Source organism: Carassius carassius, chromosome 4 (genome assembly GCF_963082965.1).
Source record: "Carassius carassius chromosome 4, fCarCar2.1, whole genome shotgun sequence".
NCBI lineage: Eukaryota > Metazoa > Chordata > Actinopteri > Cypriniformes > Cyprinidae > Carassius > Carassius carassius.
Window position 1 is genome coordinate 27,800,658 of NC_081758.1, and position 260,176 is coordinate 28,060,833.

General features: G+C 38.4%; 16 protein-coding genes and 3 long non-coding RNA genes across 29 annotated transcripts; 14 read left to right on the forward strand and 5 right to left on the reverse strand.

The window, feature by feature from the left end:
• The first annotated feature begins 8,647 nt into the window (after window positions 1–8,647).
• On the forward strand, window positions 8,648–10,276 carry LOC132135274 (synaptic vesicle 2-related protein-like). Its single transcript, XM_059547184.1, has 5 exons — window positions 8,648–8,721; window positions 9,442–9,558; window positions 9,694–9,775; window positions 9,876–9,965; window positions 10,056–10,276. The coding sequence occupies exons 1-5, from the start codon at window positions 8,648–8,650 to the stop codon at window positions 10,257–10,259; spliced, it is 567 nt and encodes a 188-aa protein (XP_059403167.1). The 3' UTR covers window positions 10,260–10,276.
• A 3,843-nt stretch (window positions 10,277–14,119) lies between these two features.
• Window positions 14,120–23,999, forward strand: LOC132139664 (synaptic vesicle 2-related protein-like). Its single transcript, XM_059548187.1, has 17 exons — window positions 14,120–14,254; window positions 14,487–14,605; window positions 15,211–15,296; window positions 15,435–15,533; window positions 15,696–15,767; window positions 15,901–16,025; window positions 16,573–16,636; window positions 16,753–16,878; window positions 17,571–17,699; window positions 17,822–17,895; window positions 17,993–18,069; window positions 18,617–18,619; window positions 22,934–23,038; window positions 23,170–23,281; window positions 23,417–23,498; window positions 23,599–23,688; window positions 23,779–23,999. The coding sequence occupies exons 1-17, from the start codon at window positions 14,193–14,195 to the stop codon at window positions 23,980–23,982; spliced, it is 1,629 nt and encodes a 542-aa protein (XP_059404170.1). The 5' UTR covers window positions 14,120–14,192; the 3' UTR covers window positions 23,983–23,999.
• A 3,051-nt stretch (window positions 24,000–27,050) lies between these two features.
• Window positions 27,051–28,438, forward strand: LOC132130771 (uncharacterized). Its single transcript, XR_009428773.1, has 3 exons — window positions 27,051–27,185; window positions 27,418–27,536; window positions 28,142–28,438. It is a non-coding gene; the product is annotated as an uncharacterized LOC132130771 (long non-coding RNA).
• Window positions 28,439–28,907: 469 nt separating this feature from the next.
• LOC132135290 (synaptic vesicle 2-related protein-like) lies at window positions 28,908–32,098 on the forward strand. The gene is made up of 7 exons (XM_059547185.1): window positions 28,908–28,932; window positions 29,853–29,947; window positions 30,076–30,204; window positions 30,327–30,400; window positions 30,496–30,572; window positions 31,614–31,718; window positions 31,850–32,098. Exons 1-7 carry the CDS (start codon window positions 28,908–28,910, stop codon window positions 32,008–32,010), a joined length of 666 nt encoding a protein of 221 aa, XP_059403168.1. The 3' UTR covers window positions 32,011–32,098.
• A 1,294-nt stretch (window positions 32,099–33,392) lies between these two features.
• Window positions 33,393–43,024, forward strand: LOC132139665 (protein phosphatase Slingshot homolog 1-like). The gene is made up of 15 exons (XM_059548188.1): window positions 33,393–33,975; window positions 35,629–35,666; window positions 35,768–35,868; window positions 36,435–36,499; window positions 36,589–36,710; window positions 36,822–36,890; window positions 37,363–37,428; window positions 37,549–37,743; window positions 37,923–38,016; window positions 38,105–38,233; window positions 38,815–38,861; window positions 38,967–39,113; window positions 39,246–39,446; window positions 39,927–40,554; window positions 40,738–43,024. Exons 1-15 carry the CDS (start codon window positions 33,904–33,906, stop codon window positions 41,674–41,676), a joined length of 2,913 nt encoding a protein of 970 aa, XP_059404171.1. The 5' UTR covers window positions 33,393–33,903; the 3' UTR covers window positions 41,677–43,024.
• A 3,726-nt stretch (window positions 43,025–46,750) lies between these two features.
• On the forward strand, window positions 46,751–58,403 carry LOC132139666 (coronin-1C-A-like). Of its 2 annotated transcripts, XM_059548189.1 has the most exons (12): window positions 46,751–47,810; window positions 48,431–49,534; window positions 52,243–52,442; window positions 52,576–52,698; window positions 52,794–52,923; window positions 53,050–53,231; window positions 53,313–53,432; window positions 53,514–53,618; window positions 53,912–54,057; window positions 54,824–54,881; window positions 56,486–56,728; window positions 56,824–58,403. In XM_059548189.1, exons 1-12 carry the CDS (start codon window positions 46,772–46,774, stop codon window positions 56,941–56,943), a joined length of 3,570 nt encoding a protein of 1,189 aa, XP_059404172.1. In that variant the 5' UTR covers window positions 46,751–46,771; the 3' UTR covers window positions 56,944–58,403. The 2 variants fall into 2 exon arrangements, with proteins under 2 accessions (XP_059404172.1, XP_059404173.1); XM_059548190.1 differs by lacking the exons at window positions 46,751–47,810; window positions 48,431–49,534 and adding an exon at window positions 50,012–50,273.
• Window positions 58,404–60,426: 2,023 nt separating this feature from the next.
• LOC132130777 (transmembrane protein 119-like) lies at window positions 60,427–62,990 on the forward strand. Its single transcript, XM_059542584.1, has 2 exons — window positions 60,427–60,627; window positions 61,819–62,990. The coding sequence occupies exon 2, from the start codon at window positions 61,834–61,836 to the stop codon at window positions 62,542–62,544; it is 711 nt and encodes a 236-aa protein (XP_059398567.1). The 5' UTR covers window positions 60,427–60,627; window positions 61,819–61,833; the 3' UTR covers window positions 62,545–62,990.
• A 1,571-nt stretch (window positions 62,991–64,561) lies between these two features.
• On the reverse strand, window positions 64,562–66,671 carry LOC132130785 (iron-sulfur cluster assembly scaffold protein IscU-like). Its single transcript, XM_059542595.1, has 5 exons — window positions 66,539–66,671; window positions 65,962–66,075; window positions 65,109–65,219; window positions 64,859–64,937; window positions 64,562–64,698 (listed from the first exon to the last, which is right to left on the reverse strand). The coding sequence occupies exons 1-5, from the start codon at window positions 66,632–66,634 to the stop codon at window positions 64,604–64,606; spliced, it is 495 nt and encodes a 164-aa protein (XP_059398578.1). The 5' UTR covers window positions 66,635–66,671; the 3' UTR covers window positions 64,562–64,603.
• A 6,516-nt stretch (window positions 66,672–73,187) lies between these two features.
• LOC132139667 (serine/threonine-protein kinase N2-like) lies at window positions 73,188–93,108 on the forward strand. Of its 2 annotated transcripts, XM_059548191.1 has the most exons (22): window positions 73,188–73,501; window positions 76,281–76,557; window positions 77,417–77,571; window positions 79,927–80,056; window positions 81,035–81,186; window positions 83,908–84,124; window positions 86,173–86,355; window positions 86,656–86,765; window positions 87,963–88,106; window positions 88,242–88,317; window positions 88,550–88,718; window positions 88,821–88,923; window positions 89,023–89,096; window positions 89,307–89,376; window positions 89,464–89,555; window positions 89,810–89,986; window positions 90,154–90,216; window positions 90,329–90,405; window positions 90,506–90,648; window positions 91,355–91,462; window positions 91,542–91,622; window positions 91,710–93,108. In XM_059548191.1, exons 1-22 carry the CDS (start codon window positions 73,481–73,483, stop codon window positions 91,908–91,910), a joined length of 2,823 nt encoding a protein of 940 aa, XP_059404174.1. In that variant the 5' UTR covers window positions 73,188–73,480; the 3' UTR covers window positions 91,911–93,108. The 2 variants fall into 2 exon arrangements, with proteins under 2 accessions (XP_059404174.1, XP_059404175.1); XM_059548192.1 differs by lacking the exons at window positions 73,188–73,501; window positions 76,281–76,557; window positions 77,417–77,571 and adding an exon at window positions 78,259–78,536.
• Window positions 93,109–93,191: 83 nt separating this feature from the next.
• Window positions 93,192–97,874, reverse strand: LOC132139668 (palmitoyltransferase ZDHHC12-B-like). Its single transcript, XM_059548193.1, has 5 exons — window positions 97,418–97,874; window positions 96,444–96,583; window positions 95,612–95,704; window positions 95,334–95,500; window positions 93,192–94,640 (listed from the first exon to the last, which is right to left on the reverse strand). The coding sequence occupies exons 1-5, from the start codon at window positions 97,512–97,514 to the stop codon at window positions 94,325–94,327; spliced, it is 813 nt and encodes a 270-aa protein (XP_059404176.1). The 5' UTR covers window positions 97,515–97,874; the 3' UTR covers window positions 93,192–94,324.
• Window positions 97,875–98,411: 537 nt separating this feature from the next.
• LOC132139669 (UDP-N-acetylhexosamine pyrophosphorylase-like protein 1) lies at window positions 98,412–102,737 on the reverse strand. The gene is made up of 9 exons (XM_059548195.1): window positions 102,083–102,737; window positions 101,779–101,983; window positions 101,117–101,292; window positions 100,783–100,955; window positions 100,480–100,673; window positions 99,690–99,830; window positions 99,421–99,606; window positions 99,036–99,102; window positions 98,412–98,747 (listed from the first exon to the last, which is right to left on the reverse strand). The coding sequence occupies exons 1-9, from the start codon at window positions 102,369–102,371 to the stop codon at window positions 98,658–98,660; spliced, it is 1,521 nt and encodes a 506-aa protein (XP_059404178.1). The 5' UTR covers window positions 102,372–102,737; the 3' UTR covers window positions 98,412–98,657.
• A 3,184-nt stretch (window positions 102,738–105,921) lies between these two features.
• LOC132139670 (calcium-binding mitochondrial carrier protein SCaMC-2-B-like) lies at window positions 105,922–122,971 on the reverse strand. 4 transcript variants are annotated; one of them, XM_059548196.1, is made up of 11 exons: window positions 122,105–122,971; window positions 111,271–111,397; window positions 110,679–110,766; window positions 110,278–110,313; window positions 109,675–109,786; window positions 108,776–108,934; window positions 107,749–107,901; window positions 107,353–107,460; window positions 106,895–107,062; window positions 106,415–106,565; window positions 105,922–106,235 (listed from the first exon to the last, which is right to left on the reverse strand). In XM_059548196.1, the coding sequence occupies exons 1-11, from the start codon at window positions 122,441–122,443 to the stop codon at window positions 106,051–106,053; spliced, it is 1,626 nt and encodes a 541-aa protein (XP_059404179.1). In that variant the 5' UTR covers window positions 122,444–122,971; the 3' UTR covers window positions 105,922–106,050. The 4 variants fall into 4 exon arrangements, with proteins under 4 accessions (XP_059404179.1, XP_059404181.1, XP_059404180.1 ...); XM_059548198.1 differs by lacking the exon at window positions 122,105–122,971 and adding an exon at window positions 115,971–116,467; XM_059548197.1 differs by lacking the exon at window positions 110,278–110,313.
• A 1,706-nt stretch (window positions 122,972–124,677) lies between these two features.
• LOC132139671 (early estrogen-induced gene 1 protein-like) lies at window positions 124,678–162,992 on the forward strand. 2 transcript variants are annotated; one of them, XM_059548200.1, is made up of 12 exons: window positions 124,678–125,183; window positions 125,550–125,840; window positions 153,274–153,394; window positions 154,180–154,209; window positions 157,649–157,765; window positions 158,283–158,329; window positions 159,317–159,471; window positions 159,664–159,804; window positions 161,284–161,458; window positions 161,612–161,733; window positions 161,873–161,942; window positions 162,494–162,992. In XM_059548200.1, exons 2-12 carry the CDS (start codon window positions 125,695–125,697, stop codon window positions 162,537–162,539), a joined length of 1,170 nt encoding a protein of 389 aa, XP_059404183.1. In that variant the 5' UTR covers window positions 124,678–125,183; window positions 125,550–125,694; the 3' UTR covers window positions 162,540–162,992. The 2 variants fall into 2 exon arrangements, with proteins under 2 accessions (XP_059404183.1, XP_059404184.1); XM_059548201.1 differs by having other exon boundaries at window positions 124,679–125,183; window positions 159,664–159,771.
• A 2,305-nt stretch (window positions 162,993–165,297) lies between these two features.
• LOC132130801 (dolichol phosphate-mannose biosynthesis regulatory protein-like) lies at window positions 165,298–167,119 on the forward strand. Its single transcript, XM_059542620.1, has 4 exons — window positions 165,298–165,368; window positions 165,900–165,989; window positions 166,136–166,238; window positions 166,622–167,119. The coding sequence occupies exons 1-4, from the start codon at window positions 165,366–165,368 to the stop codon at window positions 166,675–166,677; spliced, it is 252 nt and encodes an 83-aa protein (XP_059398603.1). The 5' UTR covers window positions 165,298–165,365; the 3' UTR covers window positions 166,678–167,119.
• A 610-nt stretch (window positions 167,120–167,729) lies between these two features.
• On the forward strand, window positions 167,730–175,754 carry LOC132139672 (phosphatidylinositol 4-phosphate 5-kinase-like protein 1). Its single transcript, XM_059548202.1, has 10 exons — window positions 167,730–168,068; window positions 168,947–169,141; window positions 171,269–171,319; window positions 171,492–171,646; window positions 172,273–172,397; window positions 172,538–172,572; window positions 172,671–172,726; window positions 173,053–173,165; window positions 173,247–173,409; window positions 175,033–175,754. The coding sequence occupies exons 2-10, from the start codon at window positions 168,947–168,949 to the stop codon at window positions 175,490–175,492; spliced, it is 1,353 nt and encodes a 450-aa protein (XP_059404185.1). The 5' UTR covers window positions 167,730–168,068; the 3' UTR covers window positions 175,493–175,754.
• Window positions 175,755–176,523: 769 nt separating this feature from the next.
• LOC132139674 (endophilin-B2-like) lies at window positions 176,524–202,650 on the forward strand. Of its 5 annotated transcripts, XM_059548203.1 has the most exons (13): window positions 176,524–176,703; window positions 178,794–178,935; window positions 180,271–180,399; window positions 181,434–181,567; window positions 182,854–182,946; window positions 189,096–189,158; window positions 189,549–189,593; window positions 190,668–190,691; window positions 199,718–199,807; window positions 200,217–200,317; window positions 200,609–200,623; window positions 200,826–201,072; window positions 201,782–202,650. In XM_059548203.1, exons 1-13 carry the CDS (start codon window positions 176,641–176,643, stop codon window positions 201,887–201,889), a joined length of 1,254 nt encoding a protein of 417 aa, XP_059404186.1. In that variant the 5' UTR covers window positions 176,524–176,640; the 3' UTR covers window positions 201,890–202,650. The 5 variants fall into 5 exon arrangements, with proteins under 5 accessions (XP_059404186.1, XP_059404187.1, XP_059404188.1 ...); XM_059548204.1 differs by lacking the exon at window positions 189,549–189,593 and having other exon boundaries at window positions 176,526–176,703; XM_059548205.1 differs by lacking the exons at window positions 189,549–189,593; window positions 190,668–190,691 and having other exon boundaries at window positions 176,526–176,703.
• Window positions 202,651–212,370: 9,720 nt separating this feature from the next.
• Window positions 212,371–214,308, reverse strand: LOC132130809 (uncharacterized). Its single transcript, XM_059542628.1, has 3 exons — window positions 213,868–214,308; window positions 213,603–213,678; window positions 212,371–213,383 (listed from the first exon to the last, which is right to left on the reverse strand). The coding sequence occupies exons 1-3, from the start codon at window positions 214,045–214,047 to the stop codon at window positions 212,944–212,946; spliced, it is 696 nt and encodes a 231-aa protein (XP_059398611.1). The 5' UTR covers window positions 214,048–214,308; the 3' UTR covers window positions 212,371–212,943.
• Window positions 214,309–216,391: 2,083 nt separating this feature from the next.
• LOC132130820 (uncharacterized) lies at window positions 216,392–217,206 on the forward strand. Its single transcript, XR_009428784.1, has 3 exons — window positions 216,392–216,527; window positions 216,615–216,898; window positions 217,006–217,206. It is a non-coding gene; the product is annotated as an uncharacterized LOC132130820 (long non-coding RNA).
• Window positions 217,207–217,967: 761 nt separating this feature from the next.
• Window positions 217,968–218,336, forward strand: LOC132130825 (uncharacterized). The gene is made up of 2 exons (XR_009428786.1): window positions 217,968–218,026; window positions 218,130–218,336. It is a non-coding gene; the product is annotated as an uncharacterized LOC132130825 (long non-coding RNA).
• The last annotated feature ends 41,840 nt before the right edge of the window (window positions 218,337–260,176 follow it).

Here is a 260,176-nt window from a genome sequence, read left to right on the forward strand (position 1 = left end):
AGCACTATGGGGAACGCGTCTAGCGTGAGCGACTCTGAATATCGTGTGTAATCAGTCCAATGGAAGAGCGTGACGTCATGGGCGGGGTGACGTAAGCGACCAGGAAGCTATAAAATCACGTGCCGCGCAGCTGGCATCAGCTTCGAGTACCAGCAAGCACCGGCAGGGGTGCCGGGGCTATGGCCTCGAGAAGCAGGGTCTCGTTCCCTCGAGGAACTAGGTTTACATATATAACCTAGAGACGTTCCTCTTCAGGAACTCGAGCTGCGTCGAAGCGCTAGGGGGAACGATGTACCCATGTTGCCAGACTACCAAATCCCTGCCTAGTGTGTATCCGAAGAGCACAGCTTAGGACGAGAGGACTGAAGCGCCTGGAGTTAGTGGCATATCTAAGCCATAGAATTTTGAAAAAGTGGAAGGCGTGGACCACCCCGCAACATTGCAGATGTCCAGCATGGACACACCTGCTAGAAAAGCCTTGGAGGCCGCCATGCCCCATGTAGAGTGAGCCTTGGCTCCCAACAGCGGGGGAAGACCAGAGGTCACATAGGTGGCGTTGATAGTCTCAACTATCCAATGACTAATAGTCTGCTTAGAAGCAGGAAAGCCCCTCTTGGGGGAACCGTAGTGTTGGGAACTCAGAAATGAAGACCAGGAGACTCTTGGGTAATCTTCAGCAGGATTCTTTATTGAGAACTCTCTGCGTGGCGCTGTAGTCATCAAAAGTCTGACTTGTCCTTAAGACAATGTAGTTTATATACATTTTAAGGGGGCGGGATACACAGAGGTGGAGACAACCTAAACAAAGCATGCAAATGCAATACAGGGATCAGCCTGATACTGGCCATTTTCCCATCTTTGATCTTGTCAGCATAACAGTGTCATTTAAATACAGAGGTGCCTGACAGTATTGCTGATACGGAAGCTTTTCTGTACTCAGCAACAAGGCCATCTGACCAGATGCGAACTAATGGTCCCTTGTCCTCTAACACACTTTCAGGCTCATCAACTATTCCACTGTAAGTTACTGCTGACTGACAAAATCTTTCAGTGTATTTACTCACAGTTTCAGCCTCCTTCTGTACACAACTAGTGACCTTTGACCAATCCACTTTTGGTCCAACAATATTCTTTAACTCTCTCAGAATTCCCTCTCTCAATTCATCTTTACTGGCATGTTGTAGTTCGGAAGTAACAGCAGACTCAAAACTGTTGAATTCAGATTCACTAAGTATTTGTGACATCAGCTGTGTGACTTCTGCTAACGACATGTCATAGAGACGCATTTTGCTGATCAATGCTCTTCTGAATTCAGTAAAATTTGTGCATGCAGAGGGTAAGCTCTGGGATAGTCTCTCTATATCTTTAGGTCTTAGCGCGTTGGCAACAGTTTTTACTTGGACAACAGAAGAGTTGGCAGGAACACTTTCAGTTCCCTCAATTCTCTGAGCTCTTCTCGCACCACATACCTTTACTGAATCTACAGGCACATCAGTTACTGACTGGATGGTTACATCTGTTTCAAAGAAAGCTTGTAAGTCAGGATAATTGTTATCAGTCTGACTAACGTCTTCCACATCAGTTTTTGCTGCAGCTTTGTTACGATTCAATTTCTTAGTCAAAGAGGATACTGTAGCTCTGAGCTCTTTGTTCTGTTCCTCTAGTTATGAGGTACGCTGAGAATGTTGTATAGCTAGTGCTAAACCAAATTCTCTGTGGCAGCAGATTATGCCTTTCGCATTGTTTTTGCGAATACATGATCCTAGTACCTTTTTACATTCTTCAATTGACCATACTTTTTCTGGATCAATAAAAATTTCTTTATCAAATCCAATCTGACTGACTCTGTCACTATTGAGTCCATGTGCTGTCCTAACAATGATTTGAACTCACTGTCTGTCCATGAAGGAGTAGCTAGTCCACCTTTCTTAGTTGTTGGAATCACCTTAGGATTCCGTCTCAACATTTTGTAAAGTTTTTCTGACACAAAAGGACACTTCTAACACTTCCCTGGCAAGCAGAGGATAAAAACACAAACTATTAGCACTTTATGCTAAACTTCCCTGCCAGACACAGAGGGTAGCAAAATATTAGCATGTGATGCTAATCTTCCCTGCCTAAACAGAGGATTACTTTCATCTCTAAAATATAATTTTATAGGGTAACTTAGTTAACCAAACCCTACAAAGTATTTCTGACACAAGAGGACACTTCTAACACTTCTCTGGCAAGCAGAGGATAAAAACACAAACTATTAGCACTTTATGCTAAACTTCCCTGCCAGACACAGAGGGTAGCAAAATATTAGCATGTGATGCTAATCTTCCCTGGCTAAACAGAGGATTACTTTCATCTTTAACCAAACCCTACAGCTGTCTGTTAAATCTTCTCTGACGGCGCAGAGGGTAACAAATTTGTTCTGGTCTTAAAGGTTATTTTGGATAGAGGGACACTCACTAACCATTAGTTGTACAGAAAGATTCAGTCTGGAATGAAGTCAGATCTTTGTTGAGATTGCAGTTCCAATATGGATTCAGGTGAGAAGCTCTATCCGGGTCACGGCACCAAAAACTGTTGGGAACTCAGAAGCGAAGACCAGGAGACTCTTGGGTAATCTTCAGCAGGGTTCTTTATTGAGAGCGCTCTGCGTGGCGCTGTAGTCATCAAAAGTCTGACTTGTCCTTAAGACATTGTAGTTTATATACATTTTAAGGGGGCGGGATACACAGAGGTGGAGACAACCTAAACAACGCATGCAAATGCAATACAGGGATCAGCCTGATACTGGCCATTTTCCCATCTTTGATCTTGTCAGCATAACAGTGTCATTTAAATACAGAGGTGCCTGACAGTATCGCTGATACCTTCACATTATCATAGAGACAAAAGCACAGCTGTGCCTTGAGTTTAGCAGGCACTTTTATCTTGGGACATTGCCCAATCATCAGGAAGTGCTTGAAGACAAAAGGTTAATGTCTCAGACACTTGATTTTCCTTATTTTAGCTTCTTGGATATGTCAGCTTTATTACCTCAAAATGTCTACTATTATATTGGAACCTAGATCGAACATTTTATAAAGTTGTAATCCCACAGTAGCATACAAGCAATTGGTCTGTTTCTCTCCACAGGGCAGCTCTGTGGACGCATGCGTCCAGCGCTCGAACTGGACACATACAATTTAGCTTCTCTTGGTTGGGCTCCCAAAAGGGAGGAGGACAGAAGGCCTGCAGCACTACAGGTTGTGGTGTGATAGAGGGAACCTTAGGAACATATCCCGCTCGAGGGTATATGAACGCTTTGGTTATGCCAGGTGCAAAATCAAGATAGGTAGGGGCCACTGAGAGGGCCTGTAAATCTCCTACTTTCCTCAGAGAGGTAATAGCCAACAGAAAGGCGGTTTTAAGGGTCAGATGTCTGTCTGAAATATCTTGAATCGGCTTGAATGGAGTTGAGAATGGAGAAGAGCCTCTAACACCACAACCAAGTCCCACGGGGGAATACGGGACCGTACTGGAGGTCTCAGCCTCAGCGCACCGTGGAGGAAACGTGTAAAAAAGGGGTGTCTTCCCAAAGACTGACCATCGAGAGGGACATGGTAGGCCGCAATGGCCGCCACGTAAACCTTCAGCATGGAGTGGGTCAATCCTGCAGAGAGCCTGGCTTGTAGAAACTCCAGAACTGTACCAACTGGGCAGTTAGCTGGGTCAAGCTGGTGGTTTCTGCACCATGAGGTGAAGAGTTTCCACCTCAGGGCGTACACTTTCCTCATTGAGGGAGCTCTGGCTTGGAGGATGGTCTCAACAACCTCGGGTTGAGAGACCAGATGCTATGAGTTGTGCCCCCTCAGGGGCCACACCAACAGCTTCCACAACTCTGGGCAAGGGTAAATTATTGTGCCCTGTACCTGAGAGAGTAGGTCTGTTCTGATCGGTATCTCCCATGGAGAGTCTTCGAGGAGCAAGACTAGGTCTGCGAACCATACCCGGCCGGGCCAGTACAGAGCTACTAACAACAAACATACTCTCACCAGAACTCCCGGGAGCAGAGCAATAGGGGGAAAGGCGTACAGACGAAGCCGCGGCCAGGTCTGTACCATAGCGTCCAGTCCCAGAGGAGCTGGATGAACTAGAGAGAACCAAAGGGGACATTGTGATGTCTCTTGAGTCGCAAAGAGATCTACTTGAGCTCTGCCAAAGTTTCTCCATATCTGTTTCACCACCTCGGGATGAAGTTTCCATTCCCCGGGCCTCGGCCCCTGCCTCGACAGTATGTCTGCCCCCATATTTAGTTTCCCAGGAATATGTACTGCTCTTAATGAGAGGAGTTTGCCCTGGGACCACACAAGGATCTGGTGCGCCAGCTTGTACAAGGGGCGCGAACGCAGACCTCCCTGGTGGTTGATGTAAGAGACCACTGATGTGTTGTCGGTACGCACCAACACATGGTGACCCCTTAGGTCTGGGAGGAAGTGCTTTAGTGCACAATAAACTGCTAGCATCTCTAGACAATTGATATGCCATGTCAGATGGTGACTGCTCCACAGACCACGGGCAGGGTGGCCACTCATGACCACACCCCAGCTAGTGAGGTATGCATCTGTCGCTAGTATTACATGGCGACAAGGAGCTCCCAGCATCGGGCCCTGATTCAAGAACCAAGGTTTCTTCCACATTTCCAAGGCACGGAGGCAGCACCGCGTGACCTTGATAGTTCGAAGTGGATTGCCCCTCGGGGAAAATCCCTTGGTCTTGAGCCACCACTGTAGGGGTCTCATGTACAGCAGTCCAAGAGGTATCACGTTGGACGCAGCTGCCATCAGACCCAACAATCTCTGAAATTGTTTGACAATGAGTGAGTGGCCTTCTTTGACTCTCTTGACTGAGATGAGGATCGACTCGATACGAGCAGGGGACAGACATGCCTGCATCAGGGTTGAATCCCATGCTACGCCTAGATAGGTGGTTCTCTGAACTGGAGAAAGTACACTCTTCTTGGCGTTCAGTCTCAAACCCAGCTCCCCCATATGTGCGAGAATGACATCTTGATGTCGAGCCGCAACTGTTTTTTATGTTTTTATGTTTTTAATTGTTTTATTGCTCCATGGTAAAAACACAAAACATTTCATTTTCTTCTTTAGATAATTTAAATTCCCATGTGCAAAAGGGAACAGAAAGAAGATTAAATCTTATAATATCTGTCCCCTATTCCAAAAACAAAATAAAAAATAACCTTGGTTACGCAACTTACAGCCAAAATTACACTGACAAAAACAATGTTGGTTTAAATATCAGCATTCATGCAGTATAATAAATCAGGCAATGCCCTAACAACAAATCAACATGTAATCCAATACATATACAATACAGCAAAAAACAAACAAAACAAAAACCAAAAACATAGACCTCACCATATTAATACTGACTGAATATACTCTGTTTATACTTATACTTAAACTGTCCAATATTACTACAACTTTTAAGATTTTCATGCAATGAGTTCCACAATTTTACTCCAATAACTGAGGGGCACATTTGTTTTATTGTTGTACGTGCAAATTTATGTTTAAAATTATACCTTCTCCTACTGAACTCTTTTTCTAACTGAAAAAAGTGTTGTATTTTCTCTGGTAAGATTTTATGTCTTGCTTTAAATAAAATTATTAGTGTTTGAAACTTAACCAAATCTTCTAACTTTAATATTCTGGATTTAACAAATAATTTGCTTGTATGTTCTCGGTAGTTGATTTTTGAATAATTCTTATAGCTCTCTTCTGTAAAATAGATAAAGGTTTTATATTTGTCTGATATGTGTTCCCCCAGACTTCTATAAAATAAATAAAATATTGGTACGATGAGTGAACTATATAGTATTTTCATTGTTTTATTATTTAATACCTCCTTCACTTTGTTTAAAACAAAAATATTTTGGGAGATTTTTCTTTTAATGTGTGTTATGTGAGGTTTCCATGATAGCTTATCATCCATAATTACACCAAGAAAACGAAACTCAAACACTCTCTCAATATCAACTCCATCTATGGATAAAGCAACAGGTTCATTTATTTTCCTATTTCCAAAGACCATAAATTTTGTCTTCTCTAAATTCAACGACAACTTATTTATATCAAACCATTTCTTCAATTTTGTCATTTCATATTCAATGGATTCTACTAGTTTCTGTATATTATTTCCAGAGCTGAAGAAATTAGTATCATCTGCAAATAAAACAAACTGTAATAATTTGGAAACATCACAAATGTCATTAATATATAAAATAAAAAGTTTAGGTCCCAAAACAGAACCCTGTGGTACCCCACATTTAATTTCCATAAGTTCAGATTTGACATCAGTTAACTGTACATATTGTTTCCTGTTATGCAGATAACTTCTCAACCAATTAAGGGCCATTCCTCTCATTCCATACAAACTTAATTTAGAAAGTAAAATATCATGATTCAAAGTATCAAATGCCTTTTTTAAATCAATAAACACTCCTACTGTGAATTTCTTTTCATCTGTTGCTGTTGTTATTTCTTCAACAATATTCATTAAGGCCGTTGCTGTGGACCTTTTTTGTCTAAAGCCATACTGGCTTTCACTCAGCAGGTGATACTTTTCTAAAAAACTGTCCAACTTGTAAACAAAAAGTTTTTCCAGTACTTTTGAGAATTGTGACAGTAATGAAACCGGTCTATAGTTATTGAAGCTTTGCTTATTTCCTGCTTTAAATAATGGAATAACTTTTGCCCTCTTCATTCTATCTGGAAAAATACCCCTTCCAAAGGAACGATTACAAATATAACAAAGGGGTTTGACAATACAATCAATTGTCTTTTTTTAATATAACCATATCTATTCCATCACAATCAATGGAAGTCTTACTCTTGGACTTAGAAACAATAGTCATAATTTCTGATTCACTGACATCCCCTAAAAACATTGACTGCAGCACTCTACTATCGCCTCTCCATCCTCTTTGCAATGACGTGTCATGTATCTTGATACAATCTGCCAGATTTGGCCCCACATTTACAAAAAAAGAATTAAATTCATTAGCCACCTCATTCAAATCATACAGTGTCTTATTATTATAAATAAAATGATCAGGCAGGACTGTGTGTGCTGTTTTATTACCCATTACTTTATTCAGAATGTTCCATGTCCCTTTTATATTATTTTTATTATCATCCAACAGTTTATTATAATAAACCTTCTTAGCCTGTCTCATAATTAATACTAGCTTATTTTTATACACCTTATATTTTATTTCAGCAGTATTTGTTCTATATTTTATAAAATTTCTATAAAGTTTGTTTTTCTTTTTGCATGCATTCATCAATCCTTTTGATATCCATGGCTTTCTATTTTCATTTGCTTTTTGTTTGTGTACCACTATTGGACAATGTTTATCATAATATGTCATATACAGTTTCAAAAAAGCATTGTAGGCAGCATCAACATCCTCCACATACACCCCTTCCCATTCTTCATTTAGGAGATAATTCCGCAGCCTATTTATAGCATCATCGTTTCTTACTCTTACAAATCTACACCCTGTCTTCTCTTTACTTCTTTTTAATTGCCAAGTAAAATTAACAAAAATTGGCAAGTGATCACTTACATCATTTATAACTAATCCACATTTAATGTTTTCTTTAAAGCATTAGCATTAAGCATTAAACTTGCTCTGACTGAGCTAAAATCAACCAATCATCGATATAATTGAGAAAGCGGATGCCCTGCATGCGCAGAGGAACCTGAGCCGCATCTACACATTTCGTGAATGTGCAGGGTGAGAGTGCCGAAGGGAAGTACTCAATATTGGTAAGCTTCGCCCCCGAAAGCGAACCTCAGAAACTTCCTGTGATGTGGAAGGATGGATATGTGGAAGTATGCATCTTTGAGATCTATTGTGACAAACCAGTCCTCGGACCTGATCTGTGCTACAACATGCGTGATCGTGAGCATTTTGAACTTCAGTCTCATAACTAATCGATTTAAGACCCGCAGATCTATGATCGGACGCAACCCCCCATCCTTCTTTGGTAATATGAAATACCAGCTGTAGAACCCGGACTCCTTGTCTTGAGGAGGGACCACCTCGATGGCCTCCTTCCCTAATAGGGTTTTCACTACTTGTTCCATAACCAGAGCCTGCTCCGGGCTGACTATTGTCGGAGTAACCCCGTTGAATATAGGCGGTGCAGAGCCGAACTGAATACGGTAGCCTTTTTCTACTGTGCGCAGGACCCATTGAGATACATTTGGCAGTAGTTTACTACATTTGGCATTTTGGCAGTAGCGCTTCGACGCAGCTCAAGTTCCTGAAGAGGTACTCTTGTACTCACCAAGGCTGAATTTATTTGTTGGAAAATACAGTAACAACAGTGATATTGTGAAATATTATTAGAATTTAAAATAAAAATGTTCTATTTTAATATATTTTAGTATAATAAATTATAATAAATGAATACAAAACAAATTTTTCAGCAGTCATTATACCAGTTTTTCTCTAATGCATGTTGGCCACAATTATTAGCACCCCTAGAAATTCTTATGAGTAAAATATCTCTGAAGTATATACCCATTCATATTTACAATTAGTTTGAGCACACCAGGGGGACTAAGAGGATGACATTCTCCAGCCATGACTTCCTGTTCCACAGGATTACAGATAGAAGGACACAAAGGCCAGATTCCCTTAATCATCCTTCAGAAAGAGTAAAACCAAAGAATTTGGTTCTGATGTGCAGAACAAGATTGTTGAGCTTCACAAAATAGGAAGTGGCTGTAAGAAAATAACTAAAGCATTTAAAATCCCCATTTCCACTATCAGGGTGATAATTAAGAAGTTTCAATCAACTAAAAATGTTACAAATCTGCCTGGAAGAGGACATGTGTCTATATCGTCCTAATGCAAGGTGAGAAGGAGAGTTTGAGTGGTCAAAGACTCTCCAAGGATCACAGCTGGAGAATCGCAGAGATTAGCTGAGTCTTGGGGCCAGAAACTAAAAAAAAAATAAAAAATCAAACAGCCCCTAATCACCAGCATGCCAATATTAGTGTTTGGGATTGTATGATGAATAGAAAATGGACAAATTTACTGTCACTTTTGATTACTGTCCCCAAACTTCTGAAGAGTAGTGTGTCATTTTCTTTTAATTTCCCATAAACAGATTAAGCACAATGTGTTATGAATTTTTATTCCAGCTACTGATGACTCAAATATGGAACCTCAGTGCAGTTTGGAGTGCAATTATCTGACTTTTAATGATTATATGGACCTTCTGTGGACTACCTTAGCAGAATTTCCAGGTGACATGAAGTCATTCTCTCCTCTCATGTTGCTGTTTTTAGTTAATCAACCTAAATGCAAACATTGTTATATGAGCTACATATATAAACAAATAGGCAACTGTGTGATTTGTGTTTTGATGTCAGAACAGGTATTCTGGTCAGTCTGTGGATGATTGATCGAATTGGCCGGAAAAAAAGCATGGCAATTTGTTTTTTATTGTTCTCTGTATCTATTTTGCCATTGTATGCCTGCACACATAGGTACATTCATAAAAAACCTGTACAGATTTAAATAAGTATGCAAAAATAACCGTTGTAATTGCAAAAGTAAGAAAAAATATTTTTAAGCCACTGTAAATGACATAACATATTTATATTTTACTTTACAATTTCCAGGACAGTCCTCACAGTCTTTATTTTCATTGCTCGAGCCTGTATAACAGGGGGCTGGCAGGTTGCATATGTTTATACACCTGAGGTGAGGCTTCCTTGCAAAGTGGCTTAGTGTGATTCCGTCAATCCCAATAGAATTTTCATTAAAATTGCAATTTCCTTTTTTCTTGTCGTGGCCTCCTCAGGTTTTCCCTACAGCAACCAGAGCTATTGGTATTGGTACAGGGAGCGGGATGGCTCGTGTTGGAGCTCTCATCACACCATTTATTGCTCAGGTAAAGCCTCCGGCTTCATAAGAAGAGAAAGGTGTATTGAACATGTATTTATGCTTTCCTTTATGTGTGTTTGTGTCTGTATCCCCTCAGGTCCTTCTGAAGTCATCGGTTTACCTGACTGTCTCTGTGTATTTAATATGTTGCTTGCTGGGCACAGTGGCATCCTTGCTATTGCCCACTGAAACAAAAGGGCGGAGTCTCCAGGAATCAACGCAAAGCACCATGGAACAAAAAAACATGGAAAGGCCGCATGGCTCTGAGACTGCCGAGTCCTCCAGCAATACTTGTCCTTAACAGAACATGGAAAACTGAATCTGTGAGAGCTTTGGATCGATAATGGAGAAGGCTTTAATGTATAATCATGCCATACCTGTATATACCGAGTGTTATGTAAATGCATTCTAAAGTATATTTTTAAATAAATAGTTAATTTCTTTGCTAATATTATGCTCATAAAATATTGTAATTCATTTTACGATAAGCTGTTTATGATGCCAAGAACTTGTCAAACTATTTTGTTGGGTCTTTCAGTTACACAATTGTTGATTTCTCTCTTTTGTGATGTTTTGTTTGTCAGTGCAAAAACTGAACAGTATTTCAGTATTTCTCTCAAATGGACCATTGACACTCTATATACAATCTCAATTAGGAGTCTCAATGGTCCATTTGAGAGATAGGTGGCGGTAATGCACTTATAAGTCTGCATCCGCTGTAAAGCAAGAAGAAGAAGACTCCTCACGCACCTGCTTGAGAATGCGCTCAGGAGGAAAATATAAAAATATAAAAAAATATAAATATTGTTCAGTTTCTTGCAGAGACCAATCATGTTGTGTCTTTACACATCAATGTATCATGACGAGCCGCAGGGTTTAATTTGGTTTTGTTTGTGTATGTTTTTTTTTTTTTATTGTATGATTTGGCCGTGATTCCTATTCACTTATATGATAAGAGTGATAAACTGCAACGGTTTCAGATAAAAATCTCAGTTGGTGTTCTACTGAAGAAACAAATTCACCTACTGTACATCTTGGAAGCCTTGGGGGTAAGCAGATAGTTCATTTTGGGTGAACTATCCCTTTAAGAGTCAACCACGCCTACTTAAAACAGCTTGTTATAACATGTCCCCACGTCTACGTCACAATGTGGGAAGATTTGCATAACATCGCCGTAATGTTCACACAAAGAAAGAAGGCATAACTTTTATTTTTGCTTTTGCCGCTGCCACCATGTCGTGGAGACGCTGTGTGTTTCATTTGTGAAAGCGAAACTACTTTGTTTGGTCTTCGAAAAGAGGACACAACTAGAAATCAGTGGTTAAGTTGTATTTACAATACAGTTCCAGAACAGTTCAACCCACATATTCAGATGTGTGCAGCGCATTTTACGGAGGACGAGGACTGTTTCCTGGAAAATTAGCCTACAATGCCAATGCGTTATCTGTTTCTATAAAGTGGGGCATCATAATGCACTGGATAGCTGGCCAATCAGAGCACACCTTGTTTTTCAGAATGATGACCTTTGTAAAAATTTACACGTTTCAGAAAGGCGGGGCGTAGAGGAGCAACAATAATATACATTATGTGGAAAATAATGTGATTTTTGAATCTTGAACCAAATAAACACATTCAAAATAATGTTCTTTTTACCAACGTCATATGACCCCTTTAAATGTTTTTGAAAGAAGTTGTTTATGCTCACCAAGTGTACATTTATTAACTTACAATCAAAAATGCAATAAAAATATTAATTGTGAATTATTAATTATTAATTAATTAATTTACTCCAGTCTTCAGTGTCACATGATTCTTCAGAAATCATCTAATATCCTGATTTAATGTTCAAGAAACATTTATTATTGTCAGTGTTAAAAACGGTTGAGCTTCGGTGTGATACCTTTTTTTCAGGATTCATTTATAAATTAGAAAGTTCAAAAGAAAAGTATTTATTTAAAATGTCATGTCTTGTAAAATTAGATATGTCCTTCTGAATTAAAGTTTTAATAAAATAAAAAAATAAAATAAAATAAACTTACTGTCCCCACACTTTTGAATAGTATTGTATGTTGATCATCTACCCTGTTTAGCCCATTCTGTGAGGTCTCTATGGCCTGGGTTCCAGAAGTCAACAATATCTTCTTTCAGCTCCATAAATATGTTTTCCAAACTGCAATAAGTGAAGCAGGTCAACATACAGAGTTGTCAGTAGAGATGTACTGTAAGATATCACTGTGGTAAGATGATCAATATATAATTATTTCCACAATTCAGTACAATGTGGTACCTAGGAGGAGGAGGTTTAGGCCTCAGCACACTGAAGGCCAAAACATGAGCCTGACCTGGATGGTGATCGGGGTCTTGCCCAAGAATGACCACTTTTAGCTGTCAAAATTTGATATGTAGTCTATTTAAATCCACAGATCTTTTATACCTCTTCCTTTTTTAGAATAGTAAGGAACATTTCGACTGGCCAGTCATGTCAGTGGGGAACATCTGTTCTGCTCTGTCTGATACAGCTGTTCCTCAAACAAAGAAATTATAGGAATAGCACACACTTAGATACAGGACTGTTCATGAAATGAATAAGAAATGCAGGAAAGGTTTATATTATTTTTTCAATAATTACCTAAAATAGTCAGATAAATGCAGAGCTTACAGAAATCATTCAGACACTTAACGTACCTTTAGACATTTGTAAAGTAAGAAAAACTGTGTACACAGTACTGGCTGTTGTTTCTCAGAGTCAGACCCCTTCGCAAATACTGCTGTATCACCGTTATGCTCCCATTTCATGCAAACGCAAGTTTGTTCAACCATTTTCAAGACAAACTCTAAACCATGTTTCCTTAACCATGACTCTAACTGTTAACCAGAGAAAGTTCAAATCAGGTGGTATTTCCTTTTTTTTTCTTTTCTTTTTTTTAGCTACAGATGTAAACATTTACATTCATAACATATTAACATTACAAGAGGAAGGCATTGCATGGTACAGAATTAGTATTTATTTGTTTTATTTTGACCCTAGCTTTACCTTTTCAATTTGAAGTTTAACTTCACTGTCCAGGACAATATTCAAAGGGCCCTTTCCACACGAATTCTATATGAAACATAAACATGGCACCTGGTGGCCGAGGTTGGTACCACATTATAATGTTCGAATTTTTTCTTCTTCCTTGTTTTGCCTCCTGCAGAGAAATTATTTTGGAGACAGAAAAACAAATTGTTGTTGTAAAAAAAGAAAGAGAGAAGAAATTGTATTTAGTATCTAGGACACATTTTTTACACCCACCTTGAAATTTTTTTGTATTCAAGTGTGCCATTAGTATACTTCTTTTAAACTTAAAATAGGAAAGTATGCTTTTTGTTTATTTTTTATGTACTCCTCAGAAATATACTTAAAATGACATTTAAGTATACTTGACTTATACTTACAACAATTCTAAATATATTTGAGCTATACTCCTAGAATCCGTGTTTTTATTATTATACAGTAGAGGGCGCTCTTCACATCTTTTTTGCCGAATTAAAAAAAATACAAAAGTGAAGAAAAAAATAAAAAACAGATACTAACATATATAATCTAACATGATCATCTGATATGAAACAACATCAAAACTGTAACGTTTGGGAATAAAATTTCGACCGATGAAGAGGTAATAATTACAGTCAAGATATGGGGTGTTGATTGACTCCATCTGCGTTTTTAATTATCATTCTGATTCCAATTAAAAATCTTTTTTAAGTATACTTAGTAAAATAAACTTGAAGTATACTACTTTTTGGTAAGGGTACCAATGAATAACTTGTCTGTGTGAGTAAACATTTTTACAAATCTGAAAAAAAGAGTGTTTACAATGAATTAATTCGAAAGATGATGTGGGTAAAAAATTTCAAAACATTTCTAGTTTATGAAAACCATTTCTTTCCCCTAATATCAGCATCTCTAATACTTCTATCTATCAAATGTTTCTAATGGAAATGAATAAGATTTTATGAAAGAATTCCACACATTCATTCTCTTCCTTTTATCACTGCGTATCTTGTTTAGGGATGACATGAGGCCGTGTGGGTTGTACTCTGGAGGACTGTGTGTCTGCTTGAGGCCAAGCCCACTTTCTTACTTTACCATCCTTCAGATTGTGTTGTTGTAATCAGAGTCGCATGCCAGTCTAACACGTTCTATAGCTGAGAACACTTTTTTTGGTTTAGCGTTACATCATAGCCTAGTGAAATGAGTGCATTGAAAAGATCATTGCAAATGGCTTACAAACGCAGGAAAGACAGCAATATCAGGTAATACATGTGTTTTGTGTTTACTCATAAAATTGTTGTGGCTAGTAAGAATGATTTACACCTGTGCTGGTTTACTTTAAGTTGAGTGAAAAATTCAAACCGAAGCCTTGAAATGTCAGACAAATGACAGTTTTAAATTATGTTTAGTTTGTGAAATGTAAAGCCAACTACAATATTGTTTCAGATTTGCATTGTAAACCGTACAAAAACTAAAGTCTATATATTTGTTTAGTTTTGTGACATCCCAGACAGATGATAAAAGCATCCTTACTGTTCACGAGGAGCAGCCCGGGAAAGATGAGCCTATCGATGAAGGAGTTTGCAGCAAGTACAGAAGCTCTGGAATCTCAGGTTGGCATCTATATCCAACATCTAAATTTGTAGATGAATGTGCAATTTGAACATTCTCTTTATTCCAGGATAGAGTAGAATGTTTAATTAAATTCTAAAACAGTGATTAAGGTCAGACTTGTGGCGTAATGAATGCATGTCGTTTAAGGACTTTAGGAGGTGTGAGGTTAGAGTAGAATGCTAAAAAAATGTTCAAGAAATAAAATTAAACATCCTCATGTAGGCTACTGAATACTTTTAAAGAGAGCAAAAGGCTTTTTTGTCTATAGAGCATGACAAAAAGTACAGTAAGTAGACACAAATATATAGGCAGAAAGACTAATACATTATAATTTTGAGGCTTTTTTGCATAGTGCCATCTTTATTGCAGTCAGAATTATTAATTGTAGTTCCAGATACTCTGTCAGCAGAATTTTAATTCCTCACAGTATTGACATTATGCTTTTTGCTGAATAGGTACTAGCTCAGAAGAATACACAGCCCTTGTCATAATTCCTTTCTGCATGGCTCAGTCTTAAGGAGATAACTCTAATGTCTATTTGGTGATTTGTGCTTAGCTTGTATACAATATCTTCTCATCATTCAATAAATATGCATTTCTTCAGAAACCTTCACTGTGGAAGAAGCAATTGAGGCTATCGGTTTCGGAAGGTTTCAGTGGAAACTCTCAATGCTAACAGGAGTTGCGTGGGTAAGACATTCTGCATTATACTGTAGTATTTTAAATACAAGTGATGTTTACTGAACAAATATCTTCAGTTTTTAGCTCATTCGGTTTACTTAAAAACTTGTTTACTTAAAATTGTTATTGTTATATTTGCATGCTAAGATGGCCGATTCTATGGAAATGATGCTCCTTAGTATTGTAACTCCTCAACTGCGCTGTGAGTGGAGGCTCTCGAGCTGGAAAGTGGCATTCATAACAGCGGTCGGTATATTCACTGTTGAACATGTTTAAACACTTCCGGTGGTTACATTTGGTTAAAGCTTTCTGAAAAGGTGTAGTGTGTAGTGTTGTGAAGACTTTTATAATATTTGAATTTAATCTTTTGAATTTTAAATGTATCGTTGTAATTTCGTATCTTGCCAGATAGTGTTCATTGGAATGATGGTCAGCTCCTCACTTTGGGGGAACATTTCAGATAAATATGGCCGAAAAGTGGTATGTTTGGTTTAAATCTATCACAAGTGAATTGAGTAAATAAATAATGTCAATGCAAGCATTCTTTATAAGAACATAAAGCAGTCATTGTTGCCTCACTGACAGCCTCGCCATCTCCCTCTCCATCTTTTAGAGTTTAATACTGTGCCTGCTGTGGACATTGCACTATGGGCTTCTCAGTGCTTTCACACCTGTTTACAGCTGGATCTTAGTCTTGCGATGCCTCGTGGGATTTGGCCTAGGAGGAGCCCCTCAGTCGTGAGTTTTTCCATCAATGAGCAATGAATGAAGTGGGATTGATTGCAAACTCATAATTCACATTCAGCTGAGCAACACTCAGAATGTGAAGTCTTCTTTATGGAACTTTTTATTCATGTTCTAGATATTAAGTTCTCATTAATGTTCTCATTAATGTTTTGGACATTGCTTTTACATCTTTTACATGAATTTGACAAAAAAATTTAAACTGCCATATTTTCCTCAGAAATCATTACACCTGTTCAGTTGCTCACTACTACAAATAACTTCCCAAGTCATTTAATCTGTAATCATAATAATTAAAAGAATGCTTTTATTCAACAAGGACACATTTATACAAATCCCAGAATGTTACTAAATGTATATTTCAAATAAACACTGTTTTTTAAACTTTATATTCATCATAGAATCCTAAAAAAAAATGTATCACAGTTTCTACAAAAATATTAAGTGTTTTCAACAAGTTTCTCGAACAACAAATCAGAATATATAGAGGATTTGTGAAGCATCATGTTTTTTTGATAATATTTCATTCATTCCCTTACAGAGTGACATTATATACTGAATTCCTCCCAATAAAATCCAGAGGGATATCTATAATCCTGTTAGGGGTAATTCAGACGACTGTTTATTCAACTATTACCCATATTTTTTAACATGCAATTATATTATACATTTGACATTTTACATTCTTCTGTTTTCATTTTACAATCTTCTGTGCTAATAGGTGTTCTGGGCCTTGGGTGCTGTGTTTGAAGTGTTACTGGCTATGGTGGTCATGCCCACATTAGGCTGGAAATGGCTGCTAGCTTTCTCCACCTTTCCTCTTGTTATCTTTGCTGCCTCCTGCTGTGTATGTATGGCTGTGACTGGACACAAGGCTCATGTTCAGGGGCCTTAAATTACAATAAAATTCATTAGGGATGCATGATATATCGGCCAACATATAGATATCGGCCTATAAATGTACATTTTTCTGTCATCGTTGTAAAATCGATAAGAGAATTTGGCCGATATCTTAGAGCCGATAAATAATGCATTATTTCTGGCAGAGACACTTCAGATGCCATATATATAACATTTTAATGAGAACACTATTATAATAAAACATTATGAATTTGTTTGATTTGGGTTCCTTGATTCAGCGCATTGTTGAGTGAAATGCCAAGAGCACATGCACAACAGAAGTTACACATTCTGATTAGCACGTCACTTAGTTCGACTTCACGTATGCATTTGGTCTTTTTGTACGTATATAAGTTGTAATATTATATTTATGTTGTATAAATATCTGAATATATGATGCGTTTTCCTGTGTTAAATAAGATGGCAGCACTTCAGTTTACCGGTTTTCATTTAGCCTAGGCTAATAGCCTAATTTTTTATTGTCCTCACAGGCTGCGAGTCACAACATATCGGTTATCGGCTTTCATATTTAAATAATTATCGGTTATCGGTATCGGCCAAAATTTTCATATCGGTGCATCCCTTGAATTCATATGGATTCTACTGTGTGATTATGAATTGTGCATATTTGTCATGTAGTGGTTACCAGAAAGTGCTAGTTTTGATGTACTGAGGGGCAGAGAAGACAAGGCCCTGGACACTTTGAAATATATAGCAGCAGATAATAGGAGCTCTGTGCCTACTGGAAGACTTATAGCCAACACTCAGGTATGTGGGGCTAACAGTCTCAAAATTTCCTACTCACACATTATTGAAAAATTTCAAATTTGGGGTTTTCATGTTTATTTTGTAAAGTCTAGTTGCATTTGATTTGTGTTTATGTGTTTCAGACTGAGCGTGGGAGAATTAGAGATCTTTTTATTCCAGAATACCGCAAAACGACACTTTTGGTCTGGGTTATCTGGTATGTAGATTGTTCAAAATGTCAAATCCTTCCATATAAAACTTAAAAATATATATATAAAACTAAAAAATCTACTTTGTTTGTTTTATGAACACAGGTTTTGTAATGCTTTTTCATATTATGGTATTGTGCTGCTGACCACTGAAATGTTCCAAGCAGGATCTGTGTGTAGTGGTGAGTGGTTTGTAAAGTGTGTTGTGTGACCAAGCTCATCATAAAATCCACACAAACTTGATTTTAACACACTATTGTGTTTAACTTGGACTAAAACCACTAATCTAAACTACACAAAAAAAGGTTTTGTGTAATTAAGATTTTGTATGTTTTTGAAAGAAGTCGTCTCAAAGTTACGTATGTAACCCTAGTTCCTCGAGGGAATGAGACGCTGCGTCGAAGCGCTACGGGGGACGCGTCTAGCGTGAGCGACTCTGAATATCGTGTGTAATCAGTCCAATGGAAGAGCGTGACGTCATGGGCGGGGTGACGTAAGCGACCAGGAAGCTATAAAAGCACGTGCTGCGCAGCTGGCATCAGCGTCGAGTACCAGCAAGCACCGGCAGGGGTGCCAGGGCTATGGCCTCGAGAAGCAGAGTCTCGTTCCCTCGAGGAACTAGGGTTACATATGTAACCTAAAGACATTCCTCTTCAAAAACTCGAGCTGCGTCGAAGCCCTAGGGGGAACGATGTACCCATGTTGCCAGACTACCAAATCCATGCCTAGTGTGTATCCGAAGAGCACAGCTTAGGACGAGAGGACTGAAGCGCCTGGAGTTAGTGGCATATCTAAGCCATTGAATTTTGAAAAAGTGGAAGGCGTGGACCACCCCGCAGCATTGCAGATGTCCAACATGGACACACCTGCTAGAAAGGCCTTGGAGGCCGCCATGCCCCATGTAGAGTGAGCCTTGGCTCCCAACAGCGGGGGAAGACCAGAGGTCACATAGGTGGCGTTGATAGTCTCAACTATCCAATGACTAATTGTCTGCTTAGAAGCAGGAAAGCCCCTCTTGGGGGGACCGTAGTGTTGGGAACTCAGAAACGAAGACCAAGAGACTCTTGGGTAATCTTCAGCAGGATTCTTTATTGAGAACTCTCTGCGTGGCGCTGTAGTCATCAAAAGTCTGACTTGTCCTTAAGACATTGTAGTTTATATACATTTTAAGGGGGCGGGATACACAGAGGTGGAGACAACCTAAACAACGCATGCAAATGCAATACAGGGATCAGCCTGATACTGGCCATTTTCCCATCTTTGATCTTGTCAGCATAACAGTGTCATTTAAATACAGAGGTGCCTGACAGTATCGCTGATACCTTCACATTATCATAGAGAAAAAAAAAAAACTGTGCCTTGAGTTTAGCAGGCACTTTTATCTTGGGACATTGCCCAATCATCAGGAAGTGCTTGAAAATAAAAGGTTAATGTCTCAGACACTTGATTTTAGCTTCTTGGATATGTCAGCTTTATTACCTCAAAATGTCTACTATTATAATGGAACCTAGATTGAACATTTTATAAATTTGTAATCCCACAGTAGCATACAAGCAATTGGTCTGTTTCTCTCCACAGGGCAGCTCTGTGGACGCATGCGTCCAGCGCTCGAACTGGACACATACAATTTAGCTTCTCCTGGTCGGGCTCCCGAAAGGGAGGAGCACAGAAGGCCTGCAGCACTACAGGTTGTGGTGTGATAGAGGGAACCTTAGGAACATATCCCGCTCGAGGGTATATGAACGCTTTGGTCATGCCAGGTAAAAAATCAAGATAGGTAGGGGCCACTGAGAGGGCCTGTAAATCTCCTACTCTCCTCAGAGAGGTAATAGCCAACAGAAAGGCGGTTTTAAGGGTCAGATGTCTGTCTGAAATATCTTGAATCGGCTCGAATGGAGTTTCGCAAAGAGCCTCTAACACCACAACTAAGTCCCACAGGGGAATACGGGACCGTACTGGAGGTCTCAGCCTCAGCGCACCGTGGAGGAAACGTGTAAAAAAGGGGTGTCTTCCCAAAGACTGACCATCGAGAGGGACATGGTAGGCCGCAATGGCCGCCACGTAAACCTTCAGCATGGAGTGGGTTAACCCTGCAGAGAGCCTGGCTTGTAGAAACTCCAGAACTGTACCAACTGGGCAGTTAGCTGGGTCAAGCTGGTGGTTTCTGCACCATGAGGTGAAGAGTTTCCACCTCAGGGCGTACACTTTCCTCATTGAGGGAGCTCTGGCTTGGAGGATGGTCTCAACAACCTCGGGTTGAGAGACCGGATGCTATGAGTTGTGCCCCCTCAGGGGCCACACCAACAGCTTCCACAACTCTGGGCAAGGGTAAATTATCATGCCCTGTACCTGAGAGAGTAGGTCTGTCCTGATCGGTATCTCCCATGGAGAGCCTTCGAGGAGCAAGACCAGGTCTGCGAACCATACTCGGCCCGGCCAGTACAGAGCTACTAACAACAAACGGACCCCATGCCGGCGTACTCTCACCAGAACTCCCAGGAGCAGAGCAATAGGGGGAAAGGCGTACAAACGAAGCCTCGGCCAGGTCTGTACCATAGCGTCCAGTCCCAGAGGAGCTGGATGAACTAGAGAGAACCAAAGGGGACATTGTGATGTCTCTTGAGTCGCAAAGAGATCTACTTGAGCTCTGCCAAAGTTTCTCCATATCTGCTTCACCACCTCGGGATGAAGTTTCGATTCCCCGGGCCTCGGCCCCTGCCTCGACAGTATGTCTGCCCCCATTTTTAGTTTCCCAGGAATATGTACTGCTCTTAATGAGAGGAGTTTGCCCTGGGCCCACACAAGGATCTGGTGCGCCAGCTTGTACAAGGGGCACGAACGCAGACCTCCCTGGTGGTTGATGTAAGAGACCACTGATGTGTTGTCGGTGCGCACCAACACATGGTGACCCCTTAGGTCTGGGAGGAAGTGCTTTAGTGCACAATAAACTGCTAGCATCTCTAGACAATTGATAAGCCATGTCAGATGGTGACCACTCCACAGACCACGGGCAGGGTGGCCACTCATGACCACACCCCAGCCAGTGAGGTATGCATATGTCGCTAGTATTACACGGCGACAAGGAGCTCCCAGCACTGGGCCCTGATTCAAGAACCAAGGTTTCTTCCACATTTCCAAGGCACGGAGGCAGCACCGCGTGACCTTGATAGTTCGAAGTGGATTGCCCCTCGGGGAAAATCCCTTGGTCTTGAGCCACCACTGTAGGGGTCTCATGTACAGCAGTCCAAGAGGTATCACGTTGGACGCAGCTGCCATCAGACCCAACAATCTCTGAAATTGTTTGACAATGTGTGACTGGCCTTCTTTGACTGTCTTGACTGAGATGAGGATCGACTCGATACGAGCAGGGGACAGACGTGCCTGCATCAGGGCTGAATCCCATGCTAGGTGGTTCTCTGAACTGAAAAAAAGTACACTCTTCTTGGCGTTCAGTCTCAAACCCAGCTCCCCCATATGTGCGAGAACGACATCTTGATGTCGAGCCGCAACCTGCTCTGACTGAGCTAAAATCAACCAATCGTCGATATAATTGAGAATGCGGATGCCCTGCATACGCAGAGGAACCTGTGCCGCATCTACACATTTCGTGAATGTGCGGGGTGAGAGTGCAAGGCTGAAGGAAAGTACTCAATATTGGTAAGCTTCGCCCCCGAAAGCGAACCTCATAAACTTCCTGTGATGTGGAAGGATGGTTATGTGGAAGTATGCATCTTTGAGATCTATTTTGACAAACCAGTCCTCGGACCTGATCTGAGCTACAACATGCGTGATCGTGAGCATTTTGAACTTCAGTCTCATAACTGATCGATTTAAGACCCGCAGATCTATGATCGGACGCAACCCCCCATCCTTCTTTGAAAATATGAAATACCGGCTGTAGAACACAGACTCATTGTCTTGAAGGAGGGACCACCTCGATGGCCTCCTTCCCTAATAAGGTTTTCACTACTTGTTCCATAACCAGAGCCTGCTTGGGGCTGACTATTGTCGGAGTAACCCCGTTGAATATCGGCGGTGCAGAGCCGAACTGAATACGGTAGCCTTTTTCTACTGTGCGCAGGACCCATTAAGATACATTTGGCAGTAGTTTACTACATTTGGCATTTTGGCAGTAGCGCTTCGACGCAGCTCGAGTTCCTGAAGAGGTACTCTTGTACTCACCAAGGCTGAATTTATTTGTTGGAAAATACAGTAAAAACAGTGATATTGTGAAATATTATTACAATTTAAAATAAAAATGTTCTATTTTAATATATTTTAGTATAATAAATTATAATAAATTAATACAAAACAAATTTTTCAGCAGTCATTATACCAGTTTTTCTCTAATGCATGTTGGCCACAATTATTTGCACCCCTAGAAATTCTTATGAGTAAAATATCTCTGAAGTATATACCTATTCATATTTACAATTTGTTTGAGCACACCAGGGGCACTAAGAGCATGACATTCTCCAGCCATGACTTCCTTTTCCACAAGATTACAGATAGAAGGACACAAAGGCCAGATTCCTCATCCTTCAGAAAGAGTAAAACCAAAGAATTTGGTTCTGATGTGCAGAACAAGATTGTTGAGCTTCACAAAACAGAAAGTGGCTGTAAGAAAATAACTAAAGCATTTAAAATCCCCATTTCCACTAACAGGGTGATAATTAAGAAGTTTCAATCAACTAAAAATGTTACAAATCTGCCTGGAAGAGGACATGTGTCTATATCGTCCTAATGCACGGTGAGGAATAGAGTTTGAGTGGTCAAAGACTCTCCAAGGATCACAGCTGGAGAATCGCAGAGATTAGTTGAGTCTTGGGGCCAGAAACTAAAAAAAAATCAAACAGCCCCTAATCACCAGCATGCCAATATTAGTGTTTGGGATTGTATGATGAATAGAAAATGGACAAATTTACTGTCACTTTTGATTACTGACCCCAAACTTCCGAAGAGTAGTGTGTCATTTTCTTTTAATTTCCCATAAACAGATTAAGCACAATGGGTTATGAATTTTAATAAAAATGTGTCTTATTCCAGCTACTGATGACTCAAATATGGAACCTCAGTGCAGTTTGGAGTGCAATTATCTGACTTTTAATGATTATATGGACCTTCTGTGGACTACCTTAGCAGAATTTCCAGGTGACATGAAGTCATTCTCTCCTCTCATGTTGCTGTTTTTAGTTAATCAACCTAAATGCAAACATTGTTATATGAGCTACATATATAAACAAATAGGCAACTGTGTGATTTGTGTCTTGATGTCAGAACAGGTATTCTGGTCAGCCTGTGGATGATTGATCGAATTGGCCGGAAAAAAAGCATGGCAATTTGTTTTTTATTGTTCTCTGTATCTATTTTGCCATTGTATGCCTGCACACATAGGTACATTCATAAAAAACCTGTACAGATTCAAATAAGTATGCAAAAATAACCGTTGTAATTGCAAAAGTAAGAAAAAATATTTTTAAGCCACTGTAAATGACATAACATATTTATCTTTTACTTTACAATTTCCAGGACAGTTCTCACAGTCTTTATTTTCATTGCTCGAGCCTGTATAACAGGGGGCTGGCAGGTTGCATATGTTTATACACCTGAGGTGAGGCTTCCTTGCAAAGTGGCTTAGTGTGATTCCGTCAATCCCAATAGAATTTTCATTAAAATTTCAATTTCCTTTTTTCTTGTCGTGGCCTCCTCAGGTTTTCCCTACAGCAACCAGAGCTATTGGTATTGGTACAGGGAACGGGATGGCTTGTGTTGGAGCTCTCATCACACCATTTATTGCTCAGGTAAAACCTCCGGCTTCATAAGAAGAGAAAGGTGTATTGAACATGTATTTATGCTTTCCTTTATGTGTGTTTGTGTCTGTATCCCCTCAGGTCCTTCTGAAGTCATCGGTTTACCTGACTGTCTCTGTGTATTTAATATGTTGCTTGCTGGGCACAGTGGCATCCTTGCTATTGCCCACTGAAACAAAAGGGCGGAGTCTCCAGGAATCAACGCAAAGCACCATGGAACAAAAAAACATGGAAAGGCCGCATGGCTCTGAGACTGCCGAGTCCTCCAGCAATACTTGTCCTTAACAGAACATGGAAAACTGAATCTGTGAGAGCTTTGGATCGATAATGGAGAAGGCTTTAATGTATAATCATGCCATACCTGTATATACCGAATGTTATGTAAATGCATTCTAAAGTATATTTTTAAATAAATAGTTAATTTCTTTGTTAATATCATGCTCATAAAATATTGTAATTCATTTTACGATAAGCTGTTTATGATGCCAAGAACTTGTCAAACTATTTTGTTGGGTCTTTCAGTTACACAATTGTTGATTTCTCTCTTCTGTGATGTTTTGTTTATCAGTGCAAAAACTGAACAGTATTTCAGTATTTCTCTCAAATGGACCATTGACACTCTATCTACAATCTCAATTAGGAGTCTCAATGGTCCATTTGAGAGATAGGTGGCGGTAATGCACTTATAAGTCTGCATCCGCTGTAAAGCGAGAAGAAGAAGCCTCCTCACGCACCTGCTTGAGAATGCGCTCAGGAGGATCTGCTTAGGAGAGTTTGCACACTGCGTGAATCAGAGGGTGAAAAAAATATATAAATATTGTTCAGTTTCTTGCAGAGACCAATCATGTTGTGTCTTTACACATCAATGTATCATGACGAGCCGCAGGGTTTAATTTGGTTTTGTTTGTGTATGTTTTTTTTTTGTTTGTTTTATTGTATGATTTGGCCGTGATTCCTATTCACTTAAATGATAAGAGTGATAAACTGCAACGGTTTCAGATAAAAATCTCAGTTTGTGTTCTACTGAAGAAACAAATTCACCTACTGTACATCTTGGAAGCCTTGGGGGTAAGCAGATAGTTCATTTTGGGTGAACTATCCCTTTAAGAGTCAACCACGCCTACTTAAAACAGCTTGTTATAACATGTCCCAACGTCTACGTCACAATGTGGGAAGATTTGCATAACATCGCCGTAATGTTCACGCAAAGAAAGAAGGCATAACTTTTATTTTTGCTTTTGCCGCTGCCACCATGTCGTGGAGACGCTGTGTGTTTCATTTGTGAAAGCGAAACTATTTTGTTTGGTCTTCGAAAAGAGGACAAAACTAGAAATCAGTGGTTAAGTTGTATTTACAATACAGTTCCAGAACAGTTCAACCCACATATTCAGATGTGTGCAGCGCATTTTACGGAGGACGAGGACTGTTTCCTGGAAAATTTGCCTACAATGCCGGTTATCTGTTTCTATAAAGTGGGGCATCATAATGCACTGGATAGCTGGCCAATCAGAGCACACCTTGTTTTTCAGAATGATGACCTTTGTAAAAATTTACACGTTTCAGAAAGGCGGGGCGTAGAGGAGCAACAATAATATACATTATGTGGAAAATAATGTGATTTTTGAATCTTGAACCAAATAAACACATTCAAAATAATGTTCTTTTTACCAACGTCATATGACCCCTTTAAATGTTTTTGAAAGAAGTTGTTTATGCTCACCAAGTGTACATTTATTAACTTACAATCAAAAATGCAATACACATATTAATTGTGAATGATTAATTATTAATTAATTAATTTACTCCAGTCTTCAGTGTCACATGATTCTTCAGAAATCATCTAATATCCTGATTTAATGTTCAAGAAACATTTATTATTGTCAGTGTTAAAAACGGTTGAGCTTCGGTGTGATACCTTTTTTTCAGGATTCATTTATAAATTAGAAAGTTCAAAAGAAAAGTATTTATTTGAAATGTCATGTCTTGTAAAATTAGATTTATCTTTCTGAATTAAAGTTTTAATAAAATAAAAAAATTAAATAAAATAAACTTACTGTCCCCACACTTTTGAATAGTATTGTATGTTGATCATCTACCCTGTTTAGCCCATTCTGTGAGGTCTCTATGGCCTGGGTTCCAGAAGTCAACAATATCTTCTTTCAGCTCCATAAATATGTTTTCCAAACTGCAATAAGTGAAGCAGGTCAACATACAGAGTTGTCAGTAGAGATGTACTGTAAGATATCACTGTGGTGAGATGATCAATATATAATTATTTCCACAGTTCAGTACAATGTGGTACCTAGGAGGAGGAGGTTTAGGCCTCAGCACACTGAAGGCCAAAACATGAGCCTGACCTGGATGGTGATCGGGGTCTTGCCCAAGAATGACCACTTTTAGCTGTCAAAATTTGATATGTAGTCTATTTAAATCCACAGATCTTTTATACCTCTTCCTTTTTTTAGAATAGTAAGGAACATTTTGACTGAAATTTTTTTGTATTCAAGTGTGCCATTAGTATACTTCTTTTAAACTTAAAATAGGAAAGTATGCTTTTAGTTTATTTTTTATGTACTCCTCAGAAATATACTTAAAATGACATTTAAGTATACTTGACTTATACTTACAAAAATTCTAAATATATTTGAGCTATACTCCTAGAATCGGTGTTTTTATTATTATACAGTAGAGGGCGCTCTTCACATCTTTTTTTCTGAATTAAAAAAAAAACAAGTGAAGAAGAAAAATAAAAAACAGATACTAACATATATAATCTATCATGATCATCTGATATGAAACAACATCAAAACTGTAATGTTTTGGAATACAATTTCGACCGATGAAGAGGTAATAATTACAGTCAAGATATGGGGTGTTGATTGACTCCACCTGCGTTTTTAATTATCATTCTGAATCCAATTCATAGTCTTTTTTAAGTATACTTAGTAAAATAAACTTGAAGTATACTACTTTTTGGTAAGGGTACCAATGAATAACTTGTCTGTGTGAGTAAACATTTTTACAAATCTGAAAAAAAAGAGTGTTTACAATGAATTCATTTGAAAGATGATGTGGGTAAAAAAATTCAAAACATTTCTAGTTTATGAAAACCATTTCTTTCCCCTAATATCAGCATCTCTAATACTTCTATCTATCAAATGTTTCTAATGGAAATGAATAAGATTTTATGAAAGAATTCCACACATTCATTCTCTTCCTTTTATCACTGCGTATCTTGTTTAGGGATGACATGAGGCCGTGTGGGTTGTACTCTGGAGGACTGTGTGTCTGCTTGAGGCCAAGCCCACTTTCTTACTTTACCATCCTTCAGATTGTGTTGTTGTAATCAGAGTCGCATGCCAGTCTAACACGTTCTATAGCTGAGAACACTTTTTTTGGTTTAGCGTTACATCATAGCCTAGTGAAATGAGTGCATTGAAAAGATCATTGCAAATGGCTTACAAACGCAGGAAAGACAGCAATATCAGGTAATACATGTGTTTTGTGTTTACTCATAAAATTGTTGTGGCTAGTAAGAATGATTTACACCTGTGCTGGTTTACTTTAAGTTGAGTGAAAAATTCAAACCGAAGCCTTGAAATGTCAGACAAATGACAGTTTTAAATTATGTTTAGTTTGTGAAATGTAAAGCCAACTACAAAATTGTTTCAGATTTTCATTGTAAACCGTACAAAAACTAAAGTCTATATATTTGTTTAGTTTTGTGACATCCCAGACAGATGATAAAAGCATCCTTACTGTTCACGAGGAGCAGCCCGGGAAAGATGAGCCTATCGATGAAGGAGTTTGCAGCAAGTACAGAAGCTCTGGAATCTCAGGTTGGCATCTATATCCAACATCTAAATTTGTAGATGAATGTGCAATTTGAACATTCTCCTTATTCCAGGATAGAGTAGAATGTTTAATTAAATTCTAAAACAGTGATTAAGGTCAGACTTGTGGCGTAATGAATGCATGTCGTTTAAGGACTTTAGGAGGTGTGAGGTTAGAGTAGAATGCTAAAAAAATGTTCAAGAAATAACATTATGCATCCTCATGTAGGCTACTGAATACTTTTAAAGAGAGCAAAAGGCTTTTTTGTCTATAGAGCATGACAAAAAGTACAGTAAGTAGACACAAATATATAGGCAGAAAGACTAATACATTATAATTTTGAGGCTTTTTTGCATAGTGCCATCTTTATTGCAGTCAGAATTATTAATTGTAGTTCCAGATACTCTGTCAGCAGATTTTTAATTCCTCACAGTATTGACATTATGCTTTTTGCTGAATAGGTACTAGCTCAGAAGAATACACAGCCCTTGTCATAATTCCTTTCTGCATGGCTCAGTCTTAAGGAGATAACTCTAATGTCTATTTGGTGATTTGTGCTTAGCTTGTATACAATATCTTCTCATCATTCAATAAATATGCATTTCTTCAGAAACCTTCACTGTGGAAGAAGCAATTGAGGCTATCGGTTTCGGAAGGTTTCAGTGGAAACTCTCAATGCTAACAGGAGTTGCGTGGGTAAGACATTCTGCATTATACTGTAGTATTTTAAATACAAGTGATGTTTACTGAACAAATATCTTCAGTTTTTCAGCTCATTCGGTTTACTTAAAAACTTGTTTACTTAAAATTGTTTTACATTTGCATGCTAAGATGGCTGATTCTATGGAAATGATGCTCCTTAGTATTGTAACTCCTCAACTGCGCTGTGAGTGGAGGCTCTCGAGCTGGAAAGTGGCATTCATAACAGCGGTCGGTATATTCACTGTTGAACATGTTTAAACACTTTTCAAGTCCTTTTTCAAATATCGGCATTGGCCGATAGGTTTTCCTGCTTGGCCAATGTGTTCGAGGTGGGACTTTTATTTTGACGGGGCTGAGAGCAGCAGCACCTGAGCTCACACTCTCTCTCTCTTGGTCGTCGTCGTCATTAACAGTTCTGTCTAATAATCAGAATGGTTAAACAAAGAAATAAATGTGTACTGAAAGAATTATAACGATTGCTTTATATTAGGCCTATTAGTAATAGAAAGGCAAACATTATAATACTTTCTCGTTTGCCGTCAGCATTAGTCAAATATGTATTTATATAATTTAAACAAATCTTTGAATGACTAATGAACATTTCATTTCACAAACCTTGCAAACTTAGTCGAATCCTGCTGTGAGATCTTGTGAAGTGTGCATTTTTATCAAGCATGGTCACGTGTTCTCTGCGTGATGGTCAGTCTGTGTGGATTGAATGTTTTAAACTATAAACTTGTGATTTCAAATTATACTGCACTTTATTGCTTTCTTATTCTCCTGTTGGTTACACTGTTTACTTTCTTTTTAATTATATTTTTATTAAATATTAATAATAATAATAAAAAAAATCATATTGGCTTTATATCAGCTATCAGCCCCCCTGCTTTCCAAGATATCAGCATCGGCTGTCAAAAAACACATTTCGGTCGACCACTACTTTTTATTCATGTTCTAGATATTAAGTTCTCATTAATGACTACATGTTTTGGATCATTAAACCTGTTCAGTTGCTCACTACTACAAAGAACCTCTCAAGTCATTTAATCTCAGTTGTGTTGTTATATCTGTATCTGTAGGGGTCAGTAAGATTTTTTTAATTAAAAGAAAGCTTTTATTCAACAAGGACACATTGATAAAAATCACATAATATTCCAAATGTATATTTCAAATAAACACTGTTTTTAAACTTTCTATTCATCATAGAATCCTAAAAAAGTATCACATTTTCTCGAGCATCAAATCAGAATATATAAGTTATTTCTGAAGCATCATGGTTTTTTGATAATATTTCATTAATTCCCTTACAGAGTGACATTATATACGGAATTCCTCCCGATAAAATCCAGAGGGATATCTATAATCCTGTTAGGGGTAATTCAGACAACTGTTTATTCAACTATTACCCATACTTTTCAACATGCAGTTATATTATACATTTTACTGTTGTAACTGACTGAAGCAATGTTTATTAGGTTAAATGTAACCTAAACATGCCTTTATAAAATTCTCTCATAATGTGTATTATTAAAGTCTACAGTATCCAAAAATTAAATCTAATAAGTGATTCAATCTTCCGTGCTCATAGGTGTTCTGAACCCATGGTGCTGTGTTTGAAGTGTTACTGGCTATGGTGGTCATGCCCACATTAGGCTGGAAATGGCTGCTAGCTTTCTCCACCTTTCCTCTTGTTATCTTTGCTGCCTCCTGCTGTGTATGTATGGCTGTGACAATGTTTAAACTCTTACTGGACACAAGGCTCATGTTCAGGTGTCTTAAATTCCAGTAGAATTCATATGGATTCTACTGTGTGATTATGAATTGTGCATATTTGTCATGTAGTGGTTACCAGAAAGTGCTAGATTTGATGTACTGAGAGGCATAGAAGACAAGGCCCTGGACACTTTGAAATATATAGCAGCAGAAAATAGGAGCTCTGTGCCTACTGGAAGACTTATAGCCAACACTCAGGTATGTGGGGCTAACAGTCTCAAAATCTCCTACTCACACATTATTGAAGAATTAAAAATTTGGGATTTTTATGTTTATTTTGTAAAGTCTAGTTGCATTTGATTTGTGTTTATGTGTTTCAGACTGAGCGTGGGAGAATTAGAGATCTTTTTATTCCAGAATACCGCAAAACAACACTTTTGGTCTGGGTTATCTGGTATGTAGATTGTTTAAAATGTCAAATCCTTCCATATACATAAAAAAGAAAAATGTAAAACTAAAAAATCACCTGTGTTTGTTTTATGAACACAGGTTTTGTAATGCTTTTTCATATTATGGTATTGTGCTGCTGACCACTGAAATGTTCCAAGCAGGATCTGCGTGTAGTGGTGAGTGGTTTGTAAAGTGTGATGTGTGACAAAGCTCATCATAAAATCCACACAAACTTGATTTTAACACACTATTGTGTTTAACTTGGACTAAAACTACAAATCTAAACTACACAAAAAAAAAAGGTTTGGGGTCGGTAAGATTTTGTATGTTTTTGAAAGAAGTCTCTTGTACTCACCAAGGCAGAATTTATTTGTTGGAAAATACAGTAAAAACAGTAAATTGTGCAATGTTATTACAATTTAAAATAACACATTTCTATTTTAATATATTTTAGTATAATAAATGATAATAAATTAATATAAAACAAATTTTTCAGCAGTCATTATACCAGTTTTTCTCTAATGCATGTTGGCCACAATTATTGGCACCCCTAGAAATTCTTATGAGTAAAATATCTCTGAAGTATATACTCATTCATATTTACAATTTGTTTGAGCACACCAGGGGGACTAAGAGCATGACATTCTCCAGCCATGACTTCCTGTTCCACAGGATTACAGATAGAAAGACACAAAGGCCAGATTCCCTTAATCATCCTTCAAAGAATATAGTTCTGATGTGCAGAACAAGATTGTTGAGCTTCACAAAATAGAAAGTGGCTGTAAGAAAATAGCTTAAGCATTTAAAATCCCCATTTCCACCATCGGGTGATAATTAAGAAGTTTCAATCAACTAAAAATGTTACAAATTTATCTGAAAGAGGACATGTGTCTATATCGTCCTAATGCAAGGTGAGAAGGAGAGTTTGAGTGGTCAAAGACTCTCCAAGGATCACAGCTGGAGAATCGCAGAGATTAGCTGAGTCTTGGGCCCAGAAACCGAAAAAAATAAAATAAAATAAAAACAGCCCCTAATCACCAGCATGCCAATATTAGTGTTTGGGATTGTATGATGAATAGAAAATGGACAAATTTACTGTCACTTTTGATTACTGACCCCAAACTTCCGAAGAGTAGTGTGTCATTTTCTTTTAATTTCCCATAAACAGATTAAGCACAATGTGTTGTGAATTTTAATAAAAATGTGTCTTATTCCAGCTACTGATGACTCAAATATGGAACCTCAGTGCAGTTTGGAGTGCAATTATCTGACTTTTAATGATTATATGGACCTTCTGTGGACTACCTTAGCAGAATTTCCAGGTGACATGAAGTCATTCTCTCCTCTCATGTTGCTGTTTTTAGTTAATCAACCTAAATGCAAACATTGTTATATGAGCTACATATATAAACAAATAGGCAACTGTGTGATTTGTGTCTTGATGTCAGAACAGGTATTCTGGTCAGCCTGTGGATGATTGATCGAATTGGCCGGAAAAAAAGCATGGCAATTTGTTTTTTATTGTTCTCTGTATCTATTTTGCCATTGTATGCCTGCACACATAGGTACATTCATAAAAAACCTGTACAGATTCAAATAAGTATGCAAAAATAACCGTTGTAATTGCAAAAGTAAGAAAAAATATTTTTAAGCCACTGTAAATGACATAACATATTTATCTTTTACTTTACAATTTCCAGGTAAGTTCTCACAGTCTTTATTTTCATTGCTCGAGCCTGTATAACAGGGGGCTGGCAGGTTGCATATGTTTATACACCTGAGGTGAGGCTTCCTTGCAAAGTGGCTTAGTGTGATTCCGTCAATCCCAATATAATTTTCATTAAAATTGCAATTTCCTTTTCTCTTGTCGTGGCCTCCTCAGGTTTTCCCTACAGCAACCAGAGCTATTGGTATTGGTACAGGGAACGGGATGGCTTGTGTTGGAGCTCTCATCACACCATTTATTGCTCATGTAAAGCCTCCGGCTTCATAAGAAGAGAAAGGTGTATTGAACATGTATTTATGCTTTCCTTTATGTGTGTTTGTGTCTGTATCCCCTCAGGTCCTTCTGAAGTCATCGGTTTACCTGACTGTCTCTGTGTATTTAATATGTTGCTTGCTGGGCACAGTGGCATCCTTGGTATTGCCCACTGAAACAACAGGGCGGAGTCTCCAGGAATCAACGCAAAGCACCATGGAACAAAAAAAACATGGAAAGGCCGCATGGCTCTGAGACTGCCGAGTCCTCCAGCAATACTTGTCCTTAACAGAACATGGAAAACTGAATCTGTAAGATCTTTGGATTGATAATGGAGAAGGCTTTAATGTACAATCAGGCCATACCTGTATATACCGAATGTTATGTAAATGCATTCTGAAATATATTTTTAAATAAATATTTAATTTCTCTGTTAATATTATGCTCATAAAATATTGTAATTCATTTTACAATAAGCTGTTTATGATGCCAATAACCTTTCAAACTATTTTGTTGGGTCTTTCAGTTACACAATTGCTGATTTATCTCTTTTGTGATGTTTTTCCAATGAACTCTACATACACACCTACTGCCCTCCAAAAATGTCATCATGTCTGGCATATAATTTCCAAAGGCCAAGACTTCGGTTTTGACAGCAGTCAGGAGTCATGATTTGCTACTTGTTGATTGACTGCAGGGGAGGGACATTTTGTAGAGAGAAGAATCTGATTGAACAATTGTTTGTGTAGTGCAAGTTGAGTCATTATTATTTTTATCAATTTTTTTGTAGGTAGAGAAAAAAAATTGCATAAGCCCACATTAATTTAAAAAAATTTAAAATGTGTATAGGCCTATATAAATGTAAAATTTGTCAACAACAGCTAGCTAACACACACGGTCAAGGGTAACACGTTTTTTTTTTTAGTTTTCTCATGGAATAAGCTATTCAACCAGGGGTTGAATTTGCATTAGGCTATAAAACACACTCAGCTCCATTTTTGGTTGCTGAACCATACACATTTCTCTTCGTCACAGGGAGGAAAAATCTAGTGATCGAGCATTACGTTAGTTTCGAGATAGTCTGCATCATAAGGGCTCTGGTAGTATGTGGATGATTGGGTGTTGAGTCTGCATAGGATGCACTGTTGTCAGGGAGAAGTGCAAGTCACCTTCATTCGGTTGGCCCAGAAGCCCATATCTAACGCAGAGGATCACAGAACTACACCAACCACGTACGGCGGTTCCGAAACAAGGTCCACTATGTCTGGCCACTAAATCAACGGTCCAGCCGGGAAGATAGAGCACAGACCGTTGTTTATTGGCATCGCTGGCGTGAATGAGAATTTGCCGAATCGCTGAGTTAGATGACAAAGCCGATGATGGGTTTATCGCTCCGCTAAATAGATTTAATGCGCCTCTGAATGCATTAACCCCGTCACTGGCGGGTGCTGAACGGGATATCTCGGCGTGTCCTATTCGGACCGGAGCGCCTGTGGGGTTTCCCTGAACGCTTTGCAGCGTTTTCAGCCATGGCTCTGGTGACTCTGCAGCGCTCCCCTACACCCAGCGCCGCATCCTCAGCCAGCACCAACGCGGGGGAGGTGAGTGGAGGCTGACCGGCGGAGGCAATGCCGGGGATGCATAGCGCCTAAACAGCGAATATTAGTCGGGCCTGTGGCTCTTGGATCATTTCTCCTTTCTAACGATGTGCAAATTTAGCAGTACAAGAGGTCACTGAGTTCAGCCTGCTGTGTAGACGAGCGCATGCTGAAGTTTTTCACATTAGCGATGAGGAGGTTGTTTTCAGGCAGTGTGAATGAGAGCACGCGACTGATGATGATGGGGATTAACTCGATTTGCCCAAACAAAACAAAGCATGCCAGTGCTGAATTATGGCTCTGTTGTTGAAATTATCAAAATAAATTTGTGTATGTGGTTGAAGTATGTGATACTTATTTTCCTTTAGTGGCTGTGTAGGTGCATTGTGCAATTATCATTTCATTGTTTATCCTACCTTACATTCAATAACAGTATCTTATTTGTGTGTGTTGGGGATAAAGTGGTCATAACTGGGCTGCCTTGTATATTTAACGCAGTATCAATTCAGCCATACTACAAATAGCCTATGCTTTACGGTTTCTAAGTAATAGGATACTTATGACCTATTGAACGTTTGGTAGTTCTCACTATGTACGATTCGTGAACGAACCTCATTATTATTTGCACATTGAGTCGAATCTTTTAAAAGAATCGGTTGAATTGATTCATCAAACCTATCTGAAATTAAGATTAGAAACGGTGTCAAACATGTCAGAATGGTTTTCATGTAAAAGCCTCATTAATCCGAGAATTCTCTATTCGGGGATTTGCAATTTATAATGAGCTGAAAGTTATGTAAAATTAAGTGCATTTATAGTATGAGAGATATAGCTAAAATTGCTTTATTTAAACATATTGGAACGATTTTATGAGGGTTTTATGAGCACACATACGATACGGAGAGGGTTTTAATAGATAAGATTTCTTTAAACTCGTGCAAAAACTTTTTTTTAAAACAGGAGTAAATTAATTTCCATACTGTTTAATACGAATATAATATAATGTGTTTTCTAAATTACTTTGCTAGCTAAATCATGACTTCACCTGACTGAACTGGTCTTGGGCACATTAAATTACAATAAACGGTCTTATTAATAAATGCTGTGCTTGTCAGGGACCACTACTCCATGAACTAATAGAATAGCTGAATCATTTTTTTTAACCGGTTCTTTGAAACGAACTGTTCGAAAGAACGGTGTCTTCACTTCACTTCTCCCAGTACACTCACTGCAATGATGTCATTGAATAAATACTCTGCCTGGTGACCAATCATGGGACCCAGAATGTTGTCATGTGCCCCCCACCCCAGATTTTGCTATTGAGGCTTCTTAGAGACAGCCCACTAATGAGCTAGCCTACCATAACATAAGCCCACAGTCCATCCCGAGGCTTTCATTTTTTAATGTGCCCTAAATCTATCCAAAGTATTTTTGTTTTGCTTAAGCATAAAACGTTTCTGTGTACTATTTAAAGAATTCAGTTTTTGGATTTCTGGATCCATCTCATCAAAGAGTCTGGTGTTAATGGCTTTCCATCTCTAAGCCATAATTTGAGACATCCAGAATTGATTTTTTTTATATGCAAAGTAATTTCTTACAGTGTACAGTTTCTACCAGGGCCTTTTGTAATTCCACATCTGCTGTTTTATTTGTCAGGATTTAGGCAGTGATGATGATCGAAAGGCAAACCTAAGGTCAGTGCTATTATTATTTATCTTATCTAATCCTTTTTTAACTATGATGATGAATCTTAATTTTGGAATCTCTTCATAATTGTGTATGTGGCCTGTTTCAGCCTAAGTGAAAGTTTCTTCATGGTAAAAGGGGCAGCTCTGTTTTTACAGCAAGGCAGCAGTGCACAAGGGCCCAGAACACCCACCCATCATAAAAATGCAGGTAAACCACAACAAGGTCATAACCATGATCAATTTTGTTTGTGTGAAGAATTTGAAGACATTCAATAATTAAGGATTCAAGGGAATTAATAAAAAGCATTTTGCATCACTGGATATTATTGTCAGTTTAACATTTCTATCGTAAAACAGTTGTCAGATATTAAATGTTTGGCTTCTTTCATCTTCACAAGTTTTTGGTTTCTGTAAACAGCTAAGCCTTCCTTTTTTATTTGATTAGCCATCTCAGTCATTTAGACATTGATCAACGCTGTTAGACCGTTGAGGAAAACCACCTTGAAAATGTAATTTAGTCATAATGTAATGGAGTGCAGCAGAAGAGCATCATAATATCAAATATTGGTGTGAGCAATTTGGCCATTTCTGATTATTGGGGGGAACTTGCCCACCTTAATGTCTATGGTGGTTACTGCCTTGAACCACAACAATAAAAGTGGATTTTCCATTAACAACTTTTGCTACACTGTTATGTTATTGTTGATGAAAATAGTGGTTTACTGTCCATAAAATTATCAAAGTTGTGTTCTTTATTTGTCATTGTTGTTAAAGGGGATCTACCACAGCATCTACAAGTAATGATAAACACCCTTCGTTCTGAGGATAGAATTAAACTAGTAAGTGATGTACATTGTGTCAAGTACAATGTAGGAATGAGTACTGCTCACAATGTGCATATACCAATGGACACTGTCTCCATCAACAGGTTGTTAGGTTAGAAAGCGGTTGGACAGACCACGTGCGGTACATGGTGGTTGTCTACACAAATGGGCATCAGGACACTGAAGAAAACATGCTGCTTGGGGTGGACTTTACAGATAAGGACAGGTAGGAATCCGCTTGTTCGAACTTACAGCCTGTATGCATTCATTGTATTCTTTATATCACACCTATTGGTAGACACAAATTATTGTTTGTTTGTTTGTTTGTTTGCTGTAGTAAAAGTTGCTCTATTGGGATGACCCTACCACTTTGGAGTGATACCAAAATTCACTTGGATGGAGATGGGTAAATAAATGAATTCACTTCCTGAAAGGCAAATGTTAAATCCTACTTTACGGCTTTAGGTGTCTTGTCTTGAATTTTCCTGACCCATGTTGACATTGTTTCATTAAATGTTTTTCTTTTCCTGGTTAATTGATTGCTTACACATCCCATAGACAGAAATACACTATTATATTATAATACACTGTCTATGTTTGGTCCCACTTAAAATCACTTTATAAATGTGTACAGAGAATGACCTCTACAGGTTCAGTACGAAATAACATGTTTATGATCTCCGTGCATGTGACCTGGTGGCTATTGACAGAGGCATTATTTAGAGAGAATATTCCACTGGTTTGTGGTGTAAAGTTGTTCCACTGACCAGCCTGGGAAAGCAGCATCGTCCTGCTGCCTGCTTATGCATTTCTGTATAATCACAAATGATGTCATGACTCATAATTTACATGCCTGAACTCCCCTCTCTCACCCCCAGAGGTTTCAGTGTGAGCACAGCAGGAAGACTACATGTTTTTAAGCCTGTGTCAGTCCAGGCTATGTGGTATGTTAACTATTACATATCCTTGTATAGTGCGTTTATAATGTGCTTTTTTTCTGTTGATATTTTAATAGTGTTCTCACACACTTCATAAATCGTTTACGTTTGGTTTGATGTATGCAGGTCTGCCCTCCAGGTGTTGCACAAAGCATGTGAGGTGTCCTGCAGATACAGCTACTTCCCAGGAGGGATGGCCCTCACATGGGTTGGCTTTTATGAGAGCTGTATATCCTCAGAGCAGAGTTGTATCAGTGAGTGGAATGCTGTGACAGATCTGGAGAACACGCGGCCTGACTCACCAGTCATGTTTTCTGATCAGTGAGTTCATATATCAGCGTATTGCAAAAAGTACTATAAGCAGACTGATAAACTGATTCTAGTAATAAAAGATTGAATACTCTGTTATGGTACTAAAATTGCATTTTGTGGGCTTATTATGGGACTGAAAACCTAAATTATTTTGTTTATATTAACATTGTTTTTCATGTCATGCACAGGCCAACAGAGAGAGAGAGAACTGAGTGTTTGATTAAAGCCAAACTCCGAAACATAATGATGTTTCAGGACCTGGAAAATATTACTTCTAAGGAGGTATATGTAATCAGGCTTTTGTGCCATGGTTTACATGAATCCCGCAGCCATGGAAGGAGCATTAAACTGAATCCTTTCACTTCTGTAGATCCGAAATGAACTGGAACAACATATGAGCTGCAACCTGAGAGAGTATAAAGAGTTTATTGACAATGAGATGCTGCTTATCCTGGGCCAGATGGACAAGGCTACACTCATATTTGATCATCTGTACCTGGTAAAGCTTCCTCCAAGATTTCTCTGCCATCCATGTTTGATTCTTGTTTGCTTAAGATGTTTGCTGACCTAAAAAGAGAAGCGCATAGTATAAGTTCACTGATAGGTTGGGGGGGGAGGCTGTATGCATGTACTACTGCATTGCTCAGTTTACTCAAACTATTTTGGATTAATCCAAAAAAAAAAAAATAATAATAATCCTTCTGGTTATTGAAAACAACAAAACATCACAGATAAGTACACAAATGGTAAGAAGGGCCAATCTGCAGCACTTACACTATGTAAGCAAACACACGCAGGAGTTTGCAGATAAGATTAACTGTCAAGATCAAAAAGGTTGGATAACAATTATTTTCATTATTTTACTTCATTTTTTTATTTTATTTAAAAAAGTTTTTGCAGTATTTATTTACCTAAATCATAATTATAGTGCACTTGGTCTAAACTTTTGATCATTCTGAGTCGCATCCACTGAAAACAAGATCCCTTTAAGTTTACAACAAAATGACATGGTTATTGACAGGAGCCTTAAGACTCTGAAACAAATAGAGCTATGGTTGTTGTACATCTCATTAATTGCAGGGCTCAGAATGGAATGCTTCCAACTTGGAGGAGCTTCAAGACTCTGGGTTAGTGCTGCTATACATCAACTGACTGTGCATTGAGTTAAAATGATATGTGTAGTTAACACAAATCAGCAGTAAATAGTCTAACATCTGTTTATTTTTATGCAGGGTTGGGTATATCCTCAATGTCACAAGAGAAATTGACAACTTTTTCCCAGGTACTTTTTGTTATTGTAATATCCGAGTTCATGATGATGAGACTACAGATCTGCTGGCACACTGGAACGAAACCTACAATTTCATAGTTAAAGCCAAGTGAGTTACTTTTCATGTTTAGAAAGACATTAGAAACATGTTCCTGTCATGTGCTGTTTCACTCAGTAAAGCTATATTGTAGCCAATTTGTTTGTTTTTTTGACGTGAATGCCCTGTTTGTATTTCATATAGGAAAAACAACTCTAAATGCTTTGTACATTGCAAGATGGGAGTGAGTCGTTCAGCATCCACTGTCATTGCTTATGCCATGAAGGAGTATGGATGGTCGCTTGAGAAGGCATACAGTTTTGTCAAACAGAAGAGGAATATAGCACAACCCAATCCAGCTTTTATGAAACAACTTGCTGAGTACGAGGGGATTTTAGATGCCAGGTGGGAAATCCCAAGATAATAAGACACATGTTCTTTTTGACATCATATATAGCATTCTTCTTCCATTTGCATTCACATTTATATTTATTCATTTAGCATACACAGTTTATTCAGAGAATCTTACTTTTCATTTGTACATTCCTTAATCATTGTGAATATTACTGTGAATAATGTGAAAAGAACAGCTTTAGAACAGCGTGAATTTCCCGGTCCAGGCTGGTTTGTGTTGGTTTGGTACTAGTGAAGCTGATCCACTAGCATGGTCTTTCTAGTGAAAATTAACTGAACAACAAAGACTAGGTGGGGACATAAACATGGGGCCCATCTCAACTGTTTCTTGTGACCACATGCGGTGGTCTTTCAATCATGGAATAAAGGGACAAAGTTTGATTTTATTTATTTTTTGTCAGTTTCTTTGACTGTATTTCTTTTTTCCCACTATCAAGAGATGACTGCTACCTCTGTTCCCTGTCATTGTAGCAAGCAGAGACACAACAAACTCTGGCAACCGGATGGTGATGAGTATTCGCTGGAGGGTCTCCAGGCTTCAGCTGCCAGTGGTGTCCAGTCTCCTCAATTTTCGTCACTGCACCCCGATCAAGGGCAGACTGCTTGGGGCCATGGTGGAGCAAGTGCTTCCCCCTGCTGCGGAGAAGAGCCGACAGATCATCTCAATTACAACTACTACTTCCGGCGACTATCAGACACCGCTCTTGACAGTGAACCCTCCACGCCAGTTCGAGGTCCTCCACTTTTAGGCATGGAACGAGTCTTTATTGAGATTGAGGATGTAGAGAGGGATGCGTTGTTGGACGATGAAGGTTTCCCTATGGCACACTTGGCCCTTCCCGGGGAGGGCACAGCAGCCCAGACCTGTGGCCGACTGGAGCCTATAGAGGACATGCGCTTGAGGCTGGAGTTTAGCACGGTGGAGGAGGAGGATGAGGAGGAAGCACAAAAGGAGGAGGCGGAGATGGCCGCTTTAGCTCGTGGCGAGGAGACGCTGAGGGGGGACGAAAACCTGGCTAGCTCGAACCGCTTTAACAACGAGAATGCCAACAACAGCAACAGGCTGGCTGGGAAACGCAGCTGCTCTTCTGGCTTTGACGTGAGTATGACGTCTTAGCTGTAGCGGCAGCTCTCCTGGCTTGTATGCAAGCTTATAGCTCAAAGAGCTCTTTTCTGTGAATCCGTCCCAAATGCTTTACTTTCTCTAAAGCGTCCCGTACTCTTACACCTTTAAAAAACCTAACCATGCATTCTCCCTGCCTGTGTGTATTCATCGGTTTAGGACAGTGCTAGCATTGGAAAGCCCTACAAAGTGAAGCCCTCATATCAGTCGTGCCGAGACTGCCTGCGCCTGCCCGGTGGCCGCTGCTGCGAACGTCGCACCCATCGCCTTAACCTGCCACGTCACACTGGCCTGCCCAGTTTGTCCATCCAGGCCCCCAGAGGACACAAATTCAGTCCCGTTTCCGCCAATAAGGTGCCTCCTCCTGCCCCTCTGCATCACATGAGCAGTGGGCACTGCCAGTGCATTCGTTGCTTCGGTCAAGCCAACTCGGACATTTACAACAAGCAACTGAGCTGCGAAGACCTTCCTCAGGATTTGCATTATTCCTTGGAGACTGAGGACAAAATGGTAGGGGAGGACGAGGGGAGTAAGGAATGCTCCAGTAGTCCTAAGACAGAGCTCACTCTCCTGAGGCTCAGTTTGGATGGTGAGAGGCCTATGGTGGAGCTCAGTCAGGGGGCCCTTCTGGAGACGCAGCTGGTGCACCATAGACTGGAACAACTGTCAGAGCAGATGGACTTGATCATAGAAGACATTGCAACAGAGGACATGGAAGTGGATGAGGGGAACATCCCCAGCTTGCACCCTGGTTCCGGTGAACTCCAGCAAACACTCGCACTGGCCTCAGGCCTGACACGCAGCTCCAGCAGCGACAGTCTGCAGAGAATTTGCAGAGGCCAGCCGGGCTTGGTACGTCAGCGAGCTCAAGAGATTGAGGCCCGTGTGCGGCTCACCGGACTGACCATGTCCTCCCAACTCAAAAGGTCTAATTCACTGGCCAAGCTAGGTGACTTGGCCATCTCCACAGAGGACCTCATGCTTTCCACCACAGTCTCCACTGACTACGACAACCAAGAGTCTGCTCTTTGCGTGCAATCCTCTTCCTCCCCCAAGCTCTTTTTAACTTCAACTGTGTTGCAGAGTTTGAAAAGCTGACTCCAAGATTTTAGAACTGCTTTCTCAGTGAATGGGACCGATCCAGTCCTACAGCCATCGAGAGCAACCATGGAGGCTGATGCTGCAAGACACCTCATGAGAACAATCAGGCCAGGCTTGGACATACTTCCAGCAGCCCTTTACATAACTGCACTGCATTCTTCATGTGTTTGTCTGTGCTTTAACTAAGATATATATTAAAGCATGCTCTGGCTTGGACCTTCATTAATGGCTTTGTTGATACTGGTTTTCTTTGTCTTGCTAAAGGAAGCCCTACCTGTTAAGGTTTTAATATACACGTGGCCCAGGTGGCATAATCAGACCTTTTTAAATGAACAGATTTTCCTCAAATATTTGTTTGATCTCCATAATTTAAACTTTCTTTAACTTTAAAACTCCAGTTTTGTGCCCTTTGGTTGATATTCTAACAACATAGATGACATTTTGCCTCCCAGTTTGTTGTACAGCAAATGTATGTGCTACTGCAAAAGAACCAATGCAGTTGTGATGATTTAATAGCAAAAAGAGACCATTATTCTGATTTAGATAGTCATTACGAACCATAGAGGTGCACATAAATGTGAAAATTAGAAACATGTTATGGAATAACTAATCAGACCACTGATCATAGAAATTTTCAGTCCATAGAAATTACTGGTTGGACCAAATAAGGTGGTAGGTGAGTATTTATAAGTTATTTAAAAACTGAATTAGATTTAGAAGTAGTTATTGATATTTCCGTGATAACATCTGAGCTATGGCTTTATTAAAACATGATCAAAATCTAAGCCCAAAAAATTCATATCTAATTGACTATTACAATTAAACACTGAAGTCATAATATTAAATTGGTGACTTTTTTGTTAACTTGAAACGTGCCTTCAAAAGTTGTATAGTTCCACAAACTTTTGTGAGGAAATTTTTATTCCACTCTGATAGTTACTTGGATGACTTCAACAAAGCCACATAATTATTGTCTATTTCCAGAGAAAAATGCAACATGAATGTGGTTGGCTACTTGTCTTACAACACTAATTTGCTTCTCAGCTGCTGTTTATTAGGTCAGTTACATCTATAATGTGCTACTAGAGTAGCTACTGTTATGTAATTTAGCTTAAGCTGTTTATTGTACAAATTGTAGCCTGTGATGTGCAAAAGGCTTTAGCAGCAACACATTAGTACAATACAGTCTTCAAATTGACCAGAGGATGTTCAAATGTGTCACTATCGTCCTTTAAAAGGTCCTTTTAAAGTGTCTCCTATATGAAATGACATCATAGCATCTGATGATGACAGTTATGTACGCTGAGTATTAACAGGTATGAACAGTTTGTTATGATATTGTGGGTATAGGACCTGCTTGAGCTTGTCAATTAAATACCATGATGATGTATGATATCTGTAAAAGAACACACAAAGTTTGATTAGTGCTCCAAGATAACTAAGTTTGCAAGCATTGATTAAACTTGGCCTTAATTATTTTTTCATATATATATATATATATATATATATATATGAAAAAAAATATTAATGTTATTGGTCTTTGTGTTGCCCACTAAGGTTTTTTTTTATATACGTATATGTATATTTATGCAAAGTGGCCTGTGCAATAAGTGTAAACAAGAATTTGAAGAGGATAATTTTTATTTATACAATAATGTGAAAAGTAACACGTTTGCATTAAGAAGAATGAAAATCTGAGAAAAAAGCACCTCGAGTGAGATTCGAAAGAAGGTGTTTTTCTTTTTATTCCCATATGGTCTGCATGGGCTCAGTCACTGCTGTATGAAACTATTATGTTTTGATTTTAAAGCTGTGAGACCTACTTCATATTGCTTTTGCAAATTCCAAATGGTTTGGAACTTAATATTGGCTTTTTATTTATCAAATTATTTATTTTCCACATTTTTAAAAAATATATATAATGAGGGCATTCCCATTTCAAAGTATAGTTGTTTATTTATTTATTTATTTGGGGGGGTACAATTATTAAATAAAATAAAATTATTACGATTGCCAAAAAAAGATGGCGTTCCAAAGAGAGTAAAGTTGGAGTTTTGCTTTCCACTCATGGCTTGTCATACCTCCTCCCAGCTGCTGCTGATTTGAGTACTAGACATTTTGTTTCTTCGGACATGCAAGTGCCTTACCTGTTGCCATTTGCAATCAGTTGTCTAACGGTTCTTTGGTGAAAACCGCTCTTTGTTTTCACAGAGGTTTTGTCTCCACCTTTTTGCAGTCTTTATAGGGCAAAGCTTATTTTGAAAAGAAAAATCATATTTTGTGGCTTAAGTCTGTTTATCTTTCATTTTGATACTACATTTCATTTTTGAATAGAGGAGACCAAAGTCATTTATCTATTTATTGTCATGTTTTGGCATGTTTGAACACACTAACCTAACAATAAAATCAATTCAAGAAACTAAGATTGCCTTTAGCCCTAAATAAACAGATCGTAAAAGTGAAACTTGGAACATACATCATCTATACACTGTACTTCATTTAAACCATTTTTAAGTTGTGCTGCACTTTGTTTTATAATGTAATGTACAGTTAATTATAGAAATAAATTGTTTATTGTCTGCATCAGAAATGGACCAGTATTGTGTTTTTTTTTTAACTATGAGTGGCTTAGAGAGAGAGAGAGAGAGAGAGAGATTGTGTGTTCTGTGTTGAATATTATTATAATAAATGCACTACACATCACAGTTCACTTAATATGGAGACATTATCTACAAAATGAGAATTTTTAAGTAAATGACATGTAAATAAAGAAAAAGTGTTGCTTTTCCTGACCTTTGAGTGCCACACAGAAGGAACTCTTATTGAATTAGGCAAATGTAATTCTGACATCACAAGACCAGACACAGGAGCATCCCAGAGACTGAGGCTGGAGTCAGTTAAACAGTTTTCAGTCCAATCCAAAGACGTATCTGCATCACTCGTGAGGATTTTTCTCCTTCTGCAGGAATACATGAACACAGTGAGATTGTGAGCTGTATTTGTATAGCATATTCTACATCTGTATTTGCCAGTATTGTGATTTCTGCTGTATTGTAAATCTCTCATGGCAGAAACCATCTGCTAAAGACATACATATAATATAATGTAAATGTATTTGTTAATTAGTTGTCTCAGGAAGATTTATTTTTAAAGACATCTTTAAAAAAAAAAAGTGAAACGCTATTTAAACGGATCACTGAACTTTAAAACATGTTTGACTGCATTTAGGTAAGACTGATTTGCATACAGTAGATAATAAAAACAGCTGGTGCTGATAGTTGTCATTTGAATAACAGCTTAGCTCTTATAGCTCAAATACAACCAGTGCGACAGCCAGTTTAACTTATTTATCCATCTGCTATTACTGTATGTGAAATTGTGTAAGTTGTATATTTGAGCATAACACTTTGTGCTAAACCTGCAAATTCTCTCAAATCTTTTGGGTAGGGAGCTAAACTGAGATAGAGTCTGTTTTTATGGATGGCCCTTCCCCACTGTTTGGGAAATTGCAAGCTGAGGTCGTCAAACTCAAAATAACCTATTAGATTTACTGTGCAGTGCCTGTGCAATGACATAACCTTAGTAAAAGTTTGCCATTCATGCAGCAGCCCAGCCAGTTGAGCTTTACCTCTACGGCTGACATTCTCAGACAGAGTAAAGAGTCAAAACAGAGCACTGGACCCTTAAAATATCCCATCATGCTAAGAGGTGCAAGTGAGATGACATTTACTGATAACGTAGAGCCATATTCATTCATGTTTACACAGAGAAATCCACATTCACAAGCCGTGCCATATAGGCCTTCTTGATGAAATGACTTTATCCTCATTATTTGACTTTTTATGCTTAAGAAAAACATTGTGCTTTTTTAGTTTTGATATCAGCATGAGGGCAGAGGACAAAAGACATGCTTACACCTTATCATATGCTTATATTTGGGAGGCTATTTTAGACTATTCTTCCCACCAGACCCACATTGTGACACTACAGTCAGCTGAGCATTATGGGATGCTTCTTTCCTTCACTGTGCAATTTCAGAAGGTCACTGATAAAACCATGACCCTTATAGCCAGAGGTCACAGTTCATATCACCCTGTGTGTCTATTTTATGCCAATAGGTCACTTTCTGAAAAAGTTTATTGCTTTTACATAGTATATCAAAGTCAGGATAACTAAACAATTAATAAATTAGAAGTAATTAATAAGTAAAAAATAAATCAGTAGATCTAAACTCCTTGAAAACGATCCAGTGCTGCTGGTCTGTAAACCAGTCTATAATTTAATCCACATATTTTTATGCAAATTTTAGGATATTATACACACACAAACTACCATTCAAAAATTTTATAAAAATACAACAATATACAAACACGATACAAACAATATAATAATTATAATTATTATAATGATATGATTATATTATTAAAATATGTTTACAATATAAGTAAAAATAGAAAACTGTCATTTTAAATTGTAATATTACTGTTTTCGCTGTATTTTTGATCAAATAAATGCAGCATTAGAGACTTCTTTCAAAAACATGAAAAGATCTTACTGACACCAAACTTTTGAACAGTCGTGTAAATATATTGATATTATATATATATATATATATATATATATATATATATATATATATATATATATATAATATCAATAATTCATTTTAATATACACAATTTAAATTTTAATATATACGTACATTTTTTATTCATTTTAATATATTAAAATAAATGATCAACTAAATTGCCAGCTTGGATGGAAACATAGCCACAGTGGCCAGGAGGTCTGGTGTGTTGTAGTCAAGAGCCGTAGGATATGTTTGGAGTCTGTGGGTTTTCCCCTTTCATGTCTAATGTGACCTTCGCACCTGGTAACTGATCCACTCTGCCAGTTGTCCGGTTCCCATTTTGGTTCTGTGACTCAGTAGCCACATTGAGAGTCTTTTAATTTTAGGCAATGCAACATTCCAGTGAGGAGTGATGTGAGAGGAACAAGAGAGAGCTTGAAATGGGAGGAGGCTCATTAAAGATAAAGATATATGGTCTGTTCATAAACTCATGGGTGGGGATATGTGTTCTTCACAGGGGTGATGGGACAGAAACAGGACAAGGAGCCAGGAAAAGAAGACGTCCTGACTGGTGCCGTTAGTGACTATAAGATCTTAAACCGAAGCGAGGTGGAAGCACATTCAAACAGCTCAGAAGAAACAGACCAGAATTTTGTTCACTTGGACACCTCCATACTAGAGCCCCATCAGGAACCAACAGGACCTAATGACAACACCAATGAGCCCTCTTTAAACCATAGAGGAAAAAAGATCAGACAGAGTTATGATACGGATGTTTCTCAGAATACCAGGACACTAAATCCTCTACTAAGCCTGGCAAGAGGTCCATGTGCATCAGAATTCAAAACAGCCACAGATATATCTACTGCTGTGGACCAGCAACAACCTGACAAAACAGACAAAATGACTAACAAAACTCACCTCAAGGATACTCCAAACATGTTAGAAGGCTCTTGTCAAGGGGACTCAACAGATGATGACGTGAACATTGAGAAGCATGAGACACAGCCGCTGTCTGACAGACAGAATGGAATGTTCGACACAAAGGCAATGACAAAGATGAGTGTTGATGTTGAAATAAAGAGGAAATCTTCTTTGGAATTAGAGAATGCTAATTTACTTGAAAGACAGTCATTCCAGGAATTAGGAGTTTCAGAGGACAAATATAAACATGAAATGCAGATCCTAAGTAGTGACAAAATTAGAAGAAGTTGTGAAAAAGTTTGCAAAGAAAGTGCTGGAACTGTTCGACATGAAGAAAGTCCTGATGCGGATAGATTTGAGTATTTGGACAGAGTTGATTCTTTGTTTCCAGAGACTGGAACTACATGTCCGGCAATCACTGGAGTCCATTCAAATTCAAGTCGTCCATGGCTTCAGAATGCCAGTAAGAAGGATAATTTACAGGGAGATAAAAATATCAATAGAGGTTTGTCACATTGTGTTTTCCAAGAACCTAATGATGCCCCACAGACACCTAAAGAAAACTTCAGAAACGACCAAAGAAACCCAACTTTGCCATTGCTGGAAAAAGAAGAGACCGGATGGGGTAAAACAGAAGGTAAGGACAAAATCTTGCATATTTCCTTTGATGAACCTTGTTTATTAAGATCTAGAGTGACAACATTCAACTCTTTCGAACCCAAAAATCCAGACATAGCTCTAGTCCCTTTGAAGCTTGAGGAGGACTTTGAACAAAAGTTGTTAAGCACATTCTATCCAGATTTAAGCCAAAGCAGTACTTTGTTAAACACTGAGAAGCAAAATGATGATAAAGGTGCATTCACTGTCATGGAAAAAAACACTCAACAGCCATGTCATCTGAGCGTTTAACTGAATCCAGGGTTAAAAACATCCCTGTTAGCAATGCGCCTTACCCAGCCAGAAAGGGAGTGTGGGGAGCAGAAGCACCATGTGTGAAAAGAAACACTGAATCTGTTTGGCGAAAAACTGTTTAGTCAAAATCCACAGAGAGCAGAAAAGATTATGATAGTCATCTTAATGGAAGACATAATACTTCTTCTTTACATTATCAAGTGAAAATGTTACATTTCAGGTGCATCAGGGCAAAAGAGTCTGTTACCCAAAGATCTACAAACTGAATTACATAAACACAGAAACAAAGGTCAATATGTACGTAGATCAAATGCTTGTAAACCATTTCAACTTTTTCTCACTCAGATTTTGATGCCGGTGACACCGAAAGAGTCACACAGGTGGCTTCTTTGCAGCGGGAAAAAGAGCCTCTCTATTTCACAGCTGTGATCACACCACCACTTCAGATTCATACATTTCCTGATCAGGAGGCGAGGAAGTCATCTGATGTCTCTCATTTGTACGTTCCTCACACTGAAATACAGAGCATGATCTCTGACATCCTACCCGCAGATGCTCAGACAGAGAAAAAGGCCCAAATCAAAGGACCACCACCACCTGTTCTGAAGAAACCAAAGAATCCCTTTAAAAAAGCTGCTGGCCGCAAGGAATCTGCTTCTCATTCCACAGACGAGCCAAGCAAATATTCAGATCTATTGCTTAGAAATATTAAAATGGGCAGAAGGCAGGAGGCACTGGAGTCCGTTGAGGACTTTAATATGCATCCATCATGTCTTGATATGTCACCTTATTGTATAGAGTCCCCATTTCACATGTGCATGTCCTTAGAGCCTGAAGCTGCTGATATTCCAAGATATTTAACCCCATATGATAAAATTGTTGCACCTGACTGCGATAACATGATAGGAACTCTCGATGATAAAGAACTAAAAGAAATGGATATGTCTCAGCTTAGACCACTGCTAAAAAAAAAAGCAAAAACAAAGGGCCCACCACCACCTGTGCCGAAGAAGCCTCAAAATCCATTTGCTAAAACAGACACAGAGAAGAACCAAGCAAGCAAAGACTCTGATTTACAAAATGTTGATCAGCCTTTGAAATATGGTAGATGTGACTCTGAAAGCTACATGATGGACATTGAGGATGAAGAAGACCCTGAACCCACCGCAGTCCCAACTAGATATCCTTACACCGCCTGTCGAATTCCAAGCAGTGATTCTTCTGCTTCAGAAGAAAACGAACTGTCCAGATACAGGCCCGTCTCTGAACTCATCAGAGACAGCAACAAAATCCACGAGAAAGTGATACATCACAGCAGGACAAACATAATGGAACCCAAGCCAGATGTGACTGTGGGAAGCCAGAGTCTAAAAGTATCGCAGATGAAGAGAGCCTTTGATGTACAAACATCTTCCCATAAAATGGAAAGAAGATCCTCGCTGAAGAAAGGTAAGACAGGTTTTCAAGCTGATTGCATTCATAGTTTTCACACAGTTTTTATAACAACTGAAAGTGTTATAGATAATCTTGATCAGATTTAATTTTCTTTTTTTTATCACACATTATAAATGGCTCTTTATTACTTAAAACATATAGCTTAGAAAGGAGGTCCCTCAGATCATATTATCTATTTAGGGTCCTTGATGAAGTTTGAAAAACCCTACACCACACTGAAACAGAAAAACAAGACTCCAAATTAGATTTTAGCGCACATTGCACTTTGTAACATAATCCAACATGAGCATGACTTCATCCTTTTTCACTTTTAACATAAAAAACAGTCTTGTATCAGGTTGAAGGCAAAGCACAATGTGTTTAAATGCTCAAAATAGGAAAAGCGGCTAGGGATCAAGGTAGTGTTTGCAGTGGAGAGATGCTCAAGGGTCTTTCCGTTTATAAAATGAATTTACCAATTAAACCACAGTAACCGGTCAGCCAGTATGGTACAATTTGTACCATTACTTCTCATTCACACACAGAACTGATGTCCATGTAGGAGGGCATGAGGATGAGGGGAGGGGAGAGGAGAACAAGGGCGTTTTCTCTCGTTCATTCAGAATAAAGGAGAGGAGGCAAGCTATTGTGGCTAGCCGCAATTCACTGACACAGTCACCAGCACAACTGAATCTGTGAGAAATTAAATTAATGCTTTGAATTTGACGCTCTGGGAGACGTAGTACTGATAAAGGTAAGTGTTTTGCGTTTGGTCATATTAATGCAAGGCAGGTCAGTGGTGCAATAGCCTCTACTGGAATGCTAGCTCGATTTTAGCAAGCATCACTGATTTATAACAAGCTCTGGAAACAGCTAGTACCTTATCGAGAAAAACTTGCGCTCGTGCGTGGCCATTTGCTGGCGATTCGGCTCATTTAGCGATATTTTCTGACATGTGAGACTACATCCAGCCTTTGATTACCATGCATATGGCGAGATGAGCAGAAATAGTGAGATATTAATTGAAAGTTGACCATGATGACCTGTGCCGGGTAGATAGCACGCCTCCACTTCAAAGCGGCACGTCGCATTTCGCCAGCACATGCAAAGAAAAACACGCACGGCTCATAACAAGCGGCAAACTGATGCTTTTTCAGCTGTTTTCATTCATTTGTTCGGTTAGTGGTTAGCTCATTTTCTCACACCAGCAGAAGCCTGGCTATCCATCGATTGTGTCATGTTTATTCATTCTTACTCTTGCACTATAGGAGAATATATGATCTTTCTCTTCATCTTTCTCTCATCCGTACATATTTTTTCTTTTATTCTTAATCTAATTAATTTATTTTAGTTGAAATGTAAGCGGTGTGTGTTAATTTATTTATTTATTTCGCCGGCATGCTCATCGTCAATAACGCAGCTCGGCCATTAGAAAGCAAACACACACACACACACACACACACACACACACACACACACACACACACACACCGCCATACGTCTGACCTATTTCCAAAAGCACATCCATGACTTTATTGTGATGACTACGTTTTATTCTCACAAACACAGCTGTTTTAGATTCGATTTTTTATTATTAGTGTTATTAATGGTGGTAGCTCTTATGACGACACCTCCATCAATCAGTCAGGGTCCTAGCAGATCTCAGCCAGTGCTTCAGGTAATGCACATAATGCATTAATAAAGGCGACTCAAATTACCAGTGATTATTAATGTATAATTATTAATGTCGATTTGTTTATCAGTATACAATATAATACTGGTTGGGAATAGGAATAAGCACGCTGACTGTGTCTTAAAATCTGCCTAACTAGACAAAAAAATTTGGCATCACAGTGTGTGTGCATCACTTTTGGCTATCTTTGGTGTTTATTAGGTTATTAAAAAATGCTGTCTTTTTGGCAACTCAGTAAGTTTTGATCTTCTTGGAATTTACTGTTTGAATTGTATCTTTAATCATGGTTGATAAACAATACAAATTTGTTCAAGAAAGAGACTTTATAGTCTACATAATGTTGCATGAAATTTCATACACCTGTAACAAATTTTGTCAAGGAAGCTAAAATATATGCTTCATAACATGTAAATTACTGGGTAAAGTATATTTTAATATGACTGACTGAATCATTTGACAACAATACACCAATGAAAGTTTGTTTTAAATGTTCCTTACAATAACAGATGGTCATACCCTTTCATGAACTAATAAAAATTAATAGTTTATTAGTCAAATATAGGATTTAGGAATTTAAATTTTGATCAATAAGTGACTAATAACCAATTACTGGAATGAATTACTTATTTATTAATCTAAACAGTCATCAAAGTGTGGCTTATTCATTTTTCAGATGAATGTTTCTACACAGTGGTTCAATGAAATTGACACACAAAACTGCATTTGACTTCTCCTCTTGTCTTCTATGGAGAGGTGCATACACAGAGAGAAATGGAAAACTGATTCCCAGTGCTCTCTAGCTGACTGCTCATCTTACCTTAATATGATACACTGTCAATATGAAGTCTGAAAGCAAAAGAAAAACATTGAAAATGCATCCACTCATCTGCCATTAAGAATGTGTTGTAGTGCAAAATATAATTTTCATGATTTTAAATATTAAATAAAGTACCATCGTAAATATATATACTTAAAAAAGAAATCATTACAACAAGCAAGAAAAAACCTTTCTGTTCTCTTGTGTTTTCAGAAATGATCAGACGAGTGGTACGACAGAGTAAATTCCGTCATGTGTTCGGTCAGGCGGTGAAGAATGACCAGTGCTATGATGACATTAGGGTTTCGCGGGTTACCTGGGACAGTGCCTTTTGCGCAGTAAACCCCAAATTTGTTTCTATTATTGTTGAGGCTAGTGGTGGTGGAGCTTTCCTCGTTTTGCCTCTGCAAAAGGTAAGAGATAACTGCATATGAATTAAATGCTCACGCAGCATTTATACAGTTAATCACTTGAATAAGCTTAGTTGGTCACAATTATATAAAAAAAAAAAGATATAAATTCATGCTTTCTGTTTTCTGTTTGCAGACAGGTCGTATTGACAAGGCCTACCCCACTGTTTGTGGGCACACGGGCCCTGTGCTGGACATTGACTGGTGCCCGCACAATGATCACGTCATTGCCAGCGGCTCTGAAGATTGTACAGTAATGGTACGTTCAGCTTCTTCACCACATCCTCTCATAGAGACCCTGCTTGGGTCCAAGAGAATGATTATTATGATAATATTTGCATTTTTGCCACACAGGTGTGGCAGATCCCTGAGAACGGCCTCACTGCACCTCTTTCTGAGCCAGTCGTGGTGTTAGAGGGTCACTCCAAGAGGGTGGGCATCGTGTCATGGCATCCAACAGCCCGTAATGTTCTGCTAAGTGCAGGTATTAGATTTTAAAAGCAAGTGCACTGCATAAAAACTCTCACATTTATCATCTTGAACATCAAAAACATGTTATGTTGCGTGACTGAATGATCAAAAAACAAATTTGTCTTCCCTCTTCTGTCAGGATGTGATAATCTCATCATCATTTGGAACGTGGGCACAGGAGAAGCTCTGATCAACCTGGAGGACATGCATCCTGACGTGATCTTCAGCGCCTGCTGGAGTCGCAACGGCAGTCTTATTTGTACCGCGTGCAAGGATAAGAAAGTGCGTGTTATCGACCCACGCAAGGGGAAGATCATTGCGGTAAGTGAAAACACCTGGAATTACACTGAAGACTCTTTATTTTCACAGTTCTTTGTGTTTCACTGACATTGATGATCACAGGAGAAGGATAAGGCCCATGAGGGGGCACGGCCCATGAGAGCCATATTTCTGGCTGATGGAAACATCTTCACCACTGGCTTCAGTCGTATGAGTGAGCGGCAGTTGGCTTTATGGAATCCAGTAAGCCAAAATAAATGTTTGAAAAAGTATGATTTTTTTTTACACACTTTTGTTCAATATTTTTATGTGCGTCTCTTTAAGAAAAACATGGAGGAGCCGATATCAGTGCACGAAATGGACACCAGCAATGGAGTGTTGCTTCCCTTCTATGACCCTGACACTAACGTGGTCTACCTGTGTGGGAAGGTGAGCAGGTTTTATGTGATCTAGAAAGTATGAGTTCAGCTACATTGTATTTACTTACACATAAACATATTAACATTTACATGTTGACTTTGTTAAAATTTCAAAATGTGAATAATTTGGGGCCCCCCCTAGAAGTTTGCAGAGGTCCCTTGTTTTAGAACCACTGGCTTAGCATCAATAGTGTGATGCCACATAACTTGATTATGTGTGTTTAGTATATTTTAATAAGGTAATAAATTGTAAAAAAAAAGAAAAAAAGAAAAAAAACCCTGTAAACTTGTTTTCTGCTCCAGGGTGACAGCAGTATCCGTTACTTCGAGATCACAGACGAGGCACCGTATGTGCACTACCTCAACACGTTTTCCAGCAAGGAGCCCCAGAGAGGCATGGGCTACATGCCTAAAAGAGGTCTAGACGTCAACAAGTGTGAGATAGCCAGGTATGCACTGTTAGCACAGGCATTTCTTTAAATTGTATTTCTGAAAATTGATTTTCAGAAAGTGTGTGTGGCTTTAGATTCATCCCAATTGTCAGAGGTGTTTGACGTGCTTATGGCATTGTAGATATTTCCGAGAAACTAAATGACTTTAGGCCAGCATTGTTGTGATTATGGTTCTCAGCAGTGTGATGTGATTGATGCTTCATTCCTGCTGCTAGATTGATTCTATTTCTCCAGTAGGGGGAGGCATTAACCTGTCATTGACTATAAAATCTTACGAGATGACAATGTGGCACTGATCATGCTGTGGCTCCTAAAGGTCATGGAAATGTTATTCGACAACTAATGAGCACTGTTAGGATCATTAGTTTTAGGATCCATTTTGTCATAAGGGTGTACATTCTGTGAAATTGCATAGGCTATTACAAATAAGATTTACCCATGTTGGTGGGTGAAGAAGGCTTCTTGTACATAACATAACTGTTCATCTTTTCACGTAATGCTTCAGTCATTGTTCTTATATGCTAAATTTGGTGATCCAGAAACATATTTTCAATGTATTATCAAAACAGTTGTGCTGCTTAATATTTTTGGGGGAACTTTTTTTTTTAGGATTCGTTGGTGACTATAAAGTTCAAAAGAATAGAATGTATTTTAAAAAGAAATATTTTGAAACATTGTAAATTGAGAAAGCAAAAACATTGTAAAAGTTTTTTTAGATTAAGAATGTACTTATTACCAATAACATATTGGTTGTTTCTCACAGGTTTTATAAACTTCATGAGAGAAAGTGTGAGCCAATTATCATGACCGTTCCTAGAAAGGTACTTTTCACTGTATTGTGTTTGTTGCTCATTTAAAGCTGCAGTCTGTAAGTTTTGCCTCTTTGTCGCCATCTCTGTTTAAAAACCTGGAATTGGAGTTACTTGCGGAATTATCTTCCTTGCTTGGGTTGTACAGTACTCTGGCAAGGCTCCAGCGCGGATTAATCTAATGTTTTGAGGAGTATGTGTGGCAGTCAGTCACCGCACCGGTGTGAAGCCTATATTTAGGCCCCATCCACATGGAGACACTTTTGCTGCATACATTTTGTATCTTATAGGCGTCCACACAGATCCAGTGTTATGGGAGATTGAAACAGATATTTTTTGGAACTGAGTCCCAAAATGGATATATCTGAAAACACCAGCTGGTGTGGACAGCGATTCCGTAAATTGTCGAAAATTTTGACGTCATCAGCTCACATCTCGCCCTTAGTCAGACACCACTACGTCACTTTACAGCAACAAAAACATGAACTAACACTGAACGATTGTCTTTTTATTAACTAACATTAACACAGATTCCCTGTTCGTTTCTATACTACGTGTAAGGTTTATGCGCATAGTCCAGGTCTTCTTCTCCATTTTTAGTGTATCTATGTGGCAGAATTACAGCGCCACATACTGGTTTGGCATGTATACTACATTGCTTTGTGTCAGTTTTGTGGTTTCGTGTGGATGCAGATATTTCTTGAGACGAGGAAAAAAAAAGATAGGGATAGGGAAAGCTCTGGCTTTGTGTGGATGTAGCCTTAGTAATCACAGATTCTAGCTATGCCTTGGAATATATGACCCAAACAAGAATTTTCACCGTATATTGTCATCTGAACAAGTAAGTAACAAGCCTGCTACGTTTGTTCTGACCAACTGAGGAAAAAAGCATTACCATAAATTGCGCTAACAATGGTGATTTTAATCTAATGATCGATTAGCTCATATCACATCAATAATTACAAAAAAAAAAAAAAAAAAAAAAAATGACACATCAATCCATCAATTTTTAGACATATGATTATTCTAGCTGTTGTGAGAAAAGGCTATAAACGATCCATCACATGCATGATCCTCACATGCAAAAGCCTAGTAGCTGAAGCAACTTATTTATGTTTACAGATGTGACCTAATGACGTAGCAACATGCTTGAATTCCCGCCAAAACCTACCCGTACCACTCAAATTAGGAAACATTATTATAAGCTGACCGCAGTGAATCGGGCAAAAGGAAGGCTATAGTTTTGAACATTGGCTGGTTATGTACTTGCTGAAATATTGATTTTGTATCAGTTTTTAACCAAAAAAAGTTACGGACTGCAGCTTTAATCATTCTGTATGGATTTGTTATTCTTTAGTATATTCCAAAAAAATCAGTTATTAAAACAATGATTGTTAATAACAATGTTTAGTTGATGAGTCTTTATTTATTTTGTGTTTAGTTTTTACTGGGATAGCTCAATCAGAAGTGTGATTTTTATGGTCACTAATTGATTAAGAAAAGGGGAAGCACTTAGTTTCAATTGACGTTAATGCAGCAGATGTTTTCAGAGAAAACAAACAGCATGAATCCAAAATACTCATTATGGTATTTCCTGTCTCCTTTGTTTTTGGCAGTCAGACCTCTTTCAGGACGACCTCTATCCAGATACAGCAGGTCCAGACCCAGCGCTCGAGGCCGAGGAGTGGTTTGAAGGCAAGAATGGCGAACCAATCCTGATCTCGCTCAAGCACGGTTATGTTCCGGGCAAGAACCGCGACCTCAAAGTAGTCAAGAAAAATGTGCTGGATAACAAGGCACCCAAGAAGGTGGAAGAGCCAGCAACTCCCCAGAAACCTGCCTCTCCTCAGCTAACCAGAGTAAGTATGATGCTTCATTGACTCTTTCTTATTTTTCCCACACTAATAATTGGTGCTAAAGCATAATTATCCTGTTTCTTTATTCTGCTTTGCAGAAGAATGAAGTGAAGTTAGAGGAGCTGTTGCGAGAAGTCAAGTCCCTTAGAGATCTGGTCACGCTGCAGGACAGGAGAATCGCCAAACTGGAAGAGCAAGTGGCTAAAGTGGCAATCTAAGACACTGGTGGTGGTCTGAGCCATAGCGTCAGTATGGAGAGAGAAAGAGAGAGAGAGAGAGAGAGAGAGAGAGAGAGAGATTCAGTTGGGCAGGGGGGTCAGTCACTGCCAAAATTTCTCAATTTGACTTGATCATTCCGCTTGGTGTTTCTCACAAGGACAACCTCAAGCAACATTCCAAGATGGACTTTTACTTTTTGTAAATACTCCCCCAAGCATTCGCATAGCAGAAGCAAAATTGTGGAAATATGTGGTCATTGGTTTTAACTGATTTTGTTTTACATTCTTATTTCTTTTGTGATTTTAACATTGTTTCGTTTTTGAGTATTCTGATATTAAGCGGCATGTTACAGAGTGTCGTTGTATATACACATCAATATTCCTCTTTCCTTTTTTTGTTGTGCTGCCAAATTTGAGGTGAATCAGTCACCTCTCTATTTCTCTCACTTCTATTTCTACTTTTATATGTTTTACCCAGTTTTAGATAGTGGCTTCTTGAAAAACGACATACTATTCAAAGTGGGACATCTACAGAAAAGAAAGTGTGCACTGTGTGGATGGGATTTTAAATGTGATTGTAAAGGCATCTAATCATAGATGATAAGGATATGATTTAGTGAATCTAAGTCTAAATGCTCATAACCATTCAAATTCAGCATTTAGAATTCATCAGGTTTCATTTGGAAAGTCCAAATAATGTCCCTTGTGATGATTGTGATCACTTGGAGTATTAAGCGCATAGTCATTTCCTCCATTGCATGCTTTGGGATCATTATAATTGATTATAAAGCATCCAACAACAGGGTTTTTTAACACATTATACAATCAGTTACAATATATCCAGAAGCAATAACTTCATGTTGCAGAATGAATGTGAACGTAAACCTAAACCTGTTAGACTTTGGCAAGTATTGTTGAAAATGCATTCCTCGTGCATTTTTTTCATAAATCAAAAACCTACCGCTTTAACCTGATAGTAATTTTAAAATTACTGTTGCACCTCAGGAAATCAATCACTCTGAAGTCAGAAATACTGGATGCTCAACACTTGCCATTTGCATGGTGTTTTTGCCACAGAAATAGTACCTTATTTTGATTAGGAAACGCCTATTATTTTATTGAATTTTTTTGCTGTCATTATCCATGTTCCCCAGTTTTCCCCTGCTTTTGAATTATTCTCATGTTACAGAATACTGGGCTGACACATGCTCTGATAAGTTGAACTTGGCTTTAAGAGGCAGTGGCTACCTGCAAGCTCTTCTGATGTACATGTACTGTAAATGTATTGGTGCCTCTGTGTGTTTCTGGTTTTAGACAGACCTCCTCAGTTGACCACTGCTGGAGGACAACATCCATAAAAATCTGAGCACTTATCTGTGTTCTAAACAGTCTTGTGCATGCATTCCAAACTTCACCTAAAATAAAAAAAAGTTGACTACAATAAATCTTTTCATTCATAATTCTTCATGAAGATCATTTTCTAGTTTGTAAAACCATTTACAATTATGTCATGAAACTGAGCAGCCAAAATGCTGTTACATTTTTAACAATATAAAAAGTTAATATTAATCAAGCTTGAATACTTGATTATGGATTGTCAACCCATATATACAAAGTCTACACCTTTCAGTGAAAAATAACAGCAGTAACCAAGAACACTTTATTGCGGCTGTTCCATAAGCGCCACCTGCTGTCTGAGAGTGATTTTGCATTTTTATCATAATTTCGCAAAGCTCAAGTGATACCATTCTGTTTGCCTTAAATCTTGAAATGATGCCGTTGAATTTAAATAAAAAATAAATGCTCATGCTACATGTATGTAGCATCTTTTTTGGAATGTGATTTAAAAACATCTAATTTCAAATAGCTACAGATATTTTGAGGCCATTTCAGCCTGTAATAGAGCAAATAAACATCTTGTTCTTGTAGTCTTCCATTCTTTTTTGTCTCTTGCTTAAAATAAATAATTAAATAAAATCAGCAATCAGTATCAGAATCGGCCCATTTGCTTGAAAAATAATGATCGTTGAATGCCTTTTTTTGTAGATAGTCCATTCTGGTTTCCTCAAACAGTCATAATAACTTTGACTGACTATTCAGAGTAAGTAAAGAGCAAGTGAGTACACTTGTCCACCTAAAAGAGTTGTTAACTTCCAGAATCTGAACTGTTGATGGGCAACATTGACTTCCTTTAACCTGTGTTATTCAATAGTGTTAATGTGTGTGTATTTTGAATGACAGTGTATAGGCCTATGTGGGTGGTGTCTAACTGGACAGATTCTAGCTGCAAAAATCTGTGCAGAGCATGCCCCGGACAGGGGCATTTTTCACCCCTTAACTATTTGCATCCCTGCAATCATGTCTTTCATCAGTCAGATATTTCCTAATATTGCCCATCATCCATGGCAATGCCTAACATCAGTCTGCTCTTCCGGGGAACTGAAATATCTTGTGACACTATTATCAGTTGTAGTGAAAATGACCTCACAGGACTTGATAATTATTGTCATATTGTTTAAATGTTTTTCTTGTTGCTATACTAATAGTTTTGTATACCGACTATTGACTATTTTAGTTTTGTATAAGCAGGTAAAAAGCTATATGTTATGCCCACATATATATTTATTTGGTGAGTAGCTGGTCATTATTGCAAAATAAATCCCTTTTAGGGTGATAAAAGACCTCTACATAATATTATCCCAAGGGCATTTTCTCTTTACCTTTATTTCAGAGGCATGTAAAGACATTTATTTGTCATGTCTGTTCACAGCCAGGTTTATTCTGTAGTAAAGAAAGAATGACATGAAAAAAGACATACAACATTCTTAGCTTAGGTGCTCTGAAAGCAGGTGTTTTCACAATCTTGTATGTCTTAACAAGTCATGAAAAGTCCAAACTGGAAACTTATTTCCTGAAAACTAATTCTGAGGGGCCTATAGGATAGGTTATACATTCCGACAGATGAACCTCAAAATATTCCTACAAATGTAGTTTTTTTGAATATTGAAACGGTACCTTTTAGTCTCGCCATAATTTTCAGGTTCATTATATATTGCTGTTCTTTGGGTTTGAGACCTACCACAGCAGCTCTATATTTTTCAGGTTTCAATGTCCATTGTTCCAGCAGTGGTTCATAACACATGTGCCCTCTCCCCTGTGGATCACGTGAACACAGGAAAGCTCTTCCTCAGGGACCTGATAGCTTCTGTTTGAAGGCCACATACGAACCCAAACTATTTTACAAGGGACCATCAATGTCTGTATTTAGATTTAATAGTTAGAAGAATGCCGTTTTAAAGGCTCTTTTGTTTTTAAGTTCAAGATACTGGATGAAAATGGGAATCTGGAGTTTAAAACAAACTGTGTTGCATCTGGTGGCTTGAAGTTCTCCGGTGCATAAGCAGGGGAAAAAAAACTTGGCTCTCCCCCAAACAGCCTAAATGAGAACAGTGTGTCTGGAAATGGCCCAGTCAGTCTTTCTGGGACAGAGTAAAAGCAGGAGAAGAAGGATGAGGAGGAGGAGGGGACAACAGAAGTTTCTTCCCCCAACACCAGTCCAAATTGTTCTTCATCGTGCAGTCTGTAACAACAGACATCCAGCTCGAGAGCAGGAAACAGCAGACGTTTTCTTCTCAATGTTAGATCATCTTCAGTCAGCATGTTTTAGAACATCAGCACTTGGAAGTAAGCTCTTTCATTTCAACATTACTTCTGTCTGTTTACTATTTTAGTAATGTTGTTCCTGTCCATGTGACGACAGATAGATGACATACCTTACAGGAATGCACAGCTTGAAAAGGTTCATGTCCAGTTTAAAACTGGTCTGAAACTGTTTTACAGATTCTTTAACAAAGAATAGTTGTAGACTGGACTCTCACGGTTGAGTTTGGCAAGATGACCCTTTTTTGTAAAGCAACAGAAAAAGGAAGTTCATATGCTAAGGACAGAACTTTTTGATGTTTGGAAATGCTTTGAAGCCAGGATAAAAACACTGACTGAGACTAATATTAATGCTGTGTGTGTGTTTGAGAGTAACGTGCCACATGAGATTGATACTATTTCCATTGTGCACCAAATGTCCAGTGATGATTATGTGGTCGCCAGCTTGAGAACAGATGCAACAGAGTGGAGAGAACTGAAATACCTTTACTTAAAGAAACAAACCGTTGTTATTTATGTTGGTTCGCCAGCTGTCTTTTATAAATAAATACCATATTTATTATGCACTTATTATGTTATTTATATGAACTTAAGGTCTGTTAATTTATATTTTTATACACTTATTAAAAATATTTAACTGTTAAATTCTACATTCACTAATGCAGTTGTAACATTTTAAGTATAAATTCACATTATGTTAATCAGTACACATCATGAATAAATAGGAATAAGCAATTAACTAGTTCATTTTAGAAACTAACATTTACTTAGATTAATAAATGCTGTAAAAATGGATGTTTATTTTGAGAATCCAATGAGGTTTCCATATGGTGCTTTGAATTTTGTCTTAAATTTTAACTATTTATCTTTAAAGTTATGGAGTTCACGTTGATAACATCACAGCTAACAAAAATAGGTTTTAAGAACAATTTGCTTACATTCCCACTAAGTTATGAAATCGTGTTATTTCTAAACGTTCTCTGAATGTTCAAAATAACTTTTTTTTTATTTTGATTATACAAACATTAGAGAAAATGTTAAATGAAAGTTAAATTTTTTATTTTGCTTATGTTAAGGGACGATTATTAAAAGACCAGCTATTTGAAAGAACTTCCTATTAGTGTTACTGGATTTGTTCATAACGTCAAAAACCTTACCAGAATGTTAGCCAAAGTTGTGAGAACAGTAATTAAAATGCCTTTTTAACCACCTCAGGTATTCAGTCACAGGATGGACCACTCAGCTCTCCACTGGCTCATTGGCCTGTCTGTCATTCTGCTGAGCAGACGCACCACTTACGCCACTCATGTCATTTTTAATGACTCTTTGGAGGGCAGTGGGCAGTTCGACTCAGGGAGCACAGACTTTACCCCCACACCTGGCATTTCCTCCTTCCTCAATGAATTGGTGAAGTCCACCTCCATAGATGGAGAAAAACATAGCAAATCATTCTTGGATCAGCTGGTGGACTTCTTACAAGAGAACCACTTTCCCATAATTGTCATTACCACATTACTTCTACTCATCATCACCATCCTCTGCTTGGCTGCCATCTTGAGTCGTCGACGTAAAGTCAGCACATACTATCCTTGCGCTTTCCCTTCCAAGATGTACGTGGATGAGCGAGACAAGACTGGAGGAGCGCGATTCTTTAGTGAAGTTTTGGAGAAAGCCAAAACCAGCTCCAGTGAGGAGCCGGTGAATTCAGCCAGGCAGCTCCAAGAGGACATCATGCTAGCTACCAAGAACCTCCGAACTCCAATCAAGATGCCATTGAAGAAGAAAAATGAAACAGTGGAAGACCAAAAACATGCGGAAGATGAGGAATGTGTTCTGTGCGACGAGAGTCAAGAGGAGAGCTGTGGCTTGCTAGAGGACAAGATCACAAATCAGGCTGCTGTTGAAGATACTGTGGAAAAAAGCGGCCCCAGAAGGTCCTAGGATAGTGTCCCCACTTGTGACATGGAAAAGACTGACCCCTCAGACTCTGGGCCCCCTGAAGAGAGCAAACATTCATCTGGGCCAGAGAATTCAGAGATCCAAAAGGACATGAACAAACAGGATGTTGCTACTTCAGGCTCAACATTAATCAGTGAAGAGAAAACAGCATTTTAGTGTGGACCTTTTTAAAGCCTTGAAGGAGACACTTATACGTAAATACGGACCAAAGTGTGTTTCTTGGACACATTGTAAAACTAAAAAATGTAGTATGAATTTTCAATGAGATCATCTGTTTTTTCAAGGCTTTTTGTTTGTGACTGTTTATTTCGATTTACCACATAGAAATGTAATGATCTGTTTGAAAATTTTATATTTACTTAAGTGTAAATGGTATGAACGGATGCCTATTAGGCAAGACATACAATAAAATAAAAACTGCATTTTAAATGTCAGTTGTGATGAATCTCTTTTCATTTGACTCTTTACCCCGAAATCAGAAATATTTTGTTTGCTTTGCGCTCTATTATTACTAACGACATCCATAAAGCATAGAGGGGTTAGGGAAGTAGATTGCAAAGGCTTAGGCATGAAGATTGATATTTTATGTCTCATGATCTATTGTTATCTAGTCTAATGGCTCACAACATTGCAATGCACTATAAACACACACGCATCCAAAAAATAAAGCAAGCACACTTGCTACTCCAATTAAGGAGACAAATCTAAGTGTCAGCTTACTGTTTACACATTCTAGCTACAGTATATATTTCCTTTCAAGGTCGAGAGGTATTCAGCCACAGCTGTAGAATGCCACAAAGCCCCATGCAAACAGTTTAGTCTGAGACCAGTTAGTCTCAACATGTACTTTATGAAGAACACGATATTCTCAATAAACTCATGTAATGATAAAACCTTCATATTCATCCGGAAGAAGGAGGCGGGAACCGGCGGACAATCAAAAACATTTTAATAACAAAATAAACACAAAACAGCGCACCAGCCCCTCACGGACGACTGGTGCGCATAAAATAAAAACCAAAACACAACTAAAAGCCCAGGCCTGGTCCTCTCTCGTCCTTCACTGTCGTCGCTCCAGTTTTATATCCTTCCATCTCCTCCATGGGCCTCGAGACCGGTGGGACGAACAGGTGTAGTTCATCTCCAATCACTCCCCCGGCCTCGCTCCCATGTCCCTCGGCCCCGCCCCACTCGTCACAACTCACTATTGACATTTTTATGAGATTATACCAGATTTCTTAAATAATGTTAATAAATGAAGGTCAGTACTATGACTTCACTCTCAATAACCAGTGGTAGTTTGCTTCAAATCTTTTGGTAGGTCATTTGTACCTTAACAGTTCATGAAACAAAGAGTTTTAGCCTCAAAATGAAAGAACTTTAGACATTTACACATCTTTTAATGCATCAGACAAAAACTGCACAGTGCACACTACTAGACCTCAGCATTAGTAGAAGAAATGCATCATCTATGGTGTTCTTTTTCACCTGGATCATCTAGAACTTTTCTGAATAGTTACCTTTTTTTGAGCCAGAATAGATCTATAATCTATAATCTGGCTATAATCTATATAATCAGTTTACAAATAAAAACCATATACTAGCCATGCTGAAAACAAGTACAATGCAGAACCAGTTCATCACTTCAAATTTGAATTGTTAATTTATATTTCTAGATCTCAGGGTATGCAGTATTAAATCCAATGCCAATATACCTGAGGTTTAAACATGCTTTATGGATGCTAGTATGGATGTTTGAAAGGCCATCAAATAAAAGCCCAGCAGCATAAATCATCATCAGAATTTTTTTTATTCAGAACATTTTTATTCCATCAAACTAAAATAATACAATAAGATAACTTTGTGTGCGTGTTTAGCTCGCAAGTATAACCACTTACACTCTTTTTTTCACTACATCAACATATCTAAACAAATATGGCTTGAACAGTAACAGTATATTGGTTGGTTCTTTTACATTGTGCGTTTAATAGACTGGCTCTACAAGGTGAGATTTATTACAATAGAGGATCAAGTACGCCTCCTAGTTGCGGGCCATGGTGGTCTTCTCACCCGGTTTACCTTCCTGTTTCAGACGGTAGTCTGCCAAAGCTGCTTTAATGGCATCCTCAGCCAGCACTACACAGCACAGAGTACAAGGTCAGTTACAGAACAGAAACATCTTAAATACAGCAACATCACAAATAAAATTTGTATTATACATATACATGTTACATTTATCAGAAGCAGCAAATATAATGCAAATATTAAACACAGATAAATTAAAAGGAATATTTACTTGAGCAGTGCAGTTTGACTGGTGGAAGGCTAAGCTCCTTAGCAATCTCAGTGTTTTTTATCTTGAGGGCTTCATCAATCTGTACATTGTATATATAGGTTTAATACTTTATTAGGACAAAAATATTACGTTATATTCAAACTTTGTTACAATGCAGATTGAAAAAAAAGAAAAAAAAAAGAAAAGAGGACAAACATTTGCACTGAATCAAGAAGAACTAGAACTAGCAAATGTGACCATTTTTACTTACAGATTTGCCTTTTACCCACTCAGTAGCCAAGGAACTGGAAGCAATAGCAGAACCACAGCCAAAGGTTTTGAACTTGGCATTCACAATCTTCCCAGCCTCATCCACCTCGATCTAGGTGGGAAAAACAACCGTACACATTAGTTCATCATCAGCATTGTAACTGAACTCCAGACTGTTTATACTAACTCTATAATGAATGTACTGTTTAAAAAAAAAAATCTCTTCATTTATCACTTGCAATACAGTATAGAAATCAAATTAATGTCTATTTTCTGTGAGAAAAAGAGTTCATATGAAAAAATATGAAAAAAAATGGCTTAAACAGAAGCAGTCTTGTGACCATATTTTTTTTTTTACAACTGGTGGTTTATTAAAAAAAAATGTTATTATTTAATTACTTTGTTATAAACTATATATTGTTTGTAGGTTATTGCATTTATTAGGTCCATAGTAAAAAGCCTAAGCAGAGAAAAGGGCTGCAAATATTATATTCTGTTTTGTGCCCTTCAAATAAATAATAAACAGGGTCATCTAAAATATGCAGACTCATCCTGTGTAAGCACTCAATCCAATCCGAGGCTTCAGTCATTCTACAGAGAATTAAGATCCTGAAAGATTCACCTTAAATACTGCTTCTTTTTTATGTAAGGATGCAATAAATGTTTAATGTGTTTCACTTTTTATAGCCTATGCATCATTTCATGTCACAAATACAAACATGCTAGTCTTTAAATACCTGTGCTATAAAATGACAGTTAATAAGCCTACAATAGTGAACATATCAATTCGGACAAAAAACAAAATACAATTTAGGAAGATCAGTAAAAAGTCTTTTTAAGCAAGACAGAATTACCTGCAGTTTCATCACATCTCCACAAGCAGGGGCACCAACCAACCCTGTGCCCACATTCTTGGCATTTTTATCCAAAGACCCTACATTTCTTGGGTTCTCATAGTGGTCCACAACCTTTAAAATAAAAATAACGTTCAAACGAGTGGCCAATTAAGTTTTTTTGGGTCAAAAAGTCAGGATCCTGTGTCAGAGCATTTTATTGTTATACAAGACAAACAAACGTCCATGCTGCTCCCCAATCTCTCCCATTTGGACCTAGTTAGTCGTTTACTCATTTTGCCAAAATACAAATTACTAAAAATGATGACTTTACTTGTTGTCTTATACATAAATCCTGGACTCGTTGTTAAAAAAGTTAAATGTGATCTAATATAAACTGACTTAAAGAATTAAAACTGACTGACAGCTAAAAACTAAAAACTTGCTACAGTATGTCACACGTTAGTGGTGTTAGTCCAGTGCTGCTAATACTGTCATTATGTATCACGAGATGTCAGACACACAGGAAAGCACTTCAAGTACATGAGGTCAAAGCGAAACACTTTACTAGCAATTTGCATGATTCCTACTAGCTTACCTTTTTGTGATACCCACATTGCATCCACAACTGAGGAGCTGAAAGCGTTTTGAGAATAACCGGGGACGCGCACTTCTTCCCAAGTAGAGCCGCCATGACAGGATATTATGACGCACTTGAGAACTCAAATAGCGGATTTGGATTTATACCAAAGAGTATAGAAGCCAAGCACACCGTGTAGTCTCGTGGATTTCAGCGACTATCGCGAGATGTTACACAAGCAGGTTTAGGGGTGGGGTTGGGTAAGGGGGATCATTTTGATTGCATGATTTAGAAACACACAGCAGTTTGAAAACACCCACAAGGTGATAAACGCCCACTTTTGCTCTGCAGAGACCTATGTCCTTTATTTATCTATACCCTATAGATACAGTCGGCATCTAGTCATAGCTGGGGGCGTGGCGAGGGCGGAGTCGGCGTGGGGGAAAACACTGCGAACATCGTGTGTATCTGAATGACAAAAATGCACATATTGAGCACTCATTCCCAGAGACACGTAGAATAATTGTAGTCTCTTACTTTAATTGTAGTCTCTAACTTTAATATTCATATACACTAGTCCATATCGATATTTGATTCATTTTACAGCCCTAATGTAGATGTATTCATTCAAAAATAGCCAAATTCCGCGACGTTCTGCTTTATACAGCAAGTTATATTTTTGACTGGATTCCGCAATTCAATCGTTTCGCAAACACAGACGGGGTGAATTTATGAATGAAAGTGTAAAAGTTCTGACACAAAACTAAGTTGTTACATGTCCACACGCTTTTTTAAGTGGGTTTATGTTCGACACTAGGCTAACGTTACATAGTTTAGCTTCAGGTAGAATGATACAGCTAATTATATATGCATGCCACTTTCTGAAACAACCTTACACAGTTTTGATAACGTTAATAATGAACACGATGTTAATATAGCCTGTCTGTGATGAAATGCCGACTGCACACATACACATGCTTAGTCTTGGGATTCCACAACTTCCCTTGATCATCCTCACAACTTATTGCTTGTAGCCATTTTGTCATCCTTTCCGGCTCTGTATGTTTATTAGGAAGGATGTAGAACTTCAATTCATAATTTGTTAGTTTATTGGAGGTACAGAAAACGACAAAGCAACTCTTCGGCGTGATTGTCCCGTGTATTTCAATTGGCGCCAAGGCAAAATAGGCTTGTTTGAGATGCGCCTTGCCTCGCCTGAATTGTAAGCGAGAGTAGGCGGCTGCAGTAAGGGGAGGAGTTAAAAAAGTGCAGGCAAGCCGGACACTTCCTGAATCTCGCTGTGTTGTGGACTGCAAACGTCAGCAATGGAAGAGATCGCGTTCGCGTTCTTTATCGCAGACGAAGTGGATGCAATTGAAATACCACTGCTTTTGCACGAAGATGGTTATGATGAGGAGAATCACTTAAGGTGAAGTGCTCATTACTTAAAATGGCTTTTTCAGTAAATAGTAGGGATATAAATCTATCTGGTCTTGGTATGTTGCAAGTTGAATAGATCTAATGAAAATAAACAGTCCAGACTGCAGATAATTCAGCACTAAATAAAATAAAGGTTTAAAGGATTTAATTAAAACGTAAAATAAATGTTTTCTCTCTCCTAGGAATGTCCCTAAAATTCTTCACTTTGTTGAGAATGTGGTCCATTTGTACAGTCCTTCTGAGTTTCAAAGTCATTTCAGACTTTCTAGAGGTCATGTGGAGGTATGTAGGCAAACAAAACATCATGTTAGGCATATGCTCCCCCCATGCAAATTCATGTGTCCATGGTTTTATTATATGATAACTATTTTTTTTCTCTTCCTAATGCAGGATTTAATTAATACACTTGGTCCTTTTTACATGAATAAACAGCAGACTAAGGTGCCGCTGACAAACAGTATACTTGCCTCTCTATGGACTCTTTCCAACCAAGAGTCCTATAGAGGAGTGGCAGACAGATTTAACATAACCAAATCTACAGTTTCAACACACCTGCATGATTTCTGTTCTCTTGTAATAACACATTTGTCACATTACATCTCCTGGCCCAGAGGACAAGCCCTGCACATATCACAGTTAGAATTTGAAACAGCTGGGTTTCCTAACACTGTCTGTGCAGTTGATGGATGCCACATTCCAATAGTAAAACCGCACTGTGAGAATCCTGTGGCCTATATCAATAGGAAACAGTTCTATTCTGTAATTCTTACAGGATTCTGTGACAGTCAGCGGCGGTTCTGTCATGTCAGTGTGGGTCACCCTGGTAGTTGGCATGATTCAAGGGCATTTCGGTTGTCAGAGGTAGGCCGACTTCTTGAGGAAGATCCACATTCCCTGGTTCCTGAGGGCATGCATATAATTGGAGATTCTGCATACCCTCTCTCGCTTCAGCTTATGAAGCCATACAGAGACAATGGCCACTTGACTTTCAGGCAGAGATGCTTCAATAGGAAACTGAATTCTGCTCGTGTAGTTATTGAGCATGCATTTGGAATTTTAAAATCAAAATTCAGGAGACTCAGATGTCTTCACATGAAAAAAGTAAAGAACATTTCTTCTGCAGTCACAGCCTGTTGCATTCTTCATAACATCTGCCTGAAATCCAATGACCAAATTGACGAGGATCAGCAGGCAGATGTTATGGAGGATGAGCCATACCCACCAGAAGCCCACATTCACAATAATGCTTCACATTATAGAGATGCAATCTGTGGCCGCCTGTGAACATCACATTTACTTGTTCTACCTTCAACAATTCCCTCCATTAAACTTATCTTAAGAAGGTTTTTGATTTAACTGTTTTGTGAGGTGGTGGATGGGATTGTACAGGATTATTTTAAGCACTTACTATCAAATGATTGACATATATTCTGCTAGTCAACCACTGTCCCCTCTCTAGGGAGGAATGTTTGTGTTCTCTATAATAATGATGTGATAAGCAATAAAATGATGATACACATGGGAATGGATTATATGGTTAAACTTTATTTTTTAATAGATCGATTATCATTTCCTGGGATTTACTGATTTTTTTTAGTTGTTCAATGATTTCTCCAAGGCAGGTAAGAGATTTTTTTTCAAACATCCTTCTCCGCCTCTCTTTAAGCCTTCTTCTGCGTTCCAAGTCAGGCCGCACTAGTGACTCTAGAGCAGCTGTTCTCCTCTCTGAATGCGCTTCATAAACTTCACAGAATGTTGATGCTGTTTGTCTCCTTCTGTGCATTTCTTTGGAGGGCATAGCAGTGGAGGGACCTGGTTGTTCTTCTGGGAGAGGCTGTTCTTGGGAGCCTGTGGCCTGTGCAATTGAGGACTTGGTCTGGGATGAGGTAGTGTTGAACAGAGGAGTCGAGCAGATTGTGCCTGATGGTGCACTCCCAACTCCAGATTTCCCAAATAAGTCTTCCATTTCCTTTGAGAAAACATGTAAAACAATGTAAATAGAGATGCTTTAGAAATTATTTTTTATGTAAACCCAGTGATTTGCAGTAATTTCAATACAAAAAGCACACCAACCTTGTAATACTCCCATGTAACTTTTCCCTCTCCTGTTGACCGACACCGGTCTTTAGCCCTTTTGTAAGTAGTGATCATGTTGCCAAGTTTTTTGCGCAATTTTTCATTGCTGATGTTGTAACCTTTTTCTTTGAAGGCTTGCTCCAGCTTTTTGTAAAATGCTATTTTATTTCTGTAGTACAAATGCAGATACATTTGTGTGAGGTCAAGCAGCAGCAGCGTGGTCCTGTGTGTGAATTCTATGAAAACAGCCGTTTAAAATTGTGAAAGATCAACTTTATACATATTGGATATTAGTTAACTTTATACATATTAGAAACAGTGCATACCTTGTTGGGTTTCTTCACATTCTGACTGCATGGAAGGGGATTGAAGATTGTGTGTTTGTGTGAGATTTATTTTCCTTGTTTCAACAGGGCACTCGACAAGGGATACTGGATGATCAATCACTGGAGGGGGACACTGAGACAGAGATGCTGGACGTGGAGGGGGAAGTTGAGACAGAGTAGTAACAGGAGGGGGACACTGAGACAGAGATGCTGGACGTGGAGGGGGAAGTTGAGACAGAGTAGTAACAAGAGGGGGACACTGAGACAGAGATGCTGGACGTGGAGGTGGAAGTTGAGACAGAGTAGTAACAAGAGGGGGACACTGAGACAGAGATGCTGGACGTGGAGGGGGAAGTTGAGACAGAGTAGTAACAGGAGGGGGACACTGAGACAGAGATGCTGGACAGTGGGTAGTATCTGCTAAAGAGAACACAATAATAAAAAATCCCCATGATCATTCTAAACGTTATAATGTTATTATGGTTAAAAGAAAAATGCCTTACCTTGTTTCTGTTCTGCAGATCTCACTTGTTGCATTATATATGCTGCATATTTTTTGTCTATAAAAAACGAATTTCAATCAATAAAAATAAAATTCATTATTTTTACATCATCAAGCAACCAATTTTTTATTTATTTTTTTACTTACCATTCTTTATTCTCTCAGCAATTTCTTTGCTTACTGTTAATGTGATTGCTCCCTGGGAGTCTGATAGTTTTAGTAACATATTCTCCATCTTGCTACAATTGTAAACTTTGTGGATGCCTTTTATAATCAAAGCCATAATGAGAAATGATGAGCAAACAGATGCTGCATTAAATTTACATTGTTATCCCTAATTATGGGTTAAACATTTAAGAGTGGGACATGGCACAGCTGATTAACTTGATGTATATCCTACTTAAGGGATAGTTTACCCAAAGAAAAAAAATCTTTGGGTGAACTATCCCTTTTTTACATGAAAAATATTCCATATAAATATATTACACAATTGTGTGTCACCTTAATGTAAGTTTGGATTTCATGTTTAATGACCAATAAAAGTGTGTACAGCTAATTAATATTCAAAAATTATATAAAACAAAAACACATTCTAAATTAAGAAATTAGCATGCATTTGTGGGTTTTGTTTACTGCACTCCTGGAATAAGACATACCTAGATAAAGATCTTAGATAAAAACACAAACATGAGGCCTTATTGTAAAACCGTCACATTAGATATGCATGTTTGATTGACTAATTTATTTAATGGATTACTGTTGTTCAAAAATCTCAATGTACAAAATTAACACAAGCATGCAATACAATAAAGAGAAAATGACAACAAACAGAACTTTAAACCAAGAAAATAAAAGGGTATATAAAGCACATGTCCTAAATACTTATAGTATTATGCTAATGGACTTCTTGGAATTAAGGGAAAAAAAATATCAGCTGACATTCGCTGCCAATGACCATTAAGCTGTGTCGTCAGCAAGTCGTTTCCCATCATGCTTTTGATCAGCGCAGTCGGTGGAGAGCAACTGCGCGCGACTGCAGAATCCGACAGGTGCGCCTTGCGCTCGCGAGAGATTTTTGACATACGTCAGCATGACATCAGAGCAAGGCGGACCGCACTCGGACACATTTCTAACCGGCATGCATCTCGCGCTGATCACCGGTGATCGATTCTGCGCAGATTTTGCTCATCTCAAACAAGCCTAATGTTTTCCCCCACGGGCTAAATTCACATCACGTGACGGGGCGTTCCCGGGGGCGTTCCCACACCAACCGTCTGTATCTTATTATTATATATAATTTTTTGTTCTTTTTATTAACTTGAACAGTTTATACGTTTTCACTTGTAAAATGTAAAGCATTAAATCTACAAAATTTGCCACTCATATTCTGAATAAAAATTGCATCGACCATGTAAGGATTTTTAATAAATAGAAACTGATTAAATCAAAAATTGTTGTTTTGTAGAGCAGCAAATTGTTGTTAGTGAAGTGACATTTAGCCAAGTATGGTGACCCATACTCGGAATTTGTGCTCTGCATTTAACCCATCCGAAATGCACACACACAGAGCAGTGAACACACACACACACACACACTGTGAGCACACACCCGGAGCAGTGGGCAGCCATTTATGCTGCGGCGCCCGGGGAGCAGTTGGGGATTCGATGCCTTGCTCAAGGGCACCTAAGTCGTGGTATTGAAGGTGGAGAGAGAACTGTACGTGCACTCCCCCCACCCACAATTCCTGCCGGCCCGGGACTCGAACCCACAACCTTTCGATTGGGAGTCCGACTCTCTAACCATTAGGCCACGACTTCCCCTATTTGCATGATTCCTACTAGCTTACCTTTTTGTGATACCCACATTGCATCCACAACTGAGGAGCTGAAAGCGTTTTGAGAATAACCGGGGACGCGCACTTCTTCCCAAGTAGAGCCGCCATGACAGGATATTATGACGCACTTGAGAACTCAAATAGCGGATTTGGATTTATACCAAAGAGTATAGAAGCCAAGCACACCGTGTAGTCTCGTGGATTTCAGCGACTATCGCGAGATGTTACACAAGCAGGTTTAGGGGTGGGCGAGAGTCGATAAACATTTTACTATGTTTGTGCTATACCTTTTCTAATTGTTGAAACTTTGCAGCTTCCCTCGTCCATTTTTTGTGTATATTAAACAATGTTATGAATGCCTATTGATAATTATTATTAATAGTAGGACTTGTACAAGCAGGTCCCTACGCTAAACGACGTCAGTGCAGCGCCTGTGAGTGACAGTGCTGTCAGCCAATCGTTGAAAAGGGAGGCGAAGAGGATTTTTCAAACCTCAGGAAATGGGAAGGCGAAGCAACTTCCATTAAAAAAAAACTACTGGTAATTCGAGAGCTGTCTAGCCTCCCAGCTGGCAGCCTGATACCTGTATCTTCTTTCAGCACCCAACTTTTTATTCTATTTGAATGTCCTTTTTTCGGTTGAGTTCTCAAATTCAGTTGGAAGTTCGGATATGGTTTCTAGTGTCACTCAATCAGGCGCCGCGTGAGCCAGAGCCGTGAGCTCGAGCGAAGAATCGGTTAGTCTAAGCATCACTCTCTGCGTTTATCGGACATTATTTCATAATGACGGGTGTGACGCTTCAGGTAAGAAATAAATTAGATCTATTTTACACATCCTAACTGTTATGGTTAGGAATGGAGTAACAGGAAACACAGAAAAGTGCTGTTTGGAAATCAAGTGACGTTAGTCATAAAGCGTTAGTCAGAACGTTAACGTTCAAAGGCTCGTGTTTACATTTCACTGTGGGTGAGTCCCGTGTGGCTCAACGGTTTTCATTCTTTCAAGACACCCACAAGATTTTTTTTTAGTAGTAGAGAAATTATTATAAAGGACAAAAAATAAAATGTCAAATATGAAGTAAAAAATTAGACCGATGCTGTGTTTATGGCCTCCTAATGTTATGTGCCTTAATAGGGCTGTTTTATAGCTTTGTCCGAACAATTAAAATCATTAACGTTAAACATTTTCAGGTTGAACGGGTTTGACAGGACTTAAGCTTCCTCTTCTGTCCCTCACTACAAACTGCAATGTAACTCAAGTTATATGTGTGTGTAAAATTGAGTGACATTTAAGTCTTTTGTTATTTAAATAAGTTGAAAGGGTCATGTTATGACCGTGGTTAATGATAGTTTCTATATTTTCGAAATGTGGTCTGCCTGTTTGAATGTATCAGTAAAACACTATTTGACAGCTTGTTAAATACTGATAATGTTAATCTAAGGGATAGCAGTTCATACTTTGTGTATTAACATGTAAATTGATTAGACACATTTTAGTTTCAGACCTTTTCTGGTGTCTTTAAGTCTGTAAGAATGTGGGAAACAAACTGTAACAAAAGTGAGATTCAGTATGATATGATGGGTTTATTTCAGACTCAAAAAGGTCCATATATAAAAGAGAACTGCATACAACATGAATAACAACAAACAACAATAAAATAATGTACATCTAATGTCCATATAAGCACTTTCTCCAGTGCCTCCAAAGTGCAGAGGTGTACCTAACAGTGCTCTTCTCTCAGATCACAATTATTTCATTTTTAGAGCCCTCAAGTCGCTTTATACTTTTCTACACAAAATTTCTGATAACCGCATATAACATGGGTACCTGATTCTGAACAAAAAGCTGACTGGCACTTGTATGCTGACTTTTAATAAGAGTCGCAATGCATCATTGTATGCAACCTGCAACTTGTTAAATTTAAATTTATTGTAACTGCACCACAAGTAGGCACTATACATTGGCTTTAAACAAAGCTGTTTTGACATTATCACTACATATGCTAAATTTACAAACAAGCATGTTAGCATATAATTTACAATACTGTCTCTGAATGTCATCATCATCACAAAGGTCAGTTCTAATGATGTGACCAAGATATTTGACCTTATTCACCACAGGTAACTCCTGTAGCCAAATAAAAAGAGGGAAACCTGGCCTTACGGTCCTCCTTTGTCCTCACCAATATAACAACACTCTTTTTGGTGTTAAACTTTTAAATTATATTGCTCCGCATAGTCAGAGCAGACTCTAAGCAACTGTTGCAGCCCAGCAGAGTAAGGTGACATTACAACTAGGTCATCTGCATACAGTAGATGGTGCAAAAGTCTTTCTCCCACTATGCAGCCAGTCTTACAGTTTTTAAGTCTTTGAGTAAGATCGTCCATATAAAGGTTAAAGAGTGTGGGTGTCAATATTCCACCGTCTAACCCATTTGTCACTAAAAAAAGCCTCCGATGTTGTCGTGCCTCAGCTAACCCGCATTGTTTGTTTGTGCCAAAAATGCAGAGCATGGACTAGGTGTGGGGGAACCCCTCACTGCTGTAATTTTACAAATAGCTTTCCATGATTAATGCAGTCAAAGCTTTGGAGGCAACTGAGAAGCACAGACACATGGTGGAGTTCTGCCTTCTGTACTTACTCACAGCCTCTTCCAGTGCATAGATACACATATCAGTCCCATGCTTACTTTTAAAACCAAACTGCTCATCATTGGTAATAACATTTTGCTTAAATCGGTCCAGTAATATTATCTCTAATACCTTAGACATCACTCTGACTAAGGCAGTAGGCCTATAGTTTTCTATGCTAGATATTTTCCCTGTTTTGTCTTTAATTACAGGTACCAGCAAAACAGAAAGCATAGAACTGGGCAATGTGCCATGAATCAACATTCCAGTAAAATAACCATTAATTAATCATTATTAATTCATTAGAAAAAGCTAATTAATAGCCATTAATAGCCATTAATAAATGTAGGTTTTCTTCCTTTCATTTAGCTTTTTCTTACCACTGCAGTTTGACAATATGCAAGTGTCTGGAAGTGTTTAAAGCCTCATATGCATACAGATAATATGTATATTTGCATTTATGGTGTAACTGCTTCAGCTGCTATCCACATTCAGCTCATATCAGTGACCTTATTTTCACCCTGTTCATTGCAAGTCCACATTATCAATATCAGGATGTTCACACTTATTTGCTTAATGGATTATTTGGTTACTATAATGAAATTATCAGTTTACTTAAAGGGATAGTTCACCCAAAAATTAAAATTCTGTGGTCATTTATTTACTCACCCTCAACTTCCAAACCAGTATACATTTTCTTGTTTCTGTTGAACATAACATTCAGCATAAGAAAGGAATTCATACCAGTTTTGAACAACTTGAGGGTGACTAAAGGATGACACAACTATCCCTTTAACCCTTTTTTTTAAAATCAGAATCTCAGATGCCTGCCTTACTTGAACTGTAATGTAGATGTGAGTGTTTTATCAAAATGGCTGCTGTAAGCTAACAAACACTTGAAGTATGTTGATTTTTGTTGTACTACTTTCTCGATGTCACTTGAACACCACAGAGCAGCTGTCTGCGGGGTCTGGCTGAAGGTGACCTCATGGACCCTGAGTTCCAGCAGCGTGTAGAGGATGCTATTGCCCTTCTCCGGCAGGAGATCCAACGGGAACTGAAGATCAAAGAGGCGGCTGAGCGGCTGCGGCGGGCGGTGACCAACCGGAAAAATGCTGCTGACGTGGACGGTCAGCTTCGAGCCTCCAACCGTAAGCTGGAGCAGCTCCACTGGGAGCTCCAGGAGCTGAATGCACGTGCTATGGCCACTCAGAAAGAGACTATTACAGGTGAGAGCAGGAGGGTGGGACCGTTCTTTGACTTGATCTAGTGAGTTTTGATAATGGATATGAGACAATGAAATTTCTCAAATAGTTTCGTTAAAGTTTCCATCCTATTTTCTACTTATCAGATCTTCGTTCATTATGACAATAAAATTTTTTTTTTTTTTTTTTCAGCGATCTAAAAAAGGATTTAAATATTCCATCACTCATGTTCTTGTTCAGGACATCAGTTTTTTTTTTTTTTTTTTGTAAATATACACTACTGTTCAAATATGGTTTGATATGTTTTTGAAAGTAGTCCAAGGATGCATTTATTTGATCAGAAAAACAGACAAAACAATCAGAAATAAAGTAAAAACAGTTTAATTTAAAACAGTTGATATCTGTTTTCTGAAATGTAATTTATTCTTGTAAAGGCAAAGCTGAATTTTCAGCAATCATTACTCCAGCCTTCAGTGTCGCATGATCCTTGCTGGTTTGATACTCAAGAAACTTGATTCTTGGTTATTTACTTGATTATTCAGTGTTGATGAAGACAGCTGTGCTGCTTAATATTTTTGTGCAAACCCTGATATTTTTTCAGAATTATTTGATATATAGAAAGTTCAAAAGAACAGTGTTTATTTCAAATAACTCCTTTTTTTTTTTGTAAAATTATATAAGTATTAATTTAGAAGAAATCAAAGAAAAGAAGCAAATTATTGATTTCTTTCAAAAACAAAATAGTCTGACCCAAAACGTCCGAATGGTAGTATAAACAGCGTTTAATTGCTTTACATTTCTTTATAAAGTGCAGATTATTTTTGTCTTTGTCTCATTTGCTTTTCGTATAAAAAGAAAACAATGAAAACTCTTGTTTTCTCAGATGATGCCACCTCTCCAGATCCATTCCATTGGAAAGAGGTCACATCACCCTTGGGCAGCCGTGTCCGTACTTTGAAAAAACAGCTTACCATGGAGCTTAAGGTGAAACAAGGAGCTGAGAACATCATTCAGACATACGCCAACAGTTCTGTCAAGGTAAGGATTTCCCCCTGCCCACCCGCCATCTTTCCCCTTTTTTTTTTCCCTGTGCATCTTGAAGATGAGTAACTTGTCCTCCACTCCACTGTGTGTATTTAAATCGGTCTGGGTCGCTGCCAAAAAGCTATGAAATGTGATAACACGCACACAAAAGAGGTTCCAAGTCCCCTCCCCCTCCGTCTCTCCATCCTTTATAACCCTTTTAGAGCGATAGTTCCATGACCTCTAGCTAGCCATGAGTGTATTTGAGCCTGTGTGTTTCTATCAGACAGGGCTGCGATAATGCTGCGGTGTCTGGCTGAGAACACTGTGTGCTGGCAGCTCTGTGATTTATGTCTGTGCTAGATTCAGACAGCTTGAGTACCGAGCCTTGATCTCACACACACACACACACACACACACACACACACTCAAGACACTCACAGATGTTTTTTGAGTCTGAAGAGGAAGAGCTTGCTGGTACTGATTCGGTTTCTCCTGTCCTGGGCCTGGCGACAGCAACAACCCATGTGACTTTGCTCCAACCAATGCCGAAGTATTCGGGTTTGGGCCAGTCCGGGCAGGGCACAGCAGCAGCAGCAGTTCGAGGTGGCTACCTCCTTTGGAAGGAGATCTGAAAACAGAGAGAGAGAGAGAGAGAGAGAGAGAAAGAGGCAAAAAAGAACAATTGTGTAAAGGGGAGGGGAATAGTGAGCGAGCAAGTGGGATGCAAGGACAGTAGAACAATAAAGAAGAAAGAATGGGGTGGCTTATCGGATGCTGATCCATGATCTCGGTCTCGGTGTCTGCTATACGACATAAGCTGACATGAACAGTTTTGAGGACGGAGAGCAAAACACAGGAGGGAATGTCTGATGGGGGTGAAGGAAGAGCAAGGGGATGTCATACAGCTGTCTGAAAGTTCACAAAACATGACAGATGACCTCTTGAACTGCTTTGAGAGGGGGAGAGCACTATGGACGGTATGGTTTGCTTCTTCCATTACTTCTTGAATGGGTCTTTTCTGCAGGTTTCAGAAGAGGTCACGTTTCATGTTGCAACATTGTTTACACTGAAACTCCATTGGGCATTGCAATCATTGAGTATTTCATTTGCTTAATGTAGTCGCTGCGCTTCAGGATAAATGGCTCTCTTGAGCTACTTTAACGTCACAGCTCATAAAGCTCTGGGGCAAAAATTGCACAGTCAGTGTTTGATGTTTGAGTAATGTTTGGGTGTGGTGTACACCTGACTGCTTCTCATGATGGGAAAGAGAGGAGTTTAATGAAGACTGCTGCACTTTTGACCTGTTGGTCTTTGTGGGAATTTCTCATCTTGGCTCAGCTCAGCTTAAAGCTGTAGTGTGTGGTTTCTTTGCTAATAGTGTTATAGAATAAAACTGGAAAAATGACTCTCTGATTTCCCAAACGCATCCCCTTTTGTTTCTTTATCAGGCTGATTGGGATATTCAAACTAACAGAATAATGTTTTGATAGCACCACAGTGTTTACCTTTTTTTGGGATATATGAATGTCTTGTACTGTAGTTGTCTCTGCATATTACAGGGTTTCCATTATCACGGAAAACACATTCCTTTGAAATATCACAAAATATTTAGGCCTAGAAAAGAAATTGAATTATTTTTTAGTGAATATACATTTAACACTAGATTTATTCTGCTTTCAAGTATTAAATTGGCTAGAAAGTTACAGATATTAATTGGCTATGCTATATTGTTGAAAATATTACTATATAAATATATTTTAATAATGGTAAGTTAATCTTTTAAATTAGGAATTCTGAGAATTAGTACTTGACAGAAATTGAGATATATTTATTATTTTTATTATTATAATTATTGTTTTGATAATAATCATAAATACCCAGAAGAGTCATGGGGAAAAATCTTTAAATTTTACTAGTCAAAATTTGTACTGTCAAAAGATTAATAGCAATTAAAAGCATCCAAAATCAAAGTTTTTGTTTATATAATAAATTTGTGCGTACTGTGTGTGTTTTTTTTTCTGTATATATATAAATACACACACATACATGTGTGTATATATATTTATTTATATATACATAATAAATATACACAGTATACACCTATATTATGTGAACAAAATTTTCTATCCTGGATGTGATTTAAATGTTTGACAGTCACAGTACTAGTCAAAATATATGGGAACATCATCAAACATCACTTTATAAAAATTACAATTCCATCACTTTTTTTTTTTTCAATCTTAAATTTTTTTCACTTTTCTTTCTAGTCCCTGACTGTTTGTTCTTTCCTCTGACAGTGTCCTCACTGTTTGTTCTAATGCAAATGCAAGATGTTCAATCTATATCGCTTCTGTTGTCACTCCCCAGGATCGGAAGATGTTGTCCACAGCCCAGCAGATGCTGCAGGATAGCAAAATGAAAATCGAGCTGCTCCGCATGCAGATTGTCAAAGTCACGCAGGCCAGAGATGGAGAGCGGGAAACCACACATCCAGAGGGTAATCAATTTGTAAAGAAAACATGTAGGAAGTCATGATCATTACTTTTTTTTTTTTTTGTACATTTATTTCACATAGAACATTGCCACTTAAAGAAATTGACAATACAGCACTAAAACTTCACTAAAGGTTTTTAGAATGTACAACATCACAGTCTATAGCAGAGTTTACCAAAGTTCCTTGGAAAACAGTCAGGTGTTATTCCTACAATGACATTGGCCTATAAAATTTCATACCAAATTCTCAAAATGATAATACAAAAGGAAACCGGTTTCCAAGGCATCCAATTATTGACTTACATAGTGTGTGCAGAGCCCAGTCTTTGCCGTTCACCTAGGCATCAAAGCTTGCAGCATCATTACCCATCTTATTAGAGAAGTTGCTTTAAAATAATTAGGTTAATATTTCTGAGAACATATTTGTATATTTTTGAACTCTAGCTTAAATGTCAGCTTTGCATTTGAAGTAACCTTTCAGTATTGTATTTGGGTGTGGTTTGTTTTAGTTCCTTTCATATTATTTGAACACTCACCTGAGCATTCACCAGATGCATTAGAAGCAAGTGGCATGACATGACACAATTCAGTGGTTCCCATTTTAATTGATTCTGTCTACAATGCAAGCATAGCAATACTGCGCTCTTGCAGTGTAGCTCTGTTGTTACACTCGCCTCCAGTGTTGATTTAGTGTTAGGGTTAGTTTGTTAATTTCCGTTTAATTCAAATGCTTCAATATTTATTCAACAATAATTTATTTTGTGATATGTAATAAATTACTTTTAAAAATAAAAGTACTTTATGAATGTACTTTTTACTCTATGAATCATAAAACAGTAAAGAAAGCTTCTGCCTGGTTATTCCCTATTTTATTTTTTGTTATTCTGGAAGCTGCTGGTTTATACACATGTAATCACCAGGTGGAAGGCTAATGGGATGGTGTTTTGGTTTTGCTAAATGCTGTGTTTTTTTTTTTTTGCAGGTCGCCCCTCTGAGACAATTAGTCCACTTGAACTGCGGGTGGAGGAGCTCAGGCACCATCTGAAGATTGAGGCAGCTGTGGCAGAAGGTGCCAAAAATGTGGTCAAGCAGCTCGGTGTACGGAAAGTGCAGGACCGACGTGCTTTAGCGGAGGTAAGTGCAATTATTGGTCTTTGATATAAAGGCTTTTCCGAAACCAACAGCCATGCATGATGCATTCTGAATGGATTGACTATCTGTAAACTACAGACCGATATACTGTTAAAGGAATGCTCCACCCAAAAATGAAAGTTATGTCATTTTCTCACACTGTCATTTTTGTGTGGTTCCAAACCTGTATGGCTGAGGAGCATAAGTAGGTATTTTGAAGAAATTTGGGGACCCAACATCGTTGGAGTCCATTGGCTTTCATTATATTGACAAAAAAAGACTATGTATTTGAGTAACAATGTGACAAACCTTGAAGTGGTTTTTGGAAGTTTTTTGATTTACTCCTGAGAATTATGAGCATGTACAGGTGCTTCTCAATAAATTAGAATGTCGAGGAAAAGTTCATTTATTTCCGTAATTCAACTCAAATTGTGAAACTCATGTATTAAATTAATTGCACACAGACTGCAGTAGTTTAAGTCTTTGGTTCTTTTAATTGTGATGATTTTGGCTCACATTTAACAACCATCTCAACAAATTAGAATACTTCATAAAACCAATAAAAAAAAACATTTAGTGAATTGTTGGCCTTCTGGAAAGTATGTTCATTTACTGTAGATGTACTCAATACTCGGAAGGGGCTACTTTTGCTTTAATTACTGCCTCAATTCAGCGTGGAATGGAGATGATCAGTTTGTGGCACTGCTGAGGTGGTGTGGAAGCCCAGGTTTCTTTGACAGTGGCCTTCAGCTTATCTGCATTGTTTGGTCTCTTGTTTCTCATTTTCCTCTTGACAATACCCCATAGATTCTTTATGGGGTTCAGTTCTGGTGAGTTTGCTGGCCAGTCACACCAACACCATGGTCATTTAACCAACTTTTGGTGCTTTTGGCAGTGTGGGTTGGTGCCAAATCCTCCTGGAAAAGGAAATGAGCATCTTCAAAAAGCTGGTCAGCAGAAAGAAGCATGAATTGCTCCAAAATGTATTGGTAAATGGGTGCAGAGACTTTGGTTTTCAAAAAACACAATTGACCAACACCGGCAGATGACATTGCACCCCAAATCATCACAGACTAGGGACGGCACGGTTCGCAAAAAAAACCCCCGAACCGTTCGGCACGTGCTGGAACTGCAGTTAAACCTAAATCTGACAAAACATCTGTAATATGGTTTGCTATAAATAACACATAAAAAAAAAGGCTTCAGCTAATATGTTTCCGTTGATGCATGTGCATTCTGGCTCCCCATTCATTACAACAACAGCGATGAGGAGAAAAAAAAAACCCTGGACAAATCGTTTCTCACTTGTTCAATGCGAATGCTGTATGCTGGAATATGAGCAGTCATTTATTCCGTCATCACTCGGGTGCCTATAGTGCGTGCTCACAGATGAGATCTGAATAGCACACGTTGATATGTGCTAAACTCATTTAAGCTTTGCCAGTTTAAACATTTAAGAGCCAGAGGACGCGATCTCGTGCGCGCCGTGAGAAGATTTGTGCATGCGCTCATCGAAAACTCGCAAACCCGCGCCTCAAACGCGCCCAAATATTAAGCTCTCTCTGAAGTATTGTTTAAATGGAAAAATTCTGACAAAAAATTATATCAAAATGCTTGTCTTGTTAAGTATCCTACAGCAGATATAGCCGGCTGAATGTAGGCCTACTGGATCAGTGCATTCTCTTAAAGTAACAGTCTTTATATTAATCGAACAGCAACAACAAACAAATCACTCACTGCTCTTGATTAAAAAGCTTTTGTAACTTTAATAAAGAATAATCTTTAATTTGCACAGTACAACATGCAATGCTGTTTTACATTTGATCACTTTATTCAGTTTCTGTACCTAAAAACTTATGCTAGACCTCCCTAAAAAACAAACAAAAAAAAGAACGGAAAATCACTGTTTATTGTTTGTATCTTTACTCTATTGTATTTATTTGTGCTGTTGCTTGTAGTTGGATAGAATATTCTTCTTCTTTTTTTTTATTAGAAAGTATAGTTTTTCCATAAGCATAGCACATACAGAACTGTACCAAAACCGTGACTCTAAAACCTTGAAACAAAACGAACCGTGAAAAAGTTGAACCGTGCCACCCCTATCACAGACTGTGGAAAATTAACACTGGACTTTAAGCAACTTGGGCTATGAGCTTCTCCACCCTTCCTCCAGACTCTAGGACCTTGGTTTCCAAATGAAATACAAAACTTGCTCTCATCTGAAGAAAAGACTTTGGACCAATGGCAACAGTCCATTTCTTCTTCTACTTAGCCCAGGTAAGACACTTCTGACATTGTCTGTGGTTCAGGAGTGGCTTAACAAGAGGAATACGACAACTGTAGCCAAATTCCTTGACACTTCTGTCTGTGGTGGCTCTTGATGCCTTGACCCCAGTGCATTCCTTGTGAAGTTCTCTAAAATTCTTGAATCCAGTTCACTTGACAATCCTCATCATAAGGCTGCAGTTTTCCTTCGTTTGGTTGTGCATCTTTTTCTTCCACACTTTTTCATTCCACTCAACTTTCTGTTAACATGCTTGGATACAGCACTCTGTGAACAGCCAGCTTATCGACTTAATTTGGATTTTTACATTTTGGATATAAGACATATACTATATAACTACTATAATATATACAGTTAGTGGCTTTGTTTTACATTACTATCATTCAGTAATGTAGCTCATATCTCTGTTTGCTGAGCATCTTTATTGTTTTTGTGTCCAGGCTCAGGCCCGTTTGCAGGAGTCCTCTCAGAAACTGGACCTGTTACGTTTGTCTCTGGAGCAGCAGCTTGGAGAACTTCCACATGACCATCCCAAACGAGCTGCTATTAAAGAGGAGCTGACAGTGGGGTCCTCACCTGTCGTTGGGTTGCATAGATATCGTCTGTGCTCTTCATCTTCTGCATCCTCTTCGCTCTTCAAACCAGCCAGCCTGACAGGTATGGACACAGCTGAAAGTTAGCAGGAAGGTTATGTTTTTAAAGAGATAGTTCACCCAAAAATGAAAAGGTGATGTTTAGCTGCTTACCCATGCAGTGTGAACACTGTACTCCATTTACATGGGTGTGTAAAAAATACGCAATGAATACGCACTGCAGACGGAGTATGTGTGAAACACGCGTAAGACTGCAGTTCGCCATAAAGCAACAAGACGCCTTACACGCCTGCTTGAGAATGTGCTCAGGAGGACATCCTTGGGACAGTTCGGATGTTGCGTAAATTAGAGGTAAACAATTTAAATACGGTTTAGTTTCTTGCACAGACCGATCATTTTGTGTCTTTACACATCAATGTATCGTCACAAGCCACAGGGTTTAATTTGGTTTTGTTTATGTTTCTTTTTAGTTTAATTGTATGTTTTAGCCGTGATTCCCATCCACTTAAATTAGAAGACTGATAGACTGCAACAGTTTGAGTTAAAAATATTTGTTTGTATTCTACTGAAGAAACAAAGTCACCTACATCTTGGATGCCCTGGGGGTAAGCAGATAAACATAAAATGTTCATTTTTGGGTGAACCACTCCTTTAAGATGTCAATGTGTCAATTTTACTCCTTGTCACCTCTTTTAAAAATAGACAATTCTCATGCCACATAATGTAAATTAGTGAGTATTAGTCTTTACATTCCGGAGAGACTGTTGAAGACCATCAAAAGGATATTAACAAACTTCATCACAGTGTGGTACAGCAGTTTTGTCTCTGATCACAAGACCTTTTAGCCAGTGATGAGAACATGTCACTGGTGTACAGTTACCCCCATAAAGGATGTTCAATTCAGACTAGGGGTGGAACGGTTCGATTCGTATCACGGTTTGAGTGTCATGGTTTCGGTACGGTTCGGTATGTGCTATGTTTAGGGAAAAGCTATACTGTCAAATAAAAATAAAGAAAATAAGAATAATCTAACTACAAGCAACAGCACAAATTAATACAATATAGAGAAAAGATACAAATAAAATAAACAGTAATTTTCAGTTTTTAGGTAGGTCTAACATTAGTTTATACGTACAGAAATTGAATAAAGTAATGATGTAAAACAGCATTGCATATTTGACTCTATAAATTAAAGATGAATCTTTATTAAAGTTACAAAAACTATTCGATCAAGAGCAGTGAGTGATTTATTTTGTAGTTGCTGTTTGATTAATATTAAGAAAGTGCTGTCACTTTAAGAGAATGCACTGATACAGTAGGTCTATGTCTGCTGTAGGATAGACGGGCATTTTGACATAATATTTGTGTGAATTTGTCTATTTAAACACAATACCTCAGAGAGAGCTTAATATTTGCTTGCATTCTGAGGCGTGGGTTTACGCGCTTCGGATGAGCGTACGCACAGATCTTCTCACTGTGCACGCTTAAATGTTTAAACTTGCAAAGCTTACATGAGTTTAATTTTAAACCAATATCAAAATGTGCTGTTCAGGTCTCACCTGTGCATGCAAGCTATCAGCACCCGGGTGACAATGCATAAATGACTGCTCATATTCCAGCAAATGGCATTCGCATTGAACAAGAGTGAATGTTTTTTTTTTGTCACTTACCATTCCATCCCTCATTCAGACTCTCTCTGTGGAGGGTCGGAAAGTATGGTCAAGGATGTCTTCAACTCCAACCATGCTCTGTTCACCCCTCTCCTTTCCCAAAAGCACCACAACTGTTTTCAACATTGATAATAAGATTGAATAATAGGAAAAGTGTTTTAATCACCAATTCTGCATATTAGAATGATTTCTGAAGGATCATGTGACTCTGAAGACTGGAGTAATGGCTGCTGAAAATTCATGCCATCACAGGAATAAATTCCATTTTAAAATATATTTCAATAATATATTGATTGGTATCATTCTGCGATGTCTAAGTATAGAGGAAATTAAAGTAGAATCTAATCCGCTTTATGTGTGTAATGTACAAATTGGTTTTGTTAATCCTGTTGTACGTACATATGGCGGCTGAATTGTGTATAATTTGAGTGTGTGTTTTCAGGCCGTCTGGAGGTCAGACTGATGGGTTGTCAGGACCTTCTGGAGTCAGTTCCAGGCCGCTCTCGGGTAAGCAACATGTCCTCCGCCCCTGGAAGTCCCTCTGAGTCCAAATCACTGAGGATGAGAACCGGCCTCTCCACCCGCAGCACCAACGGCAAGCCCACCAAGACTGATGAGCTCTCAAGTGAGTCTCACAGCTCACAGAAGCAATGTGAAATATAATGGATTTCACAATAGTCTCATTGTGGACAGTGACAGAAGAAAACCTTTATCTGTATTTTCCAACCTTGTCCAAATAGATGAGTCAAAAATAGATTAAATAAACAGACTGGATGGACTTAAATAGAATATTTAACTTAATTCTTATGTGACAGTTATTCAATTTTTTTTGTAATTCTGTAAATATTTATGTATGTGGATTTTTTTTTTTCCCCCATTAAGATGGTTTTATAAATTTTTTTTCTTTTAATGCATTTTCTCTTAGCGGAGATCAGCGCTGTATTGAAGGTGGATAACAAGATAGTGGGTCGCACACATTGGCGGCCGCTGAGTAAGGAGGCCTGGAATCAGAGCTTTAGTATCGAACTCGAACGGGTCAGTGCCAACAAATTCTACTGCATACAAGAGTTTTGAATTCAGATCGGGAGCTCACTCTTAATGTATGCCACATTCTCAGGCTACTTGTCTGAGTGCTTTTATACCATGCCATTTATAACTGTCAATCATCCCAGATAACACTTGCCACATCTGTTTTACGGAAAGTGCCTGTGATGGCCATTGGCTAAGGGCATTTCCTCACCTTCATTAAGGCAGCTTTACTTCCAGAGTGCAATCAGTCGCCTCCAGAGTAATCCAAACTAATCCCTCAACATTACTGTGATCGTTCGCTCACCATTTGGACACAGACTCTGGTCTGCTCTCTCCAAGCTGATTCAGCTGTACCAGTGGAGAATGAGATCTTATTTTGTTATTTGTAGATTACTGAAGCAGGTTTTTTCCCCCCAAAAGGCTGTGCTTCACATCTGTTTGATAAATGGGGAACCATTTTACTGTATCCGTCTTGAAAGTTTTGATTGTCTTTGACACAAAGTCATGTTTTCTGACTTATAACTAAGTGTGCACATTATGAAGAATCTTGAGAAATGTGACAAACAGGAAATCATTTCATAACACATATAACACACCAGTTATGCACATCATAACCTCAGGAATCCAGTATTCTGATTCGTGATCTGGAATATAATCATCATATAACTAATAAGTGTTGTTATACTGCTTTTGATTTAATAGTACAAACATTAAAAGGCATGTTTCATTTTTCTTCAAATTTTAATTGCCATATTTTTAATTTTATTTTACTCTGTATTGACTGCATTTACACTACAATTACATTGCTATGTTTAAAAGTTTAGGGTCTGTAAGATTTATTTTCCTCTTATACATTTTATTTAACAACCATTTACTGAAATGCTCAAAAGTGACTTTTATAATATTACAGATTTATGGCAATAAGATTTCTTTCACAAATAATTACTGTTCTTTTGAACATTCTTTTTATCAAAGCGGCTGAAAAATGTGTCACAATTTCTACAAAAATATTAAGCTGCAGAACTCTTTTCAACATTACTAACTGAGCACTCAATCAGGATATTAAAAATATTTCTGAAGGATCATGTGACACTGAAGACTAAGGTAATGATGCTGAATTGTACAAATGATGAATAATTAATGAAGAACTACGACTACAATTCATATCGGAGTTTGTTTGTTATTGTTTTTTGACCCCTGTAGTCTCGGGAGCTGGAGATTGCAGTTTACTGGCGAGACTGGAGGTCTCTGTGTGCCGTGAAGTTCTTGCGTTTAGAAGATTTTCTAGACAACCAGCGGCACGGCATGTGTCTTTATCTAGAACCACAGGGCACACTGTTCACAGAGGTGAGAGAACTAGTGCCAACTCAGGTTACAACACCGAGCCAAGGGTGGATACAGTTTGCAGCAGCTATGCATTTCATTTAGGACTTTCTGCAGACGTTGATGCATACTACTATTTATAATGTGGTTTGGTTTCAGGTGAGATTCAACAATCCTGTCATTGAGCGGCATCCTAAGCTACAACGACAGAAACGAATTTTCCCAAAAGAAAAAGGTGTGCTTGACCTCACATTTTATCTGTTGTCGTCTTCATAGAGGGACTGTGACTCATAAGCAATTGCTATAATTTCTCTCATAATCACTTGATTGCTTTTAAAGCTACTTGACATTATATGGAGCTATTAACATGAGATGTGCTTTGGAGCTCAGCGCTTAAAAAAAAAAAGATGTTTCAGACTATTGCGTCATATTTGTATGTTAAATGGCTGATTTAATGTCTCTCTCAGGGAAAAACTTCCTGCGGGCAGCACAGATGAATATGAACTTTGCCACTTGGGGGCGTCTAATGATGAGCGTGCTGCCCCCCTGCAACAGCACCATCACCGCCTTGAGCCCCCCTCTGCCTGGTTCTGAGCCCTTGTCCCCTCCACCTGTGTCCACTCCCCCTTCCTCTGGGTGAGACATACACAGGTGTCCCTGGGGTTTGGTTGAGGAAAATCTATCCATTAAGCTGAATAAAAAGTTAATCTCTTTCTGTGTTGTGGCTGTTTATCGCAGAGACTCAGCAGTTGTTAAACTGAATTTCAGTGAGGAGCGTCCTGCCAAGCCCCCGCGCCTCCACTTGGCACAGAACTCTGTGACTGAAGCATCACTTTCTGGGGTATGTCTTGAGGACAAACACTTGCTTTTTAATTTGTAGTTTTGTACTGCTCTGGTCAAGTTAAAGTTGTAATTATGTGTTTTGGGACTTGCTTCCCAGACTCTTGCTAAAGTGAATTCATCTGAGGATAACCAAGGTCTCAAAGGCAGGCCTGTATCCCAGCCGACACCTCAGTGAGTCAATGTTATTTATTAATGCTATTATTATTATTGTCGGTCGAATCTTAGACTGAGGATTTTGAATCATCCCTAACCTCTTAGGTCTTGAATTTCTACCTGTGACCTGTCCTACATCTTTTGATAGTGAAATAAATCTGCATTCTCTTTCCTGTAATAGCTCTTCTTCTCAATCTCACTGTATGTTGTATATATCCTGTTTCACAGGAGGAAAGAGGGGATGCAGATGGAGGACTTCAACTGCATTTCTGTTTTAGGAAGAGGGCACTTTGGAAAGGTAAAACTGCAGCTGTCCTTCTGTACTGTAATCGGATGACTCTGGATGGTGCTGTTGACCCAGTGTCTTTGTCGACTCTCATTAAAGGTCCTGCTGGCTGAATTCAAAAGGACTGGGAAACTATATGCCATCAAAGCTCTGAAGAAAGGGGATGTTGTGACCCGGGATGAAGTGGACAGGTGATGTTCTGTGTCAGAAATGTCTTCCTGTGCATCACAAATGGGTTATGGATAATTTGCTGTATGTTGATATTTATTTTTGCAAAGCACTAACATGGTTTAATGGCTCTGCATTAAAAATAAATAAAAAAACAAAAATGTAAAAACCCTTGTAAGGGTTTTATGTTTGTAGGTCCTTGGAACTGACAAGAGTGAACGCTTCCAGCTGTATTTGGCTTGTATTATATTGTGAATTTATTTCTTTTTTCTTATAGTCTAATGTGTGAGAAGAGAATTTTTGAGACCATAAATGTGTCTGGTCATCCTTTCCTGGTGAACCTGTATGGGTGCTTCCAGACGCCTGACCATGTGTGCTTTGTGATGGAGTATTCACCTGGAGGAGACCTGATGACCCACATCCACAACAGCATCTTCTCTGAACGGCAGGCTAGGTACACACACACAAACACACACACACACACACACACACAGTGTCTGCATTTACGTAAGTGCTACACTTTTTTTCAGATGCACATGCTGAATATTTTCAGCATTGTATATTTTTGGCATTGCCACTTTCCTCTGGCTGTGACTGTAAACCCGGGGATTTTTCTGGCAGGTTTTATTCTGCATGTGTATTACTAGGCCTGGAGTTCCTGCACCAAAACCGGATTGTATACAGGTATATAACTACACTATTACTTCTAATATTACTTAACTAAATTCCCTATTATATGCATGTATGAAATGATGCATATGATTTTATGGACGATTTCTCTCTTTCCTCCTTGTAGGGACCTAAAGCTGGACAATCTGTTAATGGATTCTGATGGCTTTGTGAGAATTGCAGATTTTGGACTTTGCAAAGAAGGTACATTTCAAGAATACAATTTCTCCTCTAGAACATTTGTTTGTTCATCTCGCATGACAGTATTTGAGCAGAGAGTCAACAAAGTCTTGCTGCCAATCAGGTATGGGATATGGCGATCGCACGTCAACCTTTTGTGGCACCCCAGAATTCCTGGCCCCAGAGGTTTTGACGGACAGCATGTACACCCGTGCAGTGGACTGGTGGGGTTTGGGTGTGCTTATCTATGAGATGCTAGTGGGAGAGGTCAGTCCTGGTCAATACAGATTAACTAAATTGTTGCCGTGTGTGTGTGTGTGTGTGTGTGTGCGTGCGTGTGTGTGTATATATTCCACAAAAATGTTAATCAGCACAATTATTTTTAACATTGATAATAAGAAATGTATCTTGAGCACAAAATAAGCATATTAGAATGTTTTCTAAGGATCATTACTTTAGTTAAGTGATATTAAGGATCACGTGACACTGACTGATGGCTGCTGAATATTCAGCTTTTGCATTTACATTGTAAAATAGAAATCAATTAAAGGAGTAGTTCACTTTCAGAATGAAAATTCGGTCATCATTTACTCGCCCTCCTCTTGTTCCAAACCTGTACGACTTTCTTTCTTCTGTTGAACACGAGAAGATATTCTGAAAAATTGTGGTATCTGAACCGTTGATGAGCACCATCGACTTCCTACTATGGAAGTCAACGGTTAACTTCGGACACCACCGTTTTTCAGAATACCTTCTTTTGTGTTCAACAGAAGAAAGAAACTCATGGTTTGGAACAAGAGGAGGGCGATGACATAATTTTTATTCTGGAAGTGAACTACTCCTTTAATTGAAATTCGAATACCATTTAACAATCTTATGGTTTTTACTGTTTTTCTGGTCAAATAAGAGCCTTCTTTTTTGAAAGACACTTCTTTCAAAAGCATTAAGAAATCTTATCCTTTGTGGCTGCCAGTCTCCATTCCCCGGTGATGATGAGGAGGAGGTGTTTGACAGCATAGTGAACGATGAAGTGCGCTACCCAAGGTTTATGTCCCCTGAATCAGTCTCTATAATACAAAAGGTAAGCACTTATTCATCTTGGAGAAAAACAAATTGAAATTGAACTGAAAGTCCATCTGACTCGGTCTCTTTAATGGCAGTTGTTGCAGAAGAACCCTGAAAAACGACTGGGAGCAGGAGAGCAAGATGCCAATGAAGTGAAGAGACACAGGTTCTTCCAGGTGACAGACACTAACTGAAGAATTTGTGACTACCTTAGTGAAGCTTCTTTTAAATTCTCTTTTTAAAAGCCTTGTTCCTCTCTGCAGGGCATAGAATGGGAAGCCCTGTTGGCCAAAAGAGTCAAACCTCCTTTTCTGCCGTCAATTAAAGCCCCAGCAGACGTCAGTAACTTTGACGAGGAGTTCACGCGTCTGAAGCCTGTCCTGACCCCTCCGCAAACCCCGTTCTTCCTCACCACCGAGCAGCAGGAGTTCTTTGCAGACTTTGACTTCTCTGCCCTGCACTGACTTCCACTCGATTACCCTCAGAAGGGGTTGTGACATATCAAATCTCTGCTTTCTTTTCTCTCCGTTGTCTTTATGCAGTTATTATCTCTCTTGTTCTCCCTTGAGATATGCAGCCGAATCAAGTGAAGCTGGCCTCGTGTCACCCTTTAAAAGCTGCTGTAAACTGTTCATGAAGCTGGCTGCAAATGTGTGCTTAAGCTCCAAAGACAGTCCTGATTGGACCATGTGATCACCCCTGGACTGTGCGCCCACCACTGTGAGGAAGCTCAGATATGCTCAGCTTTTAACTGCCCATCATAAGATACATGTATGTTTTTGGTTGGGTTATACTGTTTATCATGTCAGTCTGACCAGCTGTTAAAAAAAAAGTCTTCCTGTTACAATGAATTATGATGCCAAGATATACCTGCACTGTTGCTGAACACATGATTGTCAGATTCAGATGGAAGAACTGAATGCTGTGCCATTTTTAAGGATTTCTGATGTAGCACAGATCCAAGCGATACATGCGGCTGGAGCGTCTTAAGCTTCTTAAGTTCCAGACTGTAACTATCGGCGTGCGTTCTCGGTGTTAGATCATGCAAATTCCTCCCCTCTTAGTCTGTGTGATGCATGTTCATGTTAAACCCTCACATATTGATCTCTGGTTGTTCCTAATCTGGATTTGATTTAGGATTGGTGCCCCAGATAAATGTTGCTTGTTGATTTCGGACCAGTTGTCAACTTTCCAATCGGAGCTCTTTACTGTACTTACAGACATCTTGTGACTTTCGGTTGCAAACGGCGACTTGCTCGATGCCGCCTTTCTCTTTCTAGCCCTCCTCTGGACAAATCTAATACTGCTGAATTAGACCATGCGTATTCTATTCGATGTCTTAGCATGATGCAGTTAGCACATTAACTCACTAAGCTGATATTTAAACATTAATATTGATATTTCGCTTTCAGTGTCATATTACAAAGCTTATTACGTTCTTCGTTATTTAAGGTGTTTGTCTGTATTTTACTTTTGACTACATATTGTATCACACTGTAAATGTGGTTTACTACTGATATGTTACACTGTGAACAAAACGACACTCAAATATTTAAATGAAAATTGCCATTTCTATGAGCCACATGAAGGACAAATAAATATCTAAGTAAATGTAATAGAAAGGGATGAATGTATTTTCAGAAATAAAATACAATGTGACCATGTTGTTCAATTTATTGAATACTGATGTATCAGAAAGAAATTGCATAACTTTGATCAAAACGGCAATCAAACTCATTCATGAAATCTCAGCATTAATACCGATACATTAAAAACACTAAAGTGTAAAAGTTAAGGAAACAATTTAAAGAAAATGAAATGACGTAAAAGCAAAAACAATTATTGCTTTTTATGACTCTGATATTTAGAGAAAATTCTAACTGTTTAAGTAACACTGTACTGCATTTATCAACAAAACATTACTTCGCTCTTCTCTGGCTGTCTGAAATGGACAGAGATCTAACAGTCAAAGACGTGTCACATGCACTTTCATCTTTCTCTTTAAGATGCTGATGTGTAATAGGAAAGGACCTTTTAATATAAAAATAAATAGTTTTTCACCAAAAAAAAAAAAAAAAACAATGTCTGTAATGTTGAACATTACAGTATTATATTGGTATTCTAAATTGTCAATTAATGTTCATTTCTTATGTTAAACGTGTTGATTATGTTAGGTCTAGATAAACCAGAAGATTTAATATTATAAAGTCACATTACAAGCATATTGAAATTTCACCAATGATATATAAAGTGTTATAGGAAATTATTTGTATTATAAACATGAACTTCTTGTTACCCTGTTTGAAATGGATCTTAAAAGGGGATGTCAATTTTCTAAAAAAGTAAAATAAAAATAAAACTGTAAAAAGTATATACAACTGACTGTATTTTACAAGTTCAATAATTGCACAAAATGATTGCTGATGTAACAGTTCATCATCATCTGCTGCTGCTATAAAATAAGCTGACAGACTGTCTATCTCAATTACTTTTGTCCAACAGCTTTTTAGTACCATGAAAGAAATTACAGGAGCAGAGCCAAGATAATAAATAGTTAGCATATAACATTTTAATCTCATCTCTTTGTATTGCATTAATTGGAAACCACAATTCAGCTCTGAAAAACGCTATTGTGATTTTTGTTCTCCATTGGCTATTAAAATGTGCAAAATCAGCACAGACTAATTGTCAAAGTTCTATGTGGGCAAAATATTCACAAAACACCTTAATAAAAATGCTCATTCTGACCTATTTGATTACGCCTGATAAATCGTCATTGCAATGACAAAGTTCATGCATTTAACAATCGCTTTCAAAATGGAATTAGACTTCCGTCCAATGGTTTTTTTTTGTCACAGCAGTCGTGACTCCAAGGAAATTAAATCGTATCGTTGCCTTGCTTGAAATACACATGCTCCCAAACCACTGGTTCCCAAATGCAGAAGAAGCTCCAGAGATTGCGCAGGGTCCCGCGGTCAAAAGGGTTTTCATCCACACCGCAGTGCTTGAGGTAAGAGATTCGGTGTTGAGACATGAACTCCCATGTGGTGGTATTCAGGGACACCAGGTATAAGTGAGAGCCCAGGAGGAGAAGCACGGTCAGGGACAGGACAGCCACCGCCGCCGCTGCTCCCAGGAGCACACCGTTGCTCCTCAACCACAGCTGCCAGGTGGGAGCGTGACTGAAGCCAGACCTGTACGAGATAACTGTGAGTCCAGTTTAAAGAGATTTGCTTCTTGATGAAATGGTTTGAGAACACCTTTTAAAGTTGAAAAAGCATGGGAACTAATGCACTTAGGACTATTATGTCCATTGGCACTGCTGGACATCCCAGGTTATGATGATTACATTTTAAATGTTTTATGCATTTAGCAGACGCTTTTATCCAAAGCGACTTACAGAGCATTCAGGCTAACAATTTTTAACAATTATTTTTTTTCTGATGATGTAAAAGTATTACCCGTATTTTTCGGACTATAAGTAGCACCTGAGTATAAGTCACATCAGTCCAAAAATACCTCATGATGAGGAAAAAAATATATATATGTCGCACTGGACTAGAAGTCGCATTTATTTAGAATCAAGAACCAAGAGAAAACATTACCGTCTACAGCCACGAGAGGGCGCTCTATGTCTTCAGTGTAGACTACAGGAGCACTGAGCAGCATAGAGCGCCCTCTGGTGGCTGTAGACGGTAATATTTTCTATTGGTTCATTTCTCTTGGTTCATTTCTCTCGGTTCATGTCAAATTAATTTTGATAAGTCGCACCTGACTATAAGTCGCAGGACCAGCCAAACTATGAAAAAAGTGCGACTTATAGTCCGGAAAATACGGTACTACCAAAGTCTCTCTAAAGGTATTCTATATTCTTTGAAATTACTCACCAGGCCATGTACAGTCCCCACAGTAAGACAACAAGCTGGACAGCCAAATAAAGCACAAACCAGCGGTGATTTCTCTCCCCAACGCAGTTCTCTATCCAGGGACAGTGATGATCATAGCGCCGCACACAGTGCTGACACGTCTGGCAGTGTTTGGATCTCATGGGTTGCTATGTCAAAGTGTGGATTCAATATTACAAACAAACTAAGCAGTCTTGTCTGTACATGAATAAACCTCTATATTTATGCACTTAGTCCATCTTTAATAAGTGTCAGTGCACCTGTACCAGACAGCGTCCGCAGCGCCGTAGACGTATGGACTTGGTGCTCTGTGGAATCATATCCTGCGTTTCTTCTGCAATACCAAGTGTGAACTGAAATACAGTCAGATGATGCACGTTTGCTGTAAAATGAGCGTTAATGAGCTGATGAAGCATCAATCATAAAAATAGGAATATATATATTACTTTGATCAAAATGATCTTACTAAATCTTACAAAAGGGAATTACTTTTGATTAAATGAATCGGTGAAATGGTTATTATAATATCACCACCATGACGAAATCCAAACAGCAGTCGACTGTATGCAGCAGAATGAGGGGTGGCACTAGGCTTGCTATTAGTTACGCAATTGTACATTTGCTGAGGGGTATGTAAGCTCAGTGTTGTCATCTTTGTGTATGCTATTTCGGCTAAATGTAACTAGTTGAGCTTTCATAAGTCCTTTTCTGTTCTGCACCCCAGAAATTTTTTTAAATGTAAGAACGTAAGAGCCCTTGAACAGATCTAATAAGAAAACAAACAAAAACGAATGAATGAGTTATGTTATTTTCTTTAAGTAGCTGTGCATTAAACGATTTGCCAAGCTTAGGTTATCATTTTTCTTTTCTGCAGCACAATTTTTGTTTGGAAGCATGAAACTAACAGGATATTTTAATCAGATATTTAATCAATCATTAAATCATAAACAGATAAAAGCTGCTCCTGCTCCTCTACTCACTCCACTCCGATCCCATTACTCTGCTTTAGGGTGGCAAAGATCATTTTTAGGGTGCCCCTTGTGGACACGGCCCTGAACATATGCCCATCCCTTACATCTATTATGTATTAACCTGCAAGTCACAGTCATCAGACAGGACAAAGCCAGGATCCATGAGAGAAACTGCAAAGTACAGCAACACGGACACCAGGACCAGCAGCACAAAGAGAACGGGCAGTGTGAGCTCCCCCAACTCCTCCTGTCTGCGGAGGTCTGCATGGAAGCAGAAGAGTGAGTAGAGTGGAATACAGTGGCACAGAAATTAAAATAGAACAGTATAATACAATAAATTTAAGTAAAATAAAACAGTGGTGTGGAAAAGTGCAGAACTGTGGCAGCCCATATGACATATTAAATGCTGGAATACACTAAATGACTTTTAAATCTGAACAGATCTTAAAACATTAGTCTTCATAAACTTATCACATTAGTAAACAGATGGCATCATGCACTAAACGACTGCCTGAATTAATCGCCTCAATGTGAGGAAGACAAATGAAAACCATGTGAAACTGGCTTTGACTATTGGCAGCACCAACATGTTCAGAAAGATCTGGGCAGGAGTGTGTAGTGCATTCAAGCCTTAAATGTCAATTATGAGATAAAAGCTTTGTCATCATTTTGATTTTATCTTATAATTATGATTTACTATGTCAATCTGATCATTTTAATTTGCCATACATTTTTTGCCATGACATTTCATCTCATAATTTTGACTTTTTTGCATAATTTCTACTTTTTTATTTCATAATTTTGAATTTTTATGTCACAATTTAGCATCTCATTTAACTTTTTGGCATAATTTCATTTTATCGAATCTTTTCTTTCGACAGTGGAAAGTGTGCAGTAGAATAGAATATAGCAGAGAATGGAATGTAAACAGTGTGCTAGAGCAGAATAGTTAGAGATCATCTAAACAGGACTGGACCTCAATCACAGTGATGCAGAATTCTGTTCATCATATAGCTGCTGTAGCCATCAAATAACACGTCTATAGATGAGGCAGATATTCTCACAGTAGAATCAGCATCTGTTAAGAGCACTTACCGGTGTCGTGGAGGAAGAGAATCAACGTTATAACCCATGTCAAGATGACATGAGCGGTCCTCACCAGGAATCCTGATCCGAACACATTTTTGAACATCCTAGCATATTTCTATATACGCCTAAGCATGCATCCTAAGTGTGCTCGAAGTGAAATGCATCTTATTCTCAGACTCAGACCTCTGTAGGCAGCTAGCTGTGTTAGCCAGCTCATAAGAAACCCAATTACATTCCACCTGTCAAGTGAGCTCCTGCGCTAAATTCCAGAACAAGAATCATTTTAATCACAATATTTCACCCTAGCATGTAACTTTTTATGCTGCACATCTAATCCAGCAGACTATAGCATCGTAACGCAACCGAAGCGCGGTACTTCATTTAGATAATTTGTTTATCTCGCTCTAATGAGCTTGTTGATGCCGTTGCGCTGCTTAGACGTGAACCGTGTAGATGTCACGTTTCCTATTGGTCAGCTGTGGTCACGTGACGTCTTAGCTAGAAACTGGGAAGCAAAGGCAGAGCCAAAGGAAAAGACAACACAATATCTGTAAATGCGTGTGATTTTATTGCTATGGTAAAGTTGTATAAAATGATATACTATGCAAAACAAGGCGATACAAACTAATAAAAAGATGTCATTGTATTTTGTAATCATACAACATTTTGCACACAATTTCCACTCTAACCTTTTGAAGAATTATATATAATTATGTCATAATTACTGGGGTCAGTAAGATATTTTAATGAAATGAATAGTTTTATTCAACAAGGATGCATTACATTGACTGTGACTGTAAATACATTAATAATTTGTTACAATACTTTTTATTATTTCAAATGAATGCTGCATTTGAACTTTCTATTCATCATATAATCCATGGGGGAAATTACAGTTTCAAAAACAACTGTTTTTTAACACCATTGATAAGAAATGTTTATTGTGCCCCAAATTTCATGTGACAATGAAGACTGGGGTAATGGCTGCTGGAAAAAAAAAAAAAAAAAAAAAAAAAAAAAACCCTAACATTTCTAAATATATGAAAACAACTTATTTTAAGTTGTCATTTCCCAATATGACTGTTTTTTTTCTGTATTTTTGATAAATGCGGACTTGGTGAGTATTTTTAAATATCTTACCAACCCCAAATTTCATTTATTTATTTTTGATTAGTAAACATCCCTTTCATTTCTTTTTTAAATATTTGCCTGGCCCTGGTCATAGTGGAATCCTCCGTTGGAAACATTATGTAGTTTGCACAAGATTCTTGGCTTCATTCTCATCAAGTAGAAAAGGGGACTTCAAGTTTTTCTGTTTCAGCAGCTTTTCCAGACCCTGCAAAACACAGTTAAAATATAACCATGTGTCATGGAGGGTAAAAATGAAAAAAAGGAAAGAAAGAGCGGTCGCTTGTACTCTCTCCTGAAAACAGGAACACTACTCTGACATCATACGCTCTGTTTCACATCATGCTCCATATGTTCACACTTGCTTCTTATTATTTTTTCACTCTGGGCCTCTTGCCTATTTTTTGTACTAACTGTGACATTTTGTTATCAAACAACTATATGCAAAACACTTTAAAATATTGCAAAACCAAAAATGTTAACCTAAAATTAATACCTCGCCAAAGTATGATACAAGTGGAGAGATTTCACAGATTGCTGGGGGGTCTTCATTCTGTGCCATACTGCAAAAGAAAGAGTAGGCCAAGTTATTATAAACCACACACCATCTTAGGAACTGCATGAATGGGTAAATTCCTTTCAGGTGAAGCCAATCTAATGGTATTGGATTCATAACAAGAATGGACATTTCTAGAACATATCCTGCTCTACATCTGGTGAGGTATACTGTACTTGAGGAAACTTGCAATGAAGCATTTACTGTACATTAAGTGATTTTAACCAAAACAATCCCTGGTAAGACATGATACTTATTTACCTGATATGACTTAATGACTTAATATTTTTCTACTGATTCAATAAAGGGTATGTTGTGTTATTACCTATGTTTTGGGGGGATGGGTTTATCTTGCTCATCCAGGAAGTTTCCACCAGCTGCCAGAGCCCAGCGGTAATGTTGTGCTAACAAGGATCGGCGTGCTGTAGTCGGTGTGTCCAAAGGCAGCCCATCAGCATTTTTTAGGGGTGAGAATTCCTCCTCTCTCAACACCTCAAAGGCGACAAATTTCCTGCATAAAAACAAAAACAGATGATGGCGATGAAGATGGCGATAGCCGAATTTGCCCAAATTAACAGTAGTTGTAAAACACACTTTGAGAACTGAAAGACGTCAAAGACAAATTTTTCCATTTTGATGCCATTGGGCTTGGTTGGTTTCACCATGTTCCCTTCTCCATCCACAAATGGCACTTTCTTGATTGCCACATGCTGCTTCAGCTGACTTTCAAACTTTCTGCAGGGAAAAAGCATTGAAATATGAATTATTTTGTACAAAGGGCTTTGTTTACAGATTAGCCTGAATCAATATGTTGCTAATTCTTTAACAAATGCATGGATTCTGGGAGCATGTGCTTTTTAGGTGAAGCTTTTTAGCTTCTGACTAGGCAAACTGGTACATTTAGATTTTAGGTGTCCTTGTACAGTCCTTGTCCTTGTCACACCTACACTATTACACATGACCTACCAGAATCAGTTGCCATTCATAAATCTTCTCATTTTGCCTCATGGGATAGTAAAGTGTCCATCGAATACATACTTCAAAATGTTGGCGTAAGTTGTAGATCATCCAGGTGCTTTTTGAAAACAATTAATTCGGACATACTACTCGTATTTTGACCTACTGTTTTTTTTGCATATTATATAGTTGGGAAGTATTCAATTTCGAAAAGCAGATATTAGGGGTTAGATATTAATGGCATCTTCAAGTTATTAGATTGTTTACTGATAATTTTTTTATTCATTCTATTATATTACAACAGAACATGATAATTGTGTATTTTATATAATATAGCAGAAATGCCCTTTATGGACAATGGAAAGTTGACTTAAGAAACACTTAAGGAATTGGGATTGAATATTAAAACTGTGTGTCGACCACATACTCAGCCACTTCCTTTAAGAAGCCTCGGGAAAAGAAGTGGTTGCAGATGTTCCCAGCACTGAACAGGAGCTCTCCTCCTGGGCCTCGCAGCTCTGCGGTCTCTGGTTGGATCTCACTGTACTCGATCACCTGATACAGACCATCCACACGACACACCACTCCAACAGGCTCCGCAGGATACGCCTTATCCACCACCTGACCAGAATAAAGGTAAACATATCTAATTAGGTATAAAAATACATTAATAATGGTAAACAAATAATGAATGGGATCTAATTTGGACCTACAGACTGAATATTTTTACCTTGGCACCACAGTCTGCTCCTTTGTTTACACTAAAGCCAATAAAGACTGGGTCTGCCATCTTCACCAAGATGTTGTCCACACAGTACACATGAAGATACTCCACACCCCTTCTCTCCATGTCCTCTAAAATCTTGTTGTCCACAAGAGCACGATATAGGCCGCCATTTCCATCTTAAGTGAACATAGGCATGAGATGCAAGCATCATTTGGTTTAAGTGACTGAACTAAAACAATTCATTAATTTAATAATTATTCGGCTATTTTCATACAGCTGATGAAAATATAACCTTCTGTTGTATTATATTTTAATCATTTATGAACCCCTCTCTGACCTGGTGCCATGGCTATTTTGTTCTTCTTTTCCAGGATGATCTTCCCATCAAAGCCTACGGCTGGTATCATTCTCTGCTCAAACATGACTACGTTGGCTGGACAAAGACCAAAATATTCATTGTCTCTGAAGAACTTCTCTGTGGGTCCCAGAGTGAACTCACTGGTCATTATGTACCTGTTCACATATCATTAAAAGATAATTCAATACATGTTCTTCTGTCATTTGGAGCGTTTCTTCAACTACAATAACTTGAATGTCGCAGGGGTTTTATCCTTATCCCATACTTTACAAAACTTGATACAAATATGAAAACCATTAATAAAAACCTTAATTATTAATGTTTTAAACTATGGTCTAAATATATATATAAATAAAATGTATTTATTTAAATTATATATATATATATATATATATATATATATATATATATATATATATATATATATATATATATATATTTACATTTATTACACAAATTACAGTAATTTACACAAATTACAGCTGTCCTTGGTTTTTAAGGTCATTTCCACCACAAAATTTGACATGTGGTGGAAATGACATTTGTTGGTTGAGAGAAAAAAAAGACGCGTGTCCAAAAGTGTTCATAGTTAGCAGAAAGCACAGAATGACCCTAAACTGAATAGCAAAAAAGAGCCATACCATGGTATTGTGCACCTACAACCATGCTTCACATTGGCCAGCTCTTGCACCTTCTGGATACGCTCAGCTTGGATCTGGTACAGGGTTTTCCCACTTGGAAGCCCAACATTGTACATGCCCTTGGGATATGGCACTCCAAGTCGAGTCCCCTGACCACCAGCTAAAAGCAAAACAGCCACTCTGTCCTGTGAAATCTGCGATAACCCTGAGGACAGAAGTCTTTCAATGTAATGTTACTTTGACCACATTGTAAAAATTAATAAAGCAGTTGCTTTATATTATTTTGTAAACACTGGAGCTGTACCTTCATCACCCCACATCTTAAGTCTTTCTTTGTCACTTTTACGCACACTTCCGATGAACTCTGGAGGAACGGGCTCCATGCGCGCGTCTAGCCGACCATCAGCACTCGAGTGTCGGCTTGCAGCCTCAACAGCTGCTCGGCAGTGCTCGAGTAAGTCTTCGGGCTTGAGCTGAGAAATCTCCTCCAGAAGCGTACTGCTTTCTTCCGCAGAAAGCTCAGACCAAAACTGTAAAACATGGCTCTGCCCTGCAGTTTCTAACCTCGCTTTAGCAGCCTCGAATGACAACATTTCTCCCTTCTGGAAAGAATGAATGATCCGACAACAAACTCCGAGTCGAGTCGACTCTCTTCAGAGGAGACCGAATACGTGTTTTCACTGCTTGCAACTCGTGATCAGTGTGTGGCTGGTACAATAAACGTATCACTTGAGTTGCATATAACTGGCGAAATAACAGAAAACTACTGTCAAGGCATATTTAGTTTACACGAGTCATTTAGGAACTCCCCTTATGGCTGACTGTGTCTTAAAAATGTAGATGCTTTGGCTCCTCACTAACAGCTCGCATCAGTTTAGGTATCAATGTTTAGGTATAGGAACGTCCCAAATGCTGTCTAGGTAGGCAGCTCTGTAGGTTTCCAAACACAGCCAGTATTTACTCCATGTCTGCTGATGAAAGACTTCCTCAGAAAGCTAACCGCTGTCATGTGATTAGTCTGCGGCGCTGCTCTCCTTCCCCTTTTACTGTGACGAATCACTTTACATCAGGGATCAGTTCAATATAAAACTTATTTTGACATATTAAATATGACTGCTACCACTTTATATTAATCAGAGATTAACAGCTACAATCATTATTTAAAAAAATGCAGTTCTATTCGATTAACTGAAGAATGTATGATGCAGAGATTTGAATGAACTCTTTAAATCTTTCAACTTTTTTTTTTAAATGGACCAGTTACTTACTAAGATGTAACGAGTAACCTATTCAAAAAACCCATGAAAACAAGGTTTTACTGTTTAAATGTGAAAAGCCTATGGATCTAATTGAGATAAGTTATAATTTTTATAAATTAAGTGCATTTATCAATGTATTCAATTGTTTAATAAATTATTACTATATAAAAAATAAACTTTAATCTCCTTTGAAAGGAAAAAAATGGCTTTGTGTTTTTCTTTGTGTGTGTATATTATATATAGAGATTTTTTAGTAATAAATACCAATTATTTGAACATGTTATCAGTAGTTTCTTTCAAATAAACACTTTCTTCAAGGGAAAACAAAATAATTAGTTGACATTTTTAATAGACACATGAAAGAAAAAATGTTAAGACTGACCAAAACATTATTTGAATAGTTAAATATTTGTGACCTGGGATAGTTAAAAAAAACTACACAAACTAGAGACCCAACTTCCAAGAACATAATGAAGAATAACTTTATTTAACAGTTATTTTACAAACAGAAATATTTTCGCTTTACATTCAATTTCTGCATTTAAGAAGACATCGTTTTTATTTCCTTTTTTGTCCAGTAAACATGGATTTGCATTGATTTGCACATCTCTGCATCAATTAAACTTCACAGATGTGTCATCACATCTAGATATGTTTTGCAGTAGAAATATTTGGATATTTTATTAGCGTGTATGTTTATGATACTCGGGGGACCCCAGCAACAGTACATATTGATATAAATGTAGTAAACGTGGTGCATTTACACTCACTAATTTCCAGCTGAACAGTAAGGCAATAGATTGCAGGCAGTCTCAAAGGGCGGCATTCCTCGATTGTGCTGAATGCCACAAACACATACAAATCTAAAGCCTTTAGTCTCAGGACAACCACACAAATGGGTCGAGCTCACAAGTCCAGAGGAGTAGAAAGATTTCTCCTGTGAGAAACAGTGAAAAAAGGTGCAAAATGCAAAACAAACAAAACACAAGCTGCATCCATTATGAGGCAGGCAATACAGTTTTTAAGGCCCTGTAATGTCTCTACAGTGCAATTTGTGCATTTTCAGACGAGACACACATACATGCATTACAAAGACTTAACTGATTCAAAGGGAATCACGCCACAGCTGAGTTCCATTCATTTCAACCACCATTAGGACACAGAAGGGTGTTTGCTGTTTTTCACTGATCCTAGTCATTTATTTTCTGATTAAGAGGCTTGAGAAAGGCAAACTGATCCTAAGCTTTCACAAACTCTGCATACAACTTATAAACATATCTCAATAGAGAAGAGTCTCAGGAGTCTCATCTGCTCAGGAGTATCTGAGAGCTGAAAATCAAATCATTAGAGAAAGATTTCAGTCTGACATTGACGCCATCTCCTTAAGTTTCCCCCAAGTAGTCGAAAAGCAGCGTTATTTTATTTATAAATAAGGCAACTAAATTAACACTATGGTCTTGTAGAATTACAAAGGGCGACAAGCCATTGAACTGGAGGGTTTTTGGACTTAACATGCAATAGCTGTAAGTGCAACTTATTTTTTTCCTTGTCAGTCAAAATGCACATCAGGGTGCTAATCCTGAAATATTTCATATGCAAATAAACAAGATACTTGCCTACTGCTGCAGAGTCGAGTCAACTACATTTTATTTTTTTCAAAAGAGATCCTAACCTATACTATGCCTTTAGTGTTTCCTTTACAAAAACGGTCCCCCAACCTAATACAAACATTAAACACAAATGCTGAAAAATAATATTTACTTAAAATCACAGCCACTACAATTACTGAATACTATCATTCCATTGGAAACCCTCCTAAAAATTCAAGTCTGTTTAATTTTATTAAAATAAAGTGCTTAAATATGTTCCTCGACTAGAGAGAATTTAAATCAGAGTGTTATAGTCATGTATGAAATCCTGGCAAACTAATACTGGTAAGAAACTGTATTTACACTGCAGTCATGCAGATCATTCATTCATGAATGAACAAGAATTGTTTGAATGTAAAAAATCTATTTGTAGCATTGCCTTCTTCAACTTCAGAGCGGACGGACAGTGTCCGCTACATTTCAGCTGGTGCTGAATTCTCAAACCCAGGTCATTTCACACTTGATCCACATCTGGATTTCTTCTCCAACTGACCCAAAGTGTTAAAACACTTTCTTTCTTTGTTTTATAACGCTGGATTAGCTGCCAGTCATCATGGGGAGTGAGTGCACATATATAGTGTGCTCAAATGTTTCATAGTAACCATAAATCAAAAATAAATAATGAAGCAACATTTAAAAAAAATCCTAAAACATATTACTGGGACCATTTGATGTGTAAGACATATATTTCAAATATTTCCCTTGTTATACTATACTTTTCAAGATGCGAAAACTGGCATTTCAATTAATGTAATAGGATGAGGGAGTAAAGTAAATGAGTAAAAAAGTAGTAAATTATTTGAGTGAAATGCAAGTTTGTGGGAGTCTGAACACTGCCATCCAGTGGAACGATGATTCAGTCATCTGAAGAGACCACACCAGGATTTTTAGCATGGTCTCTACCAAAGCCTTTAGTGCATTCAATTCCAGTTGTGCACTTTAAATGATAAATCAGTGGATGCTGTGTCCTTTCCATAAAGCAGTTTATCAAAATGTCTTTCACATTCTTGGTCCCTACTATAATATAGCAAACACAGGAGTGGAATAAGTGAGTGTCTAGATCCAATACAGATGCCATTTTGAGATGCTCACATTTTACTTACAGCTAGGATTGCATTTTATGCCGAGGTATTGATCTGAAAGTTTTTCTATGCACGTCCCTGGTCTCATATATTCCAGGTACTCTTCCATTTACCAAATAAAGTCAAACCTCTTTGACGCACAGCTCTTTCTTGGCCAACTGTTGTTCCAGTTCTCCTCGAGTGCAAACTGGCCCTCTTGGACGATCTCATTCAGTAGTTCAAAAGAAAAATTGAGAGGAAATACAAAAGCCTTTTAGGATCTTAACAGTCTTCGGGTTCCCCTCACCGGGACTGAACGCCAAGAGTGATCTTTAGGTTCTCATACACCACGTAGCTGATGCTAACAGCAGGAATGACCTTCATAAAGTTGGGCGCCAAGCCTCTATAGAGTCCAATAGCGCCCTCTGTCCTCACGATGTGTCTGAAGAGACCAGTCATGGTCATCTGAGGACTGCCTTCCTGAGAAGCTGCAAACCGATGGAGAGCAAGAACAAAGAGCAAAAAATCAATTGGACTGCGATAGAGAAACAATAATAGTTCACTGAAACCATGAATAAACCATGAATAGTTAATGAAACCATATGCAATTCAACAGAATTAGACATTCAAAACTTCTTATTATATATTTGAGACTTTAAAGACTTACCTTGAGCCTGCATCCGTGTCCTCACTAAGGCTAAAGGGTAGCTTGCTAACTGTCCACAGGTACTAGACATTGTACCACAGGCTAGCAGCACAAACACACCTGGATCAGCACTGTCTGTAGCAAACCTCTGGAGCCACCAGTTTTTTAATGTCTACACATGAAAATAAGAGACACGAGTTACATTATAGTACCTATAAAATAATATAACTATTAATCATAAAATATTCAAGATGTAGAAAACTGAAATAAATGCAAGCAGCACAGAGTTATTTTAGAATTATTTATAGACCATTATAGTACTTTTTTAATTATTATTAGTTTTTATTTCTATTCTGCTTTAATTCATTTTTATTTCTGTTTTTGTTTAAGTACTAAATTAATTTTTAGCTTAACTTAAAATATTTTATTTCAGTTAGTCGCCACAGATGTAGCCTGACAAATATATAGTCCTATTGTTTTCCTTTTGTAAAGCAAACTTACCTCATAAACAGCCAGGTCTATTCCTGCATAAGGGATGATTCCCAGCATGTTGGGAATATAACCTTTATAGAAGGCTGTCAGTCCCTCCTTCTTAAATATATGTTTAGCACAGTCCGTGATCCCAGAGTACTGACCCGTCCTTCCCAGGGCAAGACGAGTTTTTATAACCTTAAACACACAAAAGCTTTGTTTAAGCTCCAAGAGATCTTTCTTTGGTGTAGAAAGCCATTATTAGCTTGATTACATTTCAGTTTATGGGATAGCAGTTAGTAATTAAAAAACTATGGAAACATCACTTTTAAAAATTGCACATTACAGAACATGATTCAAAGAGTGCATGGGAGGTCTAGTCATGGCTTATGATTGATAATTATCATTGAAATGACAGAAACAGAAAGCTTTTGTTTTCTTGAAGGAAGACTCAAACGATATTTTTAAATGCTGGTTTATGTTCTCACCTCCATGGGGTAGATGCTGCTCTGAGCTATAGCTCCTGCTAGAGACCCAGCCACCAGTCTCTCCAGGATCCCCAGCGTCTCCTGATTACTGCCAATCAGCCGCTTAATCTGAAGCACAGGGCAAATGAGCTTTAGAGGTCACAGATAAAACAGCAAAGAGAAAAAAGGTGGGGTTTTCCCCTCCCTCCAAAGGTTAAACCACACAATGGCATAATGTTCACTGAAAAAAAAGTTTCTTTGATCACAAAAAAAGAACAACAAAGCAGCAAAAACACAACTTTTATTTAAACATTGTGGGTAAATGTATTAACATTGTATCATTTTAAATATCCAGGATTTTATAAGTTATCCAGTTTTGTTACAGCTGTCCAATAACTGTTATATATGTATATATACCTGCTCATACGCCATGAACTTGATAGCAGTCTCTGGTGCAATCTTCAAAACATTGATACCGTTCCCTCGCCACAGTGACCGAAGTCCACCCTCACGGATCATGTGTGTGAATCCTCCGGCGAAACCCATGTTGTTTCTGTGTGATGCATGAACCTGCCAACACCATTCCAGTGGTAAAACATCTCAATTTGCTAGTAAATAGTTTCATTTAAGCATTTTAACGTATGTTTACTCCAGGTAAGGTAAGCTTTAAGGTTAGTTAGGCTTCAATGTCCTTATTGAAGAATTTAAAGACGAAGAACTTTCAAATCCACCAAACCAAACTGAAACGAGCGTCACTAAGGCATTTTTAATGTGCATGGTCATCCACCGAGGCTCTCATCCAAAGAACAGAACATCATATCCTATAGTGACTCACTTACTACAGTAGCACTGTCCCTTCATAAACAGCAAACATGGGACCTCACTAACACTTGAGTTCATGTACAGAGTACCACTCCACCTGGGGTTTCAACCTAGGATTCAGCTCACCAGCCTAGATGACCTACTGATCACTGTTCTCATCAAACTAATGCTATGACCGGGACACAATAAAAGGACAGTAAAGACATTTAGAATGTTACAAAAAATACTCTAACCATAATCAATGCTATTCTTTTGAACTTTCTATTCAGCATAGAATCCTTTTTTTGTTGTTGTTAATAATAAGAAATGTTACTTGAGCACCAAATCAGCATATTAAAATGATTTCGGAAGGATCATGTGACCGCTATGGCTGTGAAAAATTCAGCTTTGCTATCACGGGAATTAAATACATTTAAAAAAAAGTTATTTTAAATTGTAATATTTCACAGTTGAAATATCACACATAATATCTACATAAACATAAATGTATAAAATATATCCAAATTGATACATGTAAACCCTAACATAGTATAAAAATGTATGTTTTCCAAACTTAAGTATTATTCATGAATCATATGATGTGTGCTGAGTTCTCTACAGGTAGTGTCGGTGGGTCTCATACCTGCATGAGGACCTTAAGGCGGTCCAGGGGTGCGGTGCAGGTACGGGACACAACACCTGCTCCCCCTCCTGCTACTAGGTGTCGCCACCACATCCCTGTTTTCTTTTCCTCTGCCGTAAACTCATCAGGGACCATCAAACTTTCCCCAACATCAAATATCTGCACAGAGGAAATGACATCATGTGGATTGAGATTACAAGCACAAGTGAACATCACGAGTGGACAATCAACTCATCAGATGATCCATCATTAGTGCTAGAAAAATTATTCTTGCGTTGAGATTACATAAAAAGTGCATATGAAAAGATGAGAGGTATATTGGTGGTTATTTATAAATTTTTCTCAGTCCTTTTTATATCATCCAGCTTAAATATGACACTTGATTGATTTTCACTGGTTCTGGGTAGCTATATAAATTTTTTTGATCATCTAAAAATTAATTATGATTATTATAACATAAAAAAGGAAATACAGAAATATCTGGCTTTAATTTTTTCAATCAAATTACCCTTCTGTAATATGTGTAAATAATTATTAAGTTATCTGTTCACCTCTGTACAATGGTAATCCATGAGGTGGACACATCTACCTCTCCCAGGTCAAAAAGGGCAAGTCAGTGATGTCAGAACACTGTTGATCTGTTTAACAGGATCAGACTGGATCACAATGACCCCATTTGTCCCATTCAGGAGTATTTCAAGTGTGAGGAAACAAATGAGTAGGGCTTAGTAGGACTGGATGACTAAGGTGGCAGCACATCACCGGTGTGTGCTCAATGTCAGTGATGCATGTGTAGGCAACTTATACAGATAAAGAGACTATAAAAAGCACCATAACCTCATAAAAGGAGAGACAGCTAGTGCTCAAACAAAGCTGGAAACTTTGTGGTTTTCTTTTACCGTAGAGTGTTTCCAGTGGAGGATGATTTCAGGAATGTTGTCAGCAGGATGAAGCAGGTGGTAATCTCTCCATTCGTTCCAGTCAATCGTCATCGTACCGTTTTTATCCATACTGTTAAAATAAAAAGACAAAAAGAGACCAAAACTAAAGAATATGTCAGGAACTTATTTGGCTCTGGGTAGCAGCCTCTTCTTGAAAAAATAGTTTTTTTTTATTTTTTATGTAAGCACCTAGATAAGAAACTGCTATTAATGATGTACAGTCAAGCAGCTAGAAAGTAATAATTATTCTCATGCAAAACTGTCCCTGGTTTCAGCGTATCAGATCAATTCTGACCTTCACATTTAGAATTCTTCTTTATTGATTTCAAGAAAGCTTTCTTCGGTGAAGAGTTTTGTTGTATTTGTAAAAAAAATCCTAAAATATATGCATCATTAGCTAGCTTAATATTTCCAAAACATCATCAACATGAGACAAAATATCTTCTGAGATAGAGAAAAAAATTACCTCAAAACTGCTAAATGAAAACAGCACAGATGAAACAGCAGATGAAATGAAAATACAGAGCAAAGCAAACATGCAGGGAGAAGACCACTACTTACTACTTCATAGGGGCACATATTTGACCCCTCCTTATTCTGATAAGATGAGCAGAGAGAGAGTGGGGGTGGGATCACAAGAAGGAGAGAGTGATAAAGAAACAGAAAGAGAAAGCGTACGACCAAACCCACATACAAACAGTCAGAAAATAAAAAATTACTTTATTGTATGTGCTGCAATTAATTTGAACATGGGATTCAGATTTCTTTTAGGAGCTCGAAAATGAGCTCTAAAAAACTCTTTGGTATTGACTGGTCTAAGAAACACGCAGAAAAATAAGAACCAGGAGACGTGTTGTTATGAGGTCAGGGTTTCCAGTCAGCTCAACACTATACAGATCAGTCAGGTCTAGGCTAAAGAGAATGGAGTGGGGTGGATATATACAATCAATAAAACAAATTACCTCTTGAGGATCTTTTCAGCCTGTTCCTCGGATATATGAACGCCAAGGTCTCTTAGTGACTGCATGATCTCCTGTGAATCTATGTGACCTGCAGAATTACAAGGAAACATGATTTTAACATCTAAACCAGCGGTTCTCAACCAGAAGTCTAAGGTGGCCTTGATATGACTGAGTGATTTAAAAGAAGACAAAATAAGCATTAAAATAAGATACAATAAGTATTTAAACAAGACACAACAACAACAAAAATCTAAATCCTAAAACTGGAAAAGTCATGTAAATTAAAATATTTAATATATATATATATATATATATATATATATATAAAAATTAATTTAAATTTTTTTTGTTATGCCATGCTTTAAAATATCTTCCAGTAAATCAGGAACTACTGGACAAGTCACATTGGGTGGCTTTATAGTTAAAAAGGTTGGGAACCTCTAATCTAAACACATAAGAACACTGCTTATGCAATCTTCTGTTTGCAAAATTACTGATGCGGCATGATACGTGTATGTCTTTTTGTAAATTGGCTTGTTTTGCAACTCTAGACAACGCCCATAATAATTCACCAAAACCCAATCATTCTTACCATCGTTCTTTTTGTCAAGGCTCTTGAAGACCAGCCTCAGTTTCTTCTCATGGTCCCTCAGGTAGTGCACAAACTCCTCAAAGTCCAACTGACCATCCAAGTCTTTGTCTCCTGCCTTGACGATTTTCTGAAACACATACATGCAGGAATCAACATCAAAACCTCAAGACAGAATCAAGCCAGGTCATTCTTGGGGTCAGTGAGCTGCTGCTGTTCAGGGTAATGAGCTAATGGGTCACTAGGGACAGACATATGGCCTTTGTTTGCTGAGGAGAGTATTGAAAGGACCATGCTGAACATCCTCATGAGCATTAGCTTTATGGAACAAGCTGTCTGAACCACTGAGCAGTATATAATTGAAGGCAATGGAAAGGGATGGAGATGATGAATGAATCATTAACCTGAAGTATGTTAGAAGGACAAAAACAAAGTGAACGTGTGTTTTCCATTTAATAGCAAATTGGACCCATAGAGTGATTCCTGGCTGATGTTGCTTTGACAGTTATATTAAACCAATATAATCCATAAATAAAGTTATTTTTTTATGGCCTCTGTGCTCATTAAATCTACCACCAAGAAGCCATGTTAACAAAAAAAGCATTTTTAACAAAATAAAAAGTAACATTTATTAAGTATTTTCATATAAAAATATAGGAATAATTATTATCGATTGATTTATACTGATAATATAATGAATCCATTCACTAACAATCATTCAACAGAAATTGCTTTGATTAAATGTAAGCAGAAGTCATTCAGAATTGATGAATTCTTCAGTGTTCAGCAACATGCCTGATAGAAAGTTGTGCATCATGTTTCAAAATGTCAAGATCACAAGCTTCCAGCCAAGTCTCAAATAGCCCTGCAAGTGTAAAACAGGTTGAGAGAGCCCTTGTCTTCTCACACTTAATCCGGATTAGGGATGCAACGATACCACTTTTTTTTTTAGAACCGAGCCAATCCGATACCTAATTCAGCAGCAAAAGATACTCTAGAATCTAGAAAAATCAATAATCAATTAAGTAAATAAATCTTAAATCTGGTAAAATGTTACACATTGCTCTTTGCAGGGTTCCCACAAGTCTTTGAAATCCTTGAAAGTTTGTGAATCTGAAAAAAAAAAATAATAATTCAAAGCCCTGGAAAGTTTTTGAAATTAAACACACATTGATGCAGGTCCTTGAAAGTGCTTGAATTTATTTTGTGCAAGAAGTTTTCTGGAAAAAATTGGTCCGCTAATGTGTTATTTCGCCACCAATTCATGGCCTATGCATAGAAGCTTGCTTGATTTACATTAGTTATGCACATTTACGGGCAATTTTAAGTGTTTCGTGTGTGAGGTACTTTGTGTTGTACATTGCCGTGACGTTAGAGTTACCATATCTCCTCTTTTTCCGGACATGTCCTCATTTTGGACCTAAAAAAATGCGTCTGGTCGGGATTTCTGAGTCGCCCAAAATGTCGGGAATTCGGCTTTTACTTTCTACAGTTGCCAGTGCGTTTTTGTATTAGAGCGATGGACTGTTTTCTTAATCCCGCTCCCACTGAATTTCTGACCATTATTGCCCACTCCTGTGATTTTGGTGTCCAATCCTGCCCGGAATGCAGTGTTACAAATAATAAACAACATATTGGAGATTAAAATAACAGCAGATTTGCCTAATTTTAAACGAATAATAAAGACTGAGATGAAAAATGTACTTAAGCCAGAATAAATTTTTTTTACCATGGTATAATAATTGAGTGTCAAAACTAACCCTGCATTACTTTGTGCCCTGCGCTCCCCTATATTATTGTCACACTTCACACTTCTCTAGTAAATTTCGTCTGTGTGTGAAGACAGTATTGAGAGTGAGGAGTCACGTGCTGAATTAGGTTGATTTGGGAGGGGTCTGAGCCGGTCGGCCATGATGGTAGAACACGCTATTGCCAGGGGCAACGCCTTCAGAACTTCACAGAGACGCGACTAAACATTCCAGAGCTATTTCATTTTTGCGCATTTATTATGTCGGCGGAACAGAGACGGATCTACGAATACGAGAAAGAAATAAAGAGAGTAAAGCAATGCAGAAAGATAAGGCGAAAGAAAGGGGACCTTACAGGAACAAGCTCACACCAAGTGCAAAACAGCAGTATTTGGAGAAGCTCTCAGGCATCCAAAATATCGACCCATACGAGCTCCCTTCAGCGGCACAGAGACCTGAACCATTTACCTCTGTGCACACATATGGACATTGTGAATTATATTGTTTACGGTGTAAGTCACCTTCCATTCACACTGTTAATGGCTTTAATCTAACCAGGACATTTACATCTTGCAATCACACATTTAACTAACGTTACACTAGCCAACCCAGAACTGGTTTGTCCACTTTGCAGCCCCCAACACAAAAACCTGGTACAATATGTATCATTGGGCTAAAATCAAATTATAACTAAACATACACAGCTTTAGCCTACATCAAAACATGTTGGAAACGTTTGTGTACATTGAACATCTAGTTACAATCTAGTCTTTACGAAACAGTGGCAGTCATTTAAGTTACTTTGTCATTTTGGTCAAGAAGTGTCTGCTAAATGCAATGTGTAATTACAACACGCTAAAACGCATATGAATAAACTGACTTTGGCCAGTACAACTTTGAGCTGACAACTTTTGTAGTAACTTAAACCAAAAACAAGATAATTCACAATGTCCATATATGTGCGTGGAAGTATGGTCCAGGTCTCTGTGCCATTCAGTCGTGTCTGTGTCAGGAAGTCGTGGCCTAATGGGTAGAGAGTCGGACTCCCAATCGAAAGGTTGTGAGTTCGAGTCTCGGGCCGGCAGGAATTGTGGGTGGGGGGAGTGCATGTACAGTTCTCTCTCCACCTTCAATACCACGACTTAGGTGCCCTTGAGCAAGGCATCGAACCCCCAACTGCTCCCCGGGCACCGCAGCATAAATGGCTGCCCACTGCTCTGGATGTGTGTTCACAGTGTGTGTGTGTGTTCACTGCTCTGTGTGTGTGCACTTTGGATGGGTTAAATGCAGAGCACAAATTCTGAGTATGGGTCACCATACTTGGCTGAATGTCACGTCACTTTCAGACAGCTGCAGGGAGCTCGTATGGGTCGATCTTTTGGATGCCTGAGAGCTTCTCCAAATACCGCTGTTTTGCGCTTGGTGTAACCTTAAAAAAACTGTATTCCATTGTTCCTATGTTTTCCACATGTATCGTGAGAGGTACTGGAGCAGTTTTTTTACGCAGCAGTAACTTCCAGGCATGGTAAAACAGAACGGAATTGCAAAAAACTCCTCTACTACCAAGTTAACAACACATGTAAACAATCCTGTTTCGCCGCCGGTGTCCTGCCAACATGGCGGAGACTGTGATACCGAGGGGAGGGGCTCTGTGCTATGACGACAACTCCTCATTCTCAATAGCACAAATCCGTGAATGAATGTTCCGAAGTCAAATAAACTTCAACGGAATAAAGTTGAATGGAATGGAATTTAATTAAAGTTGAATAAACTTAAACTTTACTGTTCAGTGTACTAATGTCAGACTCATTTTTGATAGTAAAGTTTATTGTTAAATGCCCTGCCTCCATTACATCTTTGTCACGTCATTTTAAGTGTTTGATCAACACATTTGAGTGATCATTGCAAAAAATTTGTATATGTTTATATACTCTATGTGTACAGTATACTGTATTCTATATGTAGTACCAGTCAAATGTATGGACACACAAATGGGAAAGTGTCCAAACTTTTGATTGGTACTGTACTATAGAGATAGATAGTAGTAGAGATAGATAACTGAATCTGATCATTCACAATGTAATGTGGTCTAATCCTGTCACTAGCATGTGATCTTTCCCTAATGAGTCTGACCAGGTGTCTGACATGGGGCCTGACCATAATATAATAATCTTTAAAGAGCAGTGAAGACTACAACCCATTAAAGATGTGAAGCAACCGTTTGGGGGAGAATAGAGAGAAACATTAACATGTGTGGGACATTTCGAACTTGCTGAAGTCAAGAAAAAAAATTCACACCAATGTTTTGCTGACTATCTGCTGTTTGTCTGCTCCTTTAATATAATTACACTCAGAAAATAAAAGTACAAAAGCTGTCCCTGGAGTGGTATCTTTTCCAATGTCCCATTTAGGTACTAATATGTACCTTTAAGGTACCAATATTCACAGTTTCTCAGCAAAAAAAGTTTACCTTTTGACAATGTATCAACCCAGTGACATCTTTATTACCATTTTTTATTTAATTTGTTTGGAGTGAATATAATAAAAACACAAACAAATGGGATTTCAGAATTTTTCCCGCTCCTTTTTAACTGCCATACGGACTCCTAATGATTCAATTTGGGTCATTTCTGAGTTCATATCATGTGCAGATATAAAATATCTGAAATGATTTCATTCAAATTGGCATGTTTTCTCAGACACCTATATCACATGACATGAAGTCAATTTGATTAAAAAAATTAGCATTTCCCTCATTTTCCATATGCAAATGAGATGTGAAATATCACTCATAGCTTGAAAAGATTTAGATCAAGATTCATAATTAGAAATAAAGTGCAGCAGTTTAGTTGTTATCATATTCCTCTCACAAACCAAAAGGAAAACTATCAATGCACAAGCAACTTTAAAGCGTTTCAACAAATATGTTTGATGCAGCAATGCTCTCTGCTATACCTGCTGAAGATCCTTAGGAGGCGCCACCATAACCAGCACTGTAGTTTTCTTTGGGGACACTGCACTCTTTTCTTGACCGACTGAATCGTCCTGTGTCCCTTGTTCTCTCTGGACTTCCTTTTTTGCAGCATTTTCTAAGTTTCGTTCCTTAAGTGCATCGGGTTGCCCTGCGTTATCATATTCGCATGCTGTTACTCCCAGAAACCACTGGAAAAGGGTTGCCCAAAGTTCCTTGAGCATCTTTGTGAAGATGCTCCAAGCCTGTTTGTGTAATTGACTCCAAGTTTGTGTACTTGATCAAATCACAACATCCAGCTGTGGGGAGTTTTTTCTTGGTCTTCTCAAGAACTATCAATTTAAATCTACAGTTGTTTAAAGTGCATATAGAGAGAAACTGCTCAGACAGGCCAGGAGGATGAGGACAGATGAGGACACTGCCACACAATTTCCAAAGCTTACTGGCATATCCAACAGCATTTCCACAGTAACCAAATGACAAGTTCTAATTAACCCGCTCTCAAAATCACCTCAAAAACATTGCAAACTTACGGCATCTTTCCAAAACAAATTCACCAATACACTTTTCCAAAACATGTTCTTTTCAGAGTGCAAAATCATGCAAAAAGTAAAAAAAAAAAAAGTGATTTTTAAAAGTGACATCACTCCACAACCATTACAAACTGAACAGTAGCTAAAACATGAAAAAAGACAACTTAACTGGAAGAAGCTGAAATCCTCACAACAAATCTATTTCTAGCGATTCCATGTTTTAAGTGCTAGTATTTCTTGGCACCTGCAAGCTGCTGCAGGTTGGCTGCATCTAGAGCCGGCAAAAAGTGATGCAGTGAAAAAAGCTGCAACTTCACTGCAGATGTGCCTCAGCCAATCAGAGCACTCCACACTGGCTGCCCCTGTCTGACAATGCACAGGCAGCCAATCAGAGGATAAAATACAGCCATCTACTGGAGCCTTCTCTAACTCACCCAGCAATGAGGAAAATCTGCTGACTTGTTTTCTCTGACCTCTGGTTTTTTATCTACTGTCATCATCAGGACAACCCTCTATGGACACCTTGGCAATTAAATCGCCAATGGCGATATATATATATATATATATATAAAGAAATGTTTCAGTTTTAGTAAAATGGCAGTTTTTTTTTTAATAACTGAAAGTTCACTTTTAACATCAATCATTCAAGCATTATAGTATGATCAAGTATTATTTAAAGATAGAACTTAAGGAATTAAAACTTGATTCCCATGTTTGAATGCATATTACTAATTTTAACTGAACTTGGGACTGGTGGTGGTGCTTTTCTGGTCATTCAGTGTTTTTGTAAAAACAAAAATACTGATAAGATAATGATATGAATTCTGCTAATAAAAACAATATAAAACGCACTAAGGATTAATGAGCTACTGCATTCATGAATATTAATCAGGTTGTGTGCATTCGCTTGAACTGATTTGTTTAAATCAAAACCGGGACAATAATAGGTGAGCGCTAGCCAATTAGATTGCCATTTGTGCATTAGCTCTGCTTACTACAGGAAAACCTGGCAGTTCTTAAAAGCTGAATAATTCCAAAGGAACGCTGTTATTTTGACAGGAAAATACAACAAAAATATCGTTTACATGTAGCGTGCAATGCAATAGTGGTCCCACTTTTATGAAATTATTTGGCCTGCCCCAGCCCGCCCCGCAAATAAAGTAAAATTTCTTTATCCGCCCCAACCCGACCCGCGGGGTCCGCGGTTTATGAGACCCGCACATCGGGGACATCACGCAAGTTGCTACATAAGCCTTCGTATTGTAATCTTATCAAAGAACCTAATATAATATGAAAATAGATATTCAAAATATTTAATATAGGCTATAGGGAATTGCACACAACATATATGGATTTTTTTGTTTTTAATGACCCACCCCGCAAATAAAGTGACAATTTCTTTACCCACCCCAACCCGACCCACAGGTTACCCGAGGGGGCTGCGGGTTATGAGACGACCCGCTCTCTCCCATGAAGCCCATAGGGAAGTGACTTAAACTGTAATTCATCGACTGGCCACTAGAGGCTGGCTGCAAAAGGGAGTCAGTGCCATAGATTCCCATGTTAAAATGTCCAACTTTACAGCAAAAAAACGTTTACAGCCTGGTTCAAAAAATTATTTTGGTCTATATAGGTAATTTTACTTACATTTATCAGCTTGTTGTGGTTACATTTCATCTTTGCAAATGCATCTGATATAATTTACAACGTCATGCATCAGCCATCTGTTGTATATTGAAATAGAAAGTCATACTGTAGTTTTTAAAACTTTGGTTCACAAGTAACATCTGAATGCAAACCAGATAAAGCAACATACACGATTAAAGTACAAAAAGCTACAATATGTTTAATATAATATTTGAAGGACATAACCCTATGTCTTCTCAACAAATCATGAATTTATTTTTCATCTTTAAAGGTGCAATAGAATGTAAAAATCACTTTTATAAGGTGTTTGAACACAGTTGTGTGGACGCAGTGTGTGAAAACAACCAGCCTATAATGGTAGAAATCCACGCACTCATTGTTTTATAATCCTAAAAAATCATAATGGGTCTCTCCACATCAGCAGTTCCAGACTATGATGCATTCCCTTACGTTTTCGACTCGTACATTACACGTCACGCCCTGATGTCACGTGTCGTTACGGGACCTTTACGGTTTGTGTGTAAAAGCATGCACATATCCCGGGTAATCACTGGCAGTGTGAAAGTGCAAAATCTAGCGACCCGGGAACAATTGCCGGAACACTTTACCCGTGTATTTGCTGGAATTGCAGTGTGAAAGGGGCTATATTTTCTTTTCCAAGAGAGATTCTTGGCTCTCTATAAGGCTAATGTTGCTAAAGCTACCATTGTTTCTGCCTGTTTTTACTAATATTGCCTTCACGTGCTATCAGAATGATCATCAAAAGGAATGTGGTAGTTAAAAATTGCATTTGGAAGCAATGTGAGGTCAGTAACATGGTCACCACCAGTTAAACCGTAACACCAGCGGTATGCCCGTGAGCATGAGCTCTTGAAGCTCTTCTGAGAAGGGAGGCGGGAGCACCAGCTCATTTTCATTTAAAGGGGACATACACATAAACAGTGTGTTATGGCTCTTACCCTATAATTGGCAATTTCAACAAGCTTTAAAAAATTATCTGTGGGGTATTTTGAGATAAAGCTTCACATACACACTCTGGGGACATCAGAGAACAATTTAAAAAATTGTATCACTGTATTCTATGGCACATTTAAACTTCCTCTAATATGTAGCTCATGGCCTTTAAATGTACACATCATGGGTCCAAAAAAAAAAATTACCCAATCATAGTAGTGGTTCACGCTGTTCTCCAGGGGGCCCTTGTACACCTAATCTAATTAATATGTGACGATAGAGAGATCCTAAATTATTCACCCAGCCTTCTAAACATGATGAAAGGTCTGGCTGCTTGCTTTTACTGCTCTTAATTTAAAATATAAAACAAATATTACATTTATAAGAAAAAAAGAAAGAAAGAAAAACACAAGAAGGGAAAGCATTTACATATTTAAACAGAACACAAACCCAATATTTCTCTAAATGGAGAGGATTAGCTACTGATCTTCGAAATTAGCAGGGTTTCTAGCGGACTGATATAATGAGCCACTGTGGAAATGATTTCTGATGTGGGAGGAATTGGATAGCTATATGTGGCAGGTTTGACATCATTCTGGTTGAATTTTAAGGAAGTTACTGTGAAAGTCTGTGCAATGAGCTTCATTCACAGTCTGTAACACAATGAAGTCAATTGGTTAAAGGATTACTGTAAACCAGCATCCAGTGAAGTTAACTGGATGTTTAAGAGCAAATGTCAGAAGAGTGTAATTCTGTCAGGTGAAGTAAAAGCTAGCTAAGATGCACACACTATTGTCAAAGGAAAAATAAGACTAAATTAAAGTGAAAAAGTGTCTACATATACTGGGCAACAAGAACTACTCCATTTAACCTATTTAAGATTCATGTAAAAACTCCTATGATTAAAAACCTTTCTCCAAACACTCATTCATACAATATTATGAAGACCTCAGTCTCTATTTTTGAGTGGTTTTGAATAGAAGTCTCTGAGCAGGTCATGTACACCAGGCTAGCACTGCATTTGCATTTATCTTCTTACTGCATTTGCAAATCCAATGTGCAAATCAAGCTCAAATCCACAAGAGTGATCCACCCTTGATCATCAAAGTGCCGGTAAGGTATTTTTGCCCTCCATAACTGAAGCAGCAGATGCCATTCATCACGGTGCGAGGTTGTGAATTAAGCAGTAAACTCCTTTGACCTCCTAGAAATTTATCTTGTAATAACACATTTACTGGTCTATCTAGGCAGTGCCAACAAATCTCAGCTAGTCCACTATAGAGGAACTTCAGGTTTTGTTCGAAGTGCTTTTGTTTCCTGTCAAACAAAAGAATTCTTGATGCACAAAAAATACTGCAGCCAGGCTTTTGTCCAAGACTGCCACTACCCAAAAATAAAAGTTTTACCTTAAGACGGCGGACAACGGCCCTCCAGGACAGAGATTTTGATGACCCCTGCCTTAAGTAAACCTAGTAAAAATTTTATAAAAAAAAAAAAAAAAAACACACCTGGCGATGAAACTATCAGTAGTGTGGTATGCAGAACATGTCTGTCCTCTTTATAAGACAATGAGTAAACCATCTCTGAAACTTAGTTTCTCAGTTTATGTTCTGAAAGCATTAACATTATGTTACCTGTAAAAGATAAAACCTCTCACCTTAGCCCATCACAGAGAGAGAGAGAGAGAGAGAGAGAGAGAGAGAGAGAGAGATGGGGGAGGGAGAACTGGTGGGGTGGTAAATCATAAATGACAGAAGATCTCGTGACTGGCCTCCAGGCGTTCAGTATCCAAGATCCCATTCCCTGATTTGCAGGATGCTTCTTTTCCAACAATTATTTCAGGCTAATTTTTATAAAGCAGTTTTATAACATATACTGCATTCACTGAAGAACTAAAAGTGAAACATTTCCTGTCCTCTTTCACATTCCCCAACTTTCTCTTTCATTTTAACAGATTACAGTCACTCAAAGCAGCTTCTTAAATTTTTTACCATGCTGTGAATTTCCCAACAACAACTTTTTGTTTGTGCTTATTAATTATGTTTTCTGTGTATGTTCTCGAGGGACAATTTCTAGTTAGGCATTTCCTCCTTCTTTGAGCAGATGCATTCTAGTCTAGATTCATATCCAGTAAACATGAAAGTGAAAATTATACTGAACTCCAATTAGAAAACAACATGCTGTATATGGCTATTCAGTATTGCTTAGTATTTTATATATATAAAATATTAAGAAAAAGCCAAAAACATTATATATGTATGTATATATGTATGTATGTATATATATACATATATATATATATATATATATATATATATATATATATATATACATACATATACACACACACACACAATATAAATTAATAAATAATATGATAAAATTATAAAAATATAAATATATCTATAATAGCTGTTGTTCCTGCTAAATAAAGACAACTGATTCTTCAAGACTGAACTCAAACTCAATTTGGCTCCTTAAATGTTTATTTTGGGTAGTCAGAAACCCACAAACCTGCACTAAAATAGAAAAAGGTACAGAAAATGCTATTCCTATCATGCAGTGTATGCAATACCAGTGTTCACCCAACAGTGTAGTTCTTTTTTGCCATAAGCCTACATCAAACACACTGTAAACAACAGTAATCCTTTCTAGGAAAAATAGCAATCCTCTTCACACAGTGGTGAGAAAGGAAAGGTACAGATGTCCTTTGAGTCACTGTGTTAAGCAAATGTCCCTGAAGTCAGCTGGTTTAGTGAGTGACACACAAGAGCTGTGAAAGTAAGGAGCCAATAGCCTAGAAGTACATAACTTTGTTCTGGGGTTTAATAAATAGTGATTTCTAAACAAATGTGTTGCCTTAAGTTTTTCCTAAGTCTGTCCTCTCTATCAGCGTGATCTGACTTGTAACTTAATCATATTATAAAGACCTATAGTGAGATCACTCAATCGTATTGGATAATGTGGACTTAAAAGTAACTCACCATGAGTTCATGTTCAGTGCGATGGACTCCCAACTTTTTCAGCCCGATGGTCAGATCGTTGACACAGATGCCCCCGTCTCTGTTGACATCCAAGATCTGGAAAAGCACCTTGAGCCGATGATGCTCCTGCTCGGGTCCGCCACACACCGGGCAGTAATGCGGGGCGTCGCAGGACTCATCATGGCGGTGCTCGGAGAGGGATGTTGCGGCGGCCAGCGTGGAGCCCAGAGTCCGACCTCCACCTCCACCTCCCGGATCCGAGCCCTGATACTCCTCCGGGCGGCACTGGCAGAAAACACCGCTGAGCAGAGGTGAGACGAACGATCCCCGCTCATGCATTTTACTGAACACCAGACTAATGGTTGGTAAAGCAGTTTAAATCAAAGTCTGCGTGTATGAGGAGCGTGAGCCAGCCGAACACGCGATCTGAGCGGCGTCTGTTTTCAGTCAGGATGCGTGTGCATCGAGATAAGCTTCCGAATACGTCTACAGAGTTATCTATTATCGTTTGAGCCTCTTTAATTCAACATTCGGTGTGCTTTGTTTTGGAGTAAGGTTCAAACTGATCGCTCATTCATTCGCTATAGCGGCATTCGGAGCTCCGGGTCACACAGTGATGAGCTGGAAGGATGTCCCACCGCCAACTCCTCCGGGGTTTCTGTATGTCAAAAAAGCGCAGGCGAATCGGTGTATTCCGACATATACATCGCTCTGAATCTCGTTCCGGATATAAATCCTCGAGTTTGTGAATTTCCAATGGTTATCGGGTTTGAATTGACGGTATGAATGACAGCTGATGCAACGAGAATGCCGGTAGCGCGCGGGCGGAATCTCGTGTTAGACAGGAAATGACTGAAGAGGGAGGGGCTTATGATGTCAGTGATGGACACATGGAGTTACCAATGACTTTAATCCAAGTTGTCTTCTCGTCACGTCCCAATAGTTCTGGTCTTTTCCACTATAATAATTTATAAATAAATACTAATAATTGTTATTATCGGTAGTAGCATTATAACTTAGCATTATACATTTATGCTTGTATTGTGTGCAAGTTCCAGCTTGTGTAGCCTATGTCAGACAAATAACTGCGGTTAAATTCTACACGTGGACCGTACTATTAAATAAGCCAGTAGATAAATATTGTCATGTCGTAAGTACAATTAAACCTGTTTGTCACTCACAGTCCTCAGGGATCACATTCAAAATTTTACCTAATAGAGACGCCTGCTGGGGAAATAATAGAATGCAGTTTTCTGCTGTTCATTTTTAGTATTCGATGTTATTTAAAAGGCCCTTAACCGATTTATACAAAAGCAAATTGTGATATTTCAGGCAGCTTGAAAGTTAACTTCCATGCAAATTACAGGAATTAAATAATCCCATTGTGAAAAGGCTGCACGTGTTGCCTCAGTAGACCTGCTGTGTAACGTAGACAGGACAATAATTTAGCACTGACTCAATGACTTGCGCTGAGCTTGTCTGTTCCAGTCTTCACCAAACTATATACTGTGTACTTATGATTAGTCCTGTATCTCCACAGTAAAAACTGCTCGTGTGTCTTCCTTGAGAACTCATTAAACAGATGTACTAAATCACATACTTTAATATTTTAGCCATGCAGAAACGAAAAATCTCTGCAACTGAGCTGAACAACAACAAAAGCTATCTTGTATTTTTTTTTTCATTGTTCTGCAATAGACATGTTTCCTCTAAGCCTGGTTGTTTTAAATACAGCTACATTTTACAAAGCTACAATGTCAATGGTGGTAGTTACAGCTCAGCATAAAGATGTTTAATTTGCATATTGCATTTCAAAATTTTCATGTCACATCTCGCCTTTATACACAGAACCTCTAAAATATGGTTGCAGTTTTTAATACAAAAATAATGATGCACCTATTCATTAAAAAAAAAAAAATTGGTCTGAAGTAAAGGTCATATGTCTACATTTTGGTGCATTTATTCATAATGCACATTAATGAACATCAGTATAAAAATACAAATGTGAACATGCTAAATTATAACAACATCAAAAAAATGTACATCCACAGGCAGGTAACAAAAGGACATCTGTACTGATAATATAAATATATGACATTATAATTACTAGTACTAGTAATATATATATATATATATATATATATATATATATATATATATATATATATATATATATATATATATATATATATATATATATATATATATATATATATATATATATATATATTAATGTATGAATAAGAAGCCTTTAACACTGGTTAAAGTATACTAATGATTTGCCTTTTTATATTCTACTTCTGGGGCCAGTTGCATTAGCTTAACTATTTATGTATTTATTTAATTATTTGGATTCAACTAATTCGACTAATCTACATTTTTATGTAAACGAATTTAAAGTCTTAAAGAAAAAAATTAGATGACTAACTACCGTGTTATGACTAATCTAAAATTGTATGCAACTGGGCCCTCAACACCATGCATTAAATGCATTTCGAATATGCTTGGCAGTATCTGGCCACGAGATGACGCTACAGTCGTTTTAGAACAAATCTCAATCATCAATTCTTCTGCATGTTCTCCACACTCGCGCGAAATCCTCCTGATTACTCTCTACTTTAGAGATTCTCCTTGACAGCACGAGCGTTTGTTCTGCCTCCGTTGAAACCGTGGTTTGTATTTATGGTGTTGATGAGTGTCTCAATATAGTATCATAACCTACATATTAACAAACCTAAACGACACGTCTGCGCTCGGAATGTCACGATTTTTGTCGGCGTTAAAGTCTGAAGTACTGTTGCGTTCTTCTTGTGGATGTAACGGAGTTGCAGACACTCTCTCGGTGAACTACTCGGCTGTATTTAGGGAAATCCACGCGTCCGTGGAGGCGGCGCTTACCGGAGTTCACTAAAGAGCTAACGTTAGACAGCTTCAGTCCCGAGCTTCAGTCCACCTTTGACTCAACGCCAAACAGTTGATACGATTTACATCTATTTACTAATTCTGTTATGGGTCGCTTTCTAATTGGTTCCGTCCAGTGATTTCTGTCCTGGCTGTCATGTGAAAACTGTTCGCCGTCGTAAGTATTCAACTGTCTATTCAAATTTTCAGTTACGACACTGAAAACAACAGGCTACTACTTTAGATTATTAGAGAGAAAATATGATGCTAATTTTGCTAGAAATTGTCATTAATTCTCAAAAAACATGCATGTTTTCTTGGTTATATGCCAGTGGAGTAACTTAAGTTACCAGGGATCTTCACATCTGAATATAATGGACTTCTTCAAGCTAAACTAACTCTCCAGGGAATGTTTGCTTTTCTGTAGAGATTGTAACCATCCCACGATACCTTTGAGTGTTAACTTGATGTAGTTTCTTTAAGTTTATTTTATGTCATAATTATTATTTTTCTCTCCCCTGTCACTCGGTGTTCCTCTGGACAGCCTCATTCTTCAGAGATGTTGAGCTTTCAAAGCACTTACATTGAGATTGAGAAGGACTTCCAAACACCAGATTAAAAAACTGCAACATCTCCCTGTCTTCCTCTACCTCTGTCTTCAGACATCTAGAGTCCGGTCTCAAAAGAGTATGGCGTTTTTAATTAAAAAGAAGAAGTTCAAGTTTCAGATACACTTCACCCTGGAGGAGCTAACGGCTGTGCCGTTTGTCAATGGGATGCTCTTCTGCAAAATCAGACTGTTGGATGGTGGAGACTTTTCCATTTCTTCATCCAGGTAAGATTTGGGATTCTCTCTGACTATATTGGGCCATGGTAACCATGGTTTCTGCTAAATAAAATAGTTGCTAGGCCAGTAACGCTGTGGTAACATTTTCTATTAGACTTCACTTTTATACAAATGAATTTCAAATTACTGTTAATCCTGAATTTACACTCATTTACACTCATGTTGTCTTATAACATAGGTTTCATTAAGAACACTTGCTCAGCCCTTCAGTTTTTGCTCAGGCCGGCCTCTGGCTCTGCACAATTTTTTAATTTTTAACATGCACTTTTAAAGACCACACAGGTTGCTTCAGGGGTGTCATCAAAAGTTAAGACATATTTTAAGGGTCAGGGTCAAACCACTGCCATTCTTTAAACTCTTTACCAAGGTGAAGGATTTGCTCTTTTAATCATTGCACACAGATGGGCTGAATTGCACAATCATGTCCATTTTCATGATTTCTTTTGTTCGCGACTCATTTCTGCACTTGGACTGTGGTTTAAGATATTAGCACACAGATGTCAGTGGTATGGTTGTTTATAAAATAAATAGAGGTTTAAACCCTCAGTTATACTCACAGTGGGGCAAGTCTGATCAGACTCGGCCCAATAAGAAGAATAAATGTGCATTAGTAAATCTGAGTGAATCAGCAGTCATATATGTTGACCAGCAGGTTATGATTCCAACATGTGAATATTAAAAAGTCTTTGATTTTTAGACTTTTTTTCGGAAGATGAATCTTGTTCAGTGCAGTGTGTTGTCATTTTTTAATGTCTTACTTTTTTCTGGACTTTGCAGCCATGTGATATAGAATAAGGATGGTCACAATTAGATGTAATCTGTTTAATCTGTTTTATGTTTTTATTTATTTTTATGATTTTTACCAATATTCACACTTTTTAATATCTCTCTTCTGTAAAGCTATATTTCTTTCTCTCTATATATGTACTTTTATTTATCAGGGAGGGATGCATTCTGTTGATCAAAACTGACAGTTAAAAAAATTCTAAATTTAGAAAAGTTTTCTGTTTGAACTTTGAACTTTCTATTCATAGAATTTCTCACAGTTTCCACAGAAATATTAATTGGTACAACTATTTTCAAATTTGATAATAAAAAGAAATGTTTCTTGAGCAGCAAATCAGCATATTACAATGGTTTTTAAAGGATAATGTAACACTGAAAAGCGTAGTAATGGCTCCTGAAAATTCAGCTTTGCCATCACAGGAAAAAATTACTTCTTAAAATATATTAGAATAAAAAGCATTGCAGTTAAAATAAATTCAGGCTAAAAAAAAAAAAATATATATATATGTTTTTTTATGATAAAATGTCACCAAAAAAAATGTTTAGTTGATTAGTGGTACAGATCAGATAATCCATTTAGTCCATTTCAACATACAGTAACTGAACTTGAAAAACGAACAGAGTTTCCTTCACAGAGAGCACAAGAAACAGCAGTTGTTTTAGTGGCATATGACTAGTGGTGCCAGGCACAGAGAGTACCCTCGTTCTGTTGCAATGAGATGACCTTCGCATTCATTCTGCACAATGCCTTGTGTATCATACAATACATGAGGAGGTAGAAGAGGGCCTTGTCATGAATTTCCCAACGCCACACTTTCTCAGATGGACCAATAGAGAGATTTGATTGCATCGACAGCAGGGACAGAGTGTGTAGTAACTTCAAAGAATAGAAAGTGACAAAACAAGACAAGTGAAAGATCGGAACTAAAAATGGAATGCAAGAGTGATAAGAAGAGTAATGCATGAAGAAGAAAAAGAGGGAGAGAGAGAATGCGAAAAACAGGACAGAGACTTCAGTGATAGTCCAAACAGAGAACCATTTGTCTGACTAAGCCACGGTCCTGTTTCCCTCTGCCCTCCTCCCCTAGCTCATTCTTTTCTCTCTTTCTCTCACGTTTCTTCATCCTTTTGTCCTCTTTATCAGTGTGGACTGAGTTCATGCAGTACTTGATTGACAAGAGTAAGCTCATGGCAGACCACGGATGCCCCATGTTATTACTAGAATCTATCAGTACCATCAGTATCATTAAGATCTTGCATCTTTAAGCTGATCTCAGACATGTTCTGCAGCTTCAGTTCCACAGTTCAGTTTTGCATAAGGTATGGACGAAATTGGATCAACGTGATGATGATAAAATGTTGTGAGCTGGTTGATGAGGATGTGGACACAGAAGTCATTAGTTTCCAGGGGCTGTCCAGGCTTGCTGAGAGGACAGAGGGCAATGAAGCTTGAAAGAAGAGAGAGTGCTGATAGGGCTGCTCTTTAATAGTTTGTCTGCATAGAGGTAGTAGGCACATGCAGTTATAGGTCCCATTCAGACATTCACAGTCATGATACATGAAATACATCAACTTATGTAAACCATTATCAATCGCCGCTGGCTGACCATCTTTTCTTTTTTTTGTGCTTCCTGTTTGTGATTAGCATTCAAACCCTGAAGGATCTTGCTGAAAGATTGTAGACTGAGTTTTATATCATTCTTGTCACAGATTTTCCTAATGTGTATCATTATTGTGGTAGAGGTTATACTGAAGCAGTAGTTGCTAAGGCAACAGTAGTGTGTGTGCACACATGCCCTCGCCTCAGTTGTTGATGAAATTGCTCTGTAAGTGTAATCATGGATGCTCATCTCTCTTCCATCCTGTTCTGTTCCTCTGCCTTCCACAGACGATAAATACTAAGCAGCCGTGTGCTTTTGATTCACACAATTTCTGCACAAGCTTTAAGGGCGGTTCACACCAAAGCTAAATAACTATAATGATAACTGCAGCTACAAAGTTTAAGTAATCATTCTAATTTTGTGAGAATGCGGAAGTCCTCATCACCAGACCATTCAGCCAATAATAACCACACCTGTCTGACCAGTTAAAGGAAGTTGTCTAGTTTCCTTAATTGATAATAGATATTTCACTTTTTTTTGTTGAGTAAATATTATGTAGAATATTGCTAAAATTCTGAAATGAAGCGCTGAACAAAATATGTACTCAAAATGTTATCAAATAAAGTCTGCGTGATTCCTTTAATGGAAATTAATACAAATTATGTCCAGTAGTACTCTATATTTATACACTGAAAACCCTAATAAGTTGACTGAACTAAATTGATTGAGTAAACTCGTTGCCTCAATTTAATTGAGTAATGGAGTCTCCCAAAACTTACATATTTAAGTTTATTTAACTTGACGCTTTTGTAGACTCTACCTAAATCACTCAGAGGTTTTAAATGTTGATACTTGATTCATTTGAAGTCACCATTGTGGTGGAAAGTGTTTGGTTTAGTTGGGATCTTGGTCCAGTTGCTGCTGGGTTGGTGTATTTTAAAACGCTGTTTTTGTGGTGAAAAAAGACAAATTTAAATGAGCTCAGGTGTTATCAGATGTTTTTTGTTGATGAGAAAGTCATCACATAATACGTATTTGAGATCATAAAATAAGTTTTGTTTGATATTTTTAACAGGCACCAAGAGCAAAATACTTATTTTGAAGATGGACAAAATGAATGCATTTGAAATATTTTGAGTAAAAGAATCAAGTACTCACACACACAGACTTCTAGATTTAGCATATGCATCACAACAACGGTGACAAACAAAAGAGCTCCATAGCACAAACTCATCCTTATTTTACAGCCTTTTTTGTTCTGATTGTCACCATTGATATGATGCATATCCAAAATCTTGATGTCTGTTTGTGACGATGTGATCTGTTTTCAAAAAGTAAGTACATTATTTTATCTACTAGGTTTCTATCCATAAAAGTGAATCCACAGTTGCAGCAATACATTTTATTTTAACTTGTCACCATTACAAGCAAGATGTGCATGTCTGATCTCAACTCTCATTGCCACAATAACAGTGTTTTACAACACACAAGTTACAGCAGCAAGAGACAAGCTAACACCAATAAAGAGCTGATGACACCTGAGCTCATTTAAGTTTGTCTTTCTTCGCCACAAAAACATTGTTTTAAAATACACTGTTACAGCAGCAAAAGACAAGCTTACACAAGAAGTAACTGGACCAAGATCCCAACTAAACCAAACACTTTCCACCACAATGGTGACTTCAAATGTATAAAGTATCAACATTTAAACCTCTGTTAGTTCTCAATAAGAGCTTCTCTAGATGTCTGACAGAAATAAAGTCACAGAAAACCTTGTAAGGAGGATCTGTGAACGTCTATATCGGACGTACAGAAGACATAAAAAACATTTGAAAAAAGACATCATAAAACATTCTGCCTCCTCAGTGGACATCTTTTCAACGTCTGCAAAGACATAAAAAGATGTCCACTGGACGTAACTTTGCCCAATGGATTAGGTTGATGTTAAAATACGCAAACATAGTAATTTTTTGTTAAGTTTACTCAAAAAAGCGCTAGCGATAAGTTGCCTTATTTTTTTAAGTTGACACAACTTTTTTTTTTACAGTGCAGTATAGGGTTTACTGTATTTTCATAAATATTGTGACATTTTGTCAAAAGGTCAAAGTTTAAATATGCTGTTATTTGTTTTACTTCAGTGTGCAAAAAGTGTGCGGTCAAAAATAAGAACATAATTTTCTGTTAAATTTACATGTTGAGTTAACTTAAATATATAAGTACACTTGAAATTAATACCAAGTTAAGTGAACATAATCGTTTAAGTACATTAAATAAGCACCAAGTTTGGTGAACTGAGTGATTTAAGTACAATCTACAAAACCGTCAAGTTAAATAAACTTAAATATGTAAGTTTTGGGAAACTCCATTACTCAATTAAATTGAGGCAACGACGAGTTTACTCAATCAATTTAGTTCAGTCAACTTATTAGGGTTTCCAGTGTATTGGTTTAACGAGTTAAGCAGTAACGTTAGCTGCCATGTTCTTTCTCTCAAAGGAAAACGATTGGGCCACTTCATCAAATACTATAAGTTGTCGTTTCAATAATCATACCATATCAAAATCACGTACCACAAGGATAACATATTTCACTAGTAGAAATCATGCAAAACAACTTTATATCTACATAACTTTACTCACCTAACATAATACACTAAAAAAAAAACGTCATCTTGAAATGTAGTTCAGCAAACCAAACAGACCAAAAGGACGAATTTTGTAATCCACCAATCAGTGTATTTGTTCTCTTGTTGCTAGGCAGAATTCCTCCCATGGCCAATCACATTAAAGGAAGAACAGAGTGACGTTGAGTTTTTCCAAAGGATTACTCATGATTTTGAGCTCACAACACTTGAAATCTTACGTTTATGCATTTTGAAGGTAAATTAGTTAAATTAACTCATATTTTTAAGTGGCAGGGCCAAAACGCAAAATTTTAAGTAATGTTTAGTCAACATTACTTGATTTTTTAAGTCAAGACAACATTAGGGTTTACAGTGTAAAGTGCTACAAACGATTTCAAATAAATGATGTTCTTTTGAAGAATCTTGGGGAAAATCCTAGTTTCTACAAAAAAGTTAAACAGCACAATTGTTTTCAACACTGATGATATGAGTTTTTCTTGAACACCAGATAAGCATATCATATCAGAATGATTTGTGAAGGTTGTGACACTGAAGACTGGAGTGGTTGCATTTTCAGTGGCTGCTGAAAATGCAGCTTTAAAAATATTTTCTAAACTTTTGAATAGTAGTATACACATGCTGGATATATGTTGACTTTGACAGTGTAGATACTGGCATAATTCACTGAAAAAATCAATATCATTGACCACTATTATAAAGCTGTTTTTATTTTATATTTAACCTTTTTGGTGCTGATTGCTGTTCTTAAATGAACAAAGAGAAAGCTGAAGGAAGAAAGAGGATCCAGTTTCTCTCAGCTCACTGTGTGTTATTTGGACCATGTCGGCTTTGACAAATCGAGCAGAACCTCATTCTTGAGATTCCACTGGAAGAGTTACACCCCGGAACCGACACACAGACTATGCTAAAGGACAATGTGAGATTAGGAATATAAATCATTCTCTTTTTTCATCGCCTACAACCTATTCATGTGATTTACGGCTGTTTGTGTTCAGTATCTTAGCAACCGGGTATCAAACGAAACCTTTGAAGATACAGTACTCACAAAAACACAGCCACAAGGATCGTACAAGTACCATGCACAAGTTTAATGAGCATGTAAGTTGAGATGAAAGGTAATGAATTGTTTTGTAGATCATCTTTTGTGGTTAAATTAAAACTAGAGCCCAATAAACAGAGGATATAGGCTGGAATATGGTTATTATGCTGCATTTATTAGTGTTAGTAAATGATTGGTAAATCTTTTTTATGGCTGTTTTTCTAGCTTTCTCATACACTCAGAGATACAGTACAGACCAAAAGTTTGGACACACCTTCTCATTCAAAGAGTTCTCTTTATTTTCATGAATATGAAAATTGTAGATTCACACTGAAGGCATCAAAACTATGAATTAACACATGTGGAATTATATATGGAATTATATACATAAAAAAAAATTGTGAAAAAAATGAAAATATGTCATATTCTAGGTTCTTCAAAGTAGCCACCTTTTGCTTTGATTACTGCTTTGCACACTCTTGGCATTCTCTTGATGAGCTTCAAGAGGTAGTCACCTGAAATGGTCTTCCAACAGTCTTGAAGGAGTTCCCCGAGAGATGCTTAGCACTTGTTGGCCCTTTGGCCTTCTGTCTGCGGTCCAGCTCACCCCTAAACCATCTCGATTGGGTTCAGGTCCGGTGACTGTGGAGGCCAGGTCATCTGGCGCAGCACCCCATCACTCTCCTTCTTGGTCAAATAGCCCTTGATGCCTTCAGTGTGACTCTACAATTTTCATAGTCATGAAAATAAAGAAAACTCTTTGAATGAGAAGGTGTGTCCAAACTTTTGGTCTGTACTGTAGATTAATGTCAATTCTATTTAGTGTTGACAAGTTACGCAATATTGCGCTCATAGCTGAATGCGATTAATCTGCGATTATTAACGCGATATTGTGTAGCTTGTCAGTGAACTATGGCTCTGAGTATTAAATGTTGCTCCATCTGAATGCATGTGATGGAGATTTACTACTTATTACAGCTTTACTGATGAGATGAGCATGACAATCACATGCGATTTATCGTGCAGCCCAATTCATGTCGTATATTATACATCTTATCTGAAACTCCAGATGCAGTCCATTCATACACATAGGGCATAATGTTGAAATGAGGTGCTTATCTCTCTCCCACTATGCACCATAATTTATGTCTTTGGTCCCTGGGCTTATTACGATCACAAATGGGTGATTTATTTTTCTCACCTGCTTGCCTTATTTCTTTTTTTCACAGACATAAATCGGTAAATAAGATCAGTATCAGGGTGCCTCAGAGTTCAGGAGTTCAATTCTTCTGGTGACTGTGCACACCATAAGGTTGCTAGTTCAGTTCATGGCATGTGCCGTTGGATTGCTAATGCAGCAAAAGCGGGCAGAGGGACAAGGGTCTCATCCCATACCGGCCGTCATGTTTTTGTCTCAATGAGGTTAGCAGCTGAGTCTCAGCAGTGCACCTGCTCTCAGCGTGGACAGACTGAGGCTCCTAAACCGCCTTCTGTAAACACTTCAAGAGACAGATTGCTGTGAACCAAACAGATGTTGGTAAACAGTTGGGGTGTTTGCATGTACCGTAAACAACTGGACTTTGCACCATCTGACTTTTTGACATCAGCTACTCTTTCCCAGAGATCCATTAGTAAATTATTACTGGTGCTTGCTGTTACACATCCAAACTTTGGCACATGAGTCATCCCTAATCTCATCTGCTTCTAATTTAAATTATACCCTAAAATTGCATTTTGCATTTTGTTGAGGAGAGATGTGCTACAACTTAGACTTATGATTTTTTTTAAGCAACGTTTTCACTTGACAGATGATAAAACTTGCAAAAAATCCCTTCAGATTGCATTGTGTGTTTACATGTACAACAATACAGTGATAACTGTCAAAAATGCTTAATAAAAAAAATTTAAGAATACCAGGTGAATAGGTATATTATAAATGCACGATGAGATCCCTCTTGCCGTATCAGTACTCCTTACAATCTCTAACAGAAAAATTCCACTTTTGTTTTCATGATTTTAAGATAAGAGAATGATTGTAGTAGTACTACAGGGAATTATTATTTTTTTGTTACAGTAGCAACACTTTATCATTCCTGTTGCTCAAACAGTAGAACATGAAGCTAGTCACAGCAAGAGTTCGATTTCCAGACAATGCATGAACCTTTATGTTCAATGTGAGTCACTTTGGAGAAAACATCAGCCAAATGCATTAATGTAAGTTCAAATTTTAAGGCCCTATTCTCACTGTTAACAAGTTGCTTATTAGTATGCATATTACTATAGCATATTGACTGTTTATTAGTATTTCTAAATTATTTCTGCATGACCATATTTTAGATCCCTTCAACCTAACTACCTGAAAAGAAATGTATTGAGGGAAAAATCATAGTTAATAGTCAATATGTGTTCCCTATTCTAAAGTGTTTAGATAGCAAAAATACATTTTCATCCGCCATTACTCCAGTCTTCTGCATCACACGATCTTTCAGAAATTATTTCAATATGTTGATTACCTGCTGACAAATGACAAAGATACACATTGCAACTACACATAACATACAAATAAAGCAAACAGAGCTTTATTTTCAGGTGTATTTAGCAGGAGCATTCAAGAAATATAGTGAACAAATATAAAAATAAAATACTATATAAACTGATTCCTAATGCAACTATTAAATGTCTTCAGTCAAGAGCAGTGAGTGATTTTTCTCTTTGTGTTATGTTGGTTTATTAACATTATAGGAATAGTTCACCCAAAAAAAAAATTCAGCTGTCTGTCAATCAATGTTATTTTTATACCATCATTTACTAACTCAAAATTGGTTTTAAACCTGAAAGAGTTTCTTTCTTCTTCTGACCATTAATGCTATTTTGAGGAACAGTTGCTGGTCCACAGTGACTTCCATAGTATTTTTTGCTACTATCAAATTCAGGGTGGACCAGCAACTGTTTGATTACCCGCATTCTTCAAAATACCTTCTTTTGTGTTCAGCACAAGGAATAAATTAATATAGGTTTGGGAAAACGTGACCGTGAGTAAATAATGACAGAAATGAAATTTTAGGATGATCTATCCCTTGACAGTAATGACAGTAGGCTGCATGTTTAATAGGCCTACTGCACGCATCTTATATACAGGCACACATATGTTTTTCTCTCAACTGTTTACTTTAATTTTAAACATAACCAACTGAGTCTTCATGTAAACATTGTGTTTTCACAGTATTAGAATGTTATGGAAAAGTTCATTATGTTTCAGTAATTTAACTCAGATTGTGAAACGTGTATTAAATAAATTCAATACACACAGACTGAAGTAGTTTAAGTCTTTGGTTCTTTTAATTGTGATGAGTTTTGCTCATATTTAACAAAATAAAAAACATTCTAATTTATTGAGATGCACCTGTACCAGGGTAGAAATTGAACAATGTCACAGAGACAGTTGTCAGTAATGTAGATGTATTAAATACTGCATATAAATCATGCTCTCATAGAGTAATAGCAGTGGGAAGAAAGGAGTTTCTGTGGCTCTCAGTGGTGCACCAAAACATAAGTCAAGAACTAGCTCTCATTTTCTCATGAATTCATATGTCTGTGGGCATATTGTGGGAAAATATGGAGAAAGTGGAGGACGGATAAAAAGTGAGCTCCATCTGGAAGTGAGTTTCACACAGAAGTAGGTTAAATGAAGTCCTGGGGGAACAGAAGGGTGGAGGGACCGAGGGAATGAGGACAAGCGTTACTTCTCAAAACATGAATTTTCCTTTTGCTTCTGTCACAAGAAATAGTTTTAGATTAGTTTAGTTTTTTAGGTTTTTGCTTGTTTTGTTGCAGACCTTATTTCTAATATTGTGCATATTGTTGAAGTGTATATGTGAGAGTTAATCACTCGCAGCTCTTTCACAGCTGTGTCTTATGTGCCCTGGTTTTGCTTAGTCACAGGTTTGCAGGGGTCAAAGATCAGTTGCCGGATGTGTTGCAGTGTTTCACAGACAACATAGCTAGGAATGTACACTTAATTTACCTCCCTTCCCTTCATGCCATACTCCTTTCCTCACACCACTATATGCAAACATTCCAGTGCAGTGTCTTGACGGCTTAAATCTTCAGTCAGCCTGTTTAAAACCCACTAAAAATGTCCACACTTGTTACTAAGTAACCTTATATAAATCACAAGCCTTGATATTGGATAGCCTGTTATTATGAAAATACAGCTACACCAACCAACTGCTTTGTATTTTTGTAAGCTTGGGGCAAAACTCATACAATACGTATAGTTCCAACTTCCAAAACAGGACGAAACATGATATTGTTACCATTCTAGTGATTCTAGTACATTCTTTAAATCATTTCAGTGTCAGATTCTTTATATCAGTGTACATTTATGGCTATTTTGTTCCTGTACAGTGTGGGATTTGGGGTTATATTAAATTAACATGTTTTGGTACACTTGCACCATCAAAGCCCAGCACTTACATCTGGATACATAATTACACACACACCAAGCCTAAATCAACGCCTTTGTTCAGAGACAACTTACCACAGAAAGAAAGAAAACTCCTCGGGTGAATAATGACTGAAATTAAGCTTGCTGTAATGTTCCACCAGTACTTTATCATTACTGTTTCTGTTGACTTGAAGTGCCCATTTAAAGGGGTCATATGACGTTGCAAAAAAAATAATAATAATTTGGTATAATGCAATGTGTTTATGCTTTTTAATTTTCAAAAAACATTATTTTCCACATGCTTTACTGTATTGTTTCTCCTCTATGGCCCGCCTTTCTGAAACGAGTATCTTTGATATCAGTTATGTTTTCAGTTGATCTTATATTTGTTTTCATGCAACCAGAGCTCCCACAGCAGCAGCGTTTCATATCGTTTGGCTCTTCATGTAATAGTTATTGACAATATGCCACGCTCAGTGAACTAGATTTTCTCAACTACATCGGTCTGTGTGTTTTTTGGGCTCTTTCTCTTATGGGCTGGCCTCTCCCATGTGTTCTGATCCATTCCAGTGGAAAGAGAGCCTGGAGCCTCTGGAAACAGTTCTCCATTTTGACCTCCAGATTTCAGCTCACAGTTGAGAGAGCAATGTTCAACTGATTACTGATTGAGAGTGTTTAATCATGCTCTTTAATGGCAATTTGTGTCTCTATGTCACCCGACCTCCTCCACACCAGCCATTCCAATAACTGACCTTCTGAACGCTTTCAAATCAGTAATCAATTAAAGTGAGGTTTTGTTGGGAAATGCAGTCCAGAGGGTCCACTTACAGCTTTAAAGAGGCTCTGACCTCAAAACCTATTGATAAGTGCCTCTGTTCCATAGATATCAAGAGTTAGTCATACTGCAAGGTTGGCTACATGTCTATAAATAATTTAGGACTGGTCTCAAGGTCTTCTTGTGTCTTTTACATAACAGCTAACATTGATAATATAAAAATGGCCCCTGGTTGTTATTTGCATGATTTATCAGAGAGGAAAAAGGTTATGATCCAGATTTTAGTGTTTCGATTCAAGATGAATGGCATGCTCAATTCCTTTTAGGTTTGATTTGGGTGCTCTTCGGTCCAAGGTAGAACATTTAAAAAGGCAGTGTAGAGAAAAGAAATCTCTGATAGCCGAGGCACTCCTTAATTAAAATGTCTTTAATGAAAAAATGACATGTCCTAAATGGACAACTTTAAAATGCCCACGCGTAGCGGCATGAGGCCTTCTTCAGGGCATAGTGAAGCAGATAAAAAACTGATCTTATAATGATAAAGACACACAGGTAGAAGCAAACACACAGGTGCTGACAATCAATGTTGAAGGTCTGCAGGTAATTGCTAGGACACGCCTCTCACACGGTTCTCAGCACTAAAGCTATTAGTCACAATAATAAACAGAAACACAGGCAACAGATAACATGCATATACATTCATGCATACCTCTCACATGGTTCTCAACACAGAAGCTATTGGTCACAATACTAAACAAAGAAGCAGCAGCATGCATATACATTCATGCAATATATTACTAGGGCACCCCTCCCACCTGATTCTCAGTACTAAAGCTGTTGGTCACAATGTAAGAAAAAACACAAGCAACAGGTAGCATGCATATATTCATGTATACACATTCATGCATACAGATGCATACACATATACATATACAATACATATGAAAAGTGAGTAATCACAGGAAAGAACAATGTTCCAAAATCACAGAAAAGGTCTATAATCTATCTCCTCATTTAGTGTGATTTTAGTGTGTCAGGGACAGGGTCTTTGTGGCTATTTCTATAGTTTCTGTGGTTGTGAGTCTGAAGATCTCTCATTTGTAGTTTGTAGATGTAACTAAGTGAGATCTCTGCAACACCAAAATGGTCCGACACAATGCTGTCTGCTACATTACATCTAATATTTAGCTTGTTTATGGAAGATTTCGGACAAGTCATCTCTTTAAGAGAGCTCAAGAGAGAATATTTGAATACCTGTTGAGCTGCATGCAGATTTTTAAGGCATCATAGGAGCATATACAAAATATAATCAGAAAATACAATCGTTTTATCCAGGTTATAAGGAGGTTTTACATTGTTTCTATCCCAAAATGCATTGATAAAAGTAATTAAATATCAGATGGTGTGCAAAGTGACAGAAATGTTGACTGTACAAAACTTAAACGCCTACCCATTTGTGTCATGTTATTTGTACATATAATAGAGAATTGTGCTGTTGAATTAGCAGTATGCTAATTAAAGTCACCATCAAAATTAACAATTCTATATTTTATATGGAATATTGCAGTGTTTACATAAATTACATTATAGTGTTTGTTATAAATAATTCATCCATGCACATCTTTTTTTTTATTAACATGCATTTGTAAGGTTATTTGCACATAATTTTTGTGAATTATGGAAAACTGCATTTCAATTAGTAGCCAATTTATTTTTATACTTGTACTTTATGTTCAGGTTTAAGGTTTAGTGACTGATTAAAGTCATGTGGTTTTGCCTTTCACATGGTTAATTAAATATCTGTGACCATTGTTTTAATTGAGCATCCCTGGTAAAAGAGTAAACATACTTTGTGTGTTTTTTTATATGTGTGTGATTGTAGATAAAGCATACTGTTTTATTAAATTAGCTCTAAGATGTCATGATTAATGTACTGTATTCAAATTTGCTCTCCATAAAAGTTCATGAACAGCTTTCCTTTTCACCTGAATGTGAATGGATTATTTCAGCTCAAGATGGATTTGAGTTCCACCCATGCAACCACAATACATTTTCCTTTCATGGCAGGTCAATAAATATAAGTATAATAAATAGTGTTGGGCGATATGGTCATTTTTCAGATCGTCATATCGTCAGTCAATAATGATATTATCGTGCATGGGTGGAGCAAGAGAGAGACTCTTTGTTCTTGTCATGTCATAACTGTTTGGTGTTTTAAACCGCGCAGGTGCGGGAGAGAGAGCCGATGGAATCACCAATAATTGAAAAAATATACTTTAAATCATATACTGACTGATTTAACTAATGTTAAATATAAAAATACTGTATTTAAAACAGCTAGTGAAATACCCTAATATATGCAGACGATGTAGTTTGTGGATGAAGACTTTGTAATGGCCAAAACTATGTATTTTGCATGCATCACATTAAAGTGCGGTGTGCATGAAAATAATAACAAGGCGGCAGAGTGAACATATCATCCATAGTGGTTCTCTACGTCATCGCCACATAGTGAGTGTTATAAGTTAAGTGATTAGTCTTTAAGAGAAGGACTACGTGAGAACCACTATGGATGAAAAGTTCGCTCTGCCGCCTTGTTATTATTTTGTCTTGACTTTATTTGTAATGCCAAGAAACAGTTAATCTCTCATGAATGAGAAGAGCGCGTTGCCGTCTAGCAGCCATTAAATGTGTGGGACACCAACTCGTTTTCTATCTCTTTCGTTTCATGGATTTATCCAAGTCAAAGCGAACAACTTCAGCGACTACAGGCTCTAATGCTCTTTTGCGCATGCGCGCTGTGTGTGTGAAATGCAGTGCTGAAGTGAAATAGCTGGGCAGTTTGATAGCCGAATTATAATAGGCTGCCTAATAAAAATAAAAAATAATAATAGTTATTATTATTATAATCTAATACATTAATAGGAGAATGAGCCTTATATCGTCTTGATTATCGACAGAGAAATCTGCTTATGTCGATATCTCTGACTATCGTCGATACACGATTCTATCGTCTATCGGCACAACCCTAATGATAAAATCTTTGCATCCTTGGGCAGGTCGATTTATCTTCCGTTTTGGATAGGTCAAGGCTTAGACATTAGTTAGAACGTTTGTAAGATCACTGGGCTTCTAGAAAGAGTACATTTGTTGTTGGTTGTCCCCGTTAAACCTCAAACGTTATTGAATGGCAGCACTGAGAGAGAAGTTTCTGGTAGCTGTGTGTCACTGCCTGAACCTGTGAGATGTCAACCTCACAGGAATCTCTGATAGCTTGGTTGCATTACAAAACCATACTTCTCTTCTTGGCCCCCATCCCCTACCACAGGTACACCCTTATTTTCTTGGAAAGAAAGTAATTATTTTATTCAGCAAGGGTGCCTTAAATTGATCAAAAGTGACAGCAAAGCCACAAATTTGTTACAAAAGATTTCAATTTAAAATAAATGCTGTTCTTTTGAACTTCCTATTCATAAAATAATGTGTTCTGTGTATTACGGTTTCTTCAAAAATATTAAGCAGCACAACTGTTTTCAACATTGATAATAATAAGAAATTTTATTGAGCGCCAAATCAGCATATTAGAATGATTTTTGAAGGATCATGTGACTTTTTTCAGATCAACCCCAAGCATTTAAACGGTAATGCAGATACAAGCCCTGTTCAGATTATTTTTCAGATGGAACTAGTTTTTCCAGAGGAGGTTAGCTGTCATAAACATGGTTTGTAATTTTAATGTCATCTTAATTGGAAAAGGCCTGTGTTTTTCTCGCACAAGTTTGGCATTATGGAAAAAATTACCTGTTATTTTTCAGTTAACTCTGGGTTCTTCAGAGAAATGTAAATCTGTTGAGTAGCAATGTCTATGATTGTTACATAGGCCTACAGTTTTCCCTCCTATACAATGCTTCTCATTTAATTTGACCGTTGTCAAATACTCTCACTAAAGGTAAAAGATAAAGCTAAAGGTCTAAAGACTGTCTAGAAGATAAAGACTATCTGTCTAAATGGGCTCAGATTAGTTCCAGGGTTGGAATTTAGGCTACAGTTGAGTCTGCAGAAAGGACACAACAAATATGCATTATTTGGATGAATTTCAAAGGAAGTATTTGATTTGTTTAAACTACAAAAATGTACAGACATTTGAGAGATTTCAGAACGAACACTTATTTTAAAAAGCTAAGGCTAAACACTGGAATATGCTCCACACTGAATCAGTGTTTTATTACATCTGCCAACAAGCAACAACAGTAAAGCTCTTCTGACCCAGCAGAGTGTTTGCGGAGAGAGGTGAAGAGTCACAGTGTTTGCGAGGGATGATCTTGCATCTAGCATGGCAGTCTTTGCTCTGGGAGAAGATTAATCTCTTACTGGAAGCTCTGGAATGCTGTTATTGTGTTTCGCCAAGACAACATCATACCTCACCCTTACTAACAATTAGAGGTTTATACTCCATGAGGGCATGTAGAAAAATGTTAAGAATTATGAATAGGTGCCAAAAGGGGCTCTTTACGAAAGACATTTTTATGTATTATTTTAACACTGGACCACAAAACCAATCATGAGGGGAAATTTTCGAAATTGAGATGTGTACTGTACATCATATGAAGGCTGAATAAATAAGCTTTCCACTGATGTATGGTTTGTTAGGATATGATAATATTTGCCCAAGATACATGTAACTATTGGAAATTTTGGAATCCGAGGGTGCAAAAAATCTAAATTTTGAGAAAATTGCCTTTTAAAGTTGTCCATATTAAGTTCTTAGCAATGCATATTACTAATCAAAAATTAGATTTTGATATATTTACAGTAGGAAACTTCAATAGAAAAATCTCTAGAACTCAGAAATAATGCTCTGCATTTAACCCATCCAAAGTGCGCACACACACACACACACACACACACACAGCCGTTTATGCTGCGGTGCCCGGGGAGCAGTTGGGGGTCCGGTGCCTTGCTCAAGGACACCTCAGTCGTCGTATTGCTGGCCCGAGACTCGAACCCACAGCCCTAGGGTTAGGAGTCAAACTCTCTAACCACTAGGCCATGACCTCCCCAAACATTTTTGGCATTAAATAATAGGGATGCACCGAAATGAAAATTCTTGGCCGAAACCGAAAACCGAAAAAGAGAAAACCAAGGCCGAAAACCAAAACCGAAACACCGAAAGAAATTATGCCAATTATTAGTACCATTGCATTTATTGCTATGACCGTGTACTAACTTTACTAAAATGAAGACATTGCAATTGCATAAATTAATATTAAAGTTTCAAAGATAATTACAATTACATAAATTATAAAAAACATAAAAATACATAATTACAAATTCTGCAAATATTTATTAAGCACATTGCAACAATGCACAGTATAAAATAAAATTCAAACTAAAAATTTATCCCACTCATGTGAATATTAAATAATAATGTACAGACCTACTGGCCTGCAGAAAGGTTTTAAAAGGAACTGTTCTCTCATAAAAACAAAGTGCATTTAGGTGAAGTGCATTTGAAATTGTTCTCTGTAGGACTAGAAAGTGCATTACTTCTCCAGTATAGGCAAGCGGGTTATCACTTCTGGGGATGGGGACTTCAGACAGATAACCAACTAGCTGTTGAGCAGTTGAGCTTGTCATCTGCCTGACATTTGAGAAATATTTGAGAGAGTGTATTTAAATAGGGCCAGGGCATACATTTTTATCAAATTAAAGCAGAAATCTAGCAGAACTATGGCTACAATCTGATATTATGTATGTGTGTGTGTGTGTGTGTGTGTGTGTGTGTGTGTGTGTGTGTGTGTGTGTGTGTATTTGTGTATATATATATATAAAATGTCACATATATAGTAGCCTAAGAACAAAATAGCCAACGTATTATCATTATTTGAGGCACTTTCTTGCAGAATTTCACTGAACAGATCAGACAACGAGGGTGCATGTCCCTCATCTGGTGCAGAGACGAGTCTTTTTGTCTGCGCTCTGATCTCAGTCTCCTGCGCTTGGCGCTTCTCCGTCTCCACGCGGGTTCTCCGCATCCAGCGCGGCCTGGATCATTTCTCGTGCGCGCTGCCTTATTTCTGCATCCAAGTAATGGACTTTAAAACGTGGATCAAGCACATTCGCGATGAAGTGCAGAGGATCCGAAAAGATCTCAGTGAGACGTGTGCTAACAGACTCTATAAGACTGTACTTTTCTTTGTTTTCACTTCGTGGTCCGTCTCAATCTCTTTGTTAGGAGACGCTTTAGTGCTGCGAATAAAGGAATAAGAATAGAGAGAATGTTCTCTATTAAGACCCACTGGTGTGAAGTGAATGTCGCGGGGAGCTCGTAGTCTGCGCTATGCAGGTGCACTTGCAGGTCGCGGTTTCTGTTTGTGTCATCACAACATTTCGGCCGTGTTGTTTCGGTGATAAAAGTCTTTCGGTGGCCGAATATTGGTGCATCCCTAATAAATAATAATCTATAATTTTGACCCATACAATGTATTTTTTTTGCTATTGCTATAAATATAACCCAGCGAACTTAAAGGGATAGTTCACTCAAAAATGAAAATTCGATGTTTATCTGCTTACCCCCAAGATGTAGGTTGTTTCTTCAGTAGAACACAAACTTGAGATTTTTAACTCAAACTGTTGCAGACTATCACTCTTATAATGGACATGGATGGGAATCATGGCTAAAAAATACAATAAAAACAAAATCAAACTAAACCTTGTGGCTCGTGACGATACATTGATGTGTAAAGATGCAAAACAATCGGTCTGTGCAGGAAACTGAGAAGTATTTATATAGTTCTTTTACCAATTTCAGAACTGTTAGAACTGTCCTGAGGATGTTCTAAGCAGCAGGCGCCTGAGGTGTCGTCTTCTTCTTGCTTTACAGTGGATACAGACTTATAAGTGCATTACCGCCACCTATCTCTCAAGTGGATCATTGACATTCCTAATTAAGATTGTCAGTGTTTTTTTACTTGAAACTTTTCCCTTTAATCATCCCGGCTGTGTGTTTGACAGTGCTGCACTGTATGCTCCACTAATATAATGAGCTCTGCAGAGTGATTAAATATAGATATCAGCCTTTCCAGTTCCTCACATTGCTTTCTCTTTCAGTTTTTTTTACATGATGGAAAGAACTGTGAATAATTCATTAGGGTTGATTATGAGTTTGTCATATTTTAAGGTCCAGCGGGTGTCTGTATCCTTAAGCTGCCATTAAACTCACTGTTTTTGGATGTTCTGCTAAAGTGTCAATGTGCATTGAACCCCAGCCACAGCTAATAAAGCAGGTAGGGCCTCGTTGACCTGTGGCCAGAAAATCTTACACAAAAACTGACACGTCTAGATCCTGGAAATCACCTCATTAAATCTCAAGCCAGCTCCTAACCATGTGTGACTGGATTAAAAAGACAAGTGATAAAAGTTACATCTTTTCCATGTAATTGCAAGCTTTAATCCTAAACAGCTCCGACAAGTCAGTGTACCATACCAAGTAGCCCTGGCCAACTGTGAAGTCTCATTGGTCCATATTCCAGCTCCTCCTGTAAATTAAACAGTAGCTTCTAGGTTGTGCTAGTGTTACATTGCACTCCGTGTTATTACCCAGAGTGCTGTGCTTCCATGTATGGAGAGTGTGTTTCTTCTCAATACATCCATCTATTGTGCTCAGTATAGATCAAAGTGAGCTCACCTTGTAAGTGATCGCCACACATCCACGTCACATCCATTGTTTTCTCAGCAGCCAGCATGACTTCAGTGCAACTTAATGATGTGTATATCACTGAAGTAGGTCATGTGGTTTATTCTCCTTTAAATTCATGTTACAATATTCTCATCCCAAATGATCTGCGTTAATTCTATCCCATTGAAGGTTGCATGTTTGCGTACATGTGCATGTGACTGTTTGTTCTGTATGACTCATATTTTCATTCCTCTCTCCAACTTGAATCCCTCCTTCATCATTCCTGTTCTCCCCGATCCAGATGAGGAATGTGATCTGTTACAGATTTTACACAGATGTGCATGATGAGTGTGAATGTCCTTTGCATTCAGTTAAATGGGACATATCATGGAAAGCAGGATTATTCTGGCTATTTTATATATATAAAAAAGTGATAAATGTACACTATTAAACTTTTAGAACTCCCTGCTAAGTCACTTAGATGATTCATTGAAAATTAAAGCCTAATTACGAAATCTTCATGACAATCATGAACTCCGTAGAATTTTTTAACCCTAAAGGAACATGGTGATGGAAAAAATTTGAGATAGAAGGAAAAGTTGCATTTCAGTGCTTGTGTGTTTGTTCTAAAATTGTTTGCATTCTCCCAGAAGCAATAAAATTGTTTGCTCGCAAAGGTTTTTTTTTTTTTTCTTTTACCCTAGATAAGAGATAGATTGATACCCAAATCAGATGCATTTCTTACGGGGTTTCTTTGCCCATGATGTGTTCAAACACAGCTAAACAGGGACCACATTGGTTCAAAAGTTTGTGTGTTAAAAATGCAAACCTTGTGGTACAAGAGCCTGTAATAGCTGCAAGGTTTTATTTACATTTTGTTTACATTCACATGCTCTTCACATGCATGTGTCTTTGACTTCCTCTGTCTTGTCTCCTCATGTCATCAGAGCTTGTTTGCACCTGTCTGCATGCTTTGAATTTTTTTTACAAGTTTGAAATCCAAGAGAGGCTGAAAAAAGCAGAGTGAGAGAGAGAGACTTTTTTGTTCAGTTTCTGTTTGCTTTCAGTTGAATGTCTTTCACTGGCACACACATGAGAGAGCTTTAGTATAATGAGCTATCCCTCATGAGCAACAGGTGAGTTGTTTGACAGAGGAACCAGAAGTCCAGGTTATGTAAGACTGACTCTTCCTGCAGTGCACTCCTGTGGGATGGGCCTTATGTAACAGTGGAGACTAACTGGACATTTACTGTATGCGTGTGTGAGAGAGAGGGAGCAGCAAAGCAAACAAGGATAAAACTGAATGGAGATGTAGGCGATTTCATTAAATCACTTTATCTTGAAGAATTGGTTTACTGTTTCACAGTAACCAGCCAGTCAACTGCAGTTTGCACCATTATTTTCTCAAGCAAAAGTGGTTGCAAAAAGTCTTACTGGAGCTACTTTTTTTCTATGTGTGTGTGTAATATGAGTCTGACTGTTTGTTTTTTTTCCTTTGTTTTTTGCGTCTTCTAAAGAGTGTGATTTCTTTTAGCCAATGTATTATATTAGCTCATGGTAATTCCTAGTTCAGACAGGACCAGTTTTGAAAATAAAACATTTATTGGCAATTCTTGAATTTGGTGAATGCTTAGGCTTTAAGGGGTTCATCTACCAAACAAGACAGTTTAAGATGCATCCTTAAGGCATGAATCCCCCAACCTGGCAATAACCAGTCATAATAGTTCTAAGAAGAATCCAAAGCTGTATGTGGAGCTGCTAGGATGTGGAGATGGGTGCAAATATCTCTGCATCAGACTAAAGAGCATGATTTGAATGTCGTAAATATGGTTGGTGATTAGAGTAGGTGGAGTAATTGATAATCAGAGTGTCAGCTGATATTGGAGCGATTAGTGGTCTGCCTAAACTACACTTGAATTCCATTTGATCATTCAAGCTCTATGTGTTCTCAGTGACTTTAATGTAATGCTATGCAACAACTAAGATGTTCAGTGTTGTTTCTAGGCCATTGAGTCTGTTTGAATAAATCTGTCTGTTTTTTCCTGTATTTATCATACCCCACTGGGAAATTCCTGCCACTCTAGAAGTCTGCACAATCTGCACAATTTGAGGTATCATTCAAGCAAGTTAATTGGCACACATTAAATAGCACATTTTTACTTCAAACTCACTCCATAACGTCAGTCGAGTGTTTGAAATTTTTGTTTCGTTTGAACTTCCTTATGTGATCTGATGTGCGTCCTCACCATATAATCGTTATTTTATAGTATTGTATACTGTAATAAAGTTTATCTGTATTACCATTGCATTATAAATAGACTTTATACTTATATTGTTGCTGTTGTGTTTTTGTTGTCTTCATGTTCGGTATCTGAGTAGACCGTTAGCATCTCGCTCAAAAATGACCAATTTTTTTTTTTTTTTGTGAGATACTTACCGTCTAATCAGATATGATGATCTCTGCTAAGCTAAGCTAAAAGTGCTACTGCCAGACCCGGCTGAATGAATTTGAAAATGGTAAAACTCAACTGTTTAACTCTAGGGGAGTTGGAAAATTCTCTTATTTTAAAGAAATTGGAGTGTCCCTTTAAAGTTGTGGCAGTTTTTCCCTGTGGGATCAAAAATGGAATCCAATATCAATTATTTTTATCATATAGAAGTTATAAATTCTAGTAAAGTTTGTTGGGAAACACTGTCCCTAACACCAAGTTTGAGCAATAGTTATGTCAAAAATGTTAATTTCCATTGGTAGCCAGCATTAAAATCGTCATCGGTTTTTAGAAAACCCATAGAAAGTGGTAGACCGAGTTACCACAAGTGTTTAACTTAAAGGGTCAGCAGCTAAACAAAAGCCGTGACACCAGATCTTTACTACCACATAAACACCAATGATGATTTACATTCTCATAACAAGAGAAACCTAATCATTGATTTGATATTGAGATGTGAGTCCAGAGAGGACCCATCATTGTTTAATAACCTCCTATTTGGTCTATGAGGTTTTACACTTTAATGAGCTTGCTATCATTTGATACAGTTATGACTGATGAATGTCACGTCTCATGATATTATAGCAGTCATCAACCATGATATGAAGTCAGTTGTTAATCTTTATACCACAGTCTCACATGACATGGGAATCGGGGAGATCAATCATATAGTAGAACCTTTTATCCACATTTACTTGTCAACTGTCCCCTTGGAGCATCCCAGGGTTCGTTGCCTTCCTCAAGAGCACAGCAGTAATGGCTCATGAGTCATCTCTCATGTGATTCAAACCTACTTGTTGTGATGTTTAACCACTATGTCACACCAAAGTTTTCCAAGTTTTTCTTTTTGGTTTATTTACTTATTTTCAAATTTGTCAAAAGTAGTGAATAAAAAAAAATTGCTTCATACAGGAAAAGTGCTTACTTTGTCTCTTAATTATGAAAGAATGGGAGATTTATCGGCTTTGTTCATGTCACAGATATCATTAAGTTGTTACAGTAAAGTTAAATGTTTTCATTGCAGCACAAGTGATTTAGCAGGCATTTATTGCTTGCCAGGTTGTTCAGACAACAGATTATCTTTCGCATGTAATGTGTGGTTAGTGACAACAGCTTTGAAGTAGCTTTTTTTCAAAAGGGTTGTTGGAGCTGTGTGAGTTTAATAGATTCATTACCTCCAGTCTGCATTTGTTTTGTGAATCAAGGGTGTTCTGAGTCAATTCATTTAACAATGAATATTTTTGTGTATTTTGGCTTCATGTGTATGTGAGTTTACTGCCATTGAGTCATTCAACCGAGTGGTTGATTGTTATGTCTTTTGCCCTGTAGAAATGGACAGCATGCAGAGAGGAATTGTTTTTCATCCATATTAGTTGTATGTGTATATATATATATATATATATATATATATATATATATATATATATATATATATATATATATATATATATATATATATATATATATATATATATATATATAGTAGAAACTTTAGTTTGTACGCAGCAGTTTTAGAATTCAAGTTATGAGTTGTGAGTTATGACTGTGTGTAATTGTAAAACAAAACTTCAAAGTCTTTTCTGGGAATAATAACCACCGACTTTGTTACATATTAATGTAAAACAGCTTTTATAAAAACCCATTAGGACTTTCTGAGGGAGCTCATGCCCTTCTGCATTTCCATACAACCTAATGTAATGAGTGAATAACCCTATAGGTTTGTTTAGTCATGCTGTGCCACAGGGGATTGTGGACTGCTATTTGGACTTTAAGGAACAGAACTTAAAATAAAACGTCAAGAAGGTTGTTACGTATTCAGCTAATCTATATGAACCATTTGTGATTCACGTGCTACATTTTCTTATAAAGATCATGTTTGATTATCCATGCTTTTTCAATGAGTTTTGTTCTTTCAAAACTTAAGAATGAAAAATGTAGTACTCTGTTCTCCTCTAATCTTCATACCACCTTAGTACCCTATGATATCTTTTTTATTTTTTCCAAATTCCATATTTACCGTATAAATTTATCTGGATTCCGTTTTATTCCATTTACATTTTTCTCGACTCCTTTTTAATGGTTAAATGAAATTGTAATAATCAAAAAGCATGTCTAATTAATTAAAATCATAAAACTTATACATTTTCACATCAATTTATTAAAAGTTTTACAAAAATTATATTTAGGGCCCTATGAAATGTTTTTTTTTTCCTTCACCATATGTTTCAGTGTTACCTAATTCTGTGTTTTAGCATGTTTAATTATTTACTTATAATTTCACTTTGGATGGGATAAATGCAGAGCACTAATTCCGAGTATGGGTCACCATGCTTGGCCACGTCACGTAACTCACTCACTCACTGAAAGGTTTATTTTTTTTCCTCAGAAATTCTGTTGTGTGTTTACATTTTTCTGGTTATCAAATGAAGGCATACAGCTTAAATTTAATTTATCTTTTAATTACTGAAAATCAAGCAAATTTATTTTTTGGTAAACAAAGGGGATTTACTATTAAAATTAAAACATGGAAGAAATGTTTAGTGATTATTCCTTAAAAAATAATGTTTGTTTCTTTTTAGTAGTAGTAGGCTATGTACATTCTGCTGAACAATAGTAATACATTTCTGGCAAATACTTGTCTTTAAATTAAACTGGACTTTTATTTTGACGGGTTGCAGTGAATACCTTTGCAGTTCTTTGTATGTGATGTGATGCTAGTTTTACTCAAATCAAATGTCAAATGCTTATGAAGTGACTCTCAGAGCAGTTCTGGAGATGTTGTTCATTTGTTCAAGTCCTCATTTAGTGGGACGGCAGACGCTGAAATCACCGCAAGCTAGGGCTGTCCGATTAATCGAAATCGGATTGAAATTGCGATTTGAGACTTTGCGATTTGCTAATCGCAAAAGCCTGCGATGTGGACGCGATATTACTCTGTTCCAGTGCATATGCATGCCTGTCAGCTTTGAGTGACAGTCTTACTTACCAATAGAGTGAGGGCACCTCCGTTCTCCGTTCACATTATTGACAATATTGAGCTGAAGCTTGACTTTGCAAATTTATCTGTCAAAAAAATCGCAATTTCATATTTTCCCCATATCGCACAGCCCTACCGCAAGCGTCACGCGTTTCCATATGTGTGTAATAAGCGAAACTACGCTTCTGCTCCATTCATTAACAGAGACACGCAGAACATGCAGGATTCTTATTTAAAAAAAACTTTTCCGGCTTAATATTTACAGATATTAGTCCATATCACGATGTGATTTAAGTGTAATGACCTACCTATTGATTCATTTATGAAAAATTTCACAAATACGGTGACATTCTGCGTTAAGGCTGATATACTACTCTGTAGCCTTCGCAAAAATATACTCCTTTACGCCGTAGCCTGACTTGCATCTCTCACGTTTGTTTTACGTTTGTAAAATCAAACAGCGCGTCAATTCTACGCATACAGCAAGCGCTGTGATTGGTCTGCTAGAATCCCTCCCTCCGTATGTACTTGAGTTTTGTGTTTTCTGTTTTTATACAGTCTATGGTAGTTAAGAGCACTTTAATGTATAAAATAAAACAAAGCAAAGAACAAGTGCACGACAAACAATGTTGATCTGCCATGGTACAAGTCCTTGTGGAGATGGAAAGATTGTCATCATCTCCTGTTCCGTTGTTGTCTCCTTTTGTAGTTTTAAATTATAATTTAAAGATTTGATACTTATTTGCCGCCATCACGGCTATAATGCTTCTCTGACGAGCTGCTTCTTCTTCGGCTTTTGTCGTGGTCTGCAGGTTACACCAGCAACATGCCCGTGGACACTGCAGACTAGCGGTTTGCATGTGTACTGTACGTTGATGTGGACAACTACGCAGAAGTATAAATGAAAACTGACGGATAGCCTACGCATAAAAACTACGGTGTTGGTCTGACGCAGAAGTATAAATCAGACTTTAAACTGTAAATTATGTTGTTATGTCCGGATTCCATGATTCCGTCTACGTTTTCTGCATCACGGAAATCATAGGGCCCTAATACCAACGGGAAGTCTTGATTTGATCTTTATGAGTCATCCTCCATCTGTGAGCTGACAGGTGCTTGAGTGTTTCAAAAGAACTTGTGAATGTCTGATGTTGCTTAGAGAACAGGAAGGAAACACTTTCTCACTCCAGTGAACAAAGCAATGGGATGTTCTTCAGACTCTGCAAGAACTGCAAGCCATGGGGCTGTAGCTCCAGATGCGTGTGTGTCATGTGGAGTAAGTTTGGAAGTCTTCCTCCACTTTAACTGTGTATTATGAATCTAGCTCAGTCAAACGTGACCTGTAGCCCATCAGCAGTTTGTGTGTGTGTGGTACTAGTGGAGGGCCAGTCTGTTCAGGGTCACACTCGGGTAATGGATGTGCTGTTATCCGTACTCATTTTCCCTGGCAGGCCGGCGGATATCAGGGACAGATGCCTTGGCAACATGCCCAGGGTAAATAAAGGACAGGAGGAGGCCATCAAATCTGCCTCCAGGCACCATACAATATGAAGGCTAACAGTGTGAAAACAAGCGGGTAATACCTCATAGTCAACAGCTTTATTTAGTGAGAGAGACACAACAGCGCTTGGTGTTGTGATTGCAGTCTCTATATTAGGGGCCGGATAATGTTCCTAAAGAATTGTCACTTGTGTCTGGATATAAAAATGACTTTGAATTTCATAATGACCCAGGGAGAGATGTCTGATAAAGTTGGCGGGGAAGATGACCTACCTTAGAACATTTAGTACTAAATTGTACAATATTTAGAGATCTTTGTTTTGCATGTATAGTATGATTATGTGTGATCCAGTATATTATAGTATATAAGAAAATTAATTTAGCTGGTATAGCACAAAAGTGAAAATCATAAAAAGGACCCTATCACTGTAAAAAAAAAAAAAAAAAACTCACTGATAAATGTACAAAAGGTTGATCTTCAAATTTTTGTAGAATATATGAAATATATCTAATATACATTTTAATTATGTAATAATAATTTACAGAATGTGTAAAAATTAATACTCAGTTGATAGTCTGGTCAAAATTGACCCAGAACACACACACAAAATAACAATAGAAGGATTAATGTAAAACATCAGTCACATTTTGACAGTTTTGTGTCTGTGAATTATATAAAGGCCTTTTTTTAAAGGCTGACAATAGGCTATGAAATGATTCTACTCAATTAAGCTGTGTTTAACTGAATAATGACAATTTTGATATTACATTTAATATTAAATAATAATAACTCCAATAAATAAAAACCAGCAAGAACACATCACTGGCCTTAAGCTTTTCACTTCAAAATTAACACAATATTTCTTACTGTATAAGCTGAAATTAATATTTTTAAGTAGATATAAGTTTTACCATCCATCAAAAGTTTATGAATGTGGTTGGGGATGTAAGAGAGCGGTGCAGTGCAAAAGTGCTGTAGGAATGAAGGATGATGAAAAGGAACATAACAGAAAGCGAAGGGAAACATATTGACCCACTTTCATCAAAGAGGTCTGCAGAGATGAAAGAATGAGAATGGTTCCTTTGGCATTTCGTACTGTACAGTCTCTTTTACATCTTCTGCTGCCACAGTCTAGCTTAATTTGTGACTGAGAGCTCAGCTGTGTTCCAGTCTGTTTCTTAATGTGCTCATTTCCTGTGCAAAGTCCTGTTGTTTCACAAAGATGGACTGTTGTGGTGAAGAGCGGTTAGTCCCAGTGAATAGACTGCACAAAAGTGTTCAGCATCTCTGGCCAGACTTTCTCAATGATATGCAACCCTGTGAACTTCTATCAACCTAAATGACGATATTGGCCATTTGTTAATCAACACAGAGTTCATTCTTTTGTTTGTTTATCTGTGGTCTCCTCAGTAATGTTTCACTAGCCGCCTCATAAAGATTTGTAATAATGCTGATAACTTCTTCTCTCTCTGTTTCTCTCCACAGGCAGGAGGTTCAGGAGAACTGTGTTCGCTGGCGGAAAAAGTTCTCCTTTGTGTGTAAGATGAGTGCCAGTCCTGCCACTGGGGTCTTGGACCCCTGCATTTGCCGAGTGTCTGTGCGTAAGGTTAGTGTTACTCACTCACACGCACATAGATTTCATCTTAATCTCAATAACACAACCATTATAATATATCAAAGAGCTCTTCTTTTCAGCCCTGCAAAAATAAAATTAATAGCTTGTATTAATCTGAAGTGACAAATAATATTTTCAAAGCATTTTTAAAGGGTGTAGCTATGGACACCTTGGCCCTGTCTATGCCTTCAATGTCTTGCTAAAGTTAACTTAATAAATATACAAAGTTAAATAAAATTTTCACACTTCTTGCACAAAAATTGAAGACACACAATAAAAATATTGTGCTACCTTGATATTTTTTTATTTTCACATCACATGGGTTGTATTGTGTTCAATGACACTTGCTTCAGGCTTCGTTTAGAATATCATCAAAATCATGATTTTTAAATGCAATTAAAAAATCTGGGTCTAGGACAAGGGTAAAACAATAAGATTGAACAAAGACAATAAAGATTAACTGTTGGATTTAGTTTCCAAACTAAAAATTTGAATATAATCTTCTTACAGTTGAAATCTGTTAGTTTAAATAAAAATCAAAACGCCCCTGGGACATAAAAGTGCCCATGGTTGAAAAAACACCCTTATCCATCTTAACGGTCAGATTATGGAGGTATGGAGTTCATAAATTTGGTTTGCTCCATACAGGATATCTGCTGTCTCATGGTTTCCTTTACTCATTAACCTTCACTTATTTTGCCACGTAGAATCACCACACCAACAGCAAACATTGCACAACAAATAATTTTTCTCTCTCTCTCTCTTTTTCCCTGAAGGAACTTAAAGGTGGAAAGGCTTTTTCAAAGGTAAGAGCTCATCCCCTAATCCCTTTCTTCTAGGAGTGGGCGATATAGCCGCAAAATTATATCACGATATTTGAAGAATATTTGCGATTACAATATTTATGATCAATATATGAAAAAAAAAAAAATCATGGAACAACGTTTTATTGGAGGTTGCAGATGGCAGGCAGCAGCATTAATTAGTGCAAACAAAATGAAGGACATTTTCAATCCTTTTCTAATGAGCTACTGTCATCGACTACAGACTACCTAATTTGAAGTGTAAATCTATTGTCATAAGGTGGCAGCCGCAGCTGTGTGTTTGACTTGAAGCAGGCCAATTGGTGTACAGGGCCATAGCTGGGGTTTGGTGGGGCTCCGGGGCAGGTTTTAGTGGTGGGCCCTGTTTGAAATTGTGTAGTGTTATGAGCCCAGGTAAACCAAAGACTTGAATCAAGGGCAATCATTGCAAATGAAGTCATTACGTCGAGCGCAAAAGAACCGGTGAACCGTTTTCTTCAACTGATTTATTGAATCCAACTGTCCGAAAGAACTACTGATGATCCAAAAACCGATGCAACCGGTTCTTGACTCGTGAACAAATCATTATCTGGCTCGGCTCGGTGTTCATCTCTCTCTTCACAGCAGTTCAGTCAGTGTACTGTTTGAGTAAATGAATTACTCCGGGATATTGGTTTGTTTGAACTCAGAGGGAGTGTCAGCCAAATTTAAAAAGTTAACAGCTCAAGTCATTTGTGGATTAATGCGTATTGGAGACGCGAACCGTTTCAAATGATTCAGTTTGATTTGGTGAACTGGTTCAAAAAGATCCGGTTACATCGAATGATTAGTTCGCGAACCGGATATGACAAACTGATTTGTTTTGAACTCTCTCACAACAGACACGGAAGAGAAGACAATCTTGCAATACTTTGTTGTTATACACCGATCAGTCAGTGCAGCACTGCTTCAAGTCGAACACACCTATTGGGTTTGTGGTGTTGTTGTTGAGGGTGCTAGGGAAATATATATATTCACCATACGTCATCGCGTCTCTATGACACTTTTTTATCATGTAAAAATTTATACCGGTATTATCGTGGATGGTATGATATAGCACATTCCTACTTTCTTCTCACTCTCTATTGTACTGTCTCTATTACAAATTTTTTCTCACGCTCTGTTATTGCAAAAGGTTTGGTTTTTTTTCCCCTTGGGGCTTTATATGTTTACAAACACAAATCTCTTGTGAGTCACATGCTTATACTCAAGTATACATACTGTACTACATGACACGCAGGGCACCACATGTGCAGGAAGTATTGCATAAATAAAAAGGGTGTAATGCAGTGGGAGGTTAGTTAGTGATTCAGTCATCTGGTCTGGGCCTGTTGTAGACATGTGTTTCCACACCTTGAGAACCTCTAAATCTAAACCATTGCTTGTACCACCCAACGTTAATTGTATAGTAATTTCAATCAATACCTGATAAAAGACAAAAAGCTGAACACATATTTTCGGTAATACAGGAATGCTGTTTGTTCCCTATGATCTCTATGCAGAAAAGTGCCCGACTTCATTCGTGTTTTGTTTTCTTCTTCCATTGTCCACTCGAATGAATGGAGAGGCATGCCTTTTGTTGTGGTGATGGAAGTTTACAGTTATTTGGAACGTCCGGACACTGCTATGATTGTCGTGGGTTATCTGGAGCTGTATTTTTTCTGTTAGTTTCTGCTAATTTGACAGTTTACTTAACAGCAAACCAAAGATTCTAGAGCGCTCAAGCTATAATCCTTGATTAGACTGACAGGACAGCTGATTCGTTGGTTTCCCAGCTACATAAAAAAATTGCAGCACACTGCTCTTTTCTAAATTAAAACAAGTCAACCAAAAAGAGTGCGGTGCAGTGTGGTGCACCTCGCGTTTCCATACCCATGATTGTGATGCTGCTGGTTCAGGTCATCATGGTTGTGTTTGTAATGAGTTACAGGAGGATGTTTTGTTTGGGAGTGTACATCCATGTCCTTTTCTCTTCATTTACTGATCCCTTACGTCCTGAACGGGAGCACCGTGTCAGAACTGTGTGCTGGCGCAGCAGAAGCAGGGAACGATGGAGGTCAAATCTATGGACTGTAACCAGGAAGAAGCGAGAAACGCAGGAAGGAGTGGGTGCATGTGACATTTAAGAGGAATTAAAGGGAGCCTTTGCTGTGGCAAATATTTGAATGCTATAGTACATTGACAGTAATCTTATCAGTTAATACGACGTGTCACAGAGGAAATGGTTTGTGCTAAAGGCAGCAGTGGAAAAGCAAATATAGATTAGGAAGGCCACAGACGCATGCACAGATCTGTGAGAAGATGTGAAAATACCCTAATGTTTCAGTCTGTCCTGCTTTTTATTGTCTCTTTTTCAGGCAGGTGTATAGTTTTCAGGTTAAAGAACAGATTTAACTGTAGAGCCAGCATCCCTAACACTCTCCAGCACTAAATACTGCACTAAATGATTTAAAATTAGCAAACTATTGGTCATTTAGCTTATTAGAAACTAACAGAGTAGCAAGAAGAATAGGCTGGCCCTAACTTTTTAGATTTGACATAAGAAATGTAAATATAGAAGCATTTGTATTCCTCCAGAGGTTTATTTGATGACATGTATGTGAATCATTACTAGCATTAATCCATGGAAACTAATGAATAAATGTTTTTTAAAGCATAATATATGAAGGTATTCTATTCTTATGGGTACACAAAAATGTATTAAAATTAAAAAATATTTTCCAAAAATGGGTTCTTCTTTCTCTCACTGAGGTGAGATAAAACATATTATTCTGTGTGTGTCTGTGCATTTGTCCCTTTATCTCTCTTTGTAATATCACACATCAATGATTTTTAAAGGCCAGCTGGTCACGTGCATTAGTGCAGGCTGTATATAGGGTATTCATCCAATAAAGGAAATGGAAAGAATTATATCAGCTACCTTTATATCATTAACCAAGGTTAATAGAATTTTTGGAGCAAGCACACTGCTGAAAAAAGAAGAGTGAGAGAGGAAGATTGCAGATAAATGTATGAGAAAAGCAACAAGAATGCTCACTGGTATGAGATTTCATGCATGACTGACTCTGCCCACTTCACATGCCTGTAGTTATATAAGAGAGCCCGTGAGAGTTAACCCTTTGCTTTCCTTTTCCCTAGACAAGCTTTCCTGATTATATAACTTGACAGACCTCTGTTTTTATATTTCTCTTCTTTTTTTATTTACATTGAATAAATAAGACTAGATGTTAAAAAATAAAGATAAATAAGAAAAAAATCATGAAAATAAAGATTGTTTTCAATACTTATTCCTGGTGTCTTGCTCATAAAGCTGGAGAAATAAATCAAAAACCTGTTGGGAAGAGTTTCGAGCTATCATTTTTTGTATGTCTGAACTGATGATAAAGTCTTTTTTTATCTCCAGCTGGGCTTTGCTGACCTCAACTTGGCGGAGTTTGCTGGTTCAGGCTCCACTGTTCGCTGCTGTATACTAGAGGGCTACGACACCAAGAACACTCGGCAGGACAACTCCATTCTCAAGGTGAGTGTGTCACTGTGTAAATGCTTGTGCATATAGAGGTAGGCCCTGTCCATCTCTCATCTTAATTTTGGACTGACAGTACACATGTCCATTTTGAACGGCACCGGTCAGTCCAATCAAAAGCTGAAAAACTGTCTTTTTCATCTGTAAAGGCCAGGAACCCATTTCTCTGCATTAATCTTAGCACCTTCTATTAGACTATTTGTCCTCCATACAAACACCATCATGTAGAGTTTCTACACTGTGTGGGTGACATGTGACTGGTCAAACCCTCTCATCAACACACAGTCAGTCCCTGTAATGACTGATTGACTCGCTGTCTTGTAGACATGCCAGGAGGAAAAATGCGAAGGGAAAAAGAACAGACAACATTTAATCATAGATATTTTAGTCTTTTTTAATCATTTTAATATAGATTTCATGTGTAGGTTCCCACAAGCAGTTGCATTATGTTATGAGACAGATTTGGTTTCATATTTCACCTTTTATTTTGTAATATTTTCATCTTTCTTCCCAGGTTACTATTGGTATGACCCTTCTCTCTGGAGATCCCTGCTTTAAAACGTGAGTGTGTTACTGAATTTAACATTTCTTAAAGGGGTCATCAGATGCCCATTTTCCACAGGTTGGTATGATTTAGGGTCTTCATGAAATGTCTGCAAAATACTTTGGTTCAAATTTCTCATTGGTCATGTAAACCAACCCCCTTTTTACCTTGTTGAAAACAGCTCTGTTCACAGCGACCCGTTTCGGTGCATGTCTCTTTAAATGATAATGAACTACTGCTCACCCCGCCCCTCTCGTCTGTTTGTTGTGTATTTGATGGCACCTTACCATCAAAAACAAAACGAATCCATTGTGTCCCCAGTGGCTCATATCAAGAGAACTCTTATGTTCACTTTTACATCCAACTACAAAACACCTGCATTGCTTACGAGACATTGTTGTCACTACAGCTGCTCGAGTGCAGGGACAGCATACAACTGGCTGAGGGGAGAAATATGCAAATTATTTATACTCAAACACCATATAAAAGTGAATTTTGCATCTGATGTCCCCTTTAAAAAATTTCAAATGGTTTTCAACCCCACTAGGGCCCCTCAGCAAACTTCAAATGGGGCCTCAAAATGTTTTAAAATAAGAAAAACCAAGATTGGAAATAAGCTAAAACAACTAAATATAATTTCTTTTTCCACCCTCTCAACAGCTATTTTTTTCTTTGAAGAACCAGATTTTGAGAATAAATTTTAAATGGGTCACAATATCATGTAAATTCTTTGTGAAAATAAGTGGGATTCAGCTATTCAAAAGTCTAGTCTGGAGTTCTAGTTTCTGTACATTAAAATAAATGTGGTAGTGGACAATAAGGGGCCTTGGCATAAAGAAAGTGCACTGTACTTAGAAAATGTTGTTTAGTTATCTTGATCCACGCTCAGTATAGCTCCCCTCTTGTTTACATTTGTAGTCAATGTGTAAGTATAAATTATTGAGAGAACACATGCTCTTATTGCTCCCTGATGACATATAAACTTGCTTTCTCCACTTCCTCAGGCCTGTGAGCACAGCTAAGACCATTGCCATGGCTGGTCAGGACCCCTCTCTGCAGCTGGACCGCAAGGGAGAGGGCACCGCTCACCACTCTGCACCGTCCCTCGGTGGCAGCACTCGCCGATCAGTCAAGAGCAGACCCTGTGTGAACAACTCTGGTATGTCCAACACACCTACAGTAGAACACCTCTGAAATGATGAAATTTGGAGATAAAAGTAGATAAATGCTATTCGCGTTTACAATTGTATTAAAAATGCACAGTATTTTATGATGACTTGGTATATTGTTTTTGTTATATATTTTGGCCTTTCTAAATGAATGGTGCTTAACTGAGGTTATTTGTTCTCAGGAGGACTTCAGGAGGGATTGGAGGAGAACCTGTCCAGTCCAGATGAAGTGTTTCCCACGGGACACTCTCGCAACTCTAGCTTTGCCAGCCAACAGAGCAAAATCTCAGGTGGGACTCAGGGCACGATCAAAAGAGCGTCAGGTACAGATTATAGCTGATTACCGTATAAAAAAACTAGGGCTGTGCAAAAAATCGAATGCGATTTTCATGCACATCTCATCAGTAAAGACGCTCCTGTAATTAGATATATATCTCCAGCACGTGCGTTCGGATCAGGGTTGCCAGGTTTTCACAACAAGTCCTAACCAGTTGCTTCTTAAAACTAGTCCAAAACTAGCCCAATCGCGTTTCCAAGGAGGTTCCCCGATAAAAATTGCTTCCCAGGGTTAAAATATAAATTTTTTGGAAGGGTTGCCTCGGTAAAATTCGCATTTTAGGGGCTAAATATCACGTTATTTGTATTGGGGTCGCTTCGACCCGCGGACATGAAAAACAATCACCGACTTGGCAACACTGGTTCAGGTGGAGCGGCAGTCTACCGACAACTAACACAAATTCGTTTTCAAAATCGACAAAGAATCGCCTGCGATTTTAACATCGATTTTGTGTAGATTGTCAGTGAATTACGGCATTAAAATAATTAAATGCCAACCAGTGTTGCCAAGTCTGTGGTTGTTTTTCATGTCCGCGGGTCGAAGCGACCCCAATACAAATAACGTGATATTTAGCCCCTAAAATGCGAATTTTACCAAGGCAACCCTGCTAAAAAACTTATATTGTAACCCCGGGAAGCAATTTTTATCGGGGAACCTCCTGGAAGCGCGATTGGGCTAGTTTTGGACTAGTTTTGAGAAGCAACTGGGCAGGATTTGTTGTGAAAACCTGGCAACCCTGATCCGAACGCACGTGCTGGAGATATACTTCTTATTACATGAGCGTCTTTACTGATGAGATGCGCATGAAAATCGCATTCGATTTTTTGCACAGCCCTAAAAAAACAACATCTTCAAACTACACTTCTATCTCAATTGTATTTTTTTTCTTAAAACAAATTTACATGCAATCATTTAAATTTACAACTGAATAAAATCTTAAGCAATTTACAATATAATACAGGAGACAATCAAATATTTAATTTCACTTCAGAAAAGTGAGTGTACTTTTTCATTTGCATACTCTACCATTCAGAGGTTTGTGGGTCGGTAAGAGGTTTTTAATCTTATTCTCACCAGAAATACAGAAACTGTCATTTTAAATTGTAATAATATTTCACAATATTACTGTTTTTACTATTTTATTACAATATTACTGTTTTTACTAATTAATTTATTTCTGTGAAAAAAAACTGTTATTTTAATTAGAAATATTTTGTAACATTTTATGAATATCTTTACCATCACTTTTTTCAAATTAATTAGATGCATGCCTGTCTGAACATTCATTTTTTTTTAAAAAACCTTTGAACTGTATTGTATTTATTGATCAAAACTTAAGAAGTTCAAAAGTTAAAGTGCAAATTAAATTCTTCCATCCCATTGAACAATTTAGTTTCTCTTTCACAATACTGCTGATTATAAGCACAAGTACTGCTGCTCACTCTTAGTCTTGTCCTCCACGCAGGCTACAGTACGGAGCACTCTCACTCCTCCAGCCTGACAGATCTGTCCCAGCACAACACATCAGGAGGGACGTCCACAACTATTGAGAGCCCCGTAGAGCCAGAGAAAGAGGTGGTAAAACCAGAGAGACCACCGCGTCCTCCGCGACCTGCTCTGCCCCCAAACAGACCCTCAAGGTGCGAAGTCACTGCCAACATCAAGATACTATATGACTTTGTTGTCTAATGTTAATCTGCACAAGAAGAAATGGCATGTATTTAAAACCCAAAGTATAACATGACGGAGTTGATTTGAAAGATAAGAAGTATCTATTCTGTATATCTACACAGGAGAAAGACGGACTCTGTGGAGAACCATCCCACATGGGTGGACGACACGCGCATTGATGCAGATGATATTGTGGAGAAGATTGTGCAGAGTCAGAACTTTGCGGATTTTAGCAACATTGAAGGTGTGCTGAGAAAACATTGTTTATTTAGTTTATTTTAATTCAACACTTTGATTACTGATATATATATGGGAGGGTTTTACCCACTTGTGAAGCCTTCACTTCTCTGAAGCTGATCATTCTGACACTCTTTCTCTCACAGACAGCAATTTAACACTGTTCGTCAGTAGAGATGGGACCACAGCATTAAGTGGCATTCAGCTTGTCAACAGGTAAACTGGTGCTCTCTTTTATGTGCCTTTTAATTTAGTGTTCCGGTTATAAATGTAAGAAGTATGAATTTAATTAAGCATTTGTGTATTATATTGAAAAAAAGTTGATGTAGAAACACATTTCATTTAAAAATTGCTAGTAAATAACACAAACAATTACAAAGAAACGGCAAGTAACATTGAATTAAAAGTGACAATTTGAAGTATTTTTCTGTAAAACATACTCCAATAATCTTTGTTTTATTTATAACTTATAATAAGAATTATGTATTTCTTTACAGTGTACTTATACTACCATTCAAAAGTTTGGGGTCTGTAAGATTTAAAAACATCTGTTTTCATCTTATGCACACCAAGGTGGAATCTATTTAATAAAAAACGCAGTAAATAGAGTTATATTCTGAAATATTCTTGCAATTTAAAAAAAAAAAAGTGTTCTATTTCAACTTGTTTTAAATGCAATTCATTCCTGAGTTGGCAAAGCTGAAATTTTAGTAGTGTATTTTGTATTTTGCTGTTCTAACACGATGTGTTCTTTTATTCTTTGGCAGGGTGTCTGCAGGTGTTTTTGAACCGGTGGTGATTGAGAGCCATTAGATCTCTGAGGCCACAGCAGTCACTCTCTCATACAGCCACTCTTTATTTGTAAATGATGGCGAGAGCAGGACAGGGACTGGATGTCAGAGTGGGCACCTGACTTCACAACTTGCTCCTCTTATGGGCCTGACATATTACTCTCCTATTACAATTGTAACACCCTAATCATGCATTACATTTGCTGAAAAAACAGTGGTGGGTACGTTTATTGTTCTATGATTAGGAATGAATTAATCATAAATATTTTACAGCGGATTCTGAAAATACAAAATACTTGAAATGAGGCAAGATGGGAGCTTCAGTCTAACACTGTGAAAGATGAGGGCAGTCCAAAGGTTTTAGAAAGGAAATTCAGTTCTATGTTATATTCAAATTTTAGCAGCTTTTCAGATATCATTTAAAGTTTTGAAGTGGAATTATTTAATGTCTTATATTTCTTTTTGATGCATTTACACCCCTTTTATATAAAAACCACTGAAATCCACCTGCCCTTGGGTAAATTCTAATAATGCAGTTTAGTCAGTAACCAGCCCATTAGCCTGTGATAAACATGGAATAATATGCATGAAGTCATGTATGGCAGGCCATACAAATATGTCTAAAGCAAAGAAAACAGTTAAGCCATTCCCCCATATAACCAATTTCAGTATCTCTCAACTAGTGCTTTTTTCTCAGAGGTGGGCAATAGTTTGCTTACATATGTTCCAGCTGGACTGGTCAACATGAAATACAAAAATATACTGTACTGCCCCCCTCTCTTCCTTTCTCTTTTGTAAGTAAAATTCCCAGTGTATTTCTAACTTCGTCTGTCAGAACTTCTGTTTCACTCTTCAAATCTTTCACTTTGCTGCTGATTTCGGCTTTGAATATTCATGTGACTATGAGTTTTGGCTCTGAAAGCACTGCCAAGTCATTTGTGGCATTCTGTCACTAATAACTTCGGTATCCAAATGTCATAGCCCAGTGAGATCCTACAAGGTGCAGCTAAAATATCAAGAGCAATTGTTGTAAAAATGCAGCTGAATAATTGCATTGTTTGTAGGGCTAGATCAGAGACAGTGACTCATAGTCACACATCTGTCCTTGGCAGAGTTTCTGGTGTGCAATAGGAAACATGTACAACAGGCATGACAGTGAAACAGAGTCTGTCATGCACTGCTTGTTTGTCATCTAATTAGCTATTCATGATCTTTGCCATGGAAATGAATCTTTCTCAGTTGATCTGAGAACATTCACCACGTTCAAGACTGACGTAGTGGGTTTTATTCCCTTTTTTGTGTCAGTTGAGAGAAAAGTGCAATGTGGGCCTGTTGTTTTGTTAAAGCCCATTTTAATGAATTCTTTCAGGGAATTTAGCCCTAAAATATTTCACCTGTCCAGTGGCTTAAAATGAAACGTTTAAAACAATCACTGTTCACTAGTATACTGCACAGGTGAGGCTATTTGTGTTTTAAATATATATATATTTATATATAATTTTCTTATTATTCATGCCATTTAAAGTGAAAAAAACGAGTCTGTGGGATGATCCAGGTGTTTCTCTGCAGAATTAGTGCACATGTGAATCAAAAGTAACACTAACTTTTAAATGGCAAACTATACAGTATAATAGTTATGTGGCCTGATGAAGCCCAGTGTTCTGGATGTTTCTGCTTAGCTAGTATAAAGGGATTCTCTGAAGACACTGAAAAACATATTGTTCTCGTTGTTTACTCTTGTCTTTCTTCTACTCTTACACTAAAACAGCTATTAGCAACTAAGAACAATAACTTTATCCTGTCATTTTTATATTTTCGAGCCAGCAGGCTGGTTCACTGGAATCTGTTTCAGGGGGATTTTCCCCCTCGACCGTGGTGTTAAGTAATTCTTTAAATTTGTGATGAAATAATGTCCATCTGTGGTTCTTGTTCTTTCTTCTGTCTTTCTCGGACAAACACATTTGATTTAAGATGCTGTTGCAGGGAGCAGACTGGGGTCTGTATGCAAAAGATGGAAGCAATGTAATTTATAGTTTTTATACATTTCAGTAATCTGGAGCTCATGTTCTCTTTAAAAATAAGGTTTAATCAATGCACGCACATTCAAAGGATTAACTGTGTTGAGCAGCACAGGCTCCAGGATACTGAAACCTCGGATGATAAATATGTAAAGTTCACTACAGCAGCACTTAAATTCTGAAGACTAGCTAATGTCACACACACATTCTCCAGAATGTTTTTCTTCATCTCTCCTTTACTATCATAAATGATGAAAGTTATGCACTTACAGAAAGCTTTCCATGATAACATCCATATTAATGACAGCAACATTCAGGAAGTAAAATATATTCTGGAGATATGTTTAAAAATATATAAATGAATATACCACTAAAGTACTATGGAAATGAATGTATTGTTCTGATCGTGACAAATATTTATATATTAAGATCACACATAAGCAATGTGGTGTTGTTCCAAAGTTTCTCCGTCTTATGTTTGGTTTCATGCATCGAGAGGATACTTTTGAATGATAAACCAGCAGAACTATATTTCTACACTCAAATGTGAATGTTTCTTTCTTTAATGAAACTGTCAGGTGAGATTATCTGTATGTATTATTTGGGGGAAATAAAGATCATGTTGAGTATCATAAATAATAATCTTTGTTGTGTGATTTATTTAACAACATCCAGCTATTAAATCACCATAAAAAAGGAGATGTGCATTTAGCGCGTCTTTGAGCGCCCTCGTGTGCTGAAACATTCATATAATTAAAAAAAAAACTACAATTCCTAGCACGACTTCCTTTGTTAGTCGGAAGTACATTAGCGGAAGTAACACGGTCGTAATGGTAAGATGATCTGAAATATACGTTGAAGTGTTTTTGTTGTTGTTTGTTTGCATGTATATGTATTAATATTATGCTTATTTGTAGGTCGCCGCGTTGTTCCTAGTTGTTAACTGTTCATCAATATTATTAATTATCTGTTTTAGCGAGTTTCACACTGTACAATCCGTAGTAGGACGACATACTTCACTAATACAAAAATATTTCTGATGTGATTATTTAAATCTATTTCTAAAAAAAGTATTTATTTGTTCATGATAGCTAATGAATAAGTTGACCTCCCACGGAGATCTAGACATAAAGACCCTTCATAAACACACCATTTGTGTATAGGTTTGCAAGATAGACTTGCCTTAAAAAACACGTCATTTGTTTATTTCAGACAACATATGATTTCCTCAGAATTAAATATTTATTTTATTTGTTTTAAAATATGATGTTTATTATTGTATGTTTACATTTTATTTTAAGTGAGACATTAAATGTATTTTGCACTTATGTTTGCGATAAGCCCTAGAAACTATTTCTTTTCAGGCAACCGGATCAGATCAAGCTGTTGGTTTTGGACTTGTTGGTTTTAGTCTGTTGCTGTTTACGTATTACACCATTTGGGTCATAGTATTGGTAAGTTTGTGTGTTTAATGCTTTAACTTGAAAAGCATTTAAATCATAGAAATTTGTTTTGCAGTTTTCCAAATCGATACAACACCCATAACATGCTTTTTTGATATGGTACTGAAAAAAATCTTGAAATTCTGCCCTTTTCCCAGCCTTTCGTGGACAGTGACCATGTGATCCACAGTTATTTTCTTCCACGAGAATATTCAGTCATACTTCCTGGAGTTGCAGCATTAATCCTCTTACTTTTTGTTGGTAAGCAATCAATCCATAAACATGAAAATGTTAGTAGTATATCAAGTTTAAAATGTTATTAGTTATAACCAAACCCTTCTGAATGGCTGAGAAAAAACGCTTTTTTCATGAAGCAGCAGAAGACACACTTCTTCCTCAAACTCTTGACCGCCCACACCATTAAACCAATACATTTACATACTAAAAATACTTTTTTTTTTAATCTTCTCTAGCTTGCTTCCTAATCTAGTTGTAAACCTAGCATTGTATATTGTGAATATTGGTGTTTCCTTGATATATTGGTTTTGTTCAATTAATGTGATGTTAATCCAACAATACATCCATATTATTTACAGTTTCTGTCAGCTCTAGTGACCACAATTCACCTTCATTGTTTTTTTCAGGCACCTTCATAGGGGTGGTAACATGGAAGAATCGAAAACCTAAGAAAGTTGATTAAGATTCTCCAGGCTGTTGTGATTCATCTGGTCACAAGAACGAACAGTGTTGATTTTGCTCTGTACACAGCCACATGAAGATCAACTCTAAAGCTGCTCGCCTGGATTCCAGTCATTAGACATGTTTAGGTGGTTCTTAGAATAAACAACAAAAAAGATTTCATTTCTAGCCAGAGCAGTACCGAACATATAGCTGCACCTGCACGGTAGTCTATTTGAACTTTGTGCATCCAATGGCCCCGACCTTAGAAGACCACACTATCTGTGACATGTTTAGCTTTGGAGAATTCTTTCCATAGTCCGGGAGATATAAGCAAATAATACATGAGAACACAATTTCTGCACCTAAGTGATAGGGCAGATATATGAATCTGGAAGACCTCTAAATGGAATAAGGGATTTTTCTTTTTGCTTAGTTATTCTTAAAGTTAGGGAGTTTCAACAGTTCATTTATGTTGTAATAGATGTATTTATAAGCAGGAGTGCTTGCTTCTAGAAAAATAATTCAGGACACCGATCTAAAAAGAACAAGTAAAAAATAACTTTCTGTAATACCACAAACAGTCCCACATTAAAACGAATAAAAATGTTTTTATAATGTTTTTGTTTCTCATTTTATCTATCTTATCTATCTGTCTCTCTATCTATCCATCTATCATTCTGTCTATCTATCTATCTATCTATCTATCTATCTATCTATCTATCTATCTATCTATCTATCTATCTATTATGTACTTTTCATATACTCTCAAATGTTCCGAAGGGTGGTTTCTGCAGTGATTCCATTCAAGAATCATATTTTTCTTAGGGTAAAGTACATTGAAAATAATCTAAACAACCTTTTCCCACTAAATTTGTGCAATGAAACGTTTCCATGGATGTGAAAGGTTCTTTATGGAACCAAACTTTTTAAGAGTGTATATCATCATATCGCTTGAAAATGTTAGTGTATTTATAACAAGTATTGTGTTTATTTGTATGTGTATGTATATATATATATATATATATATATATATATATATATATATATATATATATAAATGACCTGAATAGAGAGATAATTTACTATGTGTAAAAATATTAGTCAAAGGTTGTAATACGTGTAAAATATCAATCTACTATCAGCACTAATAGTTTTGTGTCCGCGTATTTGGTGATTGGTCGTTCAGGTCCGTGTTTTCGGTAACTAAGCGTGTGTGTGTGTAGGCCGCTGCAGTCACGCTCGTTTGTTCTGATGAGAGACTGAAAGAGCTCGAACTGCTCATCCACACGCTGCTCGTGCCGTGTCATGTCACGCGAGGACAGAAAGAATGCGCTGATCTCTCCATCCACGACCCGGCGGACGGACCAGGACATGTATTACAATAGATGATCCAGATTGAATCGCGCTGAGGTAAGTGCACATCTGTTATTATTATTAGACAGAAAGACCTTGTTTCTGTTATTTTTGTCAAACTGAAGGTAAACTGAAGTTCTCCTGTCAGTTCGACTGGCTCGTCCTGTTTTAATATTTGTTGGTTTGTTTATTCTGTCTTTGTCTCATTCAGAATAATAAAAGTATACATTAGGCTACTGTGGACTTGTACTTTCTCTTAATTCAGCAATTCATATGAGGATCTGATGACAAGAGGTCTTTTAAAATCTCAGGCTGCGTTTAGAGAGGGAAAAGCTGAAGACTGATATTGAAAAAAATATGAATTTCTTAATACAGAACAGCTGATTACCATCACTGAAACAAATAAACTTATGTCTGATTAAATATTTCTCTGGCACTCAGTGTACAGTGCTGAAAAACCCATTTAGGTACATGCCACTTAGGATGACAAACTAAAAGGGTTTTTGCTAAACTATGAGCTAGTATTGTTTGAAACTATGATTTCCTCGTGCTAACAACACACAAATGTCTTAAAGGAGCAGCGCATTTATTACAGCTGATGGCATGTCAGATGTGTGCTATGAATTGCTGCAGGTGCTCTGCTCCACCTTGATGGTGCTGCATCCACTAGAAATAAAGAATAACAAATAATTAATTGTTATTCTCTGAGAATACACTTGAACAGATACAGATTTTGTTCTGTTGTCAGGAAGACCTTAACCAGATTCAGCATTATGACCTCGGTCATTAAAACATGACTAGAGGGCAGTAAAATATATTAATATCTCATACACACACACTCCCAAAATACTGATAAAAATATGTGGGAATGCATGTAATTTTACTAATGCTTGTTAGAGTACTGTATATAAGCTTATGTCTATTGTATGATGTAGATGGAGATGTCAGGGCCAGGTGTGAGCCGACGCAGACGCACAGTGAAGAAGAGATGGTGGGGAAGACTGAGGCAGCAATGGAAACTGCTGGGTCTGTTTGAGATCGACCAGCAGCATGAGTTTTACAGCCTCACCTGTATGATGAAGGAAGGGCTGTATGCAGCTGTGCAGAACACCATTGACAACCCTTTACCTGTGAGTATACACATGTTTATGAACCATCCAGTCTCTACTGAATATTACTTCCGTCTTAAAGGAAAGATTACAGTGGGAAAGGTGTAGTTAGAGCTAGAGTATTTCATCCGTTTAAGGACTCCTAGGGGTCTGTAGAGAAAATATATAAAACATATACAATTTTCTTTAATCCGTACCAGAATCAGAATGAGCTTTATTGCCAAGAAGAATGGGAGAAAACAGGAGCTTACAGATCAAATAAGGTACATACATAATAAAGGCAATAAAATAGAATATAACACAATAACTATAAATAGGCAAATATAGTTCAGTACAGTGATACATATAGAATACAACTCAGATACACAATAGAGAGAATTAAAATGTACAGATATGCTATCTGCGGATGTATAGTTATCATAAATGCCATAAAAAAAGTGAGGCACCAATATCCTTGTGGACAGTGTGTTGACATAAACTGCCCCAGTATGCTGTTTCCCCCAGACATCACTTCTATCAACTAGTGTTAACATCTACCACTCAAACTGATATGAACAAAGTCACAGATCATTGCAGTCAAACAGGTTTGGAATTATGAAAACAAAACCAAAATAGAATCACAAGGACATAAACAGTCCAGCTCACATTACATTTTCAATGTTGAATTCCATATTGAAATAAAAGGTGAGAGAGACAAAAGCTTTGGCATCAGAGACCTCTAAGGAGACAGGCATGTTCCATTAACCATTAATTAGTATGAGTGCAAGCTCCACAGAGACGACCATATTTAGTCTGAACTTTCCATGGAGACTGTGTGTTTGTGGCACCATATTAAAATGACTTTGCTTAATTTGAGCTGTTTTTTTCCTGGTAATTTGCTCAAGAGTAACAGAGCAGAGGGTGTTAAAGAATATCTAAGTGTTTCAGTAACAAACACCACCATTGTATTGCATACATTAGGGAGGAGGGGCAGAATTCAAACAATGCAATAGTCCTCAGTGCATGGTAGCGCCACAAGAGAGGGGAGAAATGTCAAAGCAGAAATCAGTGCATTTTCTTTAACCATGAAAAAGAGTGTAGAATGCAGTTGGGTAAATGGAATAAGTAAATAATAACCAGAAGCCTGATGCACAATGTATATCTTAACTTAAGTGTATTATAGAGGAACAAGACAGTACTATTCATCTCTGAACATGGAACTGCATGTGCATGACTCATTTTTTCCCACATAGGCCTGTCACATTTGTGGTGCTTCATAGATTATTCATGTAGCATTGCAATGCTTTCTGTAGTTCCCTTTTCTTATTGACATGATAGAATATTGAAACCACAGTGACTGTGGCATTGACTGATGCCTAAGAAATACAGGGCCACCTTCAAACCAGGACAAGGCAAGGACTCTCCTAGTTGACACCCCTGACTACATTTTATAGTATGGTAAAACCATACATCATAGAATTAGCTAGTTCTGGTCCTGGATGCTGTCAATATGTTGGTACAGCCATGCTTAAATACATAATTATATATCAGGGAACTTAAGTAATTAATGAAATTTGTCAAATAATATGCCTTTTTATTTTGTAAACCAGTTTATGAAACCAGTAAGACAATAAATCTCCTACTATTTTGTGAACATAGTAATTATTAAAGGGTTTTTAAAAGCAAGTATGCACATTAAAATGTACTGAGATATAATAAACTTGATTTCACCAGAATGTTAATGAATAGTGTTAAAACACATGAATAGACTTAAAACATTGTCCTCTTGCCCCTGTTTTCAATATAGCTTTCTGTTGCCATTTTCAGTGATCCACACAGACTTGTGAATGAGGCAAACACATCCCTCGATTATTATCCACTCAACCTATTTTGTATTGTGGTTGTTGCACTCATGGTCATGTGCTTGTTCACTAACAAACACACACATAGATGATGTTGCAGACCCCTGATTCTATTGAATCCAGTCTGCTTAGGCAGCAGTATGACGCATGAATGTGCTGCCTGTTGTCTGGGGGTCAAAGCTCTTTTGCAACTATCTCTCTCACACACTTAAACAACAAAAAGAAAAACATTACCTGCAAAAGCATGCTATCAACAGGACAATGCTGAATACTTTTCATTATTGATCATATATTTTGTGTTTTTTAGGATGAGTTGTCTGAGGATGACTACAATCTTGAGGTTACTCAAATCTATAAGGTATGTTAAAGGAAAAAGCCAACACTGCTTACTATATTTTTAGCATACTTTTTTTTTGCTGTACTGGACAAAATGTGACATAATTACTAAGCAGTTGTTGAGTATGAGTTTGTTTTGCTTGAATTATTAAGATGTTTAAATGGAATTTCGTTGTGTTTGTGACTGCATGAAGGACTTCAGGATGGAGACGTACGCTGGGCCGGTGTTTGCCAGTCTGCGGCGCTCCCTGGGGATGACAGAGAAGGAATATCAGCAGTCTCTCTCCTCTGAAGGCAGCTACCTGCAATTCATCAGCAATTCCAAGAGCAAGGCAGACTTCTTCCTAACGTGAGCCAGCACAAATGCTTCACATGCAGGAGCATATGCACCAGATTCAGTATAAGGATGAAGAGACAGACCACTCATAGAGAAATAAATGGGAGAAATCACATAGTTCAATTTGACATATAAGAAGGGCTGTACTGCATTTTAAAGAGCATTTTCCATTTTTATACCTGCATGTTCATTATAGATCTCAGTCACATTTATACTTAATTATACTTAATTTATTTAATATTTAATCTCTCTCTCTCTTTCTCTCTCTCTCTCTCTCTCTCTCTCTATATATATATATATATACACACACACACCATTTAATATTTTTATTCAGCCAGGATGGATTAAATTCAGCACATTACTTTTTACACAGGACACATTACATTTTTAAAATCTAATAGAAGACAATTATTTTAAATAGTGAAAATGTTACATAATGTATATTTTATTGATTTCTGATCAAATAAATACAGTCTTGGTGAGTATAATATACATCTTTCAAAAGCATAAAAAAAATCTCACTGACCAAATTTTTTAACAATATAGTATATATCAAATACGTATCTATAAGTAAACTGTAATATCAACATGATTGTTTGATATCAAACCTATAACACAGTTCTCTGTCCTCTGTTTAGTAATGACAAGCGGTTCTTCTTAAAGACACAGAGTAAAAGAGAAGTGCGATTTCTCTTGTCTAACTTGAGAATCTACATGGAACATCTGGAGAAGTACCCACACTCTCTGCTCGTCAAATTTTTAGGTGAGAACCAGGACGGTATTAAATTAATATGACTTATCAACAAATGTTACTGGATAGTTTTTTTTATCCACTAATTTAACCCTAAATGCTTATCTTTATTGCCTCCATTTAAGAAATTGTCATGCTTTATTCATGGACAGGTGTTCACAGGATCAAAATGGCACATCAGAGGATGGTAATTATTTCATTTAACATTGCCAGTTACCTGTTAAAATGATACTTTTATGAACTCTGAAGGTACATGTTATAAAACTAATGGTTTTCTGTGTGCAGAAGTACTTTATTGTGATGCAAAGTGTCTTTTACCCTGATGACAGAATCACAGCAAGGTAAGACTCACTGCATGTTAGAAATGGAAATGAAGTGTTATCGATTCGTCTATAATCAGTGATATGATGAATATCTTTTCAAAATATGAATATTTAATGTTTCTAATCTCTCCATCACTTATGTGGGAGTATACCACAGAAGATGTCATCTTGACTTACTATAATCCACAGCCTTGTAATTATAGGTCATTAAATTGCTTTGCCTTTTAGCTGTTACTTTTGGCTTGCACTAATGGTAAGAATAATGATCCAATCCTCCACTCCCACCTCCTTCCCCATTACTCTTCCCCTAGTTTTACACTCTCCCTTTTCTCTCAATGTTTAAGGTATGATATAAAGGGCTGTGAGATGAGCCGATGGACCGACCCAGCCCCTGAAGGGAGCCAGATCATTGTCGTTTTGAAGGATCTTAATTTTGATGGACAGTTCATTAAGTTAGGTAAGCTCAGTTCATTGTAGGTGAATGAGGATATTAAGACAACACTACCATCAATCTCATGGCTCCTTGTTTATATGACAGATCAGCAATGCCCTTGGTTCCTGCGTCAGGTGGAGATTGACACTGCCTTTCTTCAAACGCTCAATGTGTTGGACTACAGTCTCCTGCTAGCCCATCAGCCCCTGCACCAGGATGAACTCAGCCAGACTCTCTCTTTCGCAACACTCATCATACGTGCCAAAAAGTGAGCATAAGTTTAGTATTTCATGCATATAGTCATCCACATACAACAACAGACATTTACAAAGATGTTTTCATGAAGGTCGGGACTGGGGTTTGAAGACTCTGTTATTTATAAAAGTATGTTGAATAGAAAACAGTGGAGAGTGAAGATGAATATCTTTTCACAGTTGTAGAACACACAGTTAGTGAAGACTCAAGGTTGGTGTAGTTTGGCATTCATAATTGTTAATTGTTAAAATTATTTTTGACAGTCAGATGGCCCAGAGATACTTTTGGCTGGTCACTGCTATCCCGCACAGTCATTTGAATGAACTGCTCATCTGCTGAACTGCTGAGGTGCAAGCAGAAGAAAGTGATGAATTGTATATGATTAGATGCAGAATACTGATGTTTGGTCATGCTTTCATTGTTCTCATGATTCAGAGACAATTTTTTCTTACAAGACGTTTACTTTCTACTGCATCTTTATCTATAGTTTAGTTCAGTGTTTACGGATAACAGGCTTTATTTACCCTGACTGTGAATGTTCATGTTCACAACTGTTTCCAGATCCTTCTCATTCTTCTCCAAATAGCCATTGGCAGGCAGGCATGTAGTTATCATATCTAGCTTCAATGTCATTTTCTCAAAGAAATAACAAAAAAGTAAATTACAAACTATAATAATAACTATGTGAATCCTTGCTACTACCATTCCATTATTCTTTGAACATCAACTCATATACTGTATTTTCCGGACTATAAGTCGCACCTTTTTCATAGTTTGGCTGGTTCTGCGACTTATAGTCAGGTGCGACTTATTTATCAAAATTAATTTGACATGAACCGAGAGAAATGAACCAAGAGAAAACATTACCGTCTACAGCCGCGAGAGGGCGCTCTATGCCTCTCACTGCTCCTGTGGTCTACACTGAGCAGCGTAGAGCGCCCTCTCGTAGCTGTAGACGGTAATGTTTTCTCTTGGTTCTTGGTTTTAAATGAATGCGACTTATAGTCCAGTGCGACTTATATATGTTTTTTCCCTCGTCATGACGTATTTTTGGACTGATGCGACTTATAGTCCGAAAAATACGGTACTGCATTTATCCATCATTTAACAAAAAATAAATAAATAAAAAATTATTGAAACCTGTATGACTGTCTTTTCTGTAGAACACAAAAGGACATGTAGCAGAATGTCCAAGCTGCTCTTTTCCACACAGTGAAAGGAAATAATAACTGTCAAGCTTTTTAATGAACAATAACTTCAATTTCAGTCTTTTCCTCACACAAAGTTAATAAATGACTTCATTATGGTCTACAGTCCTTGGTCACCATGACTTTTTATTGTGTGGAGAAGAGCAGCATGAACATTCTACAAAACCTCTCTTTTCATGTTCCCCACAAAAAGGAAAGTCATATGGGTTTGGAAGGACATAAGGATGAGTAAATGATGCAAGATGTTTAAGATATAGTTCACCCTCAAATTAAACAGCATGGAAAGTTCAGGTGAAATAATCTGCTGCAGAAAAAAACAGAGCTTCAACCTAGAAACAAGCAAAACCACACATTCTCATTAGATGGTGATCATTCAGTTGATGAAGGTTCTTTGTTCTGTTCTGTGTTCCTCTCTGACTGGCTGTTAGGTCAGTAAATGCAACATCCAGTCCTACACATGCCACTTCGCCAACTGTTCCCGGGGTGGTGGCAGAGGAAGACTCCACACCCCTCTCCTCAGAATTACATTCAACACAGCGTCACATAACAGAAAAGCACAGTGGCAGTGATGGAACAGACATCGCAAGTCTTAAGGAAGACAAAATTGAGCAAACTGGTAGGGTGGGAGCAGAGTCAACTGATCTACAAATGTTCCAGGCCCAAAACCGGAGACTACTTCCCAACTTCAAGAACCCGCTTCATGTCATTGATGGACCAGAGCAGCGGTACTTCATCGGGATAATTGACATCTTCACTGTTTATGGTTTCAAAAAGAGGCTTGAGCACCTGTGGAAAAGACTGAGATACCCACGACAAACATTCTCCACAGTCAGTCCTCCAGCTTACTGTCACAGACTGTGCCAGTGGGTTCAGGACCACACCAAATAAAATAAGAGCGCCTGGAAGATGGATGGACACACTGTTCACACATCTGGCTCAAACATACCTCTTTATGTGGAAATGATCTGAATGTACATTTGAGGGCAAACATTTTTATAGCTTTTTGTTTAAACAAAGGCAATGCTAATGCAAGTACATGTTGGAACACTGTAGTTCATGAAAAAAGTTGTATTAATTTAAACATGTAAGAGCAAAGGAGAGTGTAACTTTTGTTTTACGCATGTTTTCAAATGATAAATGAATTATGTAATGCTGGTTACATATATGCCATTTATTGAAAAGAACAATGCAACCATTTGATTACCAGCTGCCCAGACAGAAAGGCTTTGAGACCTACACCTTTTCAACAACAGCAGGGTCCATTCCTTCCTGCTGTCTGTCACGCACAGAAACACTTATGTGGAGCTGCATAAGTGGGCATTCAAATGTTTTCAGAAATATTTATGCAGTATAATAAATATAATGTTTAATAGCCTATCTGCATCTTCTTTAATGCTAAATAATTTTCAGGCCTCAAACTGTTTTTGTATTGCGCTATATGTAATTTATCATTGTGTTTCTGGAGCCTGAATTTTTTGAACATATTTTATTAAAATAAAGACGTGCTAAGGATATACATTAAAATAATGGAGACAAGTAAGGGAAATTTTTGCATTTATCTTATGATGCTGTAATGTTCCTTTAATGGAAATAATTGAATATTCAAGAAATTATTTCTGTTAAAAGAAACCACCATGAGGCCTTTAGATCCAGAAGAGTATGAATGAGTGAGTATATAAAAAAAGAAATAACTACTGAAACCTAACGTCCTGAAATGGTTTTAAACCATGTCAGTTTACCCTTTACAGACCACAGAGGATACTTTTAGAAATTGTTGTTTTTCATTAAAAGTACTTTATATAAAAAAAAATTGTTACAATTCCCCAAAAACCAATGTGTTTACAATAACAGAGGTTAAAATAAGCATCCAGCTCTAAACTAGGCTGAGTAGAGGATGGCTGATGTAACTGATGGTAAGCTCATTAAAACTCCAGGGAGCGCTGTCGATTCGGCCTCGTCCTGCAAAATCGATCCTGTTGCAGGCACAACCAACAAGCTGATGTTGCTGAAACGCACACGGTGAAAACGCTGACACGATGGATTTTAATGTCAAGAAACTGGCGTCGGATGCAGGTGTCTTCTTCACTCGTGCTGTTCAGGTATGAAATGGCCCTGTGTTTCTGGTTACTTTACGGTAGTTGCGTTCAGCCATAAGTGCCGTGCGTGAAATGAGAGGGATGGATGTAACGTTACGCAGCAGCAGCAGCAGCAGCGGGCTCGAGTGGATGAATGAACCGCTTGGCTCTTTCGGCCTTACAGATCCAAACGCCGCTTTCTTCAGCCTAAATTTTAATGTATCTGTCATTGTTAAACCGAACAATTCTTATTTGTCATGTTGCGATGATCTGTATTTTCCTCTCTATTGTAAGCCGATAGACGCAAGCCCAACCCGTGTCTATTATTAATGACTGTTCATGTGACAGTCACCAGCTGAAGTCTCGCTCACAGACGAAACCCTGTTTACTACAGAACAGTGAATTGTTTTTCTTTTTTAAAATGCTGATGCGCATGTTATCGTTTGTCAAAAAAAGCTAAGTCTACTGAAATATAACTGAGTATAAAAATACACTTAGTTATATAGCCTACTGTATAACCAAGACATTAGACAGTAAACAGGTTGATCATCATTGACCAAATTTCAAAGGGACAGATCACCTCAACATGTCATAAACTCACCCGTGTTATTCTGAACCCATAGGACTTTGGTTCGAGCACGACAGAAGATGCTCTGCTACTGTTTATGGTTTGCAAATTGTTCTTTTTTGGAGCTTGGTCACCATTACCTTCCATTTTATGGCAAACAAGCGGTGCACAACATTGCTGTGAGGAAAATCACAATGGTTTTGGAACAACATGAGAGGGAGCATTTTCATTTTAATAGACCTTCTTATGCAGAACACTGAAAGATGTCTGGCCAGCTGTTGTGTATCTGTGTGACGCTGAATGCCCATCTGTTTCCATGTAGGTGGTTTGCATTTAAGCATAAAGGTTCCTTTCTATTAATTGCAATATTTGTAACTTATTATCTAGGCATATCCTTGAAACTGTAAGTTGTGAGTGACAGATGATATGTTCTATAAAATGCAAAAAAGGAAGATTACTTCTGATGGATAAACATTTTATGTAATAAAAAAAGAATAAAAATCCAACAGTGTAATTTTATTGATAATTAACTATAAACAGAAACTATGTAGCTAATGGTCCAAACTTCGAACTGAGGGGTTTTAAAGTGAAAATACTTAGAAAGTACGACATCAGGTTTAGCATTTAAAAATTCAAAAATAAAATATTTTTTTAAAATACGTAAGTGGCATTGAAATACGGATATTTATCTAGTTATTTTTCTTCAGCGCATTTTCTATACTCCGTATGTATACTACAGTATTTACACAGTGTGACCGGCAGTATATTCTCAAAACATTATGCATCATATTCATATTCGTGCCACATCCCTGGATATCACAAGATACTGTGCAGACACCTCTGTCAGGGTGAAGACCACCCATATATTCTGGCTCATGGATGACACATTCAAAGCTGCTGATGTAGCGGGAATCCTTCATGCTGAGTCGCAGTGTGTGAATGTGATTATATGTCTTTTCCCTCTTTCACCTCAGGCCTGAACTTTATGTGCTGTCAGCATGGGTCTTTCCTGTATGTGAGTGAAATATTAAACACCAGCACCATATTTTTTTTCACATTTTCGGAGGAAATCTTTGCTGCGGGTCCACCAGCTTGCCAGAAGCTTCCTGTTTATCAATGAGACTCATAGGGCACTTGTTCAGCTGTTAGCTACTGATCTTTAGCAATGGCTGACATTTTAGCCTGCATGTTTGGATATCAAGTGAATACCAACTGCAAAGGCACGCTTTTTGGATTAAAATCTACCATGTCCTGTCATCGTCTTTTTTAGAAAATGACTTTATATTTTTGTTGCACTCAAAATTGTCTGATTTATAGCATTATTATCTGCTTGATGTGAACTGTGAAACATTGTCTAAACAATAATACAACCTAAAAGGGAATAGTATAATGCCAGCAAATCATGTGAATCGCTTTAAGAGTATGTCTCCTCGTCTTGCTGAGAATGTTGAGTCTTTCAAGAGTACAAGATTACTGCTCATTCATTATTACGGTTAAATATTTTCCATTACATGTTGAATTGTTGTTGTTTTTTTATGATCTCCAGTACACAGAGGAGAAGCTTGGCCAGGCAGAAAAGACTGAGCTAGATGCCCACCTGGAGAACCTGATTGCTCGAGCAGACTGCACCAAAAACTGGACTGAAAAGATCTTCAGACAGACCGAGGTGCTGCTTCAACCCAACCCAAGTACGAATCGACTAGATGTTTCAAATTTTCCTTTCTTCTGCGTCTACCTAAACCTCTAAATTATATTTTGGTATTAGACATCGTTTGAAATGTGTGGTCTTGTCTCCTAAATGTTGAGCCCAACCAGAGGTCCTGTATGTTGAAAAAAGTTTCATGTTGTTGACATTTACCATAAACATGATGAACAGGAACATCCCTTGACTGTTTGTTGATATCAGTCTGCTTTATTGCACATGCATCAGGAAATATGATGCCTAACAACCATCTTAAAACAGTGGTGCTTGAGTGTCACTATGTCAGGTATCACATTATATGAATGGACTGTTTTGTCTTTGCACCCTTGATTTTTATTTTCCATCTTCTTGCTGCGGTAGTTTCACTAATTCTAAGAGTAAACAAATGTTTTACAAGGGTGCTGAGATAAACAGTTCAAATCTGAGCTATTAATCGTTACTGTGCCCTTGAGCAGGAGACTGTACTGTAAGGCACTTACATTACTGTTCAAATGCTTTATATTAAATATATTCTAATAATTATATCAGAATCATTTCTGAAGGATCATGTGACACTGAAGACTGGAGTAATGGCTGCTGATTAAGCTTTGTCATCCCAGGAAATATTACAAATGTACTAAGTTTTTAATCAAATAAATGCAGCCTTGTTGAGCATAAGAGACTTCTTTCAAAACATTACAAAAAATTGTACTAACTCCAAATGTTTGAACGGTAGTGTATATCACGACTCAAAAATCTGCATTTGCATTTTATGTTGGCAGTTCACAGTTAAATAAAAAACATGAAACATTTTATTTTAGTACTCGTTCTGTTATTATGTCTGATAAGGCCACAGGTTTGAGATGCTTTAGGGCTCATCTTTGATGGCAGTACCTTTCATGTACATATTTAAGCATTTCATGTAATTGCAAGAGGTACTTGTGGCCTAGGGACTGTGTACTAGTAAGAACACTAACCTGTTCTTTCTAACTTTCTCCATGCTCCAGTTGACCAAACTGGTAAGTGTGTCTCTACTCCCCATGCCCTGTGCTTTAGGTCTTCAGTTTAATTGATGTTTAGTATTAGACCCAGCTTGTGGAACTCACTCTTCTCACTGTTTTTGTTATGGACACAAGTTTAAAAACCTGTTCTTCAATCATCTGATAATCTTAACCAAATCTGGTTATCAGATAAGTGAGGCCTCTTCAATTGGATTAGTAAACATGATGGGAAAACAGTATTATTAGTATCAGTAAACATGATGGGATGTACTTGATTGCGTTTACTAGAGTAAACCTTGAATAAGGCATGATGTCTTTCTTTGACGTGAATCTTTGTTTAGGTGCCCGTATCGAAGAGTTCTTCTATGAGAAATTGGACAGAAAGCTCCCATCCAGAACCACCAATGCAGAGCTGCTGGGACAGTATATGCAGGATGCGGCAAAGGAATTTGGGCCAGGAACTCCATATGGTTTGTACAAGCAACCAGAACAAAATTAATATAATGCAGCTTTTTTTAAATACATTTTTTTTTTTTTTTTGGAAAACACACAGAAAAGGGAAAAAGTTATTTTGTTCAGATAAAATGGCTACATATATCCTAACTTAGAAATAATAATAAGCAGTTTGCTCATAATGAAAAAGTATCTTTTCCCATTAGAAGCCAGTGCACATCAATTTACTGAATTCACAAATTCTATAAACAAATTCTCATCATTTTTATTGTTTATTTATTTACTTAATACACCATATGAGGCAGGATTGCCACTGCCCATTCTCCCTTTTTCCTGTTTGCACTGTTTGGCTTCTGACATGACAAATGAAAAATGGAGCATTCCCTTTGTATTATTTTTGACCAGTGCTTATGTTCAAGTTAATGTTTAGCTGCATGGTGAATGTCGTTAGATGGCGCACTTTCCTTTTCGAAACAGGTGGAACATAAGGTTTGTTGGCAAATAGCTCTTCTTGGATGCTTTTAGGTTAGAATTTACTGAGAGAAAGGGTATTAGATCCTGTTTTTTTTTCTCTCCGTTATTACCAGGTCATAACATTTGCTTGTATTATTTTATATTAGAACTTTATGTATTAAAAGCATAAGAATGCTGGTTGAAAAAGATTTATGACAATCAAGTCACACTCTTAGATATGTCAACATTCCTAAAAAAAATGAATCGCAATAATTACCAGGGTAATTATGACATCATGAATGTATATTTAATTTACAGAGAATCGAAGCAGCATCAAAGCATCTGTCTAAACATGCCTTGTGTGAGGCAGAGTGTTTAGGTCTCTGATTGATAAAGATGCCTACATCAGAAACTAGTTGAGATGAATCTATAATCTTATATTCTTAATGTTCCACTTCCATCTGAATGAGTTTAAAGTATGCAAACCAAATTATTTGGCGCAGTCAGTAATTCATGGGATGATTCTGGTTAGTTAATCATGTTTGAAAATGATTTGACAGAAAAAGATTGTAATATAATGTTTTGCCTGTGTTTTCAGGTAGTACTTTGATCACTGTTGGAGAGTATCAGAGGAGATTGGGTGGAGCAGAGCGGGAATTCTTACAGACGTCAGCCATCAACTTCCTCACTCCTCTGAGGAACTTTCTAGAGGGGGACTGGAAAACCATTTCTGTGAGTGAAATTTACAATCTCTGTCTCAAGTGGTTTACATTCCTCTGAAATGTAAATCAATACACAATTCACTCTTCAAATCTGCTAGATACAAAACCTTTGTAGGAAGAGGATGACAATGTAGGTTTTGCACATTCACAGGGATTAATGTTATCTGTTACTACAACGCATTTCCTTTAGTTGCAGTGAGTCTACGGCGGTTTTCCGTCAACTGGAAAAAATTAGGGGAAAAGAAACCGATAGCGCACTTGTTGTTCTGCCTGAAATCATAGCTGCCACAGATGCAGCTGACAGTGATGCCGCTCGCATCATTCACAGTCGGGTTTTTGGCAGAGAACACAGTGCAGAACTTGAATTTTGGCATGGGATTGCGGCTGTTGTTAACAATTCGACTCATTCCCACAGGTTCTACGCTTATAACGCAATGACAGATGAAGGAATGGTTGCCGTGATTTTGCCAAGATATGTTCCTGGATCAACATCTTTTGATGATCCTGGATTAACCCAATCCCTACCCCTAAACCTAACTTTACCCATAATTTATTCCTAAAATCAGTGGGAAATGATATCTGATTAACAAGGGTGTAGAACCACCTAACCCTGATTTTGAGCCTAAAACAGATATTTCCTGAAAAGTTATATCTAAATTCTGATTGGTTGATTGGGCTTTTGTTCCAACAAGGATGTTGATCCAGGAACATGTTGTACTTGGTGAAATCATGCTTACCATGAAGGAATATATCATTTGCATGTGCTTTTGAGTCTTTTGAAATCACTTGCGCGCTCTCATTTTCTGTCTGCCCACAGATCGCGATAAGGACAGTGACTGCTTTTAATAGTTAAGGGAGTTTGCAAATATGATATTGACTTAATACAATAGTCCAGTTAACAAGTACTGCCTGATTTTGATCTATTTCTTCAATGAAAATAGTTCAAAATAACAGCTCAGCCTCTTCAGATGTCTAAAAGAAAACACAGCCGAGTTACATTCAATTAATGAAAGTGATATATATAGCACAGTTAAAATTACAACCAAATACATAACAAATGCTTTAGTATGTTAACACATCAAAATAAGTGTACTTCTTTAAAGCACAACAAAAGATTATTTGATTTAAAATGAGTGTTAAGAAACATCATCATGAAAGTGTATTCCCTTGTCATAGGCTGAAGTGGTCTTTTAGTTCATTAATATTGTATTATCTTTTAAAAAATAAGAGTACAAGTGCACATTCAAGTACAATTAAGTACACTCCCTCTCTCACAAAAGTCTGTTCTGTTATCAGAAAGAGAGAAGGCTACTTGAGAACCGGCGTCTTGACCTGGATGTTTGCAAAGCTCGGCTCAAGAAAGCAAAGTTAGCAGAGGCCAAGGCTGCTGTAAGTTTTATTTTCACTTTATTTCTTCATCATCGTTACATGTCTTCCTCCTCTCATATTTTTTAATTTCCTCCACCATCCTCTCATCAACAACTAAAGCACTATATTTATTGTTGAATAATAGGTTTTCTCGATTCTTGATTATAGATTCAGTCTCTATAATGTCCTCCTTTCTGTGAGCCTACTTTGCTCTGATTGGTCAGATGGCCCAGTCTGTTGTGATTGGTCTACCATGTACAGTGTGTGTCGCAATGATACAATGACATAGTTCTGTATTTTGGAGCAAGTGTCCTGCATTGAACTCTGCAATATTAGAGAAGCAGTCGTCAGTAAAATGAAGGGAACACACAAAAAAAGATTAGGGTTGTACTGCTGTGGTACAGTGGGAAAACTTTGCAGCCTCGTCTTTCGGAAATTAAAATTAAACTAATATACTATCACTGTATAGGACACAGCGTCTTCGCGACATGAACAAGCTACAGTGTTTGAGGACAGGGTCAAGTTGTTCACAGCCGGCCAACGTAGAACATACATTATGCAAATGTTTTACCCTGTGATGTGTATCCATCATGGAAGTGGGATTCGAGTTCCTGATGATTCCTTTAGGCTGTTCAGAGTCAATTCTTTATGTTAGGGAGACAATAACTATATTTATCGTGAACATTCGGCTTTACAACTTTGCAAATCGTTTACATTCACATACGGCTACATTGCATACTGCATGAAAGGCAATATTGGAAATGGCATAGGAGTACTTTAACCATAAAATGGACTGATTTCTTAACAAACAAAGTATTTCTGAATGCTTCATTGGTGTGTAAATAAAATTCACATGTTTAAATTCACACCAATCAGTTATTTGTAACACTTTATTTAGGTCTCACTGACTTAACGTAAATTAAGATATTCATGAAGCAGATTTGAAGTTCTGTCTGGGAATTCAATTCAAGTTTATTTGTATAGCGCTTTTTACAATACAAATCGTTACAAAGCAACTTTACAGAAAATTATGTTTCTACAATATTTAGTAATAGCTTACAAGTGGTGACTGTCAGTTTGTGCACGTATGACAGGATTTTTAGAAAAATTAATACAAGACGTAGTCAGCCAGACGATGAACATTATTAATATTATTAATAATTAATAAAAATATTGCTACAAGTGTGACTGCATCATATAATAATTTATTATATGATGCAGTCACACTTGTAGCAATATTTTTTAGTTCTGTTCGTTGATTCAGGGCTAGCATCATCTGAGGTCCTCTGAGGGTCAGCATCATCTCTTCTCAGGTGTTCTGGATCCAGACTGGAGCTTGTGTAAATCCTAGTTACAAAACAAAGAAACAAATAGAGACATCATTAGCATAGCTGCTGATCCAACAAAGTAAAATTAATTAGTTTAACCCAAGCTAAAGAATAAGAATGCACATTTGATCAGATGCAACTACACTCACAATTTAAGAGATACATTATTCGAATGCTTGGCGAAAGAGATGCGTTTTTAATCTAGATTTAAACAGAGAGAGTGTGTCTGGACCCCGAACATTATCAGGAAGGCTATTCCAGAGTTTGGGAGCCAAATGTGAAAAAGCTCTACCTCCTTTAGTGGACTTTGCTATCCTAGGAACTACCAAAAGTCCAGCGTTTTGTGACCTTAGGGTGCGTGATGGGTTGTAGCGTGGTAGAAGGCTAGTTAGGTACGCAGGAGCTAACCATTTAGGGCCTTATAGGTAAGTAATGATAATTTGTAACTGATACGGAAAGTAATAGATAGTCAGTGCAGAGACTGTAAAATTGGGGTACGGTAATATGATCATATTTTCTTGACCTGATAAGGACTCTAGCTGCTGCATTTTGGACTACCTGTAGCTTGTTTATTAATGAAGCAGGACAACCACCTAGAAGTGCATTACAATAGTCCAGTCTAGAGGTCATGAATGCATGAACTAGCTTTTCTGCATCAGAAACGTAAAACATGTTTCGTAGCTTGGAAATGTTTCTAAGATGGAAGAATGCAGTTTTTGTAACATGGGAAATATCATTTTCAAAAGACAAATTGCTGTCTAATATAACACACAGATTTTTGACTGTAGAGGAAGTAACAGTACATCCATCTAGTTGCAGATTGTAATCTACAAGATTCTGTGTAGTGTTTTTTGGTCCAATAATTAAGATCTCTGTCTTATCCGAATTTAATTGGAGAAAATTATTGGTCATCCAATCTTTTACATTTTTAACACACTCTGTTAGCGTAGATAATTTAGAGGTTTCATCTGGTCACGTTGAGATATATAGCTGAGTATCATCAGCATAACAGTGGAAGCTAATTCCGTATTTTCTAATAATATTACCAAGGGGCAACATGTATATTGAAAATAGAAAGGGACCTAGGATGGATCCTTGTGGCACTCCATATTTTACTAATGATCTATGGTGTCGAACGCAGCACTAAGATCAAGTAAAACTAGAAATGAGATGCAGCCTTGATCTGACGCAAAAAGCAGGTCATTTGTAATTTTAACAAGTGCAGTTTCTGTGCTATGGTGGGGCCTGAATCCTGACTGAAATTCTTCATACAGATCATTTTTGTGCAGGAAGGTGCTCAATTGAGCAGACACAACTTATTCTAAAATTTTAGACATAAATGGAAGATTTGAAATAGGCCTATAATTTACCAGTTCACTATATCTAGTTTTGGTTTCTTAATAAGAGGCTTAATAACCGCCAGCTTGAATGGTTTTGGGACGTGACCTAAAGATAACAACGAGTTAATAATATTGAGAAGCGGTTCTTCGGCTACAGGTAACAACTCTTTCAGTAATTTAGTGGGTACAGGATCTAATAAACATGTTGTTGGTTTAGATACAGTGATAAGTTTATTTAGCTCTTCCTGTCCTATATTTGTAAAGCACTGCAGTTTATCTTTGGGTGCGATGGATGAAACTGAAGTGTTAGACGCTGTAGAATCTACATTCGCTATTGTATTTCTAATGTTATCTATTTTATCAGTGAAGAAATTCATAAAGTCATTACTATTTAACGTTGGTGGAATATTTGAATCAGGTGGCATCTGGTAATTTGTTAATTTAGCCACTGTGCTAAATAAAAACCTTGGATTGTTTTGGTTATTTTCTATGAGTTTGTGGATATGCTCTGCCCTAGCAGTTTTTGGAGCCTGTCTATAGCTGGACATACTGTATTTCAATGCAATTCTAAAAACTTCCAAGTTAGTTTTTCTCCATTTGCGTTCAAGACTACGACTTTCTTTCTTGAGAGAGTGAGTATTACTGTTATACCATGGCACAGTACGTTTTTCTCTAACCTTTTTCAATTTGATGGGGGCAACAGCTTCTAATGTATTAGAGAAAATAGTGCCCATGTTGTCAGTCATTTCGTCTAATTCATGTGTATTTTTGGGTACAAATAGCAGTTGAGATAGATCAGGCAGGTTATTTGCGAATCTGTCTTTGGTGACTGGAACAATAGTTCTGCCCAGACGGTAACGCTGAGACATATAGTTAATATCAGTGATATGCAGCATGCACGATACAAGGAAATGGTCTGTAATATCATCACATTGAGGTACGATATCTATAGCAGTAAGATCGATTCCATGCGATATAATTAGATCTAGTGTATGATTAAAACGATGAGTGGGCCTGGTGACATTTTGCTTGACTCCAAAAGAGTTTATTAGGTCAGTAAACGCAAGTCCTAATGCATCATTTGTATTATCAACGTGAATATTAAAATTTCTCATGATTAGCGCCTTATCAGCTGTAACCAGGAGGTCTGAGAGGAAATCTGCAAATTCTTTTAGGAATTCTGTATACGGCCCTGGTGGTCTATACACAGTAGCCAGAGCAAGAGATGCATTAGATTTCTTTTGCATGTCTGACAGTGTAACATCAAGCAGAAGTATTTCGAATGAGTTAAACCTGTATCCTGTTTTCTGGGTAACATTGAGAATATCACTATATATTGTTGCAACACCTCCTCCACGACCAGTCTGACGGGGCTCATGCTTATAACAGTAGTTTGGTGGAGTAGACTCATTTAGACCAAAATAATCATTTGGTTTTAGCCAGGTTTCAGTCAAGCAGAGTACATCAAAACTATTATCTGTGATCATTTCATTTACAATAACTGCTTTGGGTGTGAGTGATCTAATATTTATGAGCCCAAACTTTAAAGATTGTTTTTGTTCATTTACTTTACATGTTTCTGGTTTAATCACGATAAGATTTTTTCTATATCCTACATTAAATTTTATATTTTGACCTCACTATTCGGGGAACAGACACAGTCTTAATAGATTGTACAGCACAAGTACTTTTATCATTTAAGCGGGTGGAACAAAAGTCATCATAATAGTTATTTGAGCATTGTCTTACTAGTCACATGGAGCGAAGTGTCCTGGAGATGTTGTCTGAGAGCAGCTCCGCTCCGACTCATAATAAACATGTTGTTGGTTTAGATACAGTGATAAGTTTATTTAGCTCTTCCTGTCCTATATTTGTAAAGCACTGCTGTTTATCTTTGGGTGCGATGGATGAAACTGAAGTGTTAGACGCTGTAGAATCTACATTCGCTATTGTATTTCTAATGTTATCTATTTTATCAGTGAAGAAATTCATAAAGTCATAACTTTGCCCTCTGAGTCAGGGGGCAAAAGCAAACATCTTGATGATACAAATGACCCTTTGCTTTTTCCTTTTATGCCTTTCAGTGATTGAAGATTTTGTTAGTTAACGGAGAGGGCTGAGTCACATGCTGTTTTATCATGTTTTCTTTTCTTTTTTTCCTGCATGGTTGATATTGTATGCTTATACACCCATTTAGGTGTGATTTCCGTCCTGACACTTATCAAGTATTACAGGGGTCATTTAATGGCGGTGCATAACCAGACCAATGTTGCCTCTTTTCTAATCTCTAAGAGGAACCTGGTTGTTTATTTGTCTGAGTGTGTGTGTGTGTACAAGGAAACACAATTGTGACTCCATCATCATATTTGCCCTGTGTCTGATATTTTCCATTTCCATGTATTCACTAACTCGTCTCTCTGTTGTCATTTGCGCAGTGTGAGGGAGATGTGAGTATCTGTGTTTGTGTGATTTAATGCTTTTCATCCTTTGCTGCTTCCTGCAAGCAGTTACTTGTACAGGCCTGAAAGCTGACCTACTGTATCAGCCACCTCTACCTTGATTTAAAAAAAAAAATAAATAAATCTGTCTTTTTGAAAAAACTTTCAATGTACTGTATATTATAGAGCAGGATTTCCCAACCGGATGTCCTTAAAATCCATGATGAAAGTGGAGGGGATTTGTGAAGTTCAAATGATAAAAATGTAAAAAAAATAAATAGAAGAAAAAAAAGAAGCTAAGCTATAAGATAAAATAGCCTAATTTAACTGAATAGCGTCTATGTTTTTAAAGTGCATAATATATACATGTGCACACATATACAGTCATACTGTATATTTGATTGTATGTATGTGTATATATAATATTAATGACTTATTTTATGTGTCTCTGTTATGTATTGTATAAGAATCTGGTCCACTTTGGCTAATTTCAACAGCATTTGGAGACCAGAGCATTGTGCTCTTCACGATACACAGCAGTGCAAAGGGTACCACGAAAAAAACTGCTCTTGTTCTATTTTATACAGTACAACTGTACTAAAATAAAACATTACTGTGTATATATTCCTGCAAAACAGTGACAAATGACAATTAAATTGTGATTTTTATTTTTTATGGTAAGTAGTTCCTTTCTTTAACCCTTAAGCACTAAAACAAGATCATCCAAGTATAAAAAACGACTTAAAAAAATCTAATGAAAATTAAGAGTAAAAACATCTTAATAAATGATCATGCTTTTATTTTATAAAATTTTTATATTTTAATGAATTTTATCATTTTATTTATTTTGGTTTGGAGTGCAAAGAAGTGATGCAAAAGATCTACTGCTACAGTCCTAATTTGCCTGTTTTTTTGTGTGTGTGTGGGAGAGGTTACAGGCTGGTTTGTCAAATGTTTTTGTTGTTGTTTTAATGTGGAAATATGAAAATAGTGTTGTCTGCTGGGTTAGTTCATGAGCACACATGATTCTTTGTAAAACTCTGTTTCCCCCCCTCCACCTGTAGGCTGCGCCTGACTTTCAGGAGACTAGGCCGCGCAATTATGTTCTGTCGGCCAGTGCATCTGCGGTAAGAAGACTGCAGACCCTTAGCATTAGAAGTCTTCCCCCACACACTCTTTCTTTTTCTTTCTCTCTCTCTCTCTCTTTCTACATGACCTTTATTTGTACATGCGATATTTCCCCACCAATATTTGTACCAACCCTTGTAAATTTAGATTAGCAGAATGTCCCCCTACAGTCCTGGTACAGCAGTATGCTCTTATTGTGGATAAAAAGCATCAGCTAAAGCACAAATTAATAAATAAACAAGTACCCATTATTACACCCAAGAGCTTTTGGACCAGGTGTCATCCTCTACCCTTTGACATTACCTGGAATCTCAGATGTTTGAAATGTGCAGGTGGCCTCACTAAAACTGTTCCATCGTCCCACCCTCTTACTTTTTCATTCCACGCAGTGGGTTAGTGAAGTTGACGATTCATCTCTGAGTGACAGAGAAAAGGTTGTATGAACTTGAATCTGAAGTGAAGCCTTAATATAAAGCCCTACAAGAGTAGTAGACTTATAGACATGCAATATTTATTGTGTGTGTTTTGTTAGCACAGCTCAGTGATTGACGATTGCATCTCCTTTCAAGATTTGTCTGTGTTGTCGACCCATTATTTAAATCTAGTTCTGCTTTCCTCTCTGTCTCTGTTTGTTAGCAGGGATGGGCAGTATTTCAAATACATGTATTTGAAATACAATGTACTATTTTGTATTTAAATACATTTAATCTTATTATTTTTGCCAAACTACTTTTAGTATTTTAGTATATAGTATTTTGTATTTCAAATACATGTACCATATTTGAAATGCTGCCCATCCCTGGTTGTGAGTTTACCACCGTAACACTGTATTATTTCCATCTCCCGTCTTGCAGTGTTGTGTGCCTGTGTGCCTTTCCCTGTGTGTTTGAATAATGTTTTGGTAAAAACGGATGCAATACATGTGTGTTTAGTTGATTAGTCCCAGTAGTACATAATGCTGGTTTGTTGTTTGTGTGTTATATACAGTAAAGTTCAAAAGTTTGGACACCGCTATTTTATTACACAACATTCTGGAATGTTCAATTCTGAAAATAGATTTTAAGCTTGTCCAAATTTTTTTACTGGTTCTGTAATATATTTGATATTATGATATTGACATGTTATTGCACAAGTCAAAACATGAAAATCCTCTGTGATGAACATTTGCAGATGAATGCAGGGGGTGGAAAACTTTGCTTTTATCCCTTCACTTTAATTTAAAATATGTGTGTGTGATCACTTATTTTTCATTGTAGTTGTTGTGTCACCGTACATTTAAATAGGGTCTTGACATTACAGAGGCTTCAGGAGCCTGTGCTTCCCATGTGTCTGATTACATTAGAATGTCTCTTTCATTCTTAAGATCCCATGATCCAGTGATGTCATTTCCTTTCATTTACATGTGAAATTTAGTGCGTGGGTTTTATTTGGGTCTTTATTTGTAAAGAGAGGGTTTGTGTTATGTTGTCATCACTGTTCTTCTCTTGTCGTTATGCTACATGTTCCAGCTGTGGAGTGAGGAAGTGGATAAAGTGAGTATCTGGCAAGATCCACTTCCTTTGCTGCTGTATGAACACATCAGAAAATGTAGTAATAATGTAGCAATGCATATTATTTTGCGTAATAAATGTTTACCTAATAACAGATGTAATATATGTGAGCAATTATATTTTTTTGCTTGAATTTCCATCTGTACTGATTTCCATCTGTCAATATTTAAGAAGAAAATCAGGCTTAACATACCTAGCCAACAATACAGATTTCTGCAACTCTTAAACTGTTCTTGCATTATAATGACTACAACGCTGAGAATGTTGGATATAAATCGAACATCATAATATCTGACTGTCCAGACATATAGAAATATAAAGCAGTCAGAATGTGCTCTGAAATTTTTTTAAGAAAGGTATTTAAAAAAAAATCAAGGCTACATGGTCATAATTTATGAGTGGATACATTTACCTTTAGCCAAAAGAGACATTTTTTGTTACAGCATGCTACAAAACCCAGATATTTCTTTGTGTTTTCTGCTAGTGCTTGGTTAGCAAGAAATGCTGCTTTCATCATTTCATCCTTATTATAAATGTTATAATAAATTTTATTAATTTGAGAATATTTACAAATGACATGGACTACAGAGAAACATTGAAATTATATTATTTTTCTGACGTTTATGATCTCAGACAGCTAATTTAGCCCACTATAAATAGTTCTGGTGTCTGCCTGTCAGTAAGTTTACATGTGCACCAATAATGTGTCTCTTTCCAATTAGGGCTGGGCGATATATCTAACGATATGATAATGCGCATGTAGTCAGTAAATCTGGTTCGGTGATCAGAATCAGAATCAGAATCAGAATGAGCTTTATTGCCAGGTATGTTCACACATACGAGGAATTTGTTTTCGTGACAGAGCTCCGCAGTGCAACATAACAGCGACAGAACAAAAAACACAATAAGGAATAAAAAATAAAAAAAAAATACAAATAGGTGGGTAAGGATTGACAATATACAAATTGACAATGTATGGCAGGTATATTAAAAAGAGCATTTATGTATGTACATGTATATTATGTGGAAAAATTGTAACTGTACGCTAAGTATGTGTGTTTGGATAAATAAGTGTATGTGTATATAAATATAAATATAAGTAGTATAGTGTGTTCCATGTATGATTACCGCTAAATCGCCATCACCTGCTTTCAAATGGAGCGGCATTTAATAGACAGAGCTGTAGATTACTGACAAGCTACGCAATATCGCGTTCAGTATCGAAGGCGCTATTTCCAATTATCAGAGAAAGGACTTAATCGCTGTGAGATGTTTACATGACATGAGCAAACCTCACTCCAGTTAACATGCGATTTTAATTATTCTGAATACTTGCTAAGAAGTATGGTAATTTTTACCATCATTCGCGTACTCTATAACACAAATGATTAATTCATACATTAGACATGTTACTGGCCATTGTCCACTTACATCAAATGCAAAATATGACTACTGACATGTATATTGGAAGGTTATTTGGCGACGCGTCTAAACTTTGTTTGTTATAATGAGAGGATTTGCGAGCTTGCATAACTCTGAACAAAACTACAGTGTTTTGAAGGGGACACTCATAGTTAAACACGTCTGATGGACCATTGCATTCAAGAAATGACCAGATATGTTTGTGATTGGCTACATCGTTGTACAACACGTTGTAAATATAAAACCTTAGAATCGCTCCTGAGTGTAAAGTAGGATAATATCAGCTTTAGGGAGTAACTATTTACATGTAAAGGAATTTCGTTATTAATTACAAAACAAATGTAATTGAAATTGTAATGTAGAAAAAACGTGTAATTAAATTAGTTACTTATGAAAATGTTAATGATTACAAAGGGGTCACTTTCTTTTTTCCTTTTTTTTTTTTTTGTTTTTTTTTTTTTTCTTTTTTTACACACCCACAACCACATACAGATTTGATTTCTTTCATAAATTGCAGTGACTGCTTTAAAATATGAGACCCCAATGTCTCAGGAGTTTAGTATAGAAAATAGGACACATTCTTATTCAATAACATTATTTCATTAATAGGTTTTATTTCCTATTTGGTTTTATTTATATATATATATATATATATATATATATATATATATTTATTTATGTTTATTTATATTTTTACTGTTCCAAGGCATTGTTAGATTCCAGTGTTTCCTGTCATAGCTTGCAAATATTTGAATCTATATATCTATCTAAATATTATCATAGCTATTAAACTATTTCTTGTTATAATTTTCAATCTGTATTTACCCTCAGAATGACCAGAATGAAGTAATTCTGTTTTTGTGGTAGCCGTGCTTTAAATTAGTTTAACCTTAATTCAATGATGAAGGATTTTAAAGTCTGACAGTAATTATTTCCAGACAATATTAATTCCAGAAAAGTTGGGACGTTATGTGAAATGCCATAAAATGAAGAATATGTTATTTGTTCATTCTCTTTAACCTTTATTTAATTGACTAAAGTACAAAGAAAAAGTGTTTTCACTGGCCAACTTAACTTTATTTTGTAAATCTAAACAAATTTTGATTGCTCCAACACACTTCAAAAACTCAATTCTCAACATCAACATCAACTTTCCTTTTTATTACAGTGTTTTAATTGTGTAAAAGTGTTTAAACCTTTTGTCCAAATCTCACTTGATACAAGACTTTAGATGCTCAGCAGTCTGTGATCGTCACTGTCTGATTCTCCTTTTCATGACTGGTCGTACATTTTCAATAGGAGACAGATCGTTTAGCACATTAACTCTGTGTCTACGAGACCACGCTGTTGTAGCACATGCAGAATGAGACCTGGCATTGTCTTGATCTTATAACCATGGACTTTCTGTGAAAGATGTCATCTTGATGGCAGTATATGCCTCCATGTCAATGGTACCTTCACACATATTCCATCATGCTGTTTGCTCTGCTCCAGCCCCATACCATGACAGACGTTTGCTTTTGCATCTGTCGCTGGTAAAAGTCTGGATGGTCCCTTCGGTCTTCGGGACTGAGAACTCGACGTCCATTTTTCTCAGAAACCAGTTGAATTGTGGACTCATCTGAGCACAGCACACATTTCGGCTGTCTTTTTGACTCTCTGAGATGAACTTGGGCCCAGAGAACCCTGCAGCATCACTGCATATATCTGATTCATAGTTTTCTCCTAGAGGAACAGAGATTGAAGTTGCGTTTATTGTGTAAAAAAAAAAAAAAAAGCAGCAGACTTTAAGTGACAGCGGTTTTACTGAAGTACTGTGGTTATATTTAACACCGGAGCATGACTGATCACACACATTCACTGGGGGTTTCCTGCCTTTTCCTACAAAGACTGAGATTTCTCTGGATTCTCTTAATATTTTCAACATATTATGTATGATAGTTGGTGAAATACCTACATTCTTTGTGATTTTGCATTGAGAAATGTGATTTTTAATTAGTTTGACACTTCTCTCATGAAATTTGGCACAAAGTGATGAGCCATGATAAAGACTGAGAGGCTCATTTTATACCCAAACATGACACCCTTACATACTGTATTACCAGTTCACCTGCTTACTGTAAACGGTTTCAAAACTGTTTAATTTAGGATACTCTATAAACTTTTCACTATTATTTTTGCCTCTGTCACAACGTTTTTGGGAGTGTGTTGTAGCCATCAAAATAAAAATTTGTTTATGTTGGTAAGTGAAGACTGTGGAAGTCTTTTCCACATTAAATAAAAGTTAAACAGAAATAACAATTCACAGATTCTTGATTTTATTGCATTTTACAAAACTTCCCATTATAGGGTTGTTCATTTTAACCAGTTAACCATTAAATGACCATTAATAATTTTACAGTCAGTTAAATGGTTTAAAAAGACATTTATTTATGTTTCAATAATTTATCAAAATATTGAAAAAGAACGTTCCCCTAACGTTAGCTTTTGGTTCCCATTTAGTTATTTTTTTAGAGAACCAAATACTAACGCTAGGGAAATTTTCTTTTTAGGTAATATTTTTTTGTAACCATAAAATAACGGTCCCAGAATGAAGCAGAGTGGTTATTTTTAAATAACCTAAAAATAATGTATACAGAACTATATTTCCAATGAAAACGTCGTGGATGTTAATTTGTAGGGCTTATGACCTATATAGAGCCTTGAAATTCGTTTAATGCAGCATTTATTAAAATAAAGAAATTAGATCATTAAAAATGCGATTTAAATTATAATATTAAACCAGGGATAACAGAAAACATAAATTTGTGGGTTTGTTTAATCCTCATTTACTGCGCACCTCTGATCTGTACGCGCTTCTCCAGCACATGCTTTCACCAGTCTTCCACAATTAAAAAAATCATTTTTCATTTTACTGGCTGACTGACTCAGTCGTTTGACGATTTCTATTGAATTATTACTTAAAAATGTATATATTTATGAGAGTAAATATGGTTTCGGAGTGATTTAAAATGCCTAACTGAAGAGAGCATGGTGTTAAGCGAGAGGTTTTTGTTTACGGATCAAAAGAATGTCCCGCACAAACTGTACACTTCAGTGGTTTGAATGAATGTAATGTTACTGATATCCTGATATACTGAAGTCAAGTAATTTTTTATTTTTACATATGTGTGTGTGTGTCTTATTTTATGGACCACATATTGTGCTGAAGAAATGTAAAATCTAATCTAATCATAAACATACAGTCGTGGCCAAAAGTTTTGAGAATTACATAAATATTAGTTTTCAAAAAGTTTGCTGCTAAACTGCTTTAAGATCTTTGTTTCAGTTGTTTCTGTGATGTACTGAAATATAATTACAAGCACTTCATACGTTTCAAAGGCTTTTATCGACAATTACATGACATTTATGCCAAGAATCAGTATTTGCAGTGTTGGCCCTTCTTTTTCAAGACCTCTGCAATTCGACTGGGCATGCTCTCAATCAACTTCTGGGCCAAATCCTGACTGATAGCAACCCATTCTTTCATAATCACTTCTTGGAGTTTGTCAGAATTAGTGGGGTTTTGTTTGTCCACCTGCCTCTTGAGGATTGACCACAAGTTCTCAATGGGATTAAGATCTGGGGAGTTTCCAGGCCATGGACCCAAACATTCAACATTCTGGTCCCCGAGCCACTTAGTTATCACTTTTGCCTTAGGGCACGGTGCTCCATCGTGCTGGAAAGTGCATTGTTCTTCACCAAACTGTTGTTGGATTGTTGGAAGAAGTTGCTGTTGGAGGGTGTTTTGGTACCATTCTTTATTCATGGCTGTGTTTTTGGGCAGAATTGTGAGTGAGCCCACTCCCTTGGATGAGAAGCAACCCCACACATGAATGGTGTCAGGATGCTTTACTGTTGGCATGACACAGGACTGATGGTAGCGCTCACCTTTTCTTCTCCGGACAAGCCTTTTTCCAGAGGCCCCAAACAATCGGAAAGGGGCTTCATCTGAGAATATGACTTTGCCCCAGTCCTCAGCAGTCCATTCACTATACTTTCTGCAGAAGATCAATCTGTCCCTGATGTTTTTTTTGGAGAGAAGTGGCTTCTTTGCTGCCCTTCTTGACACCATTCCATCTTGCAAAAGTCTTCGCCTCACTGTGCGTGCAGATGTGCTCACACCTGCCTGCTGCCATTCCTGAGCAAGCTCTGCACTGGTGGCACTCCGATCCCGCAGCTGAATCCTCTTTAGGAGACGATCCTGGCGCTTGCTGGACTTTCTTGGATGCCCTGAAGCCTTCTTTACAAGAATTGAACCTCTTTCCTTGAAGTTCTTGATGATCCTATAAGTTGTTGATTAAGGTGCAATCTTAGTAGCCACAATATCCTTGCCTGTGAAGCCATTTTTATGCAACGCAATGATGGCTGCACGGGTTTCTTTGCAGGTCACCATGGTTAACAATGGAAGAACAATGATTTCAAGCATCACCCTCCTTTTAACATGTCAAGTCTGCCATTCTAACCCAATCAGCCTGACATAATGATCTCCAGCCTTGTGCTCATCAACATTCTCACCTGAGTTAACAAGACGATTACTGAAATGATCTCAGCAGGTCCTTTAATGACAGCAATGAAATGCAGTGGAAAGGTTTTTTTGGGATTAAGTAAATTTTCATGGCAAAGAAGGACTATGCAATTCATCTGATCACTCTTCATAACATTCTGGAGTATATGCAAATTGCTATTATAAAAACCTAAGCAGCAACTTTTCCAATTTCCAATATTTATCTAATTCTCAAAACTTTTGGCCACGACTGTATTAATGGACGGATTTAATTTTATTTAATCTTACATATGATGGTGGATGATGTGCTCAGATTATTAGGGTGGACTAGGGTAATGTGGGACACTTTTAGCCATTTTGACTTTTGCATCATTTTTCCATATGAAGACAAAAAGATACATCAAAATGTTATATCATTATGAAATCCCTCAGATGTTCCCTATCCAAATCAGAATAAATTTTTCAGATATTTTAATTAAATGGGAAATGGCACATCTATTAGTGCTCCTTCTGCCAAATCATTTAAGATTTTGTGGATTTTATAATGTGGGACAGCTCATGCTCAAATCTGGGACACTGTTTGACTTATAAATAATAAAAAAAATGTACAAAGTAAACTTCACATTTAACACTCCTGGTTAAATGTGCATACCCATTTTTTTCCAAAAGCTTGTGTTAATCAAACTGTAATGGGAAACACTCCATAACAGATGGACTCATCATGGTCCAGGATGCCATTGACCTGTAGTTGCTAAATTGCGAATCTGGATCTTAAAACAAATAATATTGCTGCATTATAACCCCCAAAATTGACAAAATTACATGTATGGCATTTAACCTTCTTAATGCATATTTTATCAGTTGAATAACATGGTATATGTGACTGTCCCACATTAGTCAAAACATGCTGTCCCACTTTTGAAACATCCTTTTCTAAAGTGGGACAACAAAGATTTCTTTAAATAGAAAATATTCTTAACACATTTTAAGAAAATTATTGCAAAATCTGATGTCTAAATTCATCACAAATATTGATAAAAATTGATTACAATTTAGAACATTGTTTTATTTATAACAGATTTATATCCTTAACATTAAATTAGTCTAAGTCCTATGTCAATGTCATTTCAGTGAACTTTACAAGAGGTACTTCCTGTTTGTTGATTTTCTTGGCCACATTTCTTACGTAATTTCCAGAAAGTGATTTCAATAAATTGACAACCCTGCTTGAATTCAACACCAATCATGTTCAGTTTAATGTTATCAAAGAAGAGATAAACGCACTGAAGCTTAGGTGTCCCACATTACACTAATCACCTCAGGACGCAAGGTAGCCTGCACAAACAACCGACACCCTGTACACCCCCTTGGGACCCCCCCACACCTGGCCTCCCAAACCCATCGCTCGACATCCCAAAAAAGGGACACCACCACCATCTCTCTGGAGAGAATGGTTATGGGACTCACCTCCTCCCTAGGATCCTCGAACAAATGAGAAAGGGCGTCAGGTTTAACATTCTTGGAGCCTGGCCGATATGAGAGGTAAAAGTTAACCCCCCAAAAAAAAGCCCAGCGGGCCTGGTGAGCTTTTAACCCCTTGGCAGAATGGGCAAATAGGGAAAACAGGAACACAAATGAAGCATCACACCAAGTCCACAGGGCCAAGAAAAACCTTTCAGTAGGAACCGATCCTAGCGCCATCAGTGACGCAACGTCAACGTCACACCAACCAGAGCGTCATTGGGGATGCAGCGTCGAAGGCCCACCGAACTCCCCAAATGAGAATGTTTAGCATGCAGAGAGGAGCTGGAGTAATGTATCTGGGTCCCAACAGAAATGATATAGCCAGGGCCGGAAGCAGAACCAGTAAAGTCTGGCAGGATGAAAAGGAACAAAAAAATAAGCACTTGGAGCCTAAAACAACATAAGGCAGGACCAAGGCAAACGAGACAAGATGGTCACCAGCCAAGCATTGCATGACATACAACAATGGTCTGATAAAAGACTGAGCACGAGAGGAACTAAAATAGGGGAGAGCTAATGAAGAAAGAGTGGCTTCAGTTGTGACAGAACACAGAATTAATGATAACAAGTGGGAGGGGGAAGACACCGCACTGACAGCAGAACACATGAGCTACCAAAACAAAACCAATGTGCTCAGAGACAAGGCACACAGATACCAAGACAAAAACACTGCAAATCAGACCGAAGTCATGACATTTTTGGCATGTAAAATTTATCCCCGGGAAACAAATTTTAGTATTCTTAACAGGTCACAGACACTTATCCTTTCTAATTTAATTCAATTCTAATTTAAAATAATCTTGTTAACGGTTAATAATCGGTTAACAAACGTCAGTTGTCGGTTACGAAAAATAACCAAAATGAACATCCCTACTTCCCAACTTTTTTGGAATTGGGGTTGTGGTGTTGAGCACTGCTGTAAGGTTAACCTTAAATGTTTGAAAATGACTAACATCAAATCATATGTAATCAATTACTTTAATAAAGTAATTGAAAAAGTTATACTACTTATGACATTTTAAATAGGATAACTTGTAATCTGTAACCTATTACATTTCCAAAATAACCTTACCAAGGCTGAGTAATTTTAACTATGTTTCATCTCCTTCATAAATGGATTACAATAAGGACCAGTTGTGCTAAATGGGGGAGTGGCGAGCAGTTAGAGCACATGTTGAGCCACGCGAGTCATGTGACGTGGTTTGAGGTTAAGGAATCTGGCCTTTTTTGTTCTGTTCATTTCTTTTCCCCTTTCTCTCCACATGGTTTCCTGTCCTTTCTCGAACTGTACCTTTCAAAAATGGCAAATCAAAAAATTTATTGTGTTGCTGAGAACTCTCTTACTATAAAACAAGAAAAAACAAGGTCATGTTTTCATGACGTTCTTCATTTGCTTTAACAAGAATGTCTTTATTGGTTAACAGAGACTGTTCCAAGTTGACTACACAAAATAGTTGAGCTATGTGGATGATGTGTCCTGTTGGTTTCCTTTTTTTTGTTTTTGTGGCACCACCAGGCAGAACACGAGTTGCGTGTGGCTCAGACTGAGTTTGACAGACAGGCAGAGGTCACGCGCCTCCTTTTGGAGGGGATCAGCAGCACACATGTGAGTTCCTGCGCTTCCCACACTCAGACTGCTGCTCTCTGACATTACACAAGCAAAATGAGTTTCAGTGCCACTGTTTAAAAGTTAGGGGTCTGTATGATTTAGATTTTTTTTTTTTAAGTAATACTTAATGAATACTGTTTATTATTCAGAAAACACACATTAAATTGATCAAAAGTGGCAGTAACAACATTTAGAATGTTATGAAAAATGTGTTTCAAACAAATGCTGTTCTGTCTATTCATCAAAGAATCCTGAAATGTATTGACAGCTTATTTATTGTATTATTATTTTTATTTTTTAATTGAAAACATCTGTGACCCCAATCTTTTGAACGGTTGAGTAGTATACCTTTTTCTGAATAAGGAAATAAGGAAAGAGACTTTCAAATTCTGCGATTCCATTGCAGGTGAACCACTTGCGCTGCCTGCATGAGTTTGTGGAGGCCCAGGCTGCTTATTACACACAGTGTCACAAGCACATGCAGGATCTTCAGAAAGAGCTGAGCAGGTGAGGTGCTGCAAACACCGAAATCAGCATAAACGGCAAATTGTTCTTCAATCCTAGAGCGACTGCAGTCAAATACAACCATGTTCTACAGGAGATGCCTGACAGTTTAGTAACTTTAGTCTATTTTGATATAAAGAGATGTGGCAAAAAGAGATGTGAGTAACAAGAGGGTTGCATAACACATTCCCCTTTATGTCAACTGCTTTTCTAGTGAAGAAAATCACAAGACTTCTTGAGCTAAATTTTGAGTTGATGTTTTTTTTCTTTCTACTTTTTCTTTCCTGTTCTTAGTGCAAACGGAGATACGTGAGTAACTTTTTCCATCACACTGAAAAAGGAACAAAGTTTGCCCACAAAATTTAAACAATTACATTCATGTGACAGGGATTTGAATTCTTTCACTTTTCTTGTAATATCCTTGTCATGAGCGAGCAACAGCCAGATATTTATAATTATATTTATTCAGACACACTTTGTCCATGGTTTTGAATATGTAAATCTGTTCCAGGTTTCCTAACGCTTTTGCTGTGAACGCCTCCACGTCAGGGGTTTCAGCAGACCCTTCTCCTGTTTCCACTGCCACCCTCCCTGGTTCTTCTCCACCTAGTCGTTCGCCAAACCCCTCCAATGCCCTCGAGTCCAGCACGCTGAAGATTGAGGAGGTGAAGCCTCCTGCCACTGGCACTCGCAAGGCCAAAGTGCTGTATGACTATGATGCTGCAGATACAAGTGAACTTTCACTTCTCGCTGATGAGGTAGGACATGAGGAAGTCTGTTTTCCTCTTAAACAGTCAGTAACATTCATTATATCAGTGTTGGTGATTTTAGTATGTACTATAATGAGAATGTATTTGATTTAAGCTGAACTACTTTTTGGGAAATGTTTACCTGTAATGTAAACTATGAAATCTGTGTAACTATTTAATTTTAAATAAATTGTATTAAAGAGTATTGTTTTCATTATAAGTATTTATAATGTAATAATTATACAAAAATATATATAGTTTTTTATTAATTACTTTCTTTGTAGTTCTCTGCATTGTTACTTAGGGATTTTTGTTTTTTTTTGCGTTTCTTGCCTATCATGGTCATGTTGACTTGCAGTCTCTGTGACATTGCCTTTTGTTTAATGAAATGGGCTGGTAACCTAAAGGTTTTAATTTTGAACCTTGTTTATAAACCTTTGCCATTTTCCCCATAGACAATCTCATATGATTCATCCTCACAGACCTGCATCTGTAAAACACGCCTATAAAACTAAATCCTGAAAAGACGTCAAAGGGGTGCCCGCAGATGTGTATTCGTTAATACACGTCTGTTAACCACTGTTTATACATGTCTACTGTTACGGTATATCTGAATGTAGTGAATGATTTTTGGAAGACTTTGCCCATTGCAACACAATCAGTCCACATCAAAATGTCTACTTCACAATTTTTTATTTCTCTCTGTTTCTTTCTGTAGCTTATTACTGTGTACACAGTGCCTGGCATGGACCCGGACTGGCTTGTTGGAGAGCGAGGCAACCAGAAAGGCAAAGTGCCTGTCACCTACCTGGAGCTCCTAAGCTAGACGCAGCCTCCTCTTCACAAATACAGTGTCACACTGAATTATGCATGAACAAATACTCATGAACACTCAGTGAATTTACCTGGTTTCTGTCTATTAAGTTTTTCTTCCCCTGTAATACCTAGATTCACATTTAGGTCTGTCCATGTTACTGTGCAGAAATATGTATTATTGTTTTTTTAGGCCCTAGTTATGTTCTGGGTGTATGTTGTTTCATTTGAAGACTATCCTGCATAAAGCTTTTCTTTAAGTAACTGTTTTTTCCCTTTATGATCCTGTGACTGCTAGATTTTTCTGAAGTCTTTCTTACCCTCCAAGTGAAGACAACAAACTGAAAAGCTTTCGTGTTGGAGCTGGATCTGAGTTTGTGTGTGTGTGTGTGTGTGTGTGTGCGTGTGTGTGTGTGTGCGTGTGTGTGCGTGCGTGCATGTGTGATCATGAAGACACTAAATATTTAGGCTTTGATTCTTTGCGTGTTGTCTCGCTCGTCATGCTTGTTTGTTTATATGGTGGTCTTGGATTGATATCAGCGTGTTTTAATCCAAATGAGGCATTTACCGTATTAAGTGCGGTTAGGATGTACATTATGTGATTAACTGTGATCTGTTCATATTCAAAAGACCTTCAGTGGTACTTATTCACATCCATATCCACTCAGTCAGCACCTTCCCATATTTGTCTTTGTGTTCTGTGCTTGTTCCAAATAGCGATGCATATCGAATGAATACAATATAAATATATAATAAAGATTTACTGGATCTTGATCTAGACGTTGTCTTTCTAATGGGGGTTGTCATCTAAAGTACTTAGTGGTGATACGTCAATGACTGGCTTATGCTATTTTGTATATTACGACTTAGGGAAAAAAAATCAATAATAAAGAAAAGTCTAATGGCATTTGGGAGTAATGTATTTTATAAAACCCGTTTTTGCAAAGGAAACTTTTGAAAGGACACTTGTGTAAACACACTCACACACACAATATTTCAATTTTGCTCCCTTCAGTTATAATTAAATAACTACTGTTATTATGCTGTTATGAAAATATATATATATTCTGGTACATTTTGGCAGCTAGAGCTATCAAACAATATAAGTTGAAGATAAAGCAAATAGAACCTGAACAACAGACTTAAAAAAACAAAAGAAAAAAAAAGAAAAATCAACAAGTGGCTATTTTTTTGTGTGTTTATGATATTCGAAATATGTATCATGTCATTTATGAAGAAATATCTGATTTTGTATTTCAAGTTTTCTATAACACATTTTTTTCATTTCCTACAATGCATGTGTGTAGGGTAAACATTTAAATTTGGGTATATGTCAAATCCAGACGGAAACCCCCTAAATGAGCCAAGTGCTTAAGGGGTTAATTCTGACTCAGGAAGAGTTTGCTAACAGAGTTCTCTTACGAGAGCTCTCTCGTACTGCGTCTTAGCTAAGACGCTACGGGAAAAGTCTCTTTTCACGAAATACTGAAGCAAAAAATTATCCTTAATTTTGTATTTTTGTAAAGCGCATTTGCAGCAGTACACAGCCATAGGCGAGACGGCTCGCTCGCTCACTGGCTTGTTCTGCGGCAACTGCACAGCCTATCGAGCGCAGGCTGATGCAACTTCTTGCCACTTCCCGCCGAAACGGGTGTGGCCCAACCTATAAAAGGAGCTCGAAAAGGCTGACTCACCTGATTTTTCATCTCTTCAGCGAAGCTCACGCATCGCTGGATCACGAGGAAGCAAGCGCCGTCTGGAAGAGCACATCAGCAGGACGAGCCATCCTGAAGCCGCTGGCACCGCCGCCATCCACTGCCGTTCCTGCTGCGCTATCCGGCGCCCATATCCTTTATAATCCTTGTTCTGTCATAATCTGTGTGTGTGTTCGCCCTGCGACGCACGTTCACAAAAGAGCTGCGTCTTTTTAAAGATGCCTTCGTGCGGCTCGTGCAGAACCCCGCTCAGCGAAGGAGATCGTCATGTCATCTGCGTCTCCTGTCTGGGTGAAGACCATGCAGCGCTCGCGCTCGCTGATGGAGGATGTCCTCATTGCGAGCTGATGCCTATGGTGACTCTGAGGACTCGCCTGGCATACTTCTCGAAGCCTGCATCATCCGCTGCGCCGCAGCGCCATAAGAAGCGCCGCTCGCAGCGCCTACCAGAACCGCCTCCAGCTCGGCCGAGCTCGCCGGTTCCCTCCGCTTCGCCGGTCTCCCCTGCATCGCTTCCCGATGCTCAGTGTCCGCTGCTTGCCGACGCGTCATCGGAGGAAGTGGATCTCAGGCCCGCGTCGGAGGAAGAAGACACGTGCTCTCTGCTGGCTTCGGGCAGTGAGGGTTGGACGAGCTCCGTGGATCTCGCGCCAGCTGCTCAGAGGCCCAGCAGACGGGGGGATATCGATAAGGAGCTGATGCGTGTACTCTCGTTGGCCGCGGCGAGCCTCGGCCTCGAGTGGTCTGCACCAGCGCCCCCTTCACGTTCCCGGCTGGATGGTAGCTATCTTCCGGATGAGCGCTCTTCCTCAAGCTCAAAACACGCCCCTTTTCTTCCTGAGCTTCACGAAGAAGTGGCGAAGGCTTGGGACGCTCCATTCTCGGCGAGAATCCGCTCATCTGTTTCGCCAGCATTCTCCACACTGGACGGTGCTAAGAACAGAGGCTACCTGTCACTTCCGCCGGTGGAACAGGCTATAGCAGCGCACCTTTGCCCGCCCTCTGCTGGACGGCGGACTAAGGCGGCGTTGCCATCCAAAGCCTGCCGCATGACGTCATCGCTGCTCACACGGATATTCTCTGCTGCTGGGCAGGCTGCGTCTGCGTTACACACCATGGCGACGCTACAGATTTTCCAGGGCGATCTTCTCCGCAAGCTGGATGAGATGGGACCTGAAGCGATCTGTCTCGCGGATCTGAGGAGTGCTTCGGATCTCTCCCTCCGCGCTGCTAAGTCCGCTGCACAGGCCATGGGACGGGTTATGGCTTCCGCTACGGTGGCTGAGAGGCATTTGTGGCTGACGCTTTCTGACATCAAGGAGTCTGAGCGCGCTGCGTTTCTTGACGCTCCGCTAACTCCTACCGGCCTCTTTGGATCTTCCGTCAACGAGTTTGTGGAGAGATTCGCCGAGGACCAGAAAGCTTCACAGGCGTTCAAGCACTTCTTGCCGAAGCGCTCCAGTTCTGCAGCTAGCCGCTCTAGACCGGCCCCACAGAGCTCTCAGTCACGCCCACCGCCTCCTGCTGCGCCATCACGACAGCGTCAACAACGCAGCTCGGGACCCCGTTCTCGCTCTTCGAGCCGTCGCCCCGCGCCGCGGGAGCCGCGGCAGAGGATTGCGGTGAAGCCAGAAGCCCCGAAAGCATCCTAGCACTGCTGGGAAAGCGCCGGTGTTCGAGTTCCGCTGCGGCCGAGCTCTCACCCAAGCGCGCCGCTGTTGCAGTTCCAAGAGTTGCGACTGCCTCAGTGTTTTCTGCAATGAGCAAGCCTGCACGAGTGCCCGCTTGCCTGCACACAAAAGCCGTTATCACGGCTACCCAGATGTTTCACAAAAACAGCGTTTTTTCTGGTGTCCCGGCCACGGCCGATGGTGCTATAAATGTTGTGACGATGCCCACTCCTCAGTGCCCATCTCCACATGTAAGCACAGCCCTACACACAGGGCCTGCGCTCATAATGTCGACTCAAGTCGGTCGCGCACACTACATAGTAAACGTGCCCACCCCTCAGTGCCCACAATTACTATGTCACACGCGTCATGCGGTTTCTGTAAAAACGAAACCCGTGCACGCTCGTCCGGCCACGGCCGATGGTGCTTTAAATGCAGTGACGATGCCCACTACCCAGTGCCCATCCCCACATGTAAGCACAGCCCTGCACACAGGGCGGGCGCACATAAGATCGACACAGATCGGTCGAGCGCGCCGCATAGTAAACGTGCCCACTTCCCAGTGCCCACATACACTATGTCACTTACGGCGCGGGGCTTCTGTAAAAACGAGGCCCGTGCACGTACATTCTGCACAGGCAGACGGCGAGTTGGAAGTGGTAAAAGTGCACACATGCAACCCACGGTTACTCGCAGATATATTGAGTCCCACGGGACCCGCTCAGCCTCCCTCCAGTCGGTTAAGCGCCGGAACGGGGTCGAGGATGAGCGATCTGCCCGCTGTGATCAGCGCGCTCCCCGCCTCAGATGCGCAGCACACTCGAGCGCCGCCGTTGCCCAGTCAACGGAGCGCGTGTCACATCCAGCCCTTAGCCATTCATGCGAATGCATGGTCAGCGCTTCCAGGGGTTTCGGATTGGGTGCTAGGCATTATAAAGAGAGGCTACTCGCTACAGTTTTCTCGACGCCCACCGCGCTTCTCAGCGCGCGTCGAAACTACGGTCAAAACAGAAGTAGCACACATACTTCGGGACGAAATATCGAAACTGTTGAGCAAAGGGGCTGTAGAGCCTGTGTCTCAAGCTCAAAGCGAGGGGGGGCTGTACAGCAGATACTTTCTGGTGCCCAAGAGAGACGGGGGTCTCAGGCCCATACTGGATCTAAGGCAGCTGAACAAGGCATTGATGAAACGCAGTTTCAAAATGCTCACGACCAGGAAGCTCCTCGCGCAGATTCGCGGAGGGGACTGGTTTATGTCAATAGATCTGAAGGACGTGTATTTTCAAATACAGATAGCGTCAAACCACAGGCGGTTTTTGAGATTCGCCTTCGAGGGCCAGGCATACCAGTTTGCAGTCCTGCCATTCGGCTTGTCCGTAGCTCCTCGTACGTTTACGAGGTGCATGGATGCAGCGCTCGCTCCTCTCAGACTCAGAGGCATACGAGTGCTGAATTATTTGGACGACTGGCTAGTTCTGGCCCAATCACGAGCGGAGCTCGTGAACCACAGGGCTGTTTTACTCGATCACCTCGAGAAGCTCGGCCTCAGTGTCAATTGGGCGAAGAGTTCGCTGAACCCCAGTCAGACGATCCTGTTTCTGGGTATAGTTCTGGACTCGTGTTCCATGACGGCGCGACTGTCACCACAGCGCACGATGGGCATTCAGCGCGCAGCGAGTTCTTTCCGCCGCGGCGCGACTGTGTCGCTCAAACACTGTCAAAGGATGCTGGGTCTCATGGCCTCAGCATCTCCGGTTCTGCGGCTGGGCCTGCTCCGCATGCGCCCCCTGCAGTTCTGGCTGAAGGCTCGGGTGCCGCGCAGAGCGTGGGCGTCTGGCCGGCTGCATTTCAAGGTCGATCAGAGCTGCGTTGCGGCTCTAGCACCTTGGACAGCGAACGGCTGGTACCGATCAGGTGTAAGCCTGGGGACTTCCCCGAGTGTGAAAATGGTGTCGACGGACGCCTCCACTTCGGGATGGGGAGCGCTGCTCGAAGGCAGACCGTCCTTTGGCCTATGGTCAGAACGGGAAAAGCTCCATCATATCAACTGCCTGGAAATGCTGGCAGTGGAGAATGCGCTGACGCGCTTTTGTCCCCATATCAAGGATCACCACGTCGTAGTCCGTTCGGACAACATGTCCGTGGTGTCCTACATAAATCGCCAGGGCGGTCTCGGGTCCCGAAACCTGTACAGGCTGATGGAACGCCTCCTGATTTGGGCTCAGCGCAACGTGCGCTCGCTGAGAGCGGTGCATGTGCCTGGACTGCAGAATCTGGGTCCAGACAGGCTGTCCAGAGGCAATGTCCCTACGGGCGAATGGTCTCTACACCCGCAAACAGTTCGGCTGTTGTGGGAGAGATTTGGCAAGGCGGAGGTGGACCTCTTTGCGTCCCACGAAAACGCTCACTGCCCCGCATTCTTTTCCAAGAACGAAAGCGCGCTGTCACGGAAATGGCCGTGCTGCCCGCTTTATGCGTTCCCTCCCGTCTCCCTCCTTCCGCAGGTGATAGAACGGGTGAGAGAAACGAGATGTTCAATACTGCTTGTGGCACCTCTTTGGAAGAACCAACCATGGTTCCCAGATTTGATGCAATTAGCGGATGTCGCCCCATGGCCGGTACCGTTGAGGAGAGATCTCCTCTCGCAGGCCAGGGGCTCGATTTGGCACCCTCAACCGGAGTTGTGGTCCCTCCATGTATGGGCACTCAACGGTTACCCGCTGATCTCGCAGTGGGAGTGCTAAATACCATCACTCAGGCTAGAGCTCCGTCGACACGACGTCTGTATGCCTCGAAGTGGTCGGTGTTCTCCAGCTGGTGCACAGCTCGAGGTTATTCACCCCTTAGTTGTGAGGTGACGGAGGTCCTCTCCTTCCTACAGGAGCTGTTGGATAAGGGCAGAGCCCCATCCACGCTCAAAGTTTATGTGGCGGCCATCGCGGCGTTTTCTGAAACGGCGTCCGGTCAGTCAATAGGAAGGAACGATTTAGTCATCCGGTTCCTCAGAGGAGCTAGGAGGCTGAATCCTCCCAGGCCTCCGTCAGTCCCTATGTGGGACCTCGCGGCGGTTTTGGAGGCCTTGAAGGGTCCCCCTTTTGAGCCTATCCAATCGGTTAGCCTTCAGCATCTGTCGTTCAAGACAGTATTCTTGTTGGCTCTCGCTTCTGTGAAGCGTGTGGGTGATTTGCACGCGCTCTCGGTGAGCCAGTCGTGCTTGGAGTTTGGGCCCAATGACTCAAGGGTCATACTCAAACCTAGGCACGGTTATGTGCCGAAATCCCTCAACACACCGTTTCGGGCTCAGGTTATTGCCCTGTCCGCCCTGCCGGTGTCAGGGGAGGATGGAGACTCGAGTCTTCTTTGCCCTGTCAGGGTTTTAAGAGCTTATGTGTCTCGCTCTGCTGCCTTTAGGCAGACGGAGCAGCTATTTGTCTCATTCGGTGGACGTTCCAAAGGAATGGCTGTTTCGAGACAGACTCTATCCAGATGGATAGTTGACGCCATAGCGTTAGCTTACGCTTCCAGGGGCCTTCAGTGCCCGTTGGGCGTCAGAGCACACTCCACAAGAGGCGTCGCCTCATCGTGGGCGTGGTCTACTGGGATCTCCTTGCAGGATATATGTATGGCGGCGGGTTGGGCCTCGCCGTCTACATTTATCAGGTTCTATAACCTGGAGGTTCCCGCCTTGCAAGCAAGGCTGCTGTCGGTATAGAAGAATCAGGGCCCTGAGGGGAATTCTGAATTCATGAGCGCTAGACGCTGCCGACTGTTATATGGGCAGTATTGCGTAAGACCCGCATTGCCACATTGGTCAGGCCTTGCCTCGGCTGTGTGATGTCATATTGCCGCATCTACGGATGCTGCTAGATATGGGACGGAGGGTTTTCCCCCTTTTTCTGTCCCGGACTCTCTGTGAGTCCCTCAGGTGACTGTGCACTGTATATCCTGGGCGTTGCTTCAGGTTTATCGGTGTGTGATCCCTGCGCGCACGGCGTTTTACATCGGGTTCCCGTAGCGTCTTAGCTAAGACGCAGTACGAGAGAGCTCTCGTAAGAGAACGTACTCGGTTACTAAACGTAACCTCGGTTCTCTCTAGAAGAGCGAACGAGTACTGCGTTCTCTGCCGTGCGTACGATTCACTCTGGTTCGCTTCGGCGATGAAATAAATCAGGTGAGTCAGCCTTTTCGAGCTCCTTTTATAGGTTGGGCCACACCCGTTTCGGCGGGAAGTGGCAAGAAGGGCGCGAAGCGCCCTTATTGGCCTGATGTTGCATCAGCCTGCGCTCGATAGGCTGTGCAGTTGCCGCAGAACAAGCCAGTGAGCGAGCGAGCCGTCTCGCCTATGGCTGTGTACTGCTGCAAATGCGCTTTACAAAAATACAAAATTAAGGATAATTTTTTGCTTCAGTATTTCGTGAAAAGAGACTTTTCCCGTAGCGTCTTAGCTAAGACGCAGTACTCGTTCGCTCTTCTAGAGAGAACCGAGGTTACGTTTAGTAACCGAGTACGTTTGGTTTGATTTATGACTGCACTATGAGGGTCATGAATGGAACTTGACACTACTACTGCACTGACAAGTTGGTGTGTGAAAAACATTGCAGTAATTGTGCAAGATGGGTCAAGTTTATTTTTTCCCCCACTGTCAATCTGAAAGAATTTTTGAATCTTCTCCACACGATTCCTAACATGATTTTCACATACAGCATTGTGTGCAGTGTATAAAAAAAGATTTGATGAGAACTGAAACTTTGTGTGCATCATTTAAAATTGTACCTCTGCTTCAAATGTCAATGTTCAAAATATATAACCCTAACCCTAACAATAAAAGTTTGTATAGTGGTGCAGAGCTTTTAAAAGTATGGTTGTTGAAAGCAATGAATTCACAATAAGATGATTTATTTTGCAATTGGGATGTTTGTTAAATAAGAGGTTGTTGTGAAAAAAAAATATTGGTTTAATTTATACTCCGATTGATATTTGTTACAGTGCGCAGTGCCGAGCATTGAATGCTGTTGATGTCTAAGAGGTGGAGTGTGTTCGTTGTCATTCATTCAGTGATTGCTTCATGTTATGCAGCTGCATCAGCTGTTGCTTAATATCAGTAAACCCCGTAGGAAGTTGCAAGGTAGTTGTTGTTATATGGTTATATGCAGCATACAATTTCTATGTCTGTTCCTGCAGCCATGTTGACGTAAATGTTCTTTCCTTGGGACTGAGAATTTCAGCTGGCAGCATTGTGATCCACATTTTGCAATCGGTCTCAAAAAATATCAGTCTCAGACTGGTAAATTGCGTCACAGATTTCCCTGACTCATCTATGTATTTCTGTTCATTTGAGCAAGACACTTGACCAATTCTAGTGCAGTATTATCACTGAACTTTCTCTTCATGTGATTATACTGAATGTAGTCTCAGCCTCTCAGACGGCACGCCCACGGACCGTTGACTAAAGGTCTGATTCATATGGGACACAAAAGTGGAAACACTTCAGGAATGTCGAAGTTGTTATCGGATTGGGATTGGTTGAATTCTACAGGATTTTCGGTAGACGTGTGTGACGCGTTCTTTAACATTCCGCCTGGAAACAAAGATACCGTGACGCCAAACACCCTCACGAAAGAAAAAAGCCGCGAGACAATATTGAATAGATGTCAATGCAGAACATTTATCTGAGACTAATTGTGAAACTGCTTATGTTTTGCGGTTTTCTCATGTAATTCAAAACTTTACAAATGAATTACAAATTAGAAATTGAATTATTAGCGTGATGATATAAATTATTGATAGATTGATAAACTGAATAGGTTTTTATTATTTTGTTTGGTTTAATAAAAGCTGCACTTGAGCTGCATGAACTCCAGTTTGTGTCAGACCTGATAATCATGTTCTCTAGCATAATTAAAAAAAAGATTTAAAGAGCATCTTGAGCTCCAAAGGAAGAACATCTGATCATCTGTACAAATAGTCGCTTGATGAATTTCAATCATTTGACTATAAGTGACCTTGTCTCAATCTCAAAACAAATGACAAGTTTTTATGTCTTTTTTTTCATTGCTGTATGCAATGCAGTATTACAGTTGAAGGTGTAAGTGAGAACCTGACTGAAATAAAGATAATTAGGTGATATAAGGGATGTCAAACAATGTTATGCAAAGGTTCCAAATATAAACCCTGTAAAAAATAAACTGTTAAAAATAAACTGATTAAGCACCATTTTTCCACTTGCCAGCTAATCTACTGGAGGCGCATCTTGTGATTTATACAAATATTTGTATAGTTGCTTTACATTGGTTTACTATTACTGATTTGGGTGAAAATCACACCACAGAAATCTAAATATTTTAAACTTATTCTTGCCACTGAATCTCAAATGCATTCATGTAATGATTTCAGTTTTATTGGAATGTGCATTAAGTAATTAATTTCTTTGTTTTGGAATCCAATACTATGCTCATCTTGGTCATTATGCTGACACTTATCAATCTGCATGCAGTATACAATTTCAATATCACCATATATTGACAGGAGGCTTAGGAATTTATTCCACAAACCCAAGTCTGTTGAGTGGTAAAAACCTACCGGAAGCTTGAAAGGTGTCAAACACAGATACCACAATGTTTAAGAATAGGTTCTTTCCCTGGGCAGTGTGCTAGATGAACTGTGGACTTTCACTCCGCATTATCTTTCATGTGCAGAAGTCATTCATATTTACTTATATTTAACCCCCCACAGTATGTGGTTAGTATTTTTTTCTGGCACATATAATAAATTTCATCTTTTCACTTTTCAGGATCACTGGAAGCAATCTGGTTTTATTCTGTATCACAAAATCACTATTCCAAACAGGGTTTGGCCTGCAAATAGACCACTTACTGCCTTTGTTCAATGCTAAACAGCCTGTCAGAACATCTTCAGTGAATAAAAGCAGAGACAAAGACTCTTACTACAAGCTCTTTATTCATGCAGTACAGAGAAAATGCAGCATGTTTCCTGATCCAGTTATCAAGGAGACACACACTGAGAATCACGAGCAAACTACAGCAAGCTGAACTACACTATATACAAGGTGTTTCTTGTATCCTGTATTGTTTTTGCATTGTTGTATATAGGTATAACTTTAAATCATTGTGTATGACAGTGACTTTATAAATCGAAGCTTTGACACAAATATTTGTAAATACATTTTTGAATTGCAGATTTATGAGTGAACCACAAAAACATGTTACATTCTGAAATGCAGACATTTAGTTTAGCTTAGCGTAAAACAGGAAGGGTTCCAGCTTAGTTCCCACTGATTTTTTTTAAAAATCAAATGATGAGCAACTCTTAATGAATCCGTTCGTAAATGCATATTAATAAAGTTTTAACATAAAACACATGATTTCACATGCTACCAACATTTTGCTGTTGACTGTCGGAAGAACACTTAATTATTAACTATATTTAAAATCTGCTTCTTTTGTGGATAGTACATGTGTAGTCATGTTATTTAATAAAAATTTTAGCATAATAAATTAGAGTTAACCTCTCATTAAACATGAAAATATAAACCAATTAAAGTGGCTAAACATTTGCGTATCATTAAGCACACAAATAATAAGTCATTAATCAATTAAACACCTGCTTAATGCGGTTTCAAAAAAATCTCAAATGTGCAGTAATGCCAGGTAGTAAAATTAATGTTAAAAAGCAGCCAACACTAGAGATGAGACATCCAAATGACTGTTTTTAACCCAGCTGACAAACTTACAACTTTCCTTGTTAATTCTCACCCTCAGACTAGTGCCAGCTTCTAACATGATTGCTCGATTCAACGTGATTGACTGCAGCCAATAATCTCTACAAATCATAGACTCTTTAGCACTTATAATCTCTCTCTCTATTTCATAGTTTCTATGTTGCTGTGTGACAATGACCACTAAAGACAAATGCTCTGTACTAGGCTTACACTGACCATGGGCTATACGGTAAGAGATCCTCAGATTGATCAAGTAGAGGCCCTTTGTGAAGATGTACAGGACTGTTTGGTTTTCCAGCTTGAAATTCTGCGAGTCATAGCCATCACTCACATCCACCCACTCAATGGGATGTTGTTCGGAACAAGCATCAGTGTGTCTTACAGCTGTTTTAAGAGAGAGAGAATAAGTCAAAAGATAAATTCACTCTGTAATTTGACCCTATAGGTCACAAAAATGTTCATACAGTATTTCTGAAGACACATAGCCTAGCTTTAATAAATGCAGGGGGTCTTATGTATATATTGTGAGGCATTATTACTCTTTTGATAGTAAAATGAATATATTAAGTTATTTTTGACTAATTTACCACTTACTGAACCTACGTTCAAGATGAACAGAGTGTCCTAGTGGTGATTCTTCCGTTTTCAAGTCCTTTTGATGGGCAATTGAAAATGCCTCCTGAGATGCAGAGAAAAACAGAGAGAGTTTTCAATTCTTCCCCTTTTAAATATGTGGCTAATTATATAATATTTAATTATTATAGTTAATGAATCTGAATGATAGCGTTTGATAGTGTGACTGTTAAAATCAATTAATAATTCTGTAAGTTTAGAGGTCAAAATCAAAGAATTTTGCTCTGTATTTTACCGTATTATTTTGACGGGGATACTGAAGCCACACTAAAGTCGCGAAGAACGTTGCAAGCAGCACCGCAGTGGCCAGGCGCAGTCGTGTCTCCTGACGCTTCATGGTCTGGCAGTGCCGCATAAAGACTTGCAGCGTCTGTCCCTGCTCCACGCCAAACTCCAACATCTCAGTTTGAGCCATGTGCACGAATAAAGCAACCAATTTGTAAGGCTGTAAGTGGCGTTCTTAAATTTATAGTTAAGCTCTTCATATGACGCTGTGCACAGACCGCCCTCTCTCCACACGTCGGGAGACACCGTTGATTATCGCACGTCTGCAGGTCCGGACGCGCTGGATATCCGGCTGCAGCAATAAAATTGAGGCAACGCTTCAACTCAGAGGGAAACGCTATTGCTCAGAGTTTCTCTTCCACACTTAAAGACGGCAACTCTCAGTTCGTCATTTGTATAAACTTTGTTCCAGATATTTCCTTTAAAAATATGGAGGCTAGAGAAGAATTCACTATTTTGTTGTAGACTATAAGGGGCCGGGAAACTATGCGAAGATGCATTAAAAAATCATTCAAAAGTGTGAAAATGTGTTTGTAATCAGGTTAGTTAATCAATCCAACAGACAACATTCTAATTATATATATATATATTAAAAAAGTCATAGGCAGAGATCAGATTACATGTGTCGTATCATCCCGAAAAAGAATTTTTACACAGATACAAAACAAATATATAACAAATGACCTAAAACAAAATGTCCATATACCATTAAACTAATGGTTACACTGTAATTCCACAAGTAACTTAGTAATGGTAATATTAGCCTAATAAACACCATATGGTTTAGGCAAGGTTGTTTATTTAGCCTAGCACATTTCCAATGTGATCTCATGAGAATTTGTATACGTAATTTACATACAATTGTGGTTCTACAAAACGTAGCTACATTTACTTATCCTTCGTTTGCACAGACACTGAAATGTAGGCTATGAAACTCCCCGTCCCAAATGGCACCTTAAAGGCCATCTTTCAATATAATTTTATAACTTAATTTATACAGAATATTGTATGAAAATGTAAATTTAAAAAGACGTACATAAGAATACATGTTTTACAACACCCACGGGCAGAAATTAAGAAAAAAAAGTGCCTATTCTAAGCTACGCGCCAAAAAAACGCCTTTCCCAGAGAACGCGTCATATGACGTAACGACAGGCAAACATAGGCGCTGCAGCCCTGGTTCTCAGTGTGGGTTTACGTAGTCTGAGAGGTGGAAACAGAAAATAGAGATTGTCGTTATCGTTATTATAGTTATAGTAGGTTTGAGTTGTCACAATGGTGAATTCTTGTGTTTGTTTTGGATGCAACAACTCCAACTTGTCTGGCCATCGGGTCCACCGATTTCCAAACAAGAAACGCAAAGATTTCCGTGCTTGGATATGTTTCGTCCAGGCAAAGAGAAGCAATTTCGCTGCCTCCTCGTTGACAAGACACACGGTGGTATGTGAAAAACACTTCACACCGGACAGCTACAACCAAGGAGATCTTATGGAATTTCGCATGGGATTTCGACGAAAAGAGTGGGTTAGGCTGGCAAATGGAGCTGTGCCATCGGTGCATGCAAGTCCACCTGCAAAATCTGGTGGGAGTGAAGAGTCTAACGTTAATGTTAGCACTAGCAGAGAATCTGCGCGTCGAAAACGGGAGCTTTGCACAGTAAGTCTTATAATACCATATACAAATTGTTGCATCGAAATGTAGCTCTGCATGTAATTTCTGCAAATGTATTTTTCTTAACGTTATAATGGATTAGTCTTGGCATGGCACGAAAGCCCGCCTAGCTGCCGTCAGCTTACTCTTGTTACACCCCGTGAGGCTGCACATGAGCCTCCTGTCACTTATTTTTTTGAGCTATTAAGACAGGGTTCCAGAAAATGTTATTTTTTTTAATTACAATTTTATGTGGTCGCATTCGCATATTACTACTCGGTTAAATTCACGCATTGAATTTTCCTGCATTTAACTTGTTTTAGCGCCCGCCAAATTGATTTTTTTTGTCCCGCCAAAGTCTTATTTGATCGGTGAGTAATGTAGATGAACTGCTGCCCTTGTGACAGGGCACATGTTTGACTGAAAGAAAGAGCGCGCACTTTTCACCGTCTCCAAAACGCATCCAAGTAATTCTTTACAATATTAGTTTTCTTAGTTAAATCGGATTTGCCTTGGTTTTCTTTGACTAATCGAAGCTGGTATCAACAAGGCACATGCGAGGGAATGCAGCTCGGGACTAACGTACTTTAAAAAGATTTTGAAAAGATTAACAGTCTTTTAAATAATGCATGAATGGGGGATTTTCATGAAAGGACTACATTTTTTAGAGTTCAAAGTTGTGATCTCGGTCTGTTTTCAGATTTTGGGAGAGAGTGCTGCCAGCAAAGACGGGGCAGGTGCAACTGCCACTTCAGATCCTGATGGAGATGGAGACATCTCTACAATGGACCCTGAGCCAGAACTGATTTAGAACAGGTCAATGTGTTTTTGCATTAACCTATAAATGTAACTGTTTTTGACGTTCTTAGATCAGATTCTCCTGGACACTGTGCCAAGTATGGTAGCTACTCCTTGATTGAGGATCGAATTAACAAAGTTTTGGATGTTCAGCTTGTCCAAGTAAGTTGATGTCACACAGAAATCTTGTGTCTGATTTAGTTACTGATATTACAGTTACTGTTCAGTAATAATCAGTTGGTTTTACAGAGCTCAGAAGTCCCAAGCAGCTCTTGGTGTGAGCTAGAGGGTCTAAAGCGGAGTATGCAGTTCCTGATGGACCAAGACATGCAAGTGTCTGCTCTGATAACAGACAGAAATCGGCAGGTAATGATGCTAGGAGAGATCTAAAGCTGAACAGCATTGACAGGCACAGTATCACTCAAAATAAATTCTATAAAATCAATTTGTGTTTTAGGTGGCTAAGTGGGTACGTGAGAAAATGTGTTCAGAAGGAACAAAGCATTTCTTTGACGTCTGGCATATTGGGAAAAGTATGTATTGTGATGTTGGTAGTTCTATATAACAGACTTGTTTTTGTAGTTAAATTCACTTTCCTAATAATTAATTTGCTCTGCTCTGTTTGTCTGCTCTGGAACAGGTGTACAGAAAGCACTGGATGCTGCTGCAAAAGAGAGGGACTGTGAGGATCTGAAGCTGTGGAGGCCTGCCATTATCAACCATCTCTACTGGACCGCAGCTTCCACCCCTACAGGAGATCCAGATGAGATGCAGGCAAAATGGCAGAGTATGATAAATCATGTACAGGACATACATGAACACAGCTCTCCAGCATTTACCAGCTGCGCACATCCACCGTTGGAAGGAGAGGCAAGAAACAAGGAGTGGCTGGAACCAGGTACAACATAATAGCCTATGTTAAAAGATGTCAAATGTTTTGAGTCTAAACTTTTTTCAGTGCTTGTAAATTTTAGTTTGGTTTTATCAATACGTAACCCCATGTGTACTAATAATTACTTGTGTTATGAAATGCAAGAGATTATATGACAGAATACGTTTTATTCAGGATCACCAGCAGCCACTAAACTGGAGAGTGTAGCTGCCAGGAAAGCACTGGTAAAGGATATTCGACAATTGTCACCTCAGCGTTAGACATTCTCCCTGGAGGCCTACCATTCCCTTATTCTGCACTTTGCTCCCAAACACATTGGCTTTTCTTTTCTTGGGATGTACAGCAGGTAGTGTTATCACTTAAAAGTATCGATACTAATAAAATTAGTGTTTTTTTTTTTTTCAATTTCAGGAAATTATGACAGAATGAATATGTCTAAAAACTAATGCAGTCTTGTATAGCAGACCAAAATGTTATAGATTGATAACAGCATTACATATTGTTTGCAAAAAAATAATTGCAAAGATGAGTCATTGTCTTATACCCATTTGAACTGAAAACATTTCACTGCATTGGGTTAGCTTTGGAGACCTAATGTTCTATCTACTTATCTCGTAGAGACTTCTCTTGGCAGCCCTACATTTCAATAGTAATGGCAACAGAGATGTAGCGCGAACTAGTGAGGGTGAGGTACGCTACGCTGTTCGCTACCCACGGTTTCAGAAAGGTGGCTGGGTAGTCCACCCCATCAAGGAGAAACCATCTTACGGTTAGTAGTTTCACTTAGTTTTTCAATATCTTTTTTGTGTGAATCTATCTTTATGCGAGTCATCCATGTTACTAAATGTTTTCTAAACATTTCTCTCCTCAAGGATACGCAACAAATCTTATGGTCTCTCTGGTAGAGGAATACTGCAAGTCACCACAGGCCCTACAAGAAAGCAGTGCCGTCTTGTCCTCTGCTGCACCGCCCCCCCTCACCTCTTCCGTCCAGAAGGTTGCCAAGGATGAGGCAGTCAGCCTCCATCTCGCACGACACTCACGTTTTAACATGTAATAAAAGATCAATTTTACCAGTACAGTTTGTTTCACTATGTATTTATTAATCGTCTTCCAAGCGGGGCCACTGGAAACCTTTTTATGTTTGTCCCTCCTCTGCAAACTGCCTCCTTATTGCTGACACAACACATGAAGGTATGGCTTTCCTAATGTTCCCGCCTATTATTCCGTACGCCCAGCGGACAACCTGCCTGTATGCTGTGTATCGGAACTGCCTGTGGTGTAGATTGGGACATAATTACATTTTGATCATACCATGTTTTCATAGTAAACAATTCCAATGGTAAATATTGCATGTCCTGTTGGCTGATATTCTACTGTACTACACAACACCAAAGTTGTTTTTTGGTGTTGTGTAGTGTTGTGTAGTGTTTGGTGTTGTGTTGGTGTTCTCACTTTTTTTCACACTTTTTTTTTATAGGAAGTATATGGAAACCACTGAGTTTAAAAACCTGCTTAACAGGATTTACTATTTTGGTGTAGAAAAGCCGTTTCTTTGAATTGCAGTGTGAAATAATTTTTGCTCAAAACCTACTCTGGTCTGCTGGCTTGAAGAGGGCCATGCTCCTGTCTGGAGTTCATGTATGCTATCTGCAGCACAAAAGGATTCAGACAGGATGCTTCAAACCCTGCATGGAGTGTGAGGCAGGTAATGTCTTCTGGGGGATCTAGGTTTTGGACAAGGGACCAATAGGCGTCGACCTCCCTACAGCACACTCCACTGCTGATGGCATAGCCTCACATCTACCACACAAGCACCTGTTAAACAAATGTGCTAAGATAAACTCACTCTCCTTCCCTCCTTGTAGCTCTAATGGTTGGTGTAAGACCTTGTAAGAAACGACATGTAGACTACTTACTTCCTAAAACTTATATGCATGGGTAAATATGCACTGTAAAAAGACACACCCCCTGTACAGTATAGGCTGTCAATTAGATGCATTTATCTGCATGCCTTACAACCAGTATCCCTTCACATGACAATAAAAGATCCTTGTTACAATGACTGTATTTACATGAACCGCATATTCCCGTCCTAGCCGGAAGACTAACCGCTTTCATACACGTACTCCACAGTACATGTGAGCTCATTTACATAATGTCCGTCGGAAATACTAAGGTGAGTAGTATAACAGCCGACTAAGTTCGGAATTCCAGCTGTCCGGTTATGTTGTTTAGATATACGCCCAAACGCTTGACATCTGCAGAAGCAGAACATGCGGACACCTAGGTCTAAAAGCAGTTACTGATTAAAAATCAGCTAGCAGTTTCTACAAAATTTCACGATAAACTGTTGTGTAGAAATGCACAGAATTTCTATCCCTATCCAGACTAGCTGACCGTCACATATGTAAGCTATAGCCTACATCCTACAACATTCATTTAAAATCTGGGATCTAAATTAATTATTTTAAGACACATGTTGCTGGCATAAATGGTGACAATCTACATGGATGCTTGAAAAACAACAAAGTCGACAGCAATATTGCTAAATATGAATTATTAAAGATACTGCAATGTGTTAAACATGGAGACGTTAGCCACAATTGGCTTTAGCCTGTGGTCACTCACCAAGACACCTGCCCAATTCTCAACCGATTCTCCTCACACCACAACTCGCTCTCTCCTCTGTCCATTTACCCTTCCCCTTAACTCTGCCTGACCCCTCTCTAGCCTAGGCGGCTCGTAATTATACGGCAATGGCCCATCGTAAGAGTTGACATTTATCCCTACTGCAACCTCTTCACGGTCTGACTCCATTACGAAGAGACGATGTTTACCGGCCGTTGCGTCACTTCCGATCAGAGCGTTTTTCACAACGGAAGTAATTTTACTCACAATTTCTTTTAAAAAACTGTTTTAATGCACATTATGATTAATTTCTTCACGCAAGTCGAATTCCTACACTATTTATCTACACGTTCATTCACAGGGATCTTCAACTTGAAAGATAGGCTTTAAACCCTCGCGGTCTTCCTCTGAGGCTGCACTTTCATGACGTAATGCCGCTATGACTGTCGGGTAGAAGTCTGCTGCGGACTCAGCAGAAGTGCAGATCAAAGGCGATAACGGCTGCAAAGGAGGCACTCGCGAGCACCCCCTTTGAACGCTAAAATGACGAATGGGACACCCTATGGTCTCATAGACTCAAGGGTAGTGATGGCAAAATCGAGGCCTCGTGAACCAATGAAACAGTTGAACCAAATGTGCCATATTGTTTCGAGGCTTTGAATCAATCCGACACCCGTCTCAACGGTGACACCTAGTGGTCACTTGCAGGTGTTGATCTGAAACAACCTTGACGAGCCATTAAAAAAATGTGTTGTTTTTTTATTATTATAATGTTCTAATATGTGAAGCTTGTAACCTATAGGCTCCTCACTGTGCATAATGTTATTTTGGTCATGAAAAATGAATATTAATAAAAGAAATCAAGCCACAATGTCTCACTTTTTTAGAGATTTTTATTCAAAAATATTAATTTATCTGCTGTGGAAGGACTTAGCTTACTTCTTTTTTTACAGATAATTTCTCCAGCCTTTGAAAAAATCCTCTCACAAGGGACACTTGTTGCTGGCATACAAAGATATTTTTTTGCAAGGACATACAAATGAGGAAAGATTACTGCTCTCTCTTTCCAGTAAGTTAGTGGATCATGAGTTCTGGGCAAATACGCATCGTTGATGTATTTTTTCACTTCCACTGTGGCATCAGCTGTAGCATTGTGTATCATCTTGGTTTGATGGATGCGAGTATCAAAAAGTTCCCATAAACTGTCCTGTGTTTCTACTGGTGTTGATGTTGATGGTGATGGTGATGATGATGATGATGGGTGTGATGTTGACATGTCTGGGTCTGAATAAAAATGAAAACAGCAATTAGTAACAAATCCTAAACTGACGGCATATATGAAGGATATATTATATTACATGATTCAGATTACATAACATAACACAGACTGAAACTGCTCACCAGGATTTGTGTTTGAACGCATCAGTGAAGCACACTCCAGTGTGATATGCTTTTCAGCTTCCTGGGCTTTGGCAGCATTTCCAAATGCCACATTTTTGAACCTTGGGTCCAGCCGTGTAGCCAGTGTCAAGGCTCTAAAACTCTCATAACCTCCACATCTGGAGTGCAGACCTTCTTGCAGATGTGAGCCTATGAGCCAAAACAGGAGAAACACATATTTATAATAATGACAATAATATGACAGTTATGGCCAATCACATGGGTAGTATGGTCATTGTGGCCTATCTAATTGAACAGTTGATTCCTGCGTTGCATTTCCTTTTTTCTGTGCAAGCTTGTGCTGCAACATCCTGTACAGTGGTATAAGCTTTGAAGCAGACACTCTCTTTTCCTCTGACATCTCTGTTGTTGCGAGTTTGAATGGTTGCAGTATTGACAATGATTGTTGAATAATGTCATAATCAATACTTGTCAGGGGAGCAGTATCATTGTTTAAGTTGTAAAGTGCAGCAGCCACTGGTTCACGTTGGTCATACAAGCGCTGTAGCATGTCAAATGTGCTGTTCCATCTCGTGTCAACCTCCTGTATCAGTTTCAGAGTTGGTCTTCCCATCAAGCTCTGCATCTCCACAAGCTTGTCCTTTGCTTTGCAGCTGGATCTGAACAACCCCACTATCTTTCTGGCCTTCTGGCGTATTTCATTGATGACTGGGGTTTGATCTAGTGCCTTTTTCACAATCAAATTTAAAGTATGAGCAAAACATGGGACATGGCGAAGGTGGAGTAGCTGGGCACTTAGGATCATGTTAGATGCATTGTCAGTCACCATGCACTGAACTTTGGAGGTTATTCCCCACTCAGCCATTAGCAAGGCTTTAGCCTCCATGAGATGCTGGGCTGTGTGGGTTTGGTAAAACCTCCTTACACCCAGTACAACAGTTGCCATTTTTGCCTCTGGTGTTATGTAATGGCAAGTCACACCAAGATATCCATCCATATTAATGGAGGACCACATGTCAGCTGTAAGGCTAACAAATTTGGGCTTTTGTAGGTCCTCCATTGTCTTCTCCTTGGCTTTGTTGTACTTTTCGCTGACCATTATTTTAAGCACCTTCCGGGATGGGAGGACATAGCTTGGATCAAGCTTGTTCACAAATGCCCTGAATCCCTCATCGTCCACGATGGTGAAGGGCTGCAGATCCTTCACCACCATGTTTATAAGAGCCTCATCCAATTCCCTCTGTCTGACTTTTAAAAGAGAAGACAAAACATACTTTCAGACAAATACATTGGAAAAATACAGCTTCAATTAGTGCACATCTATTAAAAGTATAGCCTACTGGTTCATTATTTGGAAACCTTCCAGTGTTTATAATCAGTGCTTTATATAACTTATAAACTTTATAAACAGTGTCCCAAAAGGTTGTAATTATATTTCAATTATAATTATATCCCAAACAATGCATACCTTGCTTAGATGGCCCAGCAGTGTCAGTAGCAGGCCTAGGTACAGGGGGAATGCCATCCTCTGCACCCTGCAAAATGGCAGGATGAGTGCTCCTCAAATGGCGCATCATGGATGATGTATTGTTGCAGTAGGCTAGCTGCCGATCACAATACACACATCTCACTTTATTTGGGGTTTCTAAATGGAACTGCTCCCACACCACAGATGTACGGCATCTCTTCTGGGGAGCTTCCATTTTATCTATCTATCCAAATCTATCTATCTATATATGAATCGATCTATGTATCTAGATATGTATCTATAATCTATGTATCTATATATGTATCTATCTATAATATATGTATTTATATATGTATCTGTAATCTATCTATATATGTATCTATCTATAATATATGTATTTATATATGTATCTGTAATCTATCTATATATGTATCTATCTATAATATATGTATTTATATATGTATCTGTAATCTATCTATATATGTATCTATCTATAATATATGTATTTATATATGTATCTATAATCTATCTATATATGTATCTATCTATAATATATGTATTTATATATGTATCTGTAATCTATCTATATATGTATCTATCTATTAATCTAGCTGTCTATATATATTTATATCTATGTATCTATTAATGTGTCACTATATGTATACTCTGTCTGTCTCTAGCCTCTCAGTCAATGTGTTGTGTAAATTTAAATTTAAGTCTAAATTGCCTATAACTAATCAAATCGCACTATGTCACTATATCACCAAAAATCCGCTATCTCAAAGTCAAACTCCTCTCACAAAAACCCACGAGGTCAAAATGCGTTTATTTCACTTTTATACAGATGTGCGATTGTGTGGTCTGTTCCCGACCGTTCCAATCAAACGCTGATTCGGCGGACCACACCTGATGAAACAATTAGTGAAACACTTCGAGGCTTCGTTTGGTCATAGTCACGTGACATGGGTGTTTCGAATCACGCTTCGGATCAGTGTTTCGACACATCTGCGCTTCGGGATCTCGCAAAGCTTCGGAACGACTGTTTTGCTTCAGCCATCCTTACTCAAGGGTCATGTGCACACGGTGGCCATTGTAAAGGCCAAAGTAAACTTTGGCCATCCATGTTCGCACACCGTCTGCATTATGTAATTTTCGTCGTCAGGAGGGCTCGCGTGCAGGCAATTTTTTTGAGGTAGAGCGGACAGTGCTGTACAACAGGGCATGCGTGAGGTGATTGTTGAGACCATAGAATGTATAAAAACATGGACATAGTCTCCGTGACGTCACCCTTAGATTTCGGAAGAGCGTATTTGAAGCACAAAATAAGCGGAATGGGCCGTCACCATCCTGGCAGCAGGTCACTCCCGGATAATAGAAAATTGGCAAAAAGGGGGGAGATTGCTGAAGCCATGTCCACCTAGCTTGACGGCAGCGGCAATCCACCTGTCACTCAAGTGGCCACCCCCCTAATTATGCAGAAATTTAAGGTTTAATATAATTTAAATGCATGAGTAAAAAAAAAAAATTCACCCCCCTCACAGTGACCTGTCTGTGAGGTCACCCATAGATCTCTGAAGATCGTATTTGAAGCACAAAGTGCGCAGAACGGGCCGTCGCCATCTTGGCAGTGTGTCACTCCCCGATAATTGAAAATGGGCAAAAAGGAGGGAGCTGGTTGCTGAAACCACACCCACCTAGCTCGACAGCAGTGACAGCAGGGGCGATCCATCTGTCAAGTGGTCATGCCCTTAATTATGCAGAACTTTAAGGCATAATATAATTTAAATGCATGAGTTATAAAAAAAATTCACTTAAGTTTACTCATTTACTGAAAAGATAATTCATCTTTCCTTTGATTTCTGCTGCCAACTCATTTCAAAGAATAAATAATGTTCAACAAGACTATAAACCCTTAAAATGAATAAAATTTCTGTAATCATTTAACCATTACTTATAATGTTATATTTGCATGTCACCTGCCCTCCTGGACCGAGTTTGGGCACCCCTGGTCTAAACAAAGAGCAGAAGGGCTTATTGAAAAATGCTAATTCATTTTCTGCCAGCAGGTGGCACTTTTCGCCATGAAAATTCCCCCTTAACCACAGTAAACAAAGCAGCGCAGCACCTGGCTTTGAAACTTGCAGTGCTCATATTTAGGCTGCATCTGGAAACTTAGCTGACTTGCTGCCGGACAAGGCAATGACTTTGCCTCATGAAACTGATATCGAACAGGCTTCTGAGGCAGCGTAATGGTTTAATGATCTACCACAAAACAGAACAAGTTTTTGTGATAGCTAAACTAATATTTAATTACTATAATACTGATTTCTCACTAGAAATAACATCAAAAGTGCAAAAAATTAGTCAGAAATATACATTACAAAACAAACTGACTACCAAACGCAACTTTCAGATGCCATCTTTATTTTTTAGCTCAACCATCACAGAATGGACGCACGGGATTGTGGGATATCAAAGGCATCTATGCAGCCTTCAAAATTCGATAAGAAGAAGGTACCCCCGGAGACAGGACAGGGTTTCTGCAGGGTTTAATCAGTCAAATTTAAGACTTTTTAAGACCTTTTTATGACTATTAGGATTTGAATTTATGACCTACACGAATTACGATAAATAACTTCAGCCATTAAAATTCCTTTCAAAAGACTTTTTTTTATTATTGACTTTCATTGAAAGTAACAAGTTTTATTATTTAAAGAGTTATTCTATTATTTCTTAAGATTAAGAAACTGAAGCCTTCACCTTCTTTTTCTTGTGTATCAAGAACACAGGAACACTTAACAATTGTAACATTGTAAAGTAACATTGTAAATTAACAATTATTTTATGGCATTACTTTCCAAAGTAACAAGTGTTATTGGTGTTTGGTCACAGTATTCAACACCCACAGGCAGGGCCATAGCTGGGCTTTGCGAGGCCCCGCTGAAGGTTGTACGAGTGGGCCCTGTTTGAAATTGTTTAATTTGTATGTTCGTTCATTTTTATTTATTTTTGCTATTTACACAATGTTTAAATTTTTTTCAAGTTTGTAGGTGTCCAGGTACAGAAACTGAATAATTAAATGTAAAATAGCACTGGATAGTCTTCAATGTAAATATTAAATATACAATCAAACCAAAATGTATTCAGACACCTTGAACATTTCTCACATTATTACAGTTTATTTGCTTTTGCTTCTAAAATGGTTATAAAATATGACAATAATTTAGAGTTAAACTCTGTCAGAACAAATGTCTTGATAATGTCATAACTTTGATAGAAATGTACGTAATGGATTACAATCAATCAAAACTACAGACAACTGTTATTATGACAATATTTACATGTGATGAGTGGGGCGGGGCAGAGAGACGTGGGAACAGAGCGAGGCCGGTGGAGTGATTGGAAATGAGTGACACCTGCTCAACCCAGGCCTGGTCCTCTCTCGTCCTTCACTGTCGTCGCTCCGGTTTTATATCCCTCTATCTCCTCCGTGGGACTCGAGACCGGTGGGTCGAGCAGGTGTCGCCTCGCTCCTGTTCCCACGTCTCTCGGCCCTGCCCCAATCGTCACATACCCCCATCACCCGTCGCAGGCCGGGGTGTACCCTCGAGACTGCGCTCTACTCCCATAACACCCCCCCCCCGGGGGGACCGCTCATGGGATCCAGGGGGTAGGACAGACGAGGCGAGAGAAAAAGAGATGGAAGGATGAGGAGCGACAGAGACGAGAGAGAGGAGAAAAAATAAATAAATAAATAATTTCCTGTTCCCAGACACGCTGCCGCTCGGCCCCAGTCCCCCGTTCCCTGCTCCTCCGGATTCCTTCACGGAGGCAGCAGGCTCAGGCCCCCCGGGGAACGGCGCAGACTCCTCGGTTCTCTCACGGACTGCAGCCGCCCCTCCACATCACGGGCGGCCGGCAGCGAGCTCGCCCGTCCCCGGCAACTCACTCCAGCCCACCGCCTCGAGCGCCCATTGTGGCACACTCCCTCGCCTGCTCGATGGCACCGCGGATTCACCACAGCGGCGAGGGATCTTCAGCAGCGCGTCCCTCCTTCTCCCGGGTTTCGACACCAATGTAACGCTAAAACTCCATAATCATCGGGAAAAAGGAGGCGGGAACCGGCAGACAATCAAATAAGATTTAATATTGACAAAAGAAATACAAAACAGCGTGCCAGCCCCTCACGGACGACTAACGCGCACAAATAAAAAGCAAAACACAAACTAAAACCGAGGCCTCGTCGGTCCAGTTTTATATCCTTCCATCTCCTCCGTGGGACTCGAGACCGGTGGGTCAAGCAGGTGTCGCTCATTTCCAATCACTCCACCGGCCTCGCTCCTGTTCCCACGTCTCTCGGCCCCGCCCCACTCGTCACATTACACAACTATCAATACTTTGTTGACCAATTACCAAGCAATGCTTCATTTTGTTCAGACTGTGGTGTGAAAAGGTTGCATTAGCAATTCAGAAAAAAAAACATAAGCAATGCATGGTGCTTTATAAGGTGCTGAATATTTTTTGTTCCCAATTTTATATATAGATAGATAGATAGATAAAACATGTATATCTATTTCACTAGTAGTTCACTGTATGAAAATTCTTTGGGTATAATATGTCACAGTTTGCTTATACTCACTTACATAAATGTATTAGTGTCCTGTACCTACTAGTAAAATATGTATATCAAAAATTATATCTGGAGTCTGGATAATTTTTGGTTTGACTGTGCATAAATTCTTGTTAAAACTACAAAGTAATGCAGTCAAGAGCAGTGAGTGATTTTTCTTTCATTTTCTTGGATTAACATTACAGCAGCTAGTAGCTAAATTAGGCGCGGTCACTTTAAGAGACGATAAATGCATCTTTTTCCTCAACTGTTTACTTTCACTTAAGAAATATCTGACAAATAACTAAAAAAAAAAAGTTTTTTCGAGCATACTTTCCAAGGCGGGTATTTTGACATATTTTGTATGTATTTGTCGGCACAAGAGCAAAAAGAAGCAAATTCGGTGTACAAGCGTTTTGAGACGCCTTTCTCTGCGTGAGCCCTGAACACCGTGGTACTGAATTGGGCTCTTTCACATCCTTTTGTTTGTTCAAAACTGCAATTAGTATTTGTTTGTTCATGTGCAGGAGGGGCTGTCCGTGATACACGGCTATCTCTCCACACCGAACACAGCGCGCGAGTAACCAGCTACTTAGTTCAGCTTTTCCGCGTTTTGTGTTTGGATGCTTGATACCGATTGTTAGCGACGGCTTGAGCCAGCTACTAAACGCACCGTCTTCGAGCCATAGATCGTTAAAGGTACATTTTCCCATTGTGATAGCCAGGATGATTTCAATTAAGCTAAGCAGTGACTCAGTATGATACAGTATGTTCGGAGTTTGCGCGGGTTTCTGTGAAAGTCCTTCTGACAAGTCTGTATGCTGCCGCATGGACCTTGTAGTTCTGGAATGCTGTGATACCAGTGTGATACCACCCAGATTCCTCATACAAAACTACAACAGGCGAGACAAATGAATGCCATTGTCGTTGAGAGCGCATTTTGATGGAAGAACAAATTAATGGACTAGCATATCCATTTAAGACGTGGCTAAATGTTTTTTATGACTTTGTATGGAAAATCCTGACGTTTTTATGACTTTTTATGGCCTTAAATTCTTATTGTTCAATTTATGACTTTTTATGGCCCCGCGGAAACCCTGCAGGAAGTAAAGCAGAATTTGGATTCGGACGTGCTTGGTGCCTTCCTGCCTCCGAAGGCAGCATTTTAGAGTTTTCCGATGCATCCTTAATCAATTAGATAGCCTTTTGAACTGTAAGCTATATCTCATTATACATGTCAAGTCAAGTCACCTTTATTTATATAGCGCTTTAAATAAAATACATTGTGTCAAAGCAACTAAACAACATTCATTTGGAAAACAGTGTGTCAATTATGCAGTTAAAGGCAGTCCATCAATGAATTCAGTAATGTGATCTCTGTTCAGTTTAAATAGTGTCTGTGCATTCATTTGCAATCAAGTCAACAATATCGCTGTAGATCAAGTGACCCCAACTAAGCAAGCCAGAGGCGACAGCGCCAAGGAACCAAAACTCCATCTGTGACAGAATGGAGAAAAAAACCTTGGGAGAAACCAGGCTCAGTTGGGGGGACAGTTCTCCACTGACCAGACGAAACCAGCAGTTCAATTCAAGGCTGCAGCAAAGTCAGATTGTGCAGAAGAATCATCTGTTTCCTGTGGTCTTGTCCTGGTGCTCGTCTGAGACAAGGTCTTTACAGGGGATCTGTATCTGGGGCTCTAGATGTCCTGGTCTCCGCTGTCTTTCAGGGATGTAGAGGTCCTTTCTAGGTGCCGATCCACCATCTGGTCTGGATACGTACTGGATCCGGGTGACTGCAGTGACCCTCTGATCAGGATACAGACTGGATCTGGTGACTACGGTGACCTCGGAATAAGAGAAAAACAGACTAATATTAGCGTAGATGCCATTCTTCTAATGATGTAGCAAGTTCATCGGGTGTTATGGGAAGTGTTCCCGGTTCCGGTTTACCTAATTAATGCAGCCTAAGAATCCTTTAACGGTTTTGGATATTAAAAGCATATTAGTACGTTATGTGTAAGCCAGGTTAAAGAGATGGGTCTTTAATCTAGATTTAAACTGCAAGAGTGTGTCTGCCTCCCGAACAATATTAGGTAGGATATTCCAGAGTTTAGGCGCCAAATAGGAAAAGGATCTGCCGCCTGCAGTTGATTTTGATCGTTAATACTCTGCAATCGTTAATACATGCAGAGTTTTTAGGTCCTATAAGGACCACCTCTGTTTTTTCAGAATTTAGCAGTAAGAAATTACTTGTCATCCAGTTTTTCGCTTTCCATTAGTTTTTCAGTTTGGTGTGTTTCACCGGGCCGCAAAGAAATATAGAGCTGAATATCATCAGTATAACAGTGAAATCTAACACCATGTTTCCTGATGATATCTCCCAAGGGTAACATATAAAGCGTGAAGAGTAGCGGCCCTAGTACTGAGCCTTGAGGTACTCCATAGTGCTGCACTTGTGATTGATGCCTCTTCATTCACTGCTACGAATTGATCATATAAGTACGATTTAAACCATGCTAATGCACTTCCATTAATGCCAACAAAGTGTTTAAGTCTATGCAAAAGAATGCTGTGATCAATAGTGTCAAACGCAGCACTAAGATCCAATAGAACTAATAGAGAGATAAAGCCACGATCAGATGATAAGCGCAGGTCATTTGTAACTCTAAGGAGAGCAGTCTCAGTACTATGATACGGTCTAAATCCTGACTGGAAATCCTCACAGATACCATTTTTCTCTAAGAGGGAATATAATTGTGAGGATACTACCTTTTCTAGTATCTTGGACAGAAAAGGGAGATTCGAGATCGGTCTATAATTAACTAGTTCTTTGGGGTCAAGTTGTGGTTTTTTGATGAGAGGCTTAATAACAGCTAGTTTGAAGGTTTTGGGGACATATCAAGCGGCAACATTCTGATCTGAAAAATGAAGCCTACCCGGAAGTGCGAAAAACTGCAATACATCGAAAATCCGCCAGGGGAAGGTCCCAAAAGGGAGCAAAATGTCCATAGCCCCCATGTTAAAATGTCCGTTTTCACAGCATAAATTCATGTTTTTACAGGTTGGTCCCATGGACTTTTATTGTATTCTTAGATAGGTTCCGAGTGCCTGACAACCATGAGGGCTGTGAATTTTTTTATAACTCGTTAGTTTAGATCGTATTTAGATATAAAATGTATGACAAATAAGGGCGTGGTTAACTTTGATTGACAGCTGATAACGGGCATAGGCTGCGCCGAGTGGAATTCCTGAAATTTGACGTCTCGGCCATGATCTGACACAAGACACAACACACCACCTCTGTATCCTTTCTGAACATTTGTATTGAAATATCGTACATAAAATGGGTTGCTCTGCTATAAATTGCACTAACCGACACTGTAGGAAGACTTCGCTCCATTTTTTCCGGTAAGTGATATTCCACTACTATTTCACGTAGTTAGCACACTATGAGTTAGCATCAATGTTTGTGGGCAGTGGCATTAAATTGCCTCAGATAAGTTAGCGTCCGAAGTAAGGTTATACTTTACCTACCGCTAACATACAGTAATCGCTGTATCGGTCTCAGGGAATTACCTTTCACAAGCAAAACTGAAAATTTGTTTCTGGTTGTACTGCATTTAAAAATACTACTGTTATTGTGTCACAAAATGTAGTTTTAAGAGTTTTTCAGTCGACAATGTAGTTGTTTAAAGCTCAAATCTGTGGTTTATTTATAAAGATAGCGCCTATTTAAAAATGTTATCTGACGGTTTCGGAGTTATGAGATCCAGCGATCACCGGGCGCTCAATGTTCATGTACCCCGCCGAGAACAGCCTTTCCTCGGCTAGTGCTGCTGACACAAAAGTGAAGTTTCATAACTTTATATTTAGGCTATTTTACTTTAACGTTGTAGCCTGCTGTATGTTTGACTGAATCGTTTACTTTATTTCCTGACTTGTATAGCTTCTTATACCTTTTAAAAACTGAAATTTAACAAAAAAGAGACAGGGTTGCGTAATTTTATTTTATATAGCCTCTGTAAGAATATTTTAAAATATATAAATTGACATTATTTATTATTGTTATTATAATTATATACCACTTGCGATTGTCAATCTATTATAGTTATGCTGTTAAATTATTGTACTATTCAGCCTAACTATTTAACTTATTTTTTATTGTCTATATTCTGTAATTGATATTTCATATTCTATCGCTATTAATATAGTATTATACATAAACTATATGCTATTATAAGCATTTTTAATATACCATTTTGAGCATTAACACTTTTCTTGCCTGTGTCAAGTTTCCCTGTAGGTGATCCAGACAGGATGAGGCAATGGATGCTGAACATGAGGAGAGGGAACTGGATTCCTAACAACAAATCTCGTCTGTGTAGTAGGCATTTTCGCGAGGCATCACTTCAGCACTGATTCCAAGGTACTTTGACATTTTTTTTGTGCACAGACATGTGTAACATTGTGCTGTGTGACAAAATTGTACATTTCAGACATTTCGGAGTGCCCTTTTATTGTGAGCTGTCCAGTAATTATTTTTTTATCTGCATCATTTAATCATTTAATATGTCACACGTGTAAAGTAGTTGGATTATACCTTTAAAGTAATTTTGCCTGTAAAGTAGTTGGATTATGTTTTTGGTTGGATACATATTGCATAATTAAACAATATGGAGTCAGTAACTATTGTTTGACTAGACATTGTCCTAACTGTTGTATAATAGCTACCTCAATAGGGTGTGGATTGTTATGAGCTGTCATTATTTCATTGAAAATACAAAAATACAAGAAATGTTTTTTCTACAGAACTTTAAGTACACTGATATATACACTGCTAAATCACAGTCATTTACTAATAATAATAATAATAATAATACATTTTATTTGTAATGCGCTTTTCTTAAACCCAAAGCGCTACAGTAATAAAGTAATAAATAAAGTAAAACAAAACACCAAAAGCAATACAACAATTCATTATAGAAAGACAGTCTTGAATAAATGTGACTTAATCAACTTTTTAAAATCATCCAACGTTGGTGCATTTCTGACGTGCAGAGGAAGTACATTCCATAGCTTAGGGGCTTTATATGAAAAGGCTCTTTCCCCCATGGTCTTTAGCTTGCATGATGGCTGGTTAAGTGAAAGAGAGTTAGTAGAGCGAAGAGAGCGTGATGGAATATAAGGGCTGATGAGTTCACAAAGATACTCAGGTGCAGTCCCATGAAGTGCCTTGTATGTTAAAGTAAGAATTTTAAAATCAATTCTCGCATTTACGGGAAGCCAGTGTAATTGTGAAAGAACAGGTGTAATGTGTTCGCGAGGAGAAGTACAAGTGAGCACACGAGCGGCAGAATTTTGTATATACTGAAGCTTGCTCAACGATTTAGCTGGAAGGCCAGAGAACAAGGCATTACAATAATCTAACCTAGTTGTTATGAAGGCATGTATAAGCCTTTCTGTGTCTGCAAAAGAGAGAAAAGGTCTAAGTCGAGCTATGTTTCTCAGGTGGAAAAATGCAGTTTTAGAGATGTGTTTTATGTGTGCTTCAAATGATAATTGTGAATCAAAAATGACACCAAGATTTCGCACCTGTGAAGTGGGGATTACCGTGCAGGAATCAACAATCAAACTGATCTGCTCGGCCTTACGTGTGGCTGCCACTGTACCAATCCGCATCAGTTCAGTTTTGGAGCCATTCAGCTTCAGGAAGTTGTTATGCATCCAGTTACTGATCTCTGCTAAACAACCACGTAAAGCTATTAATGAGCAATGGACATCAGGACTAGTGGTGATGTAAATCTGCGTATCATCCGCATAGCAGTGATACCCAAGACCTTGTTTCCTAATGATCTGCCCAAGTGGAAGCATATAAATATTAAATAATATTGGACCCAGTACTGAACCCTGAGGAACTCCCTGTCGAACAGGCACGGTATCTGATTTATAGTTACCCAAGCCAACAAACTGGGCACGTTTAGTTAAATAAGACCAAAACCAATTGAGGACAGCTCCAGAAAGACCCAACCAATTTTCCAGCCTGTCAAGCAGAAGAGAGTGACATATAGTGTCAAAAGCAGCACTGAGGTCTAACAAGACCAAAATACTGTATGCACCTGAATCCGCTGTGATAAGAAGATCATTTATGACCCTAATTAAAGCGGTTTCAGTACTATGCCCTCTTCTGAACCCAGATTGAAAAGGTTCAAAGAGACTGTTAAGAGCTAGGTGATTATTTAACTGAACAGCCACAACACGCTCAAGAACTTTAGCCAAGAATGGGAGGTTAGAAATCGGCCTGTAATTGGATAAATCAGATACATCACAACCATTCGTCTTAGGGACTGGTGTAATGGCAGCTATTTTTAGTTCTGAAGGAACAATTCCAGAGGTCAATGACAAGTTCACAATTGAAGTCATAAAAGAGCAGATTGATGCAAGGCAGTTCATGATGACCGAGCAGGGAACCAGATCTAAAATACTGGTTGTAGAGTTCATGGACTTCACTGTACTTATAATAAAATCATCTCCGACCATTTCAAAGTTTGAAAAGGTAGTAGTTGGGAAGTTTGAAGGCTGGATATTAACTAGCTCAAGAGGAGTGATGGTATTTAAAGTGCTATATATATCCTCAACCTTACCAGTGAAATAATGAAGAAACTTATTGCACTGTTCAACAGAGGAATGAACAACGGCCTTAGTCGGTTTGAGAAGATTGTCAACAGTCTTAAACAGCGATTTATTATTTGTTGCAGCGTTACCAATAATGCTTGAATAGTAGCTCTTACGTGCAGTATTCAAAGCAGAATGGTAAGCAGACTGTTGTTCAGTGTAAAGAAGCCTGTGCACCGTGATTTACTCTGCAATAATGCCATGTTTTTATTTATTTTTATTTCTATCAGGGAAGGACCTGTCTGAAGGACACTGCTGTGCCTACCATTTTCTCGTTCTCCGCAGAAGAACAGCCAGAAGGAGACTGGGTAAGTGCTTACGAGGAGGTAAGTCTTGCTTGTGTTGAAAATAGCAGTGGCATAGTGGAAGTTGTAAGTAGCGATGAAGGGGTAGACAGTTGTTTTGCTGCCAATCAGAGCAATGTCATGATGGAAGATACATCTGAACAGGATTTTGCTGTTCAGGGTGTTGTTCAGGATGTCATTGCTCTGACAGTAAATGTGTGTGGCAGTGACAGGCAGGCAATAGACCACTCTTACTCCTCTCTCGGTGATCACCAGTACATGTCTCCGAGAACGCTAAAAAGAAAGGCCTCTGCTGCACAACAACACCTAGGTGCAGCTCGTAAGAAACTGAGGTTGAAAGCCCAGCAGACAAGGAGACTGAAGGCAAGAGTTTCTTCTTTGAAGAGCACACTAACTGTGCTTCAGAAGAAACTTCTTATTTCAACAGACTGTGCCTCCCTCCTTGGCAGTCTTGAAGATGTTCCTAGAGAGATCTTTGGAAGATTACAGATGAAGAAAAAGTCAGTGTTTTCTGAAAGCATGAAGCAATTTGCCACAACACTGCACTTTTACTCTGCCAAGGCTTATCATTACGTCAGGGAGAAGTTGCACTTAGCTTTGCCGCATCCTCAAACCATCAGGAACTGGTACAGTAGCATCTCTGCAGATCCCGGATTCACTGTTGCTTCATTCACAGCTCTAAGAAGCCATGTTGTTGAGCAGAAGAAAGCAGGGAAAGACACAGTTTGCGCGTTGATGATGGATGAAATGTACATTCATAAGCAAACTGAGTTTGGGGGTGACCAAGTGCACGGCTATGTTGACATCGGAGCTGGGGAGATGGAGAATGTTGTGGCAACACAAGCATTGGTCCTCATGGTAGTTGCTATCAACGAGTCTTGGAAGATCCCTGTTGCTTACTTTCTCATCAACAGCATGACCGGTGCAGAGAGAGCAAACATCATCCGAGAGAGTCTCATTAGACTTCATGCGATCGGAGTTAGGGTGGTTTCATTGACCAGCGATGGACCCTCTCAAAACTTTGCGATGATCAAGGAGCTTGGTGCCAGTCTTGACATCATGGACATGAGACCCTACTTTTTCCATCCCGAGGATAGCACACAAAAAATCCATGTGCTCTTGGATCCATGTCACATGCTCAAGCTTCTTCGGAATGTCTACTCCACAGCAGAGGTACTAGTAAGAGAATATGGTCAGCAGATCAAATGGCAGTACATTGAGGAGCTTCACAAGCTTCAAGAGAAGGAGGGCTTGCGTCTTGGGAACAAGCTTAGAATGGCGCATATTGAGTGGCGGAATCAGAAGATGAAGGTCAATCTTGCAGCCCAGCTCTTCAGCAGCAGTGTGGCTGATGCCCTTGAGTATTGTGAGCAGGAACTGAAGTATCCCCAGTTCATCAGCTGTGCAGCCACGGTTCACTTCCTGAGCACAATTGATGCAGCCTTTGATGTCCTAAACAGCCGCAATCCACTCGGCAAAGGATTCAAAGCACCAATTAAGCCTGCAACAAAACATCGAGCCAAGGGTATGTTAGAAGAAGCAGAATCACTTCTCCGTGGGCTTCAAGTGCAACAAAAAGGAACCCTTGTAAATTTACGTACACAGAAAAAAACACCAGTCTATGGTTTCATTGCTTGTTGTAGAAGTGTGATATGTATCACTTGTAGAAGGGTGTATATGAAGACCTGGTTGAGCAGACAGCTGCCCCATGCAGATACCTCCTGACATACAAACTCAGTCAGGACCACTTGGAGCTGTTCTTCTCAGCGATCAGATCGCGTGGTGGGCAAAACAACAACCCCAATGTAAGACAGTTTCGTGGAGCATACAAGCGACTCCTTGTCAGGCATCAGATGAAGAAGGGCACAGGCAACTGTCTCCTCCGTGACAACACCACCATCCTTGACTCAACACCTGCAGCCATAAATATCGCACGCAGAGTGGATGTGGAGCCTGTAGAAGTTCTTGTGCCAGAGGATGACACTCTCTCTCACCTTCCTGATGTTGACAGTCTGTCTGAGTACAAGGAAGCTGCAATTGCATACATTGCAGGCTTCATTGTGAAGAAGATGAAGCAGAAGGTTACTTGCATGCCATGCTCACAAGCATTAAACACAGATGACGTGGTACATGGATTCATCACTCTAAAGAACAGAGGTGGCCTACAGAAACCATCACCAGGCATTATTGCAATTTGTCAAGCGACAGAAAAACGCTTCCAGCAGCTTCTCAATGCCAATGAAGGAAAGCCTCCACGGGGAAAAGGGACAACGGCAACCATAGTCACCCAGGTTCTGTCTGCTTGTTCCAGAAAAAATCTTTTCCCACAGCTACACAGCCACATGTTTGACATGTCTGTTGAAGCCAACCATGTACATGTTCTAGTGAAGATGGCTTCTTCATGGTATTGTAAAGTTATATTAAAAATACACATTGTGCAAACCATTACTCTAAAATAATAACATATTAGAGTAATGGTTTGCACAATATGTATTTTTACTGTTAAAATCACAATCGCGACTACTGGTGATTACAAGTGTTGTTAGTTGGCACTATTGTGTTGTATTGCATTACATTGTAGGTCTTACTCATTGCATAATCCATAACAAAACATCCCTTATATATACGTACCTCTTACGTTACTGGCGTCCATAACGACAACTGCAGAAAAACAAAATGAATATTAACATTAAACAATTGGAAATGGTGACCAAGTATATCAAGATACTGCCAGCTCTTTAATTAAAGTTAAACTGCCACTGACCACTCGAGCAAAATAGTGACAGTGCTATTTGAAATGGGTCTTTAGTGACAAAGTATACAAACATCGGACTCTTCAACTGGCTTTAACTAACATTCATGTCGGATCGTAAAATGGCTACAATTTTCAATGTCATGCTGATAGCTGCTACAGCCCATAGACGCTACAGCCACTGACCACTCTAGCGCAATATAGATGTTATATTATGTTAAAAATAAAATAAATAAATGATGTACACCTAATACAATACTAAGATTTAGCAAAACGTTGACGGAATAAAGCGAGCTAGTTGATGTTAACGTAATTAGTGTTAACAATGAAATGGCCGCCGCATATTCAACTAACTTGTTAACTGTTCACATGAGTTTAACGTTACCCGGATAATACCTTGCAGGATACATAACTATAAGGTGTCTGAACATGCCTTTAAGACACATAAATGAACTTCACGTTACAACTTACCAGCAAATTCAGATGGGTTGTTGTACTCAGACTATAAAAAGGGTTGTAGAGTCTTCTTCAGCAGCTTTGCAGTGAATGTAGTCGATCTTGTAACGGTTACAGATAGCGGAGGCTGCTTGGCTGAAGAGGCGGGTCCACCGGCCGGCTCAGTCTCACACAAAGCCCGCCCTCCAGAAGGTGGGCGGGGTTAGGATTTCACAAGATTTTCAAAGATGGCGCCGCCCATACCCCCCATAAACGGCTTCAAAACCGTTCTTCAGAAAGTCAATGGGTGACGTCACAGATGCTTTGTCCATATTTTTTTACAGTCTATGGGACATATCCTAATGACAATCAGGGATTAATAATAGTCAGAAGAGGATCTTCTGAAAGCACCACTTTTAGGAGCTTAGATGGTATAGGGTCCAACATACATGTTATTGGTTTAGATGTATATTTAGTTTTTTTCACAGGAGCACCGAGTCTTCTTCTGCCATTTCTACCAGTGATCAATGTTTTATTACATTACTACTAGTATTGTTACTTCTACTAAAACAGATCCCCCACACACACTTAGTGGTCAGTATATTACATTCAATCAGTATTAAAGGAGCGGCTTAATTAAATACCTGTCTTATTTTTTAACAACAAAAGATGTTAAATAAAGTAAGTTAAATCTACAAAAAAATGGAACCTTTTTATTTTTTTAAGGAAATAATTTTGTGCTTATTGTTAATAACTTATCAGTGCACTTCATTATTTATTTTTTTATTCATGTGTCTTTAATCAAAAACGTCTAGGTTACATATGTAACCCTCATTCCCTGAAGGAGGGAACAGAGATGTTATGTCAGAAAGAGACTGACGAATGGGGTCTCATCCGAGAGCCCAATCACCTTTGAGTGGTAAGTTCAAGTTCAAGTTCAAGTTTGTTTATTTCTAGAGCACATTTACTTCCGACCAAAGTGCTGTACAGTAATCATGGCAAAATACATACTAACCAGCAACGTCACTATCAGCAATCAAATATAGTGCATTAAAAGTTAAGTTCAAGTAAATACACATTAAAAGTAATCACGATAAAATAGTAATGTACCAACAACGTCACTATCAACAATCAATTAAAGTGCATAAAAAGATAAATTCAAGTAATTTACACATTGAAAGCCACTCCAAACAAATATGTTTTTAGGGCTGTTTTAAACTCCGATAAAGTGGAAGCCATTTTAAGATGAATAGGAAGATTATTCCATAAAGTGGGGCCCACCACTTCAAAAGCTCTATTTCCCCTCTTTTTCAAGCGGGTTCTAGGAATACGAAGGAGGGATTTGTTTCCTGATCTCAGTTCTCGCTTTGAATTATATGGGTGGAGTAAATCCGATAAATACGATGGTGCAAGATTATTTAAGGATTTGTAGACTAATAGTAAAATTTTATAGTCGATTCTATATTGGACAGGTAACCAGTGAAGGGATCTCAAAAGAGGTGTCACATGATCAAATTTTTTGCCACCTTTCAAAAAACGTGCTGCTGCATTCTGAACAACTTGTAGTCTAGAGATTTGATTCTTGGAAATCCCATAATAAAGAGAGTTGCAATAATCTAGCCTGAATGTTATAAAGGCATGAATAGCAACTTCAAGAGAATCATTGAATAGGAAAGATTTAATTTTGGAAAAAGAGCGCAGATGAAAGAAACTAGCACCTAAATTCCGAACCTTTGCTGAGATAGTGAAATTTAAAAGATCAAGGTTAGGTAAATATTGTCTTCTTTGCTCGGTAGGGCAAAAAACAATAGCTTCCGATTTATCTGAGTTCAAAAAAAGAAATATTTTTGAGAGCCATGCCTTTACATCATTCAAACACGCTGATAAGTTACTAACAGCATTCTCATTACCGCTGGTCAAAGGCAGATAAATTTGCATGTCATCAGCGTAACAATGGAAGGCTACATTATGTTTCCTGAAAATGGATCCCAAGGGAAGTAAATATAAAGAAAACAGAGTGGGTGCAAGAACAGATCCTTGTAGTACGCCACAGGATAGCTTGCGTAACGATGAAGTAAAATTTCCAATTTTAACAGAAAAAGTTCTGTTTGTTAGGAAAGATTTAAACCAGTTTAACACTTCCCCGCCTAAACCCACATAAGACTCCAGTCGGGAGATGAGAATTCCGTGATCGACAGTATCAAAAGCTGAAGACAAGTCCAGCATGATTAAAATGACAGAAGCATCCGAATCAGTAATCATTAAGATGTCATTTAAGACTCTAATAAGGGCCGTTTCAGTAATGTGTAATGATTTGAAACCTGATTGAAAGATCTCATATATATTATTTGTGGATAGGAAAGACTGAAGTTGCAGAGAGACAATTTTTTCCATCACCTTAGAAATAAACGGAAGGACAGACACGGGGCGAAAATTTGCTAAGATAGATGTATCAAGTGTGGGTTTCTTTAGCACTGGAGTCACAGTGGCCCTTTTTAAACTATCAGGGATAATCCCTGACTGCAAGCATTTATTAAGTAATGTTACAAGGCCAGGTCCTACAATATCAATTAATAACTTCAGATAGCGGGGGTGCATAGTGTCAAGGGGACTAGAAGAGGTTTTTAGTTTTAAAACTATTTCTTTTAATGAGTCTAAGGAAATAGAATTAAAAGTAACAAAATGAGCCAATGGTACATAGTGTACCTTGATCTGCTGGATGTGCATAGCGAGCTCCGCTGTGTGGGTATATAAGGAGCAGCACAAGCAACTCACATTCAAGTCTTTGCTGAGGAGCCAAGCCCAGTGACCCGGGCGTTCAGCGGAACAGTGATGTGGCAAAGGGACATAATGTCTCTGTTCACTCCATCAGGGAATGAGGGTTACATACTTAACCTAGAAGTTCCCTTTCAGTCGGTTAGGTTTGAAGTTTACGTCAGAAAGAGACTGATGAATGGTGTCCCTTACAAAATGCCACATGGTTGTCTTCCAGTGACCCATGTGAGTGATAGTACCCTGTTGTGAGGCCAGCACGAGTGAGGGCCTATACCTGACACAGAATTCACTGGGTAGCATATTCCAGCTGGACATATGCTAGCAGGCAGCCTGCTCATATGAGGACTAACAAAGGCAGGTATCAACCATGTGGCAGTGATACACATGGAACTCTGAGGTACCCAGCCTGCAGGGTGGAAGTTTCAATAACTGAGCTGGAGGCACAACACATGGAGGCACCTAGTCCAACACAGGGCTGACCAATGGGGCATGCACGCAAGTGGTGGACATCAACAGTGCTGGAGGAACCCAGTGTTCTGAACTGAGGAACTCACCTGAGGGGAATAGCGCACGCATCCAGTCCGTGGAGTGGAATGGTGCAGCCAATTTATTGACAGATCCTTACTGGCCCGAAGGGGCGAGGACCCGGGAGCACAAGGGTTCTACACTGAGATTATAAAATCTTACAAATGTGTTAGGTGTCGCCCAGCCCACGGCTCTACAGATGTCTGTTAGCGAGGCGCCATGTGCCAGTGCCCAGGAGGAGGCTGCACTCCTAGTTGAGTGAGCTCTCACCCCTATGGGCCATGGCAAGTCTTTAACCTTGATAAGCCAGGACAATAGCATCCACTATCCAGTGGGATAACCTCTGCTTGGAGACAGCCTTTCCCTTCTGCTGGCCTGGTGTTTCTGAGGCACTGAGTTCTGTCTATGTAAGTGCAGAGTACTGGACAGAGCAGCGCCAGGGCTGGGTCTGCCTTCTCTGGGGACAGCGCTTGCAAGTTCACCACCTGATTTCTAAAAGGAGAGTTGGGAACTTTGGGCAAGTATCCAGGCAGGGGTTTCAAGATAACTTGAGAGTTGACTGGCCCAAATTCCAGGCATGCTTCATCAACTGAAAATGCCTGCAGGTCCCTCACACAGTTTTCAATGATACAAAACTTTAGCTCTACTGAGACTTACCATCAACAGGGTCATGGTGAGCCGAAATGGCCACAAAGACCTTCAGGGTGGAGGGAGACAGCCTTTGTTCCAACCTTTCCTGAACAAAGGATACACTGACCCCAACGGGCATCTTCAAGGGGTCTTCACGACGTGAAGAACACCAAGTGACGAAGAGGTTCCACTTCAAAGCATAGGTGTGTCAGGTAGACAAGGCTCTAGCCGAAGTGATGGTACATACCACCTGAGATGGCAAGGAACCTAAAACGTCCATGACCCGTCAAGAACCCACACATGTAGGTTCCAAAGATCAGGATGCGGGTGCCAGAGGGTGCCCTGTCTCTGAGAAAGAAGGTCCTTCCTCAGAGGCATTGTCAGGAGAGTGTCTGTCGCGAGGAGTACAAGTTCAGGGAACCAGGTCCGGCTGGGCCAAAAAGGCGCAACCATGAGGACCTGCTCCTCGTCCTCCCTGATCTTGCACAACATCTGTGGAAGAAGGCTCACTGAGGAAAACGCATACTTGCGCAGGCCCAGCAGCCAGTTTTGCACCAGAGCGTCCGTGCCAAGGGTGCCCTCGGTCAAGGAGTAAAACAACTGGCAGTGGGAATTCTCTGGAGAGGCAAACAGGTGTACATTCCCAAATCAGCTGAACTGGGGCGAGACTGCTGATGTGAAAGCTCATCGGCTGCACAATTGACCCTGCCTGGGATGTAAATGACACAAAGCGACCTCAGATGCTTATGACTCCACAAGAGGAGATAGTGAGTGAGTTGCGACATGCGACCGGAGCGTAGACTGCCCTGACAGTTGATGTACACTACAGTCACAGTATCGTCTGTATGGACCAGAACGTGCTTGTCCCTCAGCAGGGCCTTGAAGCGGTGCAGAGCAAGCCGCACTGTTAGCAACTCAAGGCAATTGACATGCCACTGTAGTTGGGGTCCTGTCCAGGAACCTGACCTGTTGCCAGGCCCATCTCGGGACTCTGTCGTGAAGCCAGTGCTGAAGCGGTCTCATATGAAATAAATAAGATGGCGGCGCGTCCACACGCAGTGGCTTCTCTCTGTCCCGACAGAACGGTGTTTTATGTCTTGTGAGTCGCAGTGTTTTTGTACGTCATCATCGCGTCTACCTGTCTGTAAGCGCGCATACAGTCGTGAGTTTCTGCTCGATGTCGGCAGAACCGAATTTTTACAGTTAAACTCCGCGCACGCGGAACAGCTACAGGATCTCGGTCTGCTACGGAGGCCTTCACCATCACCGACCCCCACTACTGCATCTCGCCCACAGCGGAGGCGCCACAAGCTCTGTGAGAGGAAGCAGAAGAGGGGTAAGCGCAGAGGTATTCGGGCTAGGCTAACGGTTAACCCACACAAGCCATCTATCCCCACCATCGTACTGGCTAACGTACGCTCGTTAGACAATAAACTGGACTACATTCGATTACTACGCTCAACTCAGAGGACTGTAAGAGACTGTTGTGTTTTTGTGTTCATGGAAACATGGCTCAGCAACAGCGTTCCAGACGGCGCTATTCAGTTCAACCAGCTGACATGCTATCGAGCGGACAGAGGTCTCGACGCGCAGAGGTGGAAAGAGTACAAAAATATTCTACTCAAGTAAAAGTACCATTACATTAATGAAATTTTACTTAAGTACAGGTAAAAGTACCAGTCTAAAAATCTACTCAAGAAAAAGTAAAAAGTAGCTCATTTAAACTTTACTCAGAGTAAAAATTACTTAGTTACATTTTAACAGTGGGAGGGAGTCAAAATGGGACAGGCCAAGAGTGTCAAACTCAGTTCCTAGAGGGCCACAGTCCTGCACAGTTTAGATTTAACCCTAATTAAACACACCTGATCTAGCTAATCTAATCATTTAGGTTTATTTGAAAACTACATGATATGTGTGCTGGAGCAGGGTTAGAACTAAACTCTGCAGGGCTATGGCCCTCCAGGAACTGAGTTTGACACCCCTGGGATAGGTCTATTAATCTCAAACTAGTTGTTTTTAATTAAAGGAATCAGTTATTTAGAATAATAAAACATTTGGGCTGTTACCAGGCAAATCAGTATCAACAAACTCATCTTTTAATGCAGAGGAAATGCAGAAGATTAATTGGAAGTGGCATTTAGATGTATTACACTGTTTAGTGCAGACAAGAATGCATTTAACCTGCAGTTACAAATGCATGAATAATGTTTTGATATACAAGACATAAAATGTTGAATACTCATTTGAAATGATAAGAAATTAATTATTTAAAAAAATCAAAAGATACTTTAAATGTGAAATTAAAATGGCCAGTATGTGTCAGCAAGTCACTGTTAATAAGTGAGTCATTGCGATTGAACCGAATCATTTAAACGGTTGATTCATTCAGGAACGAAACACTCTCACGTTGCTCAGAGACGCAAAACTGTGCTTTGGTGGCTGTGTTTGGAATTATTTTCTGTTGTAGAAATAGAGCTAAAAAGGCAATATGGTGTCTAAAACGCAAGTCTCTTAATTAACTTGTTTACTGAACTGTTATATATATGTATGTATATATTCATGATGATTTTTGGAGGAAACGATGGCATTCTTTGTGTGATTTTGATTTAATATATGAAATTCTATAAATATGTGAATTTTCTGCCCCTATATCTTCAATTTTGTGATCATTCTAAATGCATTTTAGGAGACTGAATCACACAGTGAAAGAACGCACTATAAATGCGCGCACACATCATTAAAACAAAAATAGCACACTCCTCGCCACGGTCTTTTTAGCTAATTTGTGCTAAACCTCTTGCTAAAATGTCAAAGCTTCATTTTAACCACCAATGCAACGATGCAATTATTTAGCTTACCTCTACATTCTTGCGCAGGGTTGATGTTTTGTCGAGATTTTATAAGCTGCTAGTTTGGTCTTCCTAGGCAAGTACAGCTTACACTGCATAATAGAGCATACATATGGCCAGGGGTTCACTTCATTTCCTTCGAGTTCAACTTCAGAATATGACGGGGTTTCGTTTTCAGCGGTGTGTCTGCACCACTAACGCCTGTTTTGTCTGTCTGCATCTTTCTTGTGATTTTAGCGCCAGTTTGCCCTCCTGCCCATTATTTACTGACGTAGTTTCCAGGGAGCGATCTTTTTTTTTTTTTTTTTTTTTACTCAGTAATTAATGTGTTTCAAAATGTAGCGAAGTACAATACTTCAAACAAAATATACTTAAGTAAAAGTAAAATTACAGATTTAAAAAATTACTTTAAAAAGTATTAGTACACAAAAAAGCTACTCAATTACAGTAACGCGAGTAAATGTAATTCGTTACTTTCCACCTCGCGGGAGGAAAAACCCACGGTGGCGGGCTTTGCGTCAACATCAATGACGCGTGGTGCCGCGATTCTGTTGTGATCAGCAAACACTGCCCACCCCTGGTGGAGTTTATGATTATTAAGTGCCGGCCGTTCTATCTGCCGAGGGAATATACCGCTATACTGCTCATTTCGGTGTACATTCCCCTCAACATCATCAGCAACAGGAACGACGCACTAAATTAACTGTACCAGCACATCAGTGAGCAGCAGACAGCACACCCCGATGCTTTTCTCATTATAGCTGGGGATTTCAACCATGCTAACTTAAAGAGTGTGTTTCCAAAAATACACCAACACATTAACTTTCCAACACGAGGTAATAACATTTTGGACTTTGTTTACACCACACAGAGAGGAGCTTACAAAGCCCTCCCCCTCCCCCACCTCGGAGCCTCAGACCACATCACTGTCATGCTAATGCCTGCATACAGACCGCTCATTAAATTCGCAAAACCAGTTCAAAAACAGATTCAAGTGTGGCTAGAAGGATCATCAGAGGTTCTTCAAGACTGCTTCAACACAACTGACTGGGACATGTTTAAGCAGGCTGCCACATGCAACAACACCACTGACCTCCAGGAGTACTCGGAGACTGTCACTGCCTACATCAACAAGTGTATTGATGATGTAACGGTCACAAAAACCATCACTGTCCGGACCAACCAGAAGCCGTGGATGACAGGGGAGGTCTACAGACTTCTGAAGACACGGAACGCTGCCATCAGAGCTGGAGATGGTAGAGACACTAGGAACCTGTGGCAGGGATACAGACCATTACGGACTACAAGCCCCCACCACGGACCTGTGACAACAACATCTCTCTGCTAAATGAGCTGAACACCTTCTTCGCTCGCTTTGAGCAACAAAACAGCACCACTGCACAGAAGTCCCACCTCCTCCCGGCGACCAGGTGATGACGCTGACCCCAGACAGCGTGAGGAGATCTTTCAGCAGGATCAATGCACGCAAAGCTCCGGGTCCTGACAACATCCCTGGGCGTGTACTGAGAGACTGTGCAGCAGAACTCACTGATGTCTTCACAGACATTTTCAACATCTTACTGAGTCAGGCTGTTGTTCCCACATGTTTTAAAACTACCACCATCATTCCAGTTCCGAAGAAGCCATCTCCATCCTGCTTCAATGACTACCGTCCTGTTGCACTTACCCCCATCCTCATGAAGTGCTTTGAACAGCTAGTCATGCACCACATCAAGTCTGCCCTCCCCTCCTCCCTGGACCCCTTCCAGTTTGCATATCGGTCCAACCGCTCGGCCGATGATGCCATCTCCACTACCCTCCACTCAGCACTCAAACATCTGGACAAAAAGGACTCAAATGTCAGAATGCTGTTCATTGACTTCAGTTCAGCATTCAACACAATCATCCCTCAACAGCTTATTTACAAACTGACTGGAAGACCTCAGGCAGTACGGGTCGGCAGCAACACATCCAGCACCATCACACTGAACACTGGGCCCCCCCCCAAGGATGTGTGCTGAGCCCCCTCCTCTTCACTCTGCTGACCCATGACTGCACACCATCACACAACTCCAACCTTTTCATTAAGTTTGCAGATGACACAACTGTGGTGGGTCTCATTAGGTCTAGATGTCAGGTCTCAACTGACATCATTCCACAACCTCATCAGTCAGTTAAATAAAATAACTGCTCTAGAGCCCTTTGTCACTTTAATCAGACTTAATAAGCTTTTGTTTTTGCACTAAAAAGTCTTTTATCTGCACTGTTGTTCACTTCATTGATTTGCACTCGATCTGCCTTTTGCCTTGCACTGCTTTATTTAACTTTATTTTTAATTTTATTATATGTCTTTTTTAACATTCCCTTATTGTATAGTTGTATCTACATTTTATATTTTGATCTAGATTTTTAGGCTTTAATGTTAATGTTATCTGTGTGCACCGGGGGTCTGAGAGTAACGCAATTTCGATTCTCTGTATGTATGTACTGTACATGTGGAAGAATTGACAATAAAGCAGACTTGAACTTGAACTTGATATGAAGCAACCCGAGTAGTATGACTGCCGCTGCGGATGCCATATGCCCCAGGAGCATCTGAAATAGTTTCAGTGGAACCGCTCTCTTGTCCTTGAATTGGCAAATTCAGCAGTGACTGCACACCGAGAAAAGAGATCCTCTGCAGTTTTGAGTTTGCTCTTTTCCCAGTTGACCCGAAGACCAAGATGGGCGAGATGTCTGAGCACCAGATCCCTGTGCTCGCACAACCTCGCTCGAGAGTGAGCTAGAATCAGCCAGTCGTCAAGGTAGTTGAGGATACAGACACCTCGTTCCCTGAGAGGAGCCAGGGCATGCATAAAGACACGGGGATACAGGGCCAACCCGACTGGGAGAACCTTGTACTGATATGCCTGCCCATCATAAGCAAACCGAAGAAACGGTCTGTGTCGAGGAAGAATGGAGATATGAAAGTACGCGTCCTTCAGGTCGATTGCTGCAAACCAATTCAACAAACAAATGGATTGGCTGTAATCCACCTGTTTTCTTGGGTACTATGAAGTAGGGGCTGTCGGCTGGAGGGACTGGCTCTATCGCACCCTTTCCCAGCAGGGTCATGACCTTCGCGCACATGACAGGAGCATCCTTGCCCACCATCATTGCGCAAACATCCCAAAACCTGGGGGGACGCCGGGCAAACTTAATCACGCAGCACTTTGCATCCTTACAGTTTCACTTTCACCGTGACTAAGATGTGGTGTTTACATGGAATAATTGTAATATTAATATATCTGCATCAGATAAAATGTCTGAAGACTTGTTTTGCATTTCAGGGCAATACAAAAAAAGCATATTCGACCCACAATTTAAAATGCGAAAAACTATTAATTGGTTATTCTACAATTAATTAACAAATTAAACTAAAACTGGAAAATACTATAAATTGATAAACTGTTTGGCGTGATGACGCTGTATCCTACAGTGCCTGTAATCCCATTTAGCAACTTGTTTGATGTAACTGGTGTTTTTGTCACAGAATAAAACCTTAAGGTATCTTGAGCCTGTGTGAGCCACTGACTTTATTTTAGGAATTTTACCAAAATCCCATTAAAAAACCTCAATGAGCGTGTTTACAGTACATGCACATTCTTAAAGCCCAATTTATACTTCTGTGTCAAGGCTATGTGTAGTACGGCGTAACCTGACATGCACCTTTCCAAAAATCTAACAGCGGGTTAATTCTACACGGACCGCTAGCACTGAGATTGGTCTGCTAGAACCCCTTCCTCCATAAGTATTTAAGTTTTGTGTGTTTATGTGCACTTTAATATATTTTAATGTTACGACTTCTTATATAAAATAAAACAAAGCAAAGAACAAGGGTCTTATCCTTTATTATACTACATCCCAGGCGACATTTCAACGTTGAATTACCTTTCAATTTTGCAAACTGAATCAACATTAATATTGTGACGTTGATTTACCATTGAAATCGTGATTGTTTCACTGTCTTACCTTCATCATGTGTGAATTATGGTCATAGACGTTGGATTAATGTTGAATTAGGTGTTGATTTTGCTAAGTGAATCAACGTTGATAACGTGACGCTGTTTCAACATCGAACCTTTCAACATGGGTGAATCAGCACAACCTCCCGCTCTCTACGTGAAGACAACAAGGAAGTGACTAAAACTAACTAAAGCAATCTATCGACTGGCCACTTGAGGCTGGCTGAAAAAAAGGGAGTCAATCCCATAGAATTCCCATGTTAAAACACCCAACTTTACAGCAGAAAAAAAAACATGTTTACAGCCTGGTTCAAAAAATGATTTTGGTCTATATTGCAAATTTTGCCCTTCATGACAACTGTGTGAGGTGTGATTTTTTTTTTTATAACTCATCCGTTTAAATTATATAAAGCCTTAAAATTCTGCATAATTAAGGTCGTGGCCATTTGAGTGACAGGTGGATCGTCTGCTGACACTCCTGTTGAGCTAGGTGGACATGGCTTCAGCAATCAGCTCCCGCCTTTTGCTTTTTGTTCAAAAATGATGCAGTTTTATTCCTAATAAGAATATTTATTGTTGTCAGCCACTTTAACATTGTAAATACACAGTTTGAACATTAACACTTCACTGTGCTTACATACAGGTAAATGAAAAACTCAAACAAAAATTTAATTATGTTGTAACAAAAGTTGCATAACTGTACTTGTACTTAAATGTGTAAAAAAAAACCTTACTCAAAGATTAAATTAAAACGTATTAACATTAATTTATATTTAATTTAGTGATTCCTCTGCGTACAACTAGAGAGAGCCCTTTGAGAACCACTGCTTTAAACTGTACCAACATTTGCAATTATATATTTCAGAAAACACGGATGGAGTATGTTATCTTTGAGACTATTATAAAATTAAAATATATATATATAACACACCTAAATGCATGAGATTCATATCAGGAAATTTTTGAAAAATATCTAAAAGACAGACATTAACACGTCAGCTACACAACAAAATCAGATGAGTAAGTTATCTAACTTGAGCATCTGTGATAAAGCAATACCAAAATACACACACAGGTATTTATCTTCTGCAGGTTACATGTCCTTTACCCATTCGTAATCTCTGGTAACGTTATACTTTATTGTTTTGGAAAGAATATAAACATAGCGATTTTCTTACCTCATTTACCCAGTATGTTTGCAGGGCAGGACCTCGCAGAACACATCTGACCCTTCTTATGTTCACATTACAGTTGTTGTACTCCAATGACATGTCAAGACTCAAATTCGCTCAAAATAAAAAATAAATAAACAGGCAAATATTAAATAATATTCGGGACCGACCGAGCAGTTACAACGAGCAGCAGCTTACAGTCAGCCGCCTCACTCACAGAAAGACGATAATAACGGTCATATTTTCAAATGTAGAAAGGCGCGAACCGCGAAAACAGCCAATAGGAATTGTTTCAGTGTGATGCAGCGAAATGTTTATTGTTGTTAATAATGATAATATTTAACATATACCTTTAGATTTTAGAATAAGCATCACGATTAAAATATTGTAAAATGCTATTAAAATAATAACAATAATCCTAAATAATCTAATATTTATAATTTAAAAAGCAGACTTTTTTTTTTACATTTTATTTATATTCCGCTTTTCTTATACCCGAAGCGCTACAACAAGCACAGAACAAAAGTAAATACATAATACATTTTTAAAAAATACAAAAAAGAAGAAAAAAAGATTAATAAAACAAAAGTAAGAATGCAACAAGAGGTAGAATACAATGTACATCCATTGTCACCAATAAAGACTAAAACACCAACTGGGATGGGATTTTAACTGTTCCTAAAACTTGTAAATGTTGAAGCATTCCTAACAGATAAGGTAAGTGAATTCCACAACCTGGGGGCTGCCACAGAGAAGCCTCTTTCACCCATCGTTTTTAGTTGAAGAAGGCTGTTTAAGGAGGAAAGAGTTGGCGGAGCAGAGAGATTGAGAGGGCATATATAGCGTAATTAAATCACATATGATGGTGCAGTTCCATGTACAGCTTTATATGTTAAAATAAGAGTTTTAAAATCAACATGGGCATGGACTGGAAGCCAATGCAGGTTCCTAAGCACCCCAGAGATATGCTTACGAGAAGGAGTATGTGAAAGAACACGTGCAGCTGAGTTCTGTATGTGTTGCAGTTGCTTAATAGACTTTGCAGGTAGGCCAAGATAAAGGGAAATTCCAATAATCATCCATAGAGGTAGCGAGTGCATGGACAAGCCTTTCTGCATCAGGTAATGAAAGAAAAGGCCTAATCCTGGCAATATTCCTTAGATGGAAAAATGCAGATTTTGAAATGCTCTTGATATGTGCTTCAAGTGTAAAATGAGTATCAAAAATTACTCCAAATTACATATATTTTGTATGCTGTTGAAGCCAAGCATGGTGATCCATACTCAGAATTCGTACTCTGCATTTATTAACCCATCCAAAGCACACACACACAGCAGTGAACAGACACCCAGAGCAGTGGGCAGCCATTTATGCTGCCGGCGCCCGGGGAGCAGTTGGGGGTTCGGTGCCTTGCTCAAGGGCACCTAAGTCATGGTATTGCTGGCCCGAGACTCGAACCCACAACCTTAGGATTAGGATACTCTCTAACCACTAGGCCACAACTTCCCCAACATACAGATCTTATTAACAAATAATAATGTTTTTGTTAACCCTTTTCAACCATTTAGCACTAAACAATTTCAGATGATGGTCTGGAATTCGTGGCAGCTTTCAATGGTCAAGGCCCGCCCATAAGGCCGTTTGACCGACATGTCAAACAACCAATCAGAGTTCGTTTCGTTCACCGGCACGTTTCGAGGTGTGGAAATGTAGCCACAACAGTGTTGCCAGACTGTACGATAATTATCGTATTTGTACGATAATCTTTATCTCTGTACGATGTACGATCAATAATGAAAAAAATCCCGTAATGTACGATAATTTCAGAATTTTATGAAAAGTTAAATGATGACAGTTGCAGTCATAGGGCTTCTTTACTCATACACTTAATCGGCTCATTACAGACACTCTAAATGTGTTCGTGTGCACCTCAGGGAGGGTGGGTGCCCTGCTTTAAAGCCAGCGAGCACTATGTTGCGGTCCATGACAGCAAGAAATCCTTCAACATCTGGCAACACGCAGTCTTCCAATGAAAGCGGCTCAGATGTGTAGTTATGAGTTAACTGCGCCACACCGCAACAGCTAAATTCCGCCTACACTGGACGCGACAAAGCAAATGTTAAAATCATTTTAATATGTTTTAATATGCGCCGCAGACAGTCACTGAAAATAATGGGATAGTATTTTGTTGTACTGCTTCAATCCAACCATACGGCTTATCGCTTATTGGTAATTTGCAGGCCGTGTTAAAATGTAGTTGGTTTAGAATAGATAACTCTTTTGACTCGTGTACGATAATTTTCTTCCAATTACGATAATTTTGAACTTCTGGTACGATACTTGGACATTTACAATCTGGCAACACTGAGCCACAATAACAGAGTGTGTAAAACTCTCGGACGTATTTTAAAGATTCTATGCTGCGAACTTTAAATATTTCACATACTTTTGAAAATACAGCGTTTAGTTGATCCTGATAAGCTGTTAGTTTCCCGAAATGTTGACATGGTGCAAGCTTAATTTAACATCACAACTCACAAATGTATGGAATACTCTGATTCAGATAAGCCTGTGAAGTCACTACAGGAAAATAACCTGATTTATGAATGAAGTCATGTAAACGCAGCATACTTGCGTTGTCAGGTTACTGATGTGCATGCAAATGGGGAAAACTGGTTATATTAATAAGCGGATATTTGTGAGTTATCAGCTTACTGGTGTGCAGACGTGCTCATTGACGCATTAAAATGCTAACTCTCTTCAGAGTTTTTCCCTACAAAGTGACATGATCGGTAACTAGTGTGTGCCACACCTGGTAATGTTTGTTTAGATTTTTGTATTCTTTAATAAAGCGATTGTCTTTATTCTTATGGTCCATGTCTCCATGCTTTTGTAAACGAAACTGAGTGCCTTTGTGCGAGGTAAGGTTATTTATTTACTCAGTCAGGGAAGTTACAAAAACGTGATTTATTCATTCACAATTTCCTCTTTAGCAACACTTTGAAGCTTAAATTCACAACACGACTCAACTGAAACCCTGTAACTTCCGACGCTTCCGACTTGACTCACCGTTTTCCGTCAGATTTAAATCTCTGCCACAAGGGGGCAGTACGTACCGCTACATCTAGACCTACATCAACTAAATCAGCCCTTCTCAGACGCTTTACTTCAGGACCAAAAGTATAATACGCCTCCTCGTTCAGCATACATGTTACAACGAGAAACAGCCAACTAAACGTTTCTGGTTCCCAGGACATTCTAGGAATGTCAGTTGATGGCTGTAAACAAATACAAATAAACTAATTACAGCCATTAGATATTTCGTAAATTCTCATTAGGTTGTCACACAAAGATCTCCTACAATGTAATGTTGGTTTATGGTTACGCTGTTGCTTCTGCAAGGAACACAACACAACACAACACAACACAACACAACACAACAGTTTGACAGACATCAACCATTTTCTCTCTCTCTCTCTCAATAAATAGTCTATACATTTTTATTAAAGGTATGTTTATATATAAATCTTAACGCTCAGATAACATTAACATAAATCATTTTGTTTGTGATATTACATTGTCTGTTTGTGACATTTTTGTAACCATCCATTTATTAAACATTTATCACAAACAACTTTCTATTGAAGTGTGATGTTTGTTAATGTGGTTAATATACAGAAATTAACTTACTGAAAATGAGGCATGCAAAGGGAAAACAGATTGCTTTATTTATAATTATTAGTTTAAATAAAAATATTAAAATGACATAAATATATTGTTTGCATATTTGAGAACAGTAAAAAAAAAAAGTAGTAAATTGAAATCACTCAGCATGAACAATTACCTTTTTAGATATAACATGTATAAGGGCTTAGCTGTGAAAGAACAAAACTTTCATTAAAAAAAAAAGAAATAAAGAAATAAAGCATTACATTTACTCTCTTGTTTTAAATATCTTCTTTAGATTTGGCCAGCTGGTCTGGGTCATCTGAATACAAAAAAAAGTATGAATCATCAGAAATGGTATTTTCCTGACAGAAAAAATACTGGGTTTGGAAAATAAACTTTCCCACTCGCTGGAAAAGAAAAGCACTCCGTTGTCTCATTAAAACAGCTCATGTTGTTCAGATTCCTATGGCTTGCTTGACTGATTGCATTAGTGTAACTAGTGGTATTTTTTATGTGAGGAAAAAGAACAAAAAAACAACACCATCACCACCACCACCAGAAAACACTTCCATGACATTCATAAACAAATAATCTTTCCAGCTTCTGTGGCTGGATGAATCTGCTCACAGCTAAAAACTGGCACCACATTTCAAGAACTTTGACAAATAAAAATGCAGATTTCTTATCTTAAAAAAAGAAGCACATATTTACACAAAATATTGCTCCATATCATTAGCTTTTGACACAATGAGCATTCATATCAAACACTGATGCTGGACAAAGATAGGGTATTAAGAAGTGTTTACATTCAACTGTCGATGATTAAAATACTGCATGATTATATATACAGGAAGATGCACTTCACTAAAGAGAATTAGCTTACTACTGTTTTGTAAAACAAATGTTTGCAGGCAGTTATGACATCTTTTATGTAAGTAATACATGAGAATCTTCAAAGTCGGTGCTCATAAACAGTATATCATGCCCTTTTTGATCTTGACTCATAAAAAAACTGAAACAAAACAAACCTAACTCATATATCTGTTGAGAGGAAAATGTGTCATGCTTCTGAGAAGATCATGAGATGTGATCTTCATATTTCGAAAGGAAGAAGAAAAAAACACCAAGAAAGTATCACAACCCCCACGCAATCCTTGTTAATGTCAGCGAGCATTTCCTAGTACAATAGCTGGAAAATCTCAGGTGTTCTAGCAGCTGATCTTGAGACCGCGTCCACTCAGAATGTCACATATAAAGCTAACAAGAATAGAAGAACAACCGTCATTGTAAAAATTGGACATGGATATGGTTTTCACCGGGAAAGCCAATCACTTCTACAATATATGCAACAGTCTACCAGTTGTCTGCCAATTTTATGATAGTGATAAAGGTGGAGAAGGGTCTGGGTTGGTAGTTCACCAAGTGACTTGGAAATACTCTCACTGATAACTGGCTTGTTGACTGCATTTTCATCAGAAGGAAAGTGTTGAGCTTCGCATCTGGAGATGAGTTGACACTCACCACCTGAGTGTCATGTGCGGCTGAAAAAATCTCCTTCTGCCCACCATAACTGAAATCCACTAAAATTTTCAGTTCTACAATAGAACCATTATTCTTCTGTGGGTTTAGAATGAAGTTAGCCTGTATGTAGACCAGGTAGACACCTTTCTCTCGAATGACCATCCACATGTTAGTCTGGTCCAGAATACTCTCACTCTCATTCCTGTATCCCAGCCACTCATCCTCCCAGATCAAACGATGATCTGCCGCACTGTAGTTCTGAGCTTGAAGAAGATAAACATGTAGCAAGAATTCTCATTATAGAATCCCAGAGGTTTATATTAAGTTATGTAATTTGAATTTAATATAGTTTTAAATGTAACAAATTTGACAAAAAAATAAAATAAACAATTGTGGCTAATCACCTTTTAGAAGCCAGTGTTCTCGAGAGACCTTATGTCTGAACATACTTGCTGTAAATTCAGCGACTGTCGGATAGAAAAAAGGAAAGAAAAACATCTGTAAACATCTCCCAAGTTTTGCTCCACTGAACAAATGTTGATTAAAAATGACAACAACAAAAATTGCTGTATGACTAAATGTGCAATTCACAGCTGTACAGGAAAATGCGATGAAGCAGACCACAAACATGCATTTGGGCTACACAAAAACACAGCGAGACTCACCCAAAACATTATCACAGCAGACTCCCACAAACACGCGCAACAAAAAGCGTCTGGGTTATACGGAATGTTACATTATAGTGTGTTACCTGTACAGTAACCACAGTTATTATATTACAGTTAAACTGCAGTGAATTAGAATGAAGATTCTTCAAATACTAAGAGCCATCAGAACCTTTTTACCATTTACAGTAGCCTAGCCTTTTTTAATTGATTACAAAACACACAATAAATCATGATCAGCTATGTTTAAATTACTTAAATTAAACACTAATTGTTTAAGTCAGTGGTTTTCAAACTGTGGGCCGCGATGGTATTGCAGGTGGGCCGCCAAATAATAATATTGTTCATATATGTAAAAATGTCTAAGTCATAACATAATAACATCATTTCATATGTATAATTCAATAAGAAAAAATAAATATTCAACTGTAACTATGCTTCCACTATTCGGGCTCGCTGATTGGTTTAAGAATAAACCGCCAATTTATCTTAGATATTTTTGCTTCATATGCTACAGAACTGCCAGTTCATTCAATAAAAACAGTTAACAATCTAGCTTCTGAGTAATAAGTTATTAACTCAACAATAGCGGGGTCAGTTAATTTTTGCAGTGGGCCGCACAAACATATGTGTTTGGTTGTGTGGGCCGCGAGTTGAAAAAGGTTGGGGACCACTGGTTTAAGTTCTTGTGGGTGATTATTGGCGTCAAAACAATGAGACGGAGTCTTAATATATAGCTTACACGTTATATAATGTTCTAACAGGTGTTTCGAAGGCTTTATTTAGTAACGACACAATTCAAATGACAAATCAATCAGAGCGTAGTTTTAACTACGAAAAGACGCTCGCGAACAGGAGTCGCATTCGCGGAGGTTACCATAGCAACAGTATTCCTCAAGTATCATTTTGTAGCTTTAAAAAAAAAAAATTATTAGCAAAATTCTAAAGTGTTCTTAAGTTTAGATCTTTCGTTTCGCGCCAAATGACTGTTGCCACTTGCACCCTCAACAGATCGCGCCCTCCACAGGAACATTCTAAAACGCTTAACGTGACTTAAAGGACTAATACAGTGACATAAATGAAACCAACGCAATATATAGCCAACCTTACTAATGATGTATACACTATATACAGGCTAAAAGATACACTTAGAACATAAACTCGGAGTTTTTCTCTAATAGATTATAAACAAAAAGCTTAAGCAGCAATGCAAATTAGTTAAAAAAAAAAAGAAAAAAATAAATTCCGCCAATAGTACGTTAGCATACAGAATACATAATAATCAGAGGTGGAAAGAGTACAAAAATATTCTACTCAAGTAAAAGTACCATTACATTAATGAAATTTTACTTAAGTACAGGTAAAAGTACCAGTCTAAAAATCTACTCAAGTAAAAGTAAAAAGTAGCTCATTTAAACTTTACTCAGAGTAAAAATTACTTAGTTACATTTTAACAGTGGGAGGGAGTCAAAATGGGACAGGCCAAGAGTGTCAAACTCAGTTCCTAGAGGGCCACAGTCCTGCACAGTTTAGATTTAACCCTAATTAAACACACCTGATCTAGCTAATCTAATCATTTAGGTTTATTTGAAAACTACATGATATGTGTGCTGGAGCAGGGTTAGAACTAAACTCTGCAGGGCTATGGCCCTCCAGGAACTGAGTTTGACACCCCTGGGATAGGTCTATTAATCTCAAACTAGTTGTTTTTAATTAAAGGAATCAGTTATTTAGAATAATAAAACATTTGGGCTGTTACCAGGCAAATCAGTATCAACAAACTCATCTTTTAATGCAGAGGAAATGCAGAAGATTAATTGGAAGTGGCATTTAGATGTATTACACTGTTTAGTGCAGACAAGAATGCATTTAACCTGCAGTTACAAATGCATGAATAATGTTTTGATATACAAGACATAAAATGTTGAATACTCATTTGAAATGATAAGAAATTAATTATTTAAAAAAATCAAAAGATACTTTAAATGTGAAATTAAAATGGCCAGTATGTGTCAGCAAGTCACTGTTAATAAGTGAGTCATTGCGATTGAACCCAATCATTTAAACGGATGATCATTTGATTCATTCAGGAACGAAACACTCTCACGTTGCTCAGAGACGCAAAACTGTGCTTTGGTGGCTGTGTTTGGAATTATTTTCTGTTGTAGAAATAGAGCTAAAAAGGCAATATGGTGTCTAAAACGCAAGTCTCTTAATTAACTTGTTTACTGAACTGTTATATATATGTATGTATATATTCATGATGATTTTTGGAGGAAACGATGGCATTCTTTGTGTGATTTTGATTTAATATATGAAATTATATAAATATGTGAATTTTCTGCCCCTATATCTTCAATTTTGTGATCATTCTAAATGCATTTTAGGAGACTGAATCACACAGTGAAAGAACGCACTATAAATGCGCGCACACATCATTAAAACAAAAATAGCACACTCCTCGCCACGGTCTTTTTAGCTAATTTGTGCTAAACCTCTTGCTAAAATGTCAAAGCTTCATTTTAACCACCAATGCAACGATGCAATTATTTAGCTTACCTCTACATTCTTGCGCAGGGTTGATGTTTTGTCGAGATTTTATAAGCTGCTAGTTTGGTCTTCCTAGGCAAGTACAGCTTACACTGCATAATAGAGCATACATATGGCCAGGGGTTCACTTCATTTCCTTCGAGTTCAACTTCAGAATATGACGGGGTTTCGTTTTCAGCGGTGTGTCTGCACCACTAACGCCTGTTTTGTCTGTCTGCATCTTTCTTGTGATTTTAGCGCCAGTTTGCCCTCCTGCCCATTATTTACTGACGTAGTTTCCAGGGAGCGATCTTTTTTTTTTTTTTTTTTTTTACTCAGTAATTAATGTGTTTCAAAATGTAGCGAAGTACAATACTTCAAACAAAATATACTTAAGTAAAAGTAAAATTACAGATTTAAAAAATTACTTTAAAAAGTATTAGTACACAAAAAAGCTACTCAATTACAGTAACGCGAGTAAATGTAATTCGTTACTTTCCACCTCTGATAATAATTACTGTAATCACGAGGAAGTATTTAGGTATAACTTACCGTTCACGATGTTAGTTATTTGGCATTTAGGCACCTGTTGAAGTTACAGAAAGACATGTCACTGTCATGCATAGGTTATTTCTAGAGTAGCTAGCCTAGCTCGCACAGAAGCAGAGCCTACGTAAAGACTCATAAATCCATCCATTCGCTGTTTACATACACGCCCTCTGCAACTTGATCCATGAATTAGCTATAAAACGTTGGAGAAAGCTCCAAGATGGAAAACAAGGAAGTGTGTAACTTTTGTAAACTGAGGATCGGACCTATTTTCCCTCTCTCTTCATAAAAATATTAAAACAGCATGCTTGCTCGAATGGTAAACTATTTTACTAGACATTCATTCAACGAAATCAATCTCAGAGTTATTCTTCAAAGTGTCCCACAGAATCCTAAACACGGGGTAATTTTATTGTGCAAAATAATATCTAGCAAGATGAAGAATCTAAAAATTCTAAGGCTGTAGATCCAATTATATTTACCTTTGACATGAAGACATATGCCAAGCACGATGCGATTAAAATAAATATCAAAGCTATCGATGTCCAGATGATATGCGTCCTAGCAGACCGCGCTGTATCCATGCCTGCTCCTCAAGAAGTTGAAATAACTACAGTCTCAAACAAGAAATGACTCTTGTACCGGATGAAGTTGTCGAATGTAATGAGATAGGAGTCTCTCCCACGCGCTCAACAGTGCGCTTTTACTCCGCTTCACCTGTGGGTGAGATGAGGGTGGATGCGATTATGGTAACAGAAAACTCATAGCTTTCACTATGTAAAGCATGCTTTCATGCATTTCACTGATTTCTTGTTGCAATCTAAGCCAGCATCTTTGTTTCATTTGAGTTATTAGCACTGTTTGTAATTTCACTCTTTTATCAGATTACCGATCTGGAGAGTCAATAAAACCTGAATCTGCCTAAATGAAGGGACATAGTTGGTGGATGGAGGACACTGAAACTTTCCCTTATGTCAGTTCTGAAATGGTATCATTTTTGTAAAACACAGAAATTCAAATCTTTAATCGTAAAAGGTCATGACAAGTGACAGTGAGAAATAACTCTTTAAAGGCACAGTTCACCCACACTCTAAAAACTCTGGGTTAAAAATTTTTTTAACCCAAGGACTGGGTAAATATAGGACAGAACACATGTTGGGTTCATTTTATCCAGCAAATTGGGTTGTTTATTTAATCCAGCACAATGGGTTGATTCATACTTTTTGTTTTACTATAGGACTGCCACAATGCGTTTGACTCATAGCTGAAACATGCTGTGAGTGCCTCTATAACCTGCCCATAACAAACAGTTAACAGCTCTGAGGACATATTTTACCATCCAAAGTAGGCATTCTGCATCTTTATGAATAAAATCAATTTGTTTTATGCAAAGCATCAGGCTATTCCATCATGCGAAAAGACGCGACTCTCGTTTAGATGATTCACACCGCGCGCCTGTATGATGGAACGATAAAAAAAACTCAGAATCTTTTAGTGTGCTGAAATTAAAATTCTGTCATCATTTTCTCACCCTCATGTCATTACAAACCGAAAGGAGAAATTATCCCTTTGAGGCTGAATGAAGATATTAAGTCTCAAAAGGCTGTAATAATCAATGTAAAATTAACAAAGTAGTTTAAATTTTTGCGATGAATCTCACATCCTCCAGAACAGCCATCTGGTAGCAATTGTGTGTGAACATTGTTAAAGAATGTAGCTGGTTTGTAAAGTAATAATTTGTTTGAATATTTTTTTAAT

What these genes read in the sequence shown, in the direction of transcription:
- LOC132135274 (XM_059547184.1), top strand. Translation starts at nt 8,648, where the DNA reads ATGACTTCCTGTTCCACAGGATTACAGATAGAAGGACACAAAGGCCAG. An exon ending in TTGTATGCCTGCACACATAG is followed by an intron (nt 9,559 to 9,693) that starts GTACATTCATAA and finishes TACAATTTCCAG; the next exon opens with GACAGTCCTCACAGTCTTTA. An exon ending in TCACACCATTTATTGCTCAG is followed by an intron (nt 9,966 to 10,055) that starts GTAAAGCCTCCG and finishes GTATCCCCTCAG; the next exon opens with GTCCTTCTGAAGTCATCGGT.
- LOC132139664 (XM_059548187.1), top strand. Translation starts at nt 14,193, where the DNA reads ATGAGTGCATTGAAAAGATCATTGCAAATGGCTTACAAACGCAGGAAA. An exon ending in TCTTTGCTGCCTCCTGCTGT is followed by an intron (nt 16,879 to 17,570) that starts GTATGTATGGCT and finishes TTTGTCATGTAG; the next exon opens with TGGTTACCAGAAAGTGCTAG. An exon ending in TCACACCATTTATTGCTCAG is followed by an intron (nt 23,689 to 23,778) that starts GTAAAACCTCCG and finishes GTATCCCCTCAG; the next exon opens with GTCCTTCTGAAGTCATCGGT.
- LOC132135290 (XM_059547185.1), top strand. Translation starts at nt 28,908, where the DNA reads ATGGTCACGTGTTCTCTGCGTGATG. An exon ending in CACGTGTTCTCTGCGTGATG is followed by an intron (nt 28,933 to 29,852) that starts GTCAGTCTGTGT and finishes CTGTGTTTGAAG; the next exon opens with TGTTACTGGCTATGGTGGTC. An exon ending in CTTTTGGTCTGGGTTATCTG is followed by an intron (nt 30,401 to 30,495) that starts GTATGTAGATTG and finishes TTATGAACACAG; the next exon opens with GTTTTGTAATGCTTTTTCAT.
- LOC132139665 (XM_059548188.1), top strand. Translation starts at nt 33,904, where the DNA reads ATGGCTCTGGTGACTCTGCAGCGCTCCCCTACACCCAGCGCCGCATCC. An exon ending in CACCCATCATAAAAATGCAG is followed by an intron (nt 35,869 to 36,434) that starts GTAAACCACAAC and finishes TTGTTGTTAAAG; the next exon opens with GGGATCTACCACAGCATCTA. An exon ending in CCAGTCATGTTTTCTGATCA is followed by an intron (nt 37,744 to 37,922) that starts GTGAGTTCATAT and finishes TGTCATGCACAG; the next exon opens with GCCAACAGAGAGAGAGAGAA.
- LOC132139666 (XM_059548189.1), top strand. Translation starts at nt 46,772, where the DNA reads ATGGGACAGAAACAGGACAAGGAGCCAGGAAAAGAAGACGTCCTGACT. An exon ending in GCAAGGGGAAGATCATTGCG is followed by an intron (nt 53,232 to 53,312) that starts GTAAGTGAAAAC and finishes TGATGATCACAG; the next exon opens with GAGAAGGATAAGGCCCATGA. An exon ending in AACAAGTGTGAGATAGCCAG is followed by an intron (nt 54,058 to 54,823) that starts GTATGCACTGTT and finishes TGTTTCTCACAG; the next exon opens with GTTTTATAAACTTCATGAGA.
- LOC132130777 (XM_059542584.1), top strand. Translation starts at nt 61,834, where the DNA reads ATGGACCACTCAGCTCTCCACTGGCTCATTGGCCTGTCTGTCATTCTG.
- LOC132130785 (XM_059542595.1), bottom strand. Translation starts at nt 66,634, where the DNA reads ATGGCGGCTCTACTTGGGAAGAAGTGCGCGTCCCCGGTTATTCTCAAA. An exon ending in GAGATGTGATGAAACTGCAG is followed by an intron (nt 65,220 to 65,961) that starts GTAATTCTGTCT and finishes TTTCCCACCTAG; the next exon opens with ATCGAGGTGGATGAGGCTGG. An exon ending in AGTCAAACTGCACTGCTCAA is followed by an intron (nt 64,699 to 64,858) that starts GTAAATATTCCT and finishes TGTGCTGTGTAG; the next exon opens with TGCTGGCTGAGGATGCCATT.
- LOC132139667 (XM_059548191.1), top strand. Translation starts at nt 73,481, where the DNA reads ATGACGGGTGTGACGCTTCAG. An exon ending in AGGGCACACTGTTCACAGAG is followed by an intron (nt 88,107 to 88,241) that starts GTGAGAGAACTA and finishes GTTTGGTTTCAG; the next exon opens with GTGAGATTCAACAATCCTGT. An exon ending in CAAAACCGGATTGTATACAG is followed by an intron (nt 90,217 to 90,328) that starts GTATATAACTAC and finishes TCCTCCTTGTAG; the next exon opens with GGACCTAAAGCTGGACAATC.
- LOC132139668 (XM_059548193.1), bottom strand. Translation starts at nt 97,514, where the DNA reads ATGTTCAAAAATGTGTTCGGATCAGGATTCCTGGTGAGGACCGCTCAT. An exon ending in GCGGACGCTGTCTGGTACAG is followed by an intron (nt 95,501 to 95,611) that starts GTGCACTGACAC and finishes ACTTTGACATAG; the next exon opens with CAACCCATGAGATCCAAACA. An exon ending in TGGGGACTGTACATGGCCTG is followed by an intron (nt 94,641 to 95,333) that starts GTGAGTAATTTC and finishes TATCTCGTACAG; the next exon opens with GTCTGGCTTCAGTCACGCTC.
- LOC132139669 (XM_059548195.1), bottom strand. Translation starts at nt 102,371, where the DNA reads ATGTTGTCATTCGAGGCTGCTAAAGCGAGGTTAGAAACTGCAGGGCAG. An exon ending in CAAAATAGCCATGGCACCAG is followed by an intron (nt 100,956 to 101,116) that starts GTCAGAGAGGGG and finishes TGTTCACTTAAG; the next exon opens with ATGGAAATGGCGGCCTATAT. An exon ending in GAGCAGACTGTGGTGCCAAG is followed by an intron (nt 100,674 to 100,782) that starts GTAAAAATATTC and finishes TATTCTGGTCAG; the next exon opens with GTGGTGGATAAGGCGTATCC.
- LOC132139670 (XM_059548196.1), bottom strand. Translation starts at nt 122,443, where the DNA reads ATGCATGAGCGGGGATCGTTCGTCTCACCTCTGCTCAGCGGTGTTTTC. An exon ending in GCAGCATCTACCCCATGGAG is followed by an intron (nt 107,063 to 107,352) that starts GTGAGAACATAA and finishes TGTGTGTTTAAG; the next exon opens with GTTATAAAAACTCGTCTTGC. An exon ending in GACACGGATGCAGGCTCAAG is followed by an intron (nt 106,236 to 106,414) that starts GTAAGTCTTTAA and finishes ATCGGTTTGCAG; the next exon opens with CTTCTCAGGAAGGCAGTCCT.
- LOC132139671 (XM_059548200.1), top strand. Translation starts at nt 125,695, where the DNA reads ATGGCGTTTTTAATTAAAAAGAAGAAGTTCAAGTTTCAGATACACTTC. An exon ending in TTTTCCATTTCTTCATCCAG is followed by an intron (nt 125,841 to 153,273) that starts GTAAGATTTGGG and finishes TTCTCTCCACAG; the next exon opens with GCAGGAGGTTCAGGAGAACT. An exon ending in CCCCCAAACAGACCCTCAAG is followed by an intron (nt 161,459 to 161,611) that starts GTGCGAAGTCAC and finishes ATATCTACACAG; the next exon opens with GAGAAAGACGGACTCTGTGG.
- LOC132130801 (XM_059542620.1), top strand. An exon ending in CCATTTGGGTCATAGTATTG is followed by an intron (nt 165,990 to 166,135) that starts GTAAGTTTGTGT and finishes CCCTTTTCCCAG; the next exon opens with CCTTTCGTGGACAGTGACCA. An exon ending in AATCCTCTTACTTTTTGTTG is followed by an intron (nt 166,239 to 166,621) that starts GTAAGCAATCAA and finishes TGTTTTTTTCAG; the next exon opens with GCACCTTCATAGGGGTGGTA.
- LOC132139672 (XM_059548202.1), top strand. Translation starts at nt 168,947, where the DNA reads ATGGAGATGTCAGGGCCAGGTGTGAGCCGACGCAGACGCACAGTGAAG. An exon ending in AAATGGCACATCAGAGGATG is followed by an intron (nt 172,573 to 172,670) that starts GTAATTATTTCA and finishes TTCTGTGTGCAG; the next exon opens with AAGTACTTTATTGTGATGCA. An exon ending in TGGACAGTTCATTAAGTTAG is followed by an intron (nt 173,166 to 173,246) that starts GTAAGCTCAGTT and finishes TTTATATGACAG; the next exon opens with ATCAGCAATGCCCTTGGTTC.
- LOC132139674 (XM_059548203.1), top strand. Translation starts at nt 176,641, where the DNA reads ATGGATTTTAATGTCAAGAAACTGGCGTCGGATGCAGGTGTCTTCTTC. An exon ending in TCTTCACTCGTGCTGTTCAG is followed by an intron (nt 176,704 to 178,793) that starts GTATGAAATGGC and finishes TATGATCTCCAG; the next exon opens with TACACAGAGGAGAAGCTTGG. An exon ending in TTTCACTTCTCGCTGATGAG is followed by an intron (nt 201,073 to 201,781) that starts GTAGGACATGAG and finishes TTCTTTCTGTAG; the next exon opens with CTTATTACTGTGTACACAGT.
- LOC132130809 (XM_059542628.1), bottom strand. Translation starts at nt 214,047, where the DNA reads ATGGCTCAAACTGAGATGTTGGAGTTTGGCGTGGAGCAGGGACAGACG. An exon ending in ATCCCCGTCAAAATAATACG is followed by an intron (nt 213,679 to 213,867) that starts GTAAAATACAGA and finishes TCTGCATCTCAG; the next exon opens with GAGGCATTTTCAATTGCCCA. An exon ending in ACACTCTGTTCATCTTGAAC is followed by an intron (nt 213,384 to 213,602) that starts GTAGGTTCAGTA and finishes CTCTTAAAACAG; the next exon opens with CTGTAAGACACACTGATGCT.